The sequence below is a fragment of the Bos mutus genome, chromosome 2 (assembly GCF_027580195.1).
Source record: "Bos mutus isolate GX-2022 chromosome 2, NWIPB_WYAK_1.1, whole genome shotgun sequence".
Lineage (NCBI taxonomy): Eukaryota > Metazoa > Chordata > Mammalia > Artiodactyla > Bovidae > Bos > Bos mutus.
Window position 1 is genome coordinate 117,951,163 of NC_091618.1, and position 261,649 is coordinate 118,212,811.

Below are 261,649 nucleotides of genomic sequence, written 5' to 3' on the forward strand. Positions count from 1 at the left end.
AATGCCAAATTTTAATATATTTGTCAATGTTATCAAAATAGCCATATTAACTTTGTACTGTGTTTGGCATCAAAAATATACTTTAATTCTTATAACATGAATAGCAAAATTTCCTTGTTAATGTCTGATTATAAAAATGGCAGCAATAAATGTTAACAATATACTAAGACTTAGATTACTTTTACTGCAAAAAATTTAAGTGATCCCAGTATAACTGAAGTTTTTAGGTCACTTGAAATAGTATGCCCTGGGATTTCATTGCTAAATTTTCCAAAGGGCATTTAATGTTGGCATTGACTTGTTGGCTATTTACGCTCATTGGTGGGGCATACAACTCTGAATATAATTGCAAATGGTTTCTGATTTCCTGCACCCATCCCCCACCAAAAGAATTTCTAAATGCTGAGAGTATTTTATCCATTCTGAGTAAATCTTTGGCATATTTTCAAATAGACAAGTACTGGCCTTGTCTAATAATTTGCCTGACCTATTATGGCCCTCAAGGACTTTATTGACTAGCACTGTGGGCTTTAGAACACAGAATAGAACATATTCTTTTGGAATCTATTTTGCAGAGTTCTTGGTGGCATTGCCTAGAGCACACACATTGTCAAAACTCTTTGATTAAACATGTAAGCCCTCAACCTAATTAATTTTCAAAGAGGATTCTACAGATTCCAGGATGGTCCTTACCACTCTAACTTCTTTTACTGTTTATACTACAAAACTGGTCAAGCTATTTAATATTCCTATGACAGTTTTGAATTATTCCATTTTGAATATTATAAATTTGGAGCACAGATGTCACCAACATGAAGTTACTGTATACAAGGCTTGAAGTCATTAAAAACTAAAGTTCCTCAAACTTTAATATGCATAAAAATGACCTGAGAGTCTTGCTAAGATGTAGATTCCAATTCAGTAGGTCTGGGGTGGAATCTGAGGCTCTTCATTTTCAACAAGGTCCTGGGTGATGCTGATGCTGCTGGTCCTTTATTAGTTCAGTTCAGTTCAGTCGCTCAGTCATGTCTGACTCTTTGTGAGCCAATGGACTGCGGCACGCCAGGCCTGCTGTCCATCACTAACTCCCAGAGTTTACTCAAACTCATGTCCATTGCATTGCTGATGCCATCCAACTATCTCATCCTCTGTCATCTCCTTCTCCTCCCACCTTCAATCTTTCCCAGCATCAGGGTCTTTTCTAATGAGTCAGCTCTTCGCATCAGGTGGCCAAAGTATAGGAGTTTCAACTTCAACATCAGTCCTTCCAATGAATATTCAGGACTGATCTCCTTTAGGATGGATTGGTTAGATCTCCTTGCAGTCCAAGGGACTTTTAAGAGTCTTCTCCAACACTACAGTTCAAAAGCATCAATTCTTTGGCGCTCAGCTTTCTTTACACTCCAACTCTCATATCCATACATGACTACTGGAAAAACCATAGCTTTGACTAGATGGACCTTTGTTGGCAAAGTAATGTCTCTGCTTTTTAATATGCTGTGTACGTGGTCATAACTTATCTCACAAGGATTAAGCGTCTTTTGATTTCATGGCTGCAATCACCATCTGCAGTGATTTTGGAGCCCAGGAAAATAAAGTCTGCCACTGTTTCCACTGTTTCTGCATCTATTTGCCATGAAGTGATGGGACCGGATGCCATGATCTTAGTTTTCTGAATGTTGAGCTTTAAGCCAACTTTTTCACTCTCCTCTTTCACTTTCATCAAGAGGCTCTTTAGTTCCTCTTCACTTTCTGCCATAAGGGTGGTGTCATCTGCATATCTGAGGTTATTGATATTCCTCCCAGCAGTCTTGATTCCAGCTTGTGCTTCATCCAGCCCAGCGTTTCTCATGATGTACTCTGCATATAAGTTAAATAAGCAGGGTGACGATATACAGCCTTGACATACTCCTTTTCCTATTTGGAACCAGTCTGTTGTTCCATGTCCATTTCTAACTGTTGCTTCCTGACCTGCATACAGATTTCTCAAGAGGCAGGTCAGGTGGTCTGGTATTCCCATCTCTTTCAGAATTTTCCACAGTTTGTTGTCGTCCACCCAGTCAAAGGCTTTGGCATATTCAGTAAAATAGTAATAGATGTTTTTCTGGAATTCCCTTGCTTTTTCGATGATCCAGCAGATGTTGGGAATTTGATCTCTGGTTCCTCTGCCTTTTCTAAAACCAGCTTGAACATCTGGAAGTTCACGGTTCACATATTGTTGAAGCCTGGCTTGGAGAATTTTGAGCATTACTTTACTAGTGTGTGAGATGAGTGCAATTGTGCTCTAGTTTGGGCATTCTTTGGCATTGCCTTTCTTAGGGATTGGAAAGAAAACTGACCTTTTCCAGTCCTGTGGCCACTGCTGTGTTTTCCAAATTTGCTGGCATATTGAGTGTAGCACTTTGACAGCATCATCTTTTAGGATTTGAAATAGCTCAACTGGAATTCCATCACCTCCACTAGCTTTGTTCGTAGTGATGCTTCCTAAGGCCCACTTGACTTCGCATTCCAGGATGTCTGGCTCTAGGTGAGTGATCACACCATCGTGATTATCTGGGTCGTGAAAAAATTTTTGTATAGTTCTTCTGTGTATTCTTTCTACCTCTTCTTAATATCTTCTGCTTTTGTTATGTCCATAGCATTTCTGTCCTTTATTGAGACTATCTTTGCATGAAATGTTCCCTTGCATGAAATGTTCCTTTGCATAAAATGTATAGAAATGAATTCTAATTTTCTTGAAGAGATCTTTAGTCTTTCCCATTCTATTGTTTTCCTCTGTTTCTTTGCACTGATCACTGAGGAAGGCTTTCTTATCTCTCTTTGCTATTCTTTGGAATTCTGCATTCAAATGGGGATATCTATAGCAAGGCTCTAAAAGACACACCAAATAAAATCAAGTGATGACTTATGGTAGCTTATTCTTTAAGATTCTCCTCCTACTTTATGTTAACTCTTCACTTCAAAAGAATTGAATATGAAGGGTAGGGGCTGCCAAGTGTGGACACACAATGGAGAAACAGGACTCTTTTCTACCCCTCTGTAAGTTTGCAGGTTGGCTCAAAGAGGCTAAGCCTTAGATGTTTACATGACAGGGTCTGTGTGCTATACTGGAGCTTTTCCCGAAGCTAGCCCATGAGTCTCAGGGTCAGTTCAGTTCTGATGGAATGGTCATATGGAAAGAGATGAAGGTGCCTGGGATGACTTTCTATACCAACTCTTTGTAAGATTTTCAGAAGACACTTGTTATGAATATAAATGCAATTAGATCCTTTTGTATGCAAGTTTGTAGATATATATGGATCTGTATCCATATGTACATTTATGTGGGTTTACTTCAAATTAGAAGGAGGAAGATACAATTTTTTTCCAACCAACATCACAGAGAAGAACATTAATATATAATCATAACTGAGTTTGCATCTCTTTCAGTTTTCCATCCTCCATTCCATCTGTCATTTCATCATATTGTTATAGCTATTATTTGACATCTTGTCTTTATCATCTCATCTATCAATAAATAGACAATATCTCCTTAGACAATACTTCCTGTTTGTGTCTAACATGGAATTCAATTTCCATGAACTTCACAGTTCTGTGAACCCCAAAAATATTTAATATGACTATTGGGTTAAATTATTTATGCATATATAATCAGTTATTTAGTGATAGGCAAACAAATTCTGTATTATATCATATCTTCTAAACTTTTTCCCATTTTAAAATTAATGACATGGTGAGAAAGTACAGGAGAAATGAATTCAATAGCTAGTTTCTTTTTCATGGTAAAGTCTATACCATAGGAACCAGTATATGTGACTTTAGTAAACTGTCTTCATTTAATTTGGTCACTGTCCTGTTACAAACAGATCACTATTCTGCAATGGGATATTAAATAGAAGTATATTCCCTATCAAATATTAAATACAATGAAAAATTTCTCTCATAAATTAGAGAAACTGCATTCCTTAAAAGCATTTATGAATCAATATTCATATGATAATAAATATCCCCTACCTGCAAAAGGTGAATGAGAAAATCATGTTAAAGTTATTACCTTTACAAGAATTCAATTTTAAATTACATTTCAAAGAACTCCCAGTGGAGCTGAGAAACAGGCAAGTAAATTCTATACTGTTTCCAGGTACTTAGTAGACATAATATACATTTCATTATCTGCATGTGTAAACCTTTAGGGATAAAAAAGATATGAACACATAAAACATTTGTTCCTGTAGTAATGATACATGCTTTAATAACCTTGAGGAATAAACTAGAAAAATCCATCTTTAAGAAATCACATTCAGTACTTTATACAGAAGACACAAATATAATAGACAATGGATTAAAAAAAACCTGCTGCTTCTCAAGCATGACTTATGATATTGTTATTACATTTAAATAAAAGTAACTTCCAAGTTCTATTTAGAAATAAGTCTCTGCATTGCTATCTAGGAGGAATTTAAATGGATTTATATTTGGAGTTCATATGTTTGTATATAAATCTAAAGAATATTTCTCCTTGTTTATCAGTAATCTGGGAATCGTGTTTGGAAACACTGGTTTTTCATCATATATTTAAAAATTGCAGTTGAGCTGAGTATTTTTTGTTGTATCATGCACATAAATATAACTTCCCTGGTGGCTCACATGGTAAAGCATCTGACTACAATGCGGGAGACCCAGGTTCAATCCCTGGGTTGGGAAGATCCCCAAAGGAGGAAAAGGCAGCCCACTCCAGTATTCTTGCCTGGAAAATCCCATGGACGGAGGAGCATGGTAGGCTACAGTCCATGGGTCCTTAGTAGACAAAATAAATGCACATAAATATATGTCTGTATTACACAACCATTAAAATAAAAAATGCCTATTTTAACTCTTGGTCATCAGTTCCTCATGGCACTGGTTCCACTAATAAGAGGTGTTTTTCTGATCTGATTATATCATACATCACCAGGAAATTTACATATTACCTAATTCATATGGATAAGAACCCATACCAAAACTCTTGAAAAGGTTTTTATTAATTCACAATGACATTAGTGACATGTGACACAATGAGCTACAAACTGTGATTAAGCCAACTAATAATTTCTTATATTTAAATAAACCATATATATTTTCCTAATTATGAAGTTCTCTGTGAGGTGGTACCATCCCAATAACTTATTGAATTTTTACCTATGATGGTTTAGAGTCAGAGCACAGAAGAATGGGACTCATGTGTCAAGAACACCAGCCCATAACCTTAAACTGTTGTCATGACTTGCACATGTACATTCTGTGATGCCTGGGTCACTGTTCATGATTTGTGATCCATTTTTAACTGTAATAGTAAATCAATATGTGTGTAATTACATAAAATGCTGCCATAGATTTGAGCAAAAACTGAGTGGTTTGCTTGCATATCCATTTATAAGTCCTGAGTGGACACATAACAGTGCTTCACTGTTTTTAATATGATTAAATTTATAAAGAATGTGATAAAATATAGTTTAACACTTGGCCTTTGTGGTACATTAGTAAATTTTCTTTTAAGTGATAAGGTATAATACCAATTGTATTTTTTTTTAATTTATTTGTTTTAATTGGATGCTAATTATTTTACAATATTGTAGTGGTTTTTGCCATACATTTGCATGAATCATCCATGGGTGTACATGTATCTCCCATCCTGAACCCTCTTCCCACCTCGCTCCCCATCCCACCCCTCAGAGTCATAAAAATGTGGAACGCTTCATGAATTTGCATGTCATCCTTGCGCAGGGGCCATGCTAATCTCTGTATTGTTACAATTTTAGTATATGTGCTGCAGAAGTGAACACCCAACTGTATTTTTAGACAAGTGATATATATGACCAAAAATTACCTTTAAGAACATAGAAATGAAGAAAGTACTTACAGTTACCATTGAGAAAATACAAAATGATTAGTTGCGTTGAAGTTTCTAGTTAGATGTAGGTGCCAAAGTAGTCAATTGTATTCCTTTTATTAATTGACCAAGATGTGACATTATGAAACTGATTACTTTTTAAAGTATAATATAATGGCTGACATATTTTAGCTCCAATTTCCATCAAGAATTCTTCGAAACATGTTATCATGAGTCCATCCTTGCTGATAGGAAAAGCACTTATCCAGGCATGGGCAATACATTCACTCTTGCAGTGCAGCAGAGTACCAACTGATAAATCATCCACTCTGGGATTTGATGTCAGAGGTTAAAAGGACTGCTTTTGTTCTAATATTAGTATGTTATCATTGGATAAAGCTCAGCTCTATAACACTATAATTCCAATGTATATTTTTCTTTCTCTGATAATGACAATGGCAGAAACTGATAAAGTTTGATATATGTTCCACATCAAATATTCCCTTGTTCTATTGATCACTGCCTACTTCAAATAATTTACCTCTCTCAACCACCCCCCCCCAAAGTAATGCAGGAAGCTGCAAGAAAAATAAAGTGTGAGATGTTGCAACTAGATTCTGAGTATCCATGATGTCTGTAATTAATTTTTGGAAAAGAGACAAGTTCAGATTACCCACATTTTGTCTTGATCTCTAAAGATGCCCAATTCAATGTGATTCATTTATTGTTAATTCCTTGCCTTTCTCCTGGATGCCATTGGAGCAGGCCTTCTGCACAATGGTTTTGGTGAACTTGCTATATTCATTTAATATTTATTCAAAATCAGGTTTTTTATATACAAAACATATTATTTCTTCTTTTCCAATCTACAGAACTTCTATTTCCTTTTCTTGTCTTATTTACTAGGTCAGACTTCCAGGATAATGTTGGATAAGAGTTGTGAGAGAGGACGTTCTTATCTTCTTCCCAGTCTTGGGGGGTGGAGAAGTTTCTCACCATTAAATATGATGTTAGATGTTCTTTGTAAATGTTCTTTATCAAGCTGAGGAAATTTCTTCTGTTATTAGTTTTCTTAAGAGTTTTTAAAAAATTATCATAAACATGTATTAAATTTTCTCCAGTGTTATTCCTGAAGCAATTGATATAATCATATGATTTTTCTTTTCTTGCCTGTAGATGTTGTGGATTATACTGATTGATTTTTGAGTACTGGATCAGCTTTGTATATCCGGGGAAAAAATCCCATTGTATGTGAAAGTCTATTTGTTCACTGTTGGATTCAATTTGTTAGTATTATTGCAGGAAGGTGGACCCTCTACAGGGCCTGAAACTGGGCTCTTGTCTAACATTTGGAAATGAATTGTCTGAGGAGATACATGTGCTGACAAAACAAGAGATTTTATTGGGAAAGGGCACCCGGGTGGAGAGCAGTAGGGTAAGGGAACCCAGAAGAACTGCTCTGCTGCGTGGCTCTCAGTATCCGGTTTTATGGGGATGGGATTAGTTGCCAGGTGGTCTTTGACCAATCATTCTAATTAAGAGTCTTTCCTGGTGGCGCACGCATCACTCACCCAAGATGGATGCTAGCGAGAGGGATTCTGGGAAGTGGACGGACACGCGGTGTCTCCTTTCGACCTTTCCCGAACTCTTCCGGTTGGTGGTGACTTATTAGTTTCGTATTCCTTATCAGGATCTCCTGTCATAAAACAACTCATGCAAATGGTTACTATGGTGCCTGGCCAGGGTGGGCGGTTTCAATCAGTGTGCTTCCCCTAACAGTATTGTGTTGAGAATTTTTGTGTTTATGTTTATGAGTAATGTTGGTTTGTAGCTTTATGTTAAAACATTGGTCTGGTTTTAATACACTGTGGTGTACCTAGGGGAGAGTGTTCATTTAGAGGATGAATAGTTACTGGCTGACTGAAATATACCAAGGTGATCCCCAGATCAAGAAGAGAACTGAGGCCTTCCACCACAACCTGGGAGTGCTTATTGGAAACGCAAGTTATGTCTACTAGTGAGTATTCCCAGAGAAAAACTTGAATGGATTTTTCTAAGACATTTTGAATTGGTTTCCTGGGGTTGCTGTAACAAAGAACAATCAGCCCTCGGTAGCTGCTGATGCACAGCAGGTAACTTCCTGCTGATAAAGGAAGGTCCAAGGTAAAATGCTATTTTATATAAGGGATTCAGCATTTGGTATCTGTGGAAGAAAGAGGTGTCCTGGAACCAATCCCCAAGTATACTAAAGGAGGACAATACCACAAACTGGATGCTTTAAAAACAACAGAAATTTATTCTTTCAGTTCTGAAGGCTAGAAGTTCAAAATGAAGGCATTAGGAAGATCAGGCTCTCTCTAAAGTCTCTAGGGAAGAACTTCTCATTGCTCCTCCCCTTCAGGTGGGGTCCACCTCTGGTGTTGTAGGGCTTGCAGCAGCTGCACCACAGCAACCAGCTTCTGTCACCACTTGTCACCACTTCCTCATGTGTCTCCTCTGTCTCCACGTCTGTCATGGCCTTCTTGAGAGCATTAGTTGTGGACTGAGTGCTCACCCTGACACTTCAACCAATACAGTTACTCTAATCCAGTAACCAAAAACATCATGCAGACACATTTTACCGGGGCCTCTAACTTCCTCTCAGGGAGGTCCCCACATAAATTTCCTAGATCCATAGGAAATTCATACTGAGAGGGAGGATGAAATCCAAAGCTTACTCAGTTTTCCCATCCTGATGTTTGGTTTCTTCTCCTGTCTGGTCCTCTAATTCCCCACACTTAGTAAAACAGCAGATAAGGTTCCCACATACCCCATTTCCTCACAAGAATGTGTTGAGGTTTTTTTTTTTTTTTGGTGGGGGAAATGTTATTTAATCTGATAACCCAGATCAGGATGTGATGAGAAATTCTACTACTCCTTTAAAATGAACAGAAATGAATAAATGCACATTTAAGAGGCATCTTTGACAGCTGCATTAACTTGCATCAAAAGTAGGCCTTTGAGGGTCAGCAATGGCAATGGCTGCTAGAAAAGACCCTTTGGAGCAGATGGGCACTTAGCTTTCTGATCCTGCCAGGTACCTCGTTTCCTACTTTGCACTTCCAGCTGCCCTGCTTGCCAACAGCCCGTGTGTATGGAGGTCTGCATAATATTTGTTACAAAGAAAGGTAGCCTTCTGCCTTTATTAGAATAATAAGAGTTAGAGATTATTTGCCATTGGAGAAGGAAATGGTAACCCACTCCAGTATTCTTGCCTGGAGAATCCCAGGGACAGGGGAGCCTGGTGGGCTGCCATCTATGGGGTCACACAGAGTCGGACACGACTGAAGTGACTTAGCAGCAGCAGCAAGCTTCCTTTTTATTTGATATTTTGAATTTTTATCTTCAAAAAATTTCATTATATGATACTTTAATGCTAATATAAGAAAATACCATTTTGTAATTGTTTGAATCAATAAAGTTTTTGGAAAATAAGAGTTGTTGAATGACAAAGGGAAAAGGTTGTTTCATTAGCCAGTTCTGGAGCTATTATTTTACAAGTATTGATATTTAAGTGGGTTCTAAATGGGAAAAGAGCCATAGCAGGAAGCCATCAGAATTCAAACTGAAAACTTCCAATTATGTACTTATTGTTTTAGTTTAAAAAAATCATCAATTTTTCCAGCTACACCTATGTTTAAAATATGTTTTAATTTCACCAGATTTTTATTGTGCTAACTGGAAATATATGCACACAAACATCCATGTCTATACAATTTTTTCTGTTCCCTTGTCCTTTGAGGAGGGAAGGGTATTAATTTTATGGCATTAAAAAAGAGGATCCAAAAAATTGGATTTGCCAAGTCCTGGCTTAAACAAATGAAATTTCTATTGAACAGAAGGTAGAGCTATCCGGCCAAACACTCAAACTCCAGAATCAAAGACTTGGTCATCTGGAAGAGTGTCATGCATCCAACTTCCACCCCCAATGCTTGGGTGGTTCGTTATGTTATATAAACTCTCACCCACACAAGAAACAGCGGTGTGGAGATTCTTGGGGAAAAGCCAAATTCAGCAGCTTTGTGCTTTCTGTATTGAGGCTGAATCCACCATACACAGCTGATAACATTCAAATCTCATCTCATGAGAAGAGAGTGGAGAAAATGAATTACTGTTGCTTTGAGCAGGACACTGTTTCATTTAGGGAATGCAAATCTTTTGGCTCTTTGATGCAGCTCAAGATTCTGCTTATTATAAATGGAAAACAGTATGTCATGCTTTGGTATTTGCATTGACATGCACAATATCAGAGTGTACTAGGAGGAGATATTTTATTTTGTTTCAGCTAACTTATTTCATGGACACACTTGAAATACTGTACCTACCACAGAAATGTCAAAAGCTTCAGATGACAATTTCTAGGAAGGAATGGTCATGAATAAAAATAAATATCGGGGAACAAGATGCAGTATTTTTCCTTCCTTCATTTCAAATTCAAATAATCTAAATTTTTGCATTTGGCTTTTTTTTTTTAGATTTACATTTATGAATGAAATGTCAGTTTTAAATTAGATCTGTTCACAATCAGATTATTGAGCCCCAAACACAATAAAATACTGATAATTTGTGCAGTGTTGTTAAGATGTACATAAATCCTGGTTTTGGCAGTTTGGACTTAGTCACTGAAAGGTGAGACACCCACTTCTCCACTTATACCTAATGATGATTTACACCTGATTATATCTGCTTTGGGCTTCCCTAGTGGCTCAGAGTGGAGAAGGAAATGGCAACCCACTCCAGTGTTCTTGCCTGGAAAATCCCAGGGATGGTAGAGCCTGGTGGGCTGCCATCTATGGGGTCGCACAGAGTTGGACACGACTGAAGCGACTTAGTAGTAGCAGTGGCTCAGAGAGTGAAGTGTCTACCTGCAATGTGAGAGACCTGGGTTCGATCCCCAAGTCGGGATCATGCTCTGGAAAAGGTAATGGCATCCCACTCCAGTACTCTTGCCTGGAAAATTCCATGGACTGAGGAGCCTGCCTGGCCAAAGGCCATTGGAAAACAAAGCATTGCCAGCAAAGGTCCATCTAGTCAAAGCTATGTTTTTCCAGTGGTCATGTATGGATATGAGAGTTGGACTATAAAGAAAGCTGAACACTGAAGAATTGATGCTTTTGAACTGTGGTGTTGGAGAAGACTATTGAGAGTCCCTTGGACTGCAAGGAGATCCAACCAGTCCATCCTAAAGGAGATCAGTCCTGAGTATTCATTGGAAGGACTGATGCTGAAGCTGAAACTCCAAAACTTTGGCCACCTGATGTGAAGAACTGACTTATTGGAAGGGACCCTGATTCTGGGAAAAATTGAAAGCAGGAGACGGGGATGACAGAGGATGAGACAGTTGGCTGGCATCACCAACTCAATGGACATGAGTTTGAGTAAGCTCGAGGAGTTGGTGATGGACAGGGAAGCCTGGCATTGCTGCAGTCCATGGGGTCGCAAGGAGTCAGTCATGACTGAGCGACTGAACTGACTGATATCTACTTTAAAATTCTGGGAAAATGATCCTGGATTTTGACTTTTATCTCCTCAATATTATTTTGACTATTAGAGCCATCAGAGATTTTTAAGTTTAAAGTTTCAATTTGGGTGCAGTCCAGATGATCTGAAGCTGTGCTGTGCTTAGTCGCTCTGTCATGTCCAACTCTTTGCAACTCCATGGACAATAGCCCACCAGACTCCTCTGTCCATGGAAATCTCCAGGCAAGAGTCTTGGAGTGGCTTGCCATGCCCTCCTCCAAGGGATCTTCCCATCCAGGGATACAGCCCAAGTCTCCACATTGCAGGCAGATTCTTTACTGTCTGAACCACCAGAGAAGCCCAAGAATACTGGAGTGGGTAAGGATCCCTTCTCCAGGGCATCTTCCCAACCCAGGAATCAAACCAGGGTCTCCTGCATTGCAGGCAGATTCCTTACCAGCTGAGCTACCAGGAAAGCCCGATGATCTGAAGGGTTCTCTCTTAAGTTTCATAGGTTAAGTGAGAGAGTTTTATGTACACTTCACAGTTAGAATCTGATTCTAAGTGGTTAATTTCCATAACAGGAAATAATAATCAGGCAAACGAATAACATCTTTGTCTTTTTACATTCTCCCATCCATCTCTCCAAAAGAAAAAGGAAAAACAAGCTAGGCTTATCTTTTCTTACCTCTGACAACAATTCAAAAAATATTGAGTGTGACTATGCCTTAGGTGCTGAGAACATGATGATGAATGGGGCTGTCACAGATCCTGCTGATAAGCATCTCTCACTCTAGCCAGGAGACAGATGCTCACGCATGCAATTCTGATCCAACTATTAAGGGACATGACAAGGGCAGCTTGGATGATGACACGGCACATGGCAGGAGCATCTATACTGGACTTGATGGGTCAGAAGGCTTCCTGGGGAGGCTGTGTCTCAAAAGGACCTGGAAGGATAAGCAGGAATTAAGCCACATGAAGCTGGGTGGACCACAGTAAGGCAGTTCTGGGAAGGAGGACTGAAGAGAAGTAAGAGCAGGATAGGGTACAACTTGAAGTTAGGTAGCACTTGGTGTGGATCAGAAGGGATGGGACAGAGGCTAGGAATGGAAACATAGGTATTGAGGGGCTTTGTGTGACACTTGAAGAAATTTAAACGTGGATGAAGTGGTTAGAAAGTTCTTGCAATAATTTATTTTAAGCCTGCGTCTTGGTTTTAAGTGATGGTTAGCATTATTGAATGAATCAGCTAAATGTTCCTACTTCTTTCTCCAAATATTTTAGATATTATAGAATATGTAAAGATTCAAATATGAGGATTCCTACGGTGAATTTGTCCTGGAATTGAATGTAAAAAAAAAAAAAAACTTTACTATCAGATGTTTATACATCCTTTTGTTAGGAAATAAAAACAGGAAAAAATGATTTTGCCTTATCAGAAGCTCAAAACACATTTTGCGTTGTATTTCTTCAAGGTATCGAGTATAGGTTCTTAAAAAATTTTTTGTCATTTTCATTTTCTTATTGAAAAGTGTTTTGATATTTCTAACTGTCCAGAATTTAGAAGTAAATAGGTATAAATCATATATATATATATGTCTCTCTGATGTACACGTTATTAAACTTTTGTTTGATTTTCTCCTATTGAAAAAATTCAACCAAACTGACAAAATGGGATGGGAGATCCCACTAAATTAACAAGATAGACACAGAGTAAGAGAAGAATTTATTACCTGGGTCTGCCAGCCCTCTTTGGACATAAGTAGGTTTTACTCTTTAGCTTCAAATGAGAACAGCAATTTGGCAAGATATTCACAATACTTGAAACTGGACAAAAACGATAGGTAAATTAAGAGACTATGGATTCCCTGGGATTCTGCATATATAAGTGTTTAATAGGTTTCTGTCAAAATTTTTAAGAAATTTAAGAGATTAAATTTTTTAATTAAACTGAATACACAGCACAAGAAAATATATGCCACACATATATTTTTACTTAGCCACACATTTCACATCTTCAGATAACATCCAGTAACTTTTTAATATAAACTTGAATATATTAAATTTAAATATTTTTATTTGCAGACAGTCTTTATAGCAACATAATTAATTCCTCCCCTCTATCAAAAATCTATAATGAATATTCTTTCAACTATAGATTTTACCCTAACATGATGAGACTACATTTAAAATCTAAAAACAAATGCTTCTCCTATACATGCTTATTTTTTTTAATGAACTAAAATAATGATTCTCTTTTCTGAATAATATGTTTCAGAAAGGCATAGAACATTCTTCAATATTACAGGGATAATGATAAGAAAAGGATAGACGTCATCTTATGTCATCCTATTATATACTTTTTCTCTCTGAGATCATACTAAATATATCCCCCTGAGTTTAATTTCAAATCTTTGAAAAAGAGATAGTCTTAAGAAATTGGAAAGGATTTCAGTTTCAATTCAGAAAACATCATTTTCCTACGTGGAAACAGTTCAAAATCACATACTAACTCCACTCTTGTAATTTTTAATATTTTAAAGAAACAAATATCTGAAGGAGAAATAGTGGGCAGGAGGCAGTGTGATGACAAATTACATGAAAGTATATAATTACCCTTAGCCTTCATAGAGCACTTTCCATTTCTCGTATCTTTACAAGATGAAATTAAAACCATCAATTGCCCAAGAGGTAGACTATGAACCCATTTCCAAATGGGAAAATGAGCACTGAGATGCCTTACCACCATAATGGCTGTAAAAATGGTTAGCAGCAGGACAAGACTAGAAGCAGGAGGAACTGGTTACAATTGTATACACGTGGCTGCCCAAAATACGTCAGTGGGAGGACCGGAGTACCGCTGGTCCACCTCCGCAGCTATGCTCCACCTTGCTCTGCGACACACACAGCTGATGGAAGTTTCAATCTCCGTTTAAAGGTGACGGCACATCTATTCTCCAATGTCAAACCCATGAGATCAACAGGGGGAATGAATGTTTGCAGTGCCATCCTCAGACTCAGGAATGTAGGCTACATTGAAACTACATAGAACATATTTCAATAAAAGGAATCAAAACAGGAAAAGCAAAATTGAAAGACATCTTGTGCAATAATGAAAGTTACAATTTTAGCTCAACATTTCTACTCTTATTCTACAAGAAGATGTTTATGAGTACAATTAAAAACAGATTATGAAACAACTGGATTTGAAATAAAACTCACATCTGCATATCTATATAAGCCTTGGTTTGCATGCTCTTAAATTAGGAGGGAATAAAGATAGTATAATTTGACTGGGTTTTGCACTCAACACATCTCTTTCTAGAATTCAAAGCTGTATCCTGATTCACTGCTAATGATTTACCAAGCTCTTCAAATACATTAAAGCACTAAAGAAAATCTGATTATTTCCCAGAGCTGTGGCATTAGCCAAAAAAGCAATATGGCTGTACTGGAAGTACACTTGGTGGGGGATGCTAAACGGGAGATGCAGGAAAAAAAAACAGCTGTATTGTTGTCCTTTAGGCTCATGAGAACGACATCCCCGGGTGCCAACCCTGCACTTACTGTGTGAGTAGCCAGTACATCAGGGCCACGGTAACGTAGACGACACACAGCGTGACCCAGTTTATCCCCTTGATGGGCGGCTTGCGGTTACCTGTCACGTGGAGGATGACACTGGAAGAGAGAATGCCGCTAGGGTTTTGGGCCCACGCCACATAGAGGCCTGCATCTGCCTCGCATACCTTCGGAATGAACACCAAGTGTCTCGTCTCCTTGTGTAAAACCTGCAAGCGCCCATCTGCAGACAATTTCTGGCCCTTCTTGTACCTGAAGCAGAGAGTCAATTTTTAAAGTCAGGATCATGGTTTATTCACATCATTTCCAAGTTCTAATAAACACTGCAATTGGGCCCATTGCTACTCCAATATTTTCTAGCATTAGCAGGAACTCTGCAGCAACCACAAACCCAGTGGGGCTGTTTATCTTTCAAGCAGTGGTTGGCAACTGGTGGCCAAGAAAGTATTTGATGGACTCAGACTGTTTTTTTTAAACACTGAATTTTTTGATATTTAACAATTAGAATATTGCATATGAAAATTCAGATATCCAACTCCTCTTAACAAAACCAGGCCATCTGGTTACACTGGGCCGTCATTTTCTCATGGCAACAATTACCCCCAGTGGGAAATGGCACCTTCTATTTGACCTGTGTCATTCTTTCAGCTGCTATGAAACAGCAGCTTGTGACTTCTTAGAGCTACTGAAGCAAGACTCTTCCCCATCAAACTCATCCTGCAAGATCCCTGGAGAATACCAATGTGCCACTTTAGAAGAAGGTACAGATATAGCACTTGCTAGCAAGATGAGCTCATTTAATTTTTGTGAATTAATTTCATTAGAAGAAAATGATTTCTAATTATAAAGGACATTCATGCAATTGGATTGTTACTGTTAATGACACATTTCTAAAAGTTTCTTATGAATATGAGCACTTAGCTGCAGCACTGTATAAAGCAAATAATTTGTTTATTTTGCACACTCTAGATTCTTGCTTATTTATTTCTCCCCATGTTGTTCCATCCAAGAAGCGGTGACAAACCTGAATCACTTTCTATTCCCAGTGCCTGAGTGATGATTTTGCATTTTTCTGAGTGTCCTAAGACTGATTCCCTGACAGCTTGCCAGTTGTTAACTGAGAAAAATTGTTGTAAATTCAAGGGCAAGATATTTTTTTTCACAATATCACAGTAGTTCTTCAACAATAAATGCTAACCAAGCCATCTTTTGTGTGGATAAAAACAAGAAACACTTCAGACGACATTTTTTTTTTTTTGGAGTGAAACTAATATTTAATAATGAATTAAATAATGATATTAAATAATGAATTTACTGATAGTAAATTCATAAATACAAAGTTCCTGATCTGTAAAAAACATGCAATTGTAAAGACAACAAAATAAGACAAAAAGCATAAATGGCTGCACTGTAATCCAAGTGCATTTTCATTTAATAATCTGAGAGACCAACATTTTTTCATAAATTATTTAGATAACTGATCCATACTTCAAGTACCATCAATGGGCAAACACAGTAATTGAAATTGTTATTGTCTACTGAACATTATGATAAACAAATGCTATTTTACTTAGCTTATAAATATAAACGTGTGCTCACATTTTAGTAACTTTGTCCACAAAGAAATATATTTAAGGTTGAAAAGTTTCTAAATGCTTGAAAGTAACCAACATATTAAGGAAGTTAGAACTGCTTTTATAACAACAATGATTTAAAACCTGTATTCTGTGTTTTACTTTTATTAAAATAAATAGGCTAAAAATAATGATGTCTCTAGAGTAAAACCACATTGTTCACAGCTCAGTTATTATGCCACCTTTCAAAAAGGGGCTGGCTTATTGCCTATCATAGAAGCAACTATGAAGGGAATATTTTTATTCCATCTTCAACATCGAAGAAATTTATAAAAAGAAATCTTAGTGAAATAAACAATATTAGAAAAGTGGCATGTGTGACTCTTGCGAGAGGGAAAAGATGAAACAGGTAAATGACAGAAAAGGGAAATACCCAAATGCTTTTTTTTTTCACTGAATTCAGGTTATTAAACCAAGAAAACTTCATGCTTGTGTAGAAATAAACAGAAGGAAAGAAGTTCAAGCCACAATCTTTAGAAATGTGGAATGTTAAACTGATACCAAAAAATGGTGTGACTAAGTTGCAGTGCTTTTGGACTTGGTTAAATTACTATTTTATATGGTTATTTTTTTAGGGGTGTTAGCCATGTGGCTACTCAAAGTGAGAGTTGGGGGTTTGATGTGAGATTGAAACATGCACAGCTGCAGTGATGTAGAACATTAACCAGCTTCCCCTAAACTTTAAAGTTAGTGCACACAGAATGATTTGCTCAGAGAAGAGATTGTTTGTTTCTGTTTATGGCTTGTCATTATAGGCTACCCACCATGTCAGTGTAGGCTCTGGAAATCCTGTTACTTCAACTTCCAAAGTCACTGGAGAACCTTCCATGACAGTTACGTTAGACAGGAGCCTGGAGAAATTAGGGGCCTGGCCAGCTAGGCTGACCATGCTGTTCTTAGCTGGTATACTTATAATCTCTTCTCGGGGAACCATTTGCCTCTGACAGGCCTGGCTGGGCCCTGGCTGAAACCCGAGGCCCGAGAATGCATCCTGGGAAGCATGCAGCCTATTTCGGGTTTTAGTGACGTTATTATCAGCATGCATTTTCTCTGGTGTTTCTAGCAAATGCCCCTGAGCCTGGGGGTGCTGTTGCGAAGCTCTGTCATGCACTTCACTGCACATGCTGTCTGGAAGTTGAGCACTGATTTTGTGGAAGGCAGTACTCTTTTCCAGAAATCCTTGGGATGTTAATGGGGGCTCAGCTTGGACCTGCGGGGAAGGCTTCTCAAAATGACTTGAAAACGTTTCTCTCTTATCATTGCAAGCATCAGCAAAAGCAGCAGGTGGAGGAAAGCCAGATTCCGGGGCCTCTCCTGGACCGCTGGCCCCTGTCTGCATCTGGTGGCCGCTTAGGTGATGGCGGGGGAACGGGCTGACAGGCGCCTCCAGCTCCATGTCAGACAGAGCGAGGAGAGAATCGGGGCTTCCTGAGACTGGAGGCAGGGAGATGTCGTCGGACGAAACACACTCATGTTCTGCTCCTGAAAGCACGTCCACGGGCAGAAGCAGGCCTTGGACACTTTCTTTGCCGGGGACCAGCTGCTTCACGCCCTGTGGAAGCTGACACTTTCGTGCTCCATTGACGGCCAAGATGGCTGCTGGCTGGGCCTGCTCCTTCAAAATGGAAAAGCCAAAGTTTCGAGTTAATGTTGACAAAGCCAACTTGAGAAACAACTTGAGAAGACCTGCAGTGAGGGACAGCTGGGGGCCCTGGCCCCAGCCTTACGGAACTTGAAACCATTTGTCCACTGAACCTGAGCATAGGCGGTCCCATGACCAGGGAATGGGTAAACTGACCTCCAGCCACTAAGTGAGAGGTGACAGATCTTGCGAAATAGAGGAGAGAAAGCCCTGGTTCTCATCTCTCATGATGGGGTTGGACTGGATCCATGTTTTCAAGTCATGGTCTGAGGGGCCTTCTTCCACTAGCAAATTCTGCTTTGATTTACTTACTTGTCTGCACGTCATAGAATGTGGTTCCTAAACATCAGAGGCTTCTTTTTAGGTGATCCTCAACATCCTCCAAGAATAACCCTGCTTTTTTCTCAGGAAAGCCATCTGTTTTTTAAAAATTATTGTGGCAAAATATATACACAATCTAACATTTACCATTTTAACCATTTTTAAGTGTACAGTTCAGTGGCATTAGGGACATTCGTGTTGTCATGCAACTATCTCCATGATCCATCTCCAGAACCTTTTCCTCTTTACAAGTTGAAATTCTGTACCAACAAAACACTAACCTCCCATTTTGCCCTTCTCAGCCCCTTCTATTTTCTGTGTCTATGAATTTGACAACTGTAGATAACTCATATAGATAAAGCCATTTTTTAATGACTGTTTTTATTTTTAAAAGACCCTTAGTTTTATTCTTACAATGAAAAATATCATGTTGATGTATGGCAAAACCAATACAATATTGTAAGGTAAAAAAAAAATAATAAAAAATTTAAAAAAAAAGAAAAATATCTACTGAGCACCTATTATATAATGGCTTCTGTGCTAGACACAGGAGAGATAAATGGTGAGTAAAACCAGGTAGAAGCCTTCCCTCTTGGAGATGCCAGCCTAGTGGGGAAGTAGATACAAAGGGAACAATCATACATTGCGGCCTTTTGCTGGAGAACGCACCGAGACACAGTGGAGGAACACTCGCCACTTGTCCTTCTGCCCCATGTGCAACATAGGGCATGCCAGGAGACTGAGAAAAACAGTGATCCATTTCACTTACTCTATTCTAGGATTTCTCTCCACTTATCCACGTCCATCTCTGGTTTGATAAGAGGTTCAAATATACTTTCTGGCATGGACTCTAAAGAATATTGAAGCTGAAAGAGATCTCATCTATCCCAACCTGCTTGTTCTATATCCAGTTCTTTCTGTGCCTTTCCACAGCATTTGGGGTGCGTTTTTACTTAATGTAACAGTTCCTGGCTTTTGTCTTGTTACCACCACTTGCACATGAGAAAGCTGTGTTTTGTTTTGGGTTTGAGTTCTTCATTTTAGCCCACAGTTCTACTCCTGACATATACAAGGGATTTTTGAGAAATCAGTGTTTTCAGATTGAAGATTAAAAGCAAAACAATGTGCCTTCTACTATTATACAGATATGACCTATCTTCAGAGAAAGCATAAACCCAGTTGAGAAAAAGTGGTTTCCTTCAGCCATTTAGTAGAAATTTGAATCCTGAGTCTAAAGCCAGAAGTTCTTAAAAGATTTTCTCTTTAAAAAAAAATTACTAGTGGGATAAAATATTTGTAAACAATATGACAAACCAGATCTCATACAACTAAGCAACAAATAAAATATGGGCAAAGGATAAATAGATATTTCTCCAAAGAAGACATACAGATGGCCAATAGGCACAGGGAAAGATGCTCAACATCACTAACTATTAGAGAAATGCTACTACAAAGAGTTATCACCTCCCACCAGTCAGAATGGCCATTGTCAAGAAATCTACAAAAAATAAATGCTGGAGAGGATGTGGAGAAAAGAGAGTTCTCCTACACTGTTGGTGAGAATGTAAGGTGGTGCAGCTACTGTGGAAAACAGGATGGAGGTACCTCAGAAAACTAAAGACAGAATTACCATATCATCCAGCAATCCCATTCCTCGGCATATATCCAGACAAAACTCTAATTTAAAAAGGTGCACACACCCCTATGTACACAGCAGCACCATTCACAATAGCAAAGACACGGAAATAGCAAAGAAATGGAAACAACCTAAGTGTCCATCAACAGAGGAGTGGATAAAGAAGACGTGCTACATATGTATACAACAGAAGAATAATCAGCTATTTTAAAAAAAGAGTGAAATAATGCCATCTGAAACAACATGGATGGACCTAGAAACTTTGCCATACTAAATGAAATAAATCAGAAAGAGAAAGACAAATACCATACAATATCACTTGCATGTGGAATCTAAAATATGACGCAAATGAACTTATCTATGAAACAGAAAGAGACTCACAGATACAGAGAACAGACTTGTGGTTGCCACGGTAGGGGGAAGTTAGGGGAGAGATGGATTGGGAGGGGGTTTATCAGATGTAAGCTATTACACAGAGAACAAATAAACAATAAGGTACTCCTGTATATAGGAAACTATATTCCCTATCCTATGATAAACCATAATGGAAATGATACATGTATATATATGTATAACTGAATCACTTTGTTGTGCAGCAGAAATTAACACAGCATTGTAAATCAACTATACTTCAATTAAAAAAAGTTACTAAATAAACACATATTTCATACGGAATGTCCCTCCTTCTTTTGATTTTCCTATGACAGCTTAGCTCTTTCTTTCCACCTCTTCCTGAAACTGGAGTGCTTATTTTCCTTTTCACAGTGACTTTGATCCAAAAATAGTCTAAGAATCTCCTCTAAGACCATTCTGAGAGCCCCTGTTTGAATACTTTTTCCTGAAACAGTGCTTTCCTGGGAAAGAATTTGATACTTTATTCATGTTAAGAATAACTTCATAGGATAGCAAGCACATTTGTTAATCTGAGGGTCATGCAGAGGGCAGGCAACTTTTCAATGACTTCTTTGGGCAGCCTATGCAACAGGCTAAGGAGAAAAATTTGGGTAAAACTCCAGGTTCATCCCCTCACTCCATACTCCCCCTGGGAAGGAACTGACTTATGAAGCTGTGGGTTTGGAAGAAGAGACTGGGCATGGTCAGCTCTGTCTCTCTGAGGCTCTCTCTTTTGGATATGCCTTCCACCAAGTGGGTGCATCCACATTAGTTCTAAGGCATGAAAACCTCTGTTTGGGAAGCCTGTGCTGTTCAGCTGTGCACCCAAGTGACTGGGAAGCCAAGTCTGTCTTATCAGAGATGAAATTTGGGGAAACCCACTAGGAACGTCCCACCCCTGACTTCCAATCCAGCTTAACTGGTTATATATATATACATACATATGTGTATATATACTGTATATATCTACACATATATACATATGTATATATATACACACACAGTATATATATATATATGTATATATATATATATACATATACATATACATATATATATATATATACATATATAATATACATAATGGTGGAATCATCATCTCTTTGATCTATATGCTATGTTTTTATGAAAGTGACTTTATTAGTAATTCTTTTGTTTTTATAAGAATCATACAGGACTACTGAATTGCAGTTTTGATTCTCAGAATTCTCCAAGTTAGGCTTCAACAGTACGTGAATTGAGAACTTCATGTTCAAGCTGGATTTAGAAAAGGCAGAGAAACCAGAGTTCAAATTGCCAACATCCACTGGATCATAGAAAATGCAAGAGAATTCCAGAAAAAAACATCTACTTCTGCTTCATTGACTACACAAAAGCCTTTGACTGTGTGGATCACAATAAACTGTGGAAAATTCTTAAAGAGATGGGAATACCAGACTACATTACTTGCCTTCTGAAAAACCTGCATGCAGGTCAAGAAGCAACAGTTAGAACTGGACATGGAACAACAGACTGGTTCCAAACGGGTAAAGGAGTATATCAAGGCTGTATATTGTCATACAGCTTATTTAACTTATATGCAGAGTACATCATGTGAAATGCCAGTCTGGATGAATCACAATTGGAATCAAGACTGCAGGGAGAAATATCAATAACCTTAGATATGCAGATAATACCACCCTTATGGCAGAAAGAGAAGAGGAACTAAAGAACCTTTTGATGAAAGTGAAAGAGGAGAGTGAAAAACCTGGCTTAAAACTCAACATTCAAAAAACTAAGATCATGGCATCTGGTCACATCACTTCATGACAAATAGATGGGGAAACGATGGAAACAGTGAGAGACTATTTTCTTGGGCTCCAAAATCACTGCAGATGGTGACTGCAGCCATGAAATTAAAAGATGCTTGCTCCTTGGGAGAAAAGCTGTGACAAGCCTAGACAGCATATTAAAAAGCAGAGACATTACTTTGCCAACAATGGTCTCCCTAGTCAAAGCTATAGTTTTTCCAGTAGTATGTATGGATGTGGGAGTTGGACCATAAAGATGGTTGAATGCCAAAGAATTGATGCTTTTGAACTGTGGTGTTGGAGAAGACTTCTTGAGAGTTCCTTGGACTGCAAGGAGATCAGTCAATTCTAAAGGAAATCAATCCTGAATATTCATTGGAAGGACTGATGCTGAAGCTTAAGCTCCAATACTTTGGCCACCTGATGCAAAGAACTAATTCACTGGAAAAGACCCTGATATTGGGAAAGGTAGAAGGCAGGAGGACAAGGGGACAACAGAGGATGAGATGGTTGGATGGCATCACTGACACAATGGACATGAGTTTGAGCAAGCTCTGGGAGTTGGTGATAGATAGGGAAGCCTGGTATGCTGCAGTCCATGGGGTTACAAAGAGTTGGACGTGACTGAGTGACTGAACTCAACTGAACTATTGATAAAAGTGTTGAACACTGCAGAGTTTAGTACAAAGCTGTCTCCTCAGGGCAAGGCAAACTGTCTTCCAGGTTGATACTGATGAAATACTTAACACTCTTGGATACAACTATAACCTGACTGAATGCCCGTTCAGTTCACATTTCTCCACTTACCTTAAGAGAGTTATTGTGAATGTGTTAATTAAGTGACTTCCTGAAATCACAATAAATTTTGTCTATGGCACAAACCTAGAATTTTCTATTAAATAATCATCTCAGAAAGCAAAATAAGGTGAGTTTAACACAAGTTTTTCTGCATAAATCATGTTAGCTTTTGGCACTTCTATCTTTATTCTCAAATTGAAATAAGCTTTCAGTTTTAAAGTCATTATGCAATTTTATAAAAATCCATTTTAGAACTCAATAAGCTATTGTCTCCTGGGTCTACTAGTTTTCCTTTATAAAAATGGTTTTCAAACATTCACATATACCAGCTATTTTTAACATTTATCCACCATAAAGCCATGTTTTGCCATTAGTAGCAAAGAAAAGTGAAAGTGTAGTCGCTCAGTCATGTCCAACTCTTCGAAATCCTGTGGACTCTAGCCCACCAGGCTCCTCTGCCAGTGGAGTTCTCCAGGCAAGAATACTGGAGTGGGTTGCCATTCCCTTTTCCAGGGGATCTTCCCAACCCAGGGATCAAACCCGAGTTTCTGGAATTGTGGGCAAATTCTTTACTACCTAAGCCAGCAGGGACCCACTGCCATTAATAGAAAGAGGTAGATAAATCCATGTATCTCAGCAAAGACAGGGTATATTTGCATTAATCTGATGAGCTCTGGCAAAGTGGCTGGGAAACTCTGATTTACTGCATCAAAACATAGCTCATTCTCAATTTTGTCTTTGCTGATTCCGTTTTTGCTCATCTTCTAAATATATGAATGATTGTGATCTTGTCTTTAAGTTCTCTAATTTTCTCTCTATACTCTTCCCCTCAAAGATCTCACCACACTTTCATATCTAATGAGCAATTAACTTTTACTTAATCCTCAATCTATAGCCTCATATGTTATCTCTGTCAGGATTTCTGAACTTTCATTTTCACTGATGGACATTATCACTTGACTTTATAATCACTACCATGTGGCACCCCACTCCAGTACTCTTGCCTGGAAAATCCCATGGATGGAGGAGCCTGGTAGGCTACAGTCCATGGGGTCCCAAAGAGTTGGACACGACTGAGCGACTTCCCTTCACTTCACTTCTTCACTTCACCATGTAGGCAAACAAAGTGAGCATCTTGGAAGAGAGAAAATAGGGATATATTATATCTGCTGACGGAGAAGGCAATGGCACCCCACTCCAGTACTCTTGCCTGGAAAATCCCATTGATGGAGGGGCCTGGTGGGCTGCAGTCCATGGGGTCGCTAAGAGTTGGACACGACTGAGCGACTTCACTTTTACTTTTCACTTTCATGCATTGGAGAAGGAAATGGCAGCCCACTCCAGTGTTCTTGCCTGGAGAATCCCAGGGACGGGGGAGCCTGGTGGGCTGCGTCTATGGGGTTGCACAGAGTTGGACACGACTGAAGTGACTTAGCAGTAGCAGTAGCATATCCGTTGAACTACATGTATAGCACAGATTGTCCAGGTTCATAGGGTGGGAAGCCATCTAGGTGGGAAATTTAAGTGATCACCACAAGACTTTATCTTCTAAAATATCTCCACAATAGATAACCTTCTCTTGGGACAAATCAGATTTAAGGAAGCTAAGTGGGAAGTGGATAAAGAAAGATATTGAACACAGGGTTTGGGCTATGAAAGGCACTTCTGGGAAAGGCCTTTGGAAGGGGATTTGAGCAGTCAGGGGGTAACTTGGTTCCTTTGAGAATTTGGGGAGGACAGGTAAGAGAGAACAGAAAGGTGGTGAAGAACACTTTTGCCCTTTCCATTTTTTTGCCAAAGCAAGTGTCTCAAGAACATTTTACTCCTCCAACCAGGTGATCAGGATTAGTGGATGAAGGCCCAGGGGCTGTCCTCATTCACTTTGATAAAAGACTCCCCTGAATTTTGTGCTATGCAAGTACTTCCATGCAACTCCTTTATTAATCATCGTGTAACAGATGAATGGCAAGTGGGAAAAAATTTGGTATGGGAATCTACAGTATCATTACATAATAACTTATTATATTTGTATGCAGCAGTTTCTTAGAACTCACTTTTGGTCTTGTGAAAAAAGTTACATGGCTGAAATTCAGGAGAACTGGGGTGCCAGCCAGCCCAGTTCTGACACTACTTTATGTGATTTCTGGAGGGCAAAATATTTCATCTCTTTTGGCTTCAGTTTCCTCAACTGTAAAATGAGATTCGATCAGATGATTGTTAAATTCCTTCTAGTACTAAAATTCTGTAACTGTAAATTCAAGTCTTAGATAGCTCTGTGATTTTAGGCAAGGCTGTTATACTCTGTGCCTCTGCCTAACCTTAGGGGTTTGCAGATATTCCTGTGGATTTAGCTTCAGTGCTCACTTTAGGGGAGAAGGCAATGGCAACCCACTCCAGTACTCTTGCCTGGAAAACCCCATGGACGGAGGAGCCTGGTAGGCTGCAGCCCATGGGGTCGCTAAGAGTCAGACATGAATGAGTGACTTCACTTTCACTTTTCACTTTCCTGCATCGGAGAAAAAAATGGCAGCCTGCTCCAGTGTTCTTGCCTGGAGAATCCCAGGGACGGGGGAGCCTGGTGGGCTACCGTCTCTGGGGTCGCACAGAGTCGGACACGACTGAAGCGACTTAGCAGCAGCAGCAGCAGCAGCAGGAGCTCACCTTAGGGAATAACCACCGCTGATCAGTTAGCAGTACATTGGGCACTGCATTTACTGAATGGCCCAATTTCACCAGCTGCATTTTTGTAGTCAGAAAAATGAGAAGCGCTTTACTATCTCTAGGAAAGAAATCCTGTGATGAATACATTCTTGTAATAGTTTGGTGGAATTGTTCTTTCTGACTCAAATAATGTTTTGGAGAAAAATAACATTGTGTAAGGGTATTAGAATTGAATGCAGTGACTTTCAGATAAGTTTTTTATTTGGTGCTTCTGGTTATCTTCCCACATGGCATTTTAGGAACTCATTACATTGGACTTATAACGCAAATGACAGAGACAATAAGAGGGTAAATATGATTGAACTGTTTAACAGAGAAAATTAACTGCCACCCTTTCACTTTGCCAGTTGTGCCAGAATGCATATGCGAAATGAGGTCAATGAAAGATCTTGACAGTTGTAATCATGGATTTTCATTTTTATCCTAAATAGCTGATGATCTATCATGTCTTTTAATTTATATTAAAATAAAAATGATTTCTCAATGAAAATAAATCTCAGTGAAAAATAAAAGGAATCTGTTCCTTTGATTTTTTTCCAAGAAATGCAAGAAAAGGCATTTTTACCAAGTATAAATGAGTGTGTTTCAGTAGCAATAGCTTTTGTTTCTAATTTTAGCAGATATATGTTGTTGACAATGTAGAATCTAAAAAAAATTGTATCTCTTGCAACTTAGTTAAGAAAATGTGATGCATCTAATGTTATTCTTTATTATTTCGACTAGTTGGTCTCAGTCAAAGTTGATTTTGCTCCTGTGGGGACATTGATGATTTCCATAGACAATTTTTGGTTGTCACAAATAGTTGGAGAGTGGGTACTGCTGGCATCTAGCCCACAGAGGCCAGGGATGCTCTTAAACACCCTACAATGCACCCGGACAGCTCCCACAACAAAGAATTCTTAGGCTCAAAATGTCAATAGTACTGAGGTTGAGAAAACCTGATTTAGACAACCAGAGTAACCAAAGATCATCTGATACAAGACTGAAGTCCAGCTAAGGTTTGGCAGCTGTCCTTTGCCTCAGAGAGGAGTCAGGATTTAAATGCTACCAGGCCATCCCACTAAAAAAAAGTCAGTTTACTTAATATGGTACTTGCTGCCTGGTGGTTGTATAATTGCATGAGACCTTGACATAGATTTAACCTGCATGAAAGGACCTAAAAGGAAGTTCTAAACACCATATTTAGTTTAAGAAAAGATGTCTTTCTCCATTAGATGATGGCAATAAGTAGGGAGATTTTTCAGACTCTCGTGCCACAAAAGGTATATTTTATTTTATTTGGGAGCAGTTGAGAATAATGTTGACTCTGCTTGTCCCTTCAGTTCCTTGGGAAAGAGACAAACACTGGGAGCAAACTTGGCAATGCATAAAATCAAGAGCTAATTATAGTCCAGGAGCTATGAATAGACAGTGAACAACTTATACTGAAACTCCATAATGATGTGATTTAAATAATGCTTTTGAAATGCATTTGCATTTTGTGAGTATTTGCAGTTTTTGCTACATGCTTAATTTATATGCAATGCATAGACTTTAAAATAATTTAAGATTTCTATAAATACTTTAGTGTTTATCTTTCAGCTGCATTCTATGTTTTAGTACATATTCCTAGAAATATCATGTTAGAAGTAGATTCTATGGGAATGAGATACAATCTAATTTCACGTATTAAGGATTTCCAATGGGTAGTGTAAAACAACAAAATCATAGCTTGGTGGTATGATAAAGAGGGAGAAGTAAAATTTGAAGTTGGGATTGAAAGGTCAACAAGAAAGGCAGTTAAGGATGGGAGAAACAAAAGTTTGGGGCAATAGTGTGGTGTTTGACTGACTGTCCCAATGCCACTGTGAAATGCTATGGTTCCAGTATTCAATGGGAGAGACTCTGAGGTAAAAGCGCAGGTGAGAGAAGAAAGACTAAGTAATGAGTAGAAAAGAAGGGGAAAGGACATTCACTTGCATTCACACTGGACAATTCAGAAAGATAATAAGGCTTCAATTCATTGTTTTTCAATGCACAATGATGCTAAACGAAAGTAGTGAAAGTAACAAATATCTGAGGATACACGGATTTCTTTACCTTATTGCTTCCATCATTGAATATTGTCTGCTTATTTCTCGCTGGTTCTTTTAGTAGGTCAATGCAATCATCATGGAAGTCTTCCAAATTCAGATTCAACTTTAAAGCATCTCCCTGCTGTACAAAGTGAAGATTAGTGAGAGCCTGGGCCAGTAAAGTTGGCAGTCTTTCAGCAAATGTATCCCACAAGAGGCTAGCATACTCCCATGAAGTGATTTACACAGTTATTTCAAGGTTTCACTCCCCTTTCTACCTCCTCTGCTGATAAAAGTTCACTGCCAATTAAAACTGGTTGTTCAAAGATCCAGTAGGAAGAAAGTTCTTGTTATAAGAGGGGAATACCAGATACCTTACCTGCCTCCTGAGAAACCTGTATGCAGGTCAAGAAGCAACAGTTAGAACTGGACATGGAACAACAGACTGGTTCCAAATAGGAAAAGGAGGACATCAAAGCTGTATATTGTTACCCTGTTTATTTAACTTACATGCAGAGTACCTCATTGGAAACACTGGGCTGGAGGAAGCACAAGCTGGAATCAAGATGGCCAGGAGAAATATCAACAACCTCAGATATGCAGATGATACCATTCTAATGGCAGAAAGTGAAGAGAAACTAAAGAGCCTCTTGATGAAAGTGAAAGAGGAGAGTGAAAAACCTGGCTTAAAACTCAACATTAAAAAAACTAAGATCATGGGGTCCAGTCCCATTCATGGCAAATAGATGGGGAAACAGTGGAAACAGCAACAGATATTATTTTCTTGACTCCAGAATCACTGTGGACAGTGACTGCAGCCATGAAATTAAAAGACACTTGCTCCTTGGAAGAAAAGTTTTGACCAACCTAGACAGCGTATTAAAAAGCAGAGACATCATTTTGCCGACAAAGGTCCATTTAGTCAAAGCTATGATTTTTCCAGTAGTCATGTATGGATGTGAGAGTTGAACTATAAAGAAGGCTGAGCACCAAAAAATTGATGCTTTTGAACTGTGGTGCTGGAGAAGAATCCAGAGAGTCCCTTGAACTGCAAGATCAAACTACTAAATCTTAAAAGAAATCAACCCTGAATATTCTTTGGAAGGACTGATGCTGAATCTGAAGCACCAATAGTTTGGCCACCTGATGTGAAGAGCCAATTCACTGGAAAAGACCCTGATGCTGGTAGAGATTGAGGGCAAGATGAGAAGCGGGTGGCAGAGATGAAATGGTTGGGTGGCATCACTGACTCAATGGACATGAGTTTGAGCAAACTCCAGGAGATAGTGAAGGACAGGGAATCCTGGTGTGCTGTAGTTCACAGTGTTAAAAAGAGAGGGATGTGACTTAGCCACTGAACAAGAATATGGCAGCAGAAGATACTCTATACCACCTGGAACATGGGCATTAGGCCTTAAAGAAACAGGCATACTTCTCAAAGTGTACATGTTATATCAACTCAAAGGATTTGGGCAGACATTTACTGGGGAGATTCAGCTCTTACTTCCAACTCTAAAACTTACACTGGTTTATGTTATTTGATAAATTACTCTGCTTTGGTATATACGCTATACCTAATTCCAAAATGGAATGCAAATTAGTACAACCACTATGGAGAACAGTATGGAATTGAAAAGTGGAATTGCAAATTAGTACAACCACTGGGACGACCCAGAGGATGGTATGGGGAGGGAGGAGGGAGGAGGGTTCAGGATGGGGAACACATCCTGTAAAAAAAACTAAAAATAGAAAAATAAAATAAAATTAAAAAAAGAAATATCAATTGATCCAGCAATCCTACTCTTGGGCATATAACCAAAGAAAACCATAATTCAAAAAGATACATGCACCCCAACCTTCATTACAGAACTATTTACAATAGCCAAGACACGGAAGCAACCTAAATGGCCCCTGACAAATGAATGGATAAATAAGATGTGGTACATATATGCAGTGGAATGTTAGCCACAAAAAGAATGAAATAATGCCATTTGCAGCAACATGGATGGACCTAGAGATTAGCATACTAAGTGGAGTAAGCCAGACAGAGAAAGACACATATCATACGATATCATTTATATGTGGAATATGAAAAAAAATTATACAAGTGAACTTATTTACAAAACAGAAAGAGGTTTACAAACATGCAAAGCAAACTTATGGTTACCAAAGGAGAAAGGGTAGTGGGGGCTATAAATTAGAAGGTTGGGATTAACATATATACATTACTATACATAAAATCAATAACTAACAAGGACCTGCTGTATAGCACAGGGAACTCTACTCAATAGTTTGTAACAACCTATAAGGAAAAAGAATCTGAAAAGGAATATGTGTGTGTGTGTGTGTGTGTGTGTGTGTATCTGAATCACTGTGCCACCTGAAAATAACATGATATTGTAAATCAACTATACTTTAATAAAATACAATAAAGTGACAGTTGTGGAAGGAATACTAGATTTTGAATTATAACTAAGATCCTACTCCAGATCCACCACTACTGAGTGTGTCCTCAAATAAAGCATTTTTACACTCTCTGATTTTTTAAACAAAGAAAACAACAACTAAACATTACCATCACAAGGTTATTTGGAAAACACTGAGGTAATATTTATGAAAATTCTCTGTAAATATAAAAATTCTACACAAAGAGAAAGGATTATTATCACTATTTTAACCTTGACAGGGATTTCCAGACCTGCTTTTTTCATGAACTCCTGCAAAAGAGAGCCATAGAGTCAACCTTAAAAACAAAACCCAGACATTTATGCTGTCATAGAAACATGTGTAAAGTGTTAACATCCTTTGGCAGCATTTTCTTCAGGCTGTAACTCCTAAGGGCAACGCTGATGCCTGTTTCTCTTGCCATAGAAGCTCTTCCTCATTTCTATATCCACCCAAATCAAACTTTTTTGAGCTACTGAATGATTTTTTTTTTTCCTGTACCAATCCTTTGGGTGTTTACAATAAATGCCAAAACCTTTATGGACAACCCGTTTTAGGCAAAGCATATTGTTAAATGTTGTGTGGGATGCTGAACTGAACAGGGTTTCCTCATTATAATCTAGGAGAGTGGCTGGATGATCATGGTAGATATATGCGATGATTATGGTAGGAAGGAGCACTGGTGCAGATCAAAGAGGGAGTGACACAGCTAAGGAAGGAATTGTGCAGGAGGTGATATTTGGGTTTGGCCTTGAGAGAGCAATTTAGATAAGCGAGATGAAAGGTCATGTATGTGTGAAGTACAATAGTCCACCTTTATGCTTTATGTGTAGAAGATACATTCCAAGACCCACAGTGGATGCCTGAAACTGCAGAAAATACTACGTACATGTTATTACATCTTTTTTCCAGTAAATACATATCCATGATAAAGTTTAATTTATAAATTAGGTAGCTGCTGCCACTGTTGCTAAGTCACTTCATCGTGTCCAACTCTGTGCGACCCCATGGATGGCAGCCCACCAGGCTCCCCTGTCCCTAGGATTCTCCAAGCAAGAACACTGGAGTGGGTTGCCATTTCCTTCTCCAATGCATAAAAGTGAAAAGTGAAAGTGAAGTCGCTCAGTCGTGTCTGACTCTTAGCGACCCCATGGACTGCAGCCCACTAGGCTCCTCCGTCCATGGGATTCTCCAGGCAAGAGTACTGGAGTGGGGTGCCATTGCCTTCTCTGAAATTAGGTAGGGTAAGTGATTGATAACAAGATAATAAAATATAACAAGTATAGCAATATATTGTAATAAAAGTTATGTGAATATGGCTTCTCATAATTTAAAACATAAAAAATATTTACTTTTGGAGTTTTTCATTTAATATTTTCTGATTGAGGTTGACTTTAGGTACCCAAAACTGAGGAAAGCAAAATTGTGGATATGAGGGATGACTATAAAATTTAGAGGCAGACCTGGGAGTGTGGGGTAGGAGATCGCTGAGGTAGGAACCAACAATGAGTGGAGAAACACAATGGTTTGGAAAGACAGTCAGTTCCAGAACATTGGAAAACCTTGAGTCTGAACTTCATTTGGTAAGCAAAGAAGAGTTTGAAGGGAGGTGTTTTGAATTTAAAAACGACACTAGCAGTATCATCTAGCAGGAGTCAATGAGTAGGGGGCCCCTTACTAGCAAAAGAGAATCCAGTGGAAGGTTGGAAATGAGAAAGAGAGGGTACAACTCTGACTCCAGGGGGTGTGGGAGGAAGGGGTAAAGTGGAAGGAGGCAGAGAGTGGAAACAGCTTTCAGGAAGAATAACATGAAGACGAAAAGCTGGAAAGGGGTATCTCTTTAAGAGAGCATATGTTTTAAGTGGAGCTCACTTGGAGATGTACAACATAAATGGGAAAGGTGCTGTAGACGGCAGCAAAGAGTGAAAAAGAGCAATGATTTTTTGGGGCTGTGTTTCAAAAGTCAGGAGAAGAGACACATCCTCAGGGGTTGGGGTAAAGGTGAGGAGGAAGTGAAAAATGTTGAAAAAGTATAAAATGTAAGGTGCATTCATACATTACTGGTGGCATTATAATCACAAAACATTTATGGAAAGCAAAGAATTTTTGTGTAGGTAATAATACAAAAGAAAGAAAAAAGTTTCATGTACAAAGATGTTCACTATAGTGTTATTTAAAATGGTAAAAATGGAAAAATCTAGATTCTCAACCAAAGGAAAAAAAAAACAATTTGATTGGATGCCCACTGAATTAAAAGCTTAGCAAACTATTTTGAACAGAATGTTACTCAAATATCTGACATGGAAATTCATACAGAAAAAATACTTGCTGAAAATAAAGATAATTCTGCTCCAAACTGCAAGAGCACCATTATGTCTCCATACCAACAGAAATCCCAACAATAATCATGGGTGTCTTCACATTCAGTACTCAGGGCTATCCTGTGATTAGCTTCCTCTATTTCCTGCATTTTATGAATCAGGAAATGGAGACTCGGGGTCATTAAGAAATATACCCTTAATAGATTAAATCCCCATTCACGAATACAATAATTTGGAGAACTGGTATTCCTAGGCAGCTGTGTTTTACCCTAGAGTCTGTGCTCTTAATTACCTCACCACTGTTTCAATCCTAAATAACTGGTTCTTTCAGTCAGTTATGAAAAGAGCACTAATGAAATCAGCTTGGAAACGACAAAGACAAAAAAATACATATGTGTGTATACATACATAGGTAGGTATGTATGTATGTATGTATATACATACATTTCTCTATTTTAACTGGATTTTACCTAGACAAATCATAAACATATTTCCTATTTTTACCATCAATTTTATTATTCCATGAAAGATGCTAATGGTTAGTTCAATATTTCCATGAAGCTAAATGTTCAATGACTATAATACCTGAAGATTAGTTTTATTTTCTCTGGGGCCACAATTTGGAAGAGAATAAAATAACTTATGTTCATTATTTATGAATGAAAACATAAGGATACTGAATGAGCAACTTAACAACAATACGGACTTTGATTTTAATGGCACACATTTATCCATTAGGATACGATCCATGAAAATGTAAATGAGACACCTGACTTGTGCTTAACCCTCATTCTCAGCAACATTTTTCTCTACAGTGATGGGAAAGAAACAGAATTAACTATTAAAAACAACCAAGTAATTATGTTAGAAAGCTGTGAAACAAATGTGCACATCATGTCCCTTGAGAATTTGCATTAGAACATCTTTGCATCAGAAGACACTTGATCCAGACATTTTAATTTCTATCTTTTAAACATACATATTCTGGTAAGAAGAAATTACCTTCAGCTTTTCTTCAAGCTCTGTGAGAGAGCTACATAATTCAGTGACAGATTCAAGAACTTCTTTGTGTTTGGCCACTATTTTCTCAGCATATTTCTGCCCTTCTTCAAAACCTGGGGAAAAGAAGGGTTAAAACCATTTTTAAAGGTCAAATCCTTAGCAGAAAAAAAAATCCCAGGCTAAACCCCATAAATTAATCCCATTAATTTATCCCAGTGTCTGACACTGGGCCTATAGATAGTAAGCACTTACTAAATACTTGTTGAATAGACAAAAGCATCATTGGAAAACCCAAGTATTCTAGAAAAATGGTTACATTTGCTGTACCATGTCCCAATTAATATTCATAAAGCTCCACTCTAACCTCTTTTCTCCTTTTCAAAACATTCAGCTGTTCTTCACTACTTAGAAAGCATACAGTCAAGGCCCTCTGTGATATGGTTTCGACCTGCCTCTCTCAAAAATACATCTCCATAATTCCTTCACATACTTAATATCTGACCAAACTGAACTAGCAACTTTTCTCTCAAAATCCCCACAGCCACTGACTATTCTTTCCTGTATGGGGAAAGGGTACCCATACCCCTGTCTCTGTGGGGATAAATCCTACTCACTCTTCAAGGTCTACCTCCAATGTCAAGATCTTTGTGGAAATATTCTTCATCTTTCCCAACTGGATTTTCCTCTCCCTACTGGAGTAATAATACAAGTATCTATTGTGTAGTGAGTGCATCTTATTTGCCTGTGGCTAGGCACTTTATACGGAGAAGGCAATGGCACCCCACTCCAGTACTCTTGCCTGGAAAATCCCATGGATGGAGGAGCCTGTTAGGCTGCAATCCACGGGGTTGCTAAGAGTCGGACACGACTGAGTGACTTCACTTTCACTTTTCACTTTCATGCATTGGAGAAGGAAATGGCAACCCACTCCAGTGTTCTTGCCTGGAGAATCCCAGGGACGGGGGAGCCTGGTGGGCTGCCGTCTATGGGGTCGCACAGAGTTGGACACAACTGAAGTGACTTAGCATAGCATAGCATAGGCACTTTATATGCATTAGCTAACAAAACCTTCCTCTAGAAGGTTCTACTGCATTGTCCAAATGAGGAATCCCAGGCTTAAAAGAGCTCTTCAGGTAACCCAGACAATAATTGAAAGAGCAGAAATTTAACTGGACTACTGGACTCCACAGCTCAGACTAAAATGGTATTGTACATTGTTATAGACTGAATTGTGTCCCACCTGCTGTTGCTGCTGCTGCTGCTAAGTCACTTCAGTCGTGTCCGACTCTGCGTGAACCCATAGACGGCAGCCCACCAGGCTCCCCTGTCCCTGGGATTCTCCAGGCAAGAACACTGGAGTGGGTTGCCATTTCCTTCTCCAATGCATGAAAGTGAAAAGTAAAAGTGAAGTCGCTCAGTCGTGTCCAACTCTCAGTGACCCCACGGACTGCAGCCCACCAGGCTCCTCCATCCATGGGATTCTCCAGGCAAGAGTACCGGAGTGGGGTGTCCCACCTAAAATTCATATATTGAAAACTCAACCTCCAGTATCTCAGAATGTAACATTATTTGGAGATGAGGTCTTTAAAGGGAGATAAAGTTAAAAATTGGCATCACAAGGGTGGGGTGCCAATTCATTATGATTGGTGTTCTTAAGAGAAGACTAGAGAACCTGGGGTGCTTGTGCACAGATGCCTATGTGAAGAGGGAGCAAGAAAAGAGAAGCCTTGGTAAAAACCAGCTCATTGAGTCCCTTGATCTTAGATTTCCAGCCTCTGGAACTTTGAAGAAATTAGTTTTTGTGATTTAAGCTACCCAGTATACGGTATTTTGTTATGGCAGTTCTAGCAAACACACATTTTAGACCTTTGTCACTGCATTTACCACATTGTGACTTCTAGGCAGACTGTGGATTCCTGAATGACGGAAATGGGTTGTATAGGTCTTTATATCAATCACAGCTCCATAGTATCACCTAATGGCAGAAAGTGAAGAGGAACTAAAGAACCTCTTGATAAAGGTGAAAGAGGAGAGTGAAAAAGCTGGCTTAAAACTCAACATTCAAAAAACTAAGATCATGGCATCCAGTCTCATCACTTCATGGTAAATTGATGGGGAAAAGTGGAAACAGTGGCAAACTTTATTTTCTTGGGCTCCAAAATCACTGCAGACAGTGACTGCAGCCTTGAAATTAAAAGACGCTTGCTCCTTGGAAGAAAAGCTGTGACAAACCTAGACAGAATATCAAAAAGCGGAGACATCACTTTGCTGACAAGGTCTGTATAGTGAAAGCTATGGTTTTTTCAGTAGTCATGTACGGATGTGAGAGTTGGACCATAAAGAAGGCTGAGCATCAAAGAACTGAAGCTTTTGAACTGTGGTGCTGGAGAAGACTCTTGAGAGTCCATTTGGACAGAAAGGAGATAAAATCAGTCAGTCCTAAAGGAAATCAACCCTGAATATTCATTGGCAGGACTGTTGCTAAAGCTGAAGCTGAAGCTCCAATACTTTGGCCACCTGATGTGAAGAGCCAATTCACTGGTAGTTTTCTTTAATTTTTCAATTCATATTTTATTATTTTTATGTATTTACCATTTCCTTTGGAAAATCATTACTAATTCATTCTCATTAATTTAGTATTAGCTAATGCAATAGATGCAATAGCCACATTTTTATGGCTATCCATGGAGAGTGAGTGCTTCATGTAACAAGAGAGACTATCCCTCTGGCAGCAGCTGTGGGCAGCCAAATGAAGCATCGTTGCTCCATCTTTTGGGGCTAGGTTTGCCCAGTCACTAGGAATTACTCTTGTTAATTACCTTGTAGTTAGCAGTGTCAAGGAATTCATGAAATTATTCTTCTTGCACCCTCAAGGACTGTCACCCTTGAACAGGCATTTTAAATGGGGACCTTCTTCACATGGAAAGGCTTTTCAGACCAACAGTCATGGAGAAGAGGAAAGCACAATCTGTGAGATGATGATTTGAATTCTCCCATTTATTCCACAGGGCTTCCCAGGTGGCTCAATGGTAAAGAATCTGCCTGCAGTGCAGGAGACACCAGAGACATGGGTTTGATCCCTGCACTGGGAAGATCCCCTGGAGGAGGAAATGGCAACCCACTCCAGTATTTTTGCCTGGAGAATCCCATGGGCAGAGGAGCCTGGTGGGCTACAGTTCATAGGGTTGCAAAGAGTCACACTGAGCACACACACACTATTTATTCCACAAATGAGAGGAAGACAAGGGAAGACCTTCCAGCCCTTTCTTATATCCACAAACCTTAATCCTCATAGAAACATGAGGACTGTAGACCTCAGTCTTAGCTTTCTACCTACTTCAAGGACTATGGGAGTTGTGTATAGTTTTGAGGACTCACTGCAATCGAAATTAGATTTCATTTTTGTCTACATAAGCTGAGTACTATTCTGGTTTTAATGGGGGAGAAAGGGAAGAGAGAAGGAGGGCTTACAAATGGTCATTAAAAATCCACATGCTTTCATCTCCTGCAGCCAGGAGTTCCTTCCTCTATTCCCTATTATTCACTTTTGCTCTTATCTTGAACCTTTTCCCAGAATAGGCTGGCGTAGTAAGGACCCTGAGGGCTTGCCATGCTCTGCTGTCTGCTAGGTTCACTAGAAATTCGTCCAGTGGTGAATCAATGGGTATCTTAACAGAGACTTCACCATATAAGCGCTGAGCGAGGTCACTGATCTCCTGGATCCTTTCTTCTTGCTGAGGCACTGAGGGTGTGATAAACTTTTTGAACTGCTGGTGGAGGATCTCCACTGCTTCCTTGGTCTTGCACTCTGTGGAATACTTTCCAACTCTTACGACTGTGGCACTTGCATCTTCATACCAAAAGTGACACTAAATTAAAATGGGAGAAATCACAGATTAAAGACACACTATCCTCCCAAATTTCTTCATTTTGCCCACTGAGGTAATTAATGTGAACTCTTTTTAAGTCCTAAGAAATGAAACATCACAGCATGACCATATACTTTTGCACTTGGAAATTAGAGTCAGATAAGAAAATATGGAAATCAATTTGATTTTTCTGCTTTCTTAGATTTGCCTGAAATATAATTCCTAAGAGAAAAGTTGCAGACTTACAAGAACAGGCATTCTAAAAAAAACCATATGGCACTAAAAAGAATCCAAATATCAGCTAAAGTAAGAAAAAGCTCAAACACACAAAATTCAGCCTATTTAATTGAAATCATTAACAATATATGGATAAAGTATTGCCCAAATAACACCTCAACAAATAAATTCTTTTAGGAATAAGATTTAGTCTGTAGATGGAGGAAATATCATTTGAAGAATAGCATTTGACCTTTTCTTGATAGAAAATAGTCATATTTTCAAAGCATAGTGGAGAATTGAGATAGTTTCTCACTAAAAATAAATAACTATGATGAAAGAAATGTGTCTGACCAAGGCCAGAAGCACTTATGCTGAGTGAGAAATAGAAACACATGACTGTTAGGAGTTGGCTTTAAATAAGTGCCATAGAAGTACAGCAAACCTATACATCAGATATGGAAGAATGATTATTTCAATCCCCCTAATGTGGTATTAAATCTAAAAGCTCTATTGCACTAGTGGGAAAGAGAGATGTTTTGTAACTCAGAATTATGGGCTACAAAAAATGCTCAAGAACTTCAAGTGTAGAGTTTCTTCACTATGAAGTGTGCAAATAATGACTTTAACTTGCCAAATTTCATATAATTTATGTATACTTTGCCATTTATCCTCTTGATAAAAATGAAATAATACCAATAAGAATTTTTATACATGAAAAATCCAATTAGCAACTTTCTCTCTAAACATTCTCAAATTCTGTGAAATAAGTCATTATTGATTATTTTAGCAGATATCCAACAGTTAATATAATTAACTCCATGATGATTAAACATCTTGAGTTGACGAGGTTGTGGAGAAATGAGAATTTCTCGTATGTTGCTGGTAAGAAGAGTTAAATTAGTAAAATCTTTCCAAAGAGCAAGTGGACAATACAATCAAAACCATGTAACATGTATCCCTTTGGTACAGCAATTCTGCATGAGGAAATTATCCTAAGGATATAATCATGAAAAGGAGCATGATGCACAAATTTAATGACAGTAATAGCTAATGCAGTGTTGTTCTAAGCAACAGAGAAATTTTTTTAAAAATTACAATACAGATAACATGACAACAAGAAGAGAATACCTCTTCTATCAACTCCTGGAGATGCTCGGTCAGGTCCAAATTCTTCCTGTAATCTGTTACAACTTTGTCAAATTCATCCACATGCTTCTGCAAATCCCTCATGGCTTCCAAAAGGATATTCACTTTATTATTTGGATAATTTAAGAAAGAAGTTTTATTCTCAACTTTTTCCATTTTCCTTTTCAAAGCCTGGGCAAAAAAAAAAAAAAATTTAATGACAGTCAGTTTTTATTTACTCAGCTAGTTAGTAATTAAATATTGAGGGAGAAACTTTGAAAAACTTTTACAGCTTCCTTCATTTAATATGTTAAAATCATAATTATTAAAACCCATTTTGGAAAGAATAGGTTTCCTTTCAGATAGTTTATTGACTCAGCATTCAGCAAATATAGAGAAAATTTACTCTATACCAGGATCTATTCCATAGTTTGAGAATGCTATGATTTTTTAAAAAAGAAAAAGACCATAAAATCAAATATTTTATTGTACTCAGCTCACTGTCTTCTGAGAAAGCAGTCAAATTAGCCAGCATAAGCAATAATCAGGAAAGGTATCAGGGCCTGCAGCGACAGTGGAAGAAGCTTCTGATATAGGTGGGTGCAAGGAAAGAAAAAGGGAGGCATAGGAGGGGTGTGCGTGTGTGTGTGTGTGTGTGTGTAGCAGGGAGAATGGTGCAAGGAAAGAAAAAGGGAGGCATAGGAGGTGTGTGCGTGTGTGTGTGTGTGTGTGTGTGTAGCAGGGAGAATGGTGCAAGGAAAGAAAAAGGGAGGCATAGGAGGTGTGTGCGTGTGTGTGTGTGTGTGTGTGTAGCAGGGAGAATGGTGCAAGGAAAGAAAAAGGGAGGCATAGGAGGTGTGTGCGTGTGTGTGTGTGTAGCAGGGAGAATGGTGCAAGGAAAGAAAAAGGGAGGCATAGGAGGTGTGTGTGCGTGTGTGTGTGTGTGTGTGTAGCAGGGAGAATGGTGCAAGGAAAGAAAAAGGGAGGCATAGGAGGTGTGTGCGTGTGTGTGTGTGTGTGCAGGGAGAATGGTGCAAGGAAAGAAAAAGGGAGGCATAGGAGGTGTGCGTGTGTGTGTGTGTGTGTGTGTAGGGGGAGAATGGTGCAAGGAAAGAAAAAGGGAGGTATAGGAGGTGTGTCGTGGTGTGTGTGTGTGTGTGTGTGTGTAGGGAGAATGGTGCAAGGAAAGAAAAAGGGAGGTATAGGAGGTGTGTGTGTGTGTGTGTGTGTGTGTGCAGGGAGAATGGTGCAAGGAAAGAAAAAGGGAGGCATGGAGGTGTGTGCTGGGAGCAATGAGGCTGGATAGGTCTGGCAGAGATCATTCTAGAGCTGCTTCAAGAGATAAATCAATAAATTATGTATTTTATGTGAAGCACCCAATTGTTATAAAAACTAAAACTATCTTTTCAGTTCTAATGGTATAAAAAAAGCCTAAGGGTTAGGCATTTAGAATTGAAATGCAAAATAATTTTGCAATAATTGTAGCACACACACACACACACACACACACACACAAAGTATCTTCTCATTACCTGTAGTTTTTCAGCATATATATCCACTTGTTGAATTTGATATTTGAGAGCTTTTAGATTTCGAGCTTTTTCATTTTTCTTAGTGTAATTAAACTTCAAATTGTTGAATTTCTTTTTTATTTCTTTGAATGATTCTTTGAGCTACAGTTCAATAAAAAGAAACCGGTGATTTCCTTAAAATGAGAACATTGATATTCATTTGCAGTGAATCAAGATGTCTGTACTTCAAAATCTTTACAACCTTTGAAATGTATTCAGAGTGATTTTAAATAGAAAGCAAGTCTGCTAAGTGAATATATAATGTGAATTTAAACATATTCCCCAAGTGTAGGTAATTATAAATTGTTCTCAGTATTTTTTGACTTGTAATTTATAATTAGGATTACAGTTATAGAACATCCTTTGGCCTTCAAACAAGAATGATTTTAATATGTGATAGATTTTTAACAACTCTATCTTATTTGTATTTATTTGACATTATTTTACAACTCATTCTAGTCTCTCTGTGCTAATATTTGTCTCAGATCCTTCCATATCCAGTGCTCTTACAGTTATCATGAAAAAACTTATTAAGTCTCCCAGGAGCTGTTCATGTTGCAGAGGTCAGTGGTGTGTTAATATTTAGCCCAATGAGGACATTAATGAGGTGGAAAAGGAGACCCAGTATGAGAGTCAGTAGGAAAAGGGCTGTATTTGTTCAAATCCAATTAAAAACTATTTTTCACGGACAGTTTCCAGAAGAGATTTACTTCTTAGATATAAATCATTAACTTCAGAGAGCCTTCAGAAATGGAATGTAAAGTGACAGTTGTTGCCTAGGGTGGCGACGCTAACTTGTGCATGAACAGAGTACGGGGCTGTACACTGAAAACAGGGCATAGATGATGACTCTCTTAAAAACAAACAGTTCAGCTCTATTGGTGAAGCAAAATTCTAAGCAGTCTAGTTCAATTAACTACACTGCTTTCTGGGCCCTTCTCCAGATTCAAGAAGGATAAACACATTGACAGGAAACTCACTCCATAATGTCAGCAAAGAGAAGTACAGAGAAAATATAAAGCATCTCAGATTATATGGGAGCATTTAACAGCCAAGAATGAACAATGTCATGGTTGATAAATTTGAGCTATGGCAAGAAGTCAGGAAAACATTAAAATTCTTTTCAGTGACAGCAAGTAAATTATTTGGGAGGGAATAAAGGTTGTGCACATGCTGGATTTTAGGTTTAAAATGCAGAAAAACTATCTGCCCGAGAAAATGCTCATCTTCTCAATTCTTATTTCAAATTCTGCATATTATAAAGACAAAATTTTGATACTTAACACTTTCTGAAAACTGCTGCTGCAGCTAAGTCGCTTCAGTTGTGTCTGACTGTGCGACCCCATAGACGGCAGCCCACCAGGCTCCTCCGTCCATGGGATTTTCCAGGCAAGAACACTGGAGTGGGTTGCTATTGCCTTCTCCACTTTCTGAAAAGAACAATCAATAAAGCCCTAATTGCATACATGGAAATTATTATACTGATTCAATTTTTGCATTTGCTATACCTATACTTTATTATACTGATTCAATTTTTGCATTTGCTATACCTATACTTCATCAGTGTTATTTATATGATAAATAAAAGTGTTGAGCATTAGCTTTAAATTACAAGCACAGAGACCACATAAAATATTCCAATTGATAAATCAATAATATTACAAAGGAGTGGAAAGAATTATAACTTCAAAATTTGAAAACTATTCCTCCATTAGAACTCAGAAAAATATTTAAAAGATAATATTCAGCTGATATGTTTACAAAATAAACAATTCATATTTAAATTTTTTGACAGTGGATGTGTTAAAATGTGTGTGTTTGATATCAGTGGGAAAGCACAAATGAGGACAATTTTATGAGGTTAAGATATGAAGAGATAGTAGAACAACAATGTGAACGCCCTGAAATCACTTATATGTACTCCTAAAAGGGTTAAGATGGTAAACTTTATGTTATGTGCCATTCACTACAGTTAAAAATATAATTTTTATTTGTAATAACAATAAATAAAATAAAATAAAAAGAAAGGAAAAATATGTACAGTCACTAACATGTATCCATCAGAAAAAAAAATTTTATATTCTTTTTTTCCCATGACTGTACCATAACATATATTATAGACTTCAGTCTGGACAAAGGAAGAGGGACTCTGTCATCAACCTGATAACCACTGAGTTATGCCCACTTGTTTAAATGGGAAAAAAAATCAACATCTATTTGAAAACTGTGATAAATGAAGAAAAGCTGAGCCTTAACCTTTTAATTCTAAGTGATGACATTTAAAGTTTACCTTGGATTAAGAAGTTTGAGGCTGATAAATGATAAGTGCAATTTTATTTCTGTTTGCCTTAGAATGTATGTACTTTCACTGAAGATGATTTATAAGGCCAAAGAATGTTCATGGTGAAATGGGATCAGTTTCTTTCTGACATATGATCTCCTTTGACAAACTTGCTGGCCCTTCTCTCTTTTGGTCCCACTGGAAATCCATTTAAATCCTGAACCTTTCCCAGCTCAAATTCAGGACTATTGCAGATACAAGTTGAAGGCAGCAAGCATGAATTACCTACAGCAACCAGATTTTCAGAAAAAAATCTAGCCATGTCTCATTTTCTTACCTGCACATTCTAATATGAAAAGTTAACTTCCCATCTAATACCCATATAACTTGTTTATATATATATTTTTTAAAAAAACTGAATGCCATGGTTGCTCGGCTATGGTATCATTGTTCATGCATGCAGCTGTTTTAAACTTTAGTTAGCTGATCAACAATGGGGAATGGTGGAGATGGCCAAGACAACTGCTCAACCAGAGCACAGAAAGAAGGAAAACCACCCAAACCTTGGGGCAAGGATAAGTTTACCCTATTCAAAATCTTTAAATGTTGTTATAATTTGTATTGATAAAATTTATGAAAGTCTTAAGAAAATCAGGAGAAAGATCCTTTTTCAAATGCACAGTGTGATTTTCCTATCTTTCCACTTGTCCAGCTCCTCCATAGTTGCCGTAGAATATAGCTGTAATTAGGAAAAAAATCATTAAGACTTAAACCTGCAGTTCTTTTGAAACTAACATAATGAGCATCTTCACCAAATTTCCCAGGGAGCAGAAAACTTCTCTCAGGGTTAGACATAAACAAAACTTCTTAGGGAAGAAGCAAAAGGGAACAAAATGGGGAACAAAGAGGCTGGCTTGCTATTTTAGTCTTGACGAAGCTGGCTGAGGCTACTTTGGCACAAGGATGCATTATTTGTGAGTCTGTTGTTGGCAAGGCCACTTTATGTGCGGGACATGGGACATTTTAAAACTAAGACAATGTCTTTAAAACAAAAGCCTTTCATTAGAACGATGGCACATGACTAGCCAGAAGCAAAAATACAAAACAAGTAGTTCATTTCTCTTAATGTCCATTTCATGAGCTTTATTTTTTGCCCACCATTTTTGCCTACTCCAGAAAAAAAAAAAAAAAAAGTTTTCTGATGCTCATTTTCAGTAACAGAAAGAAGGCTCTAATGTTATAACACCCCAGGGATGCTTCATTTGAAATGAAGTGGCCCCAAACTCCTAATTTAACCCGAGTGACTAGCTACAATTATTAATGGTAACTTTAACTTTAGTTCTGGAGAGATTTCAGGACCAGACTTTCTTGGCCTCCTCCTGTTCAGCAACCACATGACTGTCTTCCTGCGCTTACGACCAGTCTTGCAGAAGCAGAAAGTGGGGCAGCTTGGAAAGAGGAGACAAGTGCTCCATTTCACATTTGCAGGTGGCAGCATTTCTCAGTAACAGCTATTCATCCACGCTGCAAGTTTTGTGTGCTCACAATATACTTACATTTGATTTTCTGAACATGATAACCATGATTTGAAAAGTTCAGCTTTTTATCTTCTACAGTAAGAAGAGTAGTTTTGCAGCTGTGAAACACCAAACTTCCAACAGATTTTAACCCAATGGAATGGACATTTCAGAACAAATTGTAGTCTTTTCTATCCTCTTATAAATGCCAACTAAATGGACTCACATTGGGGCCTAGTGATGAGCAGTTGTGATTGTGAAGGCCCTTGGGCTTTAAGTTGCCCAAACTATTAGTTTCCTAAGGACTGTTGTGTTCTGTGGCTTGGCAGACAGTAGTCATATAGTAATATTAGTTGAATGATGATAATTTAGTTTTTCCTTAAAATGATGAATTAAGATCATCAATCTGAAAAATAGTAATTACCTGCACTATTCCATAGTGCTGCCTCATCTATGCCCTCTTTTTCTGCTTCCTTTCCTGCCAGTTGGTGGCTGCCCATAGTCATTTGTCAAAAGCAAAAAACACACAATGTCAGAGGGTTTCCCTGGTGGCTCAGTGGTAAAGAACCCGCCTGCCAATGCAGGAGACGTGGGTTTGATCCCTGGTTCAGGAAGATCCCCTGGAGAAGGAAACAGCACCCCACTCTAGTATTTTTGCCTGGGAAATCCCATGGACAGACAACCCTGGTGGGCTACAGTGCATGGGGACACACAGAGTCCGACATGACTTAGCGACTAAACAAAAACAATGTAAGGAAAGGAGAACATCAAGGCTGTATATTGTCATCCTGCTTATTTAACTTATATGCAGAGTTCAGTTCAGTTCAGTTCATTTCAGTTGCTCAGTCGTGTCTGACTCTTTGCGACCCCATGAACTGCAACACGCCAGGCCTCCCTGTCCATCACCAACTCCCAGAGTTTACCCAAACTCACGTCCATTAAGTTGGTGATGCCATCTAACCATCTCATCCTCTGTCGTCCCCTTCTACTCCTGCCTTCAATCTTTCCCAACATCAGGGTTTTTTTTTTTTCAAATGAGTCAGCTCTTTGCATCAGGTGGCCAAAATATTGGAGTTTCAGGTTGAACGTCAGTCCTTCCAATGAACAACCAGGACTGATTTCCTTTAGGATGGACTGCTACATCTCATGATGTACTCTGCATATAAGTTAAATAAGCAGGGTGATAATATACAGCCTTGACGTACTCCTTTTCCTATTTGGAACCAGTCTGTTGTTCCATGTCCAGTTCTAACTGTTGCTTCCTGACCTGCATACAGGTTTCTCAAAAGGCAGGTCAGGCAGGTCAGGTGTATGCAGAGTACATCATGAGAAACGCTGGGCTGGATGAACCACAAGCTGGAATCAAGATTGCGGGAGAAATATCAATAACCTCAGATATGCAGATGACACCACCCTTATGGCAGAAAGCAAAGAAGAACTAAAGAGCCTCTTGATGAAAGTGAAAGAGGAGAGTGAAAAAGTTTGCATAAAGCTCAACATTCAGAAAACTAAGATTGTGGCATCCAGTCCCATCACTTCATGGCAAATAGATGGGGAAACAGTGGCTGACTTTATTTTTGGGGGCTCCAAAATCACTACATTTGAAAAGACCCTGATGCTGGGAAAGATTGAAGGTGGAAGGAGAAGGGGACGACAGAGGATGAAATGGTTGGATGGCATCACTGACTCAGTGGACATGAGTTTGGGTAAACTCTGTGAGTTGGTGATGGACAGGAAAGCCTGGCATGCTGCGGTCCATGGAGTCATAAAGAGTCGGACACGACTGAGCGACTGAACTGAACTGAGTGTTATTCATTGTGTATGTATCTATGGCAGCAGCATTCCTGTATTCTAACTTATTGCTGCTAATCTGCCTTATCTCCTTGGAACTAAATGACAGAAGAATAAAAGAATGTGTGTAACTGGAACAAGAAACTATGACATATGGAATACATACAAACATACATACATATATATTAATATATGTGTGTGTGCATATATACATATGTATATGTATATGTATGTATATGTGTGTGTGTGTGTATATATATCATTACTTTCCTGATGGGTAAGATGTTGGTACAGTGTAAAAATTTCAGGCTGAGGTAACATAATTATATGAAAACTTCTGTTTGCAAAATTTACTTTGGGAAAATGAATACCAACCCAATTGTGTCATTACTGTTCTTCTCTGCAAGGTAATTGTTTGTGACCCATAATGAGATTCCAGTGACAAATTTCCATTAACATAATGTAAACGTAAAGGAAATTTTTTGGTCAGGTTGCAAGAAGAAAACACATTTAATATTAAGTTATTAAATTTCTAGAAAGTGTAAAGAATAAGGAACTGATGATGTTCTGTCATGTAATAAGGCAAAGTACATCTATAATGCTTTGTGTATTAACAACTTATTTATACTGCCAGGCAAGAAAATGTATAGTGAGATTTAACATTCATGCATACAAATATATGAGTGGAAAAAACCTCCACAAAATCTGGCAGTATGAAGGTTGTGTTTTTTAGTAGACAGTTCAAAGTCAGTGAAACTTCAAGAAGCACTTTAAATGCATTGGAAGCAAAATATTGAGTTTCAAAATCAACTAAAAAAATCTAATGCTCGGTCTACTTCTCTGAAGGGGTACCTGACTATATTTTTTTATGTAAAAAAATTATTGTAATATATTGATTTATGGTAAAGCATCTGCCTGCAGTGCAGGAGACCTAGGTTTGACCCTGGGTTCAATCCCTCGGTTGGGAAGATCCCCTGGAGAAGGAAATGGCAACCCACTCCAGTACTCTTGCCTGGAAAATCCCATGGACAGAGGAGCCTGTAGGCTGCAGTCCATGGTGTAGCTAGGAGTCAGACATGACTGAGCGGCTTCACTTTCACTTTTCACTTTCATGCATTGGAGAAGGAAATGGCACCCCACTCCAGTACTCTTGCCTGGAGAACCCCAGGGACGGGGGAGCCTGGTGGGCTGCCATCTCTGGGGTCACACAGAGTTGGACACAACTGAAGCAACTTGGCAGCAGCTGGGAAAATTAGTCAACCATCTGTAAAAGAATGAAACTAGAACACTTTCTAACACCATACACAAAAATAAACTCAAAATGGATTAAAGATCTAAATTTAAGACCAGAAACTATTAAACTCCTAGAGGAAAACATAGGCAGAACACTCTCTGACATAAATCACAGCAAGATCCTCTATGACCCACCTCCCAGAGTAAATGGAAATAAAAGCAAAAATAAACGGGACCTAATTAAACTTAAAAGCTTTTGCACAGCGAAAGAAACTAAAAGCAAGGTGAAAAGACAGACGTCAGAATGGAAGAAAATAATAGGAAACGAAGCAATTGACAAATAATTAATCTCAAAAATATCCAAGCAGCTCATGCAGCTCAATACCAGAAAAATAAATGACCCAATCAAAAAAACGGGCCAAAGAACTAATTTCTCCAAAAAAGATGTACAGATGGCTAACAAATCACATGAAAAGATGATCAACATCACTCATTATCAGAGAAGTGAAGTCGCTCAGTCGTGTCTGACTCTTTGCGACCCCATGGACTGTAGCTTACAAGGCTCCTCTGTCCATGGAACTTTCCAGGCAACAGTACTGGAGTGGGTTGCCATTTCCTTCTCCAGGGGATCTTCCCACCCAGGGATTGAACCCAGGTCTCCCGCCTTGCAGGCAGAGGCTTTACCGTCTGAGCCACCAGGGAAGAGATAATGCAAATCAAAACCATAATGAGATACCATCTCACACCAGTCAGAATGGCTGCTATCAAAAAGTCTACAAACAATAAATGCTGGAGAGAGTGTGGAGAAAAGGGAACCCTCTGACATTGTTGGTAGGAATGCAAACTAGTACAGCCACTATAGAGAACAGTGTGGAGATTTCTTTAAAAACTGGAAATAGAACTGCTATATGACCCAACAATCCCACTGCTGGGCATATGCATGGAGGAAACCAGAATTGAAAGAGACACGTGTACCCCAATGTTAATCCCAGCACTGTTTACAATAGCTAGGACATGGAAGCAACCTAGATGTCCATTGACAGAAGAATGGATAAAAATGTTGTGGTACATATACACAATAGAATATTACTCAGCTATTAGAAAGAATGCATTTGAGTCAGTTCTAATGAGGTAGATGAAACTGGAGTCTATTACACAGAGTGAAGTAAGTCAGAAAGAACAACACCAATACAGTATGCTGCTGCTGCTGGTGATGCTAAGTCGCTTCAGTCGTGTCCGACTCTGTGCGACCCCATAGACGGCAGCCCACCAGGCTCCGCCATCCCTGGGATTCTCCAGGCAAGAACACTGGAGTGGGTTGCCATTTCCTTCTCCAATGCATGAAAGTGAAAAGTGAAAGTGAAGTCGCTCAGTCGTGTCTGACTCTTTGTGACCCCATGGACTGCAGCCTACCAGGCTCCTCCGTCCATGGGATTTTCCAGGCAAGAGTACTGGAGTGGGGTGCCATTGCCTTCTCCACAATATAGTATATTAACACATATATATGGAATCTAGAAAGATGGTAATGACGACCCTATATACAAGACAGCAAAAGAGACACAGATATAAAGAACAGACTTTTGGACTCTGTGGGAGAATGTGAGGGTGGGATGACGTGAGAGAATAGCATTGAAACATGTATGTTACCATATGTGAATAGATGACCAGTCCAAGTTCGACGCATGATACAGGGCACTCAAAGCTGGTGCACTGGGACAACTCAGAGGGATAGGATGGGAGGGAGGGGGAAGTGGTGTTCAGAACTGGGGGGACACATGTACACCGTGGCTGATTCATGTCAATGTGAGGCAAAATCCACCACAACATTGGAAAGCAGTAGCCTCCAGTTAAAATAAATGAATCAATAAAGAAATAATCACAGAGGTTGGGCTAAAATATTCTCATCTCAAAGTTGTATATGACTTATAACAAACTTTTATATAAATATTTTAATATATTAATTCCTGAATAAGAACCTACTGTATAGCACTGGGAACTCTCCTTAACACTCTTTAATGACCTATAGTGGAACATAATCTAAAAAGAGTGGAGATATATATATATATATATATATATATATATATATATATATATATGTATACCTGATACAGTTAGTACAGCAGAAACTAATACAACATTGTAAATCAACTATGCTTCAATAAAAAATAATTTTGGATGGCATCACCGACTCGATGGACATGAGTTTGGGTGAACTCCGGGAGTTGGTGATGGACAGGGAGGCCTGGCGTGCTGCAATTCATGGGGTCGCAATGAGTCGGACATGACTGAGCAACTGAACTGAACTGAACTGAAAGGGAAATGATCTCTGATTAAATAAAAACTTCATTTAGTACAGTTTCATAAAATAATTATAAATTGAATATTGTTTGTAAAGGAATAACATCAAATCAGCCAGAGAGATAAATACATCATGTTTTGAATTAGGTTTTGTGAGTAGACAGATTAAAATTCTATTTTAAATATAAAGTTTGTTAAAATAAGTGCTTTTGTATTCAATAGAGAAAAAAAGAAAAGAAAGGAGACAGGCCAAAACTTTTTAAGGTCCTTTAAACATGAAACTGTAACTAGTATCAAGCATGAGTTGGATGTGAAGTAGAAGCAAATGAGAAGAATCACTCTGTTAATATTTAAGAACATGTTGTAGGGATATCTGATTCCTAAATCAAACCCACACGTATCTGGTTTCTCGTTCTTGTTCTGGTACAGACAATCCCAGGCGTCCTTGCTATGACTGGAAGGGCCATCTGTCTTCCCAGCCCGCTGGCTTCCAGCACAGGGTCATGACGAGGCAGCCTGTAAATAGAACCACTATCGGAAGGGCCTGAACCACTGTGGGGAGACCCATGTCCAAAAAGGCCACGGCGCTTCAGGAAGAGGGACGCTGAGCCGCAGGCAGCCAGGAATAACCTTTAGCTTGCTCTCTTCTGCTTTCAATAAAACAGGGCTGAACATCACAGTAGAGACAGATTTTCAGTAAGAAAAGTTTACAAATATTTTTTTTTTTTTAAGGAAGAGGAGGAAGATGTAAGCGAAGAAAGAAAACAATTTCAGGACAAGGTAGTAAAAAAATCATTTCCATGACTATGAATCTAAATTTTACAGCCTTGGGGAGAATCAAGGTTGTTTTTCTTAACAAGATCTGGCTGAAGTGTTGCTAACTGCAGGACGTGACCTGGAAGAGGCCATTCTACTCAGAGGACAGGCTACACCAGGTGTTTAACTCTGAGTGAATAAAGAGTCTCTGGCCCACAGTGGCTCCTGGAACACATACTGGGAGCAGAAACTCCACAGTCCCGTGGCACATTGCTCCACTGAAAATCCGGTGATGCTAGTTTTCCTCCTGCTGAATGGGATCCAAGTGCCCTCTCCTGCTCTCTCCCCCTCTTGCTTTCCTTCCAGTCCTGCTCCTTTCTTGCATTTGCCTTTGGCCAAAAAGGGCTTGACGACAACCCAGGTTTACTCATACTTCAGTCTATGCTCTGATGTTGACAACAGTTGATACTCACTGAGCTGAAATTGTGTAACTTGGGCATAAGCAGAACAATCAAGGAGTTTTACTACTTCTTTTCCCCTCCACTCACTTGGGCTTGAGATTAAAGGACTTATGTCTTGTTTTCAAAAGAGATAAGTCTAGAATTATGGTACCTTCTGTCCTGCTGTCAGTTCCAGTAAGGAACCGGGGCCTATGCTATCCTTTATTTTTCTCCTAAAACAAGTAAACCTTTGTACGGAAAAGTTTCACCAGGGGAGGGTGGTGCTGTAGTTCAGTGTGTGTCTTAGGGAGGCAGGTGGGTAGAATTGAGAGAGAGGAGGTGGAATTGAGAGATGTATGGAGAGAGGACAGAGAAGGCGATGGCACCCCACTCCAGTACTCTTGCCTGGAAAATCCCATGGACGGAGGAGCCTGGTGGGCTGAAGTCCATGGGGTCGCTGAAGGTCGGACATGACTGAGCAACTTCACTTTCACTTTTCACTTTCATGCATTGGAGAAGGAAATGGCAACCCACTCCAGTGTTCTTGCCTGGAGAATCCCAGGGACGGGGGAGCCTGGTGGGCTGCCATCTATGGGGTTGCACAGAGTCAGACACGACTGAAGTGACTTAGCAGCAGCAGCCAGCCGATGGGAATTTGCTGTATGACTCAGGGAACTCAAACAGAGGACTTTGTGAACAGAGGCTTTGTGAGCATCTAGAAAGGTGGGGTGGGGAGGGGGATGGGAGGGAGGTTCAGGAGGGAGGGGACATGGGTGTACCAATGGCTGATTCTTATTGATGTATGACAGAAAACCACAAAATTCTGTAAAGCAAATATCCTTCAATTAAAAAAATAAAGTGTCAAACAATAAAAACAATAAAAAAATGAAGATACCTTTCACCTGTTATTTCTTTTTCTCTAGGAGTTGCTTTACCAGAGAAGCCACTCGGTTTGACTAAATATGAAAGCAGCCACTTGACTTTAGTGATAATACTTTGTAACCTCTGAGGCAACAAGCTTGCTCCCCTGACCCTTCATCATGAGTCAGTGGAACTTAAATAGCCTCTCAGCAGGCCGGAGCTGGCTGCACCAGGAAGGTGTCACCCTTCTGCCCTGATGAGCTATATCCACTCAAGCAAAACTACTGCGATAAGGGTTTGGGGTGGGTGGGGAGGAGCAAGCAAAAAACCGTAATACTACATTCCAGGGTTTATACACTGACAACATACTGACATCAACAGTTTGGGGAGTTTAAAGTGTACTCTGTACTCAACCTTTCTGAGCCCTGAGGCTACTGCTTGGTAGATTAAAAGGTCAAGGGTAAAAAGAAAGTCTCCTGATTTATTGTGTGTGTGTGCATGTGTGTGCACACGCGTGTGTGTGCGTGTGTGTGTGTGTGTGTTCCCACCTCGCCTATCTCATCCCTTGTAATGCAGAACTCCAGGCTGCGGGTCAGGGCCCGCTCATGGTCCTCGGTCTGGGCTCGCCAGGTCAGACAGTCCCCTTCAAGCATGTCCAGCTGTTGCTGCAGGTTCTTTGCAGAAACGTTAGAGCAGTTCTGAAAATGAAAGAGAAGTGAAAGTGATGAAGGGAATGGGCAAAACGGCAATGAGAACAACATGCTATTTACCTGCATTGTGAAACTCATAAATGACAATAAAGAAAATAAGCTCCTGATTTACCTTAAACTTCTTTGATTTCAGAAGGAAGCCAGACACCAATATCCAATGTTGTGAAAGACAAACTTACATTTTTAGTTCCGAAACTTGAGTTTTGAAGAGTTGCTCATCATACCCAATGCCTCAGAGACACCATTCAATGTAAGGTATAATTTTTACTTCAAAAGGCATAAAATATGCATTAGAAACATTTGGCTTCTACACTGTAATTTTCTTGTCAACTTGAGGTTAGCCTCAGGTTCATTATGCAAGTGCTCCCATCTCTACTCCGTGCAGGGGCTCCTGAAGTTAAAGCCAGACGTGAATTGGAGAACAATTTACACTATTTGTGCAAAGTGAGACGTCTTCCTTGCTCTTTTCTTTTAAAAATAAATCTACTAATGAAACAAAACTCTTTAAAAGAAAGCTCCTTCTTGGGGAAAACAGAGTCTATTAACAGCGACAGAAATTTTGTATTTCTTTCAGATTAACAAAAATCCTTTAGGTTTACTGCATTCCATATAATTTGGGAGATCAAACCAGTCAATCCTAAAGGAAATCAACCCTGAATATTCATTGGAAGGACTGATGCTGAAGCTGAAGCTCCAACACTTTTGCCACCTCATGTGAAGAGTCGACTCATTGGAAAAAACCCTGATTCTGGGAAAGACTGAAGGCAGGAGGAGAAGGGGATGACAGAGGACAGGATGACTGGATGGCATCACCGACTCAATGCCCATGAGTCTGAGCAAAGTCCAGGAGATAGTGAAGGACAGGGAAGCCTGGAGTGTTTGTAGTCCATGGGGTCACAAAGAATCGGACATGACTAAGTGACCGAACAACAATAACATAGTTTAGTAGATATCATAAATGAACTTTAAAATAAAATTATCCATTATGATTTTTATTAATGTTATATGTATTGGATAGAATTAACGTAATCTTTTCTTCCCTCAAATCCTCAAATTAAGAATTTGAAGAAGGAGTTTTTGTTTTATTTTTATATCAGAACCCAATGTGTTATTTAGGAAAATTTAATCTGGAATTATTTCCATCTCTTTTAAGCTCCTTTGGTAAGGTCAGCCCAGTGGAAAAAGCAGATCCAATGACTGGTGCCCAGAGGCCTGGGTGGAGCCAAGGTGCTTGGGCTCCTCTACTCTGGGCTTTTGTGGATAAAGTAGCTTCTCTGGGATCAGACTCTTCATCTGAAGATTAAGATCCTGGGTCTGACTATCTCAAGGCTACCTTTCAGATCTGACATGCTAAAGCAGCATTGTCCAACAGAAATACAACATGAGCCACATGAATAATTTTAAATTTTCTAGTAGTCATATTAAAAAGAAACTGGTGAAGTTAATTTTCACAATATAGTTTGTTTAACCAAATATAAAAAACACTAGTAAGGTTTTCTTTTTCATATTACGTCTTTGAAATCAAGTGTATATCTCACGCTGAGACTAAATTTCAATTATTGCTAAATTTGTTTCAGAAAAACTTGTTCTGTACTTAAATCTCATAGACTTTAGTAGATTCACATAGCCAAGTCACTCCGTATATACTTAAAAGGTTTACAATTTGGGGTATCAATTTAAAATAAATAAAATTAAAAGTTTAGTTCCTCTTTATTTCAAATGTGAAAAACCAACTGCCATTATAGATTGCAATTCTATAACTTTTAAATGAGCATGAGAATAGATGTATTAAACAAGACTTTTAAAATCAGATTTTTTTTTCTCCTTAAAACATTTTTTAGACGTGGTAGAAACTTACCACAAATAAGTATCCCAATGGCTTACTGTAGTTTTTAATTGAACGTATACCAGGTGGTCTGCCCGGTTTCTTTCATATTACAGCCCAACTCCCAGCCATATCATGTGAAAATAACAGTGTCTAAGTTGCTTACAGGCTGCTGCACTGATGAGATGACATCCACCCCCAAGGAGAGAGCCAGGTCATGCAGATGGTCTACATGCGCCTGCTTTGCCCGAGAGCGTCTCAGGAGGACCTGGGCATCGTGAGCATCGTTCGTTTCCTCTGCCTGTTCTGGAAACTCCAGTTCTCTTGATTTTAAGAGTCTTCCCAGCTGGAATTCAGGCCATTAACAATTAACCTGGGTTTCATATTTTTATGAAAACAGTTTCTTTTTTTAATAGAGGTATAGTTGATGTATGGTATTATGTAAATGACAGTTGTATGATACAGCAATTCACACTTTTTAAAGGTTATACTCCATTTATAGTTATTATAAAATATTGGCTATATTCCCTAAATTGTACAATATATCCTTGTAGCTTATTTTATACCTAAATGTTTGTACCTCTTAATACCCTACCTCTATATTGCCCCTCCCCGCCTCCCTCTCCCCACTGGTAACCACTAGTTCTCTATATATGTGAGACTGCTTCTTTTTTGTTAAATTCACTACTTTATTGTACATTTTAGATTCCACACGTGATGTCATACGTATCTTTGTCTTTCTCAAAGATAGATTTTTAAAACATGCTTATTTCCTATAACATATTTAACTAGCTAGTCCGCTGCTGACAAGCCCATCTAAAATTAGTGTTATAGACAAATAAATGTTATAATGGTGCAAGTCAATAGAGTAAAATGAAGGGACTAACATTGTTAGTTCTATTAAAGAAGAAAACACTGTTTGTTCATAGCCTAAAACTTTAGCAAGATGTAGGCCTGTGATTTGACTAAATTCAGAGGCTATTTTCAAGGCATTTCAATACATCTCTATTTTCTGTTGTATGTACGTGTTCAGTGGTATTTTCTGTTGAGAGGCCAATATCTATGAAGTTCTACTGACACTTCAATTATAAAAATTTTTTTCTTCCCTTTAGTTGCTTATACCCTACCTTTTGTTGCTTACATATACCCTACCTTAAGTTACTTTTACCCTAACTTTTGTTAGGGCAACAAAAGTAATTAAGAATCAAGATATAAAAAAGACAGATGTGTGGAATAAACAGTGAGAGTTCGAGGAATTTAGAAGAGAAGAGAAATCACTCCAAGGAAGGTAGGGTTGTTAGATGGAGGGACAAGGTTTAAGTGGTATAGAGGAGAGAGAAGGACCTGACAGATAAATGCAGCTCAAGAGTCAGGGCTTGGAATAAGGAATGTGGGTGCCATCTTTAAGGGACCAAGGAGAGCTCTGTTTGGCTGGTAGATTGGGGGGATGGGGCTGAGTGGGAGAAAAGTCAGGAGCCAGATTGCAGAAAGCTTCTAGTATCAGAATAAGCAACCTGGCCTTTATTTATTACAAAATCATGTATTTTTAATTTCATAGTTTAAAACTGAGAGTCTTCCAGACATCCATGGTAAGTCTTACCTCTTCTCTGACTTGGTGGAACTGGATAATCTTATATAGGATGTCCTCGTAATCTTGGATTCTCTGTTTCAGGCTTTGATGGAAGTGGATAAGGTCCTTCAGCTGTTGAGACTTTTCTTTCACAGGTGCTCCTTTGCCATTCAACTCTTCTGACTCTCTTATAATATACTGAACCTCATCATTCAGTTGCTGAAGAGTTGAAAGCAATAAAATGAGCTTCTAGAGAGCTTTTTACTTTACAACAGACGTATGAAGATCTCAATAACAAATCACTCTCTTACTTGTTAACAAATACTTATTGCGAGGCTCACCCCTATCCCTGCAAATCCAGGCATTGTGGGTCATGCTAGGGATATATTATTCCATCCTAATCTTCTCAGATATATTTTTTAAATTTTAAATTAACATTAAATTAAATTAAAAAAACACAAAAAAACTGTTTCAAAGTTAGACGGCAAAATGGAAAGTCATATATTTCTATGATATAGCATAGAGTCATCTGCTGCTGCTAAGTCACTTCAGTCGTGTCTGACTCTGAGTGACCTCAGAGACAGCAGCCCACTAGGCTCCTCTGTTCCTGGGATTCTCCAGGCAAGAACACTGGAGTGGGTTGCCATTTCCTTCTCCAATGCATGAAAGTGAAAAGTAAAAGTGAAGTCGCTCAGTCATGCCTGACTCTTAGCGACCCCATGGACTGCAGCCTACCAGGCTCCTCCGTCCATGGGATTTCCAGGCAAGAGTACTGGAGTGGGTTGCCATTGCCTTCTCCAGAGTCATCTAGTCATCTGCTAAGTAAATATATTCTAGATACTCTATGAGGCCATGACCATCTGTGATATTTAATAAAACTAGAATCAGGTGGTATGATAAGAACACCACAAGAAGACAAGTATAAAAGTACACTGGGTGAATTATCTGTCCTTTGGGATAAAAGAATGATCAGAATGAACCACCAGCTGAGCACCACAGTAGTTATGCTGCTGTAAAAGCAGTCATCCCAGAATCCACAAATAGCCAGCACTTGTAGGGAGGGACAAACCACCTTCTTTCTTGCCCAGCGCGATAGCCCTTATAGGAATCTAGATCCTGGTGGACAGTTCAAAGGGGAAGCCACTATAATTTCAGACGAGATTGGGCACATTCAGGGTGGTATGGCCATTAACTATGATTTCAGGGTTGGATTTTATGTCAAGGATAAAAGTAATGGAAATGATTTAAGCTAAGGAGATAATTTGCAGAAGACCGACCTAGTAAGGGTATTCAAGTTGAAATCAAGTGCATGGGCATCAAATATACACACATCACGGTGACAGAGCTAAAGAATCTGGATAACAGTTCCTGATTTAGGGGAATTTGTACACACACACACACACACTTATGTGCAGGGGCGTGTGCACACATGAAATGCAGATACATATGACACAGAGTATAACAAAGAAACTAACAGATAGGCTAGTAGAATTTTCTAGGAATTTGGAGGAAAGAGTTCACTGTGGGCTACAATGGTATGTGTGTGTGTGTATAGGGGGAGGTGGTCGTTATGTATTACATCACTTTTGTCTTGTGTGTGTGTGCACACATGTGTGCATGTGCATGCTCGACTCTTTGTGACCCCATGGACTGTAGTCTGCCAGGCTCCTTTGTCCATGGAATTTTCCAGGCAAGAACACTGGAGCGGGTTGTCATTTCCTACTCCCAGGGATCTTTCCCGACCCAGGGATCAAACCCATGTCTCCTGCATCTCCTGAATTGGCAGGGGATTCTTTACCACTGTGCCACCCAAGAAGCCCCCAGCTTTGTCTTAAGGAACATAAATTAGATATTCCCTAAAGGAAACTTCAAACTTCCAGTCCTGGGATTCTTTACATCCAACACTTGCAAATTAGTGACAAATAGAAACACAGGTATCTTAACTTTGCAGCAAAGAACAGAATCCAGGTAGGAGGATGAAATGACTGGCAAACTTTTCCAGCAATTGTATCAGGCTCAGGAGTGGCAGGAAGTGGGGGTTAAGGAATGCAGAAGCCATCAGGGCCTGGGAATATGACTCATGGTTTTTTCTCTCACACCCTGAGGGCTCTCGGAGGGAGAATGGGAGAGCACAACAAAATTCTTGGGATGGTGGCAGAAGGCTGGGGTGCCAGTGGGTGGGGACAATGACATCACAGGGATAATTTCAGTGACAGAGGACAGCAGAACCTCTATGTCAAAGAGGGTCTAGACTTGCCTTGAGATCTCTGAATCAAAAACATATCTATACCTTTTAGGAAAAGAATTAGAATAAATATATGATAAATACATTAATAAGGAAATAATTTAAATTAAAATAATCTAAGGTAAGAGGAGAGTGAAAAAGTTGGCTTAAAGCTCAACATTCAGAAAACTAAGATCATGGCATCTGGTCCCATCACTTCATGGGAAATAGATGGGGAAACAGTGGAAACAGTGTCTGACTATTTTATTGGGCTCCAAAATCACTGCAGATGGTGACTGCAGCCATGAAATTAAAAGATGATTACTTCTTGGAAGGAAAGTTATGACCAACCTAGATAGCATATTCAAAAGCAGAGACATTACTTTGCCAACAAAGGTCCGTCTAGTCAAGGCTATGGTTTTTCCAGTGGTCATGTATGGATGTGAGAGTTGGACTGTGAAGAAAGCTGAGTGCCGAAGAATTGATGCTTTTGAACTGTGGTATTGGAGAAGACTCTTGAGAGTCCCTTGGACTGCAAGGAGATCCAACCAGTCCATTCTGAAGGAGATCAGTCCTGGGTGTTCTTTGGAAGGACTGATGCTAAAGCTGAAACTCTGGTACTTTGGCCACCTCATGCAAAGAGTTGACTCATTGGAAAAGACTCTGATGCTGGGAGGGATTGGGGGCAGGAGGAAAAGGGGACAACAGAGGATGAGATGGCTGGATGGCATCACTGACTAGATGGACGTGAGTTTGAGTGAACTCTGGGAGTTGGTGATAGACAGGGAGGCCTGGCGTGCTGCGATTCATGGGGTCACAAAGAGCCGGACATGAATGAGCGAGTGAACTGAACTGAACTGAAGGTAAGAATATATTAAGGTCCTTTTGTAGCCTGAATGTTTGCATATCATCCAATATAACACATTGCATTTAAAAAGGAAGAAAAATGTGTCTGACACATGGACTTTTAGAAAAGCAATGCTTTTGTTTTTTAAAAAATTGTAATTCATCAGACGGTTAAAATTAATTAAGTGAGCTTCAACTGAACAGCTTTTCATTCTTTTTCATTCACCCAAGTCATCAGTTTGCTCCTTCACCTGGAACTGAGGCTTCATTTCATTCCATTTTTTCCGTAGAGCTAAAATGGTCTGGAGACTCCCTCCAAGGTCAAGTGCAGACACAGGCATAAGTGCTTCCTGAAGAAGTTTTAAGTTGTGCATGGTCTGAAATAGACATTAGATAGTTATGCATGTTTTCTCTGTTACCACCAGCAAATACATCATAATCATTCCAGTAATGACAGGGTGTATCATCAAACCTTTCAACTGCCATGAAAACACTCACTACCTAGAGTGAGCTTCTGGTTCTAAACCACCAATGAATAAAAGCACAAGCCCTCTTTTCACTGTGGTATATATGCATAACAACAAAAAAAATCTACCATTTAAACCACTTTTAAATGTGCAGGTTAGTGGAGTTAGTGAGCTTTGTGTGCAATCATTACCACCATCCATCATCAGAACTTTTTCATCTTCCCAAACAGAAACTCTGTCCCAGATAAACACCAACCTCTGTTTTCCCCTTCCCTCAGCCTCTGATAACCTCTCTTCTGCCTTCTGTCTCCCTGAATTTGACTACTCGAGCTACCTCACTAAAGTGGAATCCCAATATTTATCCTTTTGTGTTTGGCTGATCTCACTTATGTTTCCAAGGTTTCTCCATGTTACAGTATGGATCAGAATTGCCTTTCTTTTTAAGTCTCAATAAAACCCACTGCATGTTCCCTCACCTTTCTAAGCTGCTCTTTGAATGCTGCCCACTGCTGTTTCACGGGCTTGCTTGCAGCGGCTTTAAGTTGCCAGGCTGTCCGAAGGCGGCTGAGTTCTTCCCTTTCCGCCTTCTGGCTTTCCATAGTGTTCTCCATGACGTGTACTTCATTTTTCACATTTAATATTTCGTTTTCTTTTGCCTGTGGAATTAATAACCTGTGTAATGGCTTTTCTTTTCCAAGAAATACAACATGGTTTTGCATACAACTATTTTAAGAGGCAAACGCTTTATCATAGCCAAAGCAGAACACAATCCTGACATCAAGAAAAGCCTGAAATGTGGTGTCCCAAGGACAAAAGAACAGAAGAAAACAAGGATGGTCTTAGAATGCAGGAACAGAAAAAAAAACAGACCCTTATCATCCTTCCCTCTCCCACGTTATAACTATTAAAGGATTTCAGGTCCTCCTGAGCAGTATAACCTGCCTCCCCTCCTACCCCACAGGAAGAAGGTATTTGCCTTACTCTTCCCCCGACCAGTATATGTGCCTCATCCAATCAGCAAATGACCTGCAAGACCCCTATTGCGCTCCTTGTACCCTGAGTATAAAAACGGACTAAGGACCCATGTTCATGTCAGTTCTCCCTTGAGCAGGCCTGCTGTTCTAACAGCATTTCCCACTTTAATAAACTTTATTTTCCTCTCCTTCTGCCTTATGTCTGGAAATTCTTTTCCCATAATACATGCTTGGACATGAGCTTGCTAGTTGTTCACAGCTCCACTGGCATTTCAGTCCCCTCCTCTAAGATTTGTTTATTCCCTAGGGTTTAAAGGATGACTGGATGAGCACAGGGATACAGAAATTTTGAAGCTGAGATTATTTTAATGAATACATTTTGAAGTGGATTCCACCTTTTAACACACATTAGAATATGTCAATATCTCAGTATTAGGGGCCATGAGGGGGAAAATTGTTCCGGGTTTTTCTTTCTGTACTATCCCATTGTATACACTACAATTATTTTAAGTTTTTCTTGTGAGAAGTTCCTCAAGTTACTCCCTTTTATGAGATCTGAAATGTGCATCTATATACAGTTGTTCCTTGGTATTCATGTGGGCAGGACGGGAGGAGGGTACTGGTTCCAGGACTTGCCTAGACATTGAAACCAGTGGATGCTTAAGTCCCATGGTTGGCTTTCCATACCTGCAGGTTTCAACCACCTCTGGATAGTGTTCTGTGTTGATCCAAAGTTGGTTGAATCTAGGAATGTGGAAGCCCTGGATATGGAAGGCCAACTGTATCTCTATATTTGTATCTCTATACCCTGGTGGCTCAGCAGTAAAGAATCTGCCTGCAATGCAGGCGACGCAGGAGACACAGTTCAATCCCTGGGTCAGGAAGATTCCCCTGGAGGAGAAAATGGCAACTCACCCAGTATTCTTGTGGGGAAAATCTCATGGACAGAGGAGTCTTGTGGGCTACAGGCCATGGGGTCACAGGGAGTCAGACACGACTGAGCGCGTGCACACACACACACACACTGTATACCAGAAGCACAATATCTAAATTCCAAGACTTCTCTTCCCAACTTTCATATATTCTGGCTATCTGATTTGAAATCCTTTAAACAATGGTTTTAAATAATGGGAAATTCAATTAGAGGGAAAAGTATAAGAGAGCCAAGGAGTAAAACCATGTACCTTTTTAGTGTCCAAACATCGAAAAAGGCAGAAGAATATTTGTTTAGCAAAACAAAAATCTGCTTTATGGCCAACTCTTCTCAGGAAATCCTTGAATTTCTAAGGAGCAACTGTACATGAATTTCTATAATGGCAATGACAGCTGTGTATCTAAAAGTCAAAAGACTTTTTAGATTATAGTTAGAAGATAGTGTCATGAATATGTAACAGGACATTTTAAATAATAGGTAGGCCATCTTATTTTTAAATTATTTTAAATGACATTGATATTGCATAATTATATTAATGTAGACATTATAAAGTGTCATTTAATTGCAAAAAAGCCTGCAGGTGCTATATGTGATTTCTCCAGTGAATTTGGGAATCTAGTAGTAAAATGATGTATTCTATAACTGTGATGAACAAGCCATATATTATGAAAGATATTAGCCACAGCAATACCTAAAGTAAATCATATTTTTATCTATGCTATAAATAAAGATAGGGTATAACATATTATTAAGAAACTATTAATAAAAATGTTACATAATACATGATCTAATGGAAAACTGGAATGTGTAGCATGTCAATGACAACTATAATCTGAAGAGTGTACGCTCTGAATGAGGCCCAGAAAAGAGAGTGCTATGGTAGGATTTGTTGATGCCTAGCTACCAGGATTCAAGAAAAGTGCTTATGCATTTGGCAAATGTAAGTACTGTGGCCACTCAGAAAGATTAGACACTTTGCCTGAGGTCTGGTTAGTAAACACTAACTACTCAATCCATATACTTCTGTATAAGGTCACTGAAAAATATGGCATCATGTGGTCTAAATAGGGCACTAGATATTCCATTCTCCATGTCGATTCACACACAATGAGTGGTCTTCTGACATCTTGCTTTTCAGATATCTTGATAACTGGCAGGCAGCACTCCAGGTAGCATTCTTTATTTGCCACTATAAATTAGTAAATTGGCACTTTCATCAAGATGTCTACCAGATTTCTACCCTAAATTAGTTTTTCTCATTGTGATGTTATTTAGATGAATTTGAAAATTTTTTTCATTTCAAGCTTGAGAAATCTGAGCCTTGGCAACAATCAAGAGTAGAGCACTCAGCAGAAAATGCCAGCTGGCCTTCTTCCTTCCTAACCACCAAACTGGTTACCACATTTCAGCAATAATGTTTGTTTAAAAGCCTAATGGTCCAAAAGATATGAAGAGAATAAAAATTGTGTTAGACTTGCTTTACCAACAATTTTCTATCTCAGAATGTCACTGAACTAATAAAATTAAGAATTATGTAGACCTTAATTCTTATCAGTAAGGGAAAATTTATCATATGATAGTGGTAAGGACCTTGAGTTAAAGTGATCATGTTTATAATGTCAAGATAAAAGGCCACCAAGTTATGTAGTAAAATGAACACTATTTCTGAAAACTCTGAATGGACCTTTGAATATCAGAGTTTAGACACAGATATAAAATAAAGTGGTGGATTCATTTTGATATTTGGCAAAACTAATACAATATTGTAAAGTTTAAAAAAAAATAAAATAAAATAAAAAAAGAAACTGGCATGTGATAAAAAAATTTTTTGAATGGATTCCTGCTGCAGATCTTAAATGAAAATCTGGCCATATGATCTTAAACATTCTAAATAAGGAATAAAGGACTTCTGTTCCTGAGTAGGATGGAGTAGCCAGGGGCAGAGCAGTGCTTCTACCTAGAGCGACTAGAAAAGCTGGAATAAGTGCAGAAGGCATCTATTTAAAGTCCAAAAGAACTAAAGAGGCCAAGACTCCAGGGAAGGATGAATCTGAGAGTGGTGAGCTCTCTTACTGCAGCCAGGGCCTTTTCCCAATTCTGTGCACTGACAGTAAAGCTGATCATGAAGCTTTACTGGGGAACACAGAAACCAATAGTGCTTTTGACAGACACTGGTGGAGGTGGGGGGTTCAAGCAAACAGCTGATATTTATCTTAGAACATTGACAAAATACTGGGGCTGAACAGGGCAGGGCAGTAGATTAGAAAACTCAAGCAAATGCCTCTGAAAAGCAGAGTGGAGGTTTTTAGCAGTCCCCCAAGGTGTTCTTGCCTGGAGAATCCCAGGGACGGGGGAGCCTGGTGGGCTGCCGTCTATGGGGTCACACAGAGTCGGACACAACTGAAGTGACTTAGCAGCAGCAGCAAGACTTCTCAAGCTAGAGACCTGCTGGCGGACAGAACTCAGAGAATGTACCAAGCTCCAGCTTGAAAACAATGAGAGCCCAAGGTCATCAGAATAGATGGAGCCTTGACAGAACTATAGTCCAGACTCAACTTCACCAGCTCCTGATTGGCTTAAGTGATCTTCCACCAATACCTACCTAGGGAAAAAACATAACACCATCTGGAATCACAATGTTTTATACATAATGCCCAGCATTCAACAGATATTCACTCATCATCCCAAGACAGGATGACACAACTAGAAACCAAGAGAAAAGGTAGATAATAGAAGCAATTCCAGATCCAGATGTTAGACTGTGCTGACAAACACTTTAAAATATCCATAATTAATATGGTCATGAAAGCACAGGAAAGATTGAGAAAGAGAGGATACAAGAGAGATTTTTGCTGGTAATATAACATAGTAAAAAAAGAACCAACTAGAAATTTCAGAACTGAAAAATATAATTTCTCAAAAGGAAGATAGTTTGAAAAAGGCTAGACTAAGAAAAGTGCAGTTTGCAAATATGTAAATTCCTTTTTAAGTGCAAATTAGAGAAGTACACAGTGAAGAAATACACATAACAATATACTGAAAAAAGTAAAAATCTTAAAGATGGATATAGACAGATAATATATGTTCTAAATGTTCTAAGTAAAAAATAACATTTTTTATAGTAAAGCACAAATATAAGAACATAGGTAAAATACTCAACAGATCCTCACTGATGCTTAAGGATAGTGTTAGATGAATTAGAATTATTTATTGCATATTTTGTCTCCATATAGGTTTAAGAAGAATGGTCTTTAAACAACAAAGTTTGAAACAACTAAGATAAAGAAGAAATTGTAGCTCAAAGTAGATGAGAATAGTTAGAGACTGTTTCAAATGAATTTGGGCTCCAGATTGAGATTCATCACATGTCAGAGTTCTGAGAAAACTGCAGATGTCAGCCATCTTTGCAAATCTACAGAAAATGGGAGGAGGGCCAGAAAATTAGAGAAAGAAAAATGCCCTGATTATCAGACAGGGGAAAGCCTGGACTATGTGATTTACTGATCAATAGGCTTTATACTGAAAACCAGGGCAATAAAATCATCACTGATCAAGCAGATTGTGAGCACTTCGGAAAGAACCCTTAGATCACCAGGAGTCAACCTAGTTTTTGCCAAATTATATTACACAATTGATAGGATACTGGGTAGACAGACCTTCCTTTTAGCAGCATCTTTCAATAGAGACTTGAGAAAAAGACTGTGAAATGCTGGTTAAAATAAAGTACTACTGGGAGTGTCAATGATTGTTTCAAAGACTGGTTTATCAACTGATTGCTTAATGGATTGGAGTATCAACCTGACCCTCAGACACTTTTATTAAAGATCTAATTGCAGCCGTGGGAGGCTTACTTATTAATATATGACATTAAACCCAGGAGAGATGGCTAATGTAGTAGATAACAGGCACAAAATTAGTTTAACAAGATGCAATCATGAGTTAAAACTAACAAAGTGATACAAAGTAGGAATAAATATAAAAGCTCACATTTGTATGAAACAGATAAATAGGTGACAAGGATATAAAATGGGAGAGACCCATCTTGGCAGGAATTGCAGTAAAAAAATGTGATGTGATTACAGTTTTCTTTCATCACAAGCTTAATATGAACCAATAAAGTAAAATTATTGCTATAAGCACTAGTCTAATCTTAGTTCTCATTGGTAAAGAATGATGTCCACTTTGTGTTGAAGTGGTGCTTTACTTTTTGTTTACATATTATGAATGGTTTTGATAGGTCATGGACAATTTTGGGAGGGAGGATTAGGATGAAGAAAAAAATAAAGCTACCTCTTAAATAATAGAAAGGATTTATATCTAGTTAGCTGGAGAAGACTCAAACTGGACTTTGCAACTGTCTTCCAGGTTTGAAAATTTTTTGAGTGTAAGAGGGATGAAATATGAATACATTTTTCTTCTCTGTGGATCTATAGAGGGTTAGAATCAGATATGAAGAGAGATTCAACTTAACATTAAAAAAAAAAAAACATAAAACAAACTGTTTTAAAAGAGGTGGATTAACCATCTTTTAAGAATAAGAGTTCTGTTGTGAATGGGCATTTTAAGTTTTCTAATACTTTAAAATCAAACTGTTTTAAAATTAGGTACATAGAAGATATTCTTCAAAATGAAGATTCATCCTAGATTGTTTTCTAAACAAAGGTCATGAGGAAGGAGGCTGGATTAAACTGTGGAAATCCTCGAGCATCTACCCCCATAACCAGAGCCTGCCTACTTTACTACTTTGTGCTCTTACCTACACCTCTGACTTTACGGGGCTGTCCCCACCACCTCTTTCAGAGAAGGAGTTAACCTAGAGCTCCAGTTAATAATAATTCCTGGGCGTGATAAGGTGTTTTTAACCTACAAATCTTCTGAAGAATAAGAGGCTTCCGCCACATGTGATTGCTCACAGCCTCCCAATGGCCTGCTTTAAACCCTCTAAAAACAGGTTGATATAAGTAAAACTTCTAGTGATTAGAAATTGTACAAATGTTTAACTCCAACAACTTAAAATTATAGAAGAAATAAGTATTAACATTTGATATTAATCACGTTAGACAATGGGGCTTTCAACTAAACCCCAAAATCTGGTGTTATAAGATAGAAATAAGTGTCCTGATTGACTTCAAAATGAAGATTCATCCCCCCTAGATGTTATCTGTCATTTGTATGAAGCACCTGACTTTGAGCCTGCTGACCCCAAATCTAACATCTCAGTATATAAAAGTAGACCATGGAAAATCTTGTTGCATGTTTCTCAACCTAACTCAGAACTTTCTCTCACTCTGGTTGAGTCTCCATCTGGTGAACCTCTGAGGACTCTGTGTAATAATAATAATGTTGCAAACTTCTTGTCTTGAGTTTTATTGGTATTTTTCCTTCTTTTCCTTCTATCCTTAATTACTCTTTAGATTTAATAGCTATTGTATCCTGATGATAAACTCTCCTTGAATACCCTGGAAGGGTCTAGGACCAAAGAAGAATCTTGTTGCATGCTCTCAACCTAACTCAGAACAAAAATAATAACAATGCTGGGCTCAGATTATTTTCCTATCTTTCTTCTTAATGATATAATAGCTAGAAAACTCACAAGGGGTCTAGGACCAAAACCAGCCTGGACTGAATGACGGTTGAAAGAATTTTGAATTTGGTTGAAATCTTGATTTTCTTGACAAGACAATAATCCTTGAAGAAGGTGTGACTCATTTACTGTCGTTCTTACCATATTTATTAAATTAAGGAACTCGAGCCCAAGGTCATGCGTTAAAAAACTCCTCTTTAAAAATAGCTGCCATTGTTTCTCCACTGAGTCAGACCAATGCTTGGCTTCAGCACCGCCCTCCTCCTTTCGTAGGATATCAGTTTGGTAAAACTCCTTTAGGCCCTGACATTGTTTCTCTACCTGAAAAAAAGAGAGAGAATATAAATGAAAGTTAAGAACACTTCAAAACATTTTTAAAGGGAAAAATACTAGATTCCAGTGAAAGCCTATATAAGAATTTACTTGGAACCTACATTTCAGAATTCTTTAAATAATTATTAAGTACTGTCAACTGACTGAAAAGACACAAATCTATTTAGGTTGTTGACAGACCAGACTGACTACCCCCTGGGTAGTAAATTGAGCTGACAAGTTTATTATCCAGAAGACCTAGTTACTGTAGCCAAAATCATATTTATGTACTGTACATGTGTAGGCTTTGCAACTGGGGACAATTTATGTCAAAGACCAGTGTGGTTTCATTTTAGAGCTGAGTTTTATAATTCAGAAGAAAGATAAACATATAAAATCAAGGATTACAAATCAAAAGGAAATGTAAATCAGTGAAAAAATTATTCATAATCAGTAAATCACGACTTGCTTCTCCTCAGTGATAAGCCAGAACAAAAGAGTACTAATAACTATGAATTTTCTGTATGTGTATTAATATTAAACTGCCTCCATGAGAAAATGTTATTGAGGTTACTTTACCTCCCTAGAATTATATTTTCTTATTGGCTAACCAATATAAGCAGTACTAGATTATTTTAAATCAGTGTCTTTGGACAGAGTTTATATAAAATCAAATGTGCCTGTAGAACTATAGATTAACACAAAACTGGGTATTATAGAAGTAGTAGAAAAATTTTGACACAATTTTTTAAGCATTTTGAATAATACTTAATAGCCAATGGGCTTCCCTGGTGGCTCAGATGGTAAAGAATCTGCCTGCAGTGCAGAAGACCTGGGTTTGATCCCTGTGTTGGGAAGATCTCCTGGATAAGGGAATAGCTACCCATTCCAGTATTCTGGCCTGGAGAATTCTATGGACAGAGGAGCCTGGTGGGCCACAGTCAGTGGGATTGCAAAGAGTCTGACATGACTGAGCAACTTTCACTTTCTTTCAGTTTAACAGCCAACAGGACAAGACTCAAAGAGTTCATATCTACTGAAAGCCATCTAAAGAAGGTATGAAATTTCAGCAGTGGTTAGTCACTATATTTTAAAGATTTTAACATGGTTCTTCATTTAATGAGTGCTGCAAAGGGCACTCACAGAACTTCTCTCTTCTTTCCCCATATTCCATTTATTCATGCCTCTGTTTTGCTGATGCTTATTTCCTCAGCCCAGAATGATCTTTTCTTAGTTTTCAACTCCTACTTATCCTTCATGAGATAGTTAAAATGCTACCTCCTCCAGGGGGTCCCCTACGATTTCATAGTAAGAACTAAGCATCTGTCTCCCTGGGCTCCCAAAGATAATTCTGGGAGAAAGAGAACCATAAGCAAATTATTATACCACGAAGACAAGTATGCACACCATGTTCTGGGCACACTGAGGAGGGACCACCAGCTCTATCTAAAGAAACCGGAAAGCACAACAAAAGTAACACTTGATCTGTGTCTTTCAGATTGTCCAGGGTGACAGGGAATAGGAGAAGGGGGCTCCAGATGGAAGGAATAATGAGCGCGAAGGTACAAGTGTGAAACACGGGCTGGTTAAGAGCAGGATAAACGATATCGGTGTGGGTGAAGTCCAGATAGCACACGCTGAGTGTTAAGACGCAAGCATCATCATTGGGTTGGGATAAAGCCAGCCAGCCGGTTTCAACATGTTTGGTACTCTACTCAACATGATGTGACACATTCTCGTTAGCTTGAAACAACTGACAGCTCTCACAGTGACTCCAAATCAGCATGACAACCATCAGTACTTCAGTGGCATTGTGCGCTACAGGCTGGGGTGCCAATCTGATGGGCTGTCAGTTATGTGAAATTCTCAAAACCTAAACTTTAAGTCATCCTCCTTTCCTAACTGCTCAAAAATAAACCTCCTTGAATGTAAGTAAGCATGATGTCATTACAGGAATTTCCCTTGAATATGGACTACTTTCTTTTTTAAAGTGAATTAATAATCAACTTTAATACATTATCCATTTGAGAGTAAAAGTTATAATTTGCGTCACAAATTATATTTGTCATATTGCCTGAATTTCAGGAGGTAACATGATCAGATGTGCTTTAGAATGATCGTTTTTTGAAAGGCATGAAGGGGAGAATTACAGAAGGCAGAGAGAACAGGCAGATACAATTTCTTTAACCTGGGCAAGGATGATGAGGACCTGCACTGAGGAGGTGATGGTACAAAGGCGAATTCAGAAATCTCACAGGTCGTCTCTAAAGACAGATATGGGATAGCATGGCCTTCAGAATATGGAAAAACAAAAGGGAGGAGACTGGGGATTAAACCTCAGCTCTGATGTTTACTACCTGTTTTGTCTAACTTCCCAGAGCTTCAGTTTCTCTCATTTGTAAAGTGAGGATAATAGTGAATACATATAGGGATATTATAAGGATGAAACAAAATCAGGAATTAAAAGTTCAGGTACTGATACAAAATAAGTCCTCATTAACAGAGGGATTAGAACAGACTTTGAACTTCTACACAGGACTTCTGAAAGATGGTGGGTTCATTAATCCAATGCCAAAATACAGAAGGAAACACGTTTGAAGAAAAGATAACCAGTTGTGTTCTGTTGAGTTTTAAGGAGGCTACAGAATACCAGTAGGTAGTTAGTATAATTGGAAGTTGAAAATACTGGCCTGGAGCTCATAACAGTTGGGGCTGAAGAACCAATTTGGGGTTACTGATGCATTGCAAACCAAAGATGTGTTGGTTGGGGGTGATTTTTGTAGGGAGAGTGTGTAGAATGCACAAAAGAGAGAGCACAGGCAAGAAGTCTGTGACCCACCACACTTCAGGAACAGAGAATTGAATCAAGAAAAGGAAGTAACAGATAAAGAAGCAAACAGGATGATTATCCCAGTTATGTGAAATATCCAAATAAGGCAAATCTATCGGACACGACTGAGTGACTGAACTGAAGTGAACTGATAGGGACAGAAAGCAGATTAGTACGTGCCTGAGGCTGGGAGATTGGCAACCAGGACTGACAAAAAGTATTCATAGGCTCTTTTTGGGGTGGTGGAAACATACCAAAACTGGAGTGCACTGATGTTTGCACAATTTTATAAATAAATACTAAAAATCACTACATCCTAAAATAGGCAATTTTAGGGTATGTAAATTATACCTCATTAAATCTGTTTTTCTTTATAAAGTCAAAGGAGGTAAGTATGACTAACTGGGTTAAACAAATATGGCAGAGAGATCAAGTGGAATAAAGACTGAAAATACACCATTTCATCTGTCAACTAGCAAGTAATAAGCTTATAAGAGTGTTTTCAATGGAGTGAAGAGTTGGTAAAAGGCAAGGCTGAACCAAGGATAAACTAAGTGGCAGTGGGATGAGGATTGGAGAGGATCAACAAGAGGAGGAAAGAAACGTCATCTTCCCATCCCACGAGTCCAGATGTGAAAGGAAAGAAGACTATAGAGTGGCAGCCATAGTGAAGGCAAGACTGCTTGGGGAGAACTGTAGACGAAAGAGAGGGAAGAAACATAAGAAGCAGATTTTCAAAATTCAAGAATGGATGCTAAAGCTACATTCTGAAGGATTCGGGAGCAGACAGGGAGGTACCGAGGGCTGGTTATAGGGGGACACATGCAGAAACCCCACTTTATTGGTGACAGTGGAGGAAGGGAGAATATGTCCGTGGGTTTGGAAGCTGATAGAAGACGAGGCAATTTGGCTCAATGGACTCATGTATTTTTTCAGTCACATACAAGGTAAGAGTGCAGATTTAGGAATGGAAACTGTGGTAAGAAGCTTGAGCGTCACTACTGAATGGGCAGCAACTGGAGGGCATATGGTAGCGGGGGAGGGGTGCTCAGCTGAGGAAAAAGACCCTTGAATTTGTAACAGCACCAACCAGCACAATTGTTTGACTTTCCACAGGAGCGTCTGGAAGCTTGGAAAGAGAAGCAGAGTAAACAGAGTGTTGGATTGATCTAGAATTGGGAATTGGCAGAGTTACGGTGGAAGCCAGGGAAGTGAGGGTAGGGGGAGTATAATGCAATTGAATAAGCTGGCGAGGAAAGAAGGAAAGCCCAAGGGAGAGGAGGCTGGACAGACTGAAAGCCCTGCCAGGGTGAGGACAGGAGCCTCTGCCAGGTGAGAAAATAGAGCGAAAGCCGGGCAGATGAAAGGACAGGGAGTCCTTCTGTGAAAGTGCTGCCTGTAAAGCTGAGAAATCAGCCCTAATCACCAAGTCCCTGGCCCCAGAGGCCAGAGTGGCCAGTGGAAGCAAGTGCTGAGCTAGAAACTAAGAAGGTACATTTTTGGCAATGAAGATGCAGAGCAAGTACTTCTTTGTACCTTCTCCACCATTTCAAGTTTGGAGAAAATGTTCATCAACAGAACAACCTGTCAGTTGTAGTCTGCCAAACCCTGAGAGTTCAAGGTTAAGAAAAATTGAAAAAAAAAAAATCCGGGATAAAGAAAGATGTGGAAAAGGAGACAGTGGTTCCCTGAGATTTCCAAGGCCTGGGCATGTCCCTCCTTCAGATGGCGAGAACTCAGACTATTGTAGAAAGAGAGTAGGCAGAGGCAAAGAGGGCAGACAGGATCACGGGTGAGTGTGGTGAGGGGACTGGAGGAGAAGGCTACTTGCCTTTGGTGACTTCACCCCTGAGCAGATTTTGCAGAGCTCTATCTGCCACTGAAGCAGCAGCCTTCTCCCTGAAAGGAGAGTACACATGGGTGCTCCCCTGGTGGCTCAGTGGCAAAGAATCTGCTTGCCAACCAAAAGACACGGGTTTGACTCCTGGGTTGGGAAGATCCCCCAGAGGAGCAAATGGAAACCCGGTCCAGTATTCTTGACCAGGAAATCCCATGGACAGAGGAGCCTGGCAGACTGCAGTCCATGGGGCCACAAAGAGTTGGACACGACTGAGCAATGGAGCATGGGTACACTGGGACCAGAGTTAAGAGGTGGGACTCCAGCACTTTTCTCTTTTTTTTTGTCTTTTGTTTTTTTTAAAATATAAATGTATTTATTTTAATTGGAGGCTAATTACTTTTCTATTACTGATGCCACCTTCGAGAAGCTGGGACCTTTGAGAGACGGAATGCTAGTCTACCAGAGGAAATTTTACAGATTATTTAATACAAACCAGTCAAAATAATGCTTCCTAAGAAGCTCTCAGAGGAAACTTATTAAGAAGCATTAAACAAGACAGATCTGAGACCAGACTCAACAGACCATAATTTCCAATTCTGTGTACTTCAAATAAATCACACACATTGCTTAGGTATTTTGAAGAGATTGATGACTTACTTCAAAATAGAAAATGACTGATTTTTAAATAATTTTGTTTTATGTTTAGAATATTGTAAATAATGGCAGGCCATAGTAAAAAGTGTTTCAACACAGCCTCTTTGTCGTGTTGCCAAAGAGGACAGCCCATAGGTACTGTACCTCCTCCGATGACTTTAGAAATGCCACGTAAGTTTGTAGGACTTGTGACCTGGAGTTGATGCTTTGGCCAAATATGTTTAATTCTTCCTCTAGCCGTTTAGCTTTAGAAGAAAGCGATGCCAGTTCATCAAGTTCAAAATCATGTTTCTCTGTCAAGAGTTTTGCAGCTGCTTCTAATTCATGTGATGTCTCCTACAAAAGCCGAGCACAGGGGGTCAGCGGCTGACAGGGGAATCGTGAACACTCACATTCCATTACCTTCGGTTCAGCCATCTATTACGATTAATTAATTGAACTTGTACCAAAACTCTCCTCAATAAAAAAGGCACACATTTCAAAATTCAAGAAAAGGCACCACTAAATGAAAACCATCTCGATTACTCTTTCAGTCTATTACTATACTTCTTATTTAGAACATTCTTTTTTTGTGTGTAGAGATAGGAGAAAGTTTATTTAGTATGAAAGGTTATAAAACAGACATTTTTTAAATAATTAAAATAATTATACATGATAATTGCTTTGTGAAATTTACCAGTAGCTCTAGAAAGTAAATTAATTTTATAAGAGATGATAATTTATAGAAATTGTTTACTCATTTTTTAATTTTAAAAAATTCCATGTTAATTATTCAGTCTCCTTAAAAATCTCCATTTATGAGTTTTTATTTTTTAATTAATTAATTTATTTTATTTGGAGGCTAATTACTTTACAATATTGTAGTAGTTTTTGCCATACATTCACATGAATCAGCCATGGGTGTATATGTGTTCCCCATCCTGAACCCCCCTCCCACCTCCTTCTGCATCCCATCCCTCAGGGTCCTGCCAGTGCACCAGGCCTGAGCACCCTGTCTCATGCATCGAACCTGGACTAGTGATCTATTTCACATCTGGTAATATACATATTCGGAGAAGGTGATGGCACCCCACTCCAGTACTCTTGCCTGGAAAATTCCATGGACAGAGGAGCCTGGTAGGCTGCAGTCCATGGGGTCGCGAAGAGCTGGACACGACTGAGCGACTTCACTTTCACTTTTCATTTTCATGCATTGGAGAGGGAAATGGCAACCCACTCCAGTGTTCTTGCCTGGAAAATCCCATGGACAGAGGAGCCTGGTGGGCTGCAGTCCGTGGGGTCCCTAGGAGTCAGACACAACTGAGCGACTTCACTTTATTTTTTCACTTTCATGCATTGGAGAAGGAAATGGCAACCCACTCCAGTGTTTTTGCCTGGAGAATCCCAGGGACGGGGGAGCCTGGTGGGCTGCCGTCTATGGGGTCGCACAGAGTCGGACATGACTGAAGTTGACTGAGCAGCAGCAGCAGCAGCAATATACATATTACAATGTTATTCTCTCACATCATCCCACCCTCACCTTCTCCCACAGTCCAAATGTCTGTTCTTTATATCTGTGTCTCTTTTGCTATCTCACATATAGGGTCATTGTTACCATGTTTCTAAATTCCATATATATGCATGTAGGGAATACGGTACAGATGAGGTCTGAATAATCTAAAGAGTCAGTGAATTTGACTTGCCTAGGGTGGCTCTCATATGATTTCTCTTGAGTGTAATTTCTGGCACATGAAATTTAACCACTGAGTCAATGGATGGGGAGGTAAGCACTACATACATGATTGCCATAGACTGTGAGACCAGGCTAGGATCCAAGCAAACATGAAAGAGAGAAGCTACACCCTCATTTACAACCAGGAGGGACTGCCCTTGCACTTGTATTTAATACACTTCCCAAATGCTCCACTAACCAAAGCTAACTTTCATTTACAAGCGCTGCTCCCACAGAGTACTCTGGGAAAAAGGAAACGGAGGAGTTTCTCCCCATAAAATGTCCTCCTTTTCTCTCATATTTTTAAAATAAAAAAAATGAAATTGACTTCAGGCATGTATTTCATTTTAGACGTTTTAAATAATGAATTTTAAAAAACTCTCCCTCTTCCATTTGAAAGAAAGGACTCTGGGGTTTTTACTCTGTTAACTGATCAACGACAGAGCCTTCTGAGGACATTCCAAGACAGTATACAGCTCTGTGGTCTACTTGGAAATCCGTATAGATAACATTTCAAGGGAGGTAACCTTGTTGGTGTTGACTGGATATTCGTATAAACTTTTTAAAGAGTGATAGAGCTAACCCTTATCTGTAAGTTTTGAATTTATATTGTTTCTTCCCATGTACAAAACCATTTTTTTCCTACGGAGTTTTTTTTTTTTTTTTTTTTTTTGCGTTGGGGGGTGTAAAGGAAAGCAGAACGTTTTATCATGATTTTTGCTTCAGCAATTTTGGGACAGATTAAAAGTCCTAGAACTCTGAAAAAAAAAAGTTTTTTAAAAAAAATAATGAATTTAAAACACCCCCTTAAATATTGGTTCATCTGTGAGTTTCAGGTGGGGATGCTATTTGTGAAGGAGACTCGGATAAATTAGGAGATTGGGATTGACATATACACTTTTATATACACTACCATATATAAAATAGATAATCAACAAGGACCTACTGTATACACAGGGAATGCTACTTAATATTCTGTAATAACCTATATGAGAAAAGAATCTGAAAAAGAATGTGTGTATGTATACACACACACACACGTATAGCACTTTGCTGTATAGCAAGAACTAACACAAAATTGTAAATCAATAATACCCCAACATAAAATAAACATTAAATTAAAAAAAAAGGAAAGATGGAATAGCGAGGCCGTTTTCCTGCAGACAGGGGTACGCTCCACCTTCCTAACCACCTGCTGGGGCAGGCAGGGACTTTATGCAGGAATATTTGAACCCAAGTGCCATGCGAAAGGGGTGAAAGGGTGCTAGAGAAAATTTCAGACAGAGGAGGGGGCATCTTCTGTCTCTAAACACTGGGTGTGCAAACAAGATTTTTTTTTAATCTCCTGGAATCTGCATCAATGCATGTTGCTTTTGGTAATTTTCTTTTGCAACTTACTCTAGCAGAAAATTACAAATAGCCTTAGAGAAGCACTCTCTCTGCCTCCTCTGGAACCCCCAGAAGGAACTGCTAACATCTGCCAGGCAAGGAAAGAGGGCCAAGTAAGTGTCTAATACCAGGCTATAATGCTGAGTTTCTGTGAGCTCAAACACCCTAATAAATGCACATATAAGTAATCTAGATGCACATACTAGTCGGAGTTTTTTTATTTGTAGTTACTAGTAGGAGTTTCATTATTTGCCATAATACTAATTTAGAATTGCAGCCCTTAAGGGAGCTAGGATTAAGTTTTATAGCTACTGAAAAGAAATTATATTCACAAAATCATAACTATAATAATAACTCTCATTTTATTTACCTTAGCTTGTTTATCTAGTTCCAGATATTTACTCAAAATCTTCTCTGATTCAGAAAGGCTGGAACCGACATCCATTGCATTGGAAAGTATTGTGCTGATTTTCTGAATGGACATTTCAACCTTCAGAAATAAAGAATATATTTCAGCCTTAGCAATAAATATTGGCATATATGCATGCATATGTGTAGGAAAGACAGATATTGCTCTCTACTTTCCCATTACACTTTAATATATATCAATTTAATCTAAAAATGGTCTAAAATATTTCAGAATTTTATATTTAATAATGCTGCTCTTCATACGTGGTAGTATTACTGACCCACCAAGAAAGGATACATGTTTACAGATATTTCTCTTATTAATAGCAATGAGATAACAGAAACAATACACATTCTCTAAAAATTTATTATCTATATTACCTAAAAAGGATAATGCACTTGTCAACACATCAATAGAGATGAACTTTTCTGGTTCATTAAATCACAATCATGCACTATATGCTGAATGGAGCCCAATTTACAGGTACATTTTGAAACAGAAGTTCAGCACAAGTATTAGATCACTCTATGGATTACTTTATTTAGGGCTGAGGGACTCTAGGGCAGCACCACTTGCTATATATGTGATAACAAAACACAGGAGTGTGCTCAGGAGACTTAATTGATGAATGTGGGTGACTTCGATATACAAAGGATAAATGAATATAGTGACCTGTAAAGGGTTCTATTCAATTCAAGTTACTGCCTTGCTCGGACTAGAGTCCATACTTCCCAGAGTCAAATTGGCTCTGACTTCACAGTAGCAAGACAATTAGCAATAGCTGTTTGAGTTGCTACTGTTTTATCCACCTCTACCACATTAGCTTGAATCTCAGGCTCCAGGGAATGCAACACTACAGCTGCCGCCATATTTGCAATCTCCCTGGACCCAAGCATCAGAACAAGGCTCACACTCCCATCTCTGGATCAATAACAGGCGAGGAGGCAATGTAGATAGAGACTTGATTATTTAATGACCTCTCCTGTGAAGTCTATTAATGCCATTTGTGTAAGTCAGACGTGTAAGTCCATTGAGGCAAAAAAAAAAAAAAAAAAAATCATTGAAAATTGGAGACCCAGCCTTTGAACATGGTTCATAAGCATTAATGTCATTGAGATACTAGGTTTTGCTATAATTCCATCCATAGACCAGTAATTTTTGTTTAGCCAAATAGTAGCTGCCTGGTTTCATTCTTTTTTGAAAATAGGAAATAAAATTCTTCAAACCATTGTATTCACTTTGGAGAAAGGATTTTACATGTCTGGTTTTATTCAGAGTAGTCTTGGTACTTTGCACTGTCTTAGTTCAATAATTTATGATAATGTCAATTTATTCCTGGAAACTGTAAAACTCACTTTTTTTTTTTTGGTATCAGCCTGCTGTTCTTTTAAAAAATTTTTTTAATTTATTTTTGGCTGCACTGGGTCTTCACCGCTATGCTGGCTTTTCTCTAGTTGCCGTGAGAGGGGGCTACCCTCTGGTTGCAGTGTGCGGGCTTCTCATTACAGTGGCTTCTCTTGCTGTGGAGAGGGGTTCTAGGGCACGTGGGCTCAGTAGTTGTGGCTCCTGGGCTCCAGAGCACAGGCTCGATAGTTGTGATGCATGGGGCTTAGTTGCTCTGCGGAAGGAAGGATCTTCCCAGACCAGGCATTGAACCTGTGTCTCCTCTGCTGGCAGGTGGATTCTTTACCACCGAGCCAGCAGGGAAGCATTATCCACTGTTCTTCTATCGTATGGTGCCATGACAATCAAAGCATGCATACGGGAGCCATGCACAGAGCCGTGTGAATCAAGGAGAACACAATCCCAATTGTGCACCTGGTTCAATGAACACAGTTAACACAGTTCTGTGCAAAGTGAGAGCTGCCTTTGTGTAAACATGCTCGAGGTTGGGAGGCAGGAAGCATGATGCTTCTAGTTTTGGCAGCCTGGGACAGGGATGGTTGGTGAGTAGTAGTGAATTACAGCTTCCTTCTGTTTGAATGTAAAGCCTAACGTGGGATGAAGGGAATCCTAAGGAGACACGCCCTGTACTCCCACCATACGGGCCCACATGCTGTCATTGCCATACCATCATCTGTCACCACCAGGTAAGGGGCCACATCTAAATAGCATTATACCTGAAGGAGGACACACTTTATGAAATTACCTCTCTTAGGTGGCCCTCTACCGAGGCTGTTAATTGCTGTCTCTTAAGAGCAAATTCCTTGTGCGCTGAACACTGTTCAGTCAGATGTTCTACCCGTCTTCTGAGGCAGCCCATAATCTCACAGACACCGGTCACCCGAGAGCTGAATGGAACAAGCCAGCTGTTAGTTCACTCCACCCTTATAGAGAAGCCCCAGGAACAGGAAACACTAGAAGATGAATCTTCCATAAGTATGACTTGATAAAAGTTATTAAGCTTCAGGATAATAGAAGTTAAGAAGCTGTAGTCCTGGTACAGCACAGAGCAAAACCAAATGATGTTCTTTTGTTTAACTCAGTCCTGAGGGAAAATATGAGTTATGCATTTTTGCAACCAGGTCTAATCTTCTTTCCTAAATATTCACTTTTTAATATTTCTCTAAGATGTTTTGAGAGCCCTATGGCAAAAAGCACAGGATGTCTGCCAAGAGTTTTCCTGGGGGTTTATTTGAAAGCTTCATTTATCTAAAGATGATCTTTGAATAGAAATGTATATCAGCCAATTAACAAAACACTGACTGATCCAATAGGGTAAAATATTCATGTGACATTAGGTCTTGGTTCTGAATGATTATGAAGACTCAAGGCTGCAATCATTAGGTGAAAACGAAACTATCACAAATAATGAGGAATATGATGTACATGTTCATAAGAGGAAACCAAGCCTCATATTATAATTTTGTACCTGTTAATTATACACAGGTATAATTACTTTGCCAACAAAGGTCCATCTAGTCAAGGCTATGGTTTTTCCTGTGGTCATGTATGGATGTGAGAGTTGGACTGTGAAGAAAGCTGGGCACCGAAGAATTGATGCTTTTGAACTGTGGTGTTGGAGAAGACTCTTGAGAGTCCCTTGGACTGCAAGGAGATCCAACCAGTCCATTCTGAAGGAGATCAGCCCTGGGATTTCTTTGGAAGGACTGATGCTAAAGCTAAAACTCCAGTACTTTGGCCACCTCGTGCGAAGAGTTGACTCATTGGAAAAGACCCTGATGCTGGGAGGGATTGGGGGCAGGAGGAGAAGGGGACAACAGAGGATGAGATGGCTGGATGGCATCACTGACTCAGTGGACGTGAGTCTGGATGAACTCCAGGAGTTGGTGATGGACAGGGAGGCCTGGCGTGCTGTGATTCATGGGGTCACAAAGAGTCGGACACGACTGAGTGACTGAACTTAACTGAACTGATAATTTTCTCCAAAGGGCTGGTCTTGTGAGAAAAAGTGACAGGACAGTTCACAAAATGAAAATGCCTTTAAAACGACAAATGAACTTTGAGTTGGACCCCCTTTGCTATGGTCTAAAGACACACTAGCAAGTTTCCAAACCATTTCCAACATAGGCTTACCAGCAATGCAAGACAACGAAAGGACACAGCTGATGCAATGAGCACTTTTACAGTGTTCAACCTATCGCTGAGACAGAGCCTCTCCTAATATGTAAGAAGCTGGAGTCTTTAATTTCCCATCAGTCATTTCCTTCCAATACTCATGAAGATGAGCTGATAACTCTTACATTTAATTACCCAGAGCTTAAAAAGATCTTGGAACAAGATACAGAATTCAGGAGTTTTACCTCAAATAATTAATTTATGACTTTGTAAAAATGAATTTAATTAGTAATGAAATGAGGGCAGGTTCCCAAATGCCTGAGAGGGAAAGTGACTTCACAGGAATGACAATGAGGCTGCCAAAGAGTTGAGGGCTCATCAGGCAGCTTGAGAATCTCGTCGAGTGTACATGGGATTCAAGTGTGTCCTGTGGGCCCACCAGAGGCCCAGAGAAGCTTGATTTTGGAGAACTCTGATTCCTGACACATAGTGTTTCACAACATTAAAACTTGTTCCACATTTTAATAACTCAGAGACAGTAAAGAGTATAATCAAGAAATCAGGAGAGTTTAGGAAATAATTCTTCATATCCACGAATTCTGTAAAAGTAGTGTTTCGGTAACAGTAATCACATTTTGACTACATTTTAGACTTTGTATGCTAAACAGGTCCTTAAAATCCCAGTTGTCCTATATGTTATAGTTTTGTGTAAAATAGGCAAATTTGGAATGAGAAAGATAGAAAAGGTGAGGAAGTACTGTGGAAAGAAAGTACAGAGAATACAGAAGGTAAGGCTTGTCAAAGTAAATGGGAAATCATTTTCTAAAATTAATCCATTTATGGCGACAAGGCACCATTTTTAATGTTTTAAGTAATCTCTTCTAATTCTCATAACTACCCTGTAATCTGGCTATAACTGTTATCTCTGTTTTGCAGATGAGCCAAGTGAGGTACAGAAATGCCCAGCAATTTACCCAGGTCACATTTATTAAATGGCAGGGCTGGGATTTGAACCTATTCATCTAATCTGAATCCACATTCATTACCACCTCATGGTAATAATTTTTCTGGGTCCCTGACATACAATGGCGGGAAGGGGCGGTATATTCTTTTAAAATTTCACTTTCCCTTGCACTGACTGTTGATGGAAGCAGGATAAGCCTGGCAGGCATGCTCTTTTGAAATTGGCAGTCTTCGCCAGATAGTTCAATGTCTGTCGGTAGTTTGCAAAGTGGCCACTAGAGGGGCCTGATATCTTGTTCAGATTCACATCTTGAAGGTCCCTCTGGCACAGAGAATGGAAACAGGAAACAAAAGCAAATCAAGCATTTCTTCTGTAAAAATACTGCTTTTTAGCAACTCACAATTTTAATTTAGATGAATCATAACGAGCCAAATAGAATGTCTCTCTCTCTGTCTTTGGATGGATCATTCATTTTTATTTTTCAATGACCTAGGAAATCAGTCTCATTTTGTGGTGATTTATACGTTATCTTGTGTATCTACTGCACTATAAATTAAGGGAAAAGGCAATATTCTTTTCATTCATTTATCCTCTGCAACCTTGAATACAAAGCCTTGTTAAGAACTAAATCAAAGCATATTTTCAAATTAAATAAAATATACTTTGATCAATATTTAAGGGAAGAGAAGACACAAATTTAAGGAACAAAAATATATGCACAGATAGTTATTGTATTAAAAATGTCACTAGTAACAGTTTCCAACAGTTTTTAAACAAGGATGACGTTGCCCTTTGCCTAGTTACAGAAGTTTTAGGCTATCTGAAAACTGCCCAATTTCTTCTTTGATGGTTTAGGATTCACAGTTAGGTTCACGGGTACTTCTCTCCTCTGTTTCAAGTCTTATAGAGTCAGACTGAATTGCCTGTCCCGTGTGCATACCCCTCTTATTTGTGGCTTAGACCTCTTTTTTAGTATAAGTTCTCAATCATATTGCTCGCGACAGCCAGCTCCTGTTTTCCTCTGTGTCCTCAGCTAGATCATCTCTGTCACGTGAGGCATTAACCCCTTCCCTCTGAATGGAACCTTTAACTGCCACACTCCTGACCCCAGGTCTGTTTCCTCTCCTTTCCTCCTTGATGAAAACCTAATCTGCACATTATAACTGCCCTATTCCACCATTTTCAGCAGGAAACTTGAAAAATTGATGCCAGATATTTTCTTGTGAAGATTCCAGACATTTCTTTTGAACATTCCAAAACATTTTAAAACACGTATAGCCTTCCTATTGCCAAATTTCCTCAGAGTCTGAAATGCAGATTGTTTGATCAAAGGAAAAATATGACCTCAAACTCTGCCAGCGATTCTTACATGAACTGAAAGTAAATTAATAGAATTCCATTAGCCACCCAGTATTACTTCACAGTAGTGTTAATAAGCGATGGGGCAAGAACTGTGGGCGGACAATAGAAATTTGGTAGAAGCAAGTTCCCCGGGCATTTTGTTTTGACTCTGGACACACTGCTCAGGTGCTGCCTGATGGGGTGGGAGAGAAGCGACCAGTGGACCTGCTTTCTAAACCTAACAATCTGTGGCTCTGTAATTTACATTGGAAATACTGCTTGATCTTCAGGCACTCTATGAATGGATTAAATGGTTCCTGCCTGTAGTATGAACATGGGGTATATTGGATTATTCTTGATATCGATTTTGACTTCTTCAAGTATCACAGAGGCTCAGGAATGACAGACTGAAGGCTTCTTTTTTTTTTTCTGCACAAAAATAATTTATTTCTATATTTTCATACAGCTCTGTTCTACTTTAGAGCAACAGTAGAGAATGATAGTTTGTGTGTGTGCATGCTATATCACTTCAGCCATGTTCAACTCCTTGCAACCCTATAGACTATAGCCTATCAGGCTCCTCTGTGCATGGGATTCTCCAGGCAAGAATACTGGAGTGGGTTGCCATTTCCTTCTCCAGGGCAGACTGAAGGCTTCTTTAGACATTTGTTAGAAACCTCACCATGGAAGTATTTTCTCCCCGATTCATTAAGCCAGGAGAGGTGAGGGAAGGGGAAAGAAAAATTATTTTTCCCCCTAGAGAGCACAGACATATTGACTTCTGGCTCAAAAATAGACTGTTATATTTCCTATATGGAAGCAGTTTCCCTACACCTTTGCATTTGTTACAAACTGAGGCTGAGGAATGGGAGTAAATCCCAGTGCTAATATGTTTTAATGATTCTTTCCCAAGAGCAGCAAGTTGCTTTCAGACCTTTCATAAATTACTTCTGGCAGTCCATCTGGATTAGGAGCTGAACCAGATGGTAAGCACTTGACAGCTTACTCTATCTCATCAGAAGGAATCAGCTGATCATATTTTTCTTATTGTCTATGGACAAATTATACTTTGAAAATGGGAAAAAAATTATCTTCCTTATCTTTAGCTTGCTACTTCTCTTGACAGGAACTCATGTTTAACATCTTTATTTTGCAGGAAACAACCACCTCTCTAGTTTTCATCCCTACTTTGGAAAAGTGCCATTCCAACTGAGGAAGTGAAATGCATGTTTTCACAATAATTGGTTTTTTTTTCTGATTTAAGTTGTATACGTTTTGAATCACTGCCCACCACACGGATATCACACCCACACACATCTCTCATACACACAAGACAATAAAGAAACATAAGTGGCAAGTGGGGCTGAAGCTACAGGGTTCCTGGGTTCAGATCCACGCAGAGATGCTAACAAGTTTCATTTCTATGAGGACAGAGACACCAAAGCATGCACTCCGTGAAGGGCAGAAATCAGTAATAGCAATGGGGTTTTCCCTCCTTACAAAAGGAGATTGAAAACACTACAGCTAGCTGCTGTAGGAATCAGACACTGCTGGCCACTCCTCCCCAACCTGGTTTTCTGGCTGCACCTCTGAGAGCCACAGTATCTCCATGGGAGCTTGGGTGACCCTAATCAGACAGCAGAAGATAGTTGCTGGACTGGAGATCCTGTAGGTCCAGGTAGAAGTCACTGCAAAGCTGCTCAGGAGGAAAGAGAAAAGAGGAGAGAACAAAGCAAGGACAATAAAGCTGAACAACAAACACTTTCCATCTAGAGGACAATCTACAATTTCAAAACACATGAGGAAAATGAATCCCAAGGAGAAACACCCAACAGTCAAAAGCTAAATGTACTCCGTCTGAAATGAAAATAAGTACAGCAATCAGATGTTTCACACCACCAGAGAGATAAAGGAAAAACCAATACCCATAATAAAGAAACAAAAACTCTGAAACAAGAACAGTCAGAAATAAAACAAGATTGGATAGGAAAAAGGAGTTAGAAATCCTAAGAGTAAAAATAATACAGTTGTGAAAACAATCAGAAGAATCCATTGTTGAAAACAAAGGGAAAATTAACAAGAGAAAAGTGAATCTGATTCATTTTTGAGGGAATGAAATACAGAGTGATCAAGGAATGAAAAATCTGAAAGTTAAGAGACAGACTGAGAGGCTCCGAGATTCTCCTACGGGGAGTTACTGGAAGAAGGAAAAGAGAGAAAAACAGAAAATTTATAATTAAAGAGATAATTGTAGAACATGTTGGCTCAGAGGGTAAAGCATCTGCTTGCAATGCAGGAGACCCGGGTTCGATTCCTGGGTCAGGAAGATCCCCTGGAGAAGGAAATGGCAACCCACTCTAGTACCCTTCCCTGGAAAATCCCATAGACAGAGAAGCCTGGTGGGCTGCAGTCCATGGGGTCGCAAAAAGTTGGACACAACTGAGTGACTTCACTTCATTTCCATAATTGATGACATATATCCTCAAGTAAAAGGGGCACAGTAATAGCTAAACAGACAAATACTCTCATTTGAGATAATTTAGAAGATAGCAACATACATTTTAATGTATTTCCTTCTAAAAGCTTTTCCCTCTGCAGTCCTTTCCACTCCTTTCTCCCTCCAAAGTTACTACAGTGTGGTTTGGATCCCGCTTTACCCTCTCAACATTATATTGTGAGGATGCTCTGTCTTCAAATATTTATCAAAAACACTCTTTTGATATTGAATTAGAATATTCCACACTAGGCTTGCCCTTAAACTATTCAAACATTTCCCTATTTTCTGGACATATGTAGGTGGTTTTCAGGTTTGCACTATTATAAACAGCACCATGATAAGCATTTTATTCCTAAATATGTCCACACACATCTCTCCCATGTTCTTTTCTCTCTAAGCCCTCTCGTTGGAGAGAACTCTCCTTCAGTGGTCCAAAGCACAGATTTCTGCCCCTTTAGTCAGCCTTCCTTGGTAGATGCTGCAGCTCCAAATCTTTTTACTCTGGGACCATCACTATGTCACATCACAGCATTATCAATGAATAAATCCATGCTGTAATTAGTGACTCCTAGATATTTTCTAAGAACCTAATCTAATCAGTTGTAGATTTAATGGAAAGGGTAAACTTTTAGTGCCTTCTGTACTAAGAGTTTCAAAATTATCAAAGTCTTAATGGTAACAGGTCCAGGTTGCAGTTATGACATTTACTCAATCTCTAAAGAGAACAACTTAATATAGATTTGAAAATATTTGGAAAGTGGCTGAGTTAACACTGTCATAAGAATTCAACTTTGCAATTTCCCACCTTTCAGTATTTGACATTTACCATCTAAATATATCATCAGACTTGAAAAAAAAAAGTTCTTTCAAGTTCTTAAATGCTTAGCAGAATTCCTACGATGTGTGATCTTGGATGACTCTGTGATACAAAGGGAGTCTGGTTCTATATCTCTGTTGTTGTTGTTGATTTTAGTTTGATGGTGGGTAGGGATTTTTTTTGTGTGTGTTTACTTAAGACCTTTTACGATATTTTTTCCCTGACATAAGCTTTGCTTTATGCCACATGAGCCCCTTAACATTTCAAATCAAGTCACCTAATAGGTAAATATTGAGATAAGGAACATAAAAGAGGTTTCTTTATGGTTGACCTTAAGGGCTGAGCTCAAGCTGATGTCATGGTCTGGATGAAGAGATGATGCTATCACAAGTCAAAATTAAGGAATGAGTCAGAAGACCACAGAGTGAAAAGTGAAACTATTGGATAAAGCCAACAAATATAAAGGAATTTAAAAAGCATTGTGTGGTGGGTATTGATTCTGTTCATCTTGGTTGGAAGATGTAGACCCTTCACTCATCTTAGATGATCAAATCCAACAATGGCCCTTTCAAGTCTCATTCCTTCACTTGACCCATCCTGACCGCAGGAGCTTGGGACAGTGTCTCTCTTCTGTGAAGAGGTCCCCAAGGCTTCCTCAAGCCTAAGAATACTCCCTTCACATCTTATTCCCTGACTGGCCATTAATAAGGTTCTGGAGACTCGGGAACAGATTTATGCATCTTTGACTGTCCTTGAAGCCCAGTGCTGGTATGTCATATGAGATGCTTATATATGTATGTTCAATAATGTTTTAAATAAACTGCAAGAAAGAAAAACTTCACAGGGAAGGTGAGATTTGAGTTGAAACTAGAAGGTAGATGGAGCACATTTTAAATGCACTAGAATTACACAAACAAACAAAAAAACCCACCTTCACTAAGTGGCCAGGCTTGTTGCTAGTGACTGAAGTTGAAAGCGAGGAGACAGCTAACAACCTAACAACCAAAGTGGTTCAGACCTGCACTCTCTCTACCCTTTCTACTGTGACAGATGGTAGGACAAGTTATATGAACCTCTCTGAGGCAGCTTCCCAACCTGAAAAAACAGAACAATGATAATAGAAGTACCTGTATAATAGGGTGGTTTGAGGATGAAATCTGTTAATGTGGATAAAGCACATAAACATTGCCTTTATTGCCAGTGAGCATTTGGGCATAGTCTAACTCCCACTTAACTCTTTGATCTTGTCTTAGGCCTTTTTCCCTGGTCACCCTCTCCTCCAGCAAAACTGTACTTATTTCTGCTACAGTCTTGCTGCTATTTTGCAGGGCTTTTCATCTCCCAGCTATTTGCATGATGGCTCTTTCTCTTTAGGGACTCCTTCCCTGACTACAATGTCTAAGATGGTCCCCTCCCACAGTCACTCTTTATCCCATTCCACTTTTTATTTTTCTCATAGTACTCATTGCTGTGTAAGAGCATCTCATCTATTGATTGGTCCGTTGACTATTTCTTCCCACCAGAATATAAATAGCATGAAGGCAGGAACTTCATCTACTGCACTGGGTACTTGGGAGCATCTGATTTACAAAAGGCAATAATATTTGGGCAATGATAAAATGAGTGACTAAATGAACCATGGTCTCTCCAATCTTCATTATCATTCACAGTATCAATCAGGGTAAGTAGGGGCTGTCAACACAAATGAAAATCTTGGAAAGAGGAAAATCCTAACTTATTCCTGTTTTTATTTCTCTGTAAAAAATAAACATATGAAGAATTAACATTAAATAAATAGCAATAAATGTTAGAGCAAGAGGGCAATACTGAAGGTTATGCCAAAGTGTTTAGTCAGGATGAGGGTTATAAGTTTCAATTCACCACAACAAAATAGAATGAAAACTGAAACAGTCTTTTATGCAGAAATAGAAACTGAGTCAATTCAGAAGCAAGTTTACTTGTAAATCTGAAGTTAATTTTAGCAAACAGGAAAAGCTAAATGAATACTTGATAAGGTAGCCTGGTCTTACTGGGTGCTTCCATGTTTTTGAGTCCTGTATCTTTCTGAATTATAGTTTTATCTGGATATATGCCCAGAAATAGGATTTCTGGATCATATGGCAACTTGATTTTTAGTTTTCTTAAGAAAACTCCACACTGTTTCCGTGGAGGCTGTTGGTGGGACATTACCTTCTCACCACCATTGTAGAAGCTTTCCCTTTTCTCCACACCCTCTCCAGCATTTATTGCTTGTAGACTTTTGGATCGCAGCCATTCTGACTGGCGTGAAATGGTACCTCATTGTGGTTTTGATTTGCATTTCTCTGATAATGAGTGATGTTGAGCATCTTTTCATGTGTTTGTTAGCCATCTGTATGTCTTCTTTGGAGAAATGTCTATTTAGTTCTTTGGCCCATTTTTTGATTGGGTCATTTATTTTTCTGGAGTTGAGCTGTAGGAGTTGCTTGTATATTTTTGAGATTAGTTGTCTGTCAGTTGCTTCATGTGCTATTATTTTCTGCCATTCTGAAGGCTGTCTTTTCACCTTGCTTAGAGTTTCCTTTGTTGTGCAGAAGCTTTTAAGTTTAATTAGGTCCCATTTGTTTATTTTTGCTTTTATTTCCAATATTCTGGGAGGTGGGTCATAGAGGATCCTGCTGTGACTTATGTTGGAGAGTGTTTTGCCTATGTTCTCCTCTAGGAGTTTTATAGTTTCTGGTCTTACATTTAAATCTCTAATCCATTTTGAGTTTATTTTTGTGTATGGTGTTAGAAAGTGTTCTAGTTTCATTCTCTTACAAGTGGTTGACCAGTTTTCCCAGCACCACTTGTTAAAGAGATTATCTTTAATCTATTGTATATTCTTGCCTCCTTTGTCAAAGATAAGGTGTCCATATGTGCGTGGATTTATCTCTGGGCTTTCTATTTTGTTCTTTGATCTATATTTCTGTCTTTGTGCCAGTACCATACTGTCTTGAGGACTGTGGCTTTGTAGTAGAGCCTGAAGTCAGGCAGGTTGATTCCTCCAGTTCCATTCTTCTCAAGATTGTTTTGGCTATTTTAGGTTTTTTGTATTCCCAAATTGTGAAATTATTTGTTCTAGCTCTGTGAAAAATACTGTTGGTAGCTTGATAGGGATTGCACAAAGAATCTATAGATTGCTTTGGGTAGTATACTCATTTTCAATATATTGATTCTTCCGATCCATGAACCTGGTATATTTCTCCATTTATTAGTGTCCTTTTTGATTTCTTTCACCAGTGTTTTATAGTTTTCTATATATAGGTCTTTAGTTTCTTTAGGTAGATATATTCCTAAGTATTTTATTCTTTTCGTTACAATGGTGAATGGAATTGTTTCCTTAATTTCTCTATTTTCTCATTATTAGTGTATAGGAATGCAACGGATTTCTGTGTGTTGATTTTATATCCTGCAGCATTTGTGACCAGCACTTCCAATCACTACAGCTTCCTGTGGCTTAATAAATGCAGAATTCTGCTTGGGAGCAGGGCACCTCTGGGCCATCATTAAACTCAGTGCTCCGAGATGATGCCAAGTAAGACCTAAGAGTAGTGAAGAGGCCAGAATCCAGAACTTTCAACCTCTCTGTAAGTCTGGTGTGAACATTATCAGATCCCATCATAGGTAACTTGCATCATAGCTATTAATACATGCAAACGAATGTGCTCATGTGCCTGTTACATTGAAGTGAATTTAGGTTGTGTGACAGATATCACACCCTGAAAAGATAATGAACAATTTAACAATGACTCAGAATTAGCACTTGAATGCAGGGAGGAAATAGAAATGCAAGGAAACATGTAATAACCACCACTGATTCTGTGAGGCTGCCCCAGCTTCAAAGGTATTTGATTCCAGGATAGAAAAACAGTGTGGATCTGTTCCTAAGATAGCAATTACAGAAAAAATAATGATAAAATTCTCAGGTTTACTTGGAAGCTTTATCACAGATAAATGTGAACTTCTGAAGTCCTGTTTTATTAACTAACAGGGAAAAAAAAAAAAAAAAAAAAGATCTAAGGGTCTCTGAAATTCTTGAGTGCCCCAGTACTAGGTTTTGCCTTTTATTTCCTCAAGAGAAGTGTTTATCTGCCCTATTTCTAATATAACCTTCCCCAGTTAGTGAAAATGAATATGATTTGATGCAGTTGACTCCATTGTAGTCATTTGAAACAATCACGTAACTCTTCATATTTTGCTTTTAAAACTCTCTGTATAGAAGGTAAATAAATAAATGAACCAATTACTTATTGGGTGCTCCCTGTGGACCAACAGTGGTACCGCTGCCTATGATTAAAAACCACAATGCCTCTATAACATGGGTGTCTCCATTTTTACTGATGAGGAAACTGAGGGTCATTCAGAGAAGTTAAGAAGTTTAACAGTCAAGGCATTGTTTTGGCTCTCAGAATGCATGAAATAAAGCTCCTTTGATACTAAGTTCTAAGCGTCTTATCCACGCCAGTTTCCAAGTGCCTGACAGCAGGAACATTAGTGTTTTGTGTCCTAGTGTGGCGGGCCTTCAGAAGTCTAGGAGGCCACTCTGATGCTCGCCAACACATACTTTTCTCGGTGGGAATTCATGTTTATTTCCCTTGCCATTATTCTAAGCTGCGGTTTCAAGCCGGCCATGGCTGCAACTGGAAATGTCCTTCTTAGGTTCTGCTTCTCTCCCATGGTGGTGACCCAGGTCATTGAACAGATAAACCATTACATGAGGAAGGGAAGCAAGTCCCAAGTGAAATGCATGGGACTCCGCTCAGTAACTGTGTGGCTCTGGTTTGCAACTGAGATTCTAATGCATTTCAATTCAGCTTCTAATGGATTTCCAGAATGTCCTTTGCCAAATATTAATTGCTCTTTACCTTCAGTTCCTCCTGCAAAATGGAAATAGTATTGATTTTAAAATATTGTGAAATTTCAGGGCAACCAACACCTTGTAATTAGTATGAAAGCTCATATATCTAGGATGTTGACAGAAACTGTACTGCTTATTATTTTTTAATCCAGATACTTAACTATTAATTCAAGCTTCTTAAAATGGTGGCTAACTATTACTTCTATTAAGATTCAGTCTGCAGTCTGAAGAAAAGAACTATAGATGCCCCTTTAGGGGGAGAAAATATATATATATATATATATATATATAGAGAGAGAGAGAGAGAGAGAGAGAGAGAGAGAGAGAGAGAGAGAGAGAGACTAGAAAAAGCAAAGAAGGCAAAAAGACTGAGACTAGCTAAGTAAATAAAAATAAACATGTTGACCATTACAAAATGGATAGCCAGAAAGAGTCACTAGAACACTGCAGGCAAAACAGAAGCACTTCTCTATATTTAAGTATAGAAAATAAAGCATCACTGATTAGAACAAACAGGATCAAGTCTGAAAAAGTAAAAGTGGAGGTCGCTCAGCTGTGTCTGACTCTGTGACCCCATGGACTATACAGTCCATGGAATTCTCCAGGCCAGAATACAGGAGTGAGTAGCTGTTCCCCTCTCTAGCAGTAATAAATTGTGACCAGTTTTCCTGTGCCAGGACTTAAGCATCAAAACTGAACACCAAACTTCAGTTTTTGATCAAGGAGCAGTGACTGGATTTACCCTCATGCCTTAAGCTAGAAAAATAGACAAAGCGTATAAACCAATGGTTCTCAGACACTGAAGGACAAGTAGCACAGGGCAGTGATCCTTGAGAGAAGGGAAATAAATCGGGTGAGCCTTACATCTGCCTCACCTGCTGCCTGGGAGATAATTTCCAGACCAAACCTCAGGGAAATGGAACCAAACAGAGTCCTAAGGACTTACTGATTTGAGGAGACAGAGATCAGACTTCAGGGAAGCCAAAGCACCTAGAATCTCTGGGACAGCATACCAGTGACAGTCTTCAGATCTAAGGAGGGGTTTTTAGCTGCCTCTTGAGCCACCCCTACATGAAGGGAAACTGCCCAAGGCCAGGGAAAGCACCACAAGTAAAGAACAGTCTGAACAGAGAAATATAATCTGTCTGCAGTCTGAGAACTGCCTGCTAAACTGACATGGGACCATGCCCCAATTACAGCTGGAGACCTCACCACTTGCTCCATCATCACATGACTCAGATCAATGTCCAACAGCTACCTTGAGTTCAGACACAAGTCTAGGCATTCCATAGGATACCTTCTGTCAGGTCTAAGAAACATGCATTCTGGAAGGCCTTGAGCAGCAGATGGGAGAAAGGAGCTCTCATACCCATAGGGGCCAGACCTGAGTACCTTTGTGCTCCTGGAGCCAACTGGACACACCACGATACATGGTTTGGAGCCAAAATAAGGAAACTTAGCAACTACAGCTACTGTTAGTTTTTTTATAGGTAAGAAGAATTTATCTTTCTCATAGCCTCAAGCTTTTTAGCTCTGGCTGGAAAATCTTGGATTATTTCTGATCTTGGCTTTGCATGGTCCTATAACAACCATCACAAGCCCTGGCTAAATATATCTGTCTGAACTCAGACTATCTTCTCTGTTTTTGGCTAGGCCATGTGGCATGTGGAACTTCCCTGACCAGGGGTCAGACCCATGCCTCCAGCACAGGGTCTTAATGACTGGACCACCAGGGAAGTCCTCAGAGTATCTTTTGAAAAGAAAATACCCTAAGCCCAAACTTACCAAATCAACATGTGTAAACGCATCTAAAATAGAGCAGAACGAGGGTTTAAAACAGAAACAAAATAAAATTTTACCACCTTTGACCTATTTCATTGTTCCTCAAACTGAATGTCCTTGAGTTTCAAGGGGATTGTGGATATGGAAGGTAAAAACCATGCTTATCCTATGTGCATAAATCTTTGTGTCTCTCTATGTCAAAGTGTAAGCCCTGCCATCATTCTTCCTAGCCAGTATCCATTCCATCATCTGCTCTTTCTGTCAGTTCCCTTTTGTCTTCCAAGCTCTATTCTTGATCATACATTCTTCCTGCATTCTCTTTCTGTTCTTAGGGTCCTTCTCTGTCTTCATTCCCACCCAACTCTAAGCTCATAATGATACACTCACTGAATGTGCTCATAAAAACAACCCACCCCAATTCACTGGTTAAGAGCAAGAGGTCTAGGACGCATTAGACCATTAATTTGGATCCATGCATTTGGATTCAAATTCTGGCTCTGCCACTAATTAACCAGCTACATGATTGCAAGTTATTTAATCTTTCTGTGTCTCAGTTGCTTGTAAAGGAGAACAGTAATAGTATATTGTATACCTTGTAGAGTTGCTGTGAGGATTAATGAGATACCGCTTCTAAAGCTGTTGAGATAGTGCTGGGCATGTGGTGGGCTCTCAACTGTTTAAAATGTCATTACTATTAGTTAATAATAATGTTATCTTTTAATTAGGGTTTTTCTTGTTGATCCACCAAGGTCAGAAATGAAAGGGAATTCTAGAACTTTACTTTTTCCAGAAAGGGACAGGGTAGACTCAAGACTTATGAATTAAAAGTGAGGAAGAAATCCCAGAGATGCTAGGATGTGAAAAGTGTACAGAAAGAAAGCTCTGTCTCTTCTTTAGTTCCTTTCCTTCCTCCCTCCTCAGAAACTCATAGAAAGGAAGAGTTAGCACCTTCAGGTCCTCAGATTAGAATACAGCCTCATTTCTAGAAAAGCAATGCTGTGTTCAGAATTACAGTTGACCAAAATTCAACAGATCCTTCTACGCCGTGTCACAATGCAGCAAAACATCAGAAGAAAAATAACCATACAACTTATTTTTTTAAATAGGCTGTACAAACTGTGAAAAAGCCTGTTACATTGAGGAAGAAATAGACTTCACTTACCTGCAGGAAGCTAGTTGGCTGATCAAGGCTTGTCCTTTCTGCAAAGCATCAGCTGTGCAGTCTTTAATTTCTCTGTGTAATTCCTCATGCCTCACCGCCAAGACAGGCAGACTTAAACCCTCTGATTTAAGGAGCTTAAGGTAAGCTTCAACTCTTCCAAGTGCATCAAATGCCTGCCAAAGAAAACATACTTTCATTTTATGCCTGTCTAGTGTAAAGTCTACATCAATGTATACACAAAATACTAGAGATTAAACCAGCCCGCTCAATTTATTGGTTTGATCATAACCAAAAACAACAACCCGAGTCTTAGAAAACAGCATATAGCTTTTAGGCTCCATTTAGGGAAACTGGTCATAGTTTAGTTCAGCACAGATAAATGTCAACACTGTAAAATTTACCAAAATGATTTACATTGAAAATGTAGCTACATGACACAGTTACAACTGTATAAAATTTGGAGAACCAGGTTTAATTTCCCACATTCTGTACTGAATACAATGAATAAATGAGGTGTTTTCAAAATATTATGCAGACTTCATAACTTGAATATCTCTGTAATATTCTTTTTAGAAATTCCCAATAAATTGCACTTTGGACCTGAAACACCGGGGGGAAGTATTCAAGAAATCTGGGGGCTTTTGACTCTTGCCTTTCCAAGTATAAGATCTTCTGCCTATGCTACCCAAGGCATCTGTCTACAGAGATTGAGATTTGGTTCTGAAGCAGTACAAAGACTAAGACAAGATAATATTTAGCTTCTGACATGCATAACGGAGAAGGCAATGGCACCCCACTCCAGTACTCTTGCCTGGAAAATCCCATGGATGGAGGAGCCTGGTAGGCTGCAGTCCATGAGGTAGCTAAGAGTCGGACATGACTGAGTGACTTCACTTTGACTTTTCACTTTCATGCATTGGAGAAGGAAATGGCAACCCACTCCAGTGTTCTTGCCTGGAAAATCCCAGGGACGGGGGAGCCTGGTGGGTTTATGCAGGAAAAAAGAAGAACATCACCTTGCAAACCAAGATACTGTCTTCAGAGGGGATTTTTGAATTCCTTTATTTTTTTCCTTTGTTATTATAGCAGATCAGCAACCAAGTATGGGAGATTAAGCTTACAGAGTTAACACAGAGTGGGTGAACACAGAGAGCAATTATGCTTTTGGCCATGAAGGCCTAGTTGGCCCTGAGAAGGAGGAGTATATGATGTATGAACAGTGAAAGAGGACTAGGGCAACATGAGGAAAAAAGAGATCAGAGTGCTGTGGTCTTGACAAGTATCCATCTGTGAGCTCGGGCCTGGAGAGCAAGAGATGAGTTAGGTAAGTTGAGGAGCTGGTGAAGAGCAAGGGAGCTTTTGCACATTGCCCTTTCATTCTGCTGAAAAAGGTCACTTTACAGTGTTCCACATCACTTTGAAGAAGACTCCTATCCCAGCAAGCTTGACTGGGCCCCGGGCAGCAAGGGCCTAGCCTTCCTGGGTTGTTACACTGGAAGCCAGAAAGCTCGGCTGGCGGCAACCAGGTGAACAAAGAAGATCCCATGGAAGACTTACGAGAAATGAGAGCAATGGTCTCATGAGTCAACTACCACTGAGACCTGAGAGAGATCAGAGAGGGGAGCAAGGCTGGGTTAATGCTGAGGGAACACAGTTGAAGCCAAATGTAGAGATTACAACCATGGAGCTGTGTCACGGCACCTAGGCCTCTGTGTCTGGCCACCATCAAAGAGTTTTTAAAACTTTATTGAAGTAGAGTTGATTTACAATATTAATTTCTGATGTACAACAAGATTATCCAGATACACATAAACACAGGGTTTATCACAGGATATTGAATATAGTTTCCTGTGATATACAGTACGGCCTTGTTTAACCATTCTCTACATAATGGTTTGCATCCCAAACCCCCAGTCCTTCCCTCCTTCCCCACCACTTTCCCCCTGGCAACCACAAGTCTGTTTTCTATGTCTGTGAGTCTGTTTTCTATGTCTGTGAGTCTGTTTCTGTTTTATAGACATGTTCATTTGTGTCATAGTTTAGATTTCACATAGAAGTGAAAACAGATGGTATTTGTCATTCTAACTTACTTAGTTTAGTATGGTTATCTCTAGGTTCATCCACATTGTTGTAAATGGCATTATTTCATTCTTTTTATGACCGAGTAGTATTTCATTGTGTGTGTGTGTGTGTGTGTGTGTGTGTGTATATACACACGTACATATATATACATATAAATGGGGCTTCCCCGGTGGCGCTAGTGGTAAAGAACTCGCCTGCCAATGCAGGAGGCATAAGAAATGCAGATTTGATTCCTGCATCAGGAAGATCCCCTGGAGGAGGGCATGGCAACCCACTTCAGTATTCTTGCCTGGAGAATCCCCATGGACAGAGGACCCTGGCGGGCTACAGTTCATGGGGTCGCAAAGAATCACATAAGACTGAAGTGGCTTAGTATACATGCACAAGTACATATACAAATACAAATACACATACATACATATATATACACATACACACACACACACCCCACATCTTCTTTATCTATTCTTCTGTTGATGGATATTTAGATTGTTTTCATGTCTTGGCTATTGAAAATAGTGCTGCTATGAACATTTGGGTACACATATCTCTTTGAATTATAGTTTTGTCTGGGTATACGCCCAGGAATGAGATTACTGGATCATATGGCAATTCTATTTTTGTGTTTTTTGAGGAACCTCCATACTGTTTTGCATAGTGACTGCACCTACTTACATTCCCACCAACAGTGTAGGAGGGTTCCCTTTTCTCCACACCAAAGGGATTGAATTTTAATGGCAGAACTGGAACTGGACAAAATTTGAATTAGCAAATGAAATCTCTCAAATACTCTCATATGACTTACATGTTGATATTCTTACATGTTTTTCCAGAATAGAATATCAGCACTAGTGGTAAAGAATCTGCCTGCCAATGCAGGAGACGCAAGAGACACAGGTTTGATCCCTGGTTTGGGAAGGTCCTCTGGAGTAGGAAATGGTAACCCACTCCAGTATTCTTGCCTGGAAAATTCAGTGGATAGAGGAGCCTGGTGGGCTACCGTCCACGGGGTCACAAAGAGGCGGACATGACTGAGTGCACATATACACATTCTGTTTTCTGACCAATGTCTTTCCTCATGTCTTCTGAATTTGCTCTTTGCATTTACTGAGAGTGTATAAAGCAAATTCATTCCTGTTTGTTTAGTAGATGATAGAGAGTAATACAAAAAATCACTATAGTTTAATGAGAACTATGTATTTCTTCTCTATTTTGTGTTTCACAATTATTTTCAGTCAGTCAACAAATATTTTTGAATGTCTGCTGAGTTCCAGGCATATTGTTCTTAACAGCCATGCGAGGGAACAAGAGATTTTCCTTCTTAGGTGACAGAGGAAAATGTGTCTCAGAGAAGTTAAATAAATTTCACAAAGTCATACTTGTACCAGGGACAAACTCAGTATTTGTACTCAATCTGTCTGGACCTGAGGCCTCTGCTCTTAAATCCTGGACTATGGTGCCATGCAGAAAAGGATTTCTATGGTAGGTATATGAGAGAGGGGCATTTCCAAGAAGACCATTAATTTTGGGTGGAAAAGTAGAATTTAAAAACTTACTTTTTGCAAATAGTGTCTACTGTTCCTTCTTACAGATGAGAAAAGATACAGAGAAAGACTGAGCAATTTCTCTTATATTTATAGGACTGTAAAAGAAAGATAGCTTTAGTAAAGAAACTCTGAACCTGAAGAACTCTCCCTTATCTGATCCTTTTTCTTCCCTGCAATCAGCAACAGAGCCAAATGTCTCGAGTTCCTGATGTTAGATTTGAATTGCTCTCTCAATCTTTCCATAACACTGAAACACCACTAATGTAATAACCACTGTTTCTGGAATTTTGTTTTGTATTTTTAATTTTATTGCATATTTTGAATAAAGTGGATTCTCTTGTTAATCAAGGGTTAGTTTTAAAGTCAGTGCCTAAAGCAAAAATCTGGTGTAGTCAAAATTATCATGAACTCCCTTAAATCATGCTTAAAGTTTAATGTATGCTTGCTTCCCTGGTGGCTCAGATGGTAAAGCACCCACCTGCAATGCAGGAGACCTGGGTTGGGAAGATCTTTCAACCCCTGGGTTGGGAAGATCCCCTGGAGGACGGCATGGCAACCCACTCCAGTATTCTTGCCTGGATAATCCCCATGGATTGAGGGCCTGGCAGCATACAGTCCATGGGGTCACAAAGAGTTGGATGTGACTGAGCGACTAAGCACTCTAAGCGCACACACACTGTAATATATACTTACACCGAGGACTAAGAGGCACGAGCCAAACTAAAGGAAGGAATGAGACAGCTATACTTAGATACCAGGACATTCGCGTCATTCTTTAAGGTAATTCTCAAGTTCTTACTGAGAATGGGGAAAGGATAGAGACTTCAAAAGTGCCTTTTCTTGCCTACAAGTTGAACTCCATTCTATCTTAAAATTAAGCCATTATAATCTTAACACATACCACGTTTGTCATTGTGCTGAGGATTAAAGGAAAATATGAAAGTTAACGAGGGGTTGATGGCGGAAGTGTAGTAAGTACTTGAAAAATATTTGCTGGTTCTTTAAATCTTGATTGATCAGACACATCTTTGAAAAACCACTAAGAAGAGCATAGCCACCTGCTGCCTGTTACTCACCCTGGGTGACTTTTTCTCCTCGTGGCCCCACTGAACAGCTGTTATTCTCAGATCCTTGGCCACTGGTCTCATCTTCATGGGAATTAGACTCTAAAGCCACTGGTACATTAAATGCATGTGTGACATGACTCCACCCCATTCCTAAAGGTTATCATAAAAGGATCATTTCCTAATGGCACAGAAATAAACTGAAGAGCTAAACATTCACTTGAAGGAGGAGGTGGTAGATCAAGGACCAGGATAATCCATTTGTTGTTGTTGTTTAACTTTGAATTAAAATAGCCAGGTTTTCTCCCAAAGCATTTTCTCAGAAAGATCAAAGTGCCAGGAAAGTATGTATGAATTGCTCTGTGTATCACACTTCACAGAACTATAGCAGTAGAAAGGAGGTGAGTGGTTGTTTTTCCTTCATGGCCCAACAAATATATTGACAAAAACCTCCTATATGCTGTAAGAGAGTTTATTCCTTATCCTTAATCCTAAATTAACCCTAATAGGGATAATCTATAAACACAAATACAGTTAAATTTCTTAATTTTAAGAGAAGTATTTCAAGATAATACGTCTGTAATTGTCTGAATTATATGCAAAGCTCGTTTCTCTTATTCCCATGTAGAAAATGATCTGAGTATCATTGTTCTCACTTAAACTACCCCCAGAATAGAACCGAGTGCTTGTGTATTTACTAGATCTGTAAGGAACCTGATATACTGGATCCAGTCTGGAAAGAATCTCTCCGTTGCACACATGGTACAGAATGGGTTATTTCTGGCAAGAACAGTGTGACCTCCACGTAAATGCCTTTGGAATGAATATTTCACATTTAGTTTTTCTTTCCTTCACATCTCCCTTTTTCTTCAAACCTTTTGTGTGACGGTCAAACAGAAGTGTATGAGTAGGTTAGAATAAACAAGGATATAGGCACAAAGATAACATTTTCTCCCTCTGGGTTCTAGCTCTTTTTGACTATTTTATATGGTACCACTCAGTTCTTAAGAAGACAAGGAGGAGACGAATCATCTCTTTTGGCCCAGGCTTGGGAAAGAGTAAGGAGTTGCTTGGGCTGTGCTCTAAGATGCTAATAAATATCTTTCCTTTTTCCCTTGTTAAGCACAGGATCCAAAGCAGGCTGCACCAAATCAAACAGAGATGATATCAAGACTTGGCACATTGTAGTCATTTAAAAATATCTATGAGATTAATTATGTTGAGCAGGATCCATGAATCATCAGCATAATTCTTATATCATGCTGTTTCACAAAGATGTTTAATACTGTTTACTTCTTGACTAATCTGAAGAGAAATCAACATGAAAACAAACAAAACAAAATGAAGAAACACTTGCAGAACCCTGAACATTTCCTTTCATGAATCCAAAGGCTGGAGAATGAGTTTGGTTAGAACTTATATACAAAATTTAGCTTCTGATCAGAGCACTGAATTCCACTTGATCTGTAGAGATTCAATTTTCCTCTGCATTAAGTTAAAAAAAAAAAAAAACCAAAGCGTCAGCATCTTTTCTTAAATATCACCCGAGATAACTTCTGGTGGGTCCCAGTTTGGCAAGCTAATTCCTCATTCAGGCCTTGTGCAAGCTTTCAAATGCCATGGAGGCCAGGCAACAAGGTGAGGTAATTGTCAGTTTCCCGTATTTGCTGCCTCCTACTGTTGCTCTGGCTTATTCCTTGCTCTTCAAGTTTGTTGCTGCTGGGCGAGGAACTTTACATATTGACCATTTCTTACTTTTTCTGAGATGAGTCCATCTTAGAGGTGTATAAACTAGACCCCAAAGTAGAACATTAGCAAGCTAGTCGATTTATAATTTATGGTTTTCTTTTTATCTAAATTGACCTAGATGGTTTTAGGATGATCTTGAGAATATTAACATTGAATACATCCATTTGTAATGTGCGAAGCACTTATTTTTTTCACTTATTCAACAAATATTTATTGAAATCTATGGCGCATGTACTCTGCTATGAGCGGCAGGTATGAAACTGAGCAAAAGCACTTGAGGCCGTGTTAGAATGGCAAGTGCAGTATTAAACGCACACACAAGGACAAATGATGACTAGCACATAGTGAGTGCCTGGCTGCTCTGTGCACTAGTCACGTATTAACTCATTTAGGTAAAGCAAAGACTCTTGTGAGATACGTATAATTATTATTCCTGTTTTACAGGTTAGAAAGCCAGATGCACAGAGAAGTTAAGTAACTGCCCTAGGTCATAGAGCTGACAAATGTCTGAGACTAGACTCATGCCCAGGCAGCCTGGCTCCAAAATCCATTATATCCTTTTACAAAAGTGTCATCCTAGCAAATGCTTCTAAGTATTCTCTTAATACCCAGCAATTTCATTTATTTATTTACACTCCAATTCTCCCCTGCAAAGATTCTCTACATTTATCACTGATATTAAAAACTTTCATTACTGAATATTCCCTGAAGTAGATAAGAATTGTTAGACCATTTTACAAAAGAGTAAACTCAAGTTCAAAATGTAAATTGATTCATCACATAGTCAACCGTTTATTCATTTATTCAATAAACTGTTTTGTACACTAGGTGGCAGACGAAGGTGATTAAGACAATCTATCTCTAAGGAGCACAGAGAAATACTATGGGAATAATAAGAAATAAGCAATTAATGCTGCCTGAAGACCTCTCAGAGGAGGTGATATGGGTGATGGCAAGTCTTCTTTTTTGATAGTTTATTTATTTTTTTATAATTTTTGAACTACCTCACTACTTCCTTCTCAGATATGACACAGACTGAACTTGACATTTGTGCTCCTGTGTATTAAAGTAATGAAGCTTTTCTCTTTCAGAATGATCTAATCTCAACTAACTTGGATCAAAACAATCTCTTATGAACAATGTAATATAGTTAGTTCGCCTTGAAGCTCCACATTTTCTAAGATTCTACTGCTTTTAATCATTCAAATAATTGTTTAGCATGTACTTACTACCTGGAAGACACTGTGCAGGGTGTCCTGGTGAACACAAAATTGACGTTTCCTACCCTGAAGGAAGTGTAGTTTAGCAAAGGGAAGTAAATCTATCCAGAAATATCTGTAATACCAGGAAGAATGTATTTACTGCCAATGGAGGAGATCAACAGTCTAAAATTATGCATACATCCATGCCTTAGAACTCGGTTGATAGCAGTGCTGTGAAAGATATTCATGGGTGAATGGCAACAAAACTGAATGTCTCAATTATAAGACTATTAAATATAGACTGAGTTGTGGGCTTTCATGAAAAATGTTAAGATGTTAAAGGTGTTCCTTGATTTTGATTAACTTTTCTATTTTAGATAGATATTTAATAATCATATGCTAATTGTTGTTTTTCAGTCACCCAGGGATGTGCAACTCTTTGTGACCCCATGGACTGCAGCACGCCAGGCCTCCCTGTCCCTCATAGGGCGCATACGATAGAAACTTCATAGCCTGCTATTCAAGACCTCTTAACCCTTGCCTCTTCTACTCCTTGCCTCTCATTTCTCTCAGCTTATACCCTACACTCTTGGCAAAACAAATTACCTTAGGTTCCCCAAACATGGCACAGTGTTATACTGTGCAGCCTTCCCAAATCCCTTCACGTCTAGTCTTCCAAATTTAGCTCACTGGTAGCTCCTCTGGAGAAGCCTTGCTTGACACTTTCCCTGGGTCAGGTTAAGGATCTCGTCTATGTTCCCTCTTGCCCTAGGGTTACTCCATCATGGCTTCTCCCACAGCACACAACACTTCTGCTTCCTTGTCTCTCCTCCAAGTGAGGCTGACGGGGTCTTGAAGAAAAGGATTTTATTTCTCACTGCTTTAGCTCAAGTATCCATATACTGCATGACAACACTGGGTTATACAGGGTACATAACATACTGAAGTGAAAGTGAAGTGAAGTCGCTCAGTCGCGTCCGACTCTTTGCAACCCCATGGACTGTAACCTGCCAGGTTCCTCCGTCCATGGGATTTTCCAGGCAAGAATACTGGAGTGGGTTGCCATTTCTAGCTGAATGCAAATGGGGAAGAAGGGAGGGAGTAAAAGGAAGTTGCTTTTCTAAGAGAAATGGAAGTTGTTCTGAAAGTGAGAAATCAGAGGTTGCTAAGAATTATGAAACCGAAAGCAATTACACTATTCTTGATGTCTAATGACAATTAGCTTAAGTTCTTGAATTCATTTCTATCACTTCAGCAAATTTCTTCTGAATAATATTTTTTTTATTTTCTACTTGGATACATTTCTTCTTTTAATCTGTACCACACTGGACCATTTTAATTAATTGTTTCTCACATCTGGCCTAAAACATAACTATTTTGAAAAAGGTAGAACAGTGTGTATATAAATTTTTAAAAATTAACCAAACTCAGTGCTTAATTATTTGGCTTCTGTCTGAAACAATAATGCTGCTATAGGCATTACTTTTTGTATTGCTGTAAATATCTTAAAACAGCAACATCATTCTTTAAAAAAGGATATCAACTTTTCAGCAGTGATGGCAGAAGCAGGAGAAGCTGTGAAAATTACTACATTTCAAAGTGTTTCCCGTGTGTTCCTCCAGTCACCCCAACTTTTGCTTCACCTGTGCCTTTAGGCTGATGACCCAAGAACCAGACCATTTGGCTTTGGCCTCAGTCTCCCCTGCTTTCTTTTCCAATGAAATCATATGCTTGGGAATGGAAAGCATAGGAATGAAACTTTGTGACCCATCAGTCATGTTTTACAGCTTTAGGGTCAATCATCGTTGTCATATAAATACAGGCTTATACTATTCCACTCTTGAAAATGCATACTTATCTCTTTCTGGTTCAAACCACATTCCCTAACAATGATAAACAGATTTTGAGTGATCAATACACATTAACCACAGCTTCTTTTGTGAACATGCCAGAAATATAATCTGGCATGTTATTTCATGATAGGTAATCATTAAAGATGAAAATTTGAAGAGATCAAGATGAATTATAATAATAAGTGTTTTGTTTATGTTTCATGCCATGTCCTCATAACTCTTAGCAACATCTGGTAACCAGAGAAACTCTTGTCCAACAGCTATCATCCAATGTTGACAATCAACCCATACTTGTATTTGTTGTTGAGTAATTTAGCAAATAGCCTCACCAAATGCAGTAGCTAATTCTAAAATGATAAGGGAGTATCTCTGATTCTTGAGTTACATGACTCGGTCTCCATTTGAATCTGGTTATGAAAAACATCACTAGCACTTGTAAAATTTCAGAATACAAAATTGATACACATAAATCTGTTGCTTTTCTATACATTAGTGATGAACTATCAGAAAGAGAAAGCAAGAAAACAATCCCATTTAAAACTGTATCAAAAAGAATAAAATATAATACTTAGGAATAAACTTAACCAAGGAGGTGAAAGGCTATAATACACAAGACTGAAAACTATGAAAATTGATGAAGGAAACTGAAGATGCTACAAAGAAATGGAAAGACATAATGTCTCCTTAGGTTGGAAGAATTAATATTATTAAAATATCCATACTACCCAAAGTAATCTACAGATTTAATGCAATCAAAGTACTCATTAAATTTTTCATAAAACTAGAACAAATAATCCTAAAATTTATATGAAACCACAAAGACACTGAATTGCCAAAGCAATCTTGAGGGAAAAAAAAAAAGAATAAAGCTAGAAATATCATGCTCCCTGACTTTAGACTATATATTACAAAGCTACAGTAATCAAAATAGCATGGTACTAGCATAAAAACAGATAAATAGAACAATGGAACAGAACAGGGAGCCCAGAAATAAACCCACACACCAAGGTCAATTAATCTATACCAATGGAGATAAGAATATACAGTGGATAAAAGATAGTCTCTTCATTAAGTAGTGCTGGGAAAACTAAACAGCTACATGTAAAGGAATGAGATTAGAACATTTCCTCATACCATATACAAAAATAAATCCCAAATGGATTAAAGATGACCTAAAGGTATCACCTGAGACTTTAAAATTCCTGCAAGAGAACACAGGCAGAACACTCTTTGACATAAATCATAGCAACATATCTATATATATTTGTATTGGTCTCCTAAGACAAAGGAAACAAAAGCAAAAGTAAACAAATTGGGGCCTAATTAAGCTTAAAAAGTTTTACACAGCAAAGGAGACCATTGACAAAATAAAAAGAAAACTTACTGAATGAGAGAAAATATTTAGGAATTATATGATTGATAAGAGGTTAATATATAACATGTGTAATCAGCTGATATGTCAATATAAAAAACTGACAATAAATGGGCAAAAGATCTGAATCTACATTTTTTCCAAAGAAGGCATGCAGATGGCCAACAGACACATGAAAGATGCTCAACATCACTAATCATGAGAGATGAAAATCAAAACTACAATGAGATATCACCTCACACCTGTTAGAATGGCCATCATCAAAAAGGTCACAAATAACAAATACTGGTGAGGATGTAGAGAAAAGGGAACCCTTGTGCACTGTCGGTGGGAAAGCAAACTAGTGCAATCACTACGAAAAACCATATGGAGAGTCTTCAGAAAAACTAAAAACAGAACTGTCATCTGATCTAGCAATCCACTGGGTATATAGTCAAAGAAAATGAAAACATTATTTTGAAAACCCTAAGTTCACAGCAGCATTATTTACAATAGCCAAGATATAGAAGCAATCTAAATGTCCATGAACAGCTGAATGAAACAAGAAGACGTGGTGTGTAAACACATATTATATACTCAGTCAAAAAAAGAATGAAATTCTGCATTTACATTAATGTGGATAGCCCCAGAGAGTACTATCCTTAGTAAAATAAGTCAGTGAAAGATAAATACTCTGTATTATCACTTATATGTGAAATCTAAAATATTAAGCAAAGGAATGTATACAACAAAACAGAAACACACTCATAGACACAGAGAAAAAAACCAGTGGTTACCAGTGGAGAGACAGAGGGGGAAGCATAGGACAGGATATGAGATTAAGAGATACAAGCTACCATGTATAAAACAGATAAGCAACAAAGATATATTGTATAGCACAGGGAAATAAAGTCATGTTTTGTAATAAGTTTAAATGTAGTATAATCTACAAGCCTCTTGATGAAAGTGAAAGAGGAGAGTGAAAAAGTTGGCTTAAAGCTCAACATTCAGAAAACGAAGATCATGGCATCTGGTCCCATCACTTCATGGCAAATAGATGGGGAAACAGTGGAAACAGTGTCTGACTTTATTTCTGGGGGCTCCAAAATCACTGCAGATGGTGATTGCAGCCATGAAATTAAAAGACACTTACTCCTTGGAAGGAAAGTTATGACCAACCTAGACAGCATATTGAAAAGCAGAGACATTACTTTGCCAACAAAGGTCCATCTAGTCAAGGCTATGGTTTTTCCAGTGGTCATGTATGGATGTGAGAGTTGGACTGTGAAGAATGCTGAGCACCGAAGAATTGATGCTTTTCAACTGTGGTGCTGGAGAAGACTCTTGAGAGTCCCTTGGACTGCAAGGAGATCCAACCAGTCCATTCTAAAGGAGATCAGTCCTGGGTGTTCATTGGAAGGAATGATGCTAAAGCTGAAACTCCAGTACGTTGGCCACCTCATGCCAAGAGTTGACCCATTGGAAAAGACTCTGATGCTGGGAGGGGTTGGGGGCAGGAGGAGAAGGGGACGACAGAGGTTGAGAAGGTTGGATGGCATCATGGACTCGATGGACATGACTTTTAGTAAACTCCGGGAGTTGGTGATGGACAGGGAGGCCTGGTGCGCTGCGATTCATGGGGTTGCAAAGAGGTGGACACAACTGAGCAACTGAACTGAACTGAATCTACAAAAAGATTGAATCATTGTGTTGTATACTTGAAAATAACATAACATTACTATAATAGTGGCTCTGTGGTAGAATCTGCCTGCAATGCAGGAGATGCAAGTTTGATCCCTGGGTTGGGAAGATTCCCTGGAGAAGGGAATGGCAACCTACTCCCATATTCTTGCCTAGGAAATCCCATGGAGGGAGAAGCCTGGTAAGCTACAGTCCATAGACTGGGTTGTAAAAGAGTCGCGCACGACTTAGCAACTAAACAACAAGCATAATTTTAAAAAAGGAAAAAGAAAAGCACCAGTAGCAACACTATTGCTATGGGCCTGTGTGCCAACATTGCCACCTATTGCTCTTTCCAGGCACAAACCAGCACACCTCAAACCAAAGACCAGAGACATTCTCTAGGTAAGAAACACTCTGGAGCCTTGGGTAATCATTGACCCCTGCAGGATTAACAGGAAATCAATGTCACTCCTGAAGCTGCAGAGTAAAGGTAATGGGGCACTCTTACTAATGTGGACGATTAGGTGGTGATTATACTTAACTGAATTTCACAAGTTGGGGTTACGTTGGCTACAGACTTTTTGCATGTTTTATTCTCTGCTATAGTCCCGGCATTTAGAACAGAGCATGACACACAGTAGCTGGTCAATAAATATTTATTAAATAAATGAATCCCTAAAGAAAAAGGGTAATTGTTCTCATAAATTTGCCACCCTACCTATTTAGCAACTTAAATTTGAAAAGACTTTGTGACTTTTCTCTAGTAAATAAGAACATCCCTAGATATGGATAGAATTGGTAGAGAGAGGGACAGATGACAAGAGGAGGAAAGAAGAGGAAAAGAGGGGGTTTCCTGATGATTGCAACATAATATACCAGATACACATGATAAAAACCTGGATGAAAAAAGAATAAATATGACATGGAAAACTTACTAGGAATAGTCCATTCTACAGATGAGATTATGACATTCATTCCTTTTTAACAAAATTCAAACAACTTAAAGGTTATTTTAAAAATCGTATATTTTGCTTTTTACTGAGCAAAATACTCAAGCTGTCACATTCACTAATTGATATACTACCTATGGCACTAACATTTTTTCACACTGGTAGTTGACACAGAAGTTAAAGAATATTGGCTTAGCTTTAACAAACTTGGAACAAGAGGTTGCTTGCTAAAAGATGATTTCACTTATCAAGCATGAAACTGGTTCTCGAGGTAAAGTGAAAAGTGAAAGTCAAAGTTGCTCAGTCCTGACTCTTTGCAACCCCAAGGACTAAACAGTCCATGGAATTCTCCAGGCCAGAATACTAGAGTGGGTAGCTGTTCCCTTCTCCAGGGGATCTTCCCAACCCAGGGATTGAACCCAGGTCTCCCGCATTGCAGCTGGATTCTTTACCAGCTGAGCCACCCAAGTTTCTTCTTCTTCTTCTTCTTTTTTTTTTAAGCCCTGATGTCCTGTTTTTTTCACAGTGCCAATACCCAGATTTGCATATGAGGGGCAAATCCCCACTGCTTCTATCCATCTTACTGTGTGTAAGTAAGATGGATACTTACTCTGACTCTGGCCCCTCTTTACCTGGGCTATTCTCAGTGTTGGATTTGCAACCTCCAGGGTTGAGGAAATGTCCTCCCCTGAGACAAAGAGCAGGGTTGCTTACTGTTTGTTACAAAACAGCTAATTCCCCAAGTTTAGGATTCTTCCCTGCAGTGATGCCCTCATTCAGAGGGCCCCATCTGCATTGCCTCTGGAGGAGAAACAGGGATTTGGGGAACTGATGTGACCTCTGACACTCTGGTTACTGCTTTGGCTTTGAGTAGTGAAGTCTTTCAAAACTGATTCAGAAGTCACAGAGTCTTCTGTGAGCATCCATGAACTGTGGCAAGCAAAGATGTTAGTTAGAAAGTTGTGTAAAAAGCCTCAGACTCCTCCCGGCTGTTGGCAGCATGGCTTCATTAAGGATGTAGACAACCACAATCAAAAAACCCTGGCCCACTCAAGGCACAATGAAGTGAATTTTCAGAAGGAAAGCTCAATGCTTCAGAGATAAATTGATGATGTAAAATGAAAATATAACTGTAATAGTGAAAACAAAACTTTCAGACTAGAAAAAAATATTTTAAGGGATTTAAAAATTATAATAATGTCTTAAATCCAGTGCTTTATTGTAACTAGGATTATTTATGAGTGCTATGCCCAAAAATAGGGTAAAGTAGTAAGAGTTTTATAGAATTTGGAGGCTCGACAATATAAATCAGAAAGAAAAATACCATTTACGAGTCTCGAGTTTCTTTCTTTAATTTAAATGGATTTACTCACTATATTATTTCATCTTAGAAGCTGGGGCCTACCACATGCCTGTGCTCAGTGGTGTCTGAATCTTTGTGACCCTACAGCCAGGCTCCTCTGTCCAGGGATTTTCCAGGCAAGAATACTGTAGTGGGTTGCTGTTTCCTACTCCAGGGTATCTTCCCAACCCAGGGATCGAACCCACGTCTCTTTTGCCTCCTACATTGGCAGGTGGATTATTTATCACTGTGCCACCTGGGAAGCTCATGCATTATTTAACCATTTATTGCTTATTAATAATATGGTAAATAATTCATTTCAAGAATCATGATTTAAACGTCCACTTTCTAAATTCCAGCTTCTATTTTTGCTAAGGTAAAAATTTCCATCATCTTTCAAACTGAATCCTTAGATTTGGAGTTGAAAATTATTTTCCTGATGTTTTGAGAAGGGAGAAGGAATTCTACACCTAAGCACCACTTGGCCGTAGAGAATTCCATAGTATGGATAAACTTGGTATGGATAAGTCCCGATTGAACTAATTATAACTTGAATGCTGTGGCATTCAAATGATGAAATGGGATCTAGAAGTCAAGTCTTTGGGGTTAAGAAATAGGATTTGTTAGGATTCGACCTGAATTACTGTATAAGCTTGAGAAAGTAACCACTCTATTCTTCAATTATTTAAACATTACTATTGCAAAAGATATCATTCCTTCTTATTCAAGACCCAGGAATAAGGTAAGATGAAAAATTTCCTTGTCAAGTTACCAGATAATGAGAGCAGAGAAAGCAAGAGTAAGAGAGTGAGAATGAGACAGAGAGAAACTCTACTTTTTGCAGGACTATAAAGTATAGGGCCTGTGCTGAAACTTCATCTCACTGTAACCCAATGTTCTATAATTCTTTTCCTTAGAAACAGCATTAATTAAATGGCAGATGACCAACACATTTCGTAGAATAAGAGTATAATTTGTAGAATAAGAAATTTAAAAATCTCTTATTCAAAAATAGGACTGTTGAAAAGAAGTTAAACCAGCACTTATCATTTACTTAGCTCAACAGCTCCAGAAAATATGTCTGTTTCTTCTCTTAAAACAAAGAAATCCAAAGCAACAAATAATTTGACAAATATTTCTTTAACATGTTGTCCCTACCATAATCCTAGCACCTCTATTTTGGAACTTTACTATGCATGCTTTCTATGTTTCCTACTAGTAAACAAACTTAAAATTAAGTAACAATTTTCATATCTACCAGGACATTGTATTCAGTTTGTTGATGTCAGGCCCTTAAATCACAATATATCTAGCTTTTGGGGTTCCCCATTCATTTCCTGCCATACTGACCAGTTTTAAAAACAACAGTGAAATTTAAGCTTTAATTCTAATAAGGCAATTTGAAGGTATATGTTCATTGAGAAAGGCAGAGAATTTTTCAAAAAATATTGCCATCTTCAGATACTTAAGTGACATGAGCACATGAACATTACCACTCAGAGCCACCAGCTACAATCAATTTTAAAAGACTCAAACAAGAGAAATAATATTTCTTCCACTCAAAAAGGCCTGGAAAGAATCTAAGACAATATTTTCCTTTGGCTGATTTGCAAAGGAATAGAGGATAAATTAGGACTTTGGGATTAACACATACACACTATTATATATAAAACAGATAACCAATAAGGACCTACTGTATAACACAGGTAATTATACTCAGTATTTTTTAATAACCTCTAAGGGAAAAGAATCTTAAAAAAAAAATATATATGTATGTATAACTGAATCACTTTGCTGTACAACTGAAAGTAACACAGCAGTGTAAATCAACTATACTCCAATCTAAGACAAACCAAGGCAGGGCAGTCAAGCAGAACTCTATGATTTGCATGCCAAAAGCCTGCAATATTTGTGTATCATTGTGTAATAAATGAAAGAGGATTTTAAAAACGGGAAGACTTTTTTGTTAACAGTTTCAGGGTTTTATTTTTTTTAACCTTGCTATATTTTATAATTCCCTTCCTCCAGGAGAAACACTGACGTGTTGGCACACAGGTGTCCACTTCAAACAGACCAATGAGAGCACGGAGATAAAATTCTCCCTGATCTTTTTAAGTGACGCTTTACATGTCAAAGCACAGAGTCTCTTAGTTTTAGTTACGGAGGGGAATAAAAGCTCCTTTTTGCTGCTGTCACCTCTGAAACTCTATGTGGACCCGAGACTTCTGTGATGTGCGCCAGCCTGCTGACGTAATAGATCTCATACTGGTTTGCTCTGATGACCTGAAACGACCAACTTCACCTCACACTCACCTTGTTTGCACTGTTAAAAAACTCATTTGCCTTTTTTAACCAGCTTTTCCTTTCCTCCATGAGCTGACCAAACTCCTCTTGAAGCTGATTCAGTTTCTGGTTAGAGAGCTGTAAGTGTTCGCTCTGCACATGCTCCTTGGAGAGGAGAAGCCCCAGCGCCTCATTCTTCAGCGTCTCGACCACAGCATTCCATTCCTGTTAAGAGAGCACTCTTCAGTTGCTTTCACACATAAAATAAACGGCAATCTTGGGTAAGGCCCAGAGGACAGCGGGATGTGTTGAATGTATAAGAAACCTGTCATTATTTTCAGATCATAAAGCAGTAAATGCTGCATTCTAGGTTTGAGTACCACAACATGGTAGGTTAAAAAGAGACACAGAAAAGAAGCTTAAAAAAAAAGGGTTGATAGTAGAAAGGGGCAGGTCAACTGAGATGTGTGAGTGATGGAGGGTCTGCTGCTGCTGCTACTAAGTCGCTTCAGTCGTGTCCGACTCTGTGTGACCCCATAGATGGCAGCCCACCAGGCTCCGCCGTCCCTGGGATTCTCTAGGCAAGAACACTGGAGTGGGTTGCCATTTCCTTCTCCAATGCATTAAAGTGGAAAGTGAAAGTGAAGTCGCTCAGTCGCGACCGACTCTCCATGACCCCATGGACTGCAGCCCACCAGGCTCCTCCGCCCATGGGATTTTCCAGGCAAGAGTACTGGAGTGGGGTGCCATCATCTTCTACGTGATGGAGGGTCTAGTTGCCCTGAATTCAGGTCACCTGCCATTTCCCTTAACACTATCTGAAAATATACCCCAAATATGGTCATTTTTTGGTATACCAGCATTTTTAAATCTCTAACTCATTTTTACCTTTTATTCACTTGAGTAGTATAAGGACCTCTCTCTCCCACAGTTCAGTCTCCTTGGCAATGTAGGCGAATATGCACAAGAAAGGAAGGGAAGGCTCATAATTTATGGCTATTGTTTGTGCATCTGCCTATACTTAGAACTGAAATCAAGATCTGTTCTTTTCCACAAAGTTAATAGCTGTTATTGTGCAGTACTCTCTCCTTCCCGACCCTGGCTTCACCTCTCAATGTTTCATAATCAATGATTTATAAACATTTCAAAAAGCGAAAAGAGGCAGTTTTCTACTTTCTACTGCATGAGGGTGAAAAACACTAAAGGTAAAACAGTAAACAGAGAAGAAAGAAAATAAAGAGTTGAAGTACACCAAAATATTAACATTCAATCTATTAGAAGGGAAATTCAAATTTCTTGCAAAAGAACTGAAGCCACATCTAGTTTCATAGAATAATGCTTATCTTCAACATAGGAGTCTTGTCAGTGAATTTTCTGGTACCCATGTCAGCTGAGACTGAGCTGTAAGCATAGGCTGTTTGCTAAGGCATCCAAAATTAGCACTGAATTTTAAAAACCACAGTCTGACTCTATCCTGGCTAGCTCCGCAGTGCAAAATGTCCTGTTAATAAATTACACTTGTTATATTATATTGTATAAAACATAATTTTAGTGCAATTTACCACTATTATTTTCATTCATTTCACATGACAGCAAAATACTGTGTACCTGGGACCATGCTAGGAATATAAAGAAAAATTAAAATGTAGTTCTTTCCTTTAACAATACATAAACTGCTGTTTTATGTGATATTACATATACTTAACATTATTAAATATATGCTGGTTCTACAAACACACAAATATACATACACAAAATTGTAGTATTTCAAATCACAGTTGGTAGAAGTTGGAAATAGAAATTGTGCATATTATTTTATGGACTCCATATAACCTCTTCTAATAACGGTGCAAGAGAAAAATATTTTGATTAATGGATGCAAGAATAAGTACTGCAAATTAACAGAATGGCAATTTTTTGACTACCAATTATAAGGTATGGTTTGTAATATTAACCTTCACAAACTTAGGTTACACGCTATTATTTTCCTAGTATTTAAACAGGCTCAAAGGAGTATGTTATTCAAGGTTATGTATCCAATAAGTGGTAGAACTAGGACTATTCATAGGTCTGCATACGATGCTACATTCCAGGGAATTGAGGGGAAGGAGACTTCAGAATCTCCAAATTTCTCAGTGAGTACAAAAGGACCACTCTTAGGCATGAAGATGGGCTACATGAGTTCTCAAAACTCTCCTTCTTTTAAGAGCTATCTGTCCCCACTTAAGGACTGCTAATATGTGCCATGACATTATTTTGTAAAGCACTGTAAATATCCCTACCACTTAAAAACAATGATCTTAACCTTACTGGGAAAAGCAAATATTTCTAAAGCAGTTAGCATAATTTTTGATCACATAATAGGCACTCACTAAATATTGGTCCCACGTTTTTGCCCATCAATTTTACCATGGTTCATTAATGCCCTAAAATTTTTCATTATTTATGGGAATTCCTGTTTCCTAGTTCCAATATAACAATAGTAGAGGCTTTCTCCAAATGTTATTGGTCAGTGTTGTGTATTGGTCAATAACATGAGGTAAACAAAATAAAGCACGTTTCTTTACTGTAACACTTCTCGGTACTTTTACAAGGTTAACTTGCATTGCCCATCAACAGAAAATTGGATTCAAGATTTACTGAGCATGGCCCCACCATCAGAACAAGACCCAGGTTCCCCCTCAGTCAGTTTCTCCTATCAGGAAGCTTCCATAAGCCTCTTATCCTTCTCCATCCGAGGGCAGCCAGAATGAAAACCACAATCACAGAAAACTAACCAATCTGATCACAAGGACAACAGCCTTGTCTAACTCAATGAAACTATGAGCCATGCCATGTAGGGCCACCCAAGATGGATGGGCCACGGTGGAGAGTTCTAACAAAATGTGGTCCACTGGAGAAGGGAATGGCTTAACCACTTCAGTAGTCTTGCCTTGAGAACCCCATGAACAACAATGAAGAGGCAAAAAGATAGGACACTGAAAGATGAACTCCCCAGGTCGGTAGGTGCCCAATATGCTACTGGAGATCAGTGGAGAAGTAACTTCAGAAAGAAGGTAGAGACAGAGTCAAAGCAAAAACAAAAACCAGTTGTGGATGCAACTGGTGATGGAAGTAAAATCCAATGCTGTAAAGAGCAATACTGCATAGGAACTTAGAATGTTAGGTCCCTGAATTAAGGCAAATTGGAAGTGGTCAAAGAGGAGATGGCAAGAGTGAACACCGACATTTTAGGAATCAGCAAACTAAAATGGACTGGAATGGTTGAATTTAACTCAGATGACCATTATATCTACTACTGCGGGCAAGAATCCCTTACAAGAAATGGAGTAGCCATCATAGTCAACAAAAGAGTCTGAAATGCATTACTTGGTTGCAATCTCAAAAACGACAGAATGATCTCTGTTCATTTCCAAGGCAAACCATTCAATATCACAGTAATTCAAGTCTATGCCCTGACCAGTAATGATGAAGAAGCTGAAGTTGAACGGTTCTATGAAGACCTACAAGACCTTCTAGAACTAACACCCAAAAAAGATGTCCTTTTCATTATAGGGGACTGGAATGAAAAAGTACGAAGTCAAGAAACACCTGGAGTAACAGGCAAATTTGGCCTTGGAGTACAGAATGAAGCAGGTCAAAGGCTAATAGAGTTTTGCCAAGAGAACGCACTGGTCATAGCAAAGACCCTCTTTCACCAACATAAGAGAAGACTCTACACATGGACATCACCAGATGGTCAACACCAAAATCAGATTGATTATATTCTTTGCAGCCAAAGAAGGAGAAGCTCTATATAATCAGCAAAAACAAGACCGGGAGCTGACTGTGGCTCAGATCATGAACTCCTTATTGGCAAATTCAGACTTAAATTGAAGAAAGTAGGGAAAACCACTAGACCACTCAGGTATGACCTAAATCAAATCCCTTACAATTATACAGTAAAGGTTAGTCACTCAGTCGTGCCCAACTCTTTGTGACCCCATGGACTTCAGCCCTCCAGGCTCCTCTGTCCTTGGGACTTTCCAGGCAAGAATGCTGGAGTGGGTTGCCATTTCCTTCTCCAGGGGATCCTCCTTACCCAGGGATTGAACACAGGTCTCCTGCACTGCAGGCAGATTCTTTACTGACTGAGCTACAAGGGAAGCCGATTATACAGTGGTAGTGACAAATAGATTCAAGGAATTAGATTTGATAGGCAGTGTCTGGAGAATTATGGACAGAGGTTTGTGACAATGTGCAGGAGGCAGGGATCAAGACCATCCCCAAGAAAAAGAAATGCAAAAAAGCAAAATGGCTGTCTGAGGAGGCCTTATAAATAGTTGTGAAAAGAAGAGAAGTGAAAAGCAAAGGAGGAAAGGAAAGATATACCCATTTGAATTTAGAGTTTCAAAGAATAGCAAGGAGAGAAAAGAAAGCCTTCCTCAGTGATCAATGCAAAGAAATAGAGGAAAACAATAGAATGGGAAATACTAGAGATCTCTTCAAGAAAATTAGGGATACCAAGGGAACACTTAATGCAAAGACTGGCTCAATGAAGGACAGAAATGGTATGGACTTAACAGAAGCGGAATATTAAGAAGAAGTGGCAAGAAGAAAAACTATGCAAAAAAGATGTTCCTGACCCAGATAATCACGATGGTATGATCACTCACCTAGAGCCAAACATTCTGGAATGTGAAGTCAAGTGGCCTTAGGAAGCATCACTATGAACAAAGATAGTGGAGGTGATGAAATTCCAGTTGAGTTATTTCAAATCCTAAAAGATGATGCTGTGAAAGTGCTGCACTCAGTATGCCAGCAAATTTGGAAAACTCAGCCATGGACACAAGACTGGAAAAGGTCAGCTTTCATTCCAATCCCTAACAAATGCAGTGCCAAAGAATGTTCAAACTACCACACAATTGTACTCATCTCACACACTAGCAAAGTAATTCTCAAAATTCTCCAAGCCAGGCTTCAACATGTGAACCGTGAACTTCCAGATGTTTAAGCTGGATTTAGAAAAGGCAGAGGAACCAGGGATCAAATTGCCAACATCTGTTGAATCATCGAAAAAGCAAGAGAGTTCCAGAAAAACATCTACTTCTGCTTTATTGACTATGCCAAAGCCTTTGACTGTGTGGATCACAAGAAACTGTGGAAAATTCTGAAAGAGATCGGAATATCAGACCACCTGACCTGCCTCTTGAGAAACCTGTATGCAGGTCAGGAAGCAACAGTTAGAACTGGACACGGAACAACAGATTGATTCCAAATAGGAAAAGGAGTACATCAAGGCTGTATATTGTCACCTTGCTTATTTAAATTACATGTAGAGTACATCATGAAAAATGCTGGACTGGATGAAGAACAAGCTGGAATCAAGATTGCTGGGAGAAATATCAATAACCTCAGATACGCAGATGATACCACCCTTATGGAAGAAAGTGAAGAAGAACTAAAGAGCCTCTAGATGAAAGTGAAAGAGAAGAGTGCAAAGTTGGCTTAAAGCTCAACATTCAGAAAACTAAGATCATGGCATCTGGTTCTATCACTTGATGGGAAATAGATGGGGAAACAATGGGAACCGTGAAAGATTTTATTTTTTTGGGCTCCAAAATCACTGCAGATGTTGACTGCAGCCATGAAATTAAAAGATGTTTGCTCCTTGGAAGAAAAGTTATGACCAACCTAGAGAGTATATTAAAAAACAGAGACATTACTTTTCCAACAAAGGTCCATCTAGTCAAAGCTATGGTTTTTCCAGTAGCCATGTATGGATGTGAGAGTTGGACCATAAAGAAAGCTGAGCACTGAAGAATCGATGGTTTTGAACTGTGGTATTGGAGAAGACTCTTGAGAGTCCCTTGGATGGCAAGGGGATTCAACCAGTCCATCTTAGAGGAAATCAGTCCATATTCATTGGAAGGACTGATGCTGAAGCTGAAGCTCCAATACTTTGGCTATCTGATGCGAAGAACTGACTCACTGGAAAAGACCCTGTTGCTGAGAAAGATTGAGGGCGGGAGGAGAAGGGGATGACAGAGGATGAGATGGTTGGATGGCATCATTGACTCAATGGACATGAGTTTGAGTAAGCTCTGGGAGTTGGTGATGGACAGGGAAGCCTGGCATGCTGCAGTTCATGGGGTTGCAAACAGTCAGACTCGACTGAGCAACTGAACTGAACTGAACGTGCCTTGAGGGTCCTGGAGTAAAATGTGGTGTGAAACACTTTCAGTGGTCGATGCTCCAGTTGGAACAATATTGAGAAACACTGTAGTTGTGGCTAAAAGCAGCTGAACCAGCTTTGGGTTCACTTGCTTTCATAAATCTTTGTTTCCTTTTTTGTTTTGTCCTAATTCCTCCTGCTACTAAATAATCCCATTTCCTATCTTTGGACCCATTCTTTCATTTTCTGTTTGTTTTAAGATCTATGGGACATTCATCCTCAATGAACTCAAGTAAGAAATTCTTAATATATGAAGATATAATTCTTTCAAAAAATTGGCATTGACCAAAATCTTCTGTCCTCATTAGAGAAGGACCACTTAACAAATATGGAGAAGCTGATGGAGGCCCAGAGAACAAGAGGGAAGGAAAGTGAAGAGGAGGTTAGGATATGGAGAGGTAGGTTATATCCATTACATGCTCAGCCTGGTGTTGGTATCTTAACTGTCCACAAGAGAGTAGGCTTGATTCTTCTTGCTGTATGCTAATACTGTGCTAAATGCTTTACATTCTGTATCTGTGTAATCTCTGCCATACCCCAACAAGGTAGAAACTATTATTACCACCATTTTACAGATGGAGTAACTGAGTCTCAGAAGGATTAAGAACTTGCTCGAGGTCAACACTAGTAAGTGAAAGAAAGAAAGAAAGTGCCTCAGTCATGTCTGACTTTTTGTGACCCCATGGACTATACAGTGCTTGGAATTCTCCAGGCCAGAATAGTGGAGTGGGTAGGCTTTCCCTTCTCCAGGGGATCTTCCCAACCCAGGGATTGAACCCAGGTCTCCTGCATTGCAGGCAGATTGTTTACCAGCTGAGCCACAAGGGAAGCCCAGTAAGTGAAAGAGCCAGGACTTAAATTCAGCTAGCTTCACTCTAGAACCTGCTTTCTCAACCAGTATCCAGGCTTCAGCTCTGCAGAGAGGTGACAAACAGTTCTTTAGACACCACAAAAAGATGAAATACATTAACGTAGAATTTCAGAGGTGAAACCATAAGGTCTGGATAAGGCCTTGAAACTGATAACAGTCCTTATATGACCCTGGGATCTTCTGATTTGCAATCAGAAGGCTTATTATTTCTAAATAAATAAATATATAACTGAAAATTTACAGTCAAACTCAAGCTATATTTTGCTTAGCAACTGAACCAAAATAATAAAGCTCTTCTCTATGAATAAGAAGAGAAATACCTGTTCTCTAACAGAGTTCATAAATCTGCCTTTAGTATAAATTTTGCAAACAACATTAAAGAGAGACTTCTGGAGCACAGCCAAGTCTTTGCAAACCCACTTTAACTTTGTGCTTCATAATGTGCGGCTCTGACCTTCCAAGGAAACTGTAAAGGACCATTTTGTGCCTTCTATCTTTTCTTATTCTCTATCCCCAGTCTTCTTAATTACATTTTCACATGAACTCTATAGCAGTAAATGAAGCCAGGTTCACTCAATATTTCTATTCAATCTTCTCAGAAAATTGGTTCTGTTTTCTTTGGGCAATCTATAGGCAGTTTCTTATGTGCTTCCATACCATTCTGATAATGTATTTCCCCAGCCATTTTTCTTCTTATTTTTTTTTTTTTAAGACAAAACTTTCCTGAGTCATCCAAATCCATCACACTATTTTAAAACTTAGTTATCCCTGTTTGTTTAGGCTGGAGGAGCCCAGGGGAGAATACCGTTGTCCGTTTTCTCTAAGCCAGTGCCGCCTGCCTGATAAGTGTTAAACTTCTGACTGGGTTTCAGTCACTTTGCAATAAAATATTTCCAGTACTTGTCCCCACCAGCAGAAAGTCAAAGCCTGCCATTTCCTTGGCTTTTCAGTTTGACAGATGGACGTGCATATCTGTGTGGCACTCTGAGTTCCTGGGTTCAGGGTGTCTCCACAGGTCATTCCATTATTTTCCTTTTTCACTCACAGTAGTAACCCTTTTAAACTGTGCCTTTCAGTATTCCATTTGCTGAGGAAATTGAGCTTCTCCTGGATCTCTTGATTGAAAGGGTACTTTTAAGAGGATTAGTGCTGATAGATAAGAAAGGAAAAATGATTTCTTCTCCCCCCCCTCTTTTAACAGTCCCAGGTTAGCTTTCCAAATAAAATTATGGATTTGTATAAAAACTATCCAGCCAATTTTAAAAGTAAAACATTAGCCACTCCAATGGAACAGAAACAATATACTCACAATATGTTTAGTAAACTATTATTCACATGAAAGCTTTCCTGATGAAGTGGATGGGGTGAGTGTAAATGACCCAACACCATGTGGTAAAATATTTTCATAAATTTGGCTTCAGAATGTAACTTTTAAGTGGGAGAAGAGGAACAAGAAACAACAGGGAGCATATCTGTAAACGACTAAGAAACTATCAGTGTGGAGACGACTGGCCCACATCACACACGTCTGGCAGAAGCATGTGTCCAGCTCATGAGTGGCTCCCGCAGCAGGGCCACCTCGGAGGACATCTCATTAGATACAGCTCATTTCTCATTCAGTCTCTAAGTCTGCAGTCCCATTTGGTTCAGCATCGACTGACATCAAATCACAGAATTTTACATGATTGCATTAACAGATGGTACAAACAAAATAAACCTGGCAATTTTAATCAGAGAATATTTGAAAGTCTGTTTTGAGCAGGAAATTTTTTCGGAAGAAATGTTTATGTTTTTGGAGAGCGGCAGTGAGCCCTTGAAAAGCTGAAAGTCTCTGATTGTGCTGAGCTGGATTGCAAACAGGGTGACAGTTTCTTCTCATGCCCCCTTCCTGGGCATCTGTAGCTGGCCTATACAAAAGCAAGGGTCATCTTGCTCTTGGATGAGTACCGAGTTCAGTGTCCACAGACCATCTGAACTCTGACCTCACTGTGGTACATTTCAGCAAAGACACAGACAGACTGCAAACAGGGGAAAGCTGCGTTTTTGTGTATCACCTAGAGATAAAAAGAAGTACGGTGTTTCACCTCCTAGCTGTAAGGCAGAAATCATAGCTATTGATTCAAGGAGAGACTGCAGGTAAGAGAGGAGAAATGAAAATACACTTTTTATTCCAAACTTTGTAAGTGGTCTCCAGCAGAGCATTTTGCTTTCCTGAGCCTTACTTCCCTGCTGTGCAAAAACAGCCGCCACCATTTCATACATGTTTCTGCTTCTCTAGTGAATCATCTATAAATTCAATGAATTCAATGGTGAATTGGCTGTGCTTCAAATTCCTGGATTTCAGGTCTCATTAAATTTTGAGTTTTTAGCTATATTTTCCATAATTACCTTACCAGGATTAGGACTGACAGTCTACAGCAGAAATGACAGATGTCATCAAAGTCATCTTTGAATAATAGTTCCTGCTTTCTTTTTTCTCAGTCCATTCAAATATTTCAAAAGATGCAAGGAAGAAAAACCCAAAAACATTGCTTGGAAGTTTCTTGTTGCCTTTACTCTGTTCAGTGCTTGGCCACCAAGTGGAGCCTGTGGTTCAGCTACACAGATAAGGGTGCTTGTTGCTAAGACTGAAGCAAAAGGATGTGTGGCAGAATAAATTTTCTAAATCAAATAAAATCAAAACAAATTACACTCATAAGCAAAATCTTCAAAATAACATTTGGAGCAGAAAGACATTTATTTCTTCTTCCTTGGTTCAACACAGTTTTTAGATAAAAATTTAATTACACGGGAAGTCAGGAAGAAATTGTCCCAAGATTTGTGTTGTCTGAGAATCATTATTTTTTCTTTAGTGTCTTGTCCTTGTTTTTCTTAGATTTTTGTTCCTCTTAATCACATTTTCTTCAAGTTGATTAAGTAAGGAGCAGAGCTAGATTGGGGGGTATTGATATTTCCATTTTTAAAATCAAAATTAATAAAGTCTAGCTGGCCAAATTGTTTTCATCTAACACAATTTGCCTACAATCAGAGTGTGCCACTGGCTGACGAGGTGATCTCAGTTTATATTAATGTCTTCAAAAGACTTACTTTTTAATTTTCTAGGGAATCTGTTGGAGATATCTTCAGGATCTCAACACACAATTCAACTACGGGGAGCATTATTGGTGAACATCAAATTATTTTGACGTTCGCTTCTTATGAAGATATTCCTAAATCGGATAGATTACGTTGGGAAGGGGGAATCCATACATTTTACCCACAAGGAACATCACATTTAGACTAGAAAGAACAATGGCTCTTAGTTGCTATGAGCAAGATCAATATAAGAAAACCAATTACATTCCTATATAGCAATAATAGACAATTATCTTTTCTAATAGAGATCCCATTTATAAAAGCAATAAAAATTACGAGGCAGTCATTTGTTCAGATATGTATTTGGCAGGCCTATTCTCTGCCAAGAATTCTTCTAAATACTCCATCCAGGCCAGTGAATTAAGTGGTGGGGTAAGAGGAGAGCGCCAATGTTTGTGACGGTGGCGGTGTAACGTGTTTTATTTTGTTTATGACCCAAAACCTTGATAAATCAGTGCCTTGTCTAGTCAGTCTGAAGACGATCACACTGTGGAATAAAGACACACAGAGCAGGTTAGGGCACTGACAGGTGCTATGAAGAGCAGGAGCTGTGTGCAGTGTTAAATACGGTGGTCAGGGCAGGCCTTTTCAAGTAGTGAGATTGAGCAAAGGCAGGCAGGAAGTGAGGGGACGAGCCAAGGGAGCCTCTGGAGAAACAATTTTCCAGGTGGAGGGCACAGCTGGAGGCTTTCAGGTGTGAGTCTTCCTGCTGGGCTGGAGAAACAGCAAGAAGGCAGGGTGATAGAGCTGAGCACCCCACGGAGGAAGCAGGAAGAGAAGCACAGTGGGTGCTGAGTGGGGATCCACAGGCAGGGGCTTGTAAACACTGAAATCTTTTATTCTGAGAAAAGTTGAAGCTGTTGGAAGCCTTGGTGCTTAGGATCTGATTTAATTAAAAAATAAAATAAGCACAGGGCTGTCATTTGAGAATGCTTTGGGGGTGGAGGGGTGCAAGGAGGCATGCACAGTGATTCCTGAGGAAACTACTACAATTAGCCAGGCAAAGATGGAGGTGGGTCATTCCCCAGGACCACAGTGGAGGTCATGAGAAATGACAGGCTATTCTAGATCTGCTTGGACGACATGACCCAGGTGATTTCCTGTGAGTGAGAGGAAGAACAAGACTCTTTGACCTGAGTGACTGAAAGGACTGAATTGCCCTTGACTGCAATGTACAAAGCTACACAGAAGACATTTTTGAGTGTGAAGAAGAAAAATTCGGTCTATGACATCCTCTGGATCCTCTCTGGAAATAATGTGCTTAAGCTCCTGAAGTCAGTACTCACCACTGACCTTTAGACACACATGTACACACGTGTGCATGGATATACACTCACACAAACTCACATTCCATTAGCAAATACTCTCACAGATTTCTCCCGAATGTACCCTAAGCCTTTTAGACCAGAACAGTCTATCCAAAAGGACTGTGAAAAAACAGAGATATCAAGTTGCCTAGAAGCAAAATAAGATCCCAAACCTAAAAAAGCAACAAGAAGCTAAATACTCAGAAGCTTCAAATACATTTTTAAATGTGCAGATGTGTGGGTAACATACACAACCAGTGGTTCTTCTTGTTCTCGGAATGCAGAAGCAAAATGCGTGCAAACATCAGCTACCATAAAGGTTAAGTGATGCCGCGCCTCAATCCCAGACAGCAGGAACGGCACAAAGAAGGAGCAAAACCCTTGACGGATATACCCATTTGGTTTTCAAGAGTACTACATAGTGACAGGTAACAAGCCACAGGACGTTTTGTGATCAAACAAAGTTCATACCAGTATAATTTCCCTTTACTGTTTCCCTTTACTTTGCAGATAATTCATTCAGGGTGAGAGGTGCCTAACCCTTTCTGATTATTCCCTAAAAGTCCCCTTGTGAGTTTTTCCTCCAAGTCTTTCTCAGTCTGGGTTCCCAGTTACTTACTGAACGTGGTGGTTTAGTCGCTAAGTCGTGTCCAACTCTTGCGACCCCATGGACTGTGGCCCGCCAGGCTCCTCTGAGCGTGGGATTCTCCAGCAAGAATACTGGAGTGCATTGCCATTTCCCTCTCCAGAGGAATCCTCCCGATCCAGGAATCGAACCCTGGTCTCCTGCATTACAGGCAGACTCTTCACCAACTGAGCTATGAGGGAAGCCCAAATGTCATGGTAGGTTCTGAACGAATGGATAAATGAACACATGGATGAATGAGTGAATGAATTAATGAATGAAAGCAATGTAGTTTTGGAACAAATATAACTTTCTTTTCCCAGAACTTTGTTTACCCCTCAGAGGTATTAGATGTAAACTGTGAATATTTTATGGAATTACAAACAGGTTCTGAGAAAAACTCAAATCTAAAAGGATTATTTAGTTATTAGACATATGTTCTCATATTATTCATATAAGAATAAAAATAAGTCTCTTTATCACTTAGATACAGAGTCTAAAAACATCAAACTCATAGAAATAGAGTAGAAAAGTGATCGCCAGGGGCTGGGGAGGAGGAAATAAGGAGACAATGGTAAGAGAAAACAAACTTCCATCTATAAGATGAGTAAGTTCTGAGAATCTAATGTAAAACATGGTGACTACAGTTAACACTGTACTATACAACTGAAATTTGCTAAGAGTACATTAAACTATATAATTAAAACAACGATAAATATGGTGATGGATGTGTAAATTAACTAGATGGGGGAATCCTTTCACAATGTTACGTACGTGTAAGAAATCAGTATGACAAACATTGTAAGTATCTTACCATTTTGTGTCAGTTATATCTCAATAAAACTGAGTTCCACAGGAACTTCTAACAAGAAGACTGGAGTTGAGAAAAGACATAAGAATTGGAGATCTTTTAAAAGGTCCAGAAATCATTAAGATAAACCCTATATTATCATTGTGGGATTGGATAACTTCATACAAGCAAAATATGAAATATAAAAGGAGCCGAATTTTAAGCATTATATGTAAAGGGAGAATGGAAGAAGAGATGGCATTGGAAAAGGTTTAGAAGGAGCCAACAGACAGATGGGAGAACCAGAGAAGGTGGTGTCTCAGGCACCAAGGGCACAGAGTGCTTCAAGCCATCTGTTACTTGAGAAAGAACAGCTTTTCCCAAATGTAAAAAGGATTAGTGGGCGGGGAGGTCAAGGGAAGCAGATGAAGCAGTTGAATTCATTTTCTAGGGTTCATGTAACAGTACAGTTGACCTTTGAGTAGGATGGGTTTGAACTACAAGGATCTGCTTATATACAGATTTTTTTTTTTTCAGTACACATACTAATATCTTTATGATCTGTGGTTGGTTGACTCTGTGGATGTGGTATCCATGGATATGGAGGGCTGATTGAGAGACTCGAGCATCCATAGATTTTGGTATCTGTAGGGGTATCTTGGAAGAACCAGTCCCCATGGATACTGAAGGACATGTATACAAAAAACTCCGTGAATTGAACAACAGAAACTTATCCTGTCACAGTCCTGGAGGTTCAGTTCAATTCAGTTCAGTTGCTCAGTTGTGTCCAACTCTTTGTGACCCCATGAACCTCAGCACGCCAGGCCTCTCTATCACCAACTCCTGGAGTTTACCCAAACCCATGTCCATTGAGTTGGTGATACCATGCAGCCATCTCATCCTCTGTCGTTCCCTTCTCCTCCTGCCCTCAATCTTTCCCAGCATCAGGGTCTTTTCAAATGAGTCAGCTCTTCACATCAGGTGGCCAAGTATTGGAGTTTCAGCTTCAACCTCAGTCCTTCCAATGAACACCCAGGACTGATCTCCTTTAGGATAGACTGGTTGGATCTCCTTGCAGTCCAGGACTCTCAAGAGTCTTCCCCAATACCACAGTTCAAAACCATCAAATATTTGGCGCTCAGCTTTCTTTATAGTGCAACTCTCACATCTATACACGACCACTGGAAAAACCATAGCCTTGACTAGATGGACCTTTGTTAGGAGTCTGAAATCAAGGTGTCAACAGTATTGTTTCCTTCTCAGGGCTGTGAGGATATAATCTGTTTCAGGCAGCTCTCTTGGCCACGTAGATGGCTATCTTCTCCTTTTGTTCCTTCATATCATCTTCTCTCTATGTATGTCTGCCTCTGTGTTCAAATTGCCCCTTTTGATAAGTCATATTGAATTAGGGTCCACTCTAATAACCTCATCTTAACCAATTACATAGGCAATAACTCTATTTCCAAAAAAAATCACATTCTGAGAGACCAGGGGTTAGGACTTCACTGTGTAAATGTTGGTGGATCTGATGCAACCTATCAGAATAGTCACAAAAAGGTGGAATAATGTCATAAAGGTTGAGCAGCAATGCTTGTTTTGTATTTTGTGAGAGACTAAAATGTAATAGAAAGAAGAGAAGGAGTGACTGAATATGAGGTATTAAGAATGAAGAGAGATACAAAATGAAGAGGTTGGAAAGGTGGGGTTTAGAAGAATGGATAAAGGCTTAAATTTGGAAAAGTGAGAAATGAGAAATACATTTGGAGAAGAGAAATAGAATAAGAGACAAAAAGAACAGGGAAGAAAAGAATCAAGAGGTTTCACTTTGTATGACTCAGTGACTGTGAAGTTAGGTAAAGGCTGGATGAGAATTTTAAGAGACTGAAAGATTCAAACTGGTTGTTACGGGGACAAAGCAGGGAATTAACAGCTAATAAAGTGCTTCCCTGGTGGCTCAGATGGTAAAGAAACTGCCTGTAATGCGGGAGACCTGGGTTTGATCCCTGGGTCAGGAAGATCCCCTGGAGAAGGGAATGGCTACCCACTCTAGTATTCTTGCCTCAAAAAATTCCATGGACAGAGGAGCCTGGAAGATTACAGTCCAGCAGGTATCAAAGAGTCAAACACAACTAAGTGACTAACTTTCACTTCCCCACTTTCAAAGAAGAGAATTTATAAGGATGAATGATAATAGATTATTTACTTTTTAAATAGATCTAACCCAGAAAAAGTGTACTAACTGTTTCATCTTCTTTGAGAAGCAGGAAGATGGGTGATTCTTCTTTGAGAAGAAGAGAAAATGGGTGACTGAATTTACTTACAAATAGCCTTTTTTCATGCTGAATGGTATAAAGAGGGAAGACCAAAAAATGGTGAAAGGAAAGCAGAGTAGGATGAGAGCACTTTGGGTAATGCCATAAAAACAAGTGTGGCCACAGGAGTGGAAAGGTGAAGTGAAGGCCTTTGGAGTAAAGAATGTCACAGAAATCTAAGGTCACTGAACTGAATATCACCAAATGGATGCTAAGTTAGCACAGAAAGATTATAACGATTTAAGGTATGACTGTATTAAGACATGCTTCCCTGATAGCTCCAGTAGTAAAGAATCTGCCTGCCAATGCTGGAGGTGCAGGTTCAATCCCTGGGTAAGAAGATCCCCTGGAGAAGGAAATGGTAACCCAATCCAGCATTCTTGGCTGGGAAATCCCATGGACAGAGGAGCTCGGTGGGCTTATAGTCCATGTGGTTGCAAAAGAGTCGGACACGTCTGAGCGACTAAACAACATATTAAGACATAATAACATGGCTCCTCAGGTGTCCACCTCAAATAGATTCAACTTCACTATTATTACCATGATAGTAATATTACCTTGAGTTAGAATAGTAACTTTACGAAGCCATGCTTTGTGGAAATTTTTATTTAACGGCTAACAAAAGACAAGAAAGAGGAGAAGAAAAAGAAAATATAGGAAGAATGTTTATAAAAGTCATAACAAAAAAAAACAGAAAAAAATTCTAAGCATTTGAACTTAATGAGCTGATAAAGGTTTCATAAGAAGGTGACAGCCGGTAGGTTTGAACCTAGTGATCATAGAGTACAATATTCTTTATTTGCTTTCTTAATTCATCCCCTTAGATGGGCATAAACATTTCTGAGAAAGTTTCTCAGTTAAATTTCCCTTGGAAATGAAAGTCCACAGTTCACTGAGCTTTAAATTAACCCAGAAGTTAAGGCTCACGTATGGTTACAAAGTGAAAAATCCCATCATTTTATAGATTTTCCCCATGCTTGCAGGCAAATTCAATACTATTTATACATATTTTGCCTGCTAGTAATTAAATTGTTTCTAATTTATGTTCTGTGAAAAATGACATCTGCTTTTAATTGGGAAGTTCATTAAAAAATCAGACAAGTAAAACAAATTATTCACTAAAATGAAGACAGAGGAATTGAAATGCACTAATGCAGGTGTCTCTACTGTTTGAAGATTCAGTTAATTTCTGCCTTGAGACCTTTCAGATTCAGACTCCATTTTATTTTTTAAATTAGATGAAACATTATAAAAGTAACAAACACTTCTTCATTTTGTAGACTTTCCTTATAATCATCAGAGATGATGTCAGCTGATTAACTGAAGCAATATATTTTTAGGTGGTTATACCATTTCTTTTGCATGCCTTCAGTAAAAGAATTTGGGGATGTAATTGAAGTTCAAATAGAAGAATAGTCAGCTTCTTTATTGAGGTTAATAAATACCACAGTGAGAAGAAAACAGCTAACAATGATTGTGAAATGCTTTGAAACAATTTGGACCACCTGGGAACTATAAATATATGAACTCTAGATATTTCTACACACTTCCTGAACCACCTAAGAGACCTACAAGCAGCTCCTTTTGTACAAAATAGTTCAGGAAAGTGCTATTTCTGTGGAAAGATTTCTATTTTTAAAAAGGAACAATCAAATTTTAAATGCTTCTCTTTTGATCTTCAATTACCTGAGTAATAAATGCAAGCAACAAAAATAAACCAACTTTTAAGCTCAGAAATCATGTCCACACCTAAAGAAACACAAAGGTTTATTTAGACTTACATCTTTCAAGTTCTTACAACGTCCCAATACTTCAACTCCATCACTTAAACTCCCTTTCATTCTACTGCAGTTCTCTCCTTCATAACGTGTGTCACCCAAAGGGTAGTCCAGAGACTGATAGCATCAATATTACATTGAAATTTGTTAGAAATGCAGATACTCAAGTCTCAGTCCAGATCTCACGAATGACAATATGCATTTTAACATCCCTGGGTATTTCATGAATATACTTAAGTTTTAGTTTTAGCTGTGGTCTCAAATACAGTGAAAGAAAGTCTTTTTACCATTAGATAGATGGACAAGAGACAAATTATTATGGAAGGGGAAATTAACAGATTATATGACCTTATGTATAGAAAATTTTAAGGTGTTCTACGAAAAACTTTTAGAGCTATTAAATTAATTCAGCAGAGTTTCAGGGTACAATATTAACACAAAAAAATCACTGTCCCTCTATAGACTATAAATGAATAATTTGAAAAGGAAAGGAAGAAAAACCTTCATTTACAATAGGATCAAAAAGAATAAAACACTTAAGAATAAATTTAAGGGGATGCAAGATCCATATGCTGAAAATGATTAGAAAAAAACAAACAAACAAAAAAAAACAACTACTGGAAAAGTTAAGCAGACCTAAGTAAGTGGAAAGGTATCCTGTGGTCATAGATTAGAAAACCTAATGTTAAAAAGACAATACTCTCAAAGTTATCTACAAATTCCTATTAGAATTGCAATGGCCTCTTTTTTAAGAATGGCAAAGTAGATTCTAACATGTAGAACAGCAAGAGACCCCTGAATAACCATAACAATCTTTGAAAAGAACAAAGTTAGAGAACTCAGTTTCAAATCTTACTACAAAAACTACAGTAATAAAACAGTGTGGCACTGGCATAAGGGCAGACATATAGGTCAATGAAATAGAAGTGAGAGTTCAGAAATAAACCTATGCATTTGTGGCCAGTTAGTCTCAATAAGGATGCCAAGACTATTCAATGGAGAAAGAACAGTCCCTTCAACAAATTGTGCTGGAATAACAATATCTGCGTGTAAAGAATGGCCCTTTCTTTACATCATATATATAAATTAGCTCAAAATGGAGCAAAACCTAAATGTAAGTGCTAAAGCCACAAAATTATTAGAAAAAAACACAGGAATAAATCTTCATGACCTTGGATCTGTCAATAGTTTCATAGCTTTGACATCAAAAGCAAAAGCAAGAAAATTAAAAATAGATAACCTGGACTTTCTCAAAATTAAAAACTTTTGTTCATCAAAGCACGCTACAGGCAAAGGGGATGAATAAACATTTCTTCAAAGAAGATATTCAAATAGTCATGAAAAGATCTTCAACATCATGAGTTTTTAGCTATTTGTTGTTTAGTCACTAAGTCATATCCAACTCTTTTGCGACCCCATGGACTGTAGCCTGCCCAGCTCCTCTGTCCCTGGGATTTCCCAGGTAAGAATACTGGAGTGGGTTGCTAGTCCCTTCTCCAGGGGATCTTTCCAGCCCAGGGATCAAACCCATGTCTCCTGCATTATCAGGCAATTCTTTACCGCTGAACCACGTATTAGCTATTAGGGAAATACAAATAAAAATACCGCAATTGGATAGTACTTCACATACACACTAGGATGTCTAGGCAAAAAAAATTTTTAACATAAGAACAAGATCATAAAGTAAGTTTTGGCAAGGATGCAAAGTTTAAAGCACTGTACATGGTGGGGACTATACATGTGTTCCCATGATGGTGGGAACACAAAATGGTGCAGCTGCTATGCAAAATAGTATAGTGATTCCTCAACAAATTAAATGTAGTATATTTATACAGTAGATTATTCCATCATAAAAAGTAATAATGCATCAATACAGGCTACAATATCGATGGACCTTGAAAACATACTAACAAAGAAATCAGACACAAAAGGCCATTTGAATGATTCCATTTATGACATATCCAGAATAAGTAAGTCCATGGAAAGTTGACTAATGATCATCAAGGGCAGGCAGAGAGAGGAATAAATTGTTTAATGGGTATGGTGTTCCTCTTTAGGGCCATAGAAATATTCTGTAGCTAGATAATGGGACAGTTACACAACACTGTGAATTTACTAAATGTCACTAAAGGTAAGATTTTGTTATATTTATTTTATCATCTTTTTTTATTAAGCCTCTATTATGTTGTGCTTGTGTGAGGCATCATGCTAAGTACTAGTGTATGAGAATACAACTAATACTCAATATACAACACCTGCATGAATTAGGTACAGTTATTACCCTCTTTCACAAAAAGGGGAACTTAGGTTCACATATACTAGAAATTTGCCCCAGAGTATATCAGAAGTAAGCAGAAATGCTAGGATTTAACTCTAGGCCCTGTGAGTGTACCATTCACTCCAGGGCCATATTTTGAGATACTATGCATTGGTGCCTCAATAATATATGCTGTATCTACACAGTTTAGTAATAAGCAATCATTAAGAAGCATACTTGAAATATGCATTTGAATAGAGAAATGCTTATGAGATGTTAATTGAAAAAACCACAGTGCAAAACAACAGATACACAATTTTGCATATAGACACACATACAGTGTATACACACACAGAATCATATACAAGTTTGGAATACTCAGTTTTTTAATATGTTTTATATCACCCTCTCATTTATATTTACATACACACACTATGAGTGATTTTAATTTTCTCTAGTTTTCAGTTCAGTTCAGTCGCTCAGTCGTGTCCGACTCTTTGCTACCCCATGAACTGCAGCATGCCAGGCCTCCCTGTCCATCACCAACTCCCAGAGTCCACCCAAACCCATGTCCGTTGAGTCAGTGATGCCATCCAACCATCTCATCCTCTGTCGTCCCCTTCTCCTCCTGCCCTCAATCTTTCCCAGCATCAGGGTCTATTCCAATGAGTCAGCACTTTGCATCAGGTGGCCAAAGTATTGGAATTTCAGTTTCAACCTCAGTCCTTCCAATGAACACCCAGGACTGATCTCCTTTAGGATGGACTGGTTTTAGGTATTTCTAATTTTTCCAAAATAAGAGTGTATTATGTAGTCAGAAAAATAAAACAGTAAACATAGTTTTAAGGAGCCACATTCTTGAGGTGGTTCTATTGATGACAATTATGTGTTTAAATTATTCAAATAAGTTTGCAAGAGACTCTGCTTTATTTCCTTATCTCATAGTTATAAGTATTTTGTAGCTTTAAGCTTGACTTTTTCCTCTTAATAAACTTTCTGTGGAACCTAAGCACTGATATTTTTTTAAATCTCCAAATAATATTATTTGAAGGAACTTGATTGAGGCCAAGATCACAAATCCAATTTATGAAATCACTCAGCAACAGCTGGAAAATATTTTCAATGACTTGGAAAATCGGATTAGATGATGAATCCTGGAAGACAGTTTTAATCTTAAAGTTGAGAAATGTGAATTCTACTATATTAAAACATTGAAGATGATGTTTCTTTATACCATTTTCAGTTTGTTTCCCTTATAAACTTCAAAGACTATTTGGTAATCAAGGACTTTATCAATAATATATACTCACCTATGAAAATTAAGGGTTTCCTGGTGGCTCAGTGGTAAAGAAACTGACTGCCAATGAAGGAGATTCAGGTTTGGTCCCTGGGTCAGGAAGGTTCTCTGGGGAAGGAAATATCAACCTGCTCCAGTATTCTTGCTAGGATAATCCCATGTACAGAGGAATCTGGTGGGCTACCATCCATGAGGTCACAGACAGACATGACTTAGCAACTGAGTATGCATACATGAAAATTAATGAGAATATGAACATACATGAAATATATGGAAAAATTCTCTAAGTCAGTGTCTTAAACTTGAGACTTTGCACATCTAATGATTTCCAGATGCTGCTGCCTAGTAACCACACCCTAAATAAGGCTTCACGTGGTCTCCTTTAAGCCTTTAAAATTGTCATTCATAACTTCTCTCTCAAAAGATATTATATCCCACCTACAGTTACTCTCATTCAAACTTGAGTTGTTTCCTGAGACCTTTTTGCCTTCAGCATCACTTCCTTCCATTCTTATCATTCAGATTTTTTCCAAGGTAATCTAAAATGCAAATTGGTTTAAGCTACTACTCCACTTACATTGTATCTCATTGCTCATCTGGTCTCGAACACAAATGCTTACAAGGGAAGGTATATAATGTAAACAACTGAAGCAAATGCAGGAGAGGAGGGCAATGAGGAATGGTGGGGACTAAGGCAAACTGAAGCACACATTCCTTTCTAAAGGAAATAGCTATTGCTGGGCTCCAGCCAAGAGTTGCTATGTCTATGTGAAAAGATGAACTTGGCATTACCAGGTTTTCCATTTTTTTAGAAGGAGCAGGAAATCTGGATTTCATTTTTGATAAAAACATCATTATCTTAAGATTGGTAGTGAATTTTTAAAAATCCTGATCCCCCAAACAAACTACATAAAATCTCCAGGCATGAGATCCAGATGCCAGTATTTTTTCAAAGCCCTTGTGTAAAGTAATTCTAATGTGTACCAACTGCAAAGGGCCTGAACTGAAGTAAGAGTGGACACTATAAAATTTGGGGATTTATAGTCCACCATGGTGGTATGAAAATGACTTTAAATTGAAGATAGCTAAACACTTAGCAGCCGCAGAAATAAGTATCACCTAAACTTAAGTGAAACCTCCTATACAGCTTCCAACGACCCCTTCCCAGGCAGTTTTATGATTAAAAGAAGACTGACACTGTGCTCAGGAAGTATGAGTTCAGCTGCCACAAACCCTCCCTCGGGATACCCCTAGCCAGGAAGAAGACAGACTGCTCATCTACCATCAAGAAGCCAAATAAAATCTTCCATATTCTCCCACTGAAGCCCTAAAAACTTTTCTTTTGAAAAATTGATCTTTGTAAAACTTTACTTTGGGCTATTTCATGAGTTTTCCGTTACTGGAACCTCCCATGTACACTATGTAAAAATAAATCTTGTCTTTACTCCTGTTAATCTGTCTATTTTCAGCTAATTTGCAGGGCCCTAAACACTGGACCCAAACTGGAAAAGCTTTCCTCCCAACAGAAGCAAATGTTGGTTGCTGAAGGCAGTTCTTGGATAAACATTATTTCTGATGTACAGAAGAAGGAATGTTTATGTCTTCTCAAAGGAGACAATAACGAAGTGTTTCTTAATATATTATTTTAATACCCCCTAAAAACAACTCTGAGCTCCAGACTTTGAATTCAAGCCTTGAGGCACCAAACTGATACAGGATAAAATCTAAGCGTATTTAAGGTGCTTAACCAAAGGGTGGTTTATAATCATCCATACCTGCTATTTCTTAACCTGTTCCATACGTAAAAGGAAAATATTTTTCATGTTTAAAGAAAGTATAATTTAATACTCATAGTTAAAATTACTCACAGTTAAAAGTTGTATTAAAATTTTTTTAGTTCATTTCTTTCCATACAGTATAAATAAAGTTTATTAAAAGATTTGAAGTTGTTATATTTTGTATTTGAATGCATTCCAGTAAGCAATGAGAGAGGGATTTTGAATGTTTATTTAAAAGGAAAATACTGAGTAGACTAACAAGCAATACAGAACAACTCACTGCTGTCCGACTTAGCTGTCAGAACAGAAAAACCTACCTTCCTCTGTGTTACCAGATTATCTATATGTGGTTCATTAATGAATCCACAGCTTGAGGCCTTATGTCTATGTTAAATCTCCTTTGAAAGAAACACTCCCCCTTCTTATCCTTATACCCCCACTCAAAAAAAAGAAAATCCAAGTGTAATATTCCACTTAACTGTGTAAGGACATAAAAAATTGGATTCTTCCTCCAACAATGAGGAATGTCATTGTTAAAAACCACAGATATAAATTTTTTGGATGTTTACACCATGGATGGGAGAGGAAACATTTCTGGAAGCACAACTAAAATGGGGGCACCTTCACAAATATCTTCTAATTGAATTATTCATGGCTCTTCCTTTCAGGTGGGGAAGGTGAGGCTGAGAGAGGTCAAGTATACCCAAGACAGCATAGTGAGTGACAGCAGGAATTCAGACTTGTTTTTTCCTATGTAAATGCAACCCAATATAGTAAACTAATCTTTATTTTTAGAAAACACGCTAGCACAGGTAGGAAGAGTTAGTAAAGATGGCTAAGGAAAATGTTTGACCAGCAAAGGTCTCTGCTGCTGCTGCTGCTAAGTCGCTTCAGTCGTGTCCGACTCTGTGCGACCCCAGAGACGGCAGCCCACCAGGCTCCCCCATCCCTGGGATTCTCCAGGCAAGAGTACTGGAGTGGGGTGCCATTGCCTTCTCCAAGCAAAGGTCTCTAGGTCCTTTCAAAAATCTGAACGTTGTAAACAGGACCAGCATCATGGGTAAGTGTCCTGTGCCACACAGCAACATTTGTTTATAAGGCCCCATGCTTGGTTTAATACTCTGCTGCTACTGTATTGAAATCTCAGTAACTTTTTGAGAAAAGCTTCCATATTTCCATTTTAAACTGGACCCTACAAATTATGTAGCTTTTCCTTCCTGCAAAGGCTGACAAAGCAGAGGTAAAGTTTATAGAGAAGAACCTTCCTTGAGGGGTTAGTTCTCAGTGTCAGGGCCACATGGCTTTCTGGAGTAGAGTAAGGTCAGATACCTTAGCCAGGAGATATGCTAGGGGACAACTTTCTCGGTGTGATGCTTTCTCTCCCCACCTGCCTGGTCATTGTTTGTCAAAGTACCTTTTCAGGAAAGAAAATCAGAGCCCCAACCCAGTACCAACCAGAGAAGATCAACAGGAAAGGACTGGACTCTGACAGGTGGACAGCTAATATATAAAAGAGAAGCAACCTGACTCTTTCTTGGTGTGCCCTCTTCAACTCTCCATCAGGTAAGCTGGGAAGAATATGGGAAATGGGTCTTTGGAACAAAGCAGGGTTCAGCGTCCAATCAGTGGGAGGTCCTCCTAGGCGTCCCCTCCTTTGTGTGTGTCTGGGGTAAAGGAGCAAACCAGAAACGGTAGAGCCCTAACACTAACAACAAGCTCTCAGAGGCATCTCCTTGTACCCTGAAGCCAATTCACCCAGAAAAGGACAAGCTGGAGCACTGGCCTTCACACCTCCCACGCCTTACCAGGTGAAGCTGCTGATATCCCAAGGGAATATTAACCCACAGGAGAAAATAACACCTGATGTACAAACTACACACGGAAATACCTACGTATGAGAACCAAGAAGTAATGCACCAGACAGACCAAAAATTTAATATATGAACAAAGCACATGTTAGGATATAAAGAAGGATATTAGATAGATGAAGCAGGAAAAAGAAAAATTATGACACAGAATCTGTGTGAGGGATTGGTCATGAAAAACCTAACAGCTGAAGTGAAGAAGTCAGCAGAAGAGCTGACCAGCGAGGAGTTCAGTAGAAGAGTCAGTGGACTAGAAGGTCAAGCATTGTAAGGAATAAAGAAATGGAAGGCAACCAACATCATGAAGGGTAGAATTAAGACACCAGTATCTATGTTCCAGGACTTTCGAAAGTTACGCTGCATCTAGCAATCACCCTAGTGAAGATCACAAAGAATTATGTAAGTGAGACGCAACCAGTGTTGTGGAAAGAAACACAAGAAATCTATGCCTTAATACAATTCATGGAGATTGAAAACATGTAACTCTGTATATATTTTAAGAATGGGAATATGTCTAAAGACATAGACTGTTAGAGTAGATGCCTATGAGAATGGGGATGTGAGGAAGATAAAGATTAAGGGAAAATAATAAAATAAACCAAGAAGCCAACCCTGAGATCTAGGATGAATCAGAGTTTGTGTAACTCTATGCTGAGGACCAAACACTTAAAAATAAATACATAAAGATAAGGATGGCTAGGTAGGTAAAAGGAGGCTAAGCCACTACTTAAAGTCACTAGCAAATCACAGAAATGCACTAAAAGGATGTTTCTTTCTTCTGGAAAGAGGGTTTAAAAAGCAGACATGAATCAGACACCCTTTTTAAATGCCAGACACTATCCTAGGTGCTGGGAATACCAAGATGACGAAGATGCTATCTCCACGTTTAAGAAATGTGGCCGTTTTTCCAGTCTAGTCCATCATTTCAACCATCTCTGAAAACGTGTTTTTCATGTTACTTTAAATTTAATAAGCATAATAGTTACTGTAATTTAAATCCTGTCTCTTTTATAAAACTAAAACTTAAAAGGGGTTTTAAGGTTATCTAGGACCACCTTCTGTGGCCTCAGAATACTCTTCTATTTTTCATCCAGCAAAGTTTACTTCTCTGTAAAGACCATGCCCTGTTAGCATGTCTTCTCTAGGGAATGGCCGTGGGTAAGGATGGCCTCTGAAACAGTTGCCCTGGGTCTACCGTCTCTGGACTGAACATTGCCCAGACCTTTAACTCTCATCACAGATAAATTGGTCTATCATTGTTTTCCCTTATTCTACCTAATTGAGGAATGATCACGCTCGCCTAACCAACCATCGTTACTCCATTCATCTGCTCAAATCCCTTCCTCTGAAAGGCCATCCTGGGTCACCCTGGGACAGTGTCATTCCCTCCTCTGCATCTACATTGACGGGGTCTTTTTCAACCCACTTGACACAGGGACCTCTGCTGTCTTGAATAACCAGTTATCTTGCCATTGGATTATCTAGTGTCACAAATGATGACCACTGTCATCAATTTTTATCAACAAGTTATGTGTGAGCTTTCATCTCTAAATAGATATTCAATGTTTAAAAGTCTTTAAAGATGCCATTGAGATCAGGGGTTCCAAAGGCCAGCCCATAGTTGAAGGAAAATCTTACAACATATGGAATACTCTGTAGGAAGTAATAAAACAGCAATTCTCAGAAAACATTTTTTTTTTTTTTAGAAAATAACTTTATTTGCAAGGATGCTTTAGAAAAAGAGGTTTCTCTGTCTCAGTTCAAAACCAGTTTGGCCCCAAAACTACTTACTGAGTATATGGAGTAATACTCAGCTTCTGTATGAGATCTATAACTGGCTCCTGAGTGGCTCAGGACCCTGAAAAGAAGTAGTCAACTTGTCTGAAACAAGGAGCTTATATTCTGAAAGTCCATTTGTAGTAGAGTGAAAACAATGAATACTTTAATCAGAATCGAGATTTAGAGAACTTTCTGTTATTAATATCTTGGGTAGTTGATAGTTGTAGGTACAGCTAAGTCATGAAGCTCTGGAATACAATGGGCCAACCCTACTAGGCAATGGTTGAACATAACAATGTCAAAGCAATACATTTTTACATGTTTGGGAGGATGGGTTTGGAAGGGTGGTGGGAGAGGAAGCAGCAGATTGTGCTTACCTAGAACAGGTTTTTTTAAAAAATCAAAATGGAGCACCAGAAAACTTAGAAAATCTTTACAGACTCTCACATGTACAAATAAGTCAATTTCCAAACAACAAGACTCAATGGCGAGAGGAACACTGATAGAGGTTGTTCTGCTCCTCCTGCTCTCAACACTTGATGGTTCCATTTTACACATCTAAGCACCTCCAAGTGGTTGCCTGACTGTTAGCAATTACTTTTTGCAAAACTAAGAACATGAAACAAGTTAAGGAAAAAACAAATGCAAACAGCAAGCAAACTATACAAAACCAGTTTTTACTACTCCACTATATTACTTATAGAAGTGTATTCAAGAGAAGTCCATGCAGTTTTCAGTTATTTTTTTTAATGAGTCCCTTACCTTTGCTTTTATTATCAGTTCCTCGTGCTTACGAATAAGCTCCTCATTGTCTGAAAGAGATGTACCTAGACCTTGTTCCTCTAAATCTCTTATAGTTTTCTGAAACCAACATGTGACCTGGGTAAGAAGCAACAAAGAGAGGTCAAATTCAGATATTAGAATAAATGAATCAAAATTCTCCATGTTTTTAAAACTTAAACTACTTCAACTTTTTTAATATAAACTCATGTGTTTCATTAATATGATCAGGTTTTTTCTTCATTTCAATCTTTTCATTTCATTTTTCTTCATTTCAGTCTCTACATGCTTAAGAGAAAAAACAAAATAATACCCCTAAATTATAAAAACAACATATTTCACTGGATCACATAGCTTGAAGAAAATAATTCAAATTCAAAATCTCCTAACAAACAAGAACCGAAAGAGATCCCACACAGTCTATAAACCACGCATTATTTTAGAATATAAATCTTCTTTTCTGTATAAGATGATCAATCTGAGTACAGTTACATTGTTAAGTGAAGATATGAAATAGCATTTGTAGAATTATATTTCTACTATTAGAAGACAATGTACAAATACTTAGTTTGCTACAACTCCTGAATATCTATATCCAAAAAAATGAATGGAGAAGCTACTAAAATTCCACAGACCTTATAAATAGCTAAGGACATAACTTATAATCATTTAGACTTGATTTACAATACGCACCTTACACAGCATTAAAACAACAAATAATAAAAGACATAAAACAAGCTGCATTTTTTTAAGAATGATCATATAAGTTGACATGAGACTGATTTAAAAAAAATTCCCTGATAGCTCAGTTGGTAAAGAATCCACCTGCAATGCAGGAGACCCAAGTTCGATTCCTGGGTCGGGAAGATGTGCTGGACAAGGGATAGGCAATATAAACCAGTCAATCCTAAAGGAAATCAGTCCTGAATATTCATTGGAAGGACTGATGCTGAGGCTGAAGCTTCAATACTTTGGCCACCTGGTGTGAAGAACTGATTCACTGTAAAAGACTCTGATGATGGGAAAGACTGAAGGCAAGAGAAGGGGATGACACAGGATGAGATGGTTGGATGGCATCACTGACTCTATAGACATGAGTTTGAGCAAGCTCTGGGAGTTGGTGAAGTACAGGGAAGCCTGGCGTGCTTAGTCGCAAAGAGTTGGACACGACTGAGTGACTGAACTGAACTGAGATCAATAACCTGTGGCCCCGGGATACAGATTCCTTGTCCCAATTAAAGGAGAGTTGGATTTTTACTCTCAAATCTTATACAGCATTATTCTTATCATCCCATCATAGCTACTTACTCCTAAGAACCCACAACGTGCTAGACAGTTTGCTAGTTGTTTTCTGGGCATCATCTCTTTCTCTCAACAGTTCTATAACAAGTATGATACTATATTGACCTTGCCGACATAAACAGAGGTTAAGCAACTTATCCAGGGCCAATAGTAAATGGCAGAGCTAGGATTTGTCCCCAAACCTTTATTATTCCAAAGTCCATGCTCTTTCCACTGTGCCCTGTTGTTATCTTCAGGTAACAGAAAGTCTTTGGTCATCAAGGGAAATTACTTCACATTTGCGAAATGAATCCCAGCAGCCCACTCAAAGTGGTGGGCATTGTCCAGAATATACTCTGTGTCTTTCTCCAGCCTACTTTATCTTGGCTGCAGCAGCCTCAGGATTTCTCTGTATTTTTATAACATGGAGGAATGTGGCCAGGGAGAAAGCTAGGTTAGTCCTGAAGTCCTGAAGGTCCATACAATAAACATATATCCGCCCCCCCACCCACATACACACACTACAGAGAAGTCAAGTTAGGGATTACTTAGGATAATACCCTCCATTACTGTTACAGGGCTGATAACATCACACAGCTAGATCTATACTTGGTATAGATCTAGACCAAGTATATAGACCAAGACTTAGCATTTTCCAGCATGGAATAAGCAGTCAAGTGGGCAGCAAGAAGGTTTCTCCAGCTTTCTGCTAATTGGAAACCTTTGTTAACCAGCATTTTAGGCTAGTGTCAGTGCAAAGAAAAGACTGATAGTGACCCTGAAGCAGTTTCCATGTGAAGTCGGCCTCATTCTCTTCAGAATATTTGGTACTCTGTGCATAATACAGCCATTAGCCAGTGCCCACATCTAAAGTACTGTGTTTATGTGTTTATAACTCTCTGAAGGTGGTTTGTCTTTCTGGCAGCCCAGAAATTAGACCTAAATGATATGTATTGCATGCATATTAGAACCCTTGGAGAGTATTTTATCAAGAGCTACCAAATTTGTACATTAATTTATTAAATTGCATTAAAAATCTCACAAAAGATGCTATAGGCCTGCATAAAAACAAACAAAAAAAAGGGATGATTTAAGGGTTTTACCAAAGAAAAATGGCTCGTGAATATAACTAACTTTCAGAAATCCTTTATTTTATTAAGTGCCAGGAGTGAGCTTCATCTATTTTTATCTAAAGTAGTAGGAACTCAGAAATCTCAAGAATGCTTTAATAGGGAAAGTTAATACAGAATCTGAGTGAAGAAAACATGGGGACAAACAGGTGCTCACTAATCTCTAAAAACAGGTGAGAAGTCTGATCCCTCAGATAATCCTGTTCGATTTTGTGAGTCAAAGATTTGTCATCTAACACATGTCAACAGTGATGAATGCCAGGAAGGAGTCAGTTATTTTGATTTTTTAAGGTATCTTCTGACATCATCCCCTAGATTTGGCAAATACTATTTTAACCTCCAAAGGATACTACTCCTTTGGGCATGCCCATACATATTTCCTATAAGAGAATGTAGTTCAAGACCTACAGTGGTATTCCATATATCCTGGTCATACACCTGCCTAATAAAGCATACCAAGTCTCTAGGGTTATACATTTTTACTACCCAAATGCACCCTGGGAAGAAACTTGAAAACAAAGTGGCATAACACTCAGAAGAAAATGGTTCATCATGGGGGTGTTAAATCTCATCATGAGGCAGTCACACACATGAGCAGCATCTTAGATCAGATTTACTTTATGTGCTGTGAGATGCACACAGAATAGACTGAGTCTTTCTGATGTAAAAGCAAGACACCCCAAATAACCGACAGCATGTCAACCATAATGTAAATCAGTCACTGTATCCTGTGCGTAGCGACTGCAGACAGCTGCATAGACACTCCAAGAACATTTTTTATAAGCATTAGATTATATCAGCAGTTATCCCAAAGCCTGAGTGATAAGGACACTAAATGATGCATCAGGACATTCTTTGAACATGGGCCCTGCAAAAGGATAAAAAACAGGAGTTGAGAGCTGGAAACATGTGGAAAGAAAGAAAGAACAAAAATTCAGAGTGTGCACCGGGCATTGGTTCTGGGTGATGATGGACTAAGGGGGAAAAATGAGAATATCATTCCTTTCTCTTCCCGGTTCTTACCTTTTAGATTGATCTAAGTGATGTGTTTGTGGTCATCTCACCTGTCTGACATGAGATTCTAAGTACTCAGTGCTCAGAGGATGTAGAACTAAGGTGGAGAAGGAGTGGGGTAGATTTTTTTGCAGAGGGGAGGTGGGGATTGGAAAGAAACACCTACCAGAGGGTGAAGGAAGACAGAGTGAAGAGGAAGGGACATCAACAAAGATGCACAGAAAGAGCAATCAGGGGTGTTCAGTAAAAACCAAGGGGTGCTTTGGAAGTTAAATAGAGATACCAGGAAAACTCAGTCAAATGGTACAGACCTGCATTGTCCTAAACAAGTAGCTACTAACCACACATGGCTATTGAGTACTTGGAATGTGACAAACTCAAATTGGGATATGCTCTAAGTATAAAATGCACAAATGATTTCATATAGTTAGTATAAAAAATAATGAAAATATATTGTTAAGAATGTTAATATTGATTCAATGCTGAACTACTATTTTAGATATGTTGGATTAAACAAAATGTGTTCTTGCTTTTCACTTTTTTATGTGTGTGTGTGTGTGCATGCTCAGTCACTTCAGTTGTGTCCAACTCTTTGTGACCCTATCAACTGTAGCCTGCCAGGCTCCTCTGTCCGTGGGATTCTCCAGGCAAGAATACTGGTGTGAGGTGCCACGCCCTCCTCCAGGGGATCTTCCTGACCCAGGGATCGAATCTATGTCTCCTGTGTCTCCTGCATCGCAGATGGATGCTTTATCATTGTGTCACCTGAGAAGCCCATTTTTACATGGCTTTTTAACTTTTTTCACTTTTCAATGTAGCTAAGAGAATGAAAAAATCACATTTATGGCTTATATTGTATTTCTTATTGGATGCTTCTATAATTTAAGGATATTCAGAATATCCTTAATCTGTTAAATGTAGATCTAAGGACTAAGTATTACAGACAATTTAAAATAGCAGAATCAAGAGAACAGTGGGATGAGATACTGGTTGGTAAACATGAATGGGTCACTGAGTAGGGATGAGGCAGTAAAACTAATGACTCTTTTGAAGAAGTTTATTGGCTAAGGAAAGGGGGGCTCAGACAACAGCTTTGAGGAAAGCAGAGGTAACATAACAGATGGGTTCTTCCCAATTTTTTTTTATTTGATTAGATGAGATGTAAGCATTTCAGTCTGGGGAACTGAAGATGCGTTAAGCAGAACTGAGGCAGGAATGTACCAGAAAGAGTGGGGAGTTTAGAAGAGAACACTACTGAACTTATCAGCTTTGGGCAAGGACAGGCTAGTTTTTGCAATATTGAATAACCCAGTCTCACCTTGACCCCTGCTGGGAGTTAAGAATGAGGAAAGAGAGTGAACAGGGCCTTCCTAGATCAGGGTCAGGTATTACTCCAGGCAGGTCTCAGATTTTCTCGAGCAATCTTTACACCTCCTACAAAGGAGACAGTTGCTTTTTCAATAGATAAATAGGATAAGCAAGTCATTCAAGGTCACGCAGGCAACGAGAGGAGAGTCCCACAGCGTGAGGCAGAAGGGCTGTGGTCAGAGAGTTCCCTTCACCACATCTGTCTGGAGAACCGAAGAAGTCCAGAGAAGAGGGAATGGTTCTTATTAGGCTATGTTTATGAATGTTCTTAAGAGAAAACCAAAACGCAACACTATAGTTACAGAGTTTAATTCTAATATGGAAGTAAGTCCTGTGAATAATCACGGGGCCTCAATGGAAACGCCGCATTAGAGAGAACGGACATGTGGGCCAGGCCTGCCAGAAGCACTGCCTCAGAGGAAGAGCCCGATGAGGATAAACTGAGAATCCCCATTCCCAACAGCACACCCCAAAGTCAGGACTGAAACAATGGGAACAAAAGCAATAGAAAAATGCTCTGTCAAGGACAAACGACTCAGGTGGCAAGAAGGTGAACTTTTGCTACACTCAAAGCTAGGCATCACATGACCATAAACTTTCCTGGTCTCTTTTTCTGCACTTGGTTCTACAATCCGAAGTCAGATCTTATTTTTTTGATCTCTGTTTAAAACTATGCTGGAGGAGCCAAGCTAGCAATAAGCAATTCAAACATCTTAACAGAAATGCTTAAGGGAAGATGAAAATCTCTACAAAGTCCTTTCATTCTCTTTTCCACATGCAGAACAGTTTTTGTCAAACAACAAGCTAATAGAAACAAAAAAACGGATAAAGGAGGGGAAAGGCATCAGTTATGTATCTTCTTCAACTCAAGATGTTCTGATAGTCTTTCAATTATCAAAATAAAAGGTGGTTTCAATTATAGTTGATGGCCACAGGTGACAGTTCTAATGTCTGGTTTGATCCTGAAGACATGCTAGTATTATAACAACCATTTTAGCTTCCACAAGCTTTTCCTTTTTTACAGTAGGGAAACCAGTTGCTATTATTTTGTATTAGGCAATCTCATCAAATGCGCTCTGTATATAGCTAGGCAATAACCAGACTTCAAATATCCATTAGCTCCATTAGGAGATAATACATATTAGAGGGGGGTTGCCTTGTGGCTTAAATGGTAAAGAATCCAGCTGCAATGCGAGAGACCTGGATTCGATCTCTAGGTCAGGAGGACCCCCTGAAAAAGGAAATGGCATGAAATTTTTGTCTTTGATGTTTGCATTTGAGGGCTCAGAAGCAGGGAAAGAAAGAATTTCCTGCCCAAAATGTGGCTTGAGATGTATTCTCGGACTGATCTAATTATTGGCTTGTTATTATTTGGACTTCATCTCAGATTCTAGGAGCACAAAGCTCACAATCTTCTTATGTGGAACTTGGAAGCCCTCCGTGAATTACTGAAGTCAACTGGAAGGCATTAGCATCTCCTCAACAAATTATCAAATCCCAGTATTCTCTATTGATGGGCAGTAGGAAAGCTAAAATACATTGCTTGTCTTGAGGCAAAATTTCTGTTACTTCAACAGCTTTGCAGATAATCTATCTCCCTGTCTGGAATCATAATTTTATGTATTTAATTATTCTGACTTGTGCTAACATATCTGTCTTCTGATTATTTTGACTTATGTTAATGTATCACTTCTCTTGTCACATCTATATTTCAAGAAAAATGACATTAAGGACTTCTTCTTTTCCCAAGATTGCCCTCAACTCTTGTTTGTGTTTAGGCAGTTTCTTAACTTCCAACTACTTAAACAGTGGAAACTATTTAATCCAACAAATAAAATCAATACAGTGGTAGTTTCTGGACCTAAATTCTATTTCTAGCATTAACTCTGAGCCATTAAGAAGAATCCTACCAGCAGCAGAAGAAAGTCTTTTTTTCAAGAAAGGAAACAGAGACCCAGCCCAGTGTCCGAGTAATGTGCATCTCTGCTTAAGATATCTAGGGTGTGATTTTCCCAGTACAATTTACTTTCCACCCTAAATGATCTGGAGGCATTTGCAGTATATGTGCATATGAGAAAGAGAAAGAGAGAGAGAGAGAAAGAGAGAGAAGGGAGAAAAACATACAGGTCTACTTGGGAGTGAGACCAAAGTTTGACATTTTCATTTTATCATCCCAGATCCTAGGTCATGCGCCTGATGGAGTTCACACTGAAGCTCTGGCCGAAACACTGGGTTGTCGGGAAAAAGTGAGAATCAGAAACTATCATACAAACAGATAAACAACTATTACATTTTAAAGTGTGTTTTATCCTTTTAATGTGTGCTGTTTAGTTTATTTGCTTATGAGTCACCCTATGAAAAGCACTACTATTAACCGGGCTTCTTTGTTCATCTCTGGGAACCATGTACATGAGGATGGAGGAGACTGAGTTCTACTCCCTGTATGGTATGGGGAGGCAGTGGTGTTGAGAAAAGGAAAGCCAACAGTTTCCAGCGCCAGAGGCAGGGGAAAAAAGGGCTCAGGGTGCTGGAAAGATACAGGCACACAGCTTAAGGAGCGGCCGCTAACCTGGATATACAATGGAAAGAGGCATGCAGTGGGAGCCGTGCGGAGCTTTTTCTAGGCAGCATACACAGGAAACAGCTATGTCGGCAGTCTTACCATGGGTGAGAAGGTAATTCAGTTGCAGTGCATGTCACCCAATCCTCTTACCAACCTTAAGTAATGGTGTCTAATTAAAATGCTGTGAAGCCATCAGTCCAACTGAACGGAATATTGAGGAGAAAAACTAAGTTTAATGAAAATGTAATCAATTACAACAGGTATAAATGAGCTAAAGAAATTGTGAAAGGGTGGAGAAAGGGAGAGGAAAATTGATTTTTAACCTAATTTTACAAACAAAGTTGAGCTTTCGAATAAAATAGTCTGGATACTAAGCCATGAAATGGCATTTATTCCCCCTCCACATAATTTTAGAAAGCTGAGATTATTGAATGATTTAGAAAACTGGTATGGGATCTAGCTAATTTGGTGATTATCCAGTAAAGCTCAGAAAGTAATCATCAAAAGATGTAGTGATATGCTGAACATGTGGACATTTATTGAGCACTGACATATATCAAGCGGTGCTCCAAGAATTTTTACATATATAATCTTGTTTATTTCTGTAACAAATTTATAAATAGATATTGTTATTATTCCCAATTTATAGAAAAGGAAACTGAGGCACAGAGATTGAGTAACTTGCCCAAAGTCATATCATAAGTAAATGTGAAATTTGGGATTGCTATCCACACCATCTGTACCAGAGCCCCTCTGTTACTACATTTGACAGGCAATGCCATTGAAAGTAATGGTGGGAACATGCATTTTAATAAGGAGGGGGTTCTATTGCTTTCAAAATCACATGCTTTTCCTACAAATACTAAGATATTTTGCATAACTTAGAGTGAATTCTAGAAATAGTTTATGTGCTAAAAAGGAAATTCTGTGATAAATTTTAATCTATGAGGATTTGGAAACTCACGGATATCTGTCACTGGACCAAACTATCAGATACCAGAATCCATTAATAAGTCAATTCAACCCTTATTTTGGTCTTATGTCACCCAATGACAAAACGCTATCTTCACAGTAGGGGAGTGGATAAATTAGGAGTTCAGGATTAACGTATACACACTACTGTATATGAAATAGGTAAACAAGGACCTACCTGTTTAGCACAGGGGAATACATTTAATATCTTTTAACAATCTATAATGGAAAGGGCTTCCCTTTCCATTATATGTACACACACATACATAAACACACATATATATAAAACTGAATCACTTGCTGTACACTTGAAACTAACACAACATTGTAAATTAACTATACTTCAATTTAAAAAATTAAGCTAAATTCAAAGATTTTTAAAAACTTATTTAGCACAGGGGAATACATTTAATATCTTTTAACAATCTATAATGGAAAGGGCTTCCCAGGTGGCACAGTGGTGAAGAATCTGACTGCCAATGAAGGAGATACAAGAGATGCAGATTTAATCCCTGGGTTGGGAAGATCCCATGGAGTAACCCATTAACTGGAAATGGCAACCCATTCCAGTATTCTTGCCTGGAAAATTCCATGGACAGAGAAGCCTGGAGGTCTACAGTCCATGGGGGGTCACAAAGAGTCAGACACAACTGAATGACTGAGCATACACACATGATGGAAAAGAATGAAAAAGAATGTATATAGATATACACACACATACATACACATATATATAAAACTGAATCACTTGCTGTACACTTGAAACTAACACAACATTGTAAATTAATTATACTTAATTTTAAAAATTAAGCTAAATTCAAAGATTTTTTTAAACCCTCACTGTGTTGTATCCACTAAGCTAGGCAATTTTTTGTTAGTTCATATTAATTTAAGCTGGTCAACCATTCAAGCTCTAAACCCTGGTTAGAAGGTAGTATCATTTAAAGGAGAATATGCATGTATGTGCACACATCTGTTGGAGAAGGAAATGGCAGCCCACTCTAGTGTTCTTGCCTGGAGAATCCTGTGGATGGAGGAGGCTGGAGGGCTGCTGTCCACAGGGTCACACAGAGTCGGACACGACTGAGGCGACTTAGCATGCATGCATGCATTAGAGAAGGAAATAGCAACCCACTCCAGTGATCTTGCCTGGAGAATCCCAGGGACGGGGGAGCCTGCTGGGCTGCCGTCTATGGGGTCATACAGAGTCGGACATGACTGAAGCGACTTAGCAGCAGCAGCAGCATACATCTGTGGACACACACATAGGGTTTTACAGTTGCCCAGCAGGTACAAGACATGTACCCTGATGCTGTGCTTACACTGTCATTGCAGATGTCATTTTAATTGCCTATTGACATGTGATTATGATATATGTGGTACTCAAATTTAAAAAACTTCCAAATATGAATTCTATTACCCACTTTTCTTCCCACAAAGATGGGTATCTTGTAAGCCATATGTGATCTGGGTAGTAAAAAGATTATCTGTCTTTACGTCTTATTTAATTCTCCTAGATGTCCTTGATAGTGTCTTGCACAAAAAGACCATGAATAACTTCGTTTTAATTTATTTGTTTGTCTCACTTATTCCTGATTGGAGCAATTGAGAAAAATTACATTCATAAATCTTATTGCCAAGATAATTAATTATGCACGAAATACTCCAAGCTGCTTCTGATTCTCATTAATGAAGCAGATTATCTGCAAAATAAGATGCTGCTGGAGTTGGGAAAAAAGGTCAGCTACTCATATTTAAATGTAAAACAAGTGCACATTCTTACATCCGAAAAACAAAGAGAGGACATGCTATGATTATGCTTTTCAGGCTATCACATCCCAATTAAGATAGAAAAGTATGTGGTCTTCATCTGCTTTTTTTCTGAAATTGATGTAAATTTTAAGTTGCCATCATTGTGGTCACCTAATTTCTTTTCCAAAGGAAATTAGCTGAACTATTACAGTTCAAAAGCATTAGGTTATAAGCACTTAGAAACAGAGGAGTATTAAATGCATCTTTTAAATGGCTCTTATGAGAGAAGATGCATTAGATATTCACACACTCACATGTTATTCATCAGTAATCTTTGCTTAATTCTCCATTTAATGTTCCTTCTTCTTACATGGTTAAAATGATTGACAAAGCTGATATTTTATTAATGGAAGGTTTGACAGTTCCTGTGTTCCCTAAAAAGAAGTACAGAACTGACAAAATTATCTTTACCCTCCAATGAAGCATGTGTCTCTGTGGTTCCAGTGTTCCAGGCTTTATGGGGTAGTTCATCCGGGAACATGACAATCACAGAACTCAAACTACTAACAGAGTCACATTCAATTTGGTGTCCCTGCTGCTAATCTTCCTCAGTGTATCTTCAACAAAACTTTAACATAGACCATTCAGGAAAAACTTGAAAACTTAGGTAAGATAATTATGCTTCTATCTACCTGGATTTAAAAATCTTTCCTGTTCACATAATTATCAATATAGTAAATCTCACTTATTATTTATAATAGTGAGAAACTGAAGAGACTCTACTTCCACATCAATAAGATATTAAATTGTGCTACATTCAGAGAGTGAAATACAACATGAAAATTATCTATGGTATTTTTGACACAAGACTATGTCTAGGACATGTTTAATTTGAGTATTAGGTAATAAGATAACAGATAATATGCATAGGTTATTAGTTTTTGTTTGCTTGTTTTGCTATTTCTTTAATAAATGTATGTGTGCCTGTGATATACTCATGCTTGGATAAAAGTCTAAAACACAGCAGAAGTCAAATGTTAATTTGCAATTATTTGTATGGATAGTAATCTAATCTGTAGTTTTAACTCATTAATAGATAAACATTAAATCAAAAGCAGAAAAATACAATTCTATTTTTTTGAATTGCTAATTGAGTTTCCATTAAACAAGTATGGCTAAGATCATAAAAGTGACTTATTTGATCATACCCTGTGAAAGCAAAATAAATAATGAATTTAGCCTTTAATGCAAGACCAATCTTTCTGAGAGCAAAGATGAGTAGGATTGGGGGAGCATGTAATGCATTGAGTCTTCACTGTTCTTTTCAGACGTGATGATAAAAAAAAGCTAATACTAATATTGCATTTTCCATGTACCAGGTACTGTTCTAGCACTTGACATACAATAGCTCGTTTTATTACCTCATATTTTACAGAAGGTTCATTTGATGGGTTGAGATGAGAAAAGACATTTGATGGGTTTCCCTGATGAGAAAACTCAGGGAGGTTAAATAATTGCACAGGTACTCAACTGGTAAATGGCAGAGTCAGGATTCGAATGCAGTCAACAAGCTCCAATACTTTGGCCACCTGATGCAAAGAACTGACTCACTGGAAAAGACCCTGAGGATGGGAAAGGTTGAAGGCCAGAGGAGAAGGGGATGACAGAGGATGAGATAGATGGTTGGAATCACCAACTCTATGGACATGGGTTTGAGTAAGCTCCAGGAGTTGGTGATGGGCAGGGAAGCCTGGGGGGCTGCAGTCCATGGGGTCACAAAGAGTCAGACACGACTGAGTGACTGAACTGAACTGAACAAGCTGGTCCCAGGATCTGTGATCATAAAAGCACAATGAAACAACAGTGACCATTATTAAACACATGAGCTGCTGCTACTGGTACTTGTGAAAGAAAACATAACGTGGGGTGTTTTAAGACAGAGAGTCTTAAATTTTATATGTAAGGAAAGGATTAATTTATTTATTGATACACTTTAAAAATTTATTTTTTGGTCTCATGATCTTTTTTTTTTTCTTTTGGACACACACGGCACATGGGATCTTAGCTCCCTGACCATGGATCAAACCCATAATCCTTGCAGTAGAAGCACAGAGTTTTAACCACTGGACTGCCAGGAAAGTCCCTCATGACCTTTTTATAAAAATTCTTATTGAAATATAGTTGATTTACAATGCTGTGTAAGTTTCAGATATATAGCAATATATATATATTTATATATACACACAGACATAATCAGTTATAAATATATATATGCATATATATTAGATTTTTTTCCTTTACAGGTTGTTACAATACAGTGAATATACTCCTTGTGCTATATAGTAGGTCCTTACTGGTTATCTCTTTTACATATAGCAGTGTGTATATTTTAATCCCAAACCCCTAATTTATCCCTCCCCCTATTTCCCTTTGGTAACCATAAGTTTGCTGTCTATAGGTTTATTTGTGTTTTGTAGACAGGCTCATTAATATCACTTTTTTAGATTATAAATATAGTGATATCGTATGATATTCATCCTTCTCTGTCTGACTTACCTCAGACATGTATGATAATCTTTAGGTCCATCCATGGTGCTGCAGATGGCGTTATTTCCTTCTTTCTATGGCTGAGTAATATTCTATTGTTTATACATACCACATCTTTATCCATCACCTTTTGAGGGACATTTAGGTTGCTTCCATGTCTTGGCTATTGTAAACAGTGCTGCTATGAAGACTATGATCAAAACCATCCCACAGAAAAAGAACTGCATGAAGGCAAAGTGGTTGTCTGAGGAGGCTTTACACACAGCTGAGGAAAGAAGAGAAGCAAAAAGCAAGGGAGAAAGGGAAGATATACAAACAGAGAAGAGCAAGGAGAGATAAAAAGGTGTTCTCAAATAAAGAATGCAAAGAAATAGAGGAAAAAAATAGAAAGGGAAACACTAGAAATCTTCAAGAAAATTGGAGAATCAAGGGAACACTTCATGGAAGGATGGGGAGGATAAAGGACAGAAACGGTAAGGATCTAACAGAAGCAGAAGAGATTAAAAAGAGGTGGCAAGAACACACAGAAGAACTATACAAAACAAGGTCTTAATGACCCAGATAGCCACGATGGTGTGGTCATTCACCTAGAGCCTGATATCCTGGAGTCAGAAGTCAAGTGGGCCTTAGGAAGCATTACTACAAATAATGCTAGTGGAGATAATGGAATTCCAGCTAAGCTATTTCAAGTCCTAAAAGATCATGAATTTAAAGTGCTGCACTCAATATGTCAGCGAATTTGGAAAATTCAGCAGTGGTCACAGGACTGGAAAAGGTCAATTTTCATCCATTCCTAAGAAGGGAAGTGCCAAAGAATGTACAGACTACCGTACAACTGTGCTCATCTCACATGCTAGTAAGGTTATGCTCAAAATCCTTCAAGCCAGGCTTCAGTAGTATGTGAACTGAGAATTTCCAGAAGTACAAGTGGGGTTTAGAAAAAGTAGAGGAACCAGAGATCAAATTGCCAACATTCTTTGGATCATAGGAAAAGCAAGGGGATTTCAGAAAAACATCTACTTCTGTTTCACTGGCTACACTAAAGCTTTTGACTGTGTGGATCACAACAAACTGTGGAATATTCTTAAAGACACGGGAATACCAGACTACCTTACCTGTCTCCCGAGAAACCTGTATGCAGGTCAAGATGCAACAGTTACAACTGAACATGGAACAACGGACTGGTTCAAAATTGGGAAAGGACTACAAGTCTGTAAAATGTCATCCTGCTTAGTTAACTTACATGCAGAATACATCATGTGAAATGCAGCCAGGATGCATCACCAGTTGGAATCAAGATTGCCAGGAGAAATATCAACAACCTCAAATAGGCAGATGATAACACTCTAATGGCAGAAAGTGAAGAGGACCTAAAGAGCCTCTTGATGAGGTGAAAGAGGAGAGTGAAAAAACTGGCTTAAAATTCTGCATGAAAAAAACTAAGATCATAGCAACAAGTCCTATTACTTCATGGCAAATAGATGGGGAAATAGTGGAAACAATAACAGATGTTATTTTCTTAGATTCTAAAATCATGGCAAATGGTGACTTTAGCCAGAAAATTAAAAGATGCTTGTTCCTTTGAAGTAAAGCTATGACAAACAGAGACAGTGTATTAAAAAGCAGAGACATCACTTTGCCCACAAAGGTCCATATAGTCAAAGCTATGATTTTTCCAGTAGTCATGTATGGATGTGAGAGTTGGACCATAAAGAAGGATGAGCACTGAAGAACGGATGCCTTCAAATTGTGGTGCTAGAGAAGATTCTTAAGAGTCCCTTGGACATCAAGGAAATCAAACCAGTCAGTTTGAAAGGAAAATCAACCCCGAATATTCATTGGAAGTACTGATGCTGAAGTTGAAGCTCCAATATTTAGGTCACCTGATGCAAATAACTGACTCTTCGGGAAAGACTGATGCTGGGAAGGACTGAAGGCAAAAGGAGAAGAGGGCAGCAGAGGATGAGATGGTTGGATAGCTTCAAGGACCCAATAGACATGAATCTGAGCAAACTCCAGGAGATAGTGAAGGACAGGGAAACCTGGCATGCGGCAGTCCATGGGGTCACAAAGACTTACTGGCAGAACAACAACAACACGAACACTGGGGTGCATGCATCTTTTCAAATCATAGTTTGTTCCAGATACATGCCCAGGAGTGGGGTTGCTGGATCACATGATAACCCTGCTTTTAGTTTTTTAAGGACCCTCCATATTGTTCCCCACGGTGGCTGAACCAATTTACACTCCCACCAACAGTGTAGGAGGGTTCCCTTTTCTCCATATCCTCTCCAGTATTTACTATTTTTAGACTCTTTGGTGACAATCACTGTGACTTGTTTGAGGTGATACCTCTCTGTTGTTTTGATCTGCATTTTCTAATAATTAGCAATGCTGAGCAAGAACCTTTTCATGTACCTGTTGGCCAGATGTATGCCTTCTGTGGAGAAATATCTATTTAGATCTTCAGCCTATTTTCTGATTGGGTTGTTTTCTTGTTTTGTTTTGTTTGATACTGAGCTGTATGAGTTATTTGTATATTTTGGAAATAGACCAGTTTTACTTAAAATTTATCCTTAAGATAATTACTAGATTGATTTTGGTTCTAGACTATTAAGAGTAGAGTCTAAATGAAAGCCTGGTACTTGTAACCACAAGCGTGAATTCTTAAAGCCTTACTATACCTATGGCGGCCTCTAAAAACTAAATAGTTTTAAGAGACTTAGACACATGTAACAACAGTAATGCCAAACTCAGGGGGATGAATAGAAATGAAAAGAGAAAAAATTCATAAGTTGTAAGGTATATCCAAGAACAGCGATGACAAGAAAACTAATATTTATTAAGCATCTTTTAAAATGGTAGGCATTGTGCTCCGTGCTTTACACATGTTCCTTGGTATTTACCCAAATGAATTAAAAACTTATGTCCATACAAAAACCTGCACATGGAATACTTATTACAGCTTTATTCATAACGGTCAAAGCTTAGAAGCAACCAAGTTATCCTTCAGTAGGTGGCTGACAATGGGATATTATTCAGCGCTAAAAAGAAATGAGTTGTCAAGTCATGAAAAAAATGGATAAATCTTAAATGCATATTAATAAGCAAAAAAAGACAATCTGAAATGGTTACATATTGTACAATTTCAGTAATATGACATTCTGGAAAAGGCAAAACTATGGAGACAGTATAAAGATCAGTTTTTGCCAAGGATTAGGCAGACTGGAATGAATAGGTGGAGCATAGATGATTCTTAGGGCAGCAGAATATTTTGTGTACTAAATGGCTGATATATGTCATTACATATTTTTCCAAACCTATAGAATGTACTGCACCAAGAGTCAACCCTAGTGAAAACTATGGACTTGGACTGATAATAATGTGTCAGTGTAGGTTCATCAATTACAACAAATATACCACTGTGTTGGGGGATGTTGATAGTGGGAGAGGTTGTGCGTGTGTGGGAACACAGGATATCATGTACTTTCTGTTCAATTTTGCTATGAACCTAAAACTTCTCTAATAAATAAATTCTATTTAAAAAAGCACTCCCTCAAAAAGAACACACACTTTCCCCAAAATACAAAGCAATGTAAGTTAGAGAACAACTCACCAAATCAAAAACCTTCTGTAATCTCTTACTTTAGTTATTATCAAGACATCTTTCTGCTTTCTGGGGTTGGCATGGTATCTAGATTTCCCTTAAGCACATGACTAGATTAGATAGTTCATTTTGAATTTTCATGTGGTTATTTATTTTTTACTGCAGAGGATAAGTGGATGATTATTGTCATAATCTCAAAGCAGAAAGGCAAAATTACTACCTTAAAAATAAATAAAACTTACAGTAGCTGCTTTTTCATTCTTGGGAAACTGTTCTGTGTTTTGAAAGCCTCTTTGCAGATAGAATGTCTCTGGATAAGAGAGGTTGTAGTTTAAAAGGGATAAACTACTCTACATGATAAAGTTAGAGGAGCTTTTAATGTATTCTTGGAAGCACTAGAGGTAAGGGTTAGGCATTATGAATTCAGTAGAAAGAAAATAAGTTTCTTTTTAAGTGAACAGCATCTCTGGGAACATGGCTTAAGGTCAGGATTAGGGGAGAAAGGGAAGGACAAAGAGAAGGAGAGGGGTAGAGTGTCATGGAATAGGGAGGTCAAGGAACTCTGGAAATGGTTGTCTGATAAACAACTTTATGTTTTTTCTTGTCCTGAGCATTAATTCTCCTTTGCTGTGCCAGAAAGTGAAAGTGAAAGTGTTAGTCCCTGAGTTGTGCTCAACGCTGTGTGACCCCATGGACTGTAGCCCACCAGGCTTCTCCACCCTTGGGATTTTCCAGGCAAGAATATTGGAGTAGGTTAACATTTCCTTCTCCAGAGGATCTTCCTGACCCAGGGATTGTTCCAGGGTCTCCTGTATTGTGGACAAACCCTTTACTGTCTGAGCCACCAGGAAATCCCTTGCTGTGCCAGAATTCTCAGTTAAAGACTACTGCATTAGATAAAAGAATTCTGAGTAATGAGCATGTAAAGGTGTGGTGGGGGAAGAACTAAACTGGGGAAGGGCTGTGGCTTAGCAGGCAAAGCATAGCAGAAGCAGGACAGCAAATGGTAGCCTAGGCAAAAGGGCTGAGGGTGGAGACGGGCTGAGACATATATAGTGACTTAGAGGAAGAGGCGACAAAATGCAAGATGACTATGTGTCTGGAGATGCCTGCATTTGGGTGTCTGTCCTATGATACCTCCGCAGAGAGGCCTTCTATGATCCCTTCTCTGATTAAAAGTAGATCAACAAAAGGCAAAATTCACTGCCCTAGTTAATCTTCTTTATAGCACTTGTCATTGTTCATTTGTTTATTATTGTACCCCTGGAAGGGGAAATCTCATGGACAGAGGTGCCTGGAGGGCTACAGTCCATGGGCTCACAAACAGTCAGACGTGACTTTGCAACTGAACAATAGCAACAAAAAGCACGAGAACCATGGTTCTCATCTGGGGGTAATTTTGCCCCCCAGGGGACATTTAGCAATGTCTGGAGACCTTTTTGGTTGTTACAATTAGAGTATATTCTACTGGCATCTGATAGGTAGAATGTTGCTCAACACACTGCAGTGCCCAGGACAGCCTCCCAAAGGAATTACCTAGCAGCAACTGTCAATAGGGCTGAGGTTATTGACAGTTAAGCATTAGAAAATGGATTAGAAGGAAAATTCCTAAGGAAATGCATTGAAGGAAAATTCCTAGAGGAAAAAGACTATCTTGTACGTTGTGTATCCCCAGTACTTATATTAGGATCTGGTATACGGTAGGTAGGCCTGGCAGACTACAGTCCATGGGGTCTCAAAGAGTCAGACATGACAGAGTGACTAAGCACAGCAGTACAGCAAACAGTGGGTACTCAATAAGTATTACTTGAAAGGTTAATTGTCATTTAAATCCTCATTTTTCCAGCTTTAAAGAAGAACCAGTTCTCCTGGACTCATATTTGTTACCAGCTCTACGTCAATCTCTCCAGTTTAGACCAGAGCAATAATATAAAGTGTATGAAGAGACCCCTTTCTTATGCATCTAGACCAGGATACCTCCTTCCACATCATTTCTCCCTAAAAATTCCTTCCACTTAATCTGTATGGGTTAAAGCATGGGACTGGGCCAGTTCGAAACATAGCATTAAATATCCTACCTATTTGAGCTGGGGTTTTGCAAAGAGTTCTATCCACTCTTACTCTCAAGTGATTGGGACACAAGGAACATACAGCAAGCACAGTGATGAACGACCAGCGCTGGGCCTATAGTCTGGGTAATGAGCTCTAACAAGCCTGCAACTCATCAACCTCCCACCCCGAATCCCTCTAACCACTGAGCATCCAACCATAGGCCAAGGTTATATTTCTTCACTGGTATCAGAATATTCCTCTAAGAACATTATCTCTATTTCAGGCTGATAGACTTTTACTGGCATTAGCAACAGTCTAGTACAATTCAGCACCATCACACATCTCCAACATTCAAGAAAACCACAACGAACATTTCCTAATTTCAAAAAAATGTATCTAAAAGTAGTGACCTGGATGGAAGCAAGAAAGAGACTCCAACAATAGGACCTAGTCACTTTCAAAACTGCTAGTGGATATCTTCCCATTTAAAAAAGTGAGGATTATAATGAGAAGAAATATAACCTTTGTTTTTATATTATGTGCTTGGGAAAACAACATGGTACTTTGGATCAAAGACCAGAGGATTTGACCATGACAACTGAAAAACTGTCCCAGGAAACAGATCATCCACATAACAAGCCGATTTCGTTAGCCAAGGTCGGGATAACATCAGTGCCCCTTCGGGTTACCTGACTTTCCTGCTGGTCCCACTGACACATCTGCAGAACCTGACTCAGTTCCTGCTGCTGTTGCTTCAGGTACTTGTCTAGTTGCCGCCTCCTGTCTTGGAGAAGTTCAAGAAGACTGTCGATCTTCAGGCAGCTGTTTTGAGCTCCCTGAATCATCTCAGCACTTACATTAGGTCCATCACTCTTGATTTTTTCTATGAAGTCAGTGAGTTCTTGACTTTTGTTTAAAAGGGCTAGAGATCGTTCTAAGAGTTCTAGAGAGAAAAACAACAACAAAAAACAGTGATATGAGCAAGCTTTTATATAGTAATAGTTGGACTTTGCATATCATTTAAAATATATGTAAACCTCTATTAAAAATAAGGAATTCAAATACGTAAACATAAAATGCCTCTGATTCAGCTGGTCAGATATCTCAGCCTAACAATTGCTATGATGCCAACTGCCAAGTGGTAGGAGGCTGCAGTTTTCAGCATTAGTATAAATCGGTACAGGGAGTGGAAAGACTCTGAGATTTGAGCACTGGTTCAGTTCGTTTTTAGTGGTACGATGCTGGTGAAGGCGCCTACTCTCCTTGGCACACTCTACATCCTGAGGTGATTGGACCAAGTCTGAGGTTTCAAGGCTCAGTGGATGTGCTGGCCAGGTGCCTGGATGCCAGAGACTATGGCAAAGTGGAAAATACATGCTTAGACTCACAGGATCACTGCCACTAGTGCCAGTCAACTGTGGACGTGAGAGAATACGGGTTCAGTGTTGATAGGGTTTCCAAATTTATAGAGTTATAAACATGGATTTTTATGTAAAAGTTCCTGATTTTTAAATGTTTTGTAATTTCTATTTTAAAACTAAAAAGAATATTGAGGAATAAACAAAGCATGGCTCTCTGGCAACTGGGCCACCAACTTGTGCTCTCTGGAGTAAATAGCATTTTAGGTTTGGGCAACATCTTGTCGAAATGCGAGCTTAAGCCTGAAAATTAAAGGGCCACCAAGGGAGAGAGTGTAGAAGACAGAACTGAGAGTAGCACTGCAAGAGCAGCCTCACTTGGGGATCAACTGGAAGAGCAACTGGGAAACTATCCACTTTCCACAGTCAGAAACCCAGCAGACAATCATGACATATCCCTCACCCTAATTCCATCTCTACTGAGACCTGTCGATTTCACCTTCTATCTCCTGCATCTGTCTGGTTTTCTCTATCCCCAGTACAAAAAGCATCATCTGTCCCCTGAACTTGTGTGTACATGTGCTCAGTAGAGTCCGACTCTCTGTGACCCCATCTACTGTAGCCTGCCAGGCTCCTCTGTCCATGGGATTCTCCAGGCAAGAATACTGGAGTGGGTTGCCATTTCCTCCTCCAGGGGATCTTCCTGACCCAGGGAGGAAGATCCTGTGTCTCCTGCCTTGGCAGGCAGATTCTTTAACACTGTGCCACCTGGGAAGCTCATGTCCACAACAGAAAGTATCATCTGTTGCCTGAATTTGTGTAGTCATCTCTTAATTGCATCTCCCCTCCAATCCAGATATTATCCAGAAAGACTGCTTCCAAACACAGTCTCTCTCTCTCTCTTTTCTCGCACACGTGCACACGCACACACCCTCCCAATTGCTTCCCATTGTCTTTGAATTAAGGACAGACTCCTTAACATATTTCAGTTCTGGCACGGTCTGGTCCCTATCTTCCTTTCAGATGGTCTCAATCTCTTTACCTCCATCCATATCTTCTTTACTCCACACACAGTTAACTCCCTGTTGCCCCAGAAGTTTTCACTACATTCTTGTCCAGGGACACCATTCTCCTCATCCCTTACTTCTCTACGTTTACTCTACACATACTTCAAGTTTAGTCAATGCTCAATTTCTCAAAGGAGAAATCAGACTGGAACAAATCTTCCTATTCAGTGTTCCCAAACACAATGTTCCTCTCATTCACAGCTCTTTTCACAGCTATAGTTCTATATTTATATGTCAGGTTAGTTGACTAATGTCTGTTTTTGTCACGAGGCTCCAATGCAACATGAGGACATAGGACAATATCACGACTGTATCCTTAGCACTAGTGTGGTGACTGGCACAGGGAGATATTCAATAATTTTTGTAGAAAGCTTGCCTGAAAGTGAAGTCGCTCAGTTGTGTCTGACTCTTTGCAACCCCATGGAGTATAGCCTACCAGGCTCCTCTGTCCATAGGATTTTTCCAGGCAAGAGTACTGGAGTGGGTTGCCATTTCCCTCTCCAGGGGATGTTCTAACAAAACCTGGTCCACTGGAGAAGGGAATGGAAAACCACTTCAGTGTTCTTGCCTTGAGAATTCCGTGAACAGTAATGAAGAGGCAAAAAATAGGACACTAAAAGATGAACTCCCCAGGTTGGTAGGTGCCCAATATGCCACTGGAGATCAGAGGAGAAATAACCCCAGAAAGAAGGTAGAGACAGAGTCAAAGCAAAAACAAAACCCAGTTGTGGATAGGACTGGTGATGGAAGTAAAAAGGATGCTATAAAGAGCAATACTGCATAGGAACTTGGAATGTTAGGTCCATGAATCAAGGCAAATTGGAAGTGGTCAAACAGGAGATGGCAAGAGTGAACACCAACATTTTAGGAAACAGCAAACTAAAATGGACTGGAATGGGTGAATTTAACTCAGATGACCATTGTATCTACTACTGTGGACAAAAATCCCTTAGAAGAAATGGAATAGCTGTCATAGTCAACAAGAGAGTCCAAAATGCAGTACTTGAATGCAATCTAAAAAATGACAGAATGATCTCTGTTCATTTCCAAGGCAAACCATTCAATATCACAGTAATCCAAGTCTGTGCCCTGACCGGTAATGATGAAGTTGAATGGTTCTATGAAGACCTATAAGACCTTCTAGAACTAACACCCAAAAAAAGATGTCCTTTTCATTATAGGGGGCTGGAATGAAAAAGTAGGAAGTCAAGAAACACCTGGAGTAATAGGCAAATTTGGCCTTGGAGTACAGAATGAAGCAGGGCAAAGGCTAATAGAGTTTTGCCAAGAGAATACACTGGTCATAGCAAACACCCTCTTCCAACACACAAGAGCAGACTCTACACATGGACATCACCAGATGGCCAACACTGAAATCAGATTGATTATTTTCTTTGCAGCCAAAGATGAAGATGCTCTATACAGTCAGGAAAATAAGACCAGGAACTGACTGTGGCTCAGATCATGAACTCCTTATTGGCAAATTCAGACTTAAATTGAAGAAAGTAGGGAAAACCACTAGACCATTCAGGTATGGTCTACCTGAATGGTCTAATGGTCTAATCAAATCCCTTACAATTATACAGTAAGGGTTAGTCACTCAGTCATGCCCGACTCTTTGCAACCCCATGGACTTCAGCCCTCCAGGCTCCTCTGTCCATGGGATTTTCCAGGCAAGAATGCTGGAGTGGGTTGCCATTTCCTTCTCCAGGGGATCTTCCTAACCCAGGGATCGAACCCAGGTCTCCCACATTGTAGGCAGACGACTTTACCATCTGAGCCACCAGGGAAGTCACTGAAATCAAATGTATTAAAAAGGGGGAAGAATTATGAGAACCAAAGATGCTAGAGATCAGCAGTCCTTCAGAGATATAAAAAAGAAATGTTGGAAGACTTGGGGTTTTGAGATGGGTAAGTAATAGAAACAAAAGCCAAGTTACTGGGTTGAGAAGTGGAAAAGCAATGATGAAGTCAATAAGAAAGGACAATCTGTGAAACATCTGTGGCTAGAAGGAAAATAAGGATAAACCATCAGCAGAGTTGAAGACGTGGCCTTTTATTTTCAGATGGGAGAACTGTGAAGAGTACCCAGAGAGTAAGTATGTAACTCTATCAGAAAGGGACTGTGCATGCGAAGTCATTTCAGTCGTGTCGACTCTGTGCAACCCTATGGACTGTAGGCCGCCAGGCTCCTCTGTCCATGGGATTCTCCAGGCAAGAATACTGGAGTGGGCTGCCATTTCCTACTCCAGGGAATCTTCCTGACCTGGGGATCAAACCTGAGTCTCTTAGTCTGCTGCACTGGCAGGCAAATTGTTTACCCAAGTGTCATTTGGGAAACCCCGAAATGGGCTAGTCAGTGCTAAAAGCCATATTCTCGTCACTAGCTCAGTGTTCTCCTCACTGCACTATGGCTCTCTACTTTAGCAGTCTAGCATCTGGCAGTTAACAACGCAGCAATGACTGTGGTAGTTGGGCCAACTGATTCTTCACTGACACCTTTTTTTGAGAGCTAAAGACAAACTGACATACTCTGAGATAAAAAGGAAAGGATTTGAAACAGTTTATGCTACATGACCTAGATTTGTCCAATAAAGTATTAGATAACCTTATCTGCTCAGAGCAAGACAGGAGGGGTTAGGTACACTGGGCAATTTGACTGAGAATTAATAATACAAAGTAACAAACACCAAAAACAACCATATCCTTGAAGCAGGACAGGAATAAGATGAATCATGTAGAAGAAGAAAACTCAGGGAGCGGATTAAAATTAAAGTCAATCCTCACATGGAGAAAGGGAAGCAAACATGAAAAAACGGGAGCAGCAGGGACAGAAAAAAAACAGATCTGTCTAGAAAAAGCTGTTATGCAGAAGGGAAAGGAAGAACTCGAAAACGAGGTGAAAACAGGTTATAGAAGTCCTTGCCTATCAAACTAAGGAGTTTTGACTTGTAGAGTCTTAATGTAATCAATAGTACATCTGATTCTCCATGTATAGGTACACACATTTGCTTTACATTGAACAGCTTGTTATGATACTGAACAGTTACACACATACATACACATATACAAAAAGTATGGGCAGGTGTGGGGTTTTCACATATACCATATGCTTTTCTTCCTTTTGTTAGCCAGCTCTTAAACATTAGACTTTTCAGTTAAGAGAAGGAAGCAGAGCTTTCCAGGCTCAGGGTATTGTAGACTGACAATAGGTCAGGCCAACCTGTCCTAATCACCACAGAATACATAAAAGTACCCAAAATTTTCATTTGCAATCTTTTTCTGGTTTGCTGTTTCAATTTCTGCCCAAAGAGTATAACCACTACCATGGTCCCAGCAGGCATGTAGGCTCCTGAGCCAGGTTAACTTGAAAAGGCACCCAGACCATAGTCAGTCTGTTACCTTCTACTACAGTGGCCCCTGGAGTGGATAAATGGTTCTCTAAGTTTTCTCTGTCAGTTCCTTTGGTTCTTTCTCTGTCAGATTCTTACGTCTTACATTTTTTAAAAGTTTATGTGGAGAGTTATGACAAAATGTGGTCCACTGGAGAAGGCAATGGAAAACCACTTCAGTATTCTTGCCTTGAGAACCCCATGAACAGTATGAAAAGGCAAAAAGGTAGGACACTGAAAGAGGAACTACCCAGGTTGGTAGGTGCCCAATATGCTACTGGAGATCAGTGGAGAAATAACTCCAGAAAGAATGAAGAGACGGAGCCAAAGAAAAAACAACACACAATTGTGGATGTGATTGATGATGGAAGCAAGGTCCGATGCTGTAAAGAGCAATATTGCATAGGAACCTGGAATGTTAAGTACATGAATCAAGGCAAATTGGAAGTGGTCAAACAGGAGATGGTAAGAGTGAACGTCACTCTTGGACGTTCAGGAATCAGCAAACTCAAATGGACTGGAATGGGTAAATTTAACTCAGATGACCATTAAATCTACTATTGTGGGCAAGAATCCCTTAGAAGAAATGGAATAGCTATCATAGTCAACAAAACAGCCTGAAATGCAGTTCTTGGATGCAATCTCATAAATGACAGAATGATCTCTGTTCATTTCCAAGGCAAACCATTCAATATCACAGTAATCCAAGTCTGTGCCCTGACCAGTAATGATGAAGAAGCTGAAGTTGAATGGTTCTATGAAGACCTATAAGACCTTCTAGAACTAACACCCAAAAAAGATGTCCTTTTCATTATAGGGGACTGGAATGCAAAAGTAGGAAGTCAAGAAACACCTGGAGTAACAGGCAAATTTGGCCTTGGAGTACAGAATGAAGCAGGGCAAAGGCTAATAGAGTTTTGTCAAGAGAATACACTGGTCATAGCAAACACCCTCTTCCACCAACACAAGAGAAGACTCTACACATGGACATCACCAGATGGCCAACAATGAAATCAGACTGATTATTTTCTTTGCAGCCAAAGATGGAGACACTCTATTCAGTCAGCAAAATAAGACCAGGATCTGACTGTGGCTCAGATCATGAACTCCTTATTGGCAAATTCAGACTTAAATTGAAGAAAGTAGGGAAAACCACTAGACCATTCAGGTATGACCTAAATCAAATCCCTTATGATTATACAGTGGAAGTGAGAAATAGATTTAAGGGACTAGATCTGATAGACAGAGTACCTAAAAACTATGGATGGAAGTTCGTGACATTGTACAGGAGACAGGGAACAAGACCATCCACGAGAAAAAGAAATGCAAAAAAGCAAAATGGCTGTCTGAGGAGGCCTTACAAATAGCTGTGAATAGAAGAGAAGGGAAAAGCAAAGGAGAAAAGGAAAGATACACCCATTTGAATGCAGAGTTCCAAAGAAGAGCAAGGAGAGATAAGAAAGCCTTTCTCAGTGATCAGTGCAAAGAAATAGAGGAAAACAATAGAATGGGAAAGACTAGAGATCGTGTCAAGAAAATTACAGATACCAAGGGAACATTTCATGCAATGATGGGCTCAATAAAGGACAGAAATGGTTCGGACCCAACAGAAGCAGAAGATATTAAGAAGAGGTGGCAAGAATACACAGAAGAACTGTACAAAAAAAAGATCTTCATGACCCATGTAATCATGATGGTGTGTTCACTCACCTAAAGCCAGACATCCTAGAATCTGAAGTCAAGTGGGCCTTAGGAAGCATCACTACAAACAAACCTAACAGAGGTGATGGAATTCCAGTTGAGCTATTTCAAATCCTAAAAGATGATGCTGTGAAAGTGCCACACTCAATATGCCTGCAAATTTGGAAAACTCAGCAGTAGCCACAGGACTGGAAAAGGTCAGTTTTCTTTCCAATCACTAAGAAAGGCAATGCCAAAGAATGCTCAAACTACCGCATAACTGCACTCATCTCACACGCTAGCAAAGTAATGATCACAATTCTCCAAGTCAAGCTTCAACAATATGAGAACCGTGAAATTCCAGATGTTCAAGCTGGTTTTAGAAAAGGCAGAGGAACCAGAGATCAAATTGCCAACATCCACTGGATCACCGAAAAAGCAACAGAGTTCCAGAAAAACATCTATTTATCCTTTATTGACTATGTCAAAGCCTTTGACTGTGTGGATCACAAGAAACTGTGGATAATTCTGAAAGAGATGGGAATACCAGACCACCTGACCTGCCTCTTGAGAAATCTGTATGCAGGTCAGGAAGCAACGGTTAGAACTGGAGATGGAACAACAGACTGGTTCCAAATAGGAAAAGGAGTATGTCAAGGCTATATATTGTCACCCTGCTTATATAACTTATATGCAGAGTACATCATGAGAAACGCTGGGCTGGATGAAGCACAAGCTGGAATCAAGATTGCTGGGAGAAATATCAATAACCTCAGATATGCAGATGACACTACCCTTATGGCAGAAAGTGAAGAAGAACTAAAGAGGCTTTTGATGAAAGTGAAAAAGGAGAGTGAAAAAGTTGGCTTAAAGCTCAACATTCAGAAAACGAAGATCATGACATCTGGTCCTATCACTTCATGGCAAATAGATAGGGGAACAGTGGAAACTTGGCTGACTTTATTTTTCTGGGCTCCAAAATCACTGCAGATGGTGACTGCAGCCAAGAAATTAAAAGACACTTGCTCCTTGGAAGGAAAGTTATGACCAACCTAAACAGCATATTAAAAAACAGCCATTACTTTGCCAACAAAGGTCCATCTAGTCAAGGCTATGGTTTTTCCAGTAGTTGTATATGGATGTGAGTGTTGGACTATAAAGAAAGCTGAGTGTCAAAGAATTGATGCTTTTGAACTGTGTTGTTGGAGAAGACTTGAGAGTTCCTTGGACTGCAAGGAGATCCAATCAGTCCATCCTAACGGAGATCAGTCGTTGGTGTTCATTGGAAGGACTGATGTTGAAGCTGAAACTCCAATATTTGGCCATCTGATGCTAAGTGCTGACTTATTGAAAAGACTCTGATGCTGGGAAAGATTGAGGGCAGGAGGAGAAGGGGACGACAGAGGATGAGATGGTGGATGGCATCACTCACTCAATGGACATGAGTTTGAGTGAACTCCAGGAGTTGGTGATGGACAAGGAGGCCTGGTGTGCTGCAGCCAATGGGGTCGCAAAGAGTCGGATACGACTGAGCGACTAAACTGAACTGAACTATGTTTTCCAGCTGTTTATTCTAACATTTGATCACACAAAGTGAAGTATTTTTCAAGGGTAAACTGTCTAGATATATCATGACCTTCAAAAAATAAAATCTCTATAGTGCACTTAAAGATTGTATTTTTCTGCATATACAAACCCTACTTACAACACAATACCCTGTGATATGAGCCTTCTAGATATTGAATAAATTTTTATTTGTATTGATTGTCACTATATCTAAAAAAGTAATATTAAAGTATCAGATCAGATCAGATCAGATCAGTCGCTCAGTCGTGTCCGACTCTTTGCAACCCCATGAATCGCAGCATGCCAGGCCTCCCTGTCCCTCACCAACTTCTGGAGTTCACTGAGACTCATGTCCATCAAGTCAGTGATGCCATCCAGCCATCTCATCCTCTGTTGTCCCCTTCTCCTCCTGCCCCCAATCCCTCCCAGCATCAGAGTCTTTTCCAATGAGTCAACTCTTCGCATGTGGTGGCCAAAGTGCTGGAGTTTCAGCTTTAGCATCATTCCTTCTAAAGAAATATATATTATACTAATAATACGTCATTATGAAGTATAAATAACAAAGTCAAGATGGATCAGTGAGGGGTGTACACCGGTTAAAGTGAATTTATAACTTGTTAAAATTCAAACGAGCATTTTTTTTATCAAGCATCAAGGGTGGATGCCTTGACATTTTGACATTGAGAACTTGGGTGATATTTCTTTCAAATGTATTTTTAAATATTCAGTGTTACTCAATGAGATAGTGTTTCTTAAACTTACATTGAGAACATGGGTGGTATTTCCTTCAAATGTATTTTTAAATATTCAGTGTTACTCAGTGAGATAGTGTTTCTTAAACTTATTCAATGAGTATTTTTAAATTATACAAATGTAGAGAAAATACTGAATAGTATAGTAGACCACAATGTACCTATATCTCAGCTACATTTAAAATATATGTATAAATTTAAGATAAAGGAAGTCATACTACGATTGTTCCTGTAAGGAGGCTTTTTAGGCATTATGCCCATTATACAAAGGCCATTGGAAAATTGGAGGGTGCAATTGTGATTCTTCAGAGCTTAGAAACAATTTTCTCCTCTTTAATGTCCCTGTAGTACTTTATTGCTCATTTTTTTAAAGTTGTTTTCTTACTGGAGGATAATTGCTTTGCAATATTGTGGTTTCTGTTGTACACTAACATGAATCAGCCACAGGTATACATATGTCCCCTCCCGCCTGAACCCCTCTTTCACTCCCACCCCAACCCACCCGTCTAGATTGTTCCAGAACATGGGCTAAGTTTCCTGTGTCACATAGCAAACTCCCACTTGCTATGTGTATTTACTTTATGGTAATGCATGTTTCCATGTTACTCTCTCATTTCACCCCCCCCTTCTTCCCCCACTGTGTCCACAAGTCTGTTACCTGTGTCTGTATCCCCACTGCTGCCCTGAAAATGGGTTCATAAGTACCATCTTTCTAGACTCCATACATATGCATTGATATTTGTCTTTCTCCTTTTTAAAAAGCATCATTTTGACATTTTGTGTCTAAGAGCTGGTTAATGAAAGGAAGAAAAGCATAAGGAATATGTGGAAACCCTGCCACCTGCCCATACTTCCTGTGTATACGTGTGTGTGTGTGTGTAACTGTTTACAGTATCATAGTAAGCTCTTCAATGTAAAGACAATATTTGTCTTTCTCTTCCTGACTTATTTCACTCTGTATAATAGGCTCTGCTGCTGCTGCTGCTGCTGCTGCTGCTGCTGCTAAGTCGCTTCAGTCGTGTCCGATTCTGTGCGACCCCAGAGACGGCAGCCCACCCGTCCCTGGGGTTCTCAAAGCAAGAACACTGGAGCAGGTTGCCATTTCCTTCTCCAATGCATGAAAGTGAAAAGTGAAAGTGAAGTCGCTCAGTCGTGTCCGACTCTTAGCGACCCCATGGACTGCAGCCTACCAGGCTCCTCCGTCCATGTGATTTTCCAGGCAGGAGTACTGGAGTGGGGTGCCATTTCATCCAATTCATTAGGACTGACTCAAATGTGTTCTTTTTTTTATAGCTGGGTAATATTTCATTGTATATGTGTACCATAATTTCTTTACCATTCATCTGTCAATGGACATTTAGGTTGTTTCCATGTCCTGCTGCTGCTGCTGCTACTAAGTCACTTCAGTCGTGTCCGACTCTGTGTGACCCCATAGACGGCAGCCACCAGGCTCCCCCATCCTGGGATTCTCCAGGCAGGAACACTGGAGTGGGTTGCCATTTCCTTCTCCAATGCATGAAAGTGAAAAGTGAAAGTGAAGTCGCTCAGTCATGTCCGACTCTTAGCGACCCCATGGACTGCAGCCTACCAGGCTCCTCCATCCATGGGATTTTCCAAGCAAGAGTACTGGAGTGGGGTGCCAGTCCTAGCTATTGTAAAAAGTGCTGCCATGAACACGGGTCCATGCATCTCTTTCAATTATGTTTTTTTCAGGGTATACACCCAATAGTGGGATTGTTGGGCCATATGGTAGTTCTATTCCTGGTGTTTTAAGGAATTTCCATACTGTTCTTCATAGTGGCTGTATCAATTTACATTCTTACCAACAGTTATTGCTCACTTTTACATCATGGTGCTGAGTCTTAAATTGGGATTATATACAAATAACACTCAATAAACATTTGAGTTGGATCTTATTCTAAACCCTGGACATTCTGAGATGTACTAATTCCACTCCTCCAGAATCATATAATCTGGTAACGTAGACAAATAGGGAAATAAATTATTATACACAATATGCTGGGTGGTAAATCAGAAGAACTCACAGAAAACAAAATTCACCAATGAATGCATCCCCCACTAATCTGTAGGCTCCCTGATGACAAAGGCCAGGTACTCTTCAATTCACATGCCTCTGGGTTTCTCACCTGGCATGGGTTCAGAAAATATTGGCTTAATTATGTGTTGTTGAATTGAGAGCAATCAGGCTGGTAAAGAGTCTGGAAATTATTTGTTGAAAGACTTTAACTTTAACTAGGCATGCTTTGCCCAAATGAAAGAAGATTATATAGGACATTTAGTCTTCAACTATTTCCAAGACTGTCACATAGTGGAGGGAATGAACTTATTCTGTAACTTGCCAGAGGATAAAGTCTTCCATGCATTCATCCTGGTTCTAATGTCTGAAATGCTACGAAATAAGTCTCCAACATGCAACACAACCTTAGCATTGCTGAAGAAGAAAAAAGTATAGGTTTTGAAGTAAATTTAAATACTAGAGAATATTAGAGATAGGTTTAATTGTAGTTTTTCCAGTCATATTATTAACTACTGTCATCCTAACATTCACATTTTGTGCTACTCATTAATCAACATCTCAGAACCTTATGATAATTCCTAACTATAATTATGTTCTTATTTGGTTGCAAGTCGTGTCTGACTCTTTTGCCACCCCTTGGACTGTAGCCCGTCAGGCTCCTCTGCCCATGGGACTACCCAGGCAAGAATACTAGAGTGGGTTGCCATTTCCTTCTCCAGGGGATCTTCCCAATCCAGGGATAGACTTGCACCTCCTGCATTTTCAAGTGGATTCCTTACCACTGAGCTACCAGGGAAATCCTGTTATAATTTATTATTTATTTATTATATTATAATATTATAATTTATTATAAATTACAGTCTAGCTGTAATTTATTTCCCTAAATTTAAAGATAATAGATATTGATGTGATCTGAATGTGTGTCCTTCCTAAAATTCATATATTGAAATCCTAATGCTCAGTGTGATGATATTAGGAAATGGGACTTTTGGGAGGTGAATAGGTCCTGAGGATGAAGTTCTCATGAATGGGATTAGTGTCCTTATAAAAGAGATCTCATGGAGCTCCCCAACCCCTTCCACCATATAAGGACACAATGAGGAGTCTGTAACCCAGAAGAGGGCCCTTACTCAACCATACCGTCACCCTGACCTCAGACATCCAGCCTCCAGAACTGTGAGGAATAAAATTCTGCTGTTGATAAGCTGCCTAATCCATGGTATTTTATTACTGCATCCTAAATAATCTAAGAAGATACAACGTCCTTAACTGAAAATGAGAGTTTTGCCCTTGAATATGCATTTCTAATCAACTAATCTTAATTATATCCCGCTGAATTAGTTGATTAATAAACTTCACCAACTCCCATTTTATGAAAACAAAGCCCTTGAAGCTACCTTGGGGATATGAAGTGGGAGCCAGATATCCTGACAAGAGCCTCCTGCAACTTTGGTGCTTAAAGTGTTACACAGAGGAACACAAAAATGTCATGATAAACTTGCCCCCAGAATGGAAGAATATTTTGTCCTCACAAAAGTAAACTATGATTCTTATCTTTGCCTAGCACTGTTACCCATTTTTCTAGATGTCTGGTGGACTCCCTTGGAAGGCAGGGCATCCATCCCACCATCAGCTGGATGCCAGGGCCTTGCAGCCTAAGCCCCCAAACACAGCAGCTTGTGCCCCGTGACAAATGGCTCACTGAGCCACAGATCCTAGTAACTGAAGGAGCCAACACTAACAATGGCATTAGGGCACTCCCTCTTCTGGTTTCTTCCCACATGTTTATGGAAAAGTCCCTTACTTCCATCACAACCCCTCCCCTTCCAGTCCCTCTGGAAAATGCTGTCACATGATGGCCTTAGTACCAAAGCACTTCACCAAAAGCATCCGTCAGTGTCAGGTTTCCAGAGGTACAATTGCTGCATTATGATCATGTTCGTAGGATAAAGATTGAATTGAGGCCACAGAACCCATCTCAGTGGCCAATATTCGATTCACTTTCCAGCCTAAGAGTAATTTTGGGTGACCCTGTTCACCCAATGTAGGCTCAGCTAGACTGCTGCTGCTGTATAAAAATGGGCATGCCACTGTCTAACACTGATATTTTTGATGCTATTTATAACCCCTGTTAGTGACAGGTCCTATAGAACAATAACCTGTTACAAGTATATACATATATGTGGTTGGATCTCAAAACATTTACACAGGAAAGACTGAGTCTTTTAATCTTTGAGTTTTAGAAAAATAATGATCCATCATCTAGGCTCCTTTGGAGGGTGTTAAAAATACAAAATTTGTTTGTGGTTTTAAAAACACCTTCTGTCACTATCCAGCATGATCAGGTTTATGAAGCTAAAAGGGGAGTTGTTGTTGCTGTTTAGTTGCTAAGTTGTGTCCAAATCTTTTGCAGCCCCATGGACTGCAGCCTGCCACCTCTATCCATGGGGTTCAGTTCACTTCAGTTGCTCAGTTGTGTCCGATTCTTTGCAACCCCATGAATTGTAGCACGCCAGGCCTCCCTGTCCATCACCAACACCCAGAGTTCACTCAAACTCAGCTCCATTGAGTCGGTAATGCCATCCAACCATCTCATCCTGTGTCATCCCCTTCTCCTGCCCCCAATCCCTCCCAGCATCAGAGTCTAAAGTACTGGAGTTTCAGCTTTAGCATCATTCCTTCCAAAGAACACGCAGGACTGATCTCCTTCAGAATGGACTGGTTGGATCTCCTTGCAGTCCAAGGGACTCTCAAGAGTCTTCTCCAACAACACAGCTCAAAAGCATCAATTCTTCAGTGCTCAGCTTTCTTCACAGTCCAACTCTCACATCCATACATGACCACTGGAAAAACCATAGCCTTGACTAGATGGACCTTTGTTGGCAAAGTAATGTCTCTGCTTTTGAATATGCTATCTAGGTTGGTCATAACTTTCCTTCCAAGGAGTAAGCGTCTTTTAATTTCATGGCTCCAATCACCATCTGCAGTGATTTTGGAGCCCCCAAAAATAAAGTCTGATACTGTTTCCACTGTTTCCTCATCTATTTCACATGAAGTGATGGGACTGGATGCCATGATCTTCATTTTCTGACTGTTGAGCTTTAAGCCAACTTTTTCACTCTCCACTTTCACTTTCAACAAGAGGCTTTTTCGTTCCTCTTCACTTTCTGCCATAAGGGTAGTATCATCTGCATATTCTCCTGGAAATCTTGATTCCAGCTTGTGCTTCTTCCAGTCCAGCATTTCTCATGATGTACTTTGCATATAAGTTAAATAAGCAGGGTGACAATATACAGCCTTGACGTACTCCTTTTCCTATTTGGAACCAGTCTGTTGTTCCATGTCCAGTTCTAACTGTTGCTTCCTGACCTGCATACAGATTTCTCAAGAGGCAGGTCAGGTGGTCTGGTATTCCCATCTCTTTCAGAATTTTCCACAGTTTCTTGTGATCCACACAGTCAAAGGCTTTGACATAGTCAATAAAGCAGAAATAGATGTTTTTCTGGAACTCTCTTGCTTTTTCGATGATCCAGCAGATGTTGGCAATTGATCCCTGGTTCCTCTGCCTTTTCTAAAACCAGCTTGAACATCTGGAAGTTCACAGTTCACATATTGCTGAAGCCTGGCTTGGAGAATTTTGAGCATTACTTTACTAGCCTGTGAGATGAGTGCAATTCTGCAGTAGTCTGAGCATTCTTTGGAATTGCCTTTCTTTGGGATTGGAATGAAAACTGACCTTTTCCAGTCCTGTGGCCACTGCTGAGTTTTCCAAATGTGCTGGCATATTGAGTGCAGCACTTTGACAGCATCATCTTTCAGGATTTGAAATACCTCAACTGGAATTCCATCACCTCCACTAGCTTTGTTCGTAGTGATGCTTTCTAAGGCTCACTTGACTTCACATTCCAAGACGTCTGGCTCTAGGTGAGTGATCACACCATTGTGATTATCTTGGTCATGAAGATCTTTTTTGTACAGTTCTTCTGTGTATTCTTGCCACCTCTTCTTAATATCTTCTGCTTCTGTTAGGTCCATACCACTTCTGTTCTTTATCGAGACCATCTTTGCATGAAATGTTCCCTTGGTATCTCTAATTTTCTTGAAAAGATCTCTAGTCTTTCATATTCTGTTGTTTTCCTCTATTTCTTTGCATTGATTGCTGAGGAAGGCTTTCTTATCTCTTCTTGCTATTCTTTGGAACCCCACGTCCAAGGAGCGGTGGCTGTGTGGGGGCAGGAGGACCGAGAGAAGCTAGTCCACATTCAAGGTCAGGAGGGGCAGTGGTGAGGAGATACCCCTTGTCCAAGGTAAGGAGTAGCAGCTGCGCTTTGCTGGAGCAGCTGTGAAGAGATACCCCACGTTCAAGGTAAGAGAAACCCAAGTAAGACGGTAGGTGTTGTGAGAGGGCATCAGAGGGCAGACACACTGAAACCATAATCACAGAAAACTAGTCAACTAATCACACGGACCACAGCCTTGTCTAACTCAGTGAAACTAAGCCATGCTGTGTGGGGCCACCCAAGACAGGCAGGTCATGGTGGGGAGGTCTAACAGAATGTGGTCCACTGGAGAAGGGAATGGCAAACCACTTCAGTATTCTTGCCTTGAGAACCCCATGAACAGTATGAAAAGGCAAAATGAGAGGATACTGAAAGAGGAACTCCAGGTCGGTAGGTGCCCAATATGCTACTGGAGATCAGTGGAGAAATAACTCCAGAAAGAATGAAGGGATGGAGCCAAAGCAAAAACAATATCCAGCTGTGGATGTGACTGGTGATAGAAGCAAGGTCCGATGCTGTAAAGAGCAATATTGCATAGGAACCTGGAATGTCAGGTCCATGAATCAAGGCAAATTGGAAGTGGTCAAACAGGAGATGACAAGAGTGAACGTCGACATTCTAGGAATCAGCGAACTCAAATGGACTGGAATGGGTGAATTTAACTCAGATGACCATTATATCTACTACTGTGGGCAGGAATCCCTTAGAAGAAATGGAGTAGCCATCATGGTCAACAAAAGAGTCTGAAATGCAGTACTTGGATGCAATCTCAAAAATGACAGAATGATCTCTGTTCGTTTCCAAGGCAAACCATTCAATATCACAGTAATCCAAGTCTATGCCCCGACCAGTAATGATGAAGAAGCTGAAGTTGAATGGTTCTATGAAGACCTACAAGACCTTTTAGAACTAACACCCAAAAAAGATGTCCTTTTCATTATAGGGGACTGGAATGCAAAAGTAGGAAGTCAAGAAACACCTGGGGTAACAGGCAAATTTGGCCTTGGAATACAGAATGAAGCAGGGCAAAGGCTACTAGAGTTTTGCCAAGAGAACACACTGGTCATAGCAAACACCCTCTTCCAACAACACAAGAGATGACTCTACACATGGACATCACCAGATGGTCAACATCAAAATCAGATTGATTATATTATTTGCAACCCAAGATGGAGACGCTCTATACAGCCCGCAAAAACAAGACCAGGAGCTGACTGTGGCTCAGATCATGAACTCCTTATTGCCAAATGCAGACTTAAACTGAAGAAAGTAGGGAAAACCACTAGACCATTCAGGTATGACCTAAATAAAATCCCTTATGATTATACAGTAGAAGTGAGAAATAGTTTTAAGGGACTAGATCTGATAGATAGAATGCCTGATGAACTATGCACAGAGATTCATGACATTGTACAGGAGACAGGGATCAAGACCATCCCTATGGAAAAGAAATGCAAAAAAGCAAAATGGCTGTCTGGGGAGGCCTTCCATGGGGTTTGAATGAGACAAATGAGTTCAGGAAGCCATCTACTTGTACTCAGATCTATTTGGCAGTAATAATGAGAAGAATCCATTAGGAAGAAAAGTGATTGTTCCTACCTGCTATCTAATCTGCTTTCACAGAAAAAGATTACTGTAAACAGCTAGTCTTCCACAAATTCCTTCCTTACTTCAGTACTGGCCCAGCCCAAATTCTGGTTGAAAAGGTCTAACACATAAACTGTTGGTAACAACTAGGCTGTTTTTATAGTTGTTTCAGGGGGAGTTGAAAATAATTTTATATAGTGTTTTATTAGACTTTCATCTGAAAAAAAATTCACTATTTCTTTTAACCACAATAGTGAAAGAAATTTTCCTTATAAAGAGCTGTTATTAAAAAGGTGATCTTCATTTACTGACCCTTAGAAGGAACAGTCACTGAATTCAACCATTTATTTAACCAGGAAATATTTCATGATGATCCACCAGGGCCGGCACCTCACTAGATGCTGAGGATACAAAGATGAGCAGGGTGGCATTGGCTCCTCCTCGGGAACTAAGACCCAGCAGACTGAATAACTGAACTTCCCAGAGGCTCATCTTCTACCGTCCCTTAGCATCATTTACAACCAGTTCTTTCTTGTAGAAGATGGCCAAAAATAAAGCTTTATACCCTTGCTTGGAACAAGTTGAGGTATTCATAAGCAGACAAATTTAAAATATGCTCTCATGCATGAGCATTCTCATATTCACATCTTGAGAACTTTGAAAAGCTTATGTGAGAGGACCTCCCTGGTGGTCCAGTGGCCAAGACTCAGGGCTCCCAACGCGGGGGCCCAGGTTCCATTCCTGGCAAGGGAACGCTACCCCACATGTCACAGCTGAGTTCACATGCCACAAGTAAAGATCCTGCATGCTGCAACAAAGATCAAAGATCCCGCAGGCCGCAATTCAGACTCGGTGCACCCAAAATAAATAAGTAAATATTAAGGGAAAAAAAGCACATGTGAAGAAGACAGGTAGTTCTTGCCTTTGGTATGAAGTTCATGAAGTTGAAGGAGTGATTTCAAGGACTCGGCACTCTCAAACTCCTGAGTGTTCTGGAGGAAATCTTCTGCTTGGTCTATTTTAATGGCAAACTACAACAGAAATACAAGGGAAACACATTTGAAAAGATAAAAACTGAAGTGCCACATTTAGTTATGTGCAAATGTTTTCCACGAATTATTGGCCTAGCCGATTGTGTATGTGTTGCTGGGATGATGTGTGTGTGTGTGTGTGTGAGCGCATGCTGGCTCCCATGTTTGTATGAGGTCTGTGTGCCCATGTAGTCAATTTGCAAAGTGCCGAGATAAGAACTTTCCTCTGTCTGAATTGCATTTCTTTCATACCTGGAAATACTAATATATGCTAAAATAAACCCATTTGGTTACTGTTCTAACGTCTATTGAAATTTTCAAGTAAAATTATTGTGTCCCATGTAACAAATACAGCTGCTGTCAACATTCTAAAGCAGTTTCTCAAAGAACAACTAGAATGTTTGTTAACAGAAACCTACAAAAGTTTGTGTAGCCAGTAACCTACATAGTTATTAGTAAATTTAACTTAAAAATCCACTTAAAGAGGTTGAAATACATAGCTGATTTTTTCCTCGATAATTAGATGTAGAATTAAAAAATGTAAGTCTCAGAACATAGTCTAATCCCATCTCTACACTTGATTTTAGGGCTGAGAAGTAACATCTAATCCCATTTCTTATACAAAGAAAGATACATATATTTGTATTAAAATATATGTGGTCCAAGTAAATACATACCAAAGGGTTATATTTATGAGAAGGAATAGGATTAGAGACAGATGAGGAATGGTAAGCTTTTAGCTTTTAAATCTATAATTTGTGATTTTGTTTGCATTTTTATCAATAATTTTATGTACCTTTATACAAATAAAAATGAAATTAGATGCAGTGAAAAAGAAAAATGGAAAATGTCTCCTCTACTTCAAGAAAAAAAAAAGGAAACGGCTATTTGACACCCTAAATGGTAAGGAACATGACCAGCCTCTTTTTGTATTTCTCCATAGAGGAAGTATGAAAGGGAGATGCTCAAAGTGATGTCAAGATTCTCAGGGGAGTAATCTTAGAAGCAAATTTTAGAAAACAGCAAAACATACTCAGTAATGCTAGTACAGTGTATGTGTGTATGTGTATTTGTGTGTGCGTTCACGCTCAGTAGCTCTGTTGTGTCTGACTCTTTGGGACCCCATGGACTATAGCCCATGAGGCTCCTCTGTCCATGGGATTTTCCAGGCAAGAATACTGGAGTGGATTGTCATTTCCTCCTCCAGGGGATCTTCCTGACCCAGGAATGGAACCCACGTCTCTTATGTCTCCTGCATTGGCAGGTGGATTCTTGTACCACTGCATCGCCTGGGAAGCCCACAGTATATCCACAGAGTAGACAAATAACTCTTTCATCTCAGCATGAAAGTTCAAAGGAAACTATTACCATTTAGGAGAGCATTCAAATCAACACATTCGCCTTTGCATGATGTATAGAATAAACTCATAAAAGAGAAGTATCAGTGAGAAAGACATAAAAGCCTGTCACAGTGCCTGTCATCTTTTTCAAGTTTTATCCAAACTCTCGTCTTTGGATTTAGTGATATCTAATATTTTTATGTGACAATTTAAGGATCTACTGTGTTTGATTATTACAGCAATATAAAATCCAGTTATAAATGGCATGGAAAGATGAGAGAGCAATTGCTAAGCATACCCCCTTCTGAAATACAGAGAAGGCTTCCACCACCCTGTTAGAACCAGCAGATAGACACCAGCCAGTGTCAACTGGGGACAGTGCTCCTAAACTGAAGAACAGTGTTTCAGGAGAGAATAACCTATATGATGGTTAAGCTTGTGAGCCTGAAGTCATCTTGTACTAACCATCAGCCATGCAATAACAGGTCATTTTGTATTTCTAAAGAAATTCTGCATGCACATAGTTCACTAAGGGGATCCTATCTATACATCATTTACATCTCTAAATCATTCTAACAGTTGACTATAAGGATATTCTTTGAAGAGAAATTTCAAAGGAAAAACAAAATCCTGGGAGGTGATTTGGTTTTCCCTGTAGATCATTACAAGAAATTTTGGAGTCACTGTGTAACTTATATCTATATTTCAACTTTTTGTTTGGTATCTTTTTTAAAAAGACAACCCAATAAACAAATAATGCCTTACTCAGAAAAAGCTTCCCCAAAGTTCTAATATTAACCTTTGTCTCAGGGATATTTTCTTTTCCCTACTTTTCTTCTTTTTACAGTCAGTATAGGATGGAAGTGGCAACAGGGGGACACTTTTACACTTTTCAAAGACCCTATTCTTAGTTTTGCTTACACAAGGGGCAGGGAAAATCATGTAGGAGTTTTCCATCAGCTAAGTATGAAGTGGTTCACAAAATTGGAAGGAGGGTAATATAAGAAACTTCATCTTTTCACTAGGAATCAGAGTACTGGGCTGAATCATGGGTTGACTTAGGAAGTATAATTCCTTTTATCTCATGTAATATCTGGAAGTCATTTCTCATCATATAGAAAATCAGCTAGTATTAATGCGCCTACACAGTGAGAAACAAATATTGGACTTCATGTTTGAAAAAAGATAACTTCCTGTGCTCAGGCAACCTGAATTTCAAGGGCACTTAAAACTTATACCTCACCTACTAAGACAAAATGAATCAGATGTATCTATAATTTGACCCTTGTAGGTGTATTTCACCTGGTTTATTTCTTTTCAGGAAAGAAAATTATCTGTGGGACTTTTCCCCAAAATAATCTGTGAGTTGGACTTCATTGTTCAAACTGTGAAAAACAAACCTTGAAAGTTACAGTGAGGTTTCTGCTCCTCCTTTTAACTTTTAAACGAATTCATGATACATGAGACTGTCTACCTCAATTTTAATGTTCTAATACTAATCTTCTTTCTTTCATTATTTTGGATTTAAGTCCTGAATTTTCAGTTTGGAAATATCATATTTTTAAAAGCTAGTGCTTTATCATAATGAAGCAGTGCTCTCACATCAAAATGAATGTCCTGCCACTTGACAGAGAAGTTAAAGTGACATTTCCAATAACTACCTTACACTAAATATTACACCTGCTTTGAAACTGTTCTTTGAGTCTCACATTTTGAAGTTGGGTTCTTCAAAAAAAACTCCAGAATTCAAGAAAAATCATGACCTTCTTAGGTCCAGGACTTTCTCCTTCCATATATTTTAATGAGCTCAAACTACGGAAATTCAACTACATGCCTTAGAAAGTACTCTATCATATGCTATGCTGACAAGTCAAACATTCTATGGACTATTCTGCAGTTGCCTTATCATAAGAAGCAGAAGAAACTGAGTCCTCCAACTGTTAGTTAACAAGAACATGTTAGACCAGCATTCCTAGTAATCCTGTAATCAGAGGTAATTGTTTGATTTAGTAATTGTATTATTATTATCTAAAGAGAGAAATATATCAAAATGGCTTATGGGTAAAAATTCCCATTTTTACTTAACATTTCCCAATTTAATTAATTGCACTTTTCTTTTGTTTGAAGGTATACATTCAAAATATTAAAAATTTTATTTTGACAATCAAAATTTAAATGTATATAACTTGGTTATTCTGCTGTTTAAAAAAAAAATCTGATCGCAATGTCTATTCAGAAAGAAAGGATTACTCTGAAGTGGAGAAGGGAAACTTTTTTTAACAAACCTCCAAGGCATTTTCAAAAAATTCAGAGGTCAGTCTGAGAAGTTCCCTCCTTCTCTCAAGCATGGAGACCAGGGATGCCCATGCTTCGCCCAGCGTTTTGGCCATGGCATCATAGACCTGACTCTGATCCTTGTTCTCTTCAGCAGTCTTGTCTGCTTCTTGCAGGAGTTCCCATACTCGATCTTCCAAAGCCTAAGTCCAGGGAAAAAAAAGGCAGAGTGTCACTCCCTGTAAGAATTTGGGATCATATTTTAAACACATAGATTTTTAAAATTATATGTAATTTAGGAAGGCCTGGAAAATCCCATGGATGGAGGAGCCTGGTGGGCTGCAGTCCATGGGGTCACTGAGCCGGACACGACTGAGCGACTTCACTTTCACTTTTCACTTTCATGCATTGGAGAAGGAAATGGCAACCCACTCCAGTGTTCTTGCCTGGAGAATCCCAGGGACGGGGGAGCCTGGTTGGCTGCCCTCTATGGGGTCGCACAGAGTCGGACACGACTGAAGCGACTTAGCAGCAGCAGAAGAGTATTTATAAACACAAATTGTTGTGCAGGCAGGTAGTAGAGCATACAGGAGAGAGCAGTTGTGACTGTGGTAAAATGGGGAGCATGGCCAGGCTAAAGGCATCCACATTTGGATGTTGTTGAAACACCATAGAGATTTATAAAAAAAAATGCATGATTACATACACAGGGGTACAGAATACTATGCCAACTTCACATTTCACAAAAAGAGAACCAACTGAAACACTTCTAGAAAGGAGTAATCATGAAAAGAAATTGTGAGAAATGAACCCAGTAAAACTTTTTATTCTAAATAGTTGTTACTGCTAACAAGCTTGTGAAGCTTAATGTAAATGTTAAGAGTAAGTTCTTGAAAGTGAATAGTCATAATGTAAAAATTAGAATATCTGTAACCAATACTGCATATTGCTTGAACAAAATGTGGAAGATGAAGGGCAACATGTGCTTTCATAATTGTCTCATTTGGGGACAGGAGGAGGATCCCACAGATCCTACTCTATTCTTGATATTGGCACCAAAATCAAGGCACAATTTTAAAATATAATACATTAACAATAACATGAATAAATCCTAAAATGTCAACAGAAAAGGAAACTAAACATGTGATGATGCATAATACAACAAAGAAAACGAAGTAAATAAGAATACATTTATTAGGACACACAAAACAAAATGATAGGAAAATAATTAAATATTAGTTAACACTCACAACATGAATGAGTTAATTTTTTCAATTAAAAGGCAAACAGTATCAGATTAAGGGGAAACAATTCAACTAATTTATATTTGCTGGAGTCATCCCTCAACTAAAAAGATATAAAATCTTAAAGAGATGAGATATATTAGCAGAGACAAAAATAAAGGAGAATTAGCAATGTTAATCTCAGACAAATTAGAAATCAAAACAAAAAATCACTGTGATTAAAAAACAATACTTTACATTGATAAATTACACAATTCACAGGGGAAATAAGGCACTCATGATGTTTATATTTATGACATTAAAATATTTAAGGTAGGTATGTGCCTGTGTGCTAAGTCGCCTCAGTCATGCCCAACTCTTTGACACTCTATGAACTGTAGCCCGCCAGGCTCCTCTGTCTCTGGGATTCTCCAGGCAAGAATACCAGAGTGGGTGGTCATGCCCTTCTCCAGGGGGTATTCTTGACCCAGGGATTGGATCCACGTTTTTTAACTCTCCTGCACTGGCAGGTGGGTTCTTTACCACTGGTGCCACCTATACCCAGTCAGACCAAAATGCAATACAAGATCAAATAAAGAAAAAGCTATAAATACAGGCTATTTAGAAGAAAAAAATAACAATGAGGCTACTATGTTTAAAACTTAAGATACACAGATATTTAATGCTTAGATGAAATTCATAGCATTAGACAACTTTGTTTTTGAAAGAAAGAAAAAATACATTAAACATTCAAGTCTAAATTATAGAAAAAGACTCCTAAATTGAGACAAAATTAAAGGGGATTAACTTATTAAATATAAAATAAAAAATTAACAAATGAAAGATAAATATAAGAATCGATTTTTTTAAAGGTTGAGTCATTGAAAATCCAAATGAAATATAAAAACATCTGACAGGTGGGACAAGATGGCAGAGTGGGAAGATCCTGAGCTCATGTCCTCCCACAGACAAACCAGCACTACAACTACATATAGAACAACTCACTCTGAGAAACATCTGAAGGCTAGTATAAACGTCTCTTCCAAAATTAAGGAAAATTTTGAAAACTACATCAAGATGGAGAGAAGTGGCAAGGATGTAATGTATCAGTATACATACCACCAGAGCAGGGACCCACAAGTGGGAAGGGATATCACAAATTCGAAGGTCCTAAGGAGCAAGGGGTTCGAGCCCCATGTTGGGCACCTCAGCCTTTGGTACCAGCACTGTAGATAAGGCTCCCTTAACTGACTTTGAAAACCAGCAGGGCTTATGTAGAGATGAGACTCTTAAGAGGCTTGTACACTAACTTACTCACTGGAGTCTCAGTGCAGAGGCAAAAGTTTGAAAAGTGCCTGTTGCTCTAGCCAGCCTGCCCAAGTTGTCCAGTACATACATTCTATTAATACATAGGAGATGAAGTAAAGTTATGCCCAACCTAGACAGCATATTAAAAAGCAGAGACATTACTTTGCCGACAAAAGTCCATCTATTCAAAGCTATGGTTTTTCCAGTAGTTATGTATGGATGTGAGAGTTGGACCATAAAGAAAGCTGAGTGCCAAAGAACTGATGCTTTTGAAAACTGTGGTGTTGGATAAGACTTCTTGAGAGTTCCTTGGACTGCAAGGAGATCAAACAAGTTAATCCTAAAGGAAATTAGTCCTGAATATGCATTGGAAGGACTGATGCTGAAGCTGAAACTCTAGTACTTTGGCCACCTGATGAGAAGAACTAACTCATTGGAAAAGACCCTGATGTTGGGAAAGATTGAAGGTGGGAGGAGAAGGGGACGACAGAAGATGAGATGATTGGATGGCATCACCGACTTGATGGACATGGGTTTGAGCAAGTTCCGGGAGTTGGTGAAGGACAGGGAGGCCTGGCATTCTGCAGTCCATGGGGTCGCAAAGAGTTGGACATGACTGAGTGACTGAACTGAACTGATGCTTCTACTCAAGATCATATCTTCAAGATTGGGAGAAGTAACTGCTTTGTCTAACCCATAGAAACAAACACAGAAAACCAAACTAAAATGAGGAATTTGTTCCAAATGAAAGAACAAGATAAAACCCAGGGTTTTATCCTAATGAAAAAACCCTAATGAAATGGAGATAAGTATTAGGTTGATACACAAGTAATTGTGGTTTCGGACCATGAATTTTAAATCATTTTAACTAGCCTCAAACACATCTTTACTAATCAAAATAGGAACCATTATAATCAACACATTGTTGCTGATGAGAAATAAATTTGTTTACTCCTGTAGCATAAAAATCCGTGCTTCAGGATTTGATGAACTCTTAGAAAGCATTTTCTGCCTCCTGTTGGTTGTGGAAACACTTTCCCTGCAAAGAGTTGTTGAGATGCTTGAAGACGTGGTAGTTGGTTGACGAGAGGTCAGGTGAATATGGCGGATGAGGCACAACTCTGTAGCCCAATTCGTTCAACTTTTGAAGCTTTGGTTGTGTGATGCGCAGTTAGGCATTGTTGTGGAAAAGAATTGGGCCCATTCTGTTGACCAACACTAGCTGCAGGCATTGCATTTCTCAATGCATCTCATTGATTTGCTGGGCATATTTCTCAGATGTAACAGGTTTTGTTTACTGAACAAAACTGAACATCAGATCTTTTTTTGGTGTAAGCTTGGTTTTAGGAAGTGCTTTGGAGCTTCTTCTCAGTCCAAGCAGAGCTGGACATTGCAGTTGTTATATAAAATCCACTTTTCAATGCACATCAGAATCCGATCAAAAAATGGTTCATTGTTGTGTAGAATAAGAAAAGACAACACTTCAAAACAACAAATTTTTTGATTTTCGATCAGCTCATGAGGCAATTACTTACTGAGCTTTTTCAACTTTCCAATTTGCTTCAAATGATGAATTAGCACAAAATGGTCAACGCTGAGTTCTTCAGCAACTTCTTGTGTAGTTGTAAGAGGATCAGCTTCAATGATTGCTCTTAATTCATCACTGTCACTTTCTGATGGCCACCCACTGCACTTCTTATCTTCAAGGCTACTGTCTTCTTTGCAAAACTTCTTAAATCACCACTGCACTGTATGTTCGTTAGCAGTTCCTGCATCAAATGCGTTGTTGATGTTGCGAGTTATTTCTGCTGCTTTACAACCCATTTTGAACTTGAATAAAAAATCACTCAAATTTGCCTTTTGTCTAATATCATTTATATAGTCTAAAATAAACAAGTAAAAAGTCTCTAGCAAATAAAAAAGTGAGAAATGAGCATTTAAAATGATGTATAACATAACCACATTTAAGAATGTATTCCAGTATCAAAGGGCAAAGTTCAACAATGTAAAACTGCAATTACTTTTGCACCAGCCTAATAATTGCCTGATAAAAAGTACAAAGTGGAACTGTTAGTTGCTCAGTCATGTCTGACTCCTTGCGGGCCCAGGGATTATAACCTGCCAGACTCCTCAATCCATGGAATTCTCCAGGCAAGAATACTGGAGGGGGTTGCCGTTTCATTTTCCAAGGGATCTTCCCAATTCAGGGATAGAACCCATGTCTCCTGTGTCTCCTGCATTGACAGGCAGATCCTTTAATGTCTGAGCCACCAGAGAAGCCCAAATAGTCCAAAGCAATAGTCATAAAGTCACACACCAAACTCAGAAAAGGAATGGAGGAACACAGTAAGAATTTCAACAAAGTTAAAAAAATATAAAAAGAACCTATCAATATAAAACTGATATAAAAAAGAGCTAAAGAATACAATAACTGAAATAATATACTGGAGGGAATAAACTACAGATTAGGTGATGCAGAAGAACACATACACAAGCTGAAAGACAAAATAGTGGAAATCAGAATAACAATGATAGTTTAAGAAATCTCTGGGACAAATTGAGAGTATAAACATTTGCATTACAGGGGTCCCAGGACAAAGAGAGAAAGGGGCATGTTGTTGCAAATGGCTACATTTCATTCTCTTTTATGGGTGAGTAATATTCCATTGTAAATATACACCACATCTTCTTTATCCAGTCATCTGTTGATGGACACTTAGGCTGATTTCAATTCTTGACTATTGTAAATAATGCTGCAAATAAACATTGGGGTTGCTTGTTACCCTAGCATAGCCAGGTAGATTCACAAACGTAAAATTATTTGTTATGCATTAGACATTCAAGGTTCTCTCATACTTAATAAAGAAAGACAATAAAATTCATAATGAAACAAAGAGCCAGACAATTTCATACTTAATTCAAAACTTCCCTCAGGTAGAGTGGGTTGAACATGCCAATGAACTAACTCTTCAGAGACATCCATTGAACACTTGCCCACTCCACTCTCTTTGGTATTTAGGCTAACCACACATATGATTGTCTAAATTGCCAGGACAGTTAGATCAAATGTGTGTACTTTCTTCAGTTCAGTCGCTCAGTTGTGTCAGACTCTTCGCGACCCCATGAATTGCAGCGTGCCAGGCCTCCCTGTCCATCACCAACTCCCGGAGTTCACTCAGACTCACGTCCATCGAGTCAGTGATGCCATCCAGCCATCTCATCCTCTGTCGTCCCCTTCTCCTCCTGCCCCCAATCCCTCCCAGCATTAGAGTCTTTTCCAATGAGTCAACTCTTCGCATGAGGTGGCCAAAGTACTGGAGTTTCAGCTTTAGCATCATTCCTTCCAAAGAAATCCCAGGGCTGATCTCCTTCAGAATGGACTGGTTGGATCTCCTTGCAGTCCAAGGGACTCTCAAGAGTCTTCTCCAACACCACAGTTCAAAGGCATCAATTCTTCGGCGCTCAGCTTTCTTCACAGTCCAACTCTCACATCCATACATGACCACTGGAAAAACCATAGCCTTGACTAGACAGATCTTTGTTGGCAAAGTAATGTCTCTGCTTTTGAATATGCTATCTAGGTTGGTCATAACTTTTCTCCCAAGGAGTAAGCGTCTTTTAATTTCATGGCTGCAATCACCATCTGCAGTGATTTTGGAGCCCCTAAAAATAAAGTCTGACATTGTTTCTACTGTTTCCCCATCTATTTCCCATGAAGTGATGGGACCGGATGCCATGATCTTCGTTTTCTGAATGTTGAGTTTTAAGCCAACTTTTCACTCTCCTCTTTCACCTTCATCAAGAGGCTTTTCAGTTCCTCTTCACTTTCTGCCATAAGGGTAGTATCATCTGCATATCTGAGGTTATTGATATTTCTCCTGCAATCTTGATTCCAGCTTGCGCTTCTTCCAGCCCAGCATTTCTCATGATGTGCTCTGCATATAAGTTAAATAAGCAGGGTGACAAGGCACTTTCTTAGTTTCCACTTTATGTGACAAGGGCTGGCTAACTTTATATTGTCCATGTTTTTCCATTTTATATATTTTATCATTAAAATGGAATAACTTGGCCTCAATTTCTACTTATGATGGCTCAAGACTTAAATTAGAAGTTTTAAATTCTAAGATACTGCAATCATATGACAAGGACTGAATCATATGACAAAGAACTCAAAGCAGAAAAACTCGACAATCTCATGACAGAGATGCAGAAGGGAATAAGAAATAATGAGCAATAAACTCATTCTAGGAGAAGGCAATGGCAACCCACTCTAGTACTCTTGCCTGGAAAATCCTATGGATGGAGGAGCCTGGTAGGCTGCAGTCCATGGGGTCACTAAGAGTCGGATACGACTGAGTGACTTCACTTTCACTTTTTCACTTTCCTGCATTGGAGGAGGAAATGGCAACCCACTCCAGTGTTCTTGCCTGGAGAATCCCAGGGACCGCGGGGCCTGGAGGACTGCCGTCTGTGGGATCACACAGAGTTGGATACGACTGAAGCGACTTAGCAGCAGAGCAAAGCAAGTGAACACTTAGACTTTCAGTGATATTTCTCAAATTTGACAAGAAGGTGGTAAGATGAATCTGAAAGTTGGCTACTTCTGTATCAAATGGGGTTGCCTTTGGAAGTATATTTAGCCTTATCAAATACATATAGGTTTCTCATAATACTGTTCTTTTCCCACTGATGTGACACTTTAAACAAATAATACAGGAGTTTTGGGGACAGGCAACTTGAAGGACTACAGTTCTGGTTTTCTATATTTCCTTGGGATTTTCCCATGACCTCCAGTATGAACTGCAAAATGTTTGATTCACTGTAATCCCAAGGCTGGAACATTCTTGCAGAACTTTCTGGGTTTAATTTGGTAAAAATTACACTTGGGATTTTTCCAAGCAAGCCAGTTGACATCTGTCTTGAAGATTGGCAGAAAACTATCTGCTCCAAATTCTCTTGGAATTCAGATCAGTCTCGGGGTTCTGGGATCAAGGCCAGGTACAGTTAATGTTCCCCTATCAAACACCATCGGAAATAATGGAGGAGACGGGGATTTCAACAGAGTGAACTAGGCAGGATTCATAGAATAGAGACATTTCTATACCGATCTAAAATCTAAGATAATAACCAGTTGGGGTTTATTTCTGGGAGATTCCTGGAATGGAGGCTGATCTGTACACAAAGCAAAATTCCACCCTACAGGTGTTTGATGCATAGTACTTGGATCTCTGTGATACTTCTTCCCCAATGTTGGTAAAAGTGTTAGGAAATCCACTCAGTTCTTACTGTTCTATTTTAATGCTGAGTCCTCAAGAAGACTACCTCTTTCTTCCCTCAAGGAATAGGATCTATCAGTTTGGTAGCCTGAAACACAAAGGCAAGTAAAGTTCTACTGGAGAGGGCTAGAGGTCATACTACCCATGTATGTTAATGATGATGATTTCAAATCTGTGAAACAGATACAAGAGATCTATCTCACTCATGTTTACAGCTCCAGTACCAGTCATGTTAAGGCATTTCTAATGGTCATCATGTGTTTGTGTGATTTATGGGGAAGGAGTTCAGTGAAGAATTGTCCTCCCAAATAATAATCTTATGGAGAAACGCCAAATGCCTTACACAAATATTTGTGATAGAATGTGTGAGAGGTCTAAGAGGTTCCATTACTTTCTCTTGAAAATCACTTCACTTTATTTCACAGGCTGTTAGAGAGTTTAGAGGCCACTTATTCCAATTTGACATCCGCCTTAGCAAGTGTCTAACGAAACTGCAACACAGACCCATTCTAGACCAACAGGGCTCCTTTAGTTTAGGAGCGAAACCTCCCATAGTTTTTGGAAAAAAACTTTTCTTAGATGGTCCCAAATTTTGCCTCCTCATTTCCTAGAGTGCCACAGATCCCAGATTTCCCATAGTTGTCAAGAAAACCCTTGACAACACCCTGCACGTCTAGATCTCTCTCTCCTTATATACACTTGAGAGTTCTTTTAAAACGTTCATAGGATTAATGTATCATGGAAATTAAACCCAGGTAACCTTGAAGGATATAACTTTGAACACCTGAAGTGAACACCATCTTTTCAAATGGCCTCTTTCAACTGTGGGAGACATAGGAGACACAGGTTCGATCCCTAGGTCAGAAAGATCCCCTGGAGAAGGAAATGGCGGCCCACTCCTGTATTCTTGCCTGGGAAATCCCATGGATTGAGAAGTCTGGCAGACTAAAGCGAATTGCATATAGCAAAGGGTCAGACACGACTGGGTGGTTATGCACAATGTTGCTGTTGGCTATAGATGGGCTTCTTACCTAATTGAAGAGAAGCTGCTCTTCCAGGTTGAAGACTATCAAAAACCGTAAGGTCAAAAGATAAATTAGTATCGGAAAACATACTTAAAGGGGAAGAAATCTCATTTTTGCATGTCTTATTTTTTTAGTGCAGTAAAAATACTGCAGTACAAATAATAAAATTGGTATAGTGTTTTACAGTTTAAATGTTTATATATTATCCCCACAGCACTTAAAACATCCTCAGTCAACAGGAATCTATAGCAAGTTATTTAACTTGAAATAGGAAGGGGCTCTTTATCCTCCATTACAGCTAAAATCAGTCACTTGTTCAAACACAATACAATCATATTTTCAACAACTCCTAGGGTTCAGAGCAGATAATACCTAATGGAACCTGATGTTATTCAAGAGCATATTTACTCATCCACGTTCTCCACCAATTTTTCAAGCATCTCTTAATCAAATGATACAAACTGTGGTAATATATCTGAAAATTGAGGAGAGAAGCATCTAGTTTGGATTGTATTGTTTTCCTTTCTTTGATGCTTGAGCTTTTTCTTAATCCTCATTTACTTCTGAATTCACTTCTGAATAGCTTCTATTCCCACCATGCCAGTGAAATATTCTTGTATAGATCCACGATGACCTCACATTTGTCAATGCTAAATAATCCTCATTCAATCACTTGTTTGTGATTAATACTGCTATGTGCTCCTTAAATTTTTTTTTCTTCCATCAACTACAAGTATACTTTGATTTTCCTTCTGTGCTTTGGCATTCTTTTACAGGCTCACTTTCTCTGCCTAATTTTTAAATGTCTAGGTGTCTGTTGGGCTTCCCTGCTGGATTAGACAGTAAAGAATCTGCCTGCAATGCAGGAGACCCAGGTTCGATCCCTGGGTTGGGAAGATCCCCTGGAGGAGGGAATGGCAACCCACTCCAGTATTCTTGCCTGGAGAATTCCATAGACAGAGGAGCCTGGTCGGCTACAGTCCATGGGGTTGCAAAGAGCTGGACATGGCTGAGTGACTAACACTCTAACTTTCACTCTCGGGTGTCTGTTAGGGGAGGTCATTGAAAGGACATGACCTGGTGGTTGACCTGTAAGCTGGATCCAGGCAATTAGAGGCTCCTCGCTCCCTCCTCTATGTTTAGTAGGTTTACATTCCTGGCTTCCAGAAGTTGCCCCCACAGACACAGCTTTGAGATAGTGATGTGGTGTTGAGACTATCTGGATGGAACACATGACTGAATGCAGTGAAAGAATCTATACGAACTTTTAAGATTTGGCAGACAGGGGTGTGGCTGCCCAGGACAAGCCTCCTAAATAAGTTCTCTTGGTTGGTAAACCTACCACCTGCCATCTGGAGCGGTCCATCTCTTTGTTTCTCCCTGCCCTCCACACAGGGGATCAGCTTCCAATTACATCCAGGTAGCTTCCTAGGTTGTAGAGACACAATGCTCCAGAAAACCACAGTCTTTGCTCATTTCTTCTCACTCAACAAGTAGGTGTCAGGGGTAGGACAAGGGCGCTTATAATAAAGTCATTTGCGTGACTTTTTTCAAACTATACTCAACTTCTTCACAAAATTTTAATGTGGTCTCAAGGGCAAGTGACCCCAAAGTCTGAATGGACTATCACAGTGAGCCACTAGTATTGATTAGACTGTGTTTCTACATAAGCCACGAGGGAAGGAGGGGAAGAGAAAAAGAAAGTTATTATTTAACACTTCTTTCCAAGTGAGTGCGTAAGTTCTTATTACTACAATCACTGTCTATGTAATTTGTTTCTCCTGATTTTTAAACTGTATTGAAAAATTGCACCCAAACACCCCAAAACTCTCTCATATTCAAGACATCTAAAACTGATCATGCCATCTTCTCCACCAAATCTCCCACTCACCTGGCTTTCAGGGGCAGAAACATGGATGACAACTTTTACTCCTCTCTCCTCCATATCTCCTTCAATTCCAAGATCTAATTAGTCAACATCCTATATTTCATTCAAACTTTCTCCTTCCTCTGTTTCCACTCCCCCACCCACTGCCTTACCCTGGTTTAGTCTCTCACTTCTCACATGGATTCCTACAACAGCCTCTCAACTTGTCTTCCTGCCTCCCAGCTCACCCTTAACCAATCCATTCTCTGCCCTGATGCCATGTAGGTCTTTCTAAATCAGAAAATATGACCACTTCCTTTAGCAACTTATCAATCTTTCAATGGCTTTCAAATGATTTTAAGATAAAAATGCAAAGTGTAAGCACAGATCTCTTTCTGATCTTCTCTCTGCTCACTCCCTCACACTGCTCTCCAGCCTTCTGACATTCTTGTGGTTCCCTAACTTTCCAACAGCCTAACCTCCCAGTCTCAGCCCAACCTCCCAGTCTCAGCCCAGAACACTTTTCCTTGTTGCCGTCCCCTCTTCTCTCTCTCTCCTGTGACTCACCATGCTTGAGAAATTCTTCATCATCCTTCAACACACTGTTCAGTTTTGACTCTTTAAGCAACCCTTTCCTCATCCTCAGCCTCCATGAATCTGAGGTAGTTACCCCTTTAAAGTGCTTTCCACTATTATAGCAATTATTATAGTGAATTTTTTGTTTACTTTTCTTATCAAAAATGTCATTTCATATTAAAAATGAGTAAAAATATTTTTAAAATCACTTAAAAAATAACCTATAATCCTACTACCCAGAGGTAACCACCATTAATATTCTTATGGTTTTACCTACACACACACACACATATACACACACACACACATATACACACACACTTAAAATCATATAGTAGAGATCAGAGATCAGAAAACTATGGCCCACAGTCCAAATCAAGCCTGCCATCTGTTTTCACATGGTCTGCAAGCTAAGAAGAGGCTTTATATTTAAAATTTTAAAATTTAAATACTACTATTTAAAACTACTATTTAAAAAATTTTAAGCTACTATTAAAAATTAAAAATTTAAAACTACTATTGATATTTCCTGACACATGAAAACTATACAAAATTCAAATTTCAATGTCCATAAATAAATTTTTATTGATAAACAACCATGCCCAATTTTTATGCACTGTCTGTGGTTATTTTCACATTAAAATAGCAGAGTTTTAATAGTTTCAACTCTCAAATTCATATGACCCACAAAGTCTAAAATATTAACCAATGTGACCTATTACCAGAAAATGTTTGCTCACCTCTGATGTAGAAAGTTATGTATTGTTTTTCTGCTTAACATTATGAGTTCTTTCAATATTTTCTATAATTATTATGTTTTGTTGTTTTTGTGTTCAGTTGCTCAGTTGTGTCCAACTGGACCCCATGGACTGCAGCATGCCAGGCTTCCCTGTCCTTCACCATCTCCTCGAGTTTGCTCAAACTCATGTCCATTGAGTTGGTGATGCCATCCACCATCTCATCCTCTGTCTTCCCCTTCTCCCCCTGCCTTCAATTTTACCCAGCATCAGGGTTTTTTCTAATGAGTTGGCTCTTTCCGTCAGATGGCCAAAGTATTGCAGCAAAGTATTATTGTGTTTAGTGGTTGTCTAATACCCATTAGTGGGGTGCCATAATTTAAGTATCCTCCTATTGTTAAGTATTAAACCTTGCCTCCATTTTTAATTATTGTAAAAAATATCAGGCTGAGTCAATTCCAACAATCTTCATTTCATTTGACTTCTTGATCCTTTCATATAAATCTTGTGGCTCTTTCTTATTCCCAAAAAATAAATTCCTAAGAGTGGAATAATTGGGTTAAAGGTTATCCCACTTTTCAACTGCTAAAGTTGTTCTCTAAAAAGTTTGTACCAACTGACTAGCACCATTACAATATATAATGACTTCTTTCTATATGTCCGACTTCCCACTAACCCCTGAGGACCAGGACTTTTTAAACTCCCAGTATACAGCAGAGTACAAGACTCATAGGAAGCACACAGTGGATTATGAGGAATGTGTAGCCAGGCCCATTTCCAGTATAGAAGAGCTGTGTTTCTCAATTTGAGAACTCAGAACTCAAAACAACAAGTTTGTGGACTCCCAGTTTGAAAAACCACTAAAAAAAAGAAAAAGGTCAAACTACTCCTTCAGAGACACCACATGAAAAATACAAGTGTAAGCTCTGAAATTTAGCAACTTAAATATCTTAAGTCATCCCATTAAAAACCTGTAATAATTTAGGTTCACATGGATCTCTGAGAATGTACCTCTGAAGTCCTAGGGATCTGAGAAGCACGATTTGAGAAACAATGTGACAGAGGACACAGGATGATGAGCGGGGCCTTGGGGGAGGCACCTAGCTGTCAAAGGCGTAGCTGCAGTGACAGCAAACTGCCCCAGAGATGCTCCCTGCTGACAAGCTGTGTGATCCGTACCTTCCAACCAGCAAGAGACCACTTCTGCCCACTCAGTCTTGTGGTGATACCTCTTGGGGAAGGTAAAAAGTGGGGAAAGCTTCAGGTGGGAAGAAAACCGTAGGATTGAACCAAAAAGATTGGGGTAGTATGTTTAAAAAGGGGAGAGATGTGCTGGATAACAAAACACCTGGAAATTAGGAAACCTCAAGAATAGAGGCAGATGGGGTAGGGTTAACAGAGTCCAGAGATGAAGTCATCCCAGAGCTTGATGCAGGAAGGCTGAAGGTTAAGGACAGGGTAATGGATGGCGTGAAGCTCCTAGGAAGCATCAACAACACATCAAACTGATATGTTTCACAAACATAAAGAGTACTTGATATTATTCTTGTGGACTCACAGTAGCTATGAAGTATATGCTGCCAGTAAACATAAGTGAAAGTTGAGCAATTACTCCGATAATCTGATTGATGCATTTAGTCAATCTGGAAAATGACATGAAGATTTTTTTGCTCAGTGCTTGCTTCTAGAATAATTATTTCAACTGTCTATTTTAACATTTCTTGATGAAATTTAAAAATTTACTTCTCACAGGAGGAAACAAGGTTTGCTCATGAAGAAAATTTTGAGGTACTATCCTGCCTTTCAGGCTCAAAGATGATACTTTTCTCATCAACAAAAATTCATAAAATTGAAGTGTTATTACACTGGTGGTGATGTACTGGCCACAGTACACAATAATAATGTTTCATTTGTGATGCAAGGTATGCAGTATAACCTAGTGAATTAAGACACAGAAGCTGCAGTCCACATTTTAGATCCACTTTAGCAGCTCTGAACATTTTATAAGCTAATTTTTCTCATTAAGTCTGGGCCTATTGTAAAATGGGAACAATAATACCACCTACCTTATAAGGTGTTATGAAGATTGAACAAAGTAATCCATGAAAGCTCTTAGTACAGTGCCTGGTATATAGTAAGCATTCAATAAATGTCTGAAATGAGTCTGAAATCCATGTTTAAGAAGGGAATGTTGCATTCTGGGATTTGTAGTTCCTGTTGGCTGAAGGCTATATGAATGACTAGAAAGCAAGCATTCAATAAATGTGAGCTATTATTTTAGTTACATTACTAGTATAATTTTTGCATACTTATAAAAACATTGGATGGAGAACATATTGAGGTCCTTGCAGGAATAAACAAAATGACTTCAAACTTTTAATAGAAAATGATTTCCAATTAGAAGTGCCTACATGAATGCCAATCATTATAGCCTTCACTAAGAATTTCAAGACGCTTACTCCTTGGAAGGAAAGTTATGACCAACCTAGATAGCATATTCAAAAGCAGAGACATTACTTTGCCAACAAACGTCCATCTAGTCAAGGCTATGGTTTTTCCTGTGGTCATGTATGGATGTGAGAGTTGGACTGTGAAGAAGGCTGAGTGCCGAAGAATTGATGCTTTTGAACTGTGGTGTTGGAGAAGACTCTTGAGAGTCCTTTGGACTGCAAGGAGATCCAACCAGTCCATTCTGAAGGAGATCAGCCCTGGGATTTCTTTGGAAGGAATGATGCTAAAGCTGAAACTCCAGTACTTTGGCCACCTCATGCGAAGAGTTGACTCATTGGAAAAGACTGATGCTGGGAGGGATTGGGGGCAGGAGGAGAAGGGGACGACAGAGGATGAGATGGCTGGATGGCATCACTGGCTCGATGGACGTGGGTCTGGGTGAACTCCAGGAGTTGGTGATGGACAGGGAGGCCTGGCGTGCTGCGATTCATGGGGTCGCAAAGAGTCGGACACGACTGAGTGACTGAACTGAACTGAACGGAATAATTTCAGAACTATTAAAAGTCCAAAATATATGAATAAGATATTTAAGTCTGAGTCCAAATAACAGGGAGCTACTTCCAAAGAACAAGTATGTTAGAAAGAATTGTTTTTAGAACATTTTAGAAAGAATTGCTCCTCCAGAAAAATTCTCAATTAATCATTTTGTCCTTAAATTTTACACTAGTTCACTACGGTGAAATGGCTATTTTTTTTAATGTATGAAAATAATTTTATCACATATACAGATGAGGCGGACAGTACAAATATATTGCTTCTTAAAATTGAATATAGAAATGTACTAAACCTGACAAAGGTCTATGTTTAGTAAAGTTCAAGTGGGCATATTGTTTTTTTTTGTTTTTTAATTTTATTTTTAAACTTTACATAATTGTATTAGTTTTGCCAAATATCAAAATGAATCCGCCACAGGCATACATGTGTTCCCCATCCTGAACCCTCCTCCCTCCTCCCTCCCCACACCATCCCTCTGGGTCGTCAAGTGGGCATTTTGAACTTCATGGTAAATCCTATTATCTCATCAAACTGAGTGGGAAATCTATGTTTAAGAATGGAATGCTGCATTCTGGGATTTGTAGTTTCTCTTGGCTGAGAGCTATATGAATGACTAGGAAGACATCAACATATTCTTTTTTATGCCTCACTAAAATGAAGTAAACATATGTGACAGTAAACATGTTCTGTCGTTTTCACAACCACATTTCCAATGCTGATATAAAATGCATTCTAAATCAAAGTTTATGATGGTCTCCTGCTATTTCTTCTAATGCTAAGAACTGTCCTGACCAATTTGTTTCAAAACGCATCATACAATTCATACTAATGACTAATTTGTTAAGAACTGCCATTTGCTGATGGGTGGATTATGTTTATATATAACAGTCTTTGAATTAATATATATTATATTTTACTGTCAATCTGATTCTAATTCTACTGCCAAGCATTTTTGTTATTAGATCACATTTCAGAGTCAGGATTAAGATGTCACCTGAAATTCGTTGCCTACAAATGAGATCTGAATATCAATTTTCTAATGTTTTCTTGAAAACACACCACATGCTCTCTATCAGGTAATCTAAATTACATCCTAAGTACAGAAGCGCATAAAATCTAGTTTTAAAAGCTGAAAAATTTCTTTTGGCTTCTTCAGAGTGTGAAATTACCAAACATACAAAAATTCGGAGAATATTTTAGGATAATCTATTTAATCCAAAAATAGAACAAAACAAGTTAACCCCAAAGTGGGATGTATTTAGAGATTGCTTACATATAGGATTTATCTATGGAAAAATATGACAGTAAGAAAAAAGTAATATTGCAATGAACGAGCACAGCACACTGTACTCTATAAAGAACTTTTGTTACCAGAGATAACAAATTATAATACAGAGGAATGGGATGTTTGTTTCCCATCCTTACCCTGATTCAATACAGTGTGTGTTTCTTAACACAAGATACTTCTGTGGGATACTCTGCACTTTCCTATCTTCCAGATGAAGCAACACCTCATTTCCCTCCTCTCTGTAACCCCAGAGAAAATACACTTCCACCAGCCACAAGGAAACCCACAAGCTATCAACTACCCAGTATCGCCATTATTGAGCCTCCCTCTTAGGCAGCTCCAAGGCTGCCCTTGAAGGATCTATACGTGAAATAAAGCTCTGTGGCCTTCTCCTCTGTGGCCTCCTCTATACCTGAAATAAAGCTCTGTCTCCCTTATATAAATTCCTTGGCAAGAATTCTGCCCCAATTTCCCTGAATAAAGTCCAGCTTGTTTATCTGAGTTTCATTTGCAGGAATATTACTTGAGATATCACTTAATTGTAATTTGTTATTTGCATTTACAGGTATGGGGTAAAGCAGGAGAGAAAAAAGAAATTAAACAATGTGAATGCACCTTTGTTCAAGTTATCAGCTTCTAAATCTTTTATAAGATGTCAGTATATGGCAAAGAAGTCCCCAAGAGGAAATCAGTGGGGGTTTTCATATGAAACTGTCCAAATAGTATTCAATGACCACTCCGTAGGATACTGCAGATGTCCACGGCCATCTAAGGGATCAACTAGATGACTTCTAAGGCCCCATCAAATTCCATGGTTTTGCAATAGAGTAATTCATTAATTCACTCAGCATTTATTGAGTACTTATAACTTACAAGGTAAAAGAAGCAGCTGAAATCTAGAAACTTTGATTGTGACATGTTTAACTTTGTTTTCTACCACATTTCAATATTAAACTTTGTGTTTTAAGAGGCTCATAATAGCCAAGTCCTTATTGAAATACAAAAATAAAAGCACTGTCTATACTATTGAAGAAATCTATTTTTTTTTCAGTGATAGGACATAATTTGGCTTTGCCATTGAAGACTTCACCTTTTCTTCCTTTTCAGACACACACACTCAGGAGAAAATGAAGCTGCTATGGCAGGCATGTTGATTTTTTCTTTTCTTTTTGCCAAAACAATATCCCTTTTCTTCTCATCAACAGAACCCTTATTTCATGTGAGAAACCCACAATATGTGATTTTAGGAAGGACCAACCCTGCCCCCTCACCCACTGATGAGCAAAGGCACTGACAGAGGACTAACCCATCCTAGTTATGAATTGGTTGATAGGCTCAAGGATGAAAACGTGATTGATTCAGGGATGAAAGATGATTCAAGCCGGGAAAAAGCTTCCTGTGGGAGCTATCTGGAAAGACCTTTCACCATAATTACTAAGCTTAGGATATGAGCCTAATGTAGCTGATTGGCCATCCTACCAGCAATGTGTGAGAATTTGCCCAAGAGACGGAGAGACAAAGCTTTGACAACATCACTGTATTCCTGATCCAGCCATGACTTATCCTCCTACTTACACAAGTAAACACATTCAGAGATTTAGTTCATATTTTTCATGGGTTTGCCAAACTGAACTTACTTAATGAATGCATGAAACACATTAAAATCACCTCCATCTTTGAACTGAGGGTTAGCTAAAGAACTGTATATGATAAACAGCATCATTTAGCCACTTTCAAAACCTTGTTACTATGTAGAAGCATCTAGAAAAATTGTACCAATGAATCTATCTGCAGGGCAAGAATAGAGACACAGACGTACAGAATGGACTTGTAGACGCAGTGGGAAAAGGAGAGGGTGGGACAAATTGAGACAGTAGCGTGGAAAGCATATACATGACCGTATGTAAAAGAGCTAGCTAGTGGGGAAGTTTCTGTGTATCACAGGGAGTTAAACTTGGGGCTCTGCGACAACCTATAAGGGTGGGATGGAGTGAGGAGGGGGAGATTCAAGAGGGAGGGGACATATGCATACTTGGGGCTGATTCACGCTGCTGTATGGCAGAAACCAACACAACACTATAAGGCAATTATCCTCCAATTAAAAATAAAATTTAAAACACTAAAATGAGGTACCACCTCACACGGGTCAGAATGGCTGTCATTGAAAAGTCTACAAATAACAAATGCTGGAGAGAGAGTGGAGAAAAAGGAATCCTCCTACACTGTGGTGGGAGGGATATAAATGGTATGAGCACTAAAGAGAGCAGTAAGGAGGTTCCTTAAAAAACAAAAACAGAGTTATCATATGATCCAGCAATCCCACTCCTGGGCATATAACTGGAGAAAACTACAATTTGAAAAGATACATGTAGTCTAATGCTCACTTACAATACTATTTGTATTAATAATAGTCAAGACATGGAAACAACCTAGATGGCCATCAACAGATGAATTAATAAAGAACTGTGGTGTATTTATACACAATAGAATACTACTCAGCCATAAGAAAGAATGCAATAATGCCATGTGTACTAACATGGGAGAACCCAGTGATTATGATACTAAGTGAAATAAGTCAAATACTACATGATATTACTTATAGGTGGGATCTAAAATATGATACAAATGAACTTATTTATAAAACAGAAACAGACTCACAGACATAGAAAACAACTTTATGGTTACCAAAGGGAAAGGGGTGGGGGAGGGATAAATTAGGAGTTTGGGATTATCAGACACAAACCATATATACAGAATGGATAAACAGCCAGGTCCCACTGTATAGCACAGGGAACTATGTCAAATATCCTGTAATAAACCATAATATTAAAGAATAAAAAAACAGTTAAAAAACATATTACTCTGGAATTTGGTTTTTGAACAGAGTGAAGTGTCAGTCACTGAAGATCAGTTCTTTTCCCCCAACACCCACTTTCTGACTGCTTCTTCAAGTCCCTCCCCACACCCACAATGTCTAAATAAAACGGTTTTACTTTAAATCATTGGAGGTCAGAAATAAGACAAATGTTTAAAGTCTGACAAGAATCTTGGTTTTGACATCTATAATGGAAATGTTAACTAACGATTGTGCAGTACTACTGTCTCTATGTGCTAAGTAAGATGACAAAATATTTCACAACATTTCAAAACACTTCTGAAATAAACATCATAGGATAACTGTCAAGACCAGCGTTAAATGATTTCTATCTCCATTATTTAATATATGCCTGGATTAACTATCATTATTACCTCCACCTGTCATCACTTAACTTATCTGTCACAATCACACCCTAATGATAAGTGACTCAGAAGGAGTCCCAGGGAATACATTTTCTTAGTTTAGTCCATGAAGTCCAAGTGTGGCAGTGTTCACAAAGTGAACACAATAGTGATGTCACCTCCTATTTCTGTTATCTACTTTAGAGCAGATATTTTATCAAAATGGCTGAGTCTTGATTAAAAAAAAACTTAGTAGAGTTGCTGAAAAGTCTGAGTAAATATCTGGGCTTTAGGTTATCTATTTTATTGATTTTAATAAGTTAGTAATTTTAGTGTTTTGGTCAATGATACATAACATACTGCTAGACGTCTCCTTTGCTAACATTTGGGTTCAGCAATTCTCATTCATCAGACATCTGTGGAGTGCCTATTACGAGGCTGACTTTGAGATATTTTCCAAGGTCACAAAGAGACATAGGACAGGGCATCTTGAACAATGCAGGCTGGTGTGGTGGATGTATTCTCATAGCATTTGGTAGAGCTATCCTGGGGACTGACCAGTTCTGATCCCTTTGCAAAGCCCTACGCATCGGAATCCTCCCTTATCCTCCCGCTACTGAGCGATGCCACCAAACCTCCGCAGCGAACTGGCTGCACCAGCGCCACCTGGGGGAGATCTGGGAGAATGCAGGTTCCCAGGCCCCACTGCTGACTCAACAGATTTGGAGCGAAAAAACTGGGGAATCTATGTTTCTTAAAAAAAAAAAAAACTTTCCACTTGAGTATGATACACAACCACGTTTTAGAAGCGCTTTTCTACATACCCATTCTTCTGGGGATGGAAAAATAGGACAGCTATTCAAAGCTTATCAATTCACAAAATACCTCTGTCACTAGATTTATGAGGAAGCCTGATAATTTCTCTTTTATAGTATTAATAGTTCTTTTAACTTAAGGCATAGGCTACCCTCTACCTAAAGCATAGCAATGATTAATCATCAACCATAAGATAAAGAGAAACCTCCTCTCTGTGGCATACCTGGTTCACCATGATCAGACCACTGCCTACCTGTCCCTTCCTATTTGTCTCAGAACCTATTTCTCAATTCCTTTCTCCCCTGCCTGAAGCCCAATGATGAAAAATTATTTACTGTTCTGCTAGTGCTCCACCTTGGCTCAGCTCTGAGCCTTTGGTACTGCTCAGCTGGTACCCACACCTCTTACATCTGGAAAATAATCTTATAAAGGATGCCCTGATTCCTTCCTATACTCTCCTTTTCCCTTATATTTTATACAGATTTCTGCTGAAGCCTCTCTAAACTTACTGGACTTACTTGTTAAAATGCTCCTCTTTTGAGGTCTGAAACTGAACTTTAAGTAGTTCCCTCCTTCCCTCAAAAAGAAAAAGTGAGTGAGAAGGCAAGAGTGAGAGAGTGGAGGACAGAGGGGGAGAGAGAGAGACTGCAACGTTAATGGAAGAATGTGAACAATGAGTAAATCTCGGTGAAGGATTTCTGTAGGACTGAAGTTTTTCAAAAGGAAAAGTTAAATGTGTTAAGTGGCCTCTGTGTAAGTTTTGGAGTACAGGAACCATCACACTCATCTTTTATTGCCCATATCTGGTTTTCATTAACTACTGAATGAATCAGTGAGTGAGAGGGAAGGACACATTAATATTTTGATCTCTTCTGATGCATGAGTTAAATTTTACCTCATAGAAAATAGTTTGAATTCCAGCTGAGGTTGGAGGGTCAGAAACAGAGGAGGTTGGACTTTCTAAGCTGTCGAGACTCTGTTTCTAAAGGGAAGAAGCTACTAGCAACGGTAAAGTTAGGGTGAACTGTTCCCCAGGCAAACCTCAGTGCAAAATGCGTTCCCTATGTCAGGCCCCACGCTGATAGAATTCTTTTTTTTTTCCCTAGTAGGAGCTGAGAAATAGTTGCACACCCATAAAACTGCATCTGTTTATTCATTTAGAATTTCAATTTTTACACAGCAGAAATACTTGAAGGTTACAATGATCAAAATTTTATTTTATTCAAACACTCTGAATTTAATAATTACTTACAACAAAAATAAGTGCCTGCCAGCAACCTACAAGTTCAACTTTCCCTACATCTTACTTTTTTATTTCTATCGAAATAATAATTGACCTTTGCAAAAAAAATTAATAATGATTCTAGTTCTATCTTTTGATGGTGTTAGCTGTGCTAAGGAGACACATCATTCCCTGTAAACTGGAGGGCCCATTCTACAAATGAGCTTGCAGTTCTACTCATGTCTTAATTTGGAAGCAAATTGTTTTATCAGGGTGTTTCTGGGGAGTTAGAAACACATGGGCCTTCACCTCATGAGTCTTCTTGAACACTTCTTTACATCCTCATTCCCTGTCACCTGCTTCAGGGCATAACAAAGCCCTCCTTTCACCCCACGTCTTCTTTAAATCAGAAGAAAACGGCATGTGGGTTACACGAAGCATCATAAAGAAATATTAGACACCATCTGAGGTGAAAAAAGTTGTTTTACAAAGTCTAAAGAAAAAGATCAATTTCTTGTCCTTACTTTAAAACAAAAACATCTCAGATATTAAAAGTCCATTCTCAGGTTAAAGAAGGCTCAGGGCAGTCACCAAATAAAAACACTTAGCTGACAGTAGCAGTAATAACATATTTTGGTATCCTTTAGTCTTTTTTTTTTTTTTTTAAGCTAGTTGTTAAACAGAACAAAATGGAATGCCCAGTTTACAGTGTAAGCAGGCTTTGTGTTGACAATGAGATATGGAGCTTCTAAGATGAGCAATCCATGAAAAATAGTTTGCTGAGGACTTGGTCAAGGCCAGCTGAATTTAAGTTTTCCTCCCCCACTTCGTTCGTCATTAAACTCAGAAAAGCATTTTGGAACTGGATCTGAGAAAAAGATACTCTGGCCAACATCATAAAGCTGGTTATTTAAAGTGATGCTAAAAGGTTCCAAAGGAATAGGAAACCAAGGCCATTCTGTGATACTTGAAAAATGCACTCTATCTTTTTAAACGTAGCTCTGAAATCGCTGGTTTGAAGTAGAGCATATTTTATGGACATTATACCTCCTCAAGTGCCATGAAACACACAAAAAGGATTATGGATTTCCTCTTCAGTGGAGCATTAAATGGTCCCCTAAATAGCAATTTTCTAAAAGAGCAAATATATGTGGCGTATCCTGCATATGTTTTCCTGACACTGCAGGGTCTATCCATAATACAGACTGTAGGAGACAGGTAACAGTTTCTAGTTCATAGGGAAAAAAAATCTTAATTTTACCACGAAAATGAAGGCAGTTAATTGAGGATACTTAAAAGCTAAAAATGAACTTTTTGCAAACTTTCAAGAATAATAGATTGTTAAGTTTATTACCTTTGTCAGTCTCTTGCTAGTAACATCAAGGATTCGTTTTGTCCTTTGCTGCTCTAACTAGACTACTTAACACTTCCATTTCCACAGCCTGTTAGGCTTCACGCCCCAGTTCCAATATTGCCGCCTCCATTGAAACCCTTTTACTGACCCCAGCCAAGAGCAACTGCCCCGGTCCCCAGACTCCTTCGTCACCTTATTTTCACTTTTCTAATTTGGATATTGCGTTTCACTCTATAGTACAACTGTGAAAGAGCGAGTCTTAAATTCTGTAGATTATAAGCTAGATGAGAGCAAGAACTTTTTATCGATCTTTTTGGTAAATTTATTTATTTTAATTGGAGGCTAATTACTTTACAATATTGTAGTGGTTTTTGCCATACATTCACATGAATCAGCCATGGGGGTTCTATAGGACAGTACAATATTTTTTTTTTCAACTTCTTCAAGTTGATGCTACCACAAAAGGCAAATAGCCAAAAAAGTAACATCAGTGCCTCAAAATTCAGATTCTGAAAAAGTTTTGAATTATAAAGCCAACACAATCAGAAGTTTCATATGCCATTATAGTGATTCCTGGGCTTCTCATAAAGTAGCCTTGTGTGTTTAGAAGAGTAAGATATATATAGGTCTTTAAACACTGGTGAAAGAAATCAAAGAGGACACTAATAGATGGAGAAATATACCATGTTCATGGATTGGAAGAATCAATATAGTGAAAATGAGTATACTACCCAAAGCAATTTATAGATTCAATGCAATCCCTATCAAGCTACCAACAGTATTCTTCACAGAGCTAGAACAAATAATTTCACAATTTGTATGGAAATACAAAAACCTCGAATAGCCAAAGCGATCTTGAGAAAGAAAAATGGAACTGGAGGAATCAACCTACCTGACTTCAGGCTCTACTACAAAAGCCACAGTTATCAAGACAGTATGGTACTGGCACAAAGACAGAAATATAGATCAATGGAACAAAATAGAAAGCCCAGAGATAAATCCACGCATATGGACACCTTATCTTTGACAAAGGAGGCAAGAATATACAGTGGATTAAAGACAATCTCTTTAACAAGTGGTGCTGGGAAATCTGGTCAACCACTTGTAAAAGAATGAAACTAGAACACTTTCTAACACCATACACAAAAATAAACTCAAAATGGATTAAAGATCTCAACATAAGACCAGAAACTATAAAACTCCTAGAGGAGAACATAGGCAAAACACTCTCTGACATACATCACAGCAGGATCCTCTATGACCCACCTCCCAGAATATTGGAAATAAAAGCAAAAATAAACAAATGGGACCTAATTAAACTTAAAAGCTTCTGCACATCAAAGGAAACTATTAGCAAGGTGAAAAGACAGCCTTCAGAATGGGAGAAAATAATAGCAAATGAAGCAACCGACAAACAGCTAATCTCAAAAATATACAAGCAACTCCTACAGCTCAACTCCAGAAAAATAAATGACCCAATCAAAAATGGGCCAAAGATCTAAATAGACATTTCTCCAAAGAAGACATACAGATGGCTAACAAACACTTGAAAAGATGTTCAACATCACTTTTTATCAGAGAAATGCAAATCAAAACCACTATGAGGTACCATTTCACACCAGTCAGAATGGCTGCGATCCAAAAGTCTACAAATAATAAATGCTGGAGAGGGTGGAGAAAAGGGAACCCTCTTACACTGTTGGTGGGAATGCAAATTAGTACAGCCACTATGGAGAACAGTGTGAGATTCCTTAAAAACTGGAAATAGAACTGCCTTATGATCCAGCAATCCCACTGCTGGGCATACACACTGAGGAAACCAGAAGGGAAAGAGACACGTGTACCCCAATGTTCATCGCAGCACTGTTTATAATAGCCAGGACATGGAAGCAACCTAGATGTCCATCAGCAGATGAATGGATAAGAAAGCTGTGGTGCATATACACAATGGAGTATTACTCAGCCATTAAAAATAATACATTTGAATCAGTTCTAATGAGGTGGATGAAACTGAGACTATTATACAGAGTGAAGTAAGCCAGAAGGAAAAACATAAATACACTATACTAACGCATATGTATGGAATTTAGAAAGATGGTGACAATAACCCTGTGTACAAGACAGCAAAAGAGACACTGATGTATAGAACAGTCTTATGGACTCTGTGGGAGAGGGTGGGAAGATTTGGGAGAATGGCATTGAAACATGTGAAACGTCATGTAAAACGAGATGCCAGTCCAGGTTCAGTGCACGATGCTGGATGCTTGGGGCTGGTGCGCTGGGAAGGCCCAGGGGATGGTATGGGAGAGGTTGGGAGGGAGGAGGGTTCAGGATGGGGAGCATGTGATTTTTTTTTTTTTTAAAAATAAAAATTAAAAAAAAAAAAAAAAAAAAGAAGAGTAAGATACTCTATAAACAGTCATTAAGACATTAGTAAAGGATGTTTGCTTACCAATGCTCATGAATTTGCACTAAAGAAGGGAGGTTAGGTACTTTCCAATGACACCTCAGCTCCACACAGTCAGGTACTGGCTAATGATACAGAAAGCCAACTCAAAGAACAAATTCAAGCTAGAAAATCTGCTTAATAAAGTGTAATTATTGTGCAGATACTGCTAACATGGTAAATGTTTTACTACATGTGCAAGGTAAATATTAAGGTGATATGAAGGAAGAACTCCTTTTTTTCTGCTAGATTGTTGATAAACACACTAGCTCTGAAACGTAGAAAATTAAATTGGAGTGCATTGTCAATAATGTATTTTGAAATGCAAGTTTTTTGGGGAAACGTGTTCTGATGGCACAATTGATATGATAAGAAAGTATCCTGGACTCACACTAAGGAGTTTTGCTAGAATGGAAATCAACATTATGCTTCCTTCATCAAGAAAATCCTCTCGTGGAAAAGAAACTACAACTGCACTAAACAGCGTGCTTATTGACACAATGAAGACCGTAGATTTATAAAGCTAGTGCATGACATTTGGTATTATTTTCTTTATTACATGATCAGACGAAAGCTGGTGATGGCTGACCACAACTGCACACGGAGGTACGACAGAGAGAAGTTTATTTCAAAAATATATAACTACCAAATAAACTTCTAGTGATTCTATAAAGCAAAAATAAATAAAATCCATGTCCTGGGAATTAAATTTATTTTCAGATAATAATTCCTTAAAAGCCATTCCAAAAAAAAAGGTCCAGTTTCCAGGGCTTCCCTGCTGGCTCAGTGGTAACGAATCCACCTGCCAACGCACGAGACGTGGGTTCCACACTTGATCCGGGAAGATCCCATATGTCTTGGAACAACTAAGCCCATGCAGCACAACTATTGAGCCCATGCTCCACAGCCCAGGAGCTGAAACTACTGAAACCCACACATGCTAGAACCTCTGCTCTTCAACAAGAAAAGTCATGGCAATGAGAAGCCCGCGTACTGTAACTAGAGTGTAGCTCCTGTTCCCTCAACTGGAGAAAAACCCAAACAGCAACAAAGACCCAGCACAGCCAAAATAAATAAATGAAACTTAATTAAAAAAAAATCTAGGTCCCATTAGATTATAAGTTTCCAGAAGCCAGACCATGTCCTATTTCCTTTAGCCTCCCACAGCTCCAAGGTCAGAAATTTGTGCTTCATCAGTGTTAACAATTATTTGTTCATTCAAAAATATAACTGTGTCTACAGAGCCAATGTTACACAGCTTACATGGCTCTATCTACTTGCCATTTTAAGATTAAAGTCTTCTTGGATCCCGTTTCTTCATACACATCCAAATACTTAATACATAACCCAAATATTTCTATCATCTGGGTGAGTCTCCCTAGAGACTTTGCTGCTGCTGCATTACTTCAGTCGTGTCCGACTCTGTGCGACCCCATAGACGGCAGCCCACCAGGCTTCCCCATCCCTGGGATTCTCCAGGCAAGAACACTAGAGTGGGTTTCCATTTCCTTCTCCATTGCATGAAAGTGAAAAGTGAAAGTGAAGTCGCTCAGTCATGTCCGACTCTAGCGACCCCATGGACTGCAGCCTACCAGGCTCCTCCGTCAATGGGATTTTCTAGGCAAAATTACTGGAGTGGCGTGCCATTGCCTTCTCCACCCTAGAGATTTTAGGAATTGATAAAACATATTTGTGATCTATACCACTGATGAGTGAGGTATATTTATATTCAGAAAAACAAATGACTCTCATAGTCTTGATTTTATATGTGCAGCATTAATGGTAAGAGGGAGGTATTCATTATAAAGACCTATCAACACTGAGGCTTCACTCGTGTATTCTTAGATTACTCAATATCATACTTTTCTTGTGTCAGAAATTCTAATTTAACTACATAACACTTCTAGTAGTGTTCAGGTAGACAAAGCTACTCAAAACTATTACATGTTTTCTTTCTTTATTTTCTTTATTTCATACATTGCTTTATATAAAAAATAAGGTGATTATTCTACAGTTCAGTTCAGTCCAGTCACTCAGTCGTGTCCGACTCTTTGCGACCCCATGAATCACAGCACGCCAGGCCTCCCTGTCCATCATCAACTCCTGGAGTTCACTCAGACTCACGTCCATCAAGTTGCTGATGCCATCCAGCCATCCCATCCTCTGTTGGCCCCTCCTCCTCCTGCCCCCAATCCCTCCCAGCATTAGAGTCTTTTCCAATGAGTCAACTCTTTGCATGAGGTGGCCAAAGTACTGGAGTTTCAGCTTTAGCATCATCCATTCCAAAGAAATCCCAGGGCTGATCTCCTTCAGAATGGACTGGTTGGATCTCCTTGCAGTCCAAGGGACTCTCAAGAGTCTTCTCCAACAACACAGTTCAAAAGCATCAATTCTTTGGCGCTCAGCTTTCTTCGCAGTCCAACTCTCACATCCATACATGACCACAGAAAAAACCATAGCCTTGACTAGATGGACGTTTGTTGGCAAAGTAATGTCTCTGCTTTTGAATATGCTACCTAGGTTGGTCATAACTTCCCTTCCAAGGAGTAAGTGTCTTTTAATTTCATGGCTGCACTCACCATCTGCAGTGATTTTAGAGCCAAAAAAATAAAGTCTGACACTGTTTCCACTGTTTCCCCATCTATTTCCCATGAAGTGATGGGACCAGATGCCAGGATCTTCATTTTCTGAATGTTAAGCTTTAAGCCAACTTTTTCACTCTCCACTTTCACTTTCATCAAGAGGCTTTTTCGTTCCTCTTCACTTTCTGCCATAAGGGTGGTGTCAACTGCATATCTGAGGTTACTGATATTTCTCCCAGCAATATTGATTCCAGCTTGTGCTTCTTCCAGCCCAATGTTTCTCATGATGTACTCTGCATAGAAGTTAAATAAGCAGGGTGACAATATACAGCCTTGACGTACTCATTTTCCTATTTGGAACCAGTCTGTTGTTCCATGTCCAGTTCTAACTGTTGCTTCCTGATCTACACATAGGTTTCTCAAGAGGCAGGTCAGGTGGTCTGGTATTCCCATCTCTTTCAGAATTTTCCACAGTTTCTTGTGATCCACACAGTCAAAGGCTTTGACATAGTCAATAAAGCAGAAATAGATGTTTTTCTGGAACTGTCTTGCTTTTTCCATGATCCAGAGGATGTTGGCAACTTGATCTCTGGTTCCTCTGCCTTTTCTAAAACCAGCTTGAACATCTGGAAGTTCACAGTTCACATATTGCTGAAGCCTGGCTTGGAGAATTTTGAGCATTACTTTACTAGCGTGTGAGATGAGTGCAATCGTGCGGTACTTTGAGCATTCTTTGGCATTGCCTTTCTTTGGGACTGGAATGAAAACTGACCTTTTCCAGTCCTGTGGCCACTGCTGAGTTTTCCAAATTTGCTGGCATATTGAGTGCAGCACTTTCACAGCATCATCTTTCAGGATTTGAAATACCTCAACTGGAATTCCATCACCTCCACTAGCTTTGTTCGTAGTGATGCTTCCTAAGGCCCACTTGACTTCACATTCCAGGATGTCTGGCTCTAGGTGAGTGATCACACCATCGTGATTATCTGGGCCGTGAAGATCTTTTTTGTAGAGTTCTTCTGTGTATTCTTGCCACCTCTTCTTAATATCTTGTGCTTCTGTTAGGTCCATACCATTTCTGTCCTTTATTGAGCCCATCTTTGCATGAAATGTTCCCTTGGTATCTGTAATTTTCTTGAAGAGATCCCTAGTCTTTCCCATTCTGTTGTTTTCCTCTATTTCTTTGCATTGATCACTGAGGAAGGCTTTCTTATCTCTCCTTGCTATTCTTTGAAACTCTGCATTCAAATGGGTATATCTTTCCTTTTCTCCTTTGCTTTTCACTTCTTTTCACAGCTATTCGTAAGGCCTCCCCATTCAGCCATTTTTCTATTTTGCATTTCTTTTCCATGGGGATGGTCTTGATCCCTGTCTCCTGTACAATGTCACAAACCTCCGTCCATAGTTCATCTGGCACTCTATCTATCAGATCTAGTCCCTTAAATCTATTTCTCACTTCCACTGTATAATCATAAGGGATTTGATTTAGGTAATATTTGAATGGTCTAGTGGTTTTCCCTACTTTTTTCAATTATATCTGAATTTGGCAATAAGGAGTTCATGATCTGACCCATAGTCAGCTCCTGGTCTTGCTTTTTTTGACTGTATACAGCTTCTCCATCTTTGGTTGCAAAGAATATAATCAATCTGATTTTGGTGTTGACCATCTGGTGATGTCCACGTGTAGAGTCTTCTCTTGTGTTGTTGGAAGAGGGTGTTTGCTATGATCAGTGCATTCCCTTGGCAGAACTCTCTTAGTCTTTGCCCTGCTTCATTCTGTATTCCAAGGCCAAATCTGCCTGTTACTCCAGGTGTTTCTTGACTTCCTACTTTTGCATTCCAGTCCCCTATTATGAAAAGGACATCTTTTTTGGGTGTTAGTTCTAAAAGGTCTTGTAGGTCTTCATAGAACCATTCTACTTCAGTTCTATGAACGGTTCTATTGTACAGTAGGAGACTACAATTTGATACCTGCAAGACACTCATCAGAAGACCTAAAATAAAAAGGTAATGCAACACTAAATGCTGGTGGGGATGCAGAGAAATTGAATCTCTCAGCATTGCTGGTGAGAACATAAAATGTTACAGCCACTCTGGAAAACAATCTGGTACTTTCAAATGAAAATAAACGTAGAACTACCATAAGACTCAGTACTCATCCCAGTGAATTGAAAACTTATATCCATAACAAAGACTGTACATGAGTATTTGTAATAGCTTTAAATTTGTAATATCCAAAACCTCGACACAACTAATATGTGCCTGAGTCGGTGAATGATTAAACAAACGGGTCCATTCACACCATCTAATGCTACCTAGCAATAAAGGATAGGCTATGTTACATACAGCAGCTTAGATGGATCTTGAGGGTTTTATGAGTGAAAAAGGCCAATTGCAAAAAGTCAAAACTGTATGCTTCCATTTACACAAATAAAATTCTTGGATAATGAAATTTATAGTGATGGAAGACAGATCTGTGGTTACCAGGGTTTAGGGGTTGTGCCTGGAAGAAGATACAGCAGAGGGAGATCTCTGTGATAAAGGAAGTCTTTGATTGCGTAAGTGGTTATACTAAATCTACACATGTGACAAAATGATATAGTATCTACTTTGCAAATACAATGTATCAATATCAAGTTCCTGGTTTTATATTATAATTGAGTATGTTCTAACCATTGGAGGAAACTGGATGAAGGATACCCAGGTCCTTTCAGAACTAACCTTGCAACCTCCTGTGAATCTAAAATTATTTCTCAAACTGGTTAAAATTGAAAATACATAAAAATAAATTTTATAAATATGTAAAATTGTATGGAACTTAATGATAGCAAGCATATACTAGACTCTCCAAGGCATCTGGGTCTATATTGTTGCTCCATATTTGATTTTTAATGTTACTTGTATGTTACCAGTCTTCCTCTACTAGATTATAAATTTCAGAAGGGCAATGACTATTGTCAGCTTTGTCCACTGCTTAATCCCAAGATCAATGCTTGCATACTTGATGTATTCAGTCAAAATCTGTTGAATGAGACAAATAAAACAGTAGATCTATTGCTTTAGCATGTATAGGTCATAACTTATGGTAACAGATGAAAAGATGCCCAGTCTCAGACCGTGATCATGAGAATTGCAATTGCAGTGCTGCTGCTCCTAAGTCACTTCAGTTGTTTCCGACTCTGTGGGACCCCATACACAGCAGCCCACCAGACTCCGCTGTCCCTGGGATTCTCCAGGCAAGAACACTGGAGTGGGTTGCCATTTCCTTCTCCAGTGCATGAAAGTGAAGTTGCTCAGTCATGTCCGACTCTTCGCGACCCCATGGACTCCAGCCTACCAGGCTCCTCCATCCATGGGATTTTCCAGGCAAGAGTACTGGAGTGGGATGCCATTGCCTTCTCCGGAGAATTGCAGTAACCCACATCAAAACATTCTTTTTATCTCCTTAACTGTCCACTTACTCTTGTGTTTCATTTACTCAAGTAAGTACAGGCACACAGTTATTCTAACTGTTGCTTATGTAAGTTCTCAATAAACAAAAAATGTCTTGTTAGCCTTTAACTATATAACTTGAAACATTAAAGCACAAAACAATATTAAAAATATAAAACTCTATTTTTTAAATAATAATATTGACTTTAAAACGTTGAAAAAACATAGTTCAAATACATCAGTACAGCTCTTAGTCTCTCTCACAGAAGGTTAGATAAGACATGAAAAATCACTTGGTGTTATTTTATTATAAGTAACTTCATTATAATATAATCACATTATAATAATACGTTATTATCACTTGGAATCCAAAGAACTCCATAGAAAGCATTTGCACGTCTCAATACAAGCTGTATTTTGTTCTCCTACTCTAACCATATGAGGTTCTTTAGAACTAAAATCTAAAATATAATTTTACTTAATTTTGTCCTTAGCCCTGTATATGTGAGTTATGTGATGTTCCCCACCAGGTGTTCTCTGGCCAATGCACACTGCCTTCACCAGGGGCCCTAAGGATGTGCACACCAGAATCTTCCCTGTCGGCACTGGACAAGACTTAGGTCTGTCCTCCCCATCGGGGACCAAGCCATCCTCACTGTTGGCTGTGATGTGACAGCACTTTTCGTGAAATCAAGGGTACACTTCCAGACAGGACAAGGCCTGAGTGCTCAGCTTGTGCCAGGAGACGTCAGGATACAGTGCAGTGGAAAGATCATTACAAACTGGATTTTAATCAGAGTGGGAGTCCCAGCTCAGCCAGTATCCGCCCTGAGCAAGTCATCAAACCTCTCTGAAAACAGACTGGTGGCTGCCAGGGGCAGTGTGCTTTTCTCATAATATTGTCATAAGGATGAAATGAGATGATGCATGGAAAGTGTTTAGCGCAGTGCTTGGCCACTGTTCTTCCATAAAGGTTAGTAACTGTTAGTCATCAGTCATTACTAATGACTGCCAAAATGTAAGATAATGTAAGATCACAAATGATTTGGAAATCACATACTTTTTTTCACGGGTACTTTATGCCTTTACTTCACTATCAACATAGGTTATACCCTCCTTTGTAAACCATACTTCTTAAATTTAATTTTTAGTTTACACATACAGTATGGAAACAAAATGGCTTTCTGGCTCAAAATATTTTCTGATGCAAGGAAAAAGCAACATGCCACACCTCATTCCAGCGGTGAAAACCCGACTGCACACGTCTGTCTGATGATGCTATCATCCTGCTCTGTCTGTAAGGGCCGCCCCTCATCCCAACTGGCACACATAGCGGAACTCAACGTCTGGTTGGCCTCCAGTTTGAAACAGGAGCTGCAGCTAATGGACTGCTGAAAAGCGTGAGGGCCACAGCTGTTCAGGGTGGAAATAGCCTTGAACTGAAAACTGACCATGGCCCTCATTCAGTTAAGAATTCTTCAGGGCAACTCTAACTTTCAGTGGTTCCTGTGCTAAAACCAAATTAGTAAAATATGAGATGGTTCTGTTGTTGCTAGGAAATGCCAGCAACATAAGCCATGACAGAAAAAGATGAAACTAAGAAAAGTAACTTGGAAAACTCTGGCATTGCATTGAATCAGTCAATTTAGATTCAAGAAAATAAGCAGGCTTTTTTTTTTTTTTTTTGGTCAAACCAGAGTCATTTACTAAAAGCCCATAAAAGGTCCATTTTAGTATAAAATCTGCTCACAAAGGAAATGCCAGAGCAACCTTTCCCTTTCAAAGTTACAACTTAGTTCCTTTACAATTAAATGTAAATAGAATCAGATATTTTCTTCTCTTCAATTTGCTGCAAAGCAATTTTTGTACAAAAAAGATTTTTGTAGAGACCCAATAAAAGATTATATTTTAAAACAGATTTTAAATGCACCCAAAGAAGTCTACAACATAATTTTTCATAAGTGCATTTTCTTAAATTTTTTCTTCTTGAGTATTTGCATATAAATGACTTCTATGTCTGCTTTGTGAAATGAAGTAAATAATATAATTTGAAGTAATCTACAGGTGCACGGATTAGATTACCAGTGGGGGCTTCTGTTGTTTGAGGGATGTGTTGATACCCTTGGATTTGTTTAGATTTTACTACCTTCCTCTCAGATCTGTAGCTTTTTATGAGACTGAGAAAAAGAGTCCTGGAGGCTTATCAAGAATGTCATTGTGTGTTTTACTGGAGAATTTGAATTCTACCATGCTTGAATAAAACACCAGAATAACAACAAAGAGAATGACACATTCCCTAAGGTTTGATGAAAGCTAAAACATTGGGAAGTTTTTGTACCAAACAGAAGGATAAATAAATATAAGTACTAAACTAACAATTGTTCACAGGATGAAGCCAAAGTAGAGGAAAAAGAGAGCTACTTCTGTCTTAAAGAGTTTGCTCTCTTCCCTGCTCCAGAAATGAAACTTCTTACACCTGTCACTCCCACAGCCCTGTATTTCAAGGTTGACCTTAAATTCTACCTTCTCCATAGAACTACTCCAGCCAAGTCACTTTCTCTTGTCATCTGAACTTGCCTATACTACTTTCACTATCATCAGTTTTCACCTGGGGACCTAATCATCCCATGCCTTGATGATGTTATATCACTGTTATTTCATGGCTTCATTGGTCTCCTACAGTTACTTCCCCCTGTGTTATTATACAAGGTTCTGGAGGCCAAGGATGTCTCTTTCATTTCTTTTGTGTCTCCTCACCCTGTAATGCCAAACACAGAGCCAGGAACGTAGAAGACAGGGAGTCTAGTCCAGCGGAGCCGAGTCATCCTGATGCTACCACAACTGGACTCCTGAAAACCCTATAAGACCCATGGCTATAACATTGATGAGAAATTACAGGGTGGTCCTTTTAGGTCAGTGGAGGCATGATATCCTTATAACTCCAGCATACCAATGATGAGGGCTTCTGAGGTGGCACAAGTGGTAAAGAACCTGCTTGCCAATGCAGGACACATAAGAGACATGGGTTTGATCTCTGGGTGGTGAAGATGCCCTGGAGGAGGGCATGGCAACCCATTCCAGTATTCTTGCCTGGAGAATTCCATGGACAGAGGAACCTGGTGGACTACAGTCCATGGGGTTGCAAAGAGTCAGACATGACTGAAGTGACCTCACTTACTCATTCACTCTCACTAATTCACTCACTCACTCTCACTCACTTGCACACACCTTACTAAGTAGGTATTATTATTTACAGGGAAAGAAACTGAGACAGAGAGAGGGCAAGGAACTCTTCCAGAGTTACACACCTATGGTGCAACTCTGGGATTCATGTCTAGGCAAGCAGAGCTTCATGCTCACATGCAAGGTACATTACCGCTCATAAAATTTACTGCTCAGAATTATTTTTAAGGATTAAACAAATTAATACTTTAAAAACATTTAGTAATACTTGATATGAAATATTAAAATTTTAAAAGTGGTTGACATGTAGTAAGTACTCTATAAAAACCCACTGTATTATGTTTATCTTATATCATAATTTGGCTCCAAACTCTTACAACTAATTTAGACAGAAATGATCTAGATAATAACTTAATATATGCTGACACAATCTCTGTCCAGAGGAGGCTTAAACTCTTAAGAGAAATATATATGCATGTTAAAAAAAAAAAAAAAACAAACCGATTTTAAAAGCGAGGCTAACTGATGAAGAAAAGCCCACTGGGTGGGAAATGTGGATTGCCCTTGCCCTACCCAGCTCTCTTATCACATAGAGCTAACAGGCACCCAAGATGATTCTGGTTTAAATGCTCATAAACAACACTTTTAACACACCTATACAGCCCACACTTGAACGAGTACCATAGTAGAGTGTGAGACAATACTTACATAAAGAGGTGCTGATTGAGAAGCTCAGAGGAAACCAGTGGAGACAGATGGGCCCAAGGTGGAGTTGGAGCCCAGGGAGTGCTTCTCAGAAGATGGTGACTTAGCATTCCAAAATAAAGATACCAGTAATTCACTTGGGAACTCATCCTCCAGCTCATTCCTCAGTTAAAAGAGGAATAATGACATAGACCAGAAAAACCAATAGTATGAGTAATTCATCAGTTCCAGCATGTTCTCTCAGAAGCCCAAATGTTCTATACATTAATAACTAAGTCTTAAAAACCTCCAACTGTTGTAAGAAGAGTACAGTATACAAATAATAAACCATCACTATTTTCTTTACCATAGTCCTTTCTTACATATTTTTTTTTCCTATATAGAGATGAATGGTCCCTGAACTTATGTAATGGATACATGTATTCATTCATTCACTCATTCATTTATTCACTCACTCTACAAACGTTTATCGAATATATAATCTACACACAGTGCTAGGGCTAGGTGGAAACATGTTCACAGTCTAATGAAGACAAAAATGCAACAGACCGGTTTTCCATGAATTGGATACTATAGTAGAAGTAGGCAGGCGACAAGTTATTACAGAAGGGCCTCAGAAGAGGATGTGGTCAACAGCATAAAAGGGGAGCATTCCAGACAGGTTTCAGAGAGCAATACTAACTTCCTCATTGTCAAATCTCAAGGCACATTCCTCAGACACGCTGCTGCTTCCAACAGTATCCAATACTGTCTTGAAATTTCCATTTGCCCAAATTTTCGTGATGAGACCCTGATTATTCTGCCCCTAATCTTTCCTGGCTGGCCCTTTTCCTATTCCATTGGATGGCACAAGCCTTTTAATGTGGCTGTTTTATTCTTCCAGTTTGGGCCAGAGCTTCTTATTCCTTGTTGTGTATCAGAATTACTGCAAAATCTTTTAAAAATGTATAGGTGTCCCAGCATACCCTAGACTTGGGTTTTGGGGCCTGCATATATAATCCATGTGCTTTTATTTTTTAAGATTCTTATGCCAGTCAGGATGAGAACCATCTACTTAAGCCTGCCTACCTCTAACTGCCCCATGTAGAGACTGTTCATTTCTGTATCATTCCCTCTCTTGGCTTTCTGAACTGCCTCAATTTGGGGCCTGGAAATAGTCATCAGACTGAGAACCTTGGAGCGTGAACTACTCATATACAACATACTTATAAATGAATTAAGCATTACAAAGAAAAATTCTTTGTCGCTCCAAGTTTTGCTGCTGCTGCTGTTGCTGCTAAGTTGCTTCAGTCGTGTCTGACTCTGTGTGACCCCATAGATGGCAGCCCACCAGGCTCCTCTGTCCCCGGGATTCTCCAGGCAAGAACACTGGAGTGGGTTGCCATTTCCTTCTCCAATGCATGAAAGTGAAAAGTGAAAGTGAAGTCGCTCAGTCGTGTCCTACTCTTCAAGACCCCATGGACTGCAGCCCACCAGCCTCCTCCATCCATGGGATTTTCCAGGCAAGAGTACTGGAGTGGGGTGCCATCGCCTTCTCCAATACAGTCTTTAATGATCTGTTAACCAACAGTAAGCAAAATTAACCAAGGCATGTTAACAGAAGTCTTTCAGTTATCTTTAGAATCTGAATTGCATTTGGTATGCTATGTTATTAGTACTGCTAAGCAACAAAATATAAGTCCACTGAGCAATATTTGAGCAATGAACATAATTATAAATACATATGAAATTATTAATGAAATATGCAATAACACTTCCAGAACTCACAACTGGACAATTCGCCATTTAATTACTGCCTTCTACCATCAATCTTTCAAAATAGAGTAATATAAAGTTTTCATTTCATTCTTTCAAAATGCTTATGTAATTTGTTTTAAAGAAATTACTCCTTCAAGTAAAATCAATTCTAATAGCTAAAACACATGCGCAATGTTACCGAATCAAACTTTGGTCCACTGTCCCGCGAGCAATAAAGTCATTCTACTGACACTTGGTTGTGGTGAAGGAAAGTGCAGGGCTCAGCAGAGACCAAGCGGCTAATGCTCAAAACACAGAACTCCTAGATGGGTTTCTGGGAAGAGTGTTCAGAGGCAAAGTGAGGGAGGGGAGCTCATGGTGCTTGTGGACAATACTCTGATTGGTTTGTGTGAGGGTACAGAGGCGGTGTCACAGGTGTTTAACATTCTCAATCTTCTGGTTCTAGCCAATGTGAGGGCCATGTACTCATCAGGCAATTAACTTCTTCCATCTGGTAGGGTTTTAGTAGCTGTAAAATTACTCAGGAACGTGAATCAGATTGTTATCTATGTCCTTCATGGAGGAACTAAAGATTCTGTGACTGCTATATGGATGATTTGCTGTTTAAACTTTTCCTGTTCTCCTGACCTCAATGCTACTTTTTGTCATTACTATGTATTGACATTCTTTCAATCTTTAACTCTTGAGCCAGCCTTTTGTGACTCTGGGGAGGCTTGGGAAACTAAAGCTTTTCTACAAACAAGAGGCAGGTGGAGGACATTGTAGAGTCTGTCCTGGGAAAGCCCCATAATGCCTCTTGCTCAGTTACAATACTTGACTGTCCTTTTCTTTTTGGAATAGAACTGCCTGCTGAGAATACTAGCTCTTTCCTGCTCGTCAAAGCTGTCTTTCCTGCCCAACACTGGGTGGGAATCTCGAGTAACTCCGAAGTTCATGTAATAGTCCCTACTTTGGCGCTCGTTGGCTTCCCAGTTGCTGCAGTGATGAAGAATCTGCCTGCCACTGCAGGAGGCACAGAAGACCTGGGTTTGATTCCTGGGTCAGTAAGATCCCCTGGAGTAGGAAATGGCAACCCACTCCAGTCGTCTTGCCTGGAAAATTCCATGGATAGAGGCGCCTGGCAGCCTACAGTCCATGGGTTCACAAAGAGTTGGACACAACTGAGCATCACCACCATCACCCACTTTGGCATTCATACTAATCAATATTCTCTAATTCATCTTTACATTAATAAAAGTAACATTTTTGCCTTCTTAAAAAATGAAAACAAAAGCACAGTGCAAACACAATTACATACCTACATTTTTGAAAATATTACACTGGGAAAAATATTTCTACTCCTGTGACAGTATCTAATAACACTGCTTCATTAATCACCCTCAAAAATAATTTGCTATGAGAAATATTTTGGTATGCTTTTCTTTCATTTTTGTACCTGAAAGAAATCTCATCTCATAATCATTCTTCCAGACTCTTGCATACATTGGTTTGGTTATAAGCAGACTTCTCCTGAGCTAAAAAATAAAGTATTTTCATTCCCAGAAGATTTAATCTTCTTTAATCTCTAAATCTTCACTGTCTAATATGATAGCCACTACTCATTTGAAATGTGGCTAGTTCAAATTGTGATGTGCTATAAGTATTATGTAAATAATGGATTTTAAAGATTTAATGAAAAAACTTTAAATATCTCATTAATAGTTTTTATGATTATACGTTGAATAATTTAGACATATTAGAATAAATTAGACATATTACTAAATTAACTTCACTTTTAAAAACTTATATTGTTGGATGAGTTTTGGTAATTTATGGCTTTCAAAGAATTGGTTCATTTCATCTGAATTGTTGAACTGATGTGCACAGAGTTGTTCCTAGTACTCCTACATTATATTTTTAATATTTGTGAGGTTTAGAGTGATGTCCCCTCTTTCATGCCTAATACTGGTAATTTTTATCTTCTTTCTTTTAACCTTTTTCAGTCTGGCTAGAGGTTTATCAATTTTACTGACTTTTTCAAAGAACCATTCATTTCTCTGTTATTTTTCTGTTGTCAATTTCATTAATTTCTGCTCTTTATTTTTTGCTTCAGTCTGCTTGCCTCAGTTTTTAATTTGTTCTTATTTTTCCTGTTTAAGGTAAAAACCTAGATTGTTGGTTTGAGACATAATTTTCTAAAGTAAGTATTTAATGCTCTAAAATCTACATGAGGCTAATAGGAAATTTAAAATTACATAGTCCGATAAATGGTGCTTGAATAATTGGATATTCATATGTAAAAGAATTAAACTGAATCTGTATCTTACACCACTTAAAAAAGTTAACTGAAAAGGGATTAAAGACTTAACATGTATACCTGTGGTGGATTCATTTTAATATTTGGCAAAACTAATACAATTATGTAAAGTTTAAAAATAAAGTTAAAAAAAAAAAATAAAAAGGAAAAAAAAAAAAAAAAGACTCGAAACCATGAAATTCCTAGAAAACATAGGAACAAAGCTCCTTGACATATGTCTTGGTAATAATTTTGGAGGGTATAACATCTAAAGCATAAGCAACAAGATTAAAAATGAACAAGTGGGACTAACTCAAACTAAAAAGCTGCTGCACAACAAAAGAGATCATCAACAGCGTGAAAAGATAATCTATGGAATGAGAAAATAATATTTTCAAATAATATATCAGATAAAGGGTTAATAGCCAAAATGAATAAAAGCTCTTACATTTCAATAGCAAAAAAAAAAAAAGAAAAGAAAAATTAAAAATGGGCAAAGGATCCGAATTGACACTTCTTTTTTAAATTTATTTTAATTGGAGGGTAATTACAATATTGTAGTGGTTTTTGCCATACACTGACATGAATCAACCATGGGTGTACATGTATTCCCCAGCTTGAAACCCCCTCCCACCTCCCTCCCTATCCCATCCCTCTGGGTCATCCCAGTGCACCAACCCTGAGCACCCTGTCTTATGCATTGAACCTGGACTGGAGATCTGTTTCACATATGATAATATACATGTTTCAATGCTATTCTCTCAGATGATCCCACCCTTGCCTTCTACCACAGAGTCCAATAGACTGTACTATACATCTGTGTCTCTTTTGCTGTCTCGCATTTAGGGTTATCATTAGCATCTTTCTAAATTCCATATATATGTGTTAATATACTGTCCTGGTGTTTTTCTTTGCCTTACTTCACTCTGTATAATAGGCTCCAGTTTCATCCACCTCATTAGAACTGATTCAAATGTATTCTTATGGCTAAGTAATATTCCATTGTGTATATGTACCACAGCTTTCTTATTCATTCGTCTGCTGATGGACATCTAGGTTGCTTCCATGTCCTGGCTATTATAAACAGTGCTGCGATGAACATTGGGGTACACGTGTCTCTTTCAATTCTGATTTCCTCGGTGTGTATGCCCAGCAGTGGGATTGCTGGGTCATAAGGCAGCTCTATTTCCAGTTTTTTAAGGAATCTCCACACTGTTCTCCACAGTTGCTGTACTAGTTTGCATTCCCACCAACAGTGTAAGAGGGTTCCCTTTCTCCACACCCTCTCCAGCATTTATTGTTTGTAGATTTTTGGATAGCAGCCATTCTGACGGCGTGAGATGGTACCTCATTGTGGTTTTGATTTGCATTTCTCTGATAATGAGTGATGCTGATCATCTTTTCATGTGTTTGTTAGCCATCTGTATATCATCTTTGGAGAAATGTCTATTTAGTTCTTTGGCCCATTTTTTGGTTGGGTCATTTATTTTTCTGAAATTGAACTGTAGAAGTTGCTTGTATATTTTCGAGATTAATTCTTTGTCAGTTGCTTCATTTGCTATTATTTTCTCCCATTCTGAAGGCTGTCTTTTCACCTTGTTTATAGTTTCCTTCATTGTGCAAAAGCTCTTAAGTTTAATTAGGTCCCATTTATTTATTTTTGCTTTTATTTCCATTACTCTGGGAGGTGAGTGATAGAGGATCCTGCTGTGATATATGTTGGAGAGTGTTTTGCCTATGTTCTCCTCTAGGAGTTTTATAGTTTCTGGTCTTATGGTTAGATCTTTAATCCATTTTGAGTTTATTTTTGTGTATGGTGTTAGAAAGTGTTCTAGTTTCATTCTTTTACACGTGGTTGACAGGTTTTCCCAGCACCACTTGTTAAAGAGATTGTCTTTTCTCCTTTGTATATTCTTGCCTCCTTTGTCAAAGATAAGGTGTCCATAGGTGCGTGGATTTATCTCTGGACTTTCTATTTTGTTCCACTGATCTATAGTTCTGTCTTTGTGCCAGTACCATACTGTCTTGATGACTGTAGCTTTGTAGTATAGCCTGAAGTCAGGCAGGTTGATTCCTCCAGTTCTATTCTTCTTTCTTAAGATTGCTTTGGCTATTCAAGGGTTTTTGTATTTCCATACAAATTGTGAAATTATTTGTTCCAGTTCTGTGAAAAATACCATTGGTAGCTTGATAGGGATTGCATTGAATCTATAAATTGTTTTGGGTAGTATACTCATTTTCACTATATTGATTCTTCCAATCCATGAACATGGTATATTTCTCCATCTATTTGTGTCCTCTTTGATTTCTTTCATCAGTATTTTATTGTTTTCTATATATAGGTCTTTTGTTTCTTTAGGTAGATATATTCCTAAGTATTTTATTCTTTTCATTGCAGTGGTGAATGGAATTGTTTCCTTAATTTTTCTTTCTGTTTTCTCATTGTTAGTGTATAGAAATGCAAGGGATTTCTGTGTATGAATTTTATATCCTGCAACTGTACTATATTCATTGATTAGCTCTAGTAATTTTCTGGTGGAGTCTTTAGGGTTTTCTATGTAGAGGATCATGTCATCTGCAAACAGTGAGAGTTTTATTTCTTCTTTTCCAATTTGGATTCCTTTTATTTCTTTTTCTGCTCTGATTGCTATGGCTAAAACTTCCAAAACTATGTTGAATAGTAGTGGTGAGAGTGGGCACCCTTGTCTTGTTCCTGACTTTAGGGGAAATGCTTTCAACTTTTTCACTTGAGGATAGTGTTTGCTGTGGGTTTATCATATATGCTTTTATTATGTTGAGGTACGTTCCTTCTATGCCTGCTTTCTGGAGAGGTTTCATTATAAATGGGTGTTGAATTTTTCAAAGAGATCATCAACAAAGTGAAAAGACAATCTATGGAATGAGAAAATAATATTTTCAAATCATATATCTGATAATGGGTTACTAGCCAAAATGAATAAAAATTCTTACAATTCAATAGCAAAAAAAAAAAAATTAAAAATGGCAAAGGATCTGAACTGACATTTCTCCAAAGAAAATATATTGAAAGGTCAACAGGCATATGAAAAGATGCTCAACATCATTACAGGTCAACAGGTATATGAAAAGATGCTCACTAGTCATTAGGGAAATACAAATTAAAACCACATAGAGATATCTCTTCACACCTGATAGAATGACCCTCATCAAAAAGTCAGGAGATAATAATGCTGGCATGGATGTGGAGATAAGGGAACCTTTCTGCATTGCTGGTAGGATTGAAAACTGGTACAGCCACTATGGAAAACAGAATGGAAGATCCTCAAAATGTTGCAAATAAAACTACTGAACAATACATTTCTGGGACTATAACCAAAGGAAGTGAAAACAGTAACTCAAAAGATATCTGCAGCCCTCCATGTTCATAACAGCATTATTTGCAATAGCCAAGACATAGAAGCAACGTAAGTGTCCATCAATGGATGAATGGATAAAGAAATTGTGTATATACATACAATGGAATAGTATTCAGTCATTAAAAAAACAAATTCTATCATTTGCAACATGAGCAAACCTTGAAGGCATTATGCTAAGTGAAATAAGTCAGAGAAAGACAAAACTATATGATCTCCTTCACATGTGGAATCTAAAAACCAAACAAAAACTGAGTTCATGGATGCAGAGAACAGATCAATGGTTATCAGAGGCAGAAGGTGTGGAGAGGGGAAACTGGTGGTTCAAACGTACAAATTTACAGTTGTAAGGTGTAATATACAATCCAATGTCTATAGCTAACACTGCTGCATAATACAGGGGAAAGTTAAAAGAGTCAGTTCTCATCACAATAATTTTTTTTCCCCTTCCCTTCTCTTTCTTTTTTTTCTTATTGTACCTGTATGAGAAGATAGATGTTAGCTGACCTATGGTGGTGATCATTTTACAATATATGTAAATCAAACTATCATGCTATAAGGTTTAAATTTATATAGTGATGTATATCAATTAACTTTCAATAGAACTGGAAAAATAAATTACATGTAAATATAAATGTAAATTAATTACATTTGTGGTTCATATTATATATTTCTATTTATTGCTACTCTAAGAAGTGTTTTCTGTCTAACACATTAGTAAAAGTTTAATAGCTTATGGGAACACTGAATCAAAAATCTCAGGCTTTCAGAAAGCAGTCAGCAACAGCCTTCAGTGGTCTGGGTTCCTCTAGTTCCAATTACATAAATACTTGGGATATATTTTGAGGTGAAACTTAAAGTAAAAAAACATGTCCTATGACACTGAATCTGACAGCTCATGGTTCTTTAGAGTGCCTTCTCTACTCATAGAATAATTAGGATTTCTTTAAGAAAATCAGACAGCCATCTATCTAACATGAACTATCAAGCTGAAACATGAGACTGCTCTCTCACCTTCTTTGTCTTCCCATTTCACCGGCTTGACACATGCCTGCAATATGTACCACAGACACCCTCTTACTGGTCCTCTAGCCTGAAACCTGGGGCTTTGATTTCCTTCCCACCACTGTATCTGCAGTACCAAGCAGTGGGGAGAACACAGGGGAGAAAAAAGGAATGTGAATTTATGACAAGTTTTGGGACCACAGGACTAGAAAAGGTCAGTTTTCATTCCAATCCCAAAGAAAGACAACGCCAAAGAATGTTCAAACTACCATACAATTGCACTCATCTCACACATTAGCAGAACAATGTTCAAAATTCTCCAAGTTAGGCTCCAACATTACATGAACTGAGAACTACCAGATTTTCCAGCTGGATTTAAAAAAGGCAGAGAAACCAGAGGTCATTTTGCCAACATCTGTTGGATCATACAAAAAGCAAGAGAATTCCAGAAAAACATCTACTTCTGCCTTATTGACTATGCCAAAGCCTTTGACTGTGTGGATCACAAAAAATTGGAAAATTCTTAAAGAGATGGGAATACCAGATCACCTCACCTGCCTTCTGAGAAACCTGTATGCAGGTCAACAAGCAACAGTTAGAACCAGACATGGAACAATGGACTTGTTCCAAACTGGGAAGGGAGTATGTCAAGGGTGTACACTATCACCTTGCTTTATTTAACTTACATCCAGAGTACATCATGCAAAATGCCAGGCTGGATGAAGCACAAGCTGGAATCAAGATTGCTGGGAAAAATATCAACAACCTCAGATATGCAGATGACATTCACCCTAATGGCAGAAAGCGAAGAAGAACTAAAGAGCCTCTTGATGAAAGTGAAGGAGAAGATTGAAAAAGCTGGCTTAAAACTCAATATTCAAAAAACTAAGATCATGGCATCCCGGCCCATCACTTCATGGCAAATAGATGGGGAAACAATGGAAACAGTGAGAGACTTTATTTTCTTGGGCTCCAAAATTACTGTGGATGGGGACTGCAGCCATGAAATTAAAAGATGCCTGCTCCTTGGAAGAAAAGCTATGATCAACCTAGACAGCATATTAAAAAGCAGAGACATTACTTTGCTGACAAAGCTCCATTTAGTCAAAGCTATGGCCTGTCCAGTACTCATGTATGGATATGAGAGTTGGACTATGAAGAAAGCTGAGCACCAAAGAATTGATGCTTTTGAACTGTGGTGTTGGAAAAGACTCTTGAGGGTCCCTTGGACTTCAAGGAGATCAAAATACTCAATCCTAAAAGAAATCAATCCTGAATATTCATTGGAAGGACTGATGCTGAAGCTCCAATACTTTGGCTACCTGATGTGAAGAACTGATTTACTGGAAAAGACAGTGTTACTGGAAAAGACTGAACGCAGGAGGAGAAGAGGACGACAGAGGATGAGATGGTTGGATGGCATCACCGACTTGATGGACATGAGTTGAGCAAGCTCCGGGAGTTGGTGATGCACTGGAAAGCCTGTTGTGGTGCAGTCCATGGGATCACAAAGAGTTGGACACAACTGAGTGACTAAACTGGGGACCACGGTTCCTTGGTCAGAGATAAGATCCCCTCTCTCAGAGATTTAGACACCTGCCTACTGCCTCCGTCTTTACCAACATTTGGGAATTGCCTGGGTTGGAGCAGAGAATAGGAAAACATGAGGCAAAAAAAAAAAAAAAAAAAAAAGATATTTCCTCCCTTTCTAATTCACAGAAGTCCTCATTCTAGGTCTCAGATCTGAAAGAGAAGACTTTTCTGAAAATTTTTCTGCCCATATCTGATGCATTCTTCAGAGTGTAAATTTGCTTTTGATCTGAGCTGAGTAATACTGAAGAGAGGGAAGAAAAGCAACAACAATATTGGCTTGGTGATCTTTGGAATTCTGGACACTTTCCCTAATCTACGTGGTAGTCTCTCATTTTCAGCATCCTCAGCACACATACATTCTGCCAGGTTTATAGCTACATTTAATGGAGACAGAGTGGAGGGTATTCAATCCGTCTTTCCTGGAAATAGAATGAGTATCCAATTTTAAGACATTTTTTTTAAAAGACAAAAATTCTAATCTTAGTCAAGTCCCCAAACTTCAAATATGTGTTAGGCGGGAGATGGAGGACTCAGGTATTAATCATTTGAAGGATAGGTCTAACCACAGAATCAGAAGTTCGCCGTATTCTCCTGAGGAGTAATAGCTAGACTTCTCATGAGAATGACAGAGCCATGTTATTTGAAAACATCTTGAGTTTTACACATTTATACTTAAAGTAAATCTAAAATAAGTCTGTTGTTTAGACAAGATGCATTATGGCTAAGGCTAATTAGGTGGGAGTATAGTAGACTTAAATAAACAAAACAAAATTCGCTCATTCTTGATTAAGTATGTTTTTTCCAGAGCAGAAGTATCTGTTATCATCTGAATAGAATGCAAAAGGTAAATTTTTATCCTGACATTTAATCTAACTCGGTGTATATTGAAGATTGGGAGTGGGGTGAGTAGATTCTGTGCTATCATCTAACCTTGGCCACCCCTCACTTGTATATCTTGAACATCAGAATTCTGCCTTTTCAGTCCAAATCTTAGACCAAAACCCTTTTTTTCATAACTAAGGACTATGTGTTCTACTTTCTGAAAAACATTTTGTTTGTAGATTTGTATTTTAAAGGAGGACTACTTTCTAAGTAACAGCTTGGAAGCTACAGGTGTATGACCTCAAAAATGCTAGTTATGATCGTGACTTTTGACCCAGTTTTCAAAGAGGAATATGTTGGCGACAATGTAAAGCCCAACCAGCACTGGTTTAAACACTCAAGAGTTTGTCCATGTCACAGCAATAATATACCTAGGGCTCAATATACTCTCCTACAGTGTAAAAGAAACACAAATAATCTTCTTATACTTCATTCCCCCATTGTTGGACATTTTTTTGTTTCCAGTTAAGTTATTCTATCAGAAACATGTGAAAAGATGCTTAATATCATAACAAAGCAACTTCATATCTGTATCTTTACTAGTGTTTTTATTTTCAAGGATAGATTCCCAGAGGTGAGGTTGCTGAGTCTCAGGATGTGAGCATTTTACATTTTAATGCTTGCAAGTTTCCAAAATAATTTTGATAATCCAGATTCTCACCAACAGTATAGAATGCTGCTTTCCTCACATTCTCACCATTACCAGATGTTACCAGTATTTTAACTTATCATGGTGGATAGACAGAGAAGGGGGCAGCAGAGGATGAGATGGTTAGATAGCATCACCAACTCAATGGACATGAATTTGCGCAAACTCTGGGATACAGTAGAGGATAGAAGAGCCTGGCGTGTTACAGTCCATGGGGTCACAAAGAGTCAGACATGACTTAGCAACTGAACAACAGGAAGTAAGACAATGAATGATTTACTTTTTATCATTATCTAGTTTCATTTCTTAGAGCATTATTGATGTTGATCATCTTTTTACATGCTTACTGGCAGTTTGTCTCTCTTCTGTGAATAGTCTAGTATTTATATTTATTTGTCTCTCATCAATATAAAGGAGTATAATAACCCTTTTGTTGTCATATAAATTACAAGTATTTTCCCTCTAGTTCATTGTTTGTCCTTTAAATTGGTCAATGATGTCTGGAAAACTCATACTCACCTGTAAAACAGCTCATATATCACTTTCTCTGTCAAGCTTCCCCTGGTTTTCCTGGAAGAATTAGTCACTCCTTCTACAATATATCCATAATATTTTGCGCACATCCCTGTGTGCTGAGTTATAACTAAAGATTTTTCCTCCTGATCAAGAAAGAGTATCAAATTCAAGTCAAAGAGACTAGCATTATAACAGATATCTCTGAATCTGCTTTCATTTTTCTAAGAGTAGATCATTCACAAACTTCAAAGTTTTATTTTTCTCTATCATTAGTATTATCATACCATCTTTCATTTTAGAGAATCCTAGCTCTACTTCTCAACTGTCTCCCCATGAAAACTCTTCTTTTCTTCTGCCTGTCTGTTTTCATTCATGAGGGCTGCCTTCAAAATCCTGAGAGGATGCCAGCATTGCTGTTTCCCTCTGTTCCAGTTGTCTATTGCTGTGTGACAAACCACTGCACATTCTGAAGACCTAAAATGACAATTATTTATTTTGCTCACAATTAATTCTCAGGCTGGGCTAAGTGGGTAATACTTGTGCCCACTCTGCAGAGGTCAGGTTGGAAGTCCAGCCAGGTCTGGAGAATCAATTTCCAGATGCCTCGCTCACATGACTGGCCAGCCAGAGCTGCTGCTGGGATACTCAGTTCATCTCCACATGGGCCTCTCTGTAATGTTCCTTGACTTACTCAATAGGTTAGGTTCCAGGAGTGACTATTTGGGATTACTATTTGGAATTTATTTAGGAAGTAAAAGTAAAAGTCTCTTGAGACTGGACTGGAAACTGGCACCGCATCATCATCATCTATGCTATATTTATTTGCTCAAAGCAGTCAGAGTCTGCCCGGTTTTAAGGGAATGAACTTAGACCCCACTTCTCAATGGGAGGAGTGCCAAAGACATCATGGTCACCTTAAATCTACCATATCTTGCCAAATATTGGGTCCTTCCAGGGTTGTCAAATCAGTATTTGCTATAACCGAGCCCTTCTCTGTTCCCTTCAGAAGTGTGGAAAAAAGAAAAAAAAAAAGAAGTGTGGAAAAAGCTTCAGTTCCTTCTGACTCTGTGTCACTTGGTGTCCCAGCCACAGAGAAATATGATGAGTGTTTCATATTTCCCATGGACCCTTCAGCTTCTCCCAAGGAGCCCAACCTTGACTGCTAAACCAAGACACGGGTAAGATAGAGGGTATCCTTGCCAAATTTTTTACTCTTCAGTCTCTGTGCTGACAAAAATGTCTCCTTATAGAACTCCTTCCCCTCTAATAAATCAACTTGAATCAACACTTCATTAAGTATGGACATATTCTACAGACAAACCACTTTGGGCTGCTTAGCCCAAATCTTAATGTGCCTTTACTTCATGTCTGAGAAGCCTATTGGCATGGACTCTTTAGCCTCTTAAGCCGACTTATCTCATAAAAACAATATTTTATAAGATTGTCTATGGCACTCTCAAAATCTAAAGAATGCTATTTCTACTCTATTCTAAAGAAATTCTATTTCTTAGACTTTCTTAGAACCCCACAGCTCCATACTATGCACTGGAATTTAATGTCTGGGAAAAGAAATACCCTGTACACTACTAGGAAAGTACTATGTCAGCCAGGGAGAATCACTAGGACGTTTTGCTGTTTCTTAGTTGTGAGAATAATATTTTTGTTTTAAATGGAAAAGCCCTCTATTCTCAAAAGCCTAAAAGAGAAATCACACTGCCCACTAGTTCCCACTCCCCCAAGAACTCTGCAGGGGTTCTGTATTGTTTCCACGACCTTCGTCAAAATGATCAGCAAACTATGACAGGTACCTTACATGTAGAGAGCACTACAACACAGATTCCTTTAAACCACACATCAGTTAAGTGCCGGAATTTGGAAGGTGACAATTGATTTCACCTCTCTCCCCTCAAGATTCCAAATCAATTGAGAAACAGACATCAGAATCCAAGCATATGGATCAAAATATCTGCTGTTGTTACTGGCAAAGCTGGAGGACAGGTTTGATTTGACTTTCTACTATTTTCTTTAAAACCTAGTCCTTGGGACCTGCCTCTGAAGAGAACTGGGTCTGAAGTATAGACATATATTTGGCTGCTCTGTGTAGGCCAGACTGTGGCCTGTTCTGCCATGCAGGGACATCTGGCCAAATCAGCAGAAGCAGAAAGAGTAGAGAACCTGCAGCCACAGGCAGTCATGGTCTGCAGAGAAAGCCCTTGAGGCTGGCTTTCCCATGCTGGATACCTCCCCTAGTCTCACCAACCGGTAACACAGTGCCCTTCACTCCTATAGGAAGAGGAGACGTGGCCAAAAGCATTTTTCCAACATTTCTGAGAGAGAAGAATTTCCTAACTTGTGGGTCTTACAGGAAAACAGAAAGGAGAGAAAATAAGTCTCCTATATGAAGTAAACATTTAGGATAAATCATTGCTATGACACAGATCTTGTAAAATATGTTATTCTTCTTCCAACCCTGTCCTAAAGCATTCTATCACATTCACAATACACATCCTATAAATTTTTTTTCAACATGTAAATATATATAATTCAAGTCACACAGTCTTACTTTATTAAAATATATGATTAAAGACCATCATGAACAAAGTTAAATGATAATCTACAGAATGGGAGAAAATATCTGCAAATCCTATAATGAGGATTTTATAAGAATTTATATCCAGAATATGCGAAGAATTCTTATAACTCAATAACAAAAATCAAACACCCCAGTTAAAAAGTGGGCAAAGACATTTCTCCAAAGAAGATATACGACTGTCCAGTAAGCACATGAAAAGATGTTTAACATCATCAGTCATTAGAGAAATACAAATCAACCCTGAGATACTGCTTCATCAAATAGGATGGTTATAATTAAATACACTCAAATACACACACAGAAAATAACAAGTTTAGCAATGATGTGAAGAAACTGGAACACACAGTACATTGCTGGTGGGAATGTAATATGGCCAGCCACTGTGAAAAACATTTTGGTGTTTTCTCAAAGAGTTAGCATAGAAAAGCCCGACGACCAAGCAATTCCACTTCAAAAGAATTGAAAGCAGGTATTCAAACAGATACCTGTATACCACTGTTCCTGTAGCATTATTTACAATATCTGAAAAGTGTAAATAACCCAAGTGTCCATGGTCAGATGAATGAATAAATAAAATGTGGCATATCCATATATTTAAATATTATTCATTCATAAAAAGGAATGAAATTCTGATACCTGCTACATGAATGAATCTTGAAAACATATGGTAAGTGAAATAAGCCAGACACAAAGGGATAAACATTATATGATTCTATTTACATGAAATACCTAAAATAGACAAATTCTTAAGGGCAGAAAGTAGATTAGAGAGATTAACCAGGGAAGGGAGTGGGAATCTTTGCTTAATAGGTACAGAGTTTCTGTTTGGGGTGATGAAAACTTGGGTAGGAAGTTGATAGCTGTAATGCACAACACTGTGAACACAATTAATGCCACTGAATTGTATTTAAATATAGTTGACAGATGAATGGATAAAGATGTGGTATATATACCCAACGAATATTACTTAGGCATTAAAAAGAACAAAATTGGGTCATCTGTGGAGACATGGATGGACATGGATGTCTTACACAGTGAAGTCAGTCAGAAAGAGAAAAACAAAGAGCGTATGTTAACGCATATATGTGGAATCTAGAAAAAGGGTCCAGATGAACCTATTTGCAGGGCAGGAAAAGAGATACAGACATAGGGAACAAGTGGGTGGACGTGGTGGGGAGGAAGTGGGAGGTGGGATGAATTGGGAGACCGGGACTGACATACATACGGTACCATGTAGTAAAATAGCTAGCTAGTGAGAACCTGTTGCATAGCACAGGGATCTCAGCTCTGCATTTTCTGATGACCTAGATTGGTGGGATGGGGGGTGGGGACAGTGGGAGGGGGGTCCAGAGGGAAGGGAGATATGTATACTTATAGCCGATTCACTCTGTTGTACAGCAGAAACCACCACAATATTGTAAAGCAACCATACCCCAACAAAAAATAATAAATAAATAAATGCATGTAGTACTTATTACCTTTTGTCTTCTAATTATAAGTGTTCTTATCTTATTTCTTTTACTAAACTATAAGTTTTTTAATGTCTTTATGTTTCATTTTCTCTTTTCATCCATGCTAAATACATCATAGGTCCTTGATGAGTGATAAATTTTCAGAAATGAAAAAAATGGTTGAAATTGCAAATTTACCACAAAATTTTTTTAAATGATTCATTCATACTAAATATGCATTTACATATTTTATAGCAGTTTATAGGAGAAAAATCACACTATTCCTTATTTAAGAAATAAGTTTTAGTAGGACTACCACTACTAATATATTTTGACTATTCATTTTTAACTAAGTAAAGAAAAATAGGACAAAAATAAACATTCACTGGGTCAGAGATGAAATTGGAATCAGGAAGTCAATAGATTTATGAGTCAAGTCAGAGGTGAACTTTTTCGTGTTTTATATTTTCAAGGGTCATTCTTCACTGAATGCTAGTATTATATATTAAAAACAAATACAGGAGCCAGGGTCCAGAGGTTTTCTTGGCTCTTGTAGTTGGGCTTTCCTGGTGACTCAGATAGTAAAGAATCCACTTGCCAATGCAGGAGACATGGGTTCGATCCCTGGGTCAGAAGATGCCCTGGAGAAAGAAATGGCAACCCACTCCAGTATTCTTCCCTGGGAAATCCCACAGACAGAGGAGCCTAGTGGGCTACAGTCCATGGGGTCACAAAAGAGTTAGACGTGACTTAGTGACTAAACACCACCACAGTTATAATTCCTTTGCACAATATCAATGCAGTTAGTAGTCAGACAGATGATAAGGGGCAGAATGTTTTCAGAAACATTCCTCAGGCATTTCTGACCCTTCTTTCCTCCTTGAGCCACCTGAGGATGTGGTGCTGACAGGGGCCACAAACAGATCTTTGTTACCTGCTTACACTTCGCTCTTCCCTTTCCTGAATTCCTTCTTTCTCATTAAAATAAAAATTGAGTGTGGTTTGAGAATCTAGACACCTTTAGGGAATGAATATTTTCTCCACATGTTTATATTTTCCCCCACTGAAAATAGGGAAATATTTCTCTCTGGACACTCCGTAGAAATGGTTAAGTACTCTGTTGAAAGGAAAATAAGGTCTCTGGGGCATAGACATTACCAACATTAGAAACACTCTAACAAATTCTGTGTCACCAGAATTTTTCCCTTTAGTCTAAATTATTAGGATTTGAGATAATTTTAATGGAAGGCAGAAAATACCTTCCTTATAAAATTAAATACCCAAATTTCTCTGATATATTAAGTATCAACAGAATAATTAAGTACTTTTTCTTTTCAAGGCAACAAGCACTTCTGTAAATCATTGCATTTCTCCCCCAGATTTCCTTTGTAGATGTTTGAAGGTATTAATTACTATCATAATTTTTCAAATAAAGAACCCGAGACCAGAAAGGCTAACTACTTTGTCCAAAGCAGAGTGGACTCAGCACAGAACTCCTACACCGTCCCAATACTCCTGATAGTACATTCTTCTTTATAATTAGAACAAATCTCAGGGCCCTGTGCATATGGAAAACACTGGAGAGAACATTAAATATTAAATATTATTGGCTTATCGAACTGCTAATGTTCCTATCATTCAAAGAGCTCACATTAAAAATAACTCGGTACAACAATTTCCTGCTACAGGTTAAGACTGTACCTACCCTAACAACATAATAACTGGTAAATTAAATTACTCCAGCCATTTACAATATGGAATTCACATTCCTCTTACTTAAAAAAGTCTTTTGTCAGCAAATATGAAACAGACTTCAGACTTCTTGAGTTTTTTTTAACCAAGATGATGCTACTACTAAAAATTTCTTGGGGGTAAGTGGCTGGTTTGTTGAGTTAGGAGAGGTTACGGGAAATGGACACTAAGAGGTCATGGCTAGAGATCTGCAGGAAGTCAAAAGGTCTTTCTACTTAAGACCCCATGTTCTTAGACCCACAGGCAGAGAGGAAGAATGGTTCCACTATTCCATTGCACATCAAGACAAGATCCACAACAGATACGAACCTTTGATTCATCCTTTCCCAATCATCTTTACAGATAAAAGCCTAAGGTCCAGAAGACTGGCATTAAAGGACAAGACTTTACAACTGAGAATCACAAGCACCTTCTACGCATGAATCCCATTAATAGAAAACCCTTTTCCAGCTGTGCTCCTGTGTAGATTCAGGCATGCAAATTTGAGCCCAGTTGTTAAAGAGAGACGAACTGCTCTGCTTAAGAGAGAATTCTCCCTGGAATTGTAGGTCTGGATAGGAATAGGGCTGGGGGGAAAGAGGTAGCCTGAGAAACCCAGGTTGCTGTGAGCTTCCCCACCACGCACAGCCCATCAGTGGACCTGAAAGGGCTGGCTGGGCATGGACGGCTAGCAGGACCTGGGGAAGACATACAGCTTCTGGGTTAACTTCAGAAACAGTTGACAGGTAAGTATGAAGGGGCTGGGGACACAGGAGACCTTGAGAAAGTAAACCTCTATGGATGAGTAAGAACTGTAGGGAAGTGTTGCATTTCCACAAGTCATAAAATTGAGCTTTTTCTGTAGCAGCAAAACCTTGAATTGTTAGCCAAACTTAACTAGCTATTGGCATGTGTGTGCGTGCTTAGTCGCTCAGTCATGTTCGACTCTGCAACCGCAGGGACTGTAGCCCACCAGGCTCCACTGTCCATGGGGTTCTCCAGGCAAGAATACTGGAGTGGGTAGCCATTACCTTCTCCAGGAGATCTTTCCAACCCAGGGATTGAACCAAAGTTTCCTGCATTACAGGCAGATTCTTTACCATCTGAGCCACCCGGGAAGCAAAATTAGTCTTTTGATCCCTGGTTCAATGACTGCTTACATCAGCATGTGTTTTTTAAGATATACGAAGGGCTTCCTGGTCACCAGGGATTTCTACCTTGAAGGACAAGGAGCTATCTACACAGGAGAATAAATTCTGGACTCTAATACCCTCCTGCTCCAGTACTAATTCTTTAACTTCTCAGTCTGATTTATCCTTTACTTTTACTACTGCTGCTGGTACTTGTCAGATGCCTATCAGCTCTGCCTCTAAATCTAGAAAGCAAGTGTAAATTCCAGCCTAGATGTTCAAAGAAGCAAGTAACATTAAAGTGCTAATGACACAGAATACCTAGTCATTGTAGACTTCTGAATCCAGCCTCTTTGATTTTAGGAATGACACTCATTTGCCTACGAGGGTTATCACTCACAGGGTTCACGGCTGCACTGGGTTCTATTCTCAGAAGGAAAAACTACTTAGGGTTTAATGTTTTACCTATTACTGTCTTGAAGTTCTTAACAATTTTACCTTTGACTGTGTGTTCTGCAAGTAAAGTTCAATGGCAACAGAGGAAGTGCTGAGGGATGGGAGCCTCACTCACCATGTGGTCCATCCCTCCAGGGAGAGAAACTCTTTGTTATCCTGTCTGCTCCCCTGCCCCTGCTCAATGACCTCTGCCCTCTGCCCTGGCAGGTGTCAGGGCACAGCTCAGAAAGGTTGGGGAGGTCCACACCCCTATACACTGAGCTGGGGCTGCGGCCCAGTGTCTGTGAGGGGCTGGAGAAGGAAATGGCAACCCACTCCAGTGTTCTTGCCTGGAGAATCCCAGGGACGGTGGAGCCTGGTGGGCTGCCGTCTCTGGGGTCACAGTCAGACACGACTGAAGCGACTTAGCAGCAGCAGCACTGACCCCAACGTATTCCCCTGCCCAAAGCAGCCAGACATTAAATAACAGATTTTAAAAACACTGTGACAGGCCAAGAAAAAGCTTCTTCCTGCTTTTCACTTTGTGCTGGACCCCACAAACTATATTCCTGTCTCTGATTAGATATCTTATCTGGCAATCTCAAACCAATATTGTTTTTAGATTCTTAACTAAATAGTCACAACATATATGCAATAATAACTCTTCACTAAAACTATTCTTTGGTTTCAAGAACTCTTAATAATAAATGTAAAATCAGATCTTTTCAATAGTTCAAGAGGGAAAAACCCTCTATATTATTTTTGCCAGCAGGTATCATTAACAATAGAAGTTTGGGTCTGTTATTGTAGCTTGACAGTACATTGCATGAAATGGAAATGATGGAATTTTTTTTTCATGGAGGCAGCCAGGAAAAAAGAAAGTACTTATTTATCTACAGTGAAAATATTATCACTACATATTTTCTATCACATTAGGGATAGTTTAAAAAAAATCTTGTTACTTTTCTCCAATGTTGGTGTTTGCTCAACTGTAGTGTTTTTCCATTATCTATCTGGCATGAAGTTAAAATAGCCATAGGTCAGTGACATAAGGGAGAATCAAGGGGAAGTGTAAGAAATAGCTTTTAATTTCTTCTTAATTTTGTATCTCCTTCATATCTTAATATCTTACCTTGAGTTTGGCCAAAAGAAGTTCATGATCGTGAAGAAGTTTTTTGGTTTCATCTTGATTGCTTCCAATTTCTAGAAGATTGGGCTGTGATTCAGCCAACTGAAGCTGTATCCATTTGCCACACTAAAAATAAAAATGGAATAAAATGCACTTTTAGCTCCCCTTACTCCTTCCCTTTCACCCTTCTCCTTTTCCTTCCCCCTTTTTTTTTTCAAAGCTTCCAGTTACACTGTGAAGAGTTTAACCTTTCTATAGAGATAGGTCTTACTTAAATTAGAACAGAACAGTTCTAACATAAACCCGTGCCCTGGCTTTTCTTTTTTTCATTCATAGGATAAATTCTTTTCTCTTAGCATATTAGATTTAAATTAAAAGTTCCCAAATGAGGAACATTTACAATAGGTTATATATTATTGAATAGTAAAAAATTATAGAATAACTCACACAAGTTTACATTCTCTTGCTCAAAAAAACAAATTCTATAAAAATAGTGATTTGAGCAAGTAAGGTGTGAACTTCACCAAAGGGAAAAGGTTTCATAAATGTAATTTATGCTGATTAGTGTCTTTAACCTTGCTGAATCAATCAGAAAGAATAAAGAGCAGAGGAAGCAAGTGATTCTTAGTTTATTTCAAAGTTAAAACATAATATTTTTCAAATTTTATCATTGAATATTCAATAAAGCATGTACAAAAATATCAGTGAAGTTGGATGTGTGACAACTGCCATTTGAATGCACTCAACTTGTTTTCCACATGAAGGACCCTTTCAGTGTGCTACCCCAAGATATAATTCATCATTGCATTTCCTAAGGAATTGCTTTTTTAAGAAGCAATATCGATTCAGCAAGAGGAAGAAGTAGCGGGCACATGCACTTGGCTAAGTGAATTGCTGAGGAGAAATGAGAAAGCTACATGTCTATCCCAGACCATTAGTACCCTGAGACTGTTTAGAAACCAGAAGCCCACATAAATCAGACACAAGCACTTCTATTAAGACACACTTTCCATTTTGAACAGCTTGGAGTTTATTTCAAACAGCACAGCAGTGAACTTAGGGAGCTGAGGAGGCAGGATGGAGGGAACTTTCTTAAAAAAAGTTTTAGTTAAGAGTTTCCAGTCTAATTTTAGAGTTTTTTTTTTTTTTTTCTTACTGTTAATTTAGCCCTGATTCTTTTATCATTTATTCTATATGCATTCTTCCTCATCCTACTCAAATAAATGTTGCATATTTGAGGGAAAGAAAAGTGAATTAAAAAATATAACAGTAATTTTTCCTCTTTTTCCCTCACTGCTGGTAATTGCAGTTACTCAGAGCATCATAAAATGACATGCAAGTTATCAGTATTGCTGCTTTTGCTTCTGGCTGTTTTCCACATCCATCCATTGCCTTTGAAAAGAATAGAGGTGAAGGGACTCAGCAGAGGCCCTGTTATTGTGAGACCAAGTCTCAAGAGCCCTGGGCAAGCGGCCTTGGTAGGAACACTTTGCATTCCGTGCTTTCAGTGATTCTAGACTGAATCATTTTGTTCAGTGTCAAGTACTGCCTTCCTGTTTCGAATTTTCAAAATAACATAAAATTTTCAGCAATTAGGTGAAATTAAACAGGCTTTATTGTCCATGCTTCTTACAAAAGGCCAGAAAATTCATTTGGTTAAGCCTGGCGCGGTCTGGAAAGTAACAGGCTGGTGAGCACTGATTCCCTTCATTAAACCCTGAATTCTTGAGGTGGTGAGTTGTCTAAATCCAAGCAAAAGGCTTCAGGAATTTTCATAGGACATATTCATAGGGAATAAAATCATGCATACATTCTTGAACCTAAAGACGTGTGCTCATCTTTGCAAAGGGCAAACTGCTTGACATAAAACATACAGAAACCTTTAAGTCCCAAGTGGCTTCAATTTCCTGTGGTTAAGGGCAAGTTAGACACATGCCCCTCGCATCTTCCCTGGTAGGGTCTTCATTCTCTCACCAGTGTGACAAGGATTTACTAGTGCCTTCACCATGTCAAAACCAGAGCTGCAGAGGGCAAGTGTCACTGTCTCTTGTTAGGAGTTCCCTGTGCTCCGTCACGCTGAAAACAATGCCGCCCCTTATCTCTTCCCTCCTTCATCACATCCACTCTCAAAAATCACAGACATTTCACAGGTCCACTGGACTCTTAAGCCTAGCAATCACGAACCTGCGGTCACAAATGTTTTGCCTTTAAAAACCAAACTGAAAGTATACAATAGGATTGTTATTGCTTTTCTGAAAAATCAAGCTGCTGTGATGTTTTATGGCTAACTGAAAGAGAAACTCTAGCAACTAGCTGAAACTTAGAGGGTCCTCTCAGTTGCCAATTTAAAGAAGCATTAAGATGTACTTGCTGGGTTATTTTCTATATGCTGTGTACTGCTGATTTTGTGGAATGTTTTTTAGGATTATCAGCAGAACAAGAAGTCTACAGCCACACAGAATAAAAGGAAGTTGTCTGCTTACCTTTATGACAGCTATAACGATTTTGGAGTCCCCAGCCTGCACAGCTACTGAACTGACTGTTGTTGTAGAAAACTCCACAGCAGGACTCTCTTGGCTGGACATGGTACGTTAGAACCAGAGTTTAAGTGTCGGACAGCCTCTGTGCAGATGTGTGGCTGCTGCTCATTTCAGAAGGCAACCACTGGGGTTACTTGGATTCATTCAGGCAAAGAGCTCCGCTCGTACTGATTACTCTGCCAAAAGGAAAGAACAGGAGGTTAAAAATAGACAACCTCATTGAGTTTATCATGAGAGAGAGAGGAAAGAACGGGAGAGAATCGCCACACCCCTAGTATGGTAATACTGAGCGCTTGTTATTTTGGCCATTATCTTAAACGCAGAGGGCAGCTTCTAGCTCTCTGCCTATCAGCTGATGTTTGATAGCAAATGGAAAAAGAATTACATTCTGACAACCCAAGATACTTTAGCCATTGAATCTATACAGTGATGGTGAACTTTGAAACCAGCCAGTCATTAACCTGGGTATCAATCTTTTCAAGATTTTTTTAAGTCTTCTTCATGCAAAGCAAACTCCGAAAGATGTACTTTAAAAACAAGTTCTGGTATTTATTCTGGGACTAAGCCATAAAATTGTTTGAAATACAATTGTTTGAAATCTGCTTTTCTAAAATTGCCTCTTGTCAAATGAAGTTTATGTGAAATGGCCACATTTCTCTCAGAGCCTTGAATTTCTTAGGGACTTTTAAAAACATTTCAATGAGCATTTATCAATAGATATCCAGCATGTCAGGATTTCTTTGCAACTATCTACTCCACTGAACAGTATTTTCAAGTTCAGGTATCATGACTACTAGGAAGTAATACATTTTCCAATTACTTTTAATTGTAGCAGGGGCATGACTTGTATTTTTGATTAAAGGTTAACATTATGTATATTTTGCTACTTTTCTTTTAAAAAGAATAACATTGTACTTCAGATTTGGTTTTATTTCCAACCCTCCCCCACCCCATGCCTGGGGCAGGAAAATTATAGATGGCTTAAATCAGAGCCTAAGATCGACAGATTAATCCTATTGCTAGAAACTCAGTGTGTGTCACAAGTTGTCTGTGGTATTAAACAGCAGCTGTTGGATTCCCTGTCAAGGAACAGCTGAAAATAACACTGAAGCTTAGGTCAGAGGTCAGACGCAAACACATCAGAGATACTGACTCTGGAGCTGCTGAAGCCGTCGGAAATCTTTGGGCCGAAGCCAGAGTGGAGGATATAGCAATAAACCGACTTAAATGAGTCCACTTGCTGGTTAAACCCTTAGCTCAATTTAAAAGCATGGTCAGGTTCAGGTTCATTATTCAGAAGGCTGAGTCAGCACCACGGCTTTGTTCATGATGATATTCTTGAATCAAAGGGGAAATAGTGTTATTACATATATTTTGGTTTGGGCAATTATTTTTGCTTCCCAGAGCATGTCCTGGCTGCTCTGCAGTTATGTGGGCATGACCCAGTTGCCTGCTGGTCAGCAAAAGGAAACCACCCGGGCCCCAGTTCCTGGGCTCCAGAACTTCAGCAGAGGCCATAAAGGGTGCATTTGGGGCAAGCTCGGGAGAGCAGATGCCAAAAGACACCATGATGCAGGAAGTACTGTAAATGGTTTCATCCTATGGCAGGGATGGAGAGCTTGCAGAGAACCATCCTGACCTCTCTATAGCGGCTGCCTCGGTATTCAAAGCGGGCTCCTTCTGCTTGAGCAAACAGTTGGTCCAAACAAACCAAAACAAATTGAGTGAAACCAGTTTTCAGCTAATTGCCCTCAAGAAAAATCAAGAGTTGACAAGTGTGTCACGTAATCTCCACACCCTAAACTAAAATGCCCAAAGCAGCCTTGCTTAAGCCTTTGTGTACACGGCAAACCGCAACAGCAAACAGTGCACCCAAAGTACACAGCGCACCTTCCCCCAGAGCTAATCTACTGTTAGAAACTCAGTGTGTGTCAGAAGTTGCATAAAGGCCCTCAGGAGGCAAGGGGAAACAGGTTACTTAGACAATGGTTAGAAGACTGCTGATGTTCACAGAGCCCCACTTCAGGTGAATGACTGTGTAACGCGTATGGAGGGCAGTGCGGACTGCGCGGAGTCACAGGCCCATCGGAAGGGAAAGGGAAGAGACAGGTGAGGAGGAGAGAGAACTAGGATCCAAGTCTGGTTAATTCCAAGGCTTAAGGGCAAAAGCAATCAGAAATATGTAAGACCTTGTTAAAAGATTAATCCAGCTATTCAGCTGCAAAGGTGATGGCACCTGTCTTTGTATAGATGATCTTTCTAAGCAGACCCAAAGTGCTGCATAGGAAATATTTTCTGCATTGGTGGACATGGACAATAATGCAAACCGCATGCATGAATTTAAGTGGTTTCTAACACATGTCCTTTAATTCAAATTCTTGGCTTTAACATCTTCAAAAGACTTGAATCACTTTTTTCTCCCCTTCCCTTGCTTTCTATTTCTTTCCTCTTCAACTTCTTAGTCCTTCTTCCTTGGTCCGTCTACATCTTGCTCATTTAGAAACTTGGTCTAGGTCTCTTCATCTAGCATAATATTTAATTATAAGCTGCATTATTAACCCTGGGAAATACTTTGGAAAACCTAAGTGTAAAATATACTGTATTCAAGAAATTGCTACCCTATAATTAGATGGCTTTTTTTTGAAAGATTTTGAGCTAGTTTGTTTATACTCTGCCTCCCCTATCTTCACCAAAAAAGCAGGATAAAACAAAACAAAACAAAAAACCTTACAGGCATTCTCATATTCTTTGAAGTTTATAGAGGATCTTGCTGAGGTTATTATGCCTTCTCTGTTTATCCCTCTGGGAAATGCCTGGTATTTTTGGTTTTCATATCAGCTGAATTTTAGTGAAAAATCCTCCATGGGGAATCAAAAAGCTATAACTGGATTCTGTAGAGTTGCAAATAGCACATCCCCCCCCCCCAGTTTTTCTTTTATTGCAGTAAAATACACATAACAAAATTTACCATCTTAACTATTTTTAAGTGTACAGTTCAGTGATATTAAATACATTCATAGTGTTGTGCAACCTTCACCAACATCTATCTCCATAATTCTTTTAATCTTATAAAAAATGAAACTCTATACACATTAGACAATAATTTCATCCCCTACACCACCCCAAAACCTCTGGCAACCACCATTCTACTTTCTTTCTCTATGATTTTGACTACACCAAGTATCTCATAGCAGTTGTTTTTTGTGATTGATTAATTTTACTTGGAGAAGGAAATGGCAACCCACTCAGTATTCTTGCCTGGAGAATCCCATAGACAGAAGAGCTTGGCTGACGACTATAGTCCATGGGGTCACAAGAGTCAGACACGACTGAGTGACTAAACCTCCACCAATTTTACTTAGCGTGATGTTCTCAAGGTTCATCCATGCTGTGGTGGTGGTGGTTTAGTCGCTCAGTCGTGTCCAACTCTTGTGACCCCATGGACTGTAGCCCGCCAGGCTCCTCTGTCCATGAGATTCTCCAGGCAGAATACTGGAGTGGCTTGCCATTTCCTTCTCCAGGGCATCCATGCTGTAGCATATGTCATATTTTCCCTTAAGGGCTAAATAATATTCTCTTGAATATATATTCCATGTTTTGCTCATCCATTCAGCCACTTGAGTGGCTTCTACATTTTCTCTCTTGTGAATAGTGCTACTATGAACATGGGTGTATAAATTATCACACTGAGACCCTGCTTTCTAACTATCTGGGATATATACCCAAAAGTAAAATTGCTAGATCACATGGCAATTCTATTTTTAATTTTTTGAAGAAATACCACACTATTTTCCACAATGACCAATAGCACATTTTAATGAAATATAGGTAACTGATAGTAATAAAAACTTTGTTATATGATTATTTTTTAGCTCTATGAGGATGCCATTCAAACGACACACTTTCTTTGCTGGAGTATATGTAGAGTCTGCTCATTCCTAGCATTTGTCTTAATGCTATTATTGATTAAACTGTATATGTTTATAAAGACAAATTAGACTTAATATGAATAACACAGAAGAAGTTATTTATCCACATTAAAAATGTAAGGCATAATTTTCTCTATTATTATCAGTAAATAATAATAGTTAGTTTAATTATAGCTAGTTATGTGCCAGGAATGGGATGAGTACTTTGCATTTAATCCACATAATTTAATGGCTGCAAAGACTTATTTTTATGACTTTATAAATTTCACACACTTATACACACACACATGCACATATCCACATACAGTGATCCACTGATTTTAGCCACCTCAGGTCTAACTTTTTCTCTCTGGGTTTGAAAGTTATCTATGGTCTTGTCCTCATACCTACCTAATAACGTATACCATTATTCCCAGGCCTCAAAGATCATCTTTGTTCTCCACGTTAACTCAGTTGTTCTACCCAGAAATATCCTCTTCTCCACTTCATCTATATGAATTCCTCCCATCTCTTAAAGACCAAGATAAACTGTTAATTCCTTTTAAAAGTTGAAATGCCTGCATATATTCCCCTTCCCTCAAACGCAATTGTAATTAAAATTTAATAATGTTATGCTTGTATTATAAACTTGAATTGTTTTGTAATTATTTCATCACTCCACTGGTATTATTTCTTAACTAGATTTAAGGCTCTTTACATAAAGGAATTAAGTCTTAACTTTTTTTTTTTTTTCAAAATCTTTGCAGACCACCTCAGAGATTAAAAACAGTTGCTTTACACAAAGCACTTAGAAGAGAACTTGATATTTAGCAAATACTATATATGTGTGTGTGTTGTATATATAATATATATAATATATACAACACACACACATATATAGCTATATATATATGAAGGAGAGTACTAGGCACAGAGGCACTTACCTGGTGGCTCAGATGGTAAAGAATTTCTGCCTGCAATGTGGGTGACCGGGGTTTGATCCCTAGGTTGGGAAGATTCCCCTGGAGGAGGGTACAGCAACCCACTCCAGTGTTCTTCCCTGAAGAATCCCCATAGGTAGAGGAGCCTGGCAGGCTACTGTCTGCTGCTGCTGCTAAGTCACTTCTATCGTGTCCGACTCTGTGCGACCCCATAGACGGCAGCCCACCAGGCTCCCCCGTCCCTGGGATTCTCCAGGCAAGAACACTGGAGTAGGTTGCCATTTCCTTCTCCAGTGCATGAAAGTGAAAAGTGAAAGTGAAGTCGCTCAGTCGTGTCCGACCCTCAGCGACCCCATGGACTGCAGCCCACCAGGCTCCTCCGTCCTGGTATGTAGCAAATGCTCATAACTATTGGTTGAATGAGTAAATACTGAGTGAATGAATTGTATCAAAACGTGATTTGATCAGTCAGCCAATATTATAAGCACCAATTCTGTGGTGTGTGTGTGTGTGCGCGTGCACGGGTGCATACTGTGTACTTACTTGCTCCGTTGGGTCTGACTATGACCCCATGGGGTCACAAAGAGTCAGAAGCGACTGAGGAACTTCACTTTCACTTTTCACTTTCACACACACACACACACACACACATACCCCACAGAATTGGTGCTTATAATATTGGCTGACTGATCAAATCACGTTTTGATACAATTTATTCACTCAGTATTTACTCATTCAACCAATAGTTACGAGCATTTGCTACATACCAGGATGGAGGAGCCTGGTGGGCTGCAGTCCATGGGGTCGCTAAGAGTCCGACACGACTGAGTGACTTCACTTTCACTTTTCACTTTCATGCACTGGAGGAGGAAATGGCAACCCACTCCAGTGTTCTTGCCTGGAGAATCCCAGGGATGGGGGAGCCTGGTGGGCTGCCGTCTATGGGGTCGCACAGAGTCGGACACAACTGAAGTGACTTAGCAGCAGCAGCAGCAGGCACTAACATATTAGGAATATAGCAGTGAGCAAAACAGAGCGAAACAGAGGTCTCTCTTCTTGAAATGGTAACATTACAGTGAAAAAAGACCATAAACAATGAAAAACATAGCCAAGGTAGAAATCTACAGTGATAAAAATTAAGGGAAAACAACTGGTAGTGGTTAATCAGACTGAATCACAAAAGGTTTCATTTAAAACTTGCCAGAGAAATCAGGGGATACTTTCAGGGTATTTCTATTGGGATACAGAAATTAACAGGAAGAATAAACTGATAATAATTCCAAATCAACAAGAAGTAAACCATTCAAAATGGCAAAGGCAATGGGTTAGGGGCTCTGAAGCCAGACTGCCTTTACCCCTCTGTGCCTTAGCTTCCTCACTGCAAATTGGAGATAATGGGACTCTTACCAAGATCAAATAGGTCTGTTGGGAGGATTTAATAACATTTGAAAAACACTTCATGCCTGGTACATCAGTGGTGTTGTGATAGTTATGCATTATCATTTCTAAGACGTCTGTTCAGGGATTTCTTAAATCTAGTAACTGCCACAAAATTTGAAATAAGTTTTAAAATTAAGTTGAATTATAACATGGTAAGGCGATGGCACCCCACTCCAGTACTCTTGCCTGGAAAACCCCATGGATGGAGGAGCCTGGTGGGCTGCAGTCCACGGGGTCACTTAAGAGTCGGACACGACTGAGCCACTTCACTTTCACTTTTCAGTTTCATGCATTGGAGAAGGAAATGGCAACCCACTCTAGTGTTCTTGCCTGGAGAATCCCAGGGATGGGGGAGCCTGGTGGGCTGCCGTCTATGGGGTCGCACAGAGTCAGACACGACTGAAGTGACTTAACAGCAGCAGCAGGCAACCAACTCAAATGGATTAAATACCTTAGAAAGACATAAAATGTGCATTACCAGGGAGGAAATATGTCAGTATAATCAAATGGTAAAAAAATTTCAGTGAGTAAGCAGTTCTAGAATACCATCTTTAATCATTCACTTTCAACAAAATCTTCCCCAACTCATTATTTGTATTATGTAATATTCTCCCTGGCACTTCTCATTTATTTCTTAGATTATAAGCACTGTCATTTAATTAATAACCATAAGTAAATTAAAGTGTGCTCTTAAAAAAGCTTCCATCCTAGCTGTCAACTTATTCTTCTATGTAGATACTCACTTGTTGATTCAGTGAGTATGATTAAACAACTGGTAGATGTCAGGCACTGTTCCAGATGCCAGGCGCGCTGCAATAAATGAAACAAAGTTCACCCATTGATGCAGTCTGCCTTCTGGTGGGGGAGACACAACCAGTTAGAACACAAGCAAAAATACATATACAATTATGTTAGGATGTAATAAGTGTTATGAAGAAAAATAAGGCAGTAAGAAGGTGAGAGTGAACAGGGGGAGAGTCAGGAAAACTTCTGAAGACATGAGATTTGAGTAGAGGCAAGAATTAAGCCTAAAAGAGCATGGCATGAGGACATCTCAGCAAAGAACATTCCAGGTAGCTGGCCACGCTTGTTATAGCTGAAAATCTTTCAGTAGGTCAATGTGGCTGGAGCTAAGTGAGAACTGAGGGAAGAGGATGCTGATAGAACATGAGATCTTCCAAGTAAGGGTCTGGCTTGCTTGGGATAATCATGTGGTATGCCTGCTTCCCTGGCATAATTACTGTGGCCCCTTCCATTCTCTGAAGAGTTCTGCTTGGATTATAAACCACGTGGCAACCCTGCTCTTACACCCAGGTAAGGACTTTGGATTTCAGTCTGAGACGGGACATTATTGCAAGGTTTTCATCTAAAGAATGGCATCGTTTGACTCAACACTTCTTTAATGTCGTTAAAAATAACTCTTCACGCAGAGGGTAGGAGTCAAGAGTGGAAGCAGAGGTGGGATGAATTCCATAGCACCCCAAAGACAAATGCCAAATACAATGCCCCTTTGGGATGTTTCTTTATAGACACTTATGACTTACTTAAGAAACATCATGACTCTTTTTAACAGTTTTACACTCTGTGTACATTGATTGCCATAGATTTCCTTACAATTAACACATTTAATGACATAATGCTTAGCCTCTCCATATGACCTGGAAGAATAATTATAAACAAGCAACTTTAATATCCAGTAAAATTTTCTTCTATAAGTACTAAGAAAAACAAAGCAAAACAAAACTCGGGAAAGCTCGAAAATTTGAACTTGATCAAAGATTAAAGATGGCTGCATTTACTCTAATTTTAAGGCATGGTTTACCAAGTGTGTGAAATAATAGCAATATCTGCTCAATTATCATGCACACATTTTCCTAAAATTCTCTATCTAGAACAATGTATTGGGGAAGGAAATGGCAAACCACTCCAATATTCTTGCCGGGAGAACCCCATGGACAGTGGAGCCCAGTTGGCTACAGTCCATGGGGTTGCAGAGTCAGATATGACTTAGCAACTGAAGGGCAATAGAACAATGTTTGATCTGCAAAACTGTCAAATATTTGTATACAGTGCAGTTAAAATAATCAGCAAATATGTGGCTATTACTATTCTGGCAAAACTTTTTTTCTCAGTGGGAGACACTATAATACTTCAAGCCAGAAAAGTTTTTTTTTTTTAATCAGTGAAAAGCTTTTATGTGCAAAGTTTATTTTAAAAATTTAAACTAATAAGGCTTTCTACCTACATTGAGCTGTGCACCCAGGCTTCAACATAGCAGAGTTTCTCTAATTCTTGTTAACATAATGAAGAGTCCAGAGAGTTACCCTTCAGAAGGGAGGGTGAGTAAATGAGAAGACAGCAGTCTTAGTCAACTTGATTTTGGAAAATTATGCTCCTTTTGTTTTGTCTTCACTGTTGCTTAACTCCAGATGAGGCTGAGAATTTCCAGCCCAGAGTAATCCCCGGGGAAGCCTAAAGAGCAGCAGTCCTTCCAGCTGCTTGGGAGCCCAGCAGTGACACTGAGAGTGAGCTGTCACTTCTCCATGCAGCTATAATTCCGCCAAGGAAGGAAAAATAACATAATGCAAAATTCAAGGATAGAACTGCCTTATGATCCAGCAATCCCACTGCTGGGCATACACACTGAGGAAACCAGAAGGGAAAGAGACACATGTACCCCAATGTTCATCGCAGCACTGTTTATAATAGCCAGGACATGGAAGCAACCTAGATGCCCATCAGCAGATGAATGGATAAGAAAGCTGTGGTGCATATACACAATGGAGTATTACTCAGCCATTAAAAAGAATACATTTGAATCAGTTCTAATGAGGTGGATGAAACTGGAGCCTATTATACAGAGTGAAGTAAGCCAGAAGGAAAAACATAAATACAGTATACTAACGCATATATATGGAATTTAGAAAGATGGTAACAATAACCCTGTGTACGAGACAGCAAAAGAGACACTGATGTATAGAACAGTCTTATGGACTCTGTGGGAGAGGCAGAGGGTGGGAAGATTTGGGAGAATGACATTGAAACATGTAAAATATCATGTAAGAAATGAGTTGCCAGTCCAGGTTCGATGCACGATACTGGATGCTTGGGGCTAGTGCACTGGGACGACCCAGAGGGATGGTATGGGGAGGGAGGAGGGAGGAGGGTTCAGGATGGGGAACACATGTATACCTGTGGCGGATTCATTTTGATATTTGGCAAAACTAATACAATTATGTAAAGTTTGAAAATAAAATAAAATTTAAAAAAAAATTCAAGGACATAAAAATCAGATACCCTAAACAGAATGGTAGTACCCATGGATTCAAAGCAGGAAGTATGCAAAGAGTTGAAAAGAGAATGTTTAAAAAAATGTTTTAAGGAAGACTAAACATAAAGAACTTAAATGTATACATATATATAAAATACATAATACACATATGTGTTCAGATGATTGGTATCTGTAACAATACCGTTTTTAATATTGTTAAAATGGGCTTTCTCAGTTGTATGAGGTGATGTTTCACCATATATTCACAGTTTATTGGTTATCAGTTTAATGACAAAGTCTTCCCTGGTAGCTCAGACTATAAAGAGTCGGCAGTGTGGGAGGCCTGGGTTTGATGTCTGGGTCAGGAAGATCCCCTGGAGAAGAAAACCCACTCCAATATTCTTGCCTGAAAAATTCCGTGGACAGAGGAGCCTACATGGACAGAGGTGGGCTACAGCCTATGGGGTCAGAAAGAGCTGGACACAACTGAGTGACTAACACTTTCACTTTCACTAATGATAAAGTCACTGTTAACAGAATTCCCCTGTAGATTATATTTTTAAAAGTTCAGTTGCCCGAGTTTCTAAAACTTTACTGTATGGTTTTTCAGATCTGTATCCTCATTCCAAGTAAGAATGCCTCACACCAGGGCTCATACAGAAGTCCATCACTATCGTTATATTGGTTTCTGTTACTACATCATTCACTGCAGTCCTAGAAGCCACATGAAAGGCAATGGTTGCTGAGAATGTCCGGAAGGATAAAGCAGTTACCAACACCTGCAGGAAAAAAGATATTCATATACTCAGGCTTTCAGGAAAAACAGGAAGCAAGATGAGAGAAACTCACAGAAACCTGGAAATCAAAAATGGAAACAAAAGGAGCAGGTCATTTGCACCCCACCCCTGACAGCTCACACCACCCTAAGCAAACCGGTTTCCTATCACAAATTCCACCCTCACAAAGGACAGATTTCAAAAGCAATTTACATAGTCTAAATTCTGCTGGGGCGAGTTGATGACATCGCCATTAAATGGGCTTCTTGAGTACCTACAGTGCATAGGCTCTGATTTTTTTTATAAGCCCCTTCCTCATTAGCTCCCTTTCGATTTGTAAAACGTATAACCAATTCATCTGGTTGGACCTCTCGACAACCTCGTGCAGTCGGCCCTCCATATCTGAAGATTTTATATAAGGGACTTAAGCATCTGTAGATTTTGGTATCCGCAGGAGGTCCAGGAAGCAATCCCCTGTGGATAAGAAAAGGATGATTGCACTACAGTCAGGGCAGGACTGTTAATTCTGCCATATGTGTTGGAGAATTGAGGCAAGAGAAGTTAAGTGGCTTATTCAAGTTCAAGAGGCGAGTCTAGAACTCACTTCCCTCTTACTCTCTTGCTCCAATGCCCCAGGGAGTAAGTTCTATCCTAATGTGAGATAAAAAATTATACAGAGGTCCATACAAACCCATCATTCAGCTGGTCCACAAAGGTTGAGCATTTCCTGGACAGAGTTCTCTGAGTCAGAATACCAAGCACCCTTAAAAGGCAACAGCAGAAGTACAAAATAACATCTCTATCCTCAGCTTTCTCTGTTAGAAAACTAGATAAAATACACACATGAAGCAATTTGACCAGAAAGTCATATAACACAGGAAATGCACCAAACTAAAATGTCCCGGAAACAAAGTCCCTTTTAAAGAATTTTCCAAATCAAGGTGAAAAAGCATTAGAACATTTTTCTGGACAGATGTAAATTCATGTGATAATAAAACTATTTGAGTTTCTGTCAAAGTTCTTTTTGGGTTGTTGTTGTTAAAATGTAATCACATTATTAAGGATTAATCACATAGAATAATGGAAATCAATTCTTCTAGTAACATATATTGTAAGATTGTTTAATGATTTGTATATGAATTTACATTCATATATGCCATTTATATGAATTATGCATTGATATTCATCTTTCTTGGACCTAAAACATGAAATAAAGTATCTGCTTTCCAACAGGTCTGTTTAAAATCAAAATTTGTGTATTTTCAACTTCTCAGATTCCTAATTCTATTTTATTCATTTCTCCATACTTTACACAGGTAAATGTAAATACTTAAAATAAGATGTGATTTCCTTGGATTTTCTTTTTCCATTTACTTCACTGATACGTAAGAAAAAAAATTTATGGGGAAAGGAAATAGCTGTATTTAGTATTCATTTTTAACTTTACCAGTATGCTGAATATTCAGTCTATCTTTACTTGCTATTTCCTTGGATTATGTTAGAAAGATAGAAAATTTAATACAGATTTAAAATAAAGGCATATAAGACCAAGTTTAAACGTAGGGTGACTCTCTGAATATCTATCTGAATCCACTCACTTTGGCCTTTCCATGAATTTTTAAGAACATATTTTAATAATTTCCAACCTTCTTTAATGTACCACACTCTGGTTTAATCTGTGAAATTACTAACCCACCACTTCCTTCTTCTTGCCAATGGTATATTATGGAGTAAATTTCGTTAATAAGTTTTAAAACGTGCCTTGGAAAAAATATTTAAAATTTCTGTGGAGACGTTTAAAGATACTTTGAGTTATCACAAATTTTAGGCTTAGAGATATTACTACCCTGTGTATTTTTTCCAGGCTTACTGAGATATATTTGACATATAATACTGTGTAAATTTAAGAATTGCAATGTGTTAATGTACTTACATATTACAAAATAATTACCTTGACACCAAAAGCTAGCAACTCTTATCACATCAGTACCATTTCTCTTTTGTTTTGAGAATATTCAAGATTTACTTTTTAAGAAATTTTCAAGTATATAATATTGTTAACCATAATTACCATGTTGTACATTAGATCTCCAGAATGTATTCATGTTCTACGTGGAAGTTTGTACAATTTAACCAATTGTTGCTGTCTTTCAGTCCCTGGTAACTATCATCTGTCCTCTGTGTCTATGAATTTGGATTTTGAAGATTCCACATGTAAGTGACGTCACACAGTATCTGTCTTACTCTGGCTTATTTCACTTAACATGATACCCTCATGGTCTATCCATGTTGTTGCAAATGGAAGGATTTCCTTCTTTCTCATCATTGAATAATATTAATACACACATGCCGTGTGTGTATACACACATACGGGCTTCCTAGGTGGTGCTAGTGGTAAAGAACCTGCCCGTCAGTGCAAGAGACATAAGAGATGTGGGTTCAATACCTGGGTCAGGAAAATCCCAGGGAGGAGGGCACGGCAACCCACTCCAGTATTCTTGTCTGGAGAATCCTAAGGACAGAGGAGCCTGGCAGACTACAGTCTGTAGGGTCGCAGAGAGTCAGACACGACTGAAGTGCATATGTGTGTGTGTGTTTATATACCACGTCTTCTTTATTCCTTCATCCACTGACAGACACATAGGTTGTTCTCAGATTTTGGCTATTATTCATAGTAAGACAATAAATATGGGAGTAAAGATCTCTGTGAAATCCTGGTTTTTATTTCCTTTAGTTTTATATCCAAAGTGGGATTGCTGAGTCATTTGGTAGTTCTGTTTTTAATTTTCTGAGGAGCCTCCATACCATCTTTCATCAGCTGTATTACTTACATTTCCACCAATGGTGCACACGGACTTGCTTTTCTCCAAATCCTTGCTAACCCTTGCTCTCTCTTGTCTTTTTGATGATGGTTGTTCTAACAGGCGTGAGGTGATATTTCACTGTGGTTTTGTGTTGCATTTCCCTGATGATGAGAGATGCTAAGCACATTTTCATATATTTGCTGGCCATCGTATGTCTTCTTTGGAAAAATGTCTATTCAATTTCACTATTTTTTAATTGGGTTAGTTTTTGTCTTGCTATTGAATTGTATGAGTTCTTTATGTACTTTGTATATTAACCACTTATCAGATATATGCTTCGTGTATAATTTCTCCCATTTCATAGGCTTTTTATTTTGTTGGTTGCTTGTTTTGCTGTGCAGAAACTTTTCATTTTGATGCCATCCCACTTTTTTTTTTGGGGGGGGGCCATATCTAAAAATCATTGCCAAGACCAATGTCAAGGAGACTTTTCCCTATGTTTTCTTAGTATTTTTATGGTTTTAGGTCTTATGTTTAACTGTTCAGTCCATTTTAACTTTTGTGAGGTGTATATGGTAGGAGTGTAACTTCATTTTTATGCCTATAGTTATCTCAATTATCAACTATTAAGGAGACTATCTATTGATAGTCCCTTAATAGTTGTCCCCCACTGAATCTTCTTAGCTTCCTTGTCAAACATGTGTTGATCATATATGGGATAGTTTATTTCTGGGCTCTCAACTCTGTTCCATTGGTCTACTGTTTGATTACTATAGCTTTATAGTATACTTTGAAATGAGGAAATGTGATGCCTCTGGGTTTGTTCTTCTTTCTCAGGATTTCTTTGGTTATTCAGAGTCTTTTGGAGTTATACAAATTTTAGATTTGTTCTACTTCCATGAAATAAGCCATTAAAATTTTGATAGAGATTGCACTACATCTAGTGAGGGCTTTGCGTATTACGGACATTTTAACAATACTGATTCTTCCAATACATGAACACAAGATATATTTCCACTTGTTTGTATCTCAATTTCAGTCTTACAGTTTACAGTGTAACCAAAATCTTTCACATCGGTTAAATTTACTATTACTTTTGATGTAATTGTGAATGGAATTATTTTTTCATGTTTTTTGTTCATGTATAGAAATGGAATTGATTTCTGTATGCCGATTTTATATTATGCAAATTTACTAAATTCGTTGATTACTTCTAATTTTTTTTTTTGGTGGAGTTATTGTAACTTTCTGTGCACAAGATCATGTCATCTGCAACAGAGACATTTTTACTTCTTCCTTTCCGATTGAAATATTTTCTCTCTTTCCATCACCTTGCCTGATTGCTGTGGTTGGACTTCCAGTACTATGTTGAATAAGAGCGGTGAGAGTTGGCACCCTGCCTTGATTTTGAATTTAACAGAGAAGTTTTCAATATTTCATCACTGAGTATCATGCTGTGTTCCCCAAGTGGTGCCAGTGGTAAAGAATCTGCTTGCCAATTACAGATTATGTTAGCCGTGGAATTGTTATATATGGCCTTTGTTAAGGTATATCCCATCGATATTCAATGTTAAAAGCTTTTATCATGAAAGGATGTTCTATTTTGTCAAATACACTTTATGCATCTATTGAGACAATCATGTGGTTTTTATATTTCATTCTATCAATGTGGTGTATTGCATTTATTGATTTGCATAAGCTGAGATGCTTGCATTCCAGAGATAAACCCTGCTTGATCATGATATATGATCCTTTTAATGTGCTCTTGAATTGTTTGCCAATATTTTATTGAGAAATTTTATACTTACATTTTTTACACTTCATGCTGGGCTGGATGAAGCACAAGCTGGAATCAAGATTGCCAGGAGAAATATCAATAACCCCAGATATGCAGATGACATCACCCTTATGGCAGACAGCAAAGAGGAACTAAAGAGCCTCTTGATGAAAGTGAGAGAGGAGAGTGAAAAAGCTGGCTTAAAATTCAACATTCAAAAAACTAAGATCATGGCATCTGGTCTCATCACTTCATGGCAAATAGATAGGGAAACAGTGGAAACAGTGGCAGACTTTATTTTTTTGTCTCCAAAATCACTGCAGATGGTGACTGCAGCCATGAAATTGAAAGATGCTCCTTGGAAGAAAAGCTATGACAAACCTAGACAGCATATTAAAGACCTCTGCCAACAAGTTCCGTACAGTCAAAGCTATGCTTTTTCCAGTTGTTATGCATAGATGTTAGAATTGGCCCATAAAGAAAGCTGAGCACTAGAGAATTGATGCTTTCGAACTGTGGTGTTGGGGAAGACTCTTTGAGAGTTCCCTGGACTGCAAGGAGATCAAACCAGTCCATCCTAAAGGAAATCAGTCCTGAATATTCATTGGAAGGACTGATGCTGAAGCTGAAGCTCCAATACTTTGGACACCTGATGAGAAGAACTGACTCATTGGAAAAGACCCTGATTTGGGGAAAGACTAAAGGCAGGAGGAGAAGGGGACGACAGAGGATTAGATGGTTGGATGGCATCACCGACTTGACAGACATGAGTTTGAGCAAGCTCCGGGAGTTGGTGATGGACAAGGAAGCCTGGCATGCTGCAGTCCATGGGGTAGCAAAGAGTTAGACACAACTGAGCAACTGAACTGAATTCAGTTTGTCAATATTTTATTGAGATTTTACACTTATATGCATACTTTGTATTATTACATAGGTTTCAGGTATGCAGCATTTTAATTATGTGTTTACATTTCAAAGCAATCACCACCACAAGTCTAAGTAGCATCTCTCAATGTGAGACCCATTTTGTCCACCCCCACAAACCTCTTCCCCTCTGATAACCACTAATCTGATTTCTGTATTTGAGTTTTATTTGCATGCTTGCCTGCTTTGTTAGACCCTACATATAAGTGAAATGATATAGTATTTGTCTTTCTTCATATGACTTACTTTACATTGCTTCATTTCATTCACGAGGTTGCAAATGGTAGGATTTAATTATTTTTATGGTTAAGTAGTATTCCATTGGGTACGTGTGTACACCTCCCATCTTCTTTATCCAGTCATCTAGCAATGAGCACTTAGATTGTTTCCATATTTTGACTATTATAATTGAGTCTTCAATGAACACAGTTCAGTTCAGTTGCTTGACTCTTTGCGACCCCATGGACTGCAGCACGCCAGGCTTCCTTGTCCATCTCCAATTCCCAGAGCCTACTCAAACTCATGTCCACTGCATCAGTGATGCCATCCAACTATCTCATCCTCTGTTGTCCCCTGCTCCTCCCACTTTTGATTATTTCCATCTCAGGGTCTTTTCCAATGAGTTGGTTCTTCGCATCAGGTGGCCAAAGTACTGGAGTTTCAGCTTCAGCATCAGTCCTTCCAATGAATATTTAGGACTGATTTCCTTTGGGATTAACTGGTTTGATCTCCTTGCAGTCCAAGGAACTCTCAAAGAGTCTTCTCCAACACCACAGTTCAAAAGCATCAGTTCTTCAGTGCTCAGCTTTCTTTATAGTCCAACCCTCACATCCATACATGACTACTGGAAAAACCATAGCTTTGACTAGACAGACCTCTGTTGGTAAAGTAATGTCTCTGCTTTTCAATATGCTATCTAGGATGGTCATAGATTTTCTTCCAAGGAGCAAGCATCTTTTAATTTCATGGCTGCACTGACCATCTGCAGTGATTTTGGAGTCCAAAAAAATAAAGTCTGTCACTGTTTCCACGTTTCCCTATCTATTTCCCATGAAGGGATGGGACCGAATGCCATGATCTCAGTTTTCTGAATTTTGAGCTTTAAGCCAACTTTTTCACTCTCCTCTTTCACTTTCAACAAGAGGCTCTTTAGTTCTTCTTCATTTTCTGCATAAGGGTGGTGTCATCTGCGTATTTGAGGTTATTGATTATCTCTCCTGGCAATCTTGATTCCAGCTTGTGCTTCTTCCAGCCCAGGATTTCACATGATGTATTCTGCATATAAGTTAAATAAACAGGGTAACAATATACAGCCTTGATGTACTCCTTTCCCTATTTGGAATCAGTCTGTTCTTCCATGTCCAGTTCTAATGGTTGCTTCCTGACCTGCACACAGGTTTCTCAAGAGGCGGGTCAGGTGGTCTGGCATGCCCATCTCTTGAAGAATTTTCCACAGTTTATTGTGACCCACACAGTCAAAGGCTTTGGCATAGTCAATAAAGCAGATGTTTTTCTGGAACTCTCTTGCTTTTTCCATGATCCAGCGGATGTTGGCAATTTGATCTCTGGTTCCTCTGCCTTTTCTAAAACCACCTGGAAGTTCACGGTTCACGTATTACTAAAGCCTGGCTTGGAGAATTTTGAGAGTTACTTTACTAATGTGTGAGATGAGTGCAATTGTGCGGTAGTTTGAGCATTCTTTGGCACTGCCTTTCTTAGGGATTGGAATGAAAACTGACCTCTTCCAGTCCTGTGGCCACTGATGAGCTTTCCAACTTTGCTAACATATTGAGTGCAGCACTTTCACAGCATCATCTTTTAGGATTTGAAATAGCTCAACTGGAATTCCATCACCTCCACTAGCTTTGTTCATAGTGGTGCTTCCTAAGGCCCACTTGACTTCACATTCCAGGATGTCTGGCTCTAGGTGAGTGATCACACCATCATGATTATCTGGGTCGTGAAGATCTTTTTTGTACAGTTCTTCCTCTGTGTATTCTTGCCACCTCTTCTTAATATCTTCTGCTTCTGTTTAGTTCAGTTCAGTCACTCAGTCATGTCCAACTCCTTGTGACCCCATGAATCACAGTACGCCAGGCTTCCCTGTCCATCACCAACTCCCGGAGTCCACCCAAACTCATGTGCCTTGAGTGAGTGATACCATCCAGCCATCTCATCCTCTGTCGTTCCCCTCTTCTCCAGCCCCCAATCTCTCCCAGCATCAGAGTCTTTTCCAATGAGTCAACTCTTCACATGAGGTGGCCAAAGTATTGGAGTTTCAGCCTCAGCATCAGTCCTTCCAGTGAACACCCAGGACTGGTCTCCTTTAGGATGGACTGGTTGGATCTCCTTGCAGTCCAAGGGACTCTCAAGAGTCTTCTCCAACACCATAGTTCAAAAGCATCAATTCTTCGGTGCTCAGCCTTCTTCACAGTGCAACTCTCACATCCATACATGACCACTGGAAAAACCATAGCCTTGACTAGACAGACCTTTGTTGGCAAAGTAATATCTCTACTTTTTAATATGCTATCTAGGTTGGTCATAACTTTCCTTCCAAGGAGTAAGTCCATACCATTTCTGTTCTTTATTGTGCCCATCTTTGCATGAAATGTTTCCTTCATAACTCTAATTTTCTTGAGATCTCTAGTATTTCCCATTCTATTGTTTTCCTCTATTTCTTTGCATTGATCACCGAGGAAGGCTTTCTTATCTCTCCTTGCTATTCTTTGGAACTCTGCATTCAAATGGGTATATCTTTCCTTTTCACTTCTCTTCTTTACACAGCTATTTGTAAGGCCTTCTCAGACAGCCATTTTGCTTTTTTATATTTTTCTTGGGGATGGTCTTGATTCCTATCTCCTATACAATGACACAAACCTCCATCTATAGTTCATCAGGCACTCTATCAGATCTAGTCCCTTAAATCTATTTCTCACTTCCACTGTATAATCATAAGGGATTTGATTTAGGTCATACCTGAATGGCCTAGTGGTTTTCCCCACTTTCTTCAATTTAAGTCTGAATTTGGCAATAAGGAGTTCATGATCTGAGCCACAGTCAGCTCCCAGTCTTGTTTTTGCTGACTGTATAGAGCGTCTCCATCTTTGGCTGCAAAGAATATAATGAATTGGAGTTTTGTGTTGACCATCTGGTGAGGTACATGTGTAAAGTCTTCTCTTGTGTTGTTGGAAGAGGGTGTTTGCTATGACCAGTGGGTTCTCTTGGCAAAACTCTATTAGCCTTTGCCTCGCTTCATTCTGTACTCCAAGGCCAAATTTCCTGTTACTCCAGGTGTTTCTCAACTTCCTACTTTTGCATTACAGTCCCCTCTAATGAAAAGGACATCTTTTTTTGGGTGTTAGTTCTAAAAGGTCTTGTAGGTCTTCACAGAACCGTTCAACTTCAGCTTCTTCAGTGTTACTGGTTGGGGCATAGACTTGGATTACCATGATATTGAATGTTTTGCCTTGGAAACGAACAGATATCATTGTGTCGTTTTTGAGATTGCATCAAGTACTGCATTTTGGACTCTTTTATTGACTGTGATGGCTACTCCATTTCTTCTAAGGGATTCCTGCCCACAGTAGTAGATATAATGGTCATCTGAGTTAAATTCACCCATTCCAGTCCATCTTAATTCCCTGATTCCTAGAATGTCGACGTTCTTGCCTAGAATGTCACTCTTGCCATCTCATGGTTGACCACTTCCAATCTACCTTGATTCATGGACCTAACATTCCACATTCCTAGGCAATATTGCTGTTTACAGCGTTGGACCTTGCTTCTATCATCAGTCACATCCACAATTGGGTGTTGTTTTTGCTTTGGCTCCATCCCTTCATTCTTTCTGGAGTTATTTATCCACTGATCTCCAGTAGCATTAATATAGTATCATTTGTTTATTTCTGTTTCCCTTGCCTTTGGAGTCGGAGCCACAAAATATCACTAAGCCTGATGTCAATGAGGTTATTGCTTATGTTTTTCTTCTAGGAATTTAATGATTTAAAGTACTACATTCAAATCTTTAATCCACTTTGAGTTAACTTTTGTATATTGTGTAAGATAGGCTTCTAGGTTTTATTCTTTTGCATGTAGCTGTCCAGTTTCCTAAAGCCATTTATTGAAAAGACCGAACTTTCTTCATTGTATGCTCTTTGCTCCTTTGTCATAAATCATCCATAATGTGTGAGTTTCTTTGGGGTTCTCAATTCTGTTCCACTGAGCTGTTTTTGTGCCAGTACCAGACTATTTTGATTACTATAGTTATATAGTAAAATTTGAAATCAGGGAGCATAATACCTAGTTTTATTCTTTCTCAGGATTGTTTTGGCCATTTGGCATCTTTTGTGGTTCCATAGAAATTTTAGATTTATTCTAGTTCTGTGAAACATGCTCTTGGAATTTTGATAGGGATTGTATTTAATTTACAGATTTACTTTGAGTAGAATGGACATTTTAATAGTATCAATTCTTCCAATCCAGGAGCATGAAATCTCTCCATTTGTTTTGGTCGTCTTCAATTTCTGTCATCAATGTTGTATTGTTTTCAGTGTACAGGTCTTTCACCTCCTTGGTTAAATGTATTCTTGGGTATTTTATTCTTTTTGATGCAACTGTAAATGTAATTGTTTCTCTTTCTGATAGTTGTAACTTCTGTTTAGTATTTTCTAAGACTCTTAAGCATCCCTTGCACTGCAAGGACTAGTCAATCCTAAAGAAAATCAACCCTGAATATTCATTGGAAGGACTGGTGTTGAAGCTGAAGCTTCAAGATTTTGACCACCTGATGTGAAGAGCCAACTCACTAGAAAAGATTCTGAAGCTGGGAAAGACTGAAGGCAAAAGGAGAAAGGGGCGGCAGAGAATGAGATGATTAGATAGCATCACCAACTCAATGGACATGAATTTGAGCAAACTCTAGGAGATAGTGGAGGACATAGGAGCATGGTGTGCTGCAGTCCATGGAGTCGCAGAGAGTCAGACACAATTAAGCAACTGAACAACAATATTCTCTATCTCTGTTGTAGTTCTGTGTTCATCCATTCTTGAGTTCAGTAAGTCTCTTTATGACCATTATTTTGAATCCTTTATCAGGTAGATTGCTTATTTCCATTTCATGTAGGTCTTTTTCTGAGGCTTTGTCTTGTTCTTTCTATTGGATAATACTCCTCTGTATTTTCATGTTACCTAAATGTGTGTTTGCTCCTTCGATTTAGGTAAATCAGCAATCTCTCCCAGTCTTGAAGGAGTGGCTTAATTTAGAAGATGTCCTCAGGGTTTAGAGGTGCAATCCTACTTACACCAGGCATCCTCTCTGTGGGTTCTATGTGCCTTCCTGTTGTAATGAAGACACAGCTACTGGTGTGATGCCTGGTTAGTGAGGCTGGACCTCAGACAAGCTGCAGGGTCCAGCCACTGCTACTGCACATGATGGTGGGCAAGCCTACTGTTTGGCTGGCTGTGAGGCCCAGCTGAGGTGCAGATGTGGGGGGTGCCCTCAGTGTGGCATGCCCACTGGCATTAACAGGTTAGAGAGAGAATTTTACTATTTTGCCAGCCAGTGCTGACATTACACAACCTGGGGTCACAAAAAATGGCTCCCACCCAGTGTCTCAGTCCAAAGGGAGCATCCCAACTGGTTCTTTCCTCTCTGGCAGATGCTTCTAAATTAGTAAGTGAATCCCTTTTACCTATGATCTATGTACTTTTCCACCTGATGGGTTTTTTGCTGGTTTTCAGGTTGAGTGAGTCTGCAGGTATGTCATTTAAGAGCGAGTTTTCCATTCCCTGTAGTTCTATAGCTTTCCTAAACATATTCCCTATTGATTTTCATATCCAAAGGTATTTGGGGGGCTCATTTCTCCTACACAGAATTTAGAGGTTCTGCTGCACCACCCTGCCCCCTCCATATTTTCAGGGAAATAAGAGGTTGGATGGGGCTTCCTTGGTAGTTCAGCTGGTAAAGAATCCGCCTGCAATGCAGGAGACCCCGGTTTGATTCCTGGGTCGGGAAAATCCCCTGGAAAAGGGATAGGCTACCAACTCTAGTATTCTTGGGTTTCTCTTGTGGCTCAGCTGGTAAAGAATCTGCCTGCAATGTGGGAGATCTGGGTTTGATCCCTGGGTGGGGAAGATCCCCTGGAGAATGAAAGGCTACCCACTTCAGAATTCTGGACTAGAGAATTCCACGGATTGTATAGTCCACAGGGTCATATAGAGTCAGACATGACTGACTTTCACTCACCCACTCAATGCAATGTGACACTGGCCATTAGCATCCAGAGTGGTTAGGCTTGAAGACATCCAAGTTATATAATAGTTTCCTTAATTTGAATAGTTTCCTTAATTTCCTCCTTCATGGCCAGGAAGCCTGCATAAGTAACAAAGCTGAAGCAAAGGCACATGTTAATCAAACTCAAGCCGGAATTTAAACTCATTTCTTTAAAAAAATTGTTGAGATTAAGGAATTGGAAGGAAGCTTTGTGGTTCAGAAGGTATGCTCCAGAAGAATAAGTAGGATGCATTTTATTTAGACTCTCTTCACAGAATTCCACCTCCTAAGTACATTTGGATGTGAAAATTTTGCAGAATAAAATAGATAAGAGTAGCTCATGGGGAACTGAAAGATAACAGGTTCATTTTTGTACCCTCACACTCTCTGTTCCTTTCTGATCTCCTTTGCCCACCACCTGCAATGGGCCCCTAGCCTCTGTGCCACCCACTCCTGCCCTTACTGGTTATTAGTCCACATCAGAGGGCTCTTATCCTAATGTGTTAGTTGATGCTAGCCTAAACGACAGCCCGTTCTTGATGAAGTTGCATTTAGAGGAGACTCCTGACAAGAGGAGATGGCACTTTCACATTCAGAGAGCGGGCCTGCAGAAAGCAGACCTGTGGTTGTGGCCTCTCTTCTCCTGTCATCATACTTGTATCCCTGAGGGAAAAGCCCTCTAAAGGATCAAATGTGTTCAAAACTAATATTGGCACAGCAAAACATCAGGGAAGGAGGTGGAGTATCTGCCCTCAAGGAGTTTGCAGTCAGCAAATTTACAGATAAAATTTTCAATATAGGGTGCTGCTTATATCTCAACTTACCTCTTGAAGAATTTATGATCTCATGTAACTACCAGAGAAACATTTTCAGGTATTTTCCATTACTAATCTCATTTTATTAAGGAAATTGACCTAGATACACTAAACACGCAAAATTATAAGGTTTATGAAGTTTAACTCATGTCAATCCAACACCAAAAACAAGACTGCTAACCGCCAGCTTTAAACTGTAGAGTCAAAGCTTATATAACTCCACAGCAAACTTACAAATTGAAAAATTATACAGTTAACCCATAAACAACATGGGTTTGAACTGCATGAGTCCACTTACATGTGGATTTTTCAATAAATATGTACTATAATATTACAAAATCAGCACTTAGTTGAATCCACAGAGGTGATACTATGGATATGGAGGTTTGACTGTAAAATTATATGTGGAATTTTAACTGCAGCAGAAGGCTGGTGCCCCTAACCCCCACGTTTTCCAAGGGTCAACTGTAAATTAATAATTTCAAGTATTTAAAGTATATCCAAGTAAGCTCTACACTTGCAAATTCTTTTTACCATAAATCTGATCACATGAGAGAACTGGCTCTCTAAGGACAGTCTAAGGACCTGGGTCTTCTCTCAGTCTGATTCATTTGTCATCAATGTTGATACAACATGCTCTTCCTGTACATCTCTATTTACCCCACGGGTTGGGCCTTGTTTTGTATTTTACATTTTATATAGAAATATACTATTGCAAACATACTTCATATATTTATACTATAATACTACAGCCATTATTCTCTTCTTGCAAAACTTCATCTTGTTTCTCCATTTTCTCCTACCCTTCCATTTTCACTATTTTCTGGCTGTTTTGTACTTATCTTATACTTTTTATTCTCTAAATTCTGCATCCCATTTTCTCCCTCCATTTTGCGTACTGTGCCCATTCAAGTAATACACTTTTCAGCTACTGCTCTTCCCTTACCTCCTTCTTTTGTCTTAATCTATCTTTAAGCATATAGCCCTTCGTCTTCACCCCACTAAATTTGCTGACACCTACACCTATACTCAGCCAGGGATTTTATTAACTTATGTGACAAAAATATTCTTTCAGTAGGAAACAGCTAATTTTTGTAATGCTCCTACAAGGAACTTCTGGTTTTTGTTTTGTTTTGAAAGCAGTCTTAAAGACAGTGTGGGACTGGCAAAGGACAGACATACCAATCAATGGAACAGAACAGCAAGCTCAGAAGCAGACCCAGGAAACTTAAGAACTCAATATATTTTCACGGAAGTATCAGAAATCAGTGGGAGGGACAGGTTATTCAATAAGTAATGGTGACAACAGGTGATGTTTGGGAAAATCTATCATATTAGATCATTATCTCATATAGTGCATCAAAATTGCTTTTGGATTTAAAAGTGAAAAATAAAACTTTACAAGAGGAAAAAAAATTAAGCTGAAGGAGAGAATTTTTCTATGCTCTGAGGCTATGTAAGAATTCAAAAAGACTGGTTAGTAGATTTCACCATAAAAATAAACATGCTAACATCATCAAAATTCATAAAGATTTAAAAAAGTGACAAACTAGGAGCAATACTGCTCCAATATAATTATTATCCTTCCTGTATAAAAATTTTCTATGAACAAATAGAAAAAAAGGCTAAGATGCCAGAGGAAAAATACAAAAAACAAACAAACAAACAAACACAGGCAAGCCATCAAGGGGAAATACAATGAATAATACCAAATTATTAAATTATTTTAAGCATCATGGCAGTTAAAGAAATGCAAAATAAATTTTTTTTTTTAATTTGCAAAGACTTTTTATAAATAATACTTCATGCTAGAAGGAAAGCCATGAAATGTACACTTTTGATGCAAAGCATAAATTTGCTTCTGGAAAACAATTTAGTCACAGCTATCAAAAATCTTAAAATATGGATACATTCTAATCCAATATTTTTACTTTAAGGAATCAATCTCAAGGGTAGACACAATTACAATTAAGTACAAGGACGTTCACTGTAGCATTATTTATCAAAGCATTAAGAAGGAAAGAGAAAAAGGAATGAAGTAAAACATTTTACCTAATAGTAATAATAGTTATGGTATCTATTTATTATTGAATATTACACAGTTATTGACTAGCACTGAGAAAAATTAATACAGGGAAATTTTTATGTTACATTGACTATAAAGAGCAGAAAATAAAAGTTGAGTAATGATATATAATATTGTTAGGATAAGGGAGGGCATCAAATATTAACCGTATATTTTCTGCCTTATGGGCAGTTTTAGTTTTAATATTTTTCTTACTTCCTAAAATACTATTTAAAAACAATAACTATACTTCATTCTGATATTTAACAGAATTTTAAGGAATAAAGCAAAAAAGGACAGTTGACCACAATTAGTTTCCAGCTAATAAATATGTTCTAAAAATCTGTTGGTAGGTCAGTTGTTCACAACTTGCAACAAATGATAAATTAATACTAACTAAATTTCTAGGTCATCGAACTGAGTAGCTTGATTAATCCACAATGTAGCTGAAGACGACCTATTGCATTTTAATCGTTCTTCTGGGAAAATGTGTCCCCAGTTCTAACAGAATACTCCAAGGAAAGCCTGGCCCTTATAGACTCCCCTGTAGACTCAACTGTGTAGACAAGTGGGTACAGCTAACAGTCCTATTCTGAGAGTGTTCTAGATAAAGAATAAAATGGGTTAGAAAGAGAGGAAAGTCTGCTATTGACTCATTCATGTTCTCTTCCAGTCTTTATTTTGACTAAGAATAGATACTTATCTTGAGGGATTTGGAGTAAGTCAGCATCCTGGGACAGAGGAACGTGACCCTTCCAATACAGGCATGGCTTCATTAGTATCAACCTGCAGCAACAGAGTTATTATTGAAATCTTCAGAGTATTTACTTTGCTTGTCCATTCTTAAAATGGAGCAT

At 38.9% G+C, this 261,649-nt stretch overlaps 1 protein-coding gene and 1 non-coding gene across 5 annotated transcripts; both read right to left on the reverse strand.

Moving 5' to 3' along the window:
- Positions 1 to 5,718: 5,718 nt before the first annotated feature.
- On the reverse strand, positions 5,719 to 5,822 carry LOC138985098 (U6 spliceosomal RNA). The gene has a single exon (XR_011462365.1). It is a non-coding gene; the product is annotated as a U6 spliceosomal RNA (small nuclear RNA).
- A 7,258-nt stretch (positions 5,823 to 13,080) lies between these two features.
- CCDC141 (coiled-coil domain containing 141) lies at positions 13,081 to 241,021 on the reverse strand. Of its 4 annotated transcripts, none has more exons than XR_011461869.1 (26): positions 235,741 to 236,127; positions 233,261 to 233,383; positions 177,465 to 177,656; positions 173,731 to 173,839; positions 155,778 to 156,031; positions 136,785 to 136,901; positions 110,045 to 110,239; positions 92,909 to 93,081; positions 78,097 to 78,238; positions 75,909 to 76,028; positions 72,583 to 72,774; positions 66,944 to 67,123; positions 59,787 to 59,966; positions 59,095 to 59,220; positions 55,804 to 55,992; positions 54,370 to 54,549; positions 52,217 to 52,366; positions 40,453 to 40,593; positions 38,924 to 39,112; positions 37,393 to 37,576; positions 33,708 to 33,820; positions 27,965 to 28,081; positions 17,349 to 18,199; positions 15,118 to 15,202; positions 14,939 to 15,049; positions 13,081 to 14,412 (listed from the first exon to the last, which is right to left on the reverse strand). XR_011461869.1 is itself a non-coding variant. In XM_070359081.1 (26 exons), the coding sequence occupies exons 2-26, from the start codon at positions 235,840 to 235,842 to the stop codon at positions 14,349 to 14,351; spliced, it is 4,647 nt and encodes a 1,548-aa protein (XP_070215182.1). In that variant the 5' UTR covers positions 235,843 to 235,973; positions 240,650 to 241,021; the 3' UTR covers positions 13,081 to 14,348. The 4 variants fall into 4 exon arrangements, 3 of the variants coding, with proteins under 3 accessions (XP_070215182.1, XP_070215191.1, XP_070215195.1); XM_070359081.1 differs by adding an exon at positions 240,650 to 241,021 and having other exon boundaries at positions 14,939 to 15,202; positions 235,741 to 235,973; XM_070359090.1 differs by having other exon boundaries at positions 14,939 to 15,202; positions 27,965 to 28,078; positions 235,741 to 236,131.
- Positions 241,022 to 261,649: the final 20,628 nt, after the last annotated feature.

What these genes read in the sequence shown, in the direction of transcription:
- CCDC141 (XM_070359081.1), bottom strand. Translation starts at nt 235,842, where the DNA reads ATGTCCAGCCAAGAGAGTCCTGCTGTGGAGTTTTCTACAACAACAGTC. An exon ending in TCGTTATAGCTGTCATAAAG is followed by an intron (nt 233,384 to 235,740) that starts GTAAGCAGACAA and finishes TTTTATTTTTAG; the next exon opens with TGTGGCAAATGGATACAGCT. An exon ending in TCCACCAAGTCAGAGAAGAG is followed by an intron (nt 54,550 to 55,803) that starts GTAAGACTTACC and finishes CCTGAATTCCAG; the next exon opens with CTGGGAAGACTCTTAAAATC.